This window comes from Anguilla rostrata, chromosome 5 (genome assembly GCF_018555375.3).
Source record: "Anguilla rostrata isolate EN2019 chromosome 5, ASM1855537v3, whole genome shotgun sequence".
Lineage (NCBI taxonomy): Eukaryota > Metazoa > Chordata > Actinopteri > Anguilliformes > Anguillidae > Anguilla > Anguilla rostrata.
This window is the reverse complement of record NC_057937.1, coordinates 50,376,501-50,662,464: the sequence shown is the minus strand read 5'-3', so window position 1 is coordinate 50,662,464 and position 285,964 is coordinate 50,376,501. Positions and strand designations below refer to the sequence as shown.

The following is a 285,964-nucleotide window of genomic DNA, read 5'->3' as shown; positions in this document are numbered from 1 at the left end:
AGGTTCATGTATGCAATGCAGCTGCAGGATGGTCAAAATGTGTGCATGCCCTAGCCAACAGGCCTGCAACACAGGTTATGGTGCTGTGGACCTGGTGGACCTGTCCTGAGTGGGCAAGTAGCCACTCCCCAGTAGATGGATGTGTGCAGCTGCCCTGGCGTGAAGGCACTCAGGAAGGTATGCGTAGCAACTGCCACGGTGTGCTTATGGGTCAGTGCTCCATAGAGACTGTGCGGTGTCAGAGGGGTGGAGCCATGCAGATTATATGAAAGATGAGTGATTCTGCACAGCAATGACCTAAAAGTACGAGCATGTTGCCCTGGTATGAATCAGGCTTCCGAACCCGAGGTGCCGCAGGGAGGTATTGCCTGTGTCAGAAATGACCTAAAGAGCAATGTGATTCCTGCATCGTCCAATCCCTTATCTGAGATCAGCATTTAGTGCTGAAGGGGAGTTGGGAGTTGTTTGTAATGTAACTGTGGGGTACATTCCCGCACTGTACCTGAACCCCTGACCCCACAAACTGTTTTCCTGTGTGAACCCACCATGACTCTCGCTCTCTGTCTCTGCTCCAGCAGTGTGCACTTTTCTCTGGCAACTCATTATTTATTTTCCTGTGATTGATTGGCCAGAGCTCTTATTTGTGTCATTGTGATTGGACAGAGAGTCTGAGTAGAGCATACCTTCCAGTCAGATGGAAAACAAATAATACATTTGCCCAGTTTCTCTATAGCCAAGAGCTTATTTTAGTCAAGCAAAGAGTCACAGGTACCAAAGTGGCTGGCAAAAGGCCATTTTGCCCACAAAAGTTAGATTACATCATTGCCCCTCCACAGAGTGTTTACAGTCCCATGAAATTGAACAGGCACCTTCTTTCATGAAAAGACAGTAGCATTCTCTGCCCTCTGTAGGCCACTGTTCAGCATTGCAGGTCATTTTTTCATAGATCATTCTCTCTCAAGAAACCTTGGTTACAAAATTGCCTCATTCTACAATACTACACTACTACAATAATCTTGGGAGCAGGTTTATTAGTGTTAATGCACACCTTCCACATGATGTAAGAAAGACAAGGAAGCTTCCAAAAAAGAGTATTTTTAATCATCAGAATACATACACAATGTCCCAATGGGTCTTTTCAAAAGTTGGTAAGTTGGTACAATATGTCATTCAATATTTTCTGTCTCCAAAGCAAAGCAAAACAATGCAAATTTACAACAGCCATTCCCCTTTCAAGTACAATAAATATACAGATACATTTAGAACAAACCAACAGCAGTTTAATCATTACAGCATTTACACAAAAACATTTTGGCCATACACAGCTGAACAGCTGGGTTGAAAGTTTTTTTCCCCTCTAGACATTCTACCATTTGTGCCTGTATGACATGCTCTGAGCCCGCTATCACATAACATTCTCACAACATGCTGAGTAATCCCATCAGCAGCCTCTTCATATTGCAATAAAATTCTAGCCAACATTATCAGAACATTACAGTATGGCTTTTGCGAAGCAGAAAGCCAGACATTAATAGAGAAAGGATGGCTAGCTAAACTTACAGCAGCACAGTGGAGAAACGGCTAATCTCTTTACTCCTGAAATGTAATGTAATTTAACACTATGTACATCGTATCTGTTAATCCTATGATGGAGTGTCAAACGAAATTCCCAGGGGGCCCACAGTGTCTGGGGTTTTTGTAGTTTTCTTTCAATCAGCTGCCAATTAAGGCCACGAGAACAAGATGTTTGGATTCTTTAGCCAATCAATGATTGGAACCACTAGTCCTGAGAACACCCTGATTACCAGCAGACACTATGGCCCTCCAGGACTGGAGTCTGACACCTGTGTCCAATGAGTAAAGATGCTTTTTTAGATTAAATGTAAGGAATGGTTTTAAACAGACTTTTTTTTATTTGTTTAGACCAAACTACCCTCTGTCCCAGCTCCAAACATTTATTTATTTATTTACTTAATTAATAATTTGTTGCACCCAAAAACAAAGCAACTGTAAAATTAAAGCTTCTGGGACGTGTAAAGCAGGCTGGGGCACAAAATCATAAAAAGCCCCACAAGCCCTGAATGTCACATTCACAACGAGGGTGGTTGTTGTACAAACCAGAACATCTGCAGATCTAGTGAGCCAAAATAACTATGGCACCACACTGCTTTCCACTCCTCCTTCCAAAGCAGCTGCTGAACGTAGTCATTTAACCAGCCACCCGTATTATAGAGACTCCAGACATCTTGGCGGTTAGCGGATGACTCCGCTGCTGCCTGACACGCTGGCCTAAACTCCACACAGAGCCTGAGATCGTGAACCTCAAGGTGGCCTGCAGACCAGCTTTCCACCTTCCCCAAGAGCAGAGCCAGCTTCCTCCACGACTGCTGTTATAAACAATGTCCTTAACACAGGTCTGTAGCAGCAAGGCCGCCTCCTGACATTGAGACGATATGAACACGCGGGAACAGACTCACCACACACTTGTGATAAAGTGGCTCCTTTTTTTCCCTCCCACGGTCCTTCAGTTCTCACGTCAGGCTTTAACCTTCACTCAGACTGAATGGTGCACTTGTAGCCTAAACCTTCACTCAGATTAAGTGGGGTACTTGTAGCTTGGGGGTGGTTGGATGCATAATATGCCTTTTGTCTCTGAAGGCTGGATCTGGGATAAGTGGACTTGTACAAAATTCATCCCCTCTCTCATCAAGACTGATAAATTTCTAACTACTCCATACCAGCAAAGAAGACAAATGAGTCACTCCCATAGACACAATACCCTAATGCACTTAACTCCTCTGTATACACAAAGAAAAGGTCTCAGGCAAGGTAGTGTGTGTAGCATTTAGCAAACAAACAATAAATCATTTTTTTCCTCTTGTACATCATCTTTTGGTGGTTAAAGTTACACTCAAAGAGATATGTTACTAATTAATGCTTACAGTAGAACATGCCACCAATTCTACTATTCTAACCTTGAGGGACACAAAACACATCCCGTCACCAAATAAAACAAAAAGACCAGATTTTCAATTTTAAAAATGAAAAAAAAATGAAGGGATACTACAGGGGAGACCGATCATAGACATTCTAGAGAAAGTACCTCAATTTGCAGTCAAACAAATGAGAACCAGATTTTCTCTGTGCCTGTCAAAAAATCTCAGCAAGCACCAATGGCTAAACACTATTTACATTCATACAGTATGTACAAGAACAGAGTTAGCTTTAAGTTGTTGCTTCTTTAAAATTAAGGCAAGACTAAGGATATGTTGAGATTTTAATATCTGCTACATTAACACATTTATGTGACTGCAATACTGTACCATAGTGAATAAAACAGTATAGTTCATTGTGCTACACCCGACAAACTCTGTGCTTATAAAGTTAAAATAAAACATTAAGGATCATCTTCTGTCAGTTTCTGTGCCTCAAACCATGCTACTGAAGTTGCATCTAACTATAGACACACACAAACAAATGAGGGAACGCTTCAGCCAGGGAAGCATGCAATTCCAGTCCCTATCTCAAGAGCATTTGAGGGTTATAATTAGTTAGAACAGAGTCTAAAACATCAAGCCGCTTCAGTGAAAACATTTCTGCTTCCTGGTGAGATCTTCCCAGACGCAAATAATCATCAAGGCTCAAGGTGAACATGGCTTTGTGCTCGTTCAACAATTTCGAAGACACGTTAGCAGACCAACCCTGTGGTTACCTACTTGTAGCCCCAACAGAGCGGAGGGGATCTTATTAAAATTGAAGGGATTTGAACGGGTCTCTAAGGATGGGGGGTGGGTCTATGTGGAGGTGGGCAGAATGCTGGCCATTCAACAGAACACTACCATGTCTTTATATGCACTGCTACACAACGCCCATACCACCACACGCACTAAAAACCTCGCCCATAATGTGTCATGAGTTTCTCAGACTTTCTTGTTGTCATCTGATATCTGAAGTACCCACTCCTACAGCTCCCAAAGGCCTCAGGTTACAGCAGATTGATTTCCGTCTGAATACTGTCTGACTCACTGGCCTTTCTCAGTCATTATTTTAACTGAGCATACTCTACTCAGTCTATGTAAAAGTATACAGGTTGGCTGTTTTGGCATTCTCAACTTTTAAAGAAACGTGTTTTAGGGAGAGATTTTCACATGAGTTGGCTGACTTGCTTCATTATGCATTGAACCCAGTTCAAAGATATATAGCAGCAGGTTATTTCAAGATCCCTACAGATATATAATTTTGACAAGTGCTTCAGTTCATTACACAGGCATGGAAAATAAACCAACACCATCAAACAGGAAGAAAAAAAAATTATCGGTCCTTGCTTCTACAGCGTACAGAAACTAAAGGCAGAAATTATACAATGAATGCAACACTACTCTGCAGCAGTGCTGAATACTGAACATTTTATAAGACACATGTACATAATATAAAACATCCTGGTCCTGCTCTGTGCTCTCATTAGTTATATTCAGAGCCACAATGACAGTAATGAATGTACAGAATGCTGAATTAACACTTCACTTAAAAACTGAACTGAATTCTTAGGGATATATGGAGACCTGCATTAAAGAACAAGTACCCAAATATCATACTTACAGCAGGAAATGAAAAGGTCCTATTAATTAACAAATAAATACATTTTGTATTACATATCCAAACAGCTGAGGATCAAAATGTTGTCAACACGTGGTACAAAGTTTTGAATTTACAGCGAGTAAAAGCAGCTTTCACACAGGAAAAAATAAACAGAACTGACCTGGAGTGACCTTGTCTAGTTCACAGTCCCAGTGTTTTGACCTTGATCAGTCAAACTGTACAGACCTGGCATGAAACCAGACTGTGTCAGTGAGAAGTTCTGGATTCAAGACACTGGTTCCTGGGTCCCGGGCCCTTAAATTACACTGCTGTGCTCTAGTCTGAATGCCATCATATAAAGGGGGCTAATTGAGTTTTGACTGTAGCAAAGATTGAGAAAGTTTGGCAAGCTATCTGGACAACTAAACAGACAGCTGACAACAGTATGTTGCACACGGAAACAAATAAACAAAAAAATCTCTTTCACAAACTAGCATGAACTATGTCTACCCTATGGTGCAAAACTATATTAGTCAATGAATGCCAGACAGCTGGAGTATATCAAACAAGAATTATACAGCTGACCATCTAGTCAGCTATAAGCTTTTGCCTAGCTGGCTGCAGCATCAGTATTGAACTCTAAATGTCTATGACAAAGTGCAAGATACTACTTTTTCCATTTTGCTCACACACTCCACATCAGCGCAGACAGATTTAGCTAGATGAACAACGTATGGAATAAAAACACTGCTGGACAGAGGCACATGTATCATCTTTGTACATATCATTCTGTTGTTCAGCTCCACAAAGAGACACTCCCTATGCATGCTGTGCAAAAACTAATGAGAATGCAAAGAAACTATACATGCAAAGAGAACAGCTTTCATTGATATCTGCCCGGTACCAGGTTGATGGCAGTGGGAACCAACCCTGTGGCCCCAACAGAAAGAAGGAGGTCTTATATTTAAACAGAGGGGATTTTAATTGGTCCCTAAGGGTGGAGGGTGGGTCTATGTGGAGGTGGGCAGGGTGCTGGCCATTTTACAGAACACTACCCTGTCCCATTCTCCGCTGCTACTTAACACTCATGCTAGCCCCACCCACCAACCTCTCCCATAATGCACCTTGAGTTTCTCAGATCTTCTTGGGGCGACGTCCCAGATGGTAGTAGTAGATGAGGGTGATAATGAGGAAGAACACTTGACTGAGGAGGAGGAGGATGGCAGCACTGGACACTGAGCCAAGCTCCACGAGGATGATGGACATCACTGCCAATGACACACACAGGAAGTAAAATTTATGAAAGACTAATACACATATAAATGTACTATACTCTCAGGGGAACATCAATTATATGCGTGGGTTGGTTGATTTCAACCAACTGCATATGTATTATGCACTCATATATATACTACAGGGACATATACAAACAATTCATTAAGTACAGAGATGTGCTGCCATCCTTTGGCCTCATCTATCATAACAGTGCATTGTGACAACATTGATGGGAGTCCATTGTTGTCTTTCAGCTGCACTTACAGCTAACAACCACCAGAGGGCTGTGTACTTCTGCAAAATGACTGCAGGAGGCAGCTTTGCACTGGGAATTACTAAGACGAGTGATTAGCAAACCTTCTGAACCAGACCCCGCTCTATGAAGAAAAAATATGAACTGTAAACCAGCTTACTAAAGCATAGCCTGACATGTTATGAAATATGGTATTATAGTGTGTGTATGTATATTCCAAAACAACTGAATGTACACTAAATAATTCAGCGCTTGTAACGTTCAATGATTAATACGACCAGAGTAAATGTAAAAAGGAAAGTGTATAATGTAGTAAGCTATTATTCATGAATCTCAACTCCTCCCATGACCCATCAGTGGATCTTTACCCACAGTATGGTAACTGCTGCCACTGTAAGAACAGTGAAATGTAAATGATAAAAGTGAAATGGCAGGCCTCGCATTTCTAAAGTGAAATGGCAGGCCTCACATTTCTAACAATAAAAAGGGGGAGATATGATTCTGCTTGCTGTAGAGGAGTCCTGAAGCTCACCTAAAAACTGCACTCCATAGTAGCAGGCCTCAGTGAGCAGGGTCCACTGAATGATGACTTTCTCAGCAGTGTACAGGCCATTCCACATGATGAGAGAAATACCTGTGGACAGGAGCAAACACTCACATCTAAGAATCAGTAATAATCAGCCATAAAAGTGCTGAGCACTATCAGCAATAGCAGTGAAAACAGTAGTAACCGCTGTTCACGGTTTCATATTTCACTGAACACAGTGGAATAAAGAAGACCAGAGGGCATTCCAGTCTCATTTCATTCCAGTCCTCTTCCTTCACACTGAAAAACCACAGTCAACTTCATCAACCGGCCGACCTTCCCCTCAGCATGTCCAGCAGCACTACCTATCCAGTTCAGCAGGGGTCGTGCCGGCTGGGGAGCTGAATGTACACATATATATTTATTTACAGGCACGTACACGCACACGCACTCACTCCTCACCCTCATGCCCCCACCGTGTGCCATCTGCCGGAAAACTAATCTTCCCTCTCCTCCGTCTTACCACCACCCTCTTGGCCGTTGATTAAAGAGGTCATCACCCAAACGGAGACCATCTCACACCTGGCATCTCTGCGGGAGCTCAGCATGACGCTTGGTAAGGAGGTGGGCCTCGTGCGCGCGCCACCTACCACCACAGATTCTAAAGACCGACCAGATGGTCAGCTCCTGTGTTCCTCGCATCCTCTCTGCTTCCCTAACAATAGGAGGTCCCGGTTGGTAGAAGGAGTCTCCTGTGCATTATGATAGTACAGGACATCCACTGCCAAAGAACTGATCTTGGTTACAGCCCCTGGAGGAGCAACATGAGATGGTGGAGGCTGTCTGGCTGTGTCTAGAGTAATGATCCCTACTGAACAGCCACAGTGACATCTGGTGAAGACAATCAATGCAGCTCCACGCCAAGAGCTTGAAATCAGTAGCAGTGGAATCTTTTTTTTTATTTTTTAACTTCACAGTCTTTCAGAAATCACGAGCAAATGGGAAGGTCTCATATGGGAGACGGACCCCGTGCGCTTCACAATTTCACACTTCCGCAAACTCATCTGCTTCCGCGGTTTCTCATCCCTGGCGGGTTGAGTGGTGCCGTTGTGGACCACTGCCAGGCAACACCTCTGAAGGCTTCACTGCTCCACAAGGAGGCTGTTATATTAACCGCCTGTGTCCTCAAATAACATGTCCAACACCCTTCCCCACTGCAGAAAGTAGAAATCAGACAGTAGGAATAATCCCCACAGTGTGCCCACTAACAGTACCACAATCAGTGCCTTGGCTGGAAGTCACACAGAGTCGGCTTTAATGCACAATTAAAAAAGGGACGTAGTGTAGGCGTGGTGTCGAGAAACTGGAGGAGCTCTCCTCGCATCTGGTGGCCCAATCAGACTTTAATAGCTGGACCCTCCCGTGGTGCCGGTCTAAACACAATCACAGGTCCGTTTATAACTCTGCCCAGCAATGACCCTGATCTGTCAGCCAAACTGCCCGCTTCATCACTGAACCCAGTTAGCTTCAGTGCCTTTGGAGGTCTGAAAGAACAACACCAATCGGATGATTAAATATTAAACCGCACTGTTAAATATTAATGTCTAAAGCAACCCCACTGCTCTCTGTAACAGGAGTTTGATGCAATTGGACTATAGACCAGGAAGTGAAGGAGGAGCTTCTGCATATGCAATTTGACTCAGCAGATGTCTGTCAGCAGATGGAATTCCATTTCTTTTGTTTTAAGGATCCTACTTATTTGGTCGATTCCTATACATTCATTTGTGTGTGTGTAGGTGTGTATGAGGCTGGCAAAATTTTTATTTTGTTTTCATATTACTTCAGAAAATTGTGCTGGAACTGTTTCAATAAAATGTGCAAATACAATTTTCTTTATCATTATAATGATGATGATGACATTTAATAAATTAATAATAGTAACAATAACTACTATTTATACTAGTCATATTTACAAGAAGCTGAAGTGAAAAAGATGAATGATGACACTTACTGAGCAGAGCTCCTCCATAGAGTCGGACGGTGACTCGTGTGGTGGAGAGATGATCATCGAACACGATCTCATAGATCTGGTTTGGGAACACCAGAGCCTGCAAGAGAGGGAGCGACAGACACGGTCACACCATCGCCGGCGCGGCTGCCAGTGAGTTTACACCACAGACTCGCCAGATCCACACCGAACTGACATGTTTGTTTGATGACTGCTGACAGGAAACTAAAAGGTGAGGTGAGACTTTGTCAAGCCCACCGCGACCGCCACAGGATAACAACTTAATGAAAACCCAGCAAAGTGTGGTTGCCCTCCACCGAACATAACATCAGTACACAGGTCTGCACTGCATGTAGGCCACTAACCCCTCGTGTATTACAACACAACCCCATATTCATTTCCTTTGTAGCCACCCTTCATCCAAATCGGACGGATTAAACATTATCCTGTTACTCATAGAGCTGGATATGTTCCAGGCCATGTACTCTTTTCTCAAGGGCACAAGGGCAAAGTTCTCACCTGGGATTTGAACCGGCAACAACCGCAGCTCTTAAACCCCGACGTGCATGCACTGTGCTCCTAAGTTACATGCGAGCTGCGTGTGCCTAACTGGGTGAATGGCGCTCTCTGAAAGAGGGGTGCTAGGGGGGTAATCAGTGAAAAGTACGCACAAAAGGGGCACACAACATGTTTACACTTAGTTTCAACATGAGCTTATTTATTTATTTTTAATTGAATCTATTTTTCATCTAGTTATTTAATTTTTAAACTATTTATTTATCCAAATTCTCATTCTCTGGCAAGCCATGGAAGCACACATACATTTTATCATTTATACCCAGTGCATGCCATTCACTTAAAGTTTTGCTGCTTCTAATTTTCAGACTAATTAGACAAGTTAAAATGAGCGAATGCTTTACCACCCCTGCAGGGAAACTGTTCTCTTCATACATACTTTTTTTTGTTAAAATCAGGCTCGCTGAAAACGGAGAGAGGAAAGGAATTCACAGGAGGAAAGAAAGAATGCTGCTCTAAGACTGGCACAGCCAAGTGCTTCCTGAAGACTTCTCTAAAGACCACGGGGCAGAGGGGCAGTCTACAGACCGAGTGCAGTCTAAGCCTAAGCTGCCTGCACGGCCTGAGCCTGAGCCCGTCTCAGTCCCTCCAAGCACATCCTCCCCCTCACTCCCTCGTCACACCGGGCCCGGCTGGATTGGACGCCTGAGCCAATTAGCCCCGCAGAGCAAGCGTGCCGTGCGGTGATGGGCTGTCTGCCGAGGTGACGGCTAATCCTCTACACCGGCCCCCGCTCCGCTCCACTGGGGGGGATCACCGCACTCAGCCAAAATGGGCCCATAATCAGACGTGTTTAAAAGTGCCGGCAGAGCAGCGCGTGGATGCGCACAGCTCTGTGCTAATCACTGTAGGTGACTCTCCAGAGCGGGACTGGCCCAGCCCTGTTCCTGGAGATCCACCATCCTGCCGGGTTTCACTCCAAGCCTGACAAAGCATGCCTCGTTCAACAGCGGGAAATCTTGTTGAGCTGCTAATTAGTAGAACCAGGTGTATGAAATTAGGGTTGAAAAGAAAACCTACGGGACGGTAGATCTCCAGGAACAAGTTTGGACAGCCCAGCTCTAGAGTTACTGGAAAATAATGTGGACAGTGCTGCGAAACTAGACTGGAAAGAAGGGGGCAGTGGAGAAAGATTAGGCTCAAAACGGACGAACATTACATCACAAAGGGAGGAGTGAAGGGGCTAGAAGGGACTCATGCAATGTTTCAAAGGACTCAAAAGCATATTTGTATACCAAATATATAAACATATATATTGCAGAAAATATGGGTATGGCTTAAGAACGCAGGTTAAAGCTCAAGTGGCACATGCTTAAATAAACATTGTTCAACTGGAGCTCCTTGGCATAGTTTAAAAGCTATGATGTGCCTCTGATAAATTAACATCTGTTCACTTTATAAAAAATGACTTACAGTATAAAAGTTCACAAATCTTCCTCCTCTTGTCTTAGATACCAGAACATTCAAAATCCCAACACAGACCTTAAACATCAGGGCTCTGCTGGGATTTGATTCAAATCAGAATTGGCTAAATGGATGCATAGTAAAATGGTTGGGTAAAGTTACGTACAGAGATTCACAAAAATGTGAAAAGCTTAAGGTGGGCTGAATGACCCACTGTCACGTTTCTTGTTTTTGTTACTGTGCCTGGGCTACGTACCATTAAAGCCATAATTGTGAACATCACCGCAGAAATTAGGATCCATCCCCTGTAACAAGACACAGTTCAGGGCATCAGTAGAGCAAACCAATGGTCACACCTGCAATGAGCACATACTCCTAAACACAGAGGAATAAGCACAACATCTCCCATACAGTTTTCAGTTACTGTGCAGTCTCTAATGAGACCACGCAATACAATGCTCTGACCCCATCTCACCCCCATGACAAACACACACTGGGGCACTTCGGAAAGGCTCCTCATCCCTCCACAGAAACCACAGGTGCTGAAGTGCCTCTTACCTCAGCCCTAAGGGCTCTCGCCCGGCAAATTTCATTTCATTCCCAAGCATTTGGCTTATCTGCAGAGGGGGAAAAAGGAAGAGTTACTTCAAAGAGTTACTTTAAACGGGGCCAAGACTTGCTTCTGGCGGTCACTCTTAGATTGTATGAATATACTAGCACATTCAGCTATTTTTTTTCGGCCACTCTTTCTCCCTGATTTTTTCAAATCCTCAAAGTTGGAAGGCCCAATCACATTCCTCAGGTCAATTCATCACTGAAACGTCCCCTGTCAGCGTGCAAGATGCAGACACGCTGACAGCCTCTGTCCCTTATCACCGTGCAGTCAACTGGCTGAGCTGTGCAGCCACTGCACCTGGGGAGATAACTCCAAGCGCAGCTGGTGCAAACAGACCTCAGGTGCCCTGGATGATACCACAGCCAATTATGTGCCATCTTACAAGGCTGCCTGCCACAGTCAGCACTGGCGTGATTAGGCAGACTTTGGGGCGTGTCGCAAACTTCAATTATATGGCTTGGAGTGCTATAATAGAGTTGAGGGTGTTAAACACAGTAATGGGAAGAGAATCACCAAGAAGTTTTTTAATTAGAACAAGTTCATTTTTAACTTGGAGCAATCACAGATGGAGATTAAGCAGGTGGCAGGAACTCAATTAATTTAGTCTTTCAGGATTTATTAATAGAAGACTATATTTAACCTCAAACTGTAATTGGATGAGGAAGACCATTACCCTTGTTTAAAAAAAAATCTGTTGGCAGCTCACAGTCAACTCAGACCTGATGGATTCACACTTGTGGGTGTCTTCAGGCTGGATTAAGAGATGACTATACCCAGAGGAACACTGATTTGTGTAAGTGTTAGAATCCCTGGATACCTTAATAGTATCCCCAAAAGTAACAACAAGAGTCCACGAGTCAATAAAAATAAACACATAAAATTACAATAAAAACCATGTATAAAATAAGAACCCACACATTTGTAGCTTGCCTAGTTGATTCAGTAGCAACAATGCAATGCAGCTCTGATAAAGCTATGCAACTTATTAATGAAGAATCACATGTGACTGGAGAATAATGCCATTTTAACCAATCGATTTAAGGTATCGGATTATCGAAAAAGACAAGTGAAGCTCCTCTTTGTGTCGTAACATAGCAGAATCAAAACAAAAACAATTAAAGGGAAATGCCAGTGTTGTAATTAAAGTTACATTTAATGACATGTTTTGAGTTATAATAATGTACAAAAAGAGAATTTAAACAGTTTTCTAACTCCGCTCGAATATCAGGGATGGCTTGTAAAATTTAACTGACAAGCAACACATAGAAGCTTTAGCCTCAAAGGGTTTGCGATTGATGTCGGTTTGGCTTTTAATGGATTTCAATTACTCAGCTCCGTGCACTGCAGCTCTTGATGCACAGATTAAGTGGACCTGCTTCAGGGCATATTGAATTTCAAATGTGCAGAATATTGAATAAAAACCACCAAAATTAACATTTAATTACAGAATAATCCCGCAGTGTGTTTAACAGAACACACGTGTTTTCTGACTCTCCAAGGCCAGTGCATGTGCTCGCCACCGCTAATCGCTACAAGTAGCCATCTTATTATTAGGAGGCGAAGCACCTTAGGAGCACAGTTGCCCTCATCACACATGGCAGGTCTGTGGAGAGCTTTAATGGTAATGCAAGTACACAGCATGGCCTGGCTTTCATGGTGGCCGTACAGCATTGCTTCGCTTGTTTTGATTTTTTAAGCTCATAACAATCATATTGTAAATCGTAAAGGGTCATGAAGCTCAGTACGCATGTACATCTCCTCACGTTGGAACATTTTTTGTCAGTCTACCAATTTTGTCTTTCCACCACATTCCCGAAATATGGAGTTACAACAAAACAGTATGGCCACAGAAAGCCAATTAATGTATGTTATTAAGGTGCAACAGGCAATTTAAGCCAAAAGTGAGTGAGAACTGTCGCAAATCTCAGTGTAAATCTAAATACACACATAAAGCACTACATATTTAAAAAATGTACTCAACGTTTCATTATGATAAAGGATGTCATGAGCCAACAAAACTACACCATTTGTTCTCCTGCAAAAACTTGAGGTATATACAAACAACTTGCTGGTTTGTTTTTCTAAACGTTTCTTTTCAATGATGCAAATCTTGAGTTTCCATTAAACAATATGACCACCACAGGAAAATGAATTTGCAATTATTTCTATAATTTTCTCTAATAAATTGCAAAAATGGCAACAAAACACAGGTTGATTATCAGACATGTACACTGTAGGTGTATGTCAGACATCTGCAGACCCATTAAGTAATCAAGTCCTTCATTTGAGCAAATGGTGGTGTTATAATGTTGATAATATATAAATAAATGTATATATATATTTTTTGTTTTACTCAAGCTGTGAAGTTTGATGCTAATTAACAACAATACAATAACCATAGAAGCACAAAACATGATAAACATTTTTGTAATTGACATTTATCAGGCCAGTATTAGTTTTTTATTTCTTAGTGAAAAAATCTAAATGCACTGACTTGATTTTTTTAATTATTGAATTTAACTGTGCTCTTAAAAACATGGCTGCACTGTTGTATTCAATTCATGAATTTAATACTGTATACAAATTAGGAATAAAAGTAGTAACCATTGGGAATTGGTGCTTTTATGCTAAGCGACTTGCAAAAGTGCATTGCACATGGTAAGAACACACTATAAGAGCTAATGGTGATACACTAGCCATATAGTCTTCAGCCTCCTCTGGTTGCTACTGTTAAATGCACTTCTCAGTGGTGAATGCTAGAATGCGATTGATCTTCAAGCGCTGAAATTCCGGGTTCTCCAGCAACACTGTCACAGTGCTCAGTTCTAATAACCGTTTCCTAAGCGGGCATAAAACCATTAAGTTCTACATGAAATATTTACGACTGTTGACCGTGTGACTTCCCAGTCTGAGGTTCAGAATTCAGCTATTGTAATACATAATTATTTCAGTTATTTTCAGTGAACAACAATCTGCTACACATGTTTTTAACACATACTTTGTAAACCGGCCCCCTTTACCTTCCAGCTACTGCAATACCTTATCCACAAAATGCAGATCTGTTTAATAATCCCCGTCAGTGCCCAAGCTGCATCCTGTTTCAGACTCGATTATTTCTCTAAAAAGCCATAACACCACAGGCATACAGAGTCTTGATTATGATGGTCACAAAGGCTGACCCCTGTCTGGCTCTCTTCCCTCATCTCAATGATTTCCCCCAAAAGCACGTCTTCCTCTTCCACAGAAGGCGATCTGAGATTGTTTCCATTTTGAAATCTGGTGACCCTACACCTGTAAGAAATTAGACAGACAGCTTTTTCTTTGCAATACTGGGAGAAAACACCATTCTCTCCAAATATTTTACTGAACACACATTCAGATATTGTAAGCCATTCGGACAGAAACCAACTGCTTTTACGGTCCTCTTTTTGCTGAAGATGTTCCCCTTAATGATGGGAAAATTGCAGGTGCAACCTGAATTCAGTGATGAGCTCCAGCTCCTGTGCTGCTCAAACTGAAGGACTTAAACCTCTTCAGTAGACTCCTTTCAATGCCCCCCCCCCCCCCATCTACTTTGGGCCCCACCTATTTTCAGTATATCCACAAACTTACTTCAGCGTGCAAAACCTATACATACACAACACAGTAATCCAGTTGGCAGTATGTTTTATTGAAAAGCGTAGGTGAAAACACATGACAAATCCATAATTTTTTAGATTTTTCTACTCTTTCTGTTCCTCCATACAAAAACCCATATGGTCAAGTCTTTACTTCAGAAATGTACAGCTCTATGGAATCTGCTTTATCAAATCTTCATATTCCTCACATTTCTTCAAAGAGGAAGATTTCATAATCTTCACGACAAAAGCTGTCACCCATCACCCCATGCTGTACATGGCTTCCTTTTGAAAGAATCTGTCCTCTATCATCACAATTATTTCAGCTTCCACCGTCACACAGCTTTCAATCTTTCTCTTTGCATTTCTTCATCTCTGTATTTCCTAGGTCACCATCTATAGCACAATCTTTACCTATGCATATTTCATATCTTTTCATTTTTCTGTCTCTCCCTAGAAGAAAAAAAAAAACAAAAGAAACCAAAGAAACCTTTTATCAGAAAGGAACAATCTGTAAAGCTTCTCAGATAAGCAATGTCTCTCTATTCACCGATTCTCACTATAAATACAAACTAAAAAAACTCCAAACTACTGTAAATATCAAAGCACTGCAAATATAGCACACACAGCAATTTCTATCAATATTGATCTACATAATTATTATTAATGTTTCCAATTAAGATCAATTATTATTCTTCCATTATTTTTCAATTACATTTGAATGAAAAGATTCCAATGATTACTATAATGGCCATATTCTCACAAATGTCCTTGTAGAGTTAATAACAGAAAAATGATTTTTGAAATGTATGATACCAGCTCCACTGTTCCCTTAGATTTACAGATGGCTGTTTTTCTTGATGTTTGATTGACACAGTATGAGAGAAGTGGGCAGGCTTTACATTGTTTTTAAGAATCTAAATTGGAAAATGCCCTACCCAAACAAATCAGACAGCCCCCATCCCATCTAAGCACAGGTTTCTTCTAATTTTTAATGATTTATCCAAATCAACTTTTAATTGATTTAAAATCTTCATATCCTGTGTTGTTTGTCATTTTTAAAAAATGTATTACTGTGTTTTACCATTTGCCCATTTTATTTTTTCTCACTGCATGCAACTCGGGCAGAAGTAGAAACTCTAAATGAATGGCACTTGTAGAAAAAAACGTTTAATACACTAGCAAATGTTTAATACACTTGTAAATGTGTAATACACCGGTAAAACTAGATGACTCTTTTGCCATTACGCAATGCAAGCAAACTTAAGTGGCTGCTTCAAAAAGCAACCATTTGAAGCGGGCAAAGTATTTTTTTAAGAGACAAAATTAACATGCATGTCTTTAAGAAATGCAGAAAAATAAAGAAGAAATACAAAAATAAATCAGGAGTAGCACCATCACTAAATACAGTGACACAGTGACTATGCTGGTAAAACTGGCTATGCAGCAGACACTGCCACAACCCCTGCCACAGGCTGCTCTTATTAGTCTACTTTAGCAGCAGCATGAAAGAATAGCATAATAAGAAAATTAATTACAGATCTTAATAGATCAATTTATTCCGAGTCCTGCAGTGTTGTGAGAACAGTTCAAAACACACTGAAACCAGAAGGATGTGCTCGTATGCTAGTCCGAAATAAGGAAACACTGCAAGGAAAATAAATGTTTCAAAAAAATAAATTGCAATGACAACATCAATGACAACAATGCTCAGCAGTTTATGGATCCACAGAGAGAAATCCAAAGTCAGTTGTTTTTCTACACGTTCAAACACGTCATCTCCATTCTCAAAATAACATCATCTGCCATTGATGGTGCGTTTCCCTCGTTACTGATTTACCTGAACATTAACAGTAACTTAAATTTCCCCAGGTAATCTCACCACATTAACCACAACATTAGTGAGTCAAAATAAACAGGTGAGTGAGTGCCATTGGCAGGGGAAGTGGGGGCTAGAGCATTTTAAAAAACAATTTTTACTCATGGAGTTTGTTTGAGCAGGTAAGGCTGAAAGCTGCAATAAGACATACTGGACTACACGTACTGCTATCCCCGAATGCCAGCCTCTTCCAGTGGAGCACCCCACTATTTCACATCCCAGTGCCTGCTGAGTACAAGAGTTAGACTCATTGGATTTGTCTGAGTGTCCAAATAACTGAAGGGCTGTTTGTGAAAGCAGCTGCTGCTGCTACTGCTGCTGCTGCTTGAGGATTGCCTTTACATAGGACTACTGCATTTGTTGGTAGCTCATCAAAAAAAGACATTGTGTTAAATTCATTCACATTTCTGTTAGGCATTAACCTCTTGATAAAATGTGCCGTGAATGACTGACCTCCTGATAATTTAGATTCGGTAGTAAATATATTTAACCTGAACACATGGTCTAAATGCTTAATTGGGAAAATGCATGTGCAAACCACATTACCAGCAGCTAAAGACCGGTTGCTAAGAGATGATTGCAGCTCAAGGGTGTCCAACGAAAAACCAGAGGGAGAAAACAAAACTACAAATGTGCTCTAAATGTGCATATTACTGAAATTAATATAATAAATGTGTAAAAAAAAATAACTCGTCACTGCTGCCCACAGACTGAACATCTGCAGATTTTTTTCCAGGAACCCATTCTCTAAACTTACAAAAACCCACCAGAACAGAACAGAAAGCCAAGCTGAAAAAGGCTAGCTGTGGTTTAGTAGCAGAGGTCTGACTCCAGCTGTGATACAGGCTGAATCAGTATTTGGTGGCTGATTGCAGAGGCATTGACTAGCCTGTGCCTCTGGAACCACACATTAGGGGGTGTGTCTTCGTTGACCCTGTGGGGATCTGCAACTGCCGTGTACACATGCACATAATCTTGTGTAGTTTTTTTCCGAGGCGAAGCAACACACAGGCATCATGTCTGCTTAAACAGCATTGGCACAGGAGTGTGGCTCTGTCTGGTAGTCCTGAAGGTAGGTGAATAATTGGCTCTGCTATCACCAAGAGGAAGGTTTCAGGCCACATCTGATAGCACACCGATGGTATCTTTTCAGTGACGGCTTATGGGGCTGGAAAACTATATGGTCAACCAATGCTGTGATGAGATGGCCTATAAATCCAACTGACTATTCCAAAAGTAATTTGGAGAAAAACAAAAATTATGGTTAAAAATTCATTTAAAAAGAAAGAAAGGACTGCTGGCACTTAGTCTCATACTTCGGGCCATCCTGCACTAGCAGCAGAGGCCACATGATTGGACGAAACACACTTATTTCCCACCATTCCCCAGAAGTCCTTCAAGGGGGACATTTTTCACTAGAGCTGTTATTCAGCACAAATACATTCATCACCAACGTTTGAGCCAGGGGGAAGGGAACGAAATGAGTCAGAGAAGAAGGAAGTTTACACATCATGGTGGTCTGGACTGAATGAAACAGTGGTGCCATGAACAATTTTCAGAAAGAAAAGAGTTTGGGACTGAAGAATATAAATGTTTCGGAAGAATGAGAATTAAAGACAAAAAGCTTAACCAAAGTTAGCACCTGGTCAGCTAGAGTCCTGGTACCACTCTGTAGTGAGCAGTAGATTGCAAAGCAGTCCCACATAGTCACTCCAGGTCCAACAGGCCTGCAGGGTTTTGTTGCACAAATGCCACTTTGCCCACTTGATCTAACATTTAACATAAACATCATCAATCTGACTGGACCTCAATGCTGGGATGGACAGTGGGTGAAAGAGCCAGTAGTTTTCTCTGGCCAAGAGGAAAAAAATGAAGGGAATTCTTTTAATGCGTGCACACAGCCTACAATTTTACATGCAAAATCAATGCAGACATTCTGTACTCTATACACAAATGTAACTTTGCATTGCACTGTCTGATGTTTTTTAAGATTAAGGGAATCTTGAGGGCATGATACAATGCATGTGCCAACATTTAACTGACTAGTATGGACCAATCATTAGCTTCTGGGCTCATAAGACCTCTCATTAGGAAAGTCCCTCAAAACAATATTTTGGGGGGGGGGGGGGGGGGCAGGGTTGAGTCACTTTTTGGTTGGGCCTAATATATGTTCATGGGATTAATAACAGCTGTCGCTCATGTTTCATTCATACCCAGCTCCTTGCTTCCTGAGAACATTATGCACTCACACCATAGATTCTAGTAAATTTATTCAAATACTGTACAAGGCAAAAACACGGAGCTCTCTGTCACTCCCTGTTCCCTGAAATGAAACAGACATTACCTTCTGCATACTCCCAGGTCACAGAGCCCCTCTGTAATCAGTGTTTACCAGCAGTTGAAGGGCCCTTTTCACTGAGAGACACATTTTATTAAGACACAGAGGGATTTTCTAGGCAGGAATTGCTCGAAGCCTAAAATGTATGCGTCCCACATTAAAAGGGATGAGAAACCCCCTTCAGCAGTGGGCTCTGGCTCAAGGATAATGTGTGGAGTTACCATCTCAAACTCAACAGCTGCCTTTCAGCAGGATGTCAGACCCACTCCCATTAAAATGTATGGTGGAAAGGGAAAAGATCTGAAGAGAGCTGAACACAAGGAGCTCTTAAGAACTGGACATGGACCGGGAGCCAGCCACCTGTGCCCACTGCTCCTGATAACAGAGAAGAGCGGAGAGGTACTGATTATGCTGTGGTTAGCTGAAGACACTGTGAAAATGTGAGGTTTTTAGGAATTCCTCAGACGCAGCGGTTCAGTAAATACCAGCGGGTTTCATGAGATATAGGTAAGGCCGGGAGCACCGAAAATGTCAATCAAATATCTGCCTTTTCTATTAAACCAAGTCTGTGTTTACTTTGGTTGGTCTCCGTATATGCCATGGACCACTGCAGTAATTGCCATACCAGGGAATTGAGATGGAATATTCTAGTAAGTCAACATGAGCAAGTCCTGTGTGGATGCCATGTCTTTTATCTCTTGTCTAGCCTAGTCATCCAATAATATTTTATTCATTACAAATATAAGAACAGCATAACGCAGCTCTGCGAGGCCTCTTAGTTTGTTATTTCTAAATTCTGATAGCGTTGCTTTGATACATATTGCCCAGCTATAGCTCGCAGGGCACTGAAGAGAGTGAAGAAAAAAGGCAGGGAATTCAGACACAAAGCAGAACCAGACTCACCATCCTACTACAGCAGGAGTGAGTGGGGGGTCTCAAAGGAGGTAGAGTTGGACATATTGAAGGATGAAGAAAGTGAGGTGCCAGGGATGAATAAAGAGGGGTGCCTTTCAATTGGTTCTGCACATATTACATCTGTTGGCACTGTGCAGGATTTGACCAATCACAAACCAAGGCCACAAATCAACAGCGAATCACTGGCAGGCAAGGTTCCATGTGTGAAGCATGCCTCCACAGTGGAACAGATCATTAGCACACAAATTTGCCTCTGTAGCCCAATTGACCTGTACACAATATCTTAATCCATCATAATTCCAGATAACACTGGGTTCTGAGTGTGTCTAACTATCATGGGGTAATTGGGAGCAGTTATGAATGACAACTTGCAGATGCTGAATGATCTTACAATGACCCACCTCCCACACTCACCTACTCTCTTTCTCTGTTTTGCTATATATATATATATATATATATATATATATACCTACAGCACGTTGGTATTGATCAGGCATTGTGAAACAAAGAACAGAAGTAAAGACCAGAACATTACTTCAGAGACTCCTCATTGGCTCAAACTCAAAATTTGGTATTTCACAAAATAGTCTGAAGGTGTTGCAAATTGGATGCTCTCAAGTCTCCTCAATAGGTGATTTTAAGGTCAATAAACTAGATTTGATTGAAAGAGTCATGGCTCACATTCTTTTGCTTTCCATTGTCTGCAATCATGCTGCATAATGTGAAAAAGTAGCTGAGGCTTATTCTTCTGCCTAGTTGGCTTTGCAGAGGTTAGGTCTGAATAGTGTTCACTGTGTGAACTAAACTGTGTTCTTGGCTAGAAATAGGTGTACAAAATAAGTATTGTATCTAACTGAACCTGTGTTTAGTAGTTGTCTACGACCATGAAATGCACTTTTTGTACGTCGCTTTGGATAAAAGCGTCTGCCAAACAAATGTAATGTAATGTAAATGTAAAAGTAACGTTACTGCTATTTCACTTGCAAGCGGTAGCCAGGTTTTGTTTTTTATTTTTAGAGGTGCAGCTCACTTCCTGCTTCAACTGCAGACTTGGCAGTAACACTCATAGCTCGTCTTGTTTTAAGACTGGTTGGAGCTAGTTTCTGTTTGAGGTGCCCATAGAGAGAGTATAAGGGGAATGATGAAAGGAGGTAATAATAACGGGTCCCGAACAACACTGACCTTTGACCTGTGCACCTCCCCATCATCGTCCTCACCACCCACGCCCAGGATCTTGCGGGTCTTGAGTCGGCTCACAAGGTCAGTCTGGCTGTGCTTTTTCATGAGTGGGGGGGGTGGTTTGGCAGCCATGCCTGTAGGGGGGAGGGGGCAGCGCACTCAGCCTGTAGGTGTGAGAGAGAGAGAAAGAGAGAGACAGACTGAAAACATGCCATGACTGAGAGAGAAGTAGGGGGGCGAGACAACTAGAAAGACAAAGACTTAAAACCTTGCATCACTGTAAGAAAGCGAAGGTTGGTATTTGTCTGCAGAGCTCATTCTGATATCAGTGGAAAACCCCAGCATGCACATTCGAGCATCTAGACCACACTACCACAGATTCAGGAGACGTACTGTTGTTGAAATAGAGAACACACGTCACTGAAAAACAGAACCAGTTGACAGGGACTGCAGTCATCTTGAAGCACATTTTGTCAGGTAGCCCCAAACAACACATTCTATCCAGCAGAGTCCCTTGCATTGAGAATGGCACAATCTTCAAAGAAAAGGTGAGATTCGGTAGGGAGGTAATTACAGGCGTCAAGGTCATGTGATTGTGGAGCGCCTAACTGCGGCACGGATAAACATGCCCGCAGGAGAGAGTGGGCGTCTTGTCTACCTGGGATGCACAAGGGCCGCTAGAAAATTGTTTGTGACACGAGCCAAGAGAATTACCATCAGCATCGCTTCAAGAGAGCCTGGATTCACAGGTATCCTACAGGCGGCCATGGCCCTTCATCCCCTAGACAACGGCGACAGACACCGTGACTCAGAGGTAAACAGATCCCAGGTCTCTCACCCTCCAAGCAGCAGGAGGTAAAAAATAGAACCTGCCATCTATCTAAGGGTGAAAAAAATGAGCGCACAGTTAGTTTTGCGTCATATGAAATGAAACAACGAAGCATGAAAATGACTGAAAACGGCGTTCTCAGCCACCGCCACTCAACTCTCCCCCCTTCTCCAACGATGCATATCATTTCTGGATTTAATTTCATACTCTGAAGACAGAGCGGGGAGACTGTTCACTGTCAGTCATGCCAGGTCTAGGATACATCAGGCCTAATTTAAGCTTTGTTACAGATGTAATCTCCTACACTGTCACTCTGTCACTGGACTATAGCACAGCGATTGTTCAGCAGTGAGACAGGCAGGCAGAGCTGACATGCATTAAGCACTCCTCTGCATTCACCTGTACAAGAGACAGCTGGATACAGCCTGCATAGACCACACAGATAGATTTTCCCTTTTCAGCGACAGGCTAACGAAGGCTGCTCAAATTCAGCTTATAATGCGCTCATGAGTAATTCACAGTAATAAACACCAGGAAGGAATTCTGGAAGGTGAAGTAAAGCTAGCGGAAGCTCAGCATTGTGGCTGTCAGTGTGTTAGCTGCTCAGATATTCAAAAAAACATCAGTCTTCCAGCCTTCAAAAGAACTTTAAAATGCTTGGGTGGCAGTGTAGCACAACAATTAGGTAACTGAGTTTGCTACTCTAAGTTTGTATGTTAGATTCCCAGATGGGCCATGTGCTGTTGTACCGTTGAGCAAGGTACTTGCTCCAGTAAATATCCTGCTATCCAAACGGATATAGGTGAGTATATATATCCTTACATATTTTCAACATTTTTATTAGAATACAGATTTTTAATAATAATGTCACAGCAAATTCTCAGGGTACTTTAATTCAAAGTTTAACTGGATCAGGGCCAGTTGAACAATAACATTAAGGATCAGAAGATGTAACTTACATTTAAAGAGAAAACATACTTTGGCTTCACCTTTAGCAAAGGACATTTTATAACATATAAAGATCAGATCCTGTACAGGATCTGATTTCAGCAGAAGGAGCTCTTAATTGTGGTGTGGGACACCACAGAAGACAAAGAAGTTACACTGCAGATCAAACAAGAATAGGTCACACAGACAGTCAGAGGTCTGTTTACATGAATCCCTCATGGGAAATGTAAGACAGCAAGCCTTGCTCTGATTGCGGGCTGGAACTTGATCAGATGCCAAGTTGTCAAATCCGCAGATATTGGGGATATGTACTGCAAGTTGTAAACAACAATTGTCTTCATTATCTTTGAGCTCTCAGAAGAAATGTGTTTCATTCACACAGTAAAAATTAGGTTTTTATTGCGGTCAATACTTCGCAGCCCCCGTGAGACACCTCTATGACTGATTCGATTTTCTGTCAGTGCACTGCCTCAGGAAATATTTGTTGTTGCACACATTCATGCAAAGAATGGGACACCATGGCATCAGATTGGGATGTTCTACAGGTCTGCAGACCTCCAGTGTATTCACAATCTCTGAATTCCACAGTAAAGGGTTTCAGACCACGGAAAGGCTTATCTGTGGCTTATGTTATGTACCTTGCTAGTTCAGAGAAAAACGGTTGGCGGTATGTAGGAACTGTAAATACAGGCCACATAAGCCTAATGTATCATTAAATGCTGGCATGAATAACATTGGAAAACAATGGTTAATTTCAGATTTGCTGTAGATTTCTGTAAATATATGTAAATACACTTATTCCATTGAGCACAGCGGGGCTGAGTTGCATATGCCAACAGATATAATGTCACTGCATAGGACACTGTATTTGATTGCATATCACTGTATCTAATTTTGCTCAGAGAGAAAAAACTGCTTCAAAACATCCAGAAAAAAAACTATTTCTTTAAGCATACATATGCAACATATGCTTAAAGCAACTCAACCAAGTCCTGAGCACAGGTACCCCAGGAGGAATGAAACTGCCTCTTGCTTACTCAATGACTGGATACTAACTCATTCCAGAAAATTATAATATGATGAAAGAGCAGGTGAAATTGCTCCCATCACTGATGCACACCGCCAGCTGCATCCTAATGTATTTGTGTTGTATTCCTCTGACATTTACAACTGGAAGGTGCCGGATTGATCAGTCTGTGAGACGGAACACATTTCTCCCCCCTCTGTGAATTATGACATAAGGGGCAAGGAAACAGAAGCCATTCACCTTGGGGGGGATACAAGCTGAATAAAATATACAGGGCTTTTTAATCAAACAAGATGTTCCTCAGTTGAAATCAGCAAAACAAAACTAAATGGTGACAGGATTAGCTACTGACCCACTTAAAGAAACGTACAAGCACGATCAAGCTTAGTGCCATGATCTTACTGTGAACAGAGGCTCCGGGAACCACAATGACAGGGGAAATCCGCCACGCTTTGCTTTACATGTCACAGTTCTCTAACTCCTCCCTTCAGACAACACCTGATCCACACGCTGTTTCAACTCTCTCTATTCCTGGAATAACAACGTGATGCGGATGCAGTTGCCAGGCAACCACCAATAGCATGATTAGCACTTTTGAGTTAATGAAAGCACGCTTGATGAAAATGTTTATTTGAACGCAGGTTTCCATCTTTATCTTTGTCGTTAGGAATGATGTGCCAACCAAATGTATTCTTCTACACGATTTTAGACGATTTGTCATTTTTATTTTCACCCCTTCAAAAAGATCTGGGAGACTGCATCTCTCGGAGCATGCCCACCTTTGGTCTAAGCAAAGGGAAAAAACATTTCTCAGTTATGGTCTTTTGAAAAGATAAACAAAACTGAGCCATGAGATATGCAAACCGCACAGAACTAAAGTTATTCCTCTTTGGGCAAAATACAAGGAACTGGAGTACAGAGAATTGAGAATAAGTGAATATTTATAAACAGTACATCTTAAGATTTGAGATGTTTTGCATTTAATCAAGGTGTTCACACTGTACGATAATACATGTCTGAGAGTGCACAATTACATCACCTGACTCAAAGTAACAGATGGTTGGCATCATCAACAGTTAATAACCTGCTGGCTTTTTCCAAGACAATGCAATCAATACACAATCAAGTCACCGTTTCTCTGATTAAACGGATCAGATAGGCACCTCCACATTCTTTACATTGAGATACAGCACATACAGTTATGAGATACAGATGAGATACAGTTACAGCATGTCCTTGCTATTGTTGTTAAACCTGAAGCATTCAAATTTTACACCTGTGAAAGAGGCTTGACTACAGATAGCCATTAATTCCATTCATCCATCCATTTACTAAATAATCAGTCTAAAAAAATTGGTTGTTATTAAGTAAATGATTATTTAAAAAATAATTTCAATATAGACAGACATTATAATTTACCACACAAAACAAATCCGGGTTTGATACCCTATGTTGTCCACACTGTATAAACATGAGATGGACATGTACGTTTAAAAAAAAAAAAAAAAAAAGTATGTTTTAAAACTGAAATACACAAGTACTTGAGGGCACCATAGTAACCGATTTATGATGAATCTGGAAGAGCACGTGTGTGTGCACAGTGCACTTGCCCCATTAGCAAATTACTGAGATCAACTGTACCAGCATGGATCTGGTACAAATAAATTGGCTAAACACAAATATATTGGCTAAATGAAGTGCCAAATAAAATTTGCACAGCTAAAGTGATTATAGCAGGAGAGAGAATGCCCAGCACCTGGCTGCTTCGCCTTTGGGGAGTATCCATTGTTATCTGGCAACCGTTTGATCCCCTGTTATGCACCAGCACAGTGCCTGCCTTGAATGTTAACAAATGCAACTCAATTGCTAATGTTCTGATTGCACAATGTTTATAATTTAAAGGGTAAGATGAAATTCACCTGACCTAAATGCGGTTTCAAGGACCGCCCAGGGGGATCACCACTCAATTACCCGTCTGGGCCCCAGGGACGGATGCAAGCTGTGATTCAGGAAGCTTCTGCCAGTGTTTCAACTCTCAGCTAAACAGTTAGATGGGGCTAGGATCCCCGGCACTGTTTTTAATGGTGTTTAGATATACTGGGTAAACAGTTATTAGCCATCCCCTGCAGACAGCACAGAACATCCCAATTTATGACAGTGCCACTCCGTTTATTAAAGTTAAATGGCCTTTTTTCCAGGAGGGGATTCTCCGCTACACGATCTTGAGGCAACGGCAGCGACGAAGAAATCGATCGCCCAAGTCATGTTGAAGAGAGCGCAATAAGAAACCAATAACATCACATTTAAAATACGTTTTCAAAACCCTCATGCCAATGGACTAGCTCAAAAATACTCATTTTACTGAAATCTCTCATGGTCCTAACAGTCGGATGTCAGCCAGACGTCCCCGCCTTCCCACCAGTCAATCTGTCACACGGCAAAGGTCAGAGCAATAATACGGTAAGTCACTAGAGAAAAATAAACACCGTGCCCCTTTTTTTGGGTACATTGCCTAGCAACCCTTTTGACCAGGGGGAAGCATTCGTTTGGTCATTAACTTCTTCCTGCTGCGAAGGAAAACATTGCTGTTGAGTGACAAGGAACAAATATGAATAGAGATGTGGGAGACTTACGAGCAAGGCTATCTGAAGCATGGGACCCTGAACAGGAGCCCAGTAACTCCACCCACATCCGTGGCTGCACGTCATATCCTATCGCCCTATAAATGGCAGATTTACGCAGGGTTAAATAAATAAATAAACGCAATCCCGGTGGTCACTGGTGTTTTCCACTCCGCCCCACACTGTTGCCAGGTGATTTTTATCCCTTCTGCACAGCGGCTCGGCTACCTTTGATTTTTTGATGGGAGCAAACACAGCTCCTATCCTCCTGGTACAGCCCAGGCACCTGCTGCTAAATCATGCCCTGCGTATTTCCTAGGACAGATGTACAATGCAGCACTTGCTGTTAATATGAATGTATTGGCAACGCGGGAGGGAGATGTGACCAAGATATGACCGAGAACATATGGTCCGAGTCTCAAATTCGGCAGCAGGAACTCTATAGGAACTGACAATTCAAGATAAGGGGGAAAAACCCAATTGAAAGAGATAATAGAAATGTCAATGGATGAATGAATTTTCTGCAGGAGAACACGTTTGAGAGACTTCACTCTAGTAGTACACTATATGACCAAAAGTATCTGGACACCCCTCGGTCTGGGGCTGTTTTTCATGGTTTGATCTTGGTCCCTTCGTTCCAATGAAGGCAAATCTTAATGCTACAGTATACATTCACATTCTAGACTATTCTGTGCTTCCCCAACAGTTTTGGGAAGGCCCTTTCCTATTTCAGCATGACAATACCCCTGGGCACTCAGCAAGGTCCATATAGAAATGGTTTTGTCAAAAAAGATGTGGAACAACTTGACTGACCTCAACCCCATCCAACACCTTTGGGATCATTTGGAAAGCCAAATGTGAGCAAAAATGGTGTCCAACCCGGGTATTGAACCTGTGACATTCGCGCAGGTACATTTTCAGAGGCAAGGACACTGCTTCAACTGGGGAACACAGGGTAAAGCATTTCTACACAGAGCACTTACAGTACATGAAATTAAGTCATCGATCAACACAACGTTGCCCTTTTGTCCAAACAACAATCCTTTCTATGCTTGGCTGCCTCTGGTGAGCACTAAACTGTGACCGTAGCAGGCTGACAGCTACAGCTACTGCTATTGCTATGCTTGTTTAACAGTTACTGAACTCACTAACAGCTGCTGCTGCATTTTCACATCTCGTCCACATTGAACACGCCCAAACACACCACACCCACCCAGCTCCTACCAGCCCCCGTGCAAACGGTAGTGCTCAAAACAGGGGCTGGGAGATGAACACATTCAAACTGTGAGTGACTGCTTATGCCTGGTGCACATTGCAGGATAATCAGGCAGATTTTTGTGCTCGATTCACCCCTCTCAACAAATTCAGGGGCGTTCCTATTTTGAGGCTGGTCTGAACTGATAATCTGCCCAGATTATCCAGTAGTGTAAGGTGTTAACAGACAGAATCTTAACCCTCCTGATCGGGCTGAGGTCAATTTCAAATCATAAATAATAAAAATGCGATATTTATGACTCAAACTCCAGTAGTGCGAGAGGAACAGAGAAGGAAACTCGCACAGAAACCCTGACTGAGAAGTGGAAGTTACGGAATTCACAACAGAAACATGGCAGTGAATACAAAGAGGACTTACACTGCCTACTGAGCAAGGTGAACAGTAGAAAAGGAAAACAAGCTAGTACAATAACAGCAATGTTATGAATGCTTATTTATTGCACACACACACACACAACTAGTGCAATAAATTATGTCCAACTGTCAGCCTCCATTTTTGTCTAGCTCTAAAGTCACGTTAGATCCATCAGGGGGCTTGTGAAATCCCAGTTTCTGAAAGTCGGGCCTGTTATTGATCATGAGTATAAATGTTAAATGACTGAAGATCCTTCACAGCTGAATTGTCTAGTGTGCAGTTTTATGACTGAAAGCCAAAAACACTGTGAAATCTGTTGTTATGTGTGGGGTCTCCCACGTTTTCAATATTGGATAGGATTGGAAAATCTCGTAGTGTGCACCAGGCATTCGTCTAGTTCAGGGATCCCTAGGCACAGTGTCCAGTGGTTTTCACATTAAATCCTGTCATTGGTTGACTCATTCCACCTGGTTCTTTGGTCAAATGGTTATTGATTTAAGGTCAAAACAAAACAGACCATGTGGTTCTCCATAAACAGGGACGAGGACCAGAAATCTATTCTATATTCTGTTCATCGTCATTCTAATCTTTGGTATATGATTAGGAACAAAAGCTCTCACTGTATTAAAATATCAGATATCCTTCCTTTTCTGTCAGCGTGGAAACAGTGTTAGCAGTACAGTAGATTGGGTTAAACGGTGTTAAGAAAGCATTAGGCGTGACTGCACCCATTTATGTGCAAGTAACAGAAGACCAAGAAGTAAAAGTGAAAGATAAAGAAAGGGGCGTTTCCTCACTTTCCCAGAAGTCTTGCATAGCTGAAAGGACAGGCAGGTTCATAGACAGCCTCATATGCAACTCCTCCACTTTACAGAACTGAGACGCAAATGCAAACAGTCTCCCTTCTGCAGAACAAAAACACACGTACTTCTGTACATTGCACGAATGTCTCTAAACAACCTGCAATGGGATTTTAATGGCCACCTTCCCTGTGAGTGGATTGTAGTGGGGACAGGCTTGGTATCTCGATTTCCACCTTCACACATTTCACGTCTAGCATGTACGCTTCTTCATCACTGCAACGCCCCCACTCTCCCTCAGTGGCCGGTTGGCCAATCCCAGCCCTGCAGGTGCGCGAACGCGAGAGCGTCTCTCCTTTCCATTCTTTATGCAGAACCGTATCCATTCCCACAGAGAGCTTTCTAGGCCAGCGATGAAAAGGCTCGCCGATCGTCCGCAGGCGCAGTGCTCAGCGTTTATCGCCGCTCATCTCTGAGGGGGAAAAAATGCTAATCTAATCGGGTCGGTCATGTGGCGTGTTCGGGGAGGCTGATCCCTGCGATACAGCAGGAAAAGTCATCCCTCTGTCGTGCGTCACGGGGCGTCCGCAGCGGCACCGCCTGACAGCTGGCGTGTAGATTTCAGCCGAGCCGATGGGTCTCGGGTTTCCGGTGTTAGCCCCTGGCACACACTTGACTCACCACCTGGCCTGAGCGCGGCACAGGAACAGCCCGGGTCCACGCATTCCTGAGTCTGCATCCTCACTGGAACCATTTCACTAGCATTGATACTTTCTATTGGATACTAACTGTTGGAAAACTTTTAATTGGACAGCAGCGTGATGGTGAGAATGTCTAAGAAAACCAGCATCACAAACAGGAGAACATTCTTGATGCTCTCTTTGTTTTGCAGAGCCCTTTCACTGGCCACACGTGATTTTAACCAAATGTCTAAGGCAGTCTGTGGAACACACGTACGTACATGCATGCACGCACACACGCACAGACATACATCCATGCACATGTGCAACCACGGAAATCAATGCACGTGAGTATGCACATACAAATGCGTAGGCACACACCCCCGTTCACACAGACCCCCTACCGAGCCACCTCCAGAATTCCAGGGAACCGTGCAGGGAGTCACTAACAGAAGTTTCCAAGACTTTTACAAATCGTTTATTCTCACATTAAGACGACTGCTAATCAGGCTGAGGGAGGCAGATTAGTGGCTAAACAAAGGTTTTTCGAGAAAGCCAGAGGAATTAATACTTCAAAGGCCCAGCTTGTGGACATAAATCCAGCGGTTCAGGGGAAGCCAGTAATTCTCTGGAAACAACAAGGTGCCAGGAAGCACACTGAAATTAAGTGGTCTGGCACTAGGAGGAACGTAGTGCTCCCCAGTTAGCCACACTTTCACCTCTGCTCCATCAGTCACTCCATCGTGGGCCTGCCACCAGAAGGCTGGCCGGAAGGGCTTTATTCACGGTGTCCTTAACGAGAGAAGCCCTCGGCTGAGAATAAATCAAAGAGCCCCACTGACCTACACCAAAATCCGGGCCTGAACCAAACAGCCTAACGCCACGGCTGTGCAGCGAGGGACACGCTGACTCATCTGACAGCCAGAACTATTTCAGATAGGCGGAGGTGTTAGCGCAAACAGCCACGCCACTGCTTGCAGGCAGAGCGTACAGGGGGGATTTTCCCTGAGAAGGTGCTGAGGACCTGTTGGAAAACAATCTGGCACATGCTCCACTGATCTGAGGATAAATACAAGCAGGCTCTTAGAAACCTTCCAAGAGACATTTTCACCGTTCAGATGCATTCGTTAGCCATTACAACATACCGCCTATTCAGTTATTGAACCCTTCAAATGCCAAACGCCTCAGTTTTAGAGTGAATGTGTTTAGAGCAGAGCATCCTACCTCAGGGTTGCAGTTTTTACGTTGATTTTCAGATTTTACCTCTTTATTTGACATTATACATGGATTCTTCCTTTCTGAAAACAAAACAGTTCACGACCTGTGCTGAACAAGGGGCAATTGAGCTTTAAGTCGTTCCATCTATTGGTCTCCACAACACAAGCTCAGTGTTGCTTCTCAGAGTAACACTGTCCCCAGCAAAGTTTTGAACAATCACCAAATAAACCCAATTACAGCCCAAATATACCCCCCTGCTTTAAAAGCTCAGAGCCTTTCAGCCTGTGATATTCCGCTAGCAGTATATTCAGTGCAGGGCTGCAGACATCCACGTTCACTTACCCCGCCTCCCTCCCCACGCCCCCTTCCCCTTGAGGACACAGGGCATAGAGTATTGAAACCAACATAAAACTGTGAAAGCAGCAATTAGGATACATTCTTTACAGCCCTGTGATATTGCAAGTGCTTGAGTGCCTTGTGGCTGGTTTTGAAAACAGTTTCGACCCATTCTGTTATGAAGCTATAAATAAAAAAAACTGTTTGTCAACGCTGTTTTTGGCTTTCTTCACTTCAACACTGAACTGAAGCCCAGTTAGCGAAGCTTCCTTCAGCTTAACCTACTTGTAATTTCTTCATTTGGCAAAGCCTGTGGGGCAGACGAGAAAATTACAGGAAAAGCTAATAAAGACATCCTGCTTCACCAGAGGAAAATGAAAATCTACAGCAATGAAACACTTCCTTGAAGAACCCTGGCTGAAAACCCTGGCTGAAAACAACAAATGTTGTATGGTGGAGGCATCGAGCCTTAGCAAATAGCAGAGGTAACCCATAGAATAGCCTATTCCCTTAAGCTGAACATTTTTTTCATGGATTGGAAACAAGCTTTTATTTCACAGCTTTGATCCGACGGATATCATCAGCATTAAAAAAAAAAATTAGTTTAAAAAGCCAGCAGAAACAACAAAAAATAGGTAACGCCCGTATTCCCTTACAGCCTGTCTGTTAACTCGATTTCAATAGGGCCGTGTGGCTTTAATTAGTGTGCACGAACCCAACTGAAACACTTCAACGCAGTCGAATGGAAAAATAACGAATTAGCTGCTCCTGAAATCAAAGGGGCTTTGACCGACGGGAGGTGGGCGTGCTGCGCTCTGAGACAACCCGCTAGCCCTGCAGCCATGACTCCGATACTCCTGTGTTTTCAGAGACCTTTCTCGTTTTGTGGGTTACCCTCAGCGCCCAGCAGCATAGCCGTAGTGGTGTTTAATAATAAAACTAACGCTGCCTGAAGGACAGGTTATCTGACAGCTCGTGAAACGCTAAAAAAGAAAGACGAGCAGTTTATAAAACAATCGCCGTACTGCTACATAGCAGCGGAGCCGTGCCCATAGCGGGGAATGCACACATGCTCGCGGAATGACAGTCGTGCGTCAATTCTCAATTTTGCTGTGCAGATGACACCACAGATATGGTTAATCTGACTCGCGACCAATTAAACTACGAGAACAGAGAGGCTCGGGACGTGGATGGTCTCAATAAACATACACTGAGCCGCCAAAATACGGAGAAAGAACGTGCAGTCTTCGCGTCCTTGACAAATGCGAAGTCCAGAAACTCTTTCTCCTGCACGTTCTGGTCTGTGCACAGCAGGTTTTGCATCTCAAAGACCTCTGCGAGCAGTGGGGAACAAAAACACATTTCACAAAGTTCTCTGTGCCTCAAGCAGTGCATAATGTAGTTCAGGAAAACTGTCCATTTTCACTCCCAGCACAAATTGTTACCTACTTGCAGTTTCACTCAAGTGCAAGTGGAAGATAGGGAAATGACACTGGCGCCATGGTCTATGGCAGTGGTAACCAGCCCTGTTCCTGGAAATCTACCATCTGCTAGGTTTTCATTCCAACCCTAATGAAGCACACCTCATTCAACAGCTAGAGATCATCTTGTTGAGCTGCTACATAGTAGGCTAGTCAGGTGTTCCAAATTCCAAATGAAAACCTACATGCACAGATTGGCTGGACAGTCTGGACTCCAAATCAAATGCTTTTAGTGGGACATAAAACCAAAGAGTCTTATACTTTTTAATGCTCCAATATAGTAGAATTTTAATATACCAATTTGTTTTGGGAAACGAAATATATTGGCAGTCTTATTACTTCTGAGTTAAAATTACTTTAATGGTTTGACCGAGAGTAAACATAAAATGGCTGTTGTTTATTATGATATTTGTCTGTTGTAAAACACACATAAGAGTCATGTCTTTAATGTAGTACAATTCTAGAATATTGCTCTACTTACTGAAAGGCAAAGAACAGTTTATCGATTCCCTTCTACTCCAGAGACTAGATGGAAAACAAACAGACCAAAATAATGAATCATCTTAGCCAGTGATTTAAAGAGGGATCAACAATAATTTTATAAAAAGGCAGAAACAGACAAAGCCCAGAAGCAATTTTACGCTCTGCCAAAACGACTTGTTCTGGATAAAGAAAACATGAAAAATTAAAACCTTCCATACAGCTTTCAGAAAAGCTAAGGCATGGTGTAAAAGAGCTTGATCTACAGGAAATAAAATTTCCTCCTGTTTGACACATTTCTATGAAGACAGGAAACTGGTTGTTGCCTTAACTCCTGAACAGAAAGGCAGCCAACAGATCTGCAGAAATATACATATATGCATCAATATATACAACCACAACAATATAACCAAATAAATAAATAAATAAAACTCAGTGAAAAATGCTGCTAAATGTATTGTTAGGCGTTAGGGACACTGTTAGTAAAAGCATATTTCACAGGTTTGATCTTTAATCAGTGTTCTTTAATCAAAGACCTTCACCAGAACTCTGACTGCACATTATGCTAAATGATAATGCTTAGACAAACAGGGCTTTGAAAGAGTCTGTGTAGTTACAGTGCCCTCCAGGATTATTCATTCCCTCAATAAGGATGAGCAAAGAAGGGTGTATAAAGTAAACAGTAGCGTTAATGTACTATTGTGTGCTAAAAAAAAACAGGTAATCAGATTTACCTGCAAAATTATTTAATTTTCCCATTTTTGAGCATACATTTGAGCTCCTTACCTATATTAATTTTATCACAGCCTTCTTTGTTAATCTTCATCGGGGATGCGAATAATTGCGGAGGGCGCTGTACGTCTACATATCTGAGAGAAACCTGGAGATCTATATAGTGATAAAGAAGACGCTCTGGGGCTGTGTTAGCGGAGCGCGGAAGGGGGTCATTTCTCTCCCGATTGTCGCGCTGATGACAGCAGCGCTGCACTGCCTGGGAATGATGGCAGCTCCCTCTCATCACGCTGCACTTAAAAGCCAATGGGCGCCAATCGGAGCGCTAATAGGCCTCACACTTCTACCCTGTCCTCAAAAAGCTTTTTCATTTCAGCAGGGCTAGCGCTCACACAAACCCCAGCTAACCCCAGTCTGAGAGCGCGCACACACACACACACACACACACACACACACACTCGAACGCACAAACATAAAGGAGCTTTTAACTGCAGCGAGCACGGTCTCTGATCTGCCCTTTTTGGGCACTTGGTCAACCCTGACACACCCTGGAAATCCTTCAGCCCTGCCTAGAGAAGTGCACAGCTGAGGATGACTGGTAATCAGCCCAGGTACTGTACTGCCTTCCAAAGACCTGTTAGAAAAGTAGCAGATCCTTCCCTCTGTGACAGTACGGCCATTGCATGAGCCCACTGTTAGGAAACTACCTGCCTTGTTTGATAGTTCTGTTCTCTCCCCCATCTTGTTCTCTCTATTCTGTTTGTTATGTGTTACCCAATCACCTTTCTCCATTTAAGGCACGAAAGACACACGCAGTCCATTTCAAATCTCATCAGGCTGTAGTACAGGGGTTCATTCTAGTATAGGAGTTCTGAAATTGGGGTCCATGAAAGAGGAATGAAAGAATATATACTCTTCTAAGAATATTTTTATATATTTCCATGAGCTTTAAAATAAACCCAACCTTGTTTGGTTTAACATATTCTCATTAATATCGCGATTATTGTATTAATATTGTAGTAAATGGCTAGCATTTCATATAGATCCATAATATCATGACATGTTTTAGACATGTTTTAGCGCTTCACAGGGTGCCCTCACCCTGATGCATAATTTGTGGGCGTGCACACGTATGCAAACGCACACATGCACACACGCACGCACACACAACCACACGCACACACACACACACACACTGTTCTGCTCCCTCTGCCTCAGTCAAATGGGAGGTGTTGTTTACAACATCCATCTAAAGCAAACTTAACTGACATTTTACTTCCTACAACATCTTGAGTAACAAAAATAAACCCCAGAAGATACTTACTCAGGTAAGTGTTTTCGTAAATCCAGAGGCTGGGGTCCACACCCAACTCCTGACCCTAATTGCAGATTCTCTGGCCACACCCCCAACGTTCAGCAGACCTGGCAACCCGTGGAGCACTAGAGAGAAGAGGCAGGCAGGTGAGTGGAGAAACAGGTTTTGTAGGTGAAGGTTCAGGAGCAGAGACATCTGATAAATAGAGGCCTACAATAGCACTGGAATCTGCCAAAAGGGTCTTTGTTCTGCACTGCACATTACCAGTATGAAATATCATCTTTCCATGATGAAAATGACCATCCAATGAACACTGGGCCACGACAAATAAAATAATAACAGATAAATTAGTTTAACTCATGAATGTTTAACTCCAGAATTAGCCCACATGAAACACAATGAATAGGCAATCAATGGAGGCTATCACTGCGTGAGGTGAGTTAGTGTACTGTCAGGCACATTGGGATTCTGGAATTAGAAAAAATTAATGAAACCCTGACAGTACATAATAATCAATCACAGTTGGTGGGGGAGGTGCATTCCTAATAGCTTGCATCATGAGCTAAAGTATGGATGTACCATTAATGTACTGCCATGTCGGCACTTCACCAGGATATCAATCTCAATTAGAAATAAACAATAACATTCAAATGAAGGCATCGGATAATATAAAACAATATGTAATATGAAATATTAAGGAGGCGGTGATGGGAGTTTACTGTAATGGCACCATTCTCCTAGACAGGGATTACATTTCCAGTTACATGCACGCAACTCCAACCATTCAGACGTGAGCAGTCTGTCTGAATGGGACAGGGCCCCATCCTCAACAGAACAGCAGCGTCACACTGACCTGAATGACAGCCCAGAGACCATTCCGACAGGTGATGGTGCGCATAGGCACACTGAGATCCAGACCTACGGCTGCCCGTACTACACGACTGAACTGCCACAGTGTCCTGATTGGCCATTACAGAAGTTCGCTCCGTTCCCTCGTTCAGCTCCTTGCAGTCATATATAATAAGCATGAGGCAACAAACGGGAGCCTCATTACCGAGCCCCCGCCATCGACCGTTTCCGCGGCATCACACCCTGCCTCCTTCCTCCGCCTAATTGATCGATTTCAAAACCGTTCCACACTGTGTTCAAACCGCTCTTCCTCCGGGGTTTGCGAGACCCGGAGAACACAAGAATTTCTGATGAAGGGAACGGGCCTTTTCAACCCACCCGGGGCCCGTAATTACGCTGGGCTGCCTCCGTGAGCGCGGGGCCGGAGCCACCCGCGGACGCGCCGCGCTCCGACCTGACCCGAGCGCTCGCTAATCAATAACCCTCGCTAATCTGATATTCGGGTGCAGTTTGTTTTAACAATATGAACTGAGCCTCATAATGCAGCCGTAATTGCGTTAGGAATAATGACACCCGGGGGATGTGTGTGCGTGTGGGGAGGGAGGAGGGTAAAAAAAAAAAAGAAAAAACAGATAAAAAGCTGACAGAAAATATTGCGCTGCTCCCTGGATGCTGGGAAGATTCCTTTTTTGTGTAAAATCAAGCCTTGCCACAGATAACAAGTGCATTAATTATACATACAAATACGAACGGATTCTTTCAAAACTGGAAAGACAAACTGCGGTGCGTGAAACAGACAAAACCAAAGCTACTGGTAAAACAGCTGTGAAGACTGACAGGGTTGAATGAAGAAAGCAGACCGCAATGCAGCAAGCCTTGAAAAGAGAGGACACGAGATTCCCAGCTCAAAGGGTATTTACCCTCTCTCTGACTGCTCTTTAAAAACACTGTTTTTAAAGATGGCCCACCTGCCCAAGTGACCAAGTGCATTCCAGCACCAACGTGTTCAAGACCAGAGGTCTCCCTCTGCAGCTCATCGACAGAGCTGAAGATGAGAGAGGTACAAAGACTCTCCCTTCCCACACGTTTCCCTCCAGGCTCACTCTTCAGAAACATGGCACAGTGCAGACGCTGTTCTCCTGGCCCAGAGTCTGATTGATCTATCAACCAATTAAACTCTATATTGTATAGCCTGGCACCATTGATAATTTATATTCCTTCTGAAATCACAGAAGGATTATAAAATGAAGTGATCAGGCTCCTAGAAAACAGTGGGATACCGAGAAGACGACACTGAGCAAACAACGCAAATTAAAAGATGGTGTGAAAATTGCATACAATTGCATCCACTGTGCCACTGAGGTGAAAATACATTTTTGAGAAAAGGTAAATTAGACAGAGAGCAGTAAATTCCCCTTGATGGGACAAGGAGAAGGGTAGACTCAACTGCTCTTGAGGCACTGCTAAGGGGATTCACAGCAAAAATAAGCAGACAGCATTTCTCATTTCGCCTGCATGAACCCAGTGCCCTATGATCTGAAAGAACACAAAGAAGAGATTACTCTTCAAAGCTAGAACTGAGGGGGACACCTGTAACGCTATTTATTGTATGCTCTCGCCGCTAGATTTTCTTAATCCATCTGCACTCCTCCACTGTTATGTTTCTAAAGCCTCTGACTAAATCCAGCTGAACATCTTTTGATTTCATATCCGTACTTCAAAAACAATCCCACAGCAGTCAGGTGCTGCCACACGGTCCAGTAAGCAGCATGAGCAATGCCACTCAAAGAAAATCAATGAGGATTATACCTTTATGACTGCAGGACATATTGACTGCAGATATTGCGGTGGGTTTTCCACCCCCCAATCAAGCCATGATCGGTAATGGTCTTCATAACCTACCACGAAGAAGTCGGTATCTTATAAGGGATAAAAGTGCAAAGCACTCCAAATGTTTCCCTAGCATCATAAGCCCCTCAATGATCAATAAAAAATGTTAAATGTTAAGCTTAATTTTCTAACGACTCTTTTGCCAAACATCTTTTCCCCGCGGCGCGCAGGACTGCCTGTCGCCGTGGGCTACACGTGGCAAATTGTAGTCACTCACTCACTCATGGATGACCTGAGAGGGACGTTTGGTAGGACGCATGCGCAGGTGGTGCTTTGTTTAGTAGGACGCATGCGCAGGTGCATCTCCCAAAATCACCACTTCGAATGGCACAAGGTTTTTAAGCACAGCTTTATTGCCTAACGTTACTTTAGCTAACCCTAATATGTGAGCGTTTCGCCAACTTTAGTTAACCTAGTTAGCGCGTACCACCGATACGGATGTATAGACACACGGAGGACGACAAATAACGTTACAGAGGTGAGGACATGCCATAGCTAGCTTGCTATTTAGTTAGCCACGTTTTACTCATGACATTTTGTACAGGTGTGCCGTGGGTCTGGACGGTTCCGTGATTGTTCATGGGCAATGGGACAATGAAATGCTATTAACTGCCACTAGGCAGATAAGGACTAACACAAGTGATTGGGTTATTGTGCCAAGAGATATCGTGTTCAGAGTCCCCAGGCACACTGGTGAGCGCCGGTGGAAAATATCTGCTAAGCAATCATAATAAAATCAAAAACATTCCTCTTTTGCGTTCTCTGCCAGTTGATTTATGTGATACCCTCAAGCGATTGATTATGGCATGTCATGGATGCACATATGCTTGCATCAAAAAAGTAAAAAATCAAATAAAATACTGTCACCATAGCCAGATCATATCCTATTCATAATGGTAGTGGCTCCAGAGCACACACACCAGCTGAAGATACATACTGGCCAACACTTAATTTCTGTACACAGACATTTAAACAGAAGCTGGAACACTGTGTAGAGCACAACACTGAGAAAATATGCAATTTTCATTTCAGACATCACAGCGCCAAGCTCTACCTAAGCCCATGAGCAGCCCATAAACACCTGAGCAGAAAATGCTATTTTCCAACAATTTTCATGTAGAAAAAAAAATGAAACAAATATATTGTATCGTGATAAGGTGCCCTTTGAAGTCAACACATTAGACCTACACTGTGAAGAAAGTATTATTTTTTTCGCTTTAATGTTTTTTGTGTTTTTGAAATATGGTGTAAGGAAGCAAAAGGCAACGGAGCTTGACCCATCATCCTTCTTTAGCTGTGCATCAATGCGGTGAAGGACACCATTACCAGGAAAAAAACAGCTCCTCATCGCACACTTCAGCTTACGTTCAGGCACCAGATGCGTCAGTCTTACCATCGCAGTGTTACTGCTGGGGTTTGAATAGGAAATTAAAGGGGGGTGGTGTTTCTGCAGCTGCAGAGCCCACTGAGCCCAGAGGACCATTGCCTTGCACATGTGTGTGTGTGTGTGTGTGTGTGTGTGTGTGTGTGTGTGTGTGTGTGTGCGTGGGGCGGGTGGGTGGTGTGTGTGTGTGTGTGTGTGTGTGTGTGTGTGGTGTGGGGGTTCTCCTCAGAATGAGCATGCTGTCACTGTCTCCTGTCACCGTGAGGGAGGCACTCTCTGTTGTACGCCACGAGGCAGGTTTACTGATGAAGGGCGGCTCCTGCTAACTACATTTGGACCGTGGCTTGGAGGACGGCGTGTCTTCATTAGTTTGTTGTAAAAATGCGAGGCCTCGCCTCCATCGCCCATGCAGCAGCGCCGTAGGGGAACACGTGCCACCTCTGCTCACACCGCCACCCAGCTCTCGCGCGGCGACATTTATCTAGGCTCAGATCCACTTTGTGAGTCATCTTTCGCGCGGGCGGAACTTGGAGCGGAAGGCTGCCGACGCCGCGTGACCCGAACGCCACCTCCTTCGTCAGGACACCCTGCTGGGAGTGTGAACGGAGGAGAGACACGCCCCCCAGATCTTTCTCCTGGAAGCACAGCTTAAGGTTAAAGGCACTTACTCACAAGGGTAATGATTAGACCAGGGGTGGGCAATTTTAGTTTTGGAGGCCTGATGTGTGTGCAGCTTTTTGTTTCCACCAATTACCCTGACTAAATGAGCTAATTGGCTGTACACAACAACACCGGTTCACTCATAGATTAAACCATAGTAAAATGTTTCATAAAAGGGACACAAGAACTGTAGTCGGCTGGCATTTGTGTGCTTATCAAGAAATGTAGCTAAAATATCAGATGCCATAAATGTTAGGGATAATTAAGTAATTAAGGCCAGAAATAGGCATAAAAACCCACCTGTGGGTTAGACATTGCAATAGGCACACCCCCTCCCAATGCAACCCGAAGGACCTGCAAGTAATATTCCTTTCATCAAATGAGCCTTACGTAGCTAGCTAGCTACATATGTAGACAGTTAGCTAGCTAGCTACCAACTTTAATGGTGGCATGGAGTGAATGTTAGCTACATGAGATGCTACATGCTACATGAGATGAACAATAGCTGTCTGGCCAGTTAGTTTCATATCAGGTACATAAAAGTTAGCTTTATTCTAGTGTTCCCTGTAAATGACAGTAAATGGTAGCTATGTCCATTTAAAATCTTCCCACTCTGATGTTTGATTGACAAGAACAAAACAACTCGTGAGAAGTATTGCACAGAACAAAGAACCATTAGAAATTCTGAATGCTGCAAAATCCTGCTATTAAAATCAACCAAGTGGCGCTCTTCACAATCACATGATTACAGGCTGGTCTCATCATCAAACTCCAGCTGTCAGCAGCACTCAGGACGAAAAACCCAAAACCACGGGCAGCCCCTTTTAGAGGTTTGGAGGCCGAGTTAATGCTGCTGCAAGATGCAACACTGTGCCACTGACTCTGGAGGCAGGCTCTTCATCACTGGCCTCCCTGTCATCTGATCATAAGCTTGCACCTCTGGGACATCTGCACTGCTTTCCTTCTGACACCGGTAATCATTAAAGCTGCATGATGGCTCTGTTGTGCAATTGAAGACCAGAGGTCTTCAGTTTTATGTAAAAAAAAAAAAAGGTTCAAGAGGTGCATTGACTCGGCCTTTACATCCTCTGGACACCTGTAATTTAAGTCCAGTTCAATGTGAATGCACATATTCATCATTCAGCAAATTATGGCTGGAACGGGCCCAGAGGGAAAGTGGCGTGGTCTTAAACATCGCTACTGCTGTGAGTGGTGCTGGGAACTTAATCGCAGTGTGACCAGGGCCCCAGAAATTTTCCACATGCAGCCACCTTGGTGAGAAGTTCCTTTCGGATCACCATGGCAACAGGAAAGTCTGACCCTGCCAATATGACACTTTCTTTTGACTTTTTTAAGTACCAAAACACCTGGGGATTACACGCGTCGCTAAATCGACTCCTAAATTCACGCTGAACTGGACTGTCTGGTTGTCTGATGCTTTCACAGTGGCAAATGTACAGGAGGAGGGTAATTACATTAATAGACACTGTGTGACCAAAGTAATTGCAGGATATAAGAATAATATGAGGGAGAGGGAAAGAAAAAAAGAGAGAGAGATATGAGGAGAAAGATGAGGAGAGAGAGAAATAGAGAGATTCCCTTTCGGCTGCCAGAAGGCCCTCTGTTGTTTAGCATTTATGGCGATGAGCATCTTGTAATCAGCCTCCATTCCAGAGGGAGTATCAAAGGCTGCACTCAACTCACAGCGCTTAATCTTCTTAACTGCCTCATATTTTTCTTTTCTTTTTCGTATCGTGATGATGGCGCTATGGGCCAAATTATTATAGCCCTACGCAAAAAGGAGCTAAAACATATGGAAAGGCTGCACAAATCAATCAGTGTTAAAAAAAGCACTCTCCCTGTCCTATTGGAGCCAGTCTATGTTGGATAGATAGCCATGCTTGCACATTCCATTGACTGAAGGGACTGCCATGGCCACTGACAACATGAAGCATTCCTTATGTACCAAACACAAATGTCCTCAGTGTCTAGCACATAGTCTGCACTAGTCATGACATCACAATGTTTGGGACACATTAACATTATGTAAATGAATGTAGTCATGTTTAGTACTTTGCCACATATCCTTTGCATGCAATGACTGCTTAAAGTCTGTGACCCATAGACATCACCAGGTGCAGAGTATGTTTACTGTTAATGCTCTGACAGGTCTGTACTGCAGCCATCTGCAACCTGTACTGCTCCTGCATATTCTAGGGGTCAGTTGCCCTAAGTTCTCTTCAAGATATGAAATGCATGTTTGCTGCATGCAATACTGCTTTACCAATCTGTTTGAGATGCTGTAGGATGAAGCCCCAAACAATGAGTTTGGAGGCATTTGCTAGAACTTGAACAGATAATATGTTTCTGTACACTACAGAATTAATTCTGCTGCTGCAGTCAGCAGTTATATCATCAACATGGACAAGTGAGCCAATACCTGTGGCAGCCATACATGCCCAAACCATGTTCCACAGATGATGTGTTATTGGCTTTGGAACCTGGGCAGTTCCTTTTGGCTTCCACTCTTTGCCCTTGCCATCACTTTGAGAGTTCATTTTGGTCTCATCAGTCCACAAGATCTTTTTCCACAACTCTGCAGGCTCTTTTATGTACTTTTTTTTTTTTTTAGAAAACTGTAAACTGGCCATCCTGTTTCTGCAGCTAACTAATGGTTTACAGTACATCGTTCACTGAAGCCTCTGTAGTTCTGTATATGAAGCCTTCTCCGGACAGTAGTCACTGAAACATCGATGCATGCCTCCTGAAATGCAAAGGTCATCCTTGGCCAACCAGGCCCATTGTGATTACTGAGCATATCAGTGCACTTTCTTCTTAATGAAGTTAGAAACAGTTGATTTGGTAAGCCAAATTTTTGGCATATTCTTATTTTCTTACAATGGCTTCCTTTACTTTCATTGGCACAACTCTGGTCATCCTATTGACAAACACCAATAACAGACTCCAAATGCAATCAACAGCCTAGAATCAATACTAGATACTGAAAGCTCTCTTATATCTGCACTAAGGAAGCACTTGAACACACCTGACTAGTCAGAAACACCTGTGAAGTCATTTATCCCAAACATTATGGTGCCCTGAAATGGGGGGGGGGGGGGGTGTCTGTTTACAAAAGTGTACATAAGTGCTGTAATTTCTACATGGTGAAACCTGAATGTATAACGATACCCTTAAATGAAAGCTGAGAATCTACACTTTAACCACATGTGAATTCGTTGGAGTACAGAGGCAAATCAAGAAAAATGGTCTTTGCCCCAAACATTTTGGAGCTCACTGAATATAGTTTTTTAAAATCAGTGCTATATAGAAAAAAGGATCTTCTGCCAGCAATATGCAAAGCCGGTCAATGATGAAAACACTTCAATTGTCAACTCATTTGAGTGACATCACTTGAATGTTTTGTGCAGGTGCAGAAGTGGACTTAGTTACTGTAAAGCAGCTATCATCGCTGTATTCAGAACAGACAGTAAATAATACACTTTGTGTTATAAACTAGTGTAACTATCGAATGACATGAAATATTTAAGCACAGAAAATTGATTGTAGCACTACATCAAGCATATGGCAAAGGAAGAGAGGAAAATTCCCAATGGGGGGTAAATGGATCAGCAATAAAATATGCTAAGGAAAGCAGGGCCTTCTGCCTCAGAAGATTATAAGTTTACTGGAAACAGTGATGGAGGTCTGAAAGCATTTGGCAGTGAAATGACTCCTGATTGATAAACATCCATTCACTACATGCATGGAGGTGGGAACCTAGCAAGAAGCTACAATGTCCTACCGCACTTTTGTTCCCACAAATTCGTCTGATTGCCCTCGAGATGAACTGGCTCTTAATAAGAATGACATTTCCTTAATGCACACACACGAATATAGTTCAGTGGGAAATCCTTGTTTTATTTAATCTATTTTGCCACTCGTCTTCGTCATCCAATATACACAGCGAACGAACGGCACTTTTCAAAGTCGTGACCTAATCGAATTAGCAACATACATACCGTACAAGTAGCCTACTTCAAACTGCTTTACTTCTGTGTTTGTTGACGTATGAGTAACAGCAAACAACGAATTAACAAAAATCAGCAACAATGTATTAATGAGATTACTCATCGACAAGAAAAGCTCTAACATTAAACCAATGATACACGAAACGAAATAGGCGACCACTCTGTTCCGTATAGAAAAAAATATAATTTTGGCAATTCGAAGTGCGTAGCCTACTTGACAGAAGCAAGCCCAAACAATAAGAAACGGCTGCGTCTCAGTTGTAGCCAAGCCGCCAATAAGCACGCAACCAAACTGACACAATAGGACAGCCTAGACTAAAATACACCTTACACAAAGTAGGCTGCAAACAATGCCTTTTATGTCTGAATTAAGGAACATGCCATTTTCCGCTTCACCAATACAAACAAATCATTAACCGCGAAGCATTGTTTCAGTTCACTCAGAAGTAAACCAAATTTTAAGTTTATGAAAATACGTGAAAACGTCAATATTTTTTAAAATGAGTTTAATATGCGAGCAAGTACCATCTTAATTTATGTAGACCCACAATATAAAAGTGTGTAGTCGAAAGTGAATAGTCGAAACAGTTTTCCTGCAAATATCATCTGCTATAACTTTGTCTACAAATGTAAACTTTTATCCCTTTGTTCTTATGCCGCAGATATGCACATTGTAAAATAATAATAATGATAATACTCGGTTTACAAACCATGCAAAGAACAAAGGCGGAACAGGTAGCGACAGATTTTACAATCGTCTGCAGAAACACGCAAGTCTGGGTGATCTTTCCAACACACTTATATCTCCTTTTCAAACTGTCAAACCCCTAACAAAAGCTACGCAAACAATTGCAATACAATTTCTTAGACTAAATAAACTCTTACCAGTAGCTCACAGCATATTATGAAGAGTCTTCCTGTTTTTCGCTTTATTGGACAAAAGTCTGTGAAAGGTTCCAGGTTGAAGTATTTACATCGCTGTCCTTCGGTTTAGCGAACACATCCGACAATCCGTCAGAACCTACACGTTTACCGTAACATGGGAAATAGACGAAAATGTACGACAGCTCGATTACCGTAATACCTCGATTACATAATGCTAAAAAATATATGTTCACAAAATTGGCTCTATAAATGTTGACATGTATATTGGAAAGGTAATTGAACCTTAACTTAGGCAGCTGACTATAGCACTGTTCCACACAATGTGATGTAGCCCAATATTGCAATGCAAACGAACATGTTGCCAAACAAATGGATATGACAGTCCTTGCCTGATCACTAACAAAATGTAGAAACAGAAGTTTTTTCATATAAATTTGCCTTTGAGCGTAACTACCTAAGCTACACTTACTGTATATAAGGCAACGAGCAGAAGCAATAAAATAAAATAAATAGCTTATCCTAATTAATACACTAAAAAATAATCACTCAAATGCACTAAAACAATGAAGACTTTGTTCCCTTGTTGCATGTATATATAACTTGGCTGAGTTATATATACATGAGTTAACTCATTGCTGAGGTAGGAGTGTTCAAAGGCACAAAATGAGTTCAAATTCTCTTTTAGCTTGATGGGTTTAAAATATAAATAAATTATTTTTCTCTTTGGAGAGTATGCCTGTCATAAACAGAAGGTAAAGAGTCAACACTGCATAATGAATCACAGTTGAGTGGCGAGTTTTAAGGTGCACATGCCTGTGCCAGCGAATAGACAGACCTGCCACATAACCCTCATAATTAATCACCAGCTTCTAGGTGATCTTAAAGCCTTCTTTTTACAAATAAAACTGAATAGGATATGCCTTTTTAGTTCTGAATAGCAGTCACTGCTGGAAGATGTGTTGGTGTCTTTTGCAGGAAAAGTTATGTCATGGTTCTGATACACTATTATATGGTTGCTCTGATGTTTTGGACAAAATGATCAGAACAATTCAAATTTTTTTTTAAATAAATTGCTTCCTTTTTAATACAAAAGATGAGTGGTTGTGGTCGAAAATGCTCATCCAGGTGGCACTTAGATTTGAAAGAAGTGAATTTCCTCTATAACTCTTCATAGCTGTATGGATGAAGACACACACACCCTCGCACATGCACACATACTGTACACAAGCACATGCACACACTCATACACACATGCATGAACATCTATATGCACATATATGCACATAGGTACTTATATGCATGCACACACACCATCACACGCACACACACACAAAATGAAGTACCATTTTATCCCTGATACAGGGATAAAGCAAATCAGAGTTATCTTTGACATCAAGCATCTTTCGCACACCAGCAGCAACCATTAAGAAACATTTTGTACTATCTGCACTGTATATAAAGAGTAGTTTCCTGTAGCTGGATGGAGGGGGAGGGGCATGTGGTAATTGTACAGTGGGAAATGTGTTTAATTTTCGCCCACACAGATATTCCAGCTGACTGCATTTTCTCAGGCGCTGTCCCCACAGTTCTGTGTGGGCAGTCACCCCCCCACCACCCCTCACCCCCCCACCCCCCCAGAAACCCTGGGGTGCAACTGCAAAGAGATCTCATGCAGTGCCATAATAACCAGTCACAGAATGACTTCTCCACAAACACCCACAGGTGAATATGGTACAGTTCACTTGTAGTCCTTTCCCAAGGAATTATTGGCACACATGCAATGATACAATTATTACATTGTGTTGTTCAAAATTCTTGCATGTGCCATAGAAAATATTTAAAAATTTGAATAACAAAAACATCTATGCAATGGCTGTTTTTGCACAGGGGGATGTTTCAGCCAGGATAAGCTAAACCTGTTATTGAAGCACCAATATTTCAATTCTTAATCTACTCTCCATGGAAAGCAAATTCTTTGCTGAAAAGCTCATATGCTCCCATTTATAAGCTGCCAAAACCATAGCTGAAAAGGATTTTACCAGAGGATGCTGAATGTGAGAAAACAAGAATTGAAAGGGACTAAAGGTGAATATTTCTCTCCCTGGATAACTCTGGCAAGTTGTCAGAAATGTTATTAGTGTGCATTTTCCCTGTCAAATAAACTAATAAATAAACAAATAAATACAGAGAAGTAAGTGTACCTTTTTGTCATGTTTCCAGACAGTCTCAGAAACAGTTAATTAGATTTCTGCTCACAGCACTCATGTAAAATACAGGTGAAGCCATAAATCTGCACTCAGACGGCTTTTAAATGATGTAGTCAGAGGGAAAGGTGATTGCAAAAGAGAGGAAATGAGGGGAAAGGAGGAGAGAGGAGAAATGGAGAAGAAGAGAGAAGAGAATGTAAAAAGAAGAAGGGAAGGTAGGAAGAGGAGAGGAAGCCTAGATTATTCAGTTTATCGCTGGTAACATTGTGAGGCAATACATAAGGCAGATAATACTTTTTGTTTTTTAAACAGGAGTGGGGCTTTGGACCTGGCAGAGAGCTGCGTCCATAGTGAAAGTGCTGAGCTAAAGGGAATAGCTCCCCATGCACGTCTCCAGCTGAGCACCCACCACCAGTCAAAGCAACCGGAAAATGTTCAGGATCTTTGTTTGGTTTCTCCTCATTCTTTATTCGTGTCCCTCTTTTCTGATTTTCCACTTCTGTGACAGGAATGAGAGATGACAGCAGTGCTGAGGAAAAAGCCTCCCAATGAGCTGTGAGCTGCCCTCCTCTCTCTCTCAATCTCTCTCTCTCTCTCACACACACACACACACACTCTCTCTCCCTCTCTCTCTTGACATCTGTCGTTCTCTCTCTTTCTCCTTTCTGACATCTTGCTCCTTCTCTCTCCACACACACATCCAAATAGACATCCACCCACACGCGCACACACATGCGCGCACACACGCAAACACACACACATACTCTGTCTTACTCCTAACCATAATCACACCCACACACATGTGCACACACATACACACACACAGACACACACACAGACAGTACATAGGCACACACATAAGGGCCTGAATAATTGTTCCTTTTGTCAAACATAATTGACTGGAAACATAAGGCATTAGACAGCCTCATGTATAATTCAGAGCATGCACACTACGAGCATTTACTTTGCGAATGTATGGACGTACATGGAATAGCTGTTTGGGTGGAGCCAATTACAGTCAGTATTCCAGCCAAAGTGCTCCCTCACCATGAATGTAATTAACGCAATAAAAATCTTTGTAACAGTATTTTGCATTTGCCTTAGTAACAGGGGGCGAAGATCAGAGAGTGGAAATTACAGCAGGTGGAGGGGAAGGGAGAAGAGGAGGAGAAGGTAGGGAAAGGGGAGCACTGCATAGAATACATTTCCTGGAGTCTACTGAGCTTGTGATTGAGGGAGAGCGGTCACAGGTGAAGAGGAGAAGAAACAGAGGGAGAGCAGTCTCCAGGGAGGCAGAGAAGAAACAGAGGGAGGGCAGTCTCCAGGGAGGAGGAGAAGAAACAGAGGGAGGGTAGTCTCAGGTGAAGAAGAGAGGAAACAGAGGGAGAGCGGTCTCCCGGGAGGAGGAGAAGAAACAGAGGGAGGGTAGTCTCAGGTGAGGAAGAGAGGAAACAGAGGGAGAGCAGTCTCCAGGCAGGAGGAGGGGAAGAGAAATGAGGCTATAAAGAATCTGTAGTGTCAAGTATAAAGTGCAATGTCTTGTCATAGCGAGTTGCCTTTATCTTTCCCACTGTTCCAATTGTACCCCTCACAGGGATGTCCACACATTCACACATTCCCTCCCCGTCCTCTCCCCCCTCGCTCCGTCTGTCTTTCACATTCGATTCACAAGTCTCATGTGATATCTCATTCTCCCCACAATCCCCCCTGCTCACCTTTCTCCACCACACACAACAGCACAGATGAGTCTCACGACCTGGCACCTTATGACAAGCAATTGCTTTTCCATGGTATATTGGAGGTTTTCTGAAGCTGTCTCCTGGAGTTCATTGTACCCCCCCACCCCCCCACCCCCTTTGTTAAACAAGTGTATTCTTGTTCCAAGCATTCATTGCCGTCTTTGATCCCCACACTGATTCTGGATGGTATTACATTTCTGGAATCTCTACAGAAACATGGCACAAATGTGTGCCAGGGAAGATTGGACCGAGAGAAGCACACAGACAAAGAGAACCCTTGTGACAAAATGTGACCTCTGGCCACCCTCTAAAAATAATAAAAATTATTCTACCATCTCCTGATCATTTGTGAAGTGCTCTGTCAATTTTGAAGATGGCTGACAGAGCGTAGAGTAAAAAAAAGATCAGAGAGAATTGTTTATTATTATTATTATTATTATTATTATTATTAGAGTAACTTTAATATATTTACTTATAAGATAAGATAAGATATACTTTTATTGAACCCCGTGGGGTAATTTGTCCTCTGCATTTGACCCATCCTTAGTTACCTAGGAGCAGTGGGCAGCCACAGTGCAGCGCCTGGGGACCAACTCTGAGCAAGGCACTTGCCTTGGTCAAGGGCAACTGCAGGAGCGCACCTAACATGCATGTCTTTGAGTGTGGGAGGAAACTGGAGTATCCGGAATAAACCCACACGAACACGGGGAGAACATGCAAACTCCACGCAGAGAGGATCCAGTCTGACCCAGATTCGAACCCGGAACCTCCTTCTTGCGAGGCAACAGTGCTAACCACTATGCCACCGTGCGCGCCCATGGTACTTCTCCTTACACACACTTAAGCATGGAGATATTAACCTTCATCTCTATGAAATCAACATTATTCCTTCATTTTTGTTTTGAGCTGCTTCATCTTGCTTAAAAAAAAGTCCTTGAATTGTCTCATTGAAGCTATCGAAGAAGCTGGATAGCATCAGGGTATTGCAGTGAATAAGCCGTGATGCTATCCAATCTCTTATGCAATCACTGGAAGGAAACCATCCATAACCCTCATCTCTCTCAGGGGGGTCCCATAGACTGTGGGTTCCCAGCTCGCTCGCCTGGAACAGCACTCAGAACGTAATGGCCACCTGCGGTGAAGGTTGTCGCACTGGGCCGAGAACAAGATCTGCCTAACCCTGCAGGCCAGAGAGAAAGCCCTGCCTCCTCTGCTCTCAGTGTGGGATACCCCCCACAGTCACATCCTATGAGCCATCCCCTACAGATAAACAGGGTAAACATTTTCCATTCGCAGATGAACGGCGTAAACATTTCCCATTTACGGCAGCAATCCAAAATAATTGAATTGATACTGAACCTAATGGAGACACAAAGCTTGAGCAGTTTGCAGCACTTATTGTGCCTTGTGTCATTGTTGTGATGTTGTAGCTTGTGGTGCCTCCTAGTTTGACTTGGCATAGGTTAGGTCAGAGTAATGTTCACTGTGTGAAATGCACTTAATGTGTTCATGGCTATGAATAATTGTACAAAATTGTACCTTATCGAACCTGTGTTTGTAGTTGTTCCAATGCCCTTTGGTATGCACTTATTGTACGTCGCTTTGGATAAAAGCGTCTGCCAAATAAATGTAATGTAATTTGGTTAATTCACTTATTTAGCTGTTTTTTTGTGCCATTCACTCTCCTGGGTCCATAGCAAGAGACAAGAGTGTAGAGTATAGAAGGCCAACATTTAAATTTAAGCTAGGCAGCCAGTGCAAGGATAAGAGATATAGCGAAAGCACACATTGGTTCTGTGTATGTAAGATGGAATCCAGTCTATCATGCAAAATGAAAACTGTATCAACAGCTTACAGATTCTGTTGTAGTTTACAAATTTGTCAAGTGTGCCAAGACTGTTCAGGAACAATTTGCCCTGGGAGTAAATAGTTCTTGCTCACAGCCATGCCCATGCATACAATGGCTTTCATATCCAATGCAGGCTGAGCTGTTAGAGGTGTGCATGGACAGCACCATCTGTATTTGTATCCGTGCATTCGACAGAATGGCCTGTGTCTCAATCCACAGCAGTTGGGCCAACATTATCAATTCACTGTGATATTGGTCATCATGGTGAATAGGAAGGGGGGGGGGGGCGGGTTGTTCATCTTGCACTGTCATTTGCAAGATGAACAAACGGCTGTATTTTCCGGAGGCCTGGGCATGGCTAGTGAATATTGGTGTTTTCCGAAGGCAAGGAGCATACTACACAAAGAGCGTGGTGAACCTGGAAACAGGGCTGGATTATACTGAATATATTATCAGCTGTGGTGCAGCTGGATTTATTAATAGCCAATCAAATTGCCTGCTTTCATGTAGAATTGGGGTGTCACGTTTTTTTTTTTTTATCGACTCAGAACGAATCTCATAAATAAGAGAAATTCATTCACATTTGTTAAAATTTTCTTCTGTCAGAATTAAAACATTGCCTAAATGTTAATTATGGGCCAGTTTCCAATTTCCCAATTAAACCTGCAGCTAAATAGCTTAAACATGCGGTGCTATAATTAAGAAATGATGAAAACAGTATTTTGAAGTCTTATTGAACAAAATAAAACCAGGGAAGGACATACAATGTCAGTGATTTCATTCACGGTGGTAAAATGAGTCAGTGTTGCTCAAACAAAAGAAATTACAATGCACAAGTCTGTCATTAATGCACAACAATGGTATGGCTTACCTGAGGTTTTGTCATGTTTTAAATACACTTATTTCAATCATTTACCACCTGTTTCCAAATCAGATTAGGTTTTGCTTGCATTGCTCACTCATAGACATTGCTAAGAAACGAAACAGCAAGTCTATCCCCACGCAGCATGGTTGTAACTAGAATGTAAATATAACATACATATAGAAGGGCACAGAAGAGGTAAAACCTGAACTGCACCTCAAACATGATTAGTGACTGGTCACAAATGATGTAAAGCCTACAGAAAAAAAAATTAGCTGAAAAAGGTTTCTTTACTCTTCTTTACAAAAACAAAGTTTGTGATCACGTTTGTCATTCTGTCGACAGATGGGTGAAAGAAATAGAACAAAATACAGTACCCCAGGGACCACAATGCAGTATAAGAACAGCCATAAACAATTAAAATAGAAATAAATACAGAAATTTAAGTTATTTCTATTAAAAAGACAATAAATGCAAAGGATGCCGTTTTCCCACTTCTGCGATTTATACCAAGAGTCAAATTGAACAGCATGTGATCCATGAAAACCGTTGATTGGCTTTTGAATAGGCTGTGATGATACACGCATTGCTTGGAAGATTCCCGAAATTAGCAATCAGCTGGCAACACACCGTGTACCAGCCGGAAAATAGAGCCCCAAGAGTCACTCCACTGCCTTCGGTTCAAAAGGCGAAAGGTTGGGAAAATTGTCCAGGGAGAAAATGTGACATGAACCAGTGGATGGCAGAGGCTGTGTACAACACTTTCTGTGCACAGCACAAAGCTGGCTTATGAAGCCATGTTCCTTTTCTAGGTAGCCTAGCATCAAATGCTTCTCTGAAACTCCAAAGCCTTACAATGCTACTGGTTGGGGTTTTTAAAAATCAAATAAAACCTATTCCACAGTGAAATTCAAAGAGCTGCTTTAAGTAAGGCAGACTGCAAACCTGTGTCTGCTCACACTTTTAATGCAGGTTCTTTCTCATTGCTGTTTTCATCAGCTTGGAAAATATACAGATTCAATCAGTTCATGGCCTAGTATCATCAACTTCCTATGTTTCTATTATTTTAAAAACAAGCCTCTTGTTTAAAATATTTGGAGGAGTCCAGATTGTGCTATAAATCTGTGCATTCAGAGATGACTCCAGAGATGTTAAACAGATTATTATACATTTAGGCCTGCTGTATTCTCTTTTTTAAAAATATATAACTGATGTCTTATTATGTGGTAGGGTACAGTATATGCATTCTGGGGATACATACATCCTGTAATTGTAGCACGTGGACAGCAGAGAGTGTTTTAATTTGAACTGAAAACGTAAATTAATTTACATTTCTCCATATTTCGCAAGGTAATATATATAGTAGAATAATTATACAAAAAAGGTGGTGGGTACAGCGTTTTTTAATTAGATTTTTTTTTCAAAAGACAAACAATTAGAAACCCATCTAAACAATGCATACATTTAACAAATATGCAAATAGCTCTATTGTGTGTTAAAAAATAACTACTGGGTGTACTGTACCCATGGGTTCTATTTTTATTAATGAGCTGAGGACTGCTGTGCTTCTGAAGACAAAAACAAATTTCCCCAAGGGGCATGCAGTTATTAACTTCAAGAATCAAAGTATGGAAGAGAGGGTCTTTGTAGTACCACTTCTGGGACAAGCATTTTTATCAGAGGCCATTAAGGGTATTGCTCTCTTAAATTTGGGGCTTTGGCTTCTGTAGCTCAGTATAGGAGCCAGTAGAGATCCATCCTGGTGGCCAATTACCTGAGTCCTCTGTGCTGCCTACTTGTGCAAGTGAGTCACTAACAAAGCTGCAAGCCAGAATGTTACCCCCACCTTACAGTATAGAGTGCAATATTATGGCAATAGGCTTCATTGACCTTGCGCTGTGCATACAGCCAAATATACTCTCAGAGGTGAAACCTCTAAGTGATGGTAAATTACAGCAGGAGGCGAGAGGTTGGAGCATGATCAGTGATCAAGTGGAGAACAACGGCGAATAAACCTTAAACCTTCCAAGGAATGGTAGGTAGGTGGAGGCAGAGGTTTTGTCACAAATTAAGTTAAATTAAATAAATAAATCCAACAGTGACAACTTAGTTGCATTAGAGAAATGAGAAATCTACAAAAAAGGGAAAGAGGATAATGCTGTTAACTATCCAATAATGAGCAGTTTAAGCTTACTTTTATTGCAACCAACAACGGAGACCTGCATTGCCATAGTTACCAATTTATTCACATTCCTACTTATGAACATTAAAAATCCCCTGGATATCTTTCACTCGAACAACAAAAAAGGGTATATTTTATGCATGAATGATGGTGCTGATCAAGGATGAACGCATCTCGCGTGATACCTAATAATTATGTTGCCGGGCTCGTTGTAATTACACATTAATCTTGTTAATTTGCATCTATACCAGCATCCTCTGTGGAGTGCAGCCCAGGAGGGCAGGCCATTTTCTCCACAGAATGTCCTGCACCTTCGGCTGACATGCTGCTGGTTATCACGCTGATGAAAAAATGATTAACTTCTCAGTATGCACAATTACAGCAAAAAAAGAAAAGTGGCTTACATTTATTGTATTCACATATGATGCGCCTGATTTGCATGTGTCATTATTAATTCCCTGCAAAGGGACAGTCACACTGAGTAGTTGGTGTTGATGTTGGCGTGGGGGAGGAGCAGAGAATGTCACATCCCTTTGGCAGCTGTCACTGTTTCCTGCTGCCCTTCAGGACACTGGAAGCTACAAGCTAGCTGCCTACAGCTACAAGCTCGCAGAGGTGGGGGTTTTATTTTTGTTTGTTTGTTAGTTTTTGCTTGTTTTTGAACCTTTGTGCCTTAACCCAGCTCAGCCCACGTTGGCCTGATGCAGCCCAGCATCAACAGACTTTTTCTCTGGCTTTGCTTTTCAAGTGAGGCTCTTCTGGCTGACTTCACTGATCTGTTGGAATTGAAAAACCATCTGCCGCTTTGATTTTTCTTCTGAGATTGCCTCAGCAAAACAAGCATTTGTCATTTAGATAAGAAAATGGACTCGTTACTGGATAGAACTATTTTTTACTTGTGTTTCTATAGTGACTATCAGGCAGCATTTTTTCCCCCCAAAAAACTAGTGTTATTGAGAATTTTGCCTTTTGTTTTGGTTGTGTTGTTTTATGGTTTTTCCTACTTAGGCAGGACTGTTATGTCATGCTAACTCTGCATGCTGATCTTGAAATCGGCCTGGCCCTCCCTGATCAACCCTTCCTCGTCCTGAACTGGGTTCGAGCATACAGATGCCCCCCACTCTGGTATTGAATCTTGGCCATGCTAGCGCCTGCTACACAGTGTAATGTCCAGTGTTAATTCAACTAAGGTCATCTCTATTTCATCATGCAAGAGCGACTCATCTGGTTGAATAGTGCCTTTGCTAACTAAAATTTGTGCTCCACTAAATTTAGTCAAGAGAAGGGCCAATGGATATGGAAAAAAGAGAGAAACCAGGGATAAAACAGTATAAAAAAGTGGGAAGTAGGCAGTCCAAGACACTCGTGGACAGGTGACTGAGCGAGCGTATCTGCTCGCAGTGCCATTTGCATCTCGTGGCTGCGAAAGCAACTGACTGATTTTATTGATTCAGGTCCTGCAGGTGGGCGAGTATTGCACTGGCAAAAGCAACAAAGGACTGCATGCTGCTGTAATAAATGCAGTCTCCTCAATGCTATCCTTTGTGTGCTGTAACTTCATAGTTTCCCCATAAAAACTAGGGGAACAGAACGACCTGTTGGTATCGCAACCCGGGATGATGCCATTGTTTGTGACAGAAAGGCTGTGCATCTATTTCTTGCATATTTATGTTGTGCTAGATTGTATTTGCTGATTTGTTCCCCATAATTTGTTTGTTGGCTTTGTGTGATCAGCAAAGACCAACATTAATTAGCTGAATTATGCTTCAAGCGATAAATTTACTTTTAAAGTAAACGTTAAGACAAATGTTGATTGAATCCAGGCTTAGCTGTCTTTCTGATTCTCTCCTCTTTTAAACCAAGGGCTGGCAAAAGCATTTCAGAGGCCTGTTCGTTCTAAGTTTCATCCTTTTACAGAGTTACAGAGCTTACCTAGGCGACTGGCTGCCGCGGCCGCAATGGTGAATACCCTGCACAGTACCCGCAGAGGCGAGGCACCGCGATGGCGCATTGTTCTCTCCCTCCTGAAGGGATTTCACACCCCAGCTTTCCCAGCCCACTTGAGCAAGCCTATTGTTCACAGGGAAATTGAACCTGCTTTCAATTGGAATTTTCCTGGCTCCCATTTTCTTTTGGCCCTTTTACATTGGGGCTCTATTGTCTGTCCTCCTCGGTTGGATAAATACTTCTTATGCATGAATGACACCTATTGCTGATTTTTGTTTCTTTTCTTTTTTTTAATCATTCAAACACTATTTAAGCCATTTTCAGAGATTTGATTTCATTTATTTATTTATTTGTTTTTAATATATAATAAGAACTACTGTATTACATTAACATTTTGTTCTGTAGAGTATATGGGTGTGGTATAGTATAATACAGTGTAACTTATATTTTGCTTACTAAGCAGGGCAGGTAATGGTCTCTCTAATGTGGTTTAACACAAGGAGAGCAGGGGAATGCTGTGCATTATGCATTGCCTGCATTATACTTCCTGCCAAGAAAATAAGATCAGAAAATACATCACAGACTTCTTATAATCCCCAAACCAACCACAAGAAACTGTGAGAGGAAAAATTTTCTTTGTACTATAAGTATTAGAGGTGTAGAGGTGACATCTAAAAGTGTCAAAATGGAGACAAATGGAAGGTGTCTTATTGAATACATCTTACAATATGTCAGAGAGCTTTAAAAAAGAATATCAGCTCAAGAAATGCACAAGGTGTGTAATGTATTTATTTTATTGCCACTTTCATTGTTTATATGTGTTTGTGTATGTGTTTGCATTGTATTTTTATTCTATCAAGAAATCACTGTCCTCAAGTGTGTCACTCCTGAAAATGCGCTACAATAAATACATTTTAATTAAGTCACTCATTCATTCTATCTGTACCAAAATTACCCAGACATGGGTAGTGGCAGATGCATTCATCTCAAAAACATGTTCACCATGCGCATCAACAAAGAGATAGAGGATGCTTTAGTGCTCAGATGGCAGTAGTAAACTATCTCTCTGTAATGTTCAGGGTGTTCATATTCCACCATGTCTCCAGCAGTAAGGGGAAAACTCCACTCTCCTCCCCAGTCACCTCACTCTCACTCTCACAATGTCTATCACAGCAGATGTTGCCCAGCACACCATTGCTTATAAGAAAATAATTTTTCTTATTTCCAAGGGCAATGTGATTGTTACATTGCCTCGCACATCATTCCTCTCTGCACAATGTGCATTGCATATTGTGCACTATATAGTGCGCAGAGAAAAGCTCTTGTGAGTGAGAGAATTGCTTTTGCTTCCCCCCCCATCACCACCACCGTCAACACCTTCACTACCCTCAGAACATGGAACAGGTGATTCAGCATGACAACTAATTATAGGCTCCATAAAGAATCATTCTTGACTGGGATTTCCTAAAAAATAAACAAAGAACTCAACCATAACAGCAACATTATGTATGCAGAACCCAGTACAAAAGAGGCAATCCAAGTCACAAATCATATCAATCAAAGAAAGTTCAAAATCAGCTAAAAATCAGAACCCTTACTGGAATACATTTGCTCTCTTAATAAATGTAAAATAATTAAGTCTGGGACTTAAAATGGCCCCATCAACACATACACATACTTCTCATAGATATATTCCATAACAAACCGGTGCCTGCCTGCAGCAGATGGGTTCCCCCTCTGATTCCGGTTCTGCTCAAGGTTTCTTCCTGCTATCAGTCAGGGAGTTTTTCCTTGCCACTGTTGCCCTAGGCTTACTCTTTGGGGGCTGGTTCTCTGTATAGCTGCTTTGTGACAAAGCCCCTTTGTTAAAAGCGCTATACAAATAAAATTGAATTGAATTGAATTGAATATTGAGCTATCATGGAGGACACATATCTTATTGAGTACATAAATCTATTCAAAATTAGAAATCAATATGTTTATTATCCATGTGTGTCACCTCATGACTGCATGTATTATCATTCAAAGCAAGTACTTCAGTAAATGTGTTGAGTTTTTCTATGTTCTCCACTTGTAATTAATGACGGTTTGGAAAAAAAGAATATGACAGGTACCTGTCCAAATCTGTCTAACATTTATTTTCCTGAATTCGGTGAGTAGTTTGCGGCTGTCTTCCTGTGATTGCCCCACTGTTCAGTGAGGGGGCGGGTGCATGCAAATTAGGGCCATATTAATGAAGCTTTGTCTGCAGTGGGATGCCTCAGGAATGCAGAACATGCCTTAATTTGTTAAGCAGGTGTGGTCCGACAACCCAGCTGATTGGCTCAGCTGAGAATTAGACGTGCGACCAATGGGGATTCTGAACTGGAAAATCAAGCTTCATTAATTCCTGTCGGGAACTATCAAAACTAGCAAACAGCAAAAACAAAAACAGGAACATTGCAAGATCGGTCTTGGCTTAATCATAAACCTTGAGTTATGCTGCTTTGCTCTGGTTCAGTAAGGGTGTCTGAGGCTCCAGTTTCACTGTGATTAATTGCATTTTCCCTCTAATTACCTGCTTGATTACCTGCAAGATCAGATAATGGCTACCCCATTGTTTGTTGCCTGTAGAGATTAAGTGAAATTTGGGTGGGTGGTGTTTAAGAGCTGTACAGGAAACATTGTCTGTGATCCTAAATGCATACTTGGATTCTATATGAAAATATATGTTGAAGAATACTTGTATCTTCGGCCTTTGTCTTGTGCATCCATTAAAAACCGCTGCTTTTAATGAGGAAAGGCATCGTCAGCATCTCCCAGTAGCATTAAAACCAACTGTTGTGGTAATAAGTACACTCATACAGTAATGAGCATTTTCATATCCCATTGGCTTGGATATTAAAACCACATAATGCCAAGCTTAATAAACCCATGTACTACTGTCGATGTTAATGTGCCAGTTTCACAGTGTGTGAGAGAGGCTGTGTTCAAAGCAAATCAAGAGATACTGGGCATCATAAAGTGCATGCAAGTGCATTCTACTAAAATACAGTAAGTATGGATTTAAGGTATTGGTGCCTTGCCTCTGAATAAGCTTCACTAATATGTAATCTCATAAACTAATACACATGTTGATTTAACTGAAGAAAAAGCATTGCATCATCATATTCAGGAAGAAAACTGGGCACAGGTGACCAGTCAATTTGACCAGTAGTATGCAAAGCTTGGTTAAAGAAAAATACAGAAAGGAAATATCATGTCCCTTTTGTGATATGCCTTTTAATATTCATCATGGAGGAATTTATTGTTAAATCACTCATGAATGAGCATCTCCATCCAATTAGAAACATTTTCTCTTCTTTCTTTCGTGTAGCTCACAGACATTTAATTTCCTGATTATTAACATCTTTTAAATATTTTCCACCTATACAGTAAGGTTGTTTAAATCAATCTGCTGTATGTATTTATTTGACTGTTTTCGCAACATTTCACATGACAAGATAATGGGAAAAGTCTATGTTGATGTCAATGTGTGTTCCAAATTATGCCTTGTGTTTTCTTTTTTTAAATGTATTTTTGGTGGTGTTTTTTTTAATGCCCAATGTTGCCTGTAACTAAAATTTCACCCAGCAGGACAGTACAGTTCCGTTCTATTCTATTGTGTTGTGTATTGTGTATTGCACCTCATGGTGGAGTGAATCATGCTTGGCAGCCAGCATTGTTCCATTTGCAGGCCGAAATTACACAAGTTGTCATTCTGCTGAGTCCCCGTCAGGTATCAGAGATGCCAGTCTGCGGGCGGGCACGGCGACAGGCTTCTCTCCTCACTCACCGCGCCTTCTGCATTGGCCCAGTGGGAGGGTTCGAGCAAAGATCCTGCCAAAGAGCTCTGCCAAAATGATACTTCCCGGCTTTGTTCGGCTGAAGCCTTTTCATGGCTGACATTTCTACAGTCCTGGAAAGAAAAAATGAAAAGCGGTCATAATGGATCTGGTTTCTTGTGTTGCTAATGTTCATTTTATATACCTTTTTCTTACCATGCCTGTTTTTGCTTTTTAAAATGTTTGTTGTGTGCACGTTCAGCTTTGTTTAAGATGCTTCATTTTCTTTGATAAATCTGGTGTAAATTTTGGCGGATTTTCTCAAAAAAATTCATTAAAAAAACAGTGCCAGCACATTTCAAATCATTGTGAATGCTTGGGTAACACAGGGAGAAAGTTCATATCATATAACTGCTGAGAAATACTAACAGAGAACAAACTTAAATTTATTTCCTGTGGATTTCTCCTGTCGTCTGCAATTTCAGACTTGGCTGAATCTTATTAGGACGGACAGATGTGGAGGTGCTAAGCTAACAAAATGAATGGCCTCCTCTGAGCCAAATCTGTGATGTTCATTGCCTCTCTGTGGTGGAGAAAACTGATAGAGACACATGGTCTGGCCCAGTGTTTTCCATGTGACAAGGTGGCCCTCCCCAGAAGTAACTCATTTGTGGAAATTTCCACTCGGCATCCTGGGTCGTCTCTACAGCTGCCTTACGAACAGAGGAGGACGGGACCGAACCCCCTCTATAATTGGGCTTGGAAATAATTACGAGCCTTAAAGCTGTTAATGGCATGCAATTCATTTAGACGCAGCGCCATCTGTAGCGATAGACCGTGATTATAACCTGCAGGGGGTCCGTAAGGGAAACTCAGGGCATGGTGACATAATTTGACAGAGCGGCAAGCAGGTGGCTAGAACAGGGCCTTCCACGCTGCACCTTAGCTCTGACGGAGCACCGTTGTCTCTGAAAGAGGCAATTATAAATGAGCTAACCTTCTGTTTGATTCATGTGTGTCATTGTGGGTGCAACATAACACTTCCTCTGGGCTCTGCTTCCCAATGTACAATCTAAAGCTGCCCAGCTTCTCCCTTTGATGGATCTGCATTCTAGAAGTGAATAAAACTTAAGGTGATTATTATTATTATTATTATTATTATTATTATTATTATTATTATTATTATTATTATAGAGATTGCCAGGGGCAGATAGTTTGGCACATTGGGTGTGCTGCTGGGAAAAAAGGCCAATGTGACAATGAAGAGTGACTGTCCCCCGCTAAGAGACCAAATGTGATTGAATGAGAAAATTCCACCACATCCACCAGCAGCTCAATGTAATGCCATGGTTAGTGCAGTGGATCGTTCAGCAACAGGAAAGGTTAAAGAAAAAATGTTAAAAAAAGGTTCGAAGTCAAACTGTGACTTGATGTTAGTCGTTCAGATGCGCATAATCCAGAACTACAGGCTGCCACTGAACTGAATAATTTGGCTGACTCAAAGTTCACAGCAGGAGTTCTCTCTATCCACTGTGCCAATCAGCGCTAGCCGCTACTAATCAAGGAGGCAAACCAAATGCCCGCCAAAGGAAAAGACAGTTTCAGAGAGATTGCTGCCAGTGATTTCCTGTGCCATTTCCAGGGTCCACTGCTGACAGGAAGAAGAAATGACCAAAATGCCAAGAAGTCATCAGTCAAACAATAATAATAAACCCCTGAGCACATAAAAAAGGATTGCAAAATGCAGAGAAATAAAATGTAAGTGGAATGACCTATTCTGCAACCAGGTGAAAATGACCGTAAAAATAACACAAGACAAAGGATAAGTGCTTCCTCTATTAGAGAGACTGATGGGTGCATGTACTGTAATAACTGTCCTCTCTCTGTTCCCAAATTCTAGGGTAAATAGCAAGATCCTTGATTGTGGCTGATAGTTGAAAAGGTCTGGCTGGCCTGTAACTGAACTCAGCCCCATTGCTGTTCACATCCTTACAACCATGACATGGTTGTCATAGAATCAATGTACAGTCAAGGAAAAATATGCACACAACCGATTAAGAAAAAAGATTCGCATTTACAAGATATTCAACAAGCCCAACAACCATTTAGTTAACCACCTATAATTAAATAGATTCTCCAAGTTATGGTCACACAAAGCAACAGTAATTGGCACACATCCTTGGGCTATTATAGAATGCAGAATGAAGCTTATGGAGCTTCTGAACAATACGGTTTGCACTGAATATTTAAATTATGAACGCCTGCTGTAAAGTGTATATTGCTTGATCGCTGCAGTCTCCCATGTGCCCTTAAATCCGGTATATGATCCGAGCCAATATAGCAATCTACATCAGGAGAAGGAGCCTAGGGCATGCAGAAATGGAGACATGCCAAACTTCCTGCACAGGAAGCCTGGCACCGTTTCCCTGAGAGCCAGCTGCTCTCAGTGCTGTTACCCAACATAACAGCCAACCAGCTACAGAAGAAAAGCCTGTCCTCCGCTGACCCAAAAATGCACTTTTATAATTTGTTTTGGCTAAAAGCCTCTGCCAAATGATTGAGTTGTAAAACGTAATCAGAAAGACTTCCTCAGATGGACTGATAGAATTTCCCAACAGAGGGAATCACTTAATTGGCTAATTGCTTGTGCCGGGACCTCAGGTTTTCTGTGTCTGTATCTCGGCTGTGGCATGGGCAACCTGAGAACCAGGGACGGCTAAGTGCATTAGCAGCAGGAGGTGTCTGGAAGCATGCGTGCTCAGCCCTAGGGACAGCAGAAACACTAAGCTCTTTTCTCATGTGGCGTGGATCGGGGCATGCCCCCGCAGTGCCCCTCCCAGCCGGATGGTCATCAGCTCAAACCGACCACTAGGCTCGCAAGTCAGGACCCAGGACAGCACCACTCTGCGAAGCCCAGCCACAGGACCCTGGAGAGCGGCAACCGGGAAATTCCCCAACTCCCTCATTGGCATTCATCACACCTGAAGTCAATGAGGCCACACAGCTGCCGCTACTCCAGGGAAACGAGCTGGGAGCTTAAGAGGAGGCCTTTGTCTCCCTTGAGGGAGGGGGTTTTCGGGCGAGAACAGAGCGGCGAAATATCTGTTTGTAAATTTGCACTTGTTTTACAGAGCCAGCGGAGACGCGGGACCACATCCCTCTTCGCGCTTCCAAGAGGGATCCCCTAAGCTGTCTCCGGGTCATCAATACTTTAATTTCAGTTATTTTACTTTACTTTAATTTAATTTAAAGAAGAAACTTTTGTTGTTGAGTACGGCTTTGATTTGCGTGCTTAATTTGGTTTGATTAAAGAGCCCTGTTGGGCTATTTTTCCCCAAACCTCCGGTCTGTGTATTTCTGTGCCGCCCCGCCTGCACCGTCACACCCAGTACGGTGCCACAGTGGTGGAGAATGCGGGCATAGGCACGGAGTAATAGCAGACTGCAGCTAACTACCCCGAGCTCGAGTATTACACTCGTTCTCGCGGTAGAGTTAAAAAAAAAAAAAAAAAAAAAAAAGATTTTTTTTTTTTTTGGTTTGTTTGTTTCTTCCCCCCCCCCTCTTTCATTAGTCTTGTGTTCCCCAATTTAGCTGCGACATGGAGGACCTCTTACGGGCGCTCGTGGAGGCTAACCTGGGACAACAACATGCTGCCCAGGTCATGGCTGAACAGGTCATCCGGCTCACCGAGGTGGTCCAGGCCCACAGCGCATCGGCCGTACCGCTCCCGGGTAGCAGGACGAAGGCTATGGATGTCCTGACAAAAATGACTGAAGCCGACGACGTGGAGGCCTACCTCCACACCTTTGAGCGGGTGGCCGAGCGCGAGTTATGGGATCCCCGGGAGATGGCAGACACCCTTGCTCCCTTCCTCACCGGCGAGGCCCAACAAGCATACCAAGACCTGGGCGCAGCAGAAGCCCGGGACTACCACAGGCTGAAGAGGGAGATACTAGCCAGAGCCGGTGTATCCCCCACATCCGCTGGACAACAGGTCACCACCTGGGCCTACCAACCGGGGGTCAACGCGCGCAGCCAGATGGCGTCACTCCGGAGGCTGGTTACCCGTTGGCTCCAACCTGAACGCCTGTCCGTGGAGCAGATCCTCGACCGGGTCGCCATGGATCGGTACCTCCGGGCATTACCGCATGAGGCAAAGAAGCTGGCCGGACAGCATTCACCACAGAGCCCTGAGGACCTGGTGGAGCTGGTGGAGCGAGTCGAAGCCACGCAAGAGATGCTGAAGGCAGGACCGACCGAGCGCTCCCTCTTCCGTCCCCAGACTGGAGGTGACCGGAAGCCGACCCCACCGGACTCGGCCCAGGCCCGAGGGAAAATACCCACCCTGCTGCCCACCTCTGGAAAGTCGCCCTCAGATGTGTCCATGCCCACCGACCCGGCCCCCATTCCAGCTCGCTTGCCCCATGGACGGAGTTGCTTGGCTGCGGACCAATTCGACGCCCTGTACCAGGCTGCCAGAATTGTCCAGAGGGGGGGCAGAAGAGCCCGAAGGAAGGGAACCGGGTCATGGCCCCGACGAGCCAAACCTCGTGTCCATCCATCAGGCCAACCCTATTCTGCCTGGCTGGGAGAACGGGTTGGAGTAAGCGAGGTGGCAGAAGAAGCTGATGGGGAAGGTGAGCTCGTACCCCCCTTAACGATGTCCAATCTCCCTCCCCAGGCACAGCGTAAAGGACAGTTTGGCACCGCGCAGGTCCAGGATGACCGGTTGCGCCACTGCTGGAGCCAGGTGCGGGTCCTTGAAGGGGTAAAGAGGGGAGAAGGACCCCTAGAAGCAAATTACTTCTCGGTGCAACACGGGCTGCTATACTACAACACCACGAGACGGGGAGAAGTCCGGGAGCTGTTGGTCTTACCCCGCCAGTACGTGGCCACCGTCCTACAGCTGGCCCACACACACATCCTGGGAGCTCACCTGGGCATGCAGAAGACCCTAGAGCGGGTGGCAGACCGCTTCCACTGGCCAGGAATGCGCAGAGCGGTGGAGGATTACTGCCGCAGTTGCGAGGTGTGCCAACGCACCTCCCGGTAAGGCCACCACCCGCCCCTCTAATCCCTCTCCCATTATAGAGACCCCTTCGAGAGGATCGGCCTGGACCTGGTCGGACCCCTGCCCAAGTCAGCCCGGGACACAATTACATCCTGGTCATCCTGGACTATGCCACCCGCTATCCGGAAGCCGTGCCCCTCCGCGTCGCCACCTCCAAGGCCATTGCTCGCGAGCTGGTGCACCTCGTCAGCCGGGTCGGCATACCAAAAGAAATTCTTACGGACCAGGGCACTCCATTCATGTCCAAGATAATGGCGGACACATGTCACCTGCTGCGAGTACAACATCTCCGTACGTCAGTCTATCACCCGCAAACGGATGGGCTGGTCGAGCGGTTCAACCAGACGTTGAAGCGGATGCTCCGGAAGATCGTCGCTGCTGACGGCAAGGACTGGGACCAGGTCCTGCCGTATGTGCTCTTCGCCATTCGGGAGGTGCCCCAGGCTTCCACTGGCTTCTCCCCTTTTGAGCTACTGTATGGGCGGCGGCCGAGAGGACTCCTGGACCTCGCCAAAGAAGCCTGGGAGGAACAGCCATCACCGCACCGGAGCCTGGTCGAACACGTAGAGGAGATGCGCTCCCGCATATCAAGTGTCATGCCAGTGGTGCGAGAGCACATGGTGGAAGCACAACGCGCCCAGCAGCGGACATATAACCGGCCCGCCCAACCCCGAGAGTTCCGGCCAGGTGACCGTGTCCTTCTACTCGTACCCACCCCTGAAAATAAGTTTCTAGCCACCTGGCAGGGACCCTACACAATCAAAGAGCGAGTGGGACCAGTGAACTACCGCGTAGACCAGCCCGGACGCCGGAAACCGCAGCAGGTGTACCATGTGAATCTGCTCAAGAGGTGGGTAGAGGGTCCTGCAGCAGCAACGGCGGCGATGTTCACCACCGAAGACACAACCCCTGCGCCCCGGGAGACTGTGCGATATGGTGCTGACCTGAGCCCCCGCCAGGTCCAAGAGGTGAGAGAACTGGTTGACCAAAACCGTGATGTGTTCTCCCTCTCCCAGGTCGTACCACCTTAACGGAGCACCATATCCGTACGCCAGAGCGCACCGTGGTGAACATACGCCCGTATAGGATCCCAGAAGCACGGAAAGCGGCCGTCGTGGAGGAGATTGAGAGGATGAGAGCAATGGGAGTCATTGAGGAGGCCTGCAGCCCTTGGTCGAGCCCCATAGTCCTCGTGCCTAAACCCGATGGCTCCCTGCGCTTCTGTAACGACTTCAGACGTCTCAACGCTGTGTCCGACTTTGACGCGTACCCCATGCCCCGGGCGGATGAGTTACTCGAGCGACTGGGTGAGTCTCGCTTTATTACAACCCTGGACCTAACCAAAGGTTATTGGCAGGTCCCCCTCACCCAGTCGGCCAAGGAGAAGACTGCCTTCACCAGCCCGGTGGGCCAGTTCCAGTATCGGGTCCTGCCGTTCGGGCTCCATGGGGCACCAGCAACGTTCCAGCGCTTGATGGACGTCGTACTCCGGCCACACCAGCGCTATGCAGCAGCCTACTTGGACGATGTGGTAATCCACTCCCGCACCTGGGCTGTCCACCTGATTCATGTCCAGGCTGTTTTGGGGGCGCTGCGACAAGCTGGCCTCACCGCCAATCCCGCCAAGTGCTGCATAGCGCAAAACGAGGCACAGTATCTGGGATACACCATCGGTCGGGGCCTGCTCAAGCCCCAAGATAAGAAGGTGCAGGCTGTGAAGGACTGGCCCCGGCCCGCCACCAAGACCCAGGTACGTGCCTTCCTGGGGTTGGCCGGGTACTACAGGCGTTTTATCCCTCATTTCTCCTCCACAGCCGCTCCCTTATCTGACCTCACACGAAAAGGGTCACCAGAGAAACTGCTGTGGGGCCTCGAGCAGGAGAGGGCGTTCCAGGACCTGAAGGCCGCCCTGTGCTCGGACCCGGTCCTCCATACCCCGGACTTCGACCGGCCCTTCCTGGTCCAAACGGATGCGTCGGAGACGGGGTGGGCGCGGTTCTGTCCCAGGTACACGGCGATGAGGAGCACCCCGTGTTATTTCTGAGCCGTAAGCTCCGCCCGAGTGAATCCCGGTATGCTGCTGTGGAGCGCGAGGCCCTTGCCATTAAATGGGCCCTCTCCGCACTCCAGTACTACCTGCTCGGGCGGAAGTTCACTCTGGTTACAGATCACGCGCCCCTCCAGTGGATGGCCCGGGAGAAGAACACCAATGCCAGGGTGACCCGCTGGTTCCTGGCACTCCAGCCCTTCGACTTTGAGGTGGTCCACCGTCCCGGAAGGCTCCATGGGAACGCTGATGCCCTGTCCCGCCTGCACACACTCTGGGCGGCCGCGGCAAGCACTGGTGGCGGTTCGCTTAGGGGGGAGGGATGTGGCGTGGATCGGGGCATGCCCCCGCAGTGCCCCTCCCAGCCGGATGGTCATCAGCTCAAACCGACCACTAGGCTCGCAAGTCAGGACCCAGGACAGCACCACTCTGCGAAGCCCAGCCACAGGACCCTGGAGAGCGGCAACCGGGAAATTCCCCAACTCCCTCATTGGCATTCATCACACCTGAAGTCAATGAGGCCACACAGCTGCCGCTACTCCAGGGAAACGAGCTGGGAGCTTAAGAGGAGGCCTTTGTCTCCCTTGAGGGAGGGGGTTTTCGGGCGAGAACAGAGCGGCGAAATATCTGTTTGTAAATTTGCACTTGTTTTACAGAGCCAGCGGAGACGCGGGACCACATCCCTCTTCGCGCTTCCAAGAGGGATCCCCTAAGCTGTCTCCGGGTCATCAATACTTTAATTTCAGTTATTTTACTTTACTTTAATTTAATTTAAAGAAGAAACTTTTGTTGTTGAGTACGGCTTTGATTTGCGTGCTTAATTTGGTTTGATTAAAGAGCCCTGTTGGGCTATTTTTCCCCAAACCTCCGGTCTGTGTATTTCTGTGCCGCCCCGCCTGCACCGTCACACCCAGTACGGTGCCACACTCAGTAAAAGAGCAGAGGAGTTTATCTAAAAGGAAAAAAAAACATTGACACAAAAAGGATACAGGGTATTACAAATGACACAAGCAGCTACACTACTGTCTTTCCTGCATAAAAACCTGCAGCTGCCATATTAACCATTAAATCAAGATTGTGGATGGTAAAATGTCAAGTGTCAATTCAACTCTAACAGTTTATATGAGTCCACTGGCCATATTGAGCTCATATAAACTGTGAGAGTTGATTTAACACTGAACATTTTAATGTGTGGTTGCATGTGTGTGTGTGTGTGTGTGTAGACACTATGTATGGGACTAAGTCTTAGCAAGTTATCCTGTGCAGTTACAACATAACAGATGATGAAATAAAAAGTGTTCATTGCATGCTACTCATAGGCATGAAGATGTCTGTATAACTGATCACACAAATGCTTCAGAGAATATGCTAGGGTAGTGAGGTAAGTCAAATTGCCCAGTTAATTGCCACCTGGATCAATAAACGGCAAGAGCTCACCATAATTTTTCTTGACAGCAGGCGGTTTGGGGCTTGGGGAGAACTCCCCCAACCTCCTGCCCCTGGTAATGAAGCTTATGCCAGCTCAATAAATTCACTGGGTTTTTTGCCTGGCCTGCCATTGTGAATGTGAAAGCAGTCTGGGCATTTCAACGATAGCTCTGCACTAAGACAAAAGCCATTTAATTTTACAACTGAAAGTGAATAAAACACATGTTATAGTAAAAGAACAAAGCCCTTGGCATGGACAGTCATATATTCCTATGTAAATATCCTTTTTTTCTGGGCATGGTCAGAGCTTCTTGCAGCCTCACAGAGACTGAGAGACCTTCAGGACCATGGACAGTAGTACCCTCACTTGGCAGGTGTGCTCAGCTGAGGCTGGTAATGAGCCCAGGTGTGCCTCACTGCATGGTAGGGTCAAATATAAGGTACTCCATGCAGAGCTGTTGGGTGAAGTACCCTGACCCAGGATAAAATTACATTATGTTATTCTTGGGGCTTGAGGCAATGATATTTACCTTAGGTTCACAGGCACCCCACCCCCCCTTGGGGCATTGAGCAATGTACGTGGTTGTCCCCTCCTGACAGCGGCCCTGACGGTCACTGAACACCCGGCTCAGGGCAGAGCCACTAGTAATCCTGGCTCTTCTCAGCCACATACAATTTGCTTGTGAAGGACACGTTGTTCTGTAAATAGTCCTGACAGACGATACAAAGATAGTCCTAGTGACCTGCAGCATCTAGTGTTTCCGAATTTAATTCCAAATTTAATTCAGCCCAACTTGGTTTCTTGGTCTTGCCAATTTTAAGTTGGCAACAAAAACAAACAGAAGCTGTGATTTTCCAGGATCAAAATCGGGTCTGATTTTTGTTTTTCACTCTCAAAAAAAGAGGAAATGATGAAACAGTCATTAGCCAATTTCTCTCTCTCTTTTGCCTATCACCCAGCACACTCAGATAAACTGACCCTGGGGCACAGGCCTCATATCAGCCTGAGGCACGTATGCCCAGATTCACAGATGGCTCATTGCTGATGGAGTACATGTGCCTGCTATACTGTACATAAATCTGCTTTTACAGCATTAATATTGCGGGCTACCCAACTGAGTTTCTGGTTCATGTACACTTCAAATACGCTTGCTTCTGCATTAGCTCCTACTTCAGTGATTGTGTGCTTGTCATCTTTAAAGCTCTCTCTAGCTGTGATAAATGTGTCTCGGTGGTAAAGTCAGAATAACATCAGAAGATTCAGTTAAGTTGTTTAGTTCACAATTTTTAAGTTAAATAAGTGAAAACCAAGCTGGAGAAAAATGCTGACAATTTAAAGCATGAGGATGATAGGTGAAGCTTTGGCCTGCAGGTACAATAGGTCCCAGGACAGCCAGAGATGTAGATACTGAATAATATTCTCAGCATGGTCAGCAAAATTATAACACAGATAGCTTTGCCAAAATGATTGTTTGAAAAGTAAAGTTTTCTTTAACAATGTTAGCTGTAAACAGTTCCCTTCTGTTTGGTGGTAAATGGATTGCATTTATATAGCGCTTTTATCCAAAGCGCTTTACAATTGATGCCTCTCATTCACCAGAGCAGTTAGGGGTTAGGTGTCTTGCTCAGGGACACTTTGACACGCCCAGGGCGGGGTTCGAACCGGCAACCGAACCAGCAACCCTCCGACTGCCAGACAACTGCTCTTACCTTCTGAGCTATGTCACCCCTTGATAAAAACCCTTAAGCCAGCGGTACCAAGGGGAACAAAATGTATGAGTTCAAAATATACCATAAATAAGGGCAGTGCCGCGCAAGTGTTTGGACAGCAACACCAGTTTTGTTGTTCCGGCTCTTGTAGTCCAACAGATTGGATTTGAAATGAAATGAAACAATGAATATGAGGTTAAAGCGCAGACTGTCAACTTTGCAGGTATTTACATTCTTTTACAGGAAAATTATTATTATTATTATTATTATTATTATTATTATTATTATTATTATTATTATTATTATTGTGCACTGTTATTACTCATTTCTGATATTGAAATGGCTGCAATACTTTAAATGTATAAAGGCATTTTAGAACACTGAGTGCATTTCTTTCCTGGATTGTAGGTGAGCAGTCTGCATTTATGATAATAACATCCCTGTGCTCCCAGAATAGAATATTATGTTTATGCCCTAGAAATGATGAAACTATTCATGCAAATCCCCTGCATACAACGGTAGCACTTTTATATTACTGTATATAATCATCGTGCATGCATTTGTCACATTTGGCATGTCAAGCTGCAGCAATATAAGAATAATTGTATTCAAATGCATTAGAAATGTTTCAGTGGCAGCAAAAATACAATTATATCAATTATATGTTAATGTTGCCTGCCACATTCATACTGTCGATTGGTAAAACATTTCATTCCAATTTGCAAAAATGTATGTTGCCAGTTTTTGAATTTCCATCATTACATACCATTACAGTATTTATTCATTCATACTAACATTTGAACTACCTTCTTCCTTACAAACAGTGATCTCAATATGAATAATTAACTTGTTATTGGCAAATGATTCATTTATAAGATACACTGTCCGGCCTGTTCTTTGCATCAGAGATATTTGATAGCTAAAAATGGCCTGTTGGCTTGCTCTGCAACATGTTTATTGACTCCGGATATGTAACCATGGTAATGGGCCTGGCTAGATTTTAGTTTTCTTCCTTGGCCCCGAAAGCTCATTTTTGAAATAATATTTACAGAACTATTCTGGTGAACCATTTCTCCTTCTTTGCAGTGGGGCCCCAGATCCATATTATGGCTGTGATATTTGGCTGTCTAAAATGTAACCTGGTCTTGTAAACATACTAATGAACGCAGAACAGAAACCTTTTTTCTGTAAAATTCCACTATGAGATGCACTGTGTATCTATACAGATAGGTCATCTCTGTTTCGGCAACACCTGTGTTTGGCAGCCTGGAAGCCTGTCCAATCAAACAGCTACACTGTAAATGCTGTTGCTGTCTTGTTATTAGTTTTTATCTTTGAATTACAGGTCATCAATGCAAGCTCACCGAGCTCAGCCTCAACACTTAGGCCAGTACTTTGAACTGCACTCTTACAGAGCATCTGAGCCGCGTACGTCCTCTCTCCGCAAAGGCCCCTTCACTATCGGAGGATGAAGACCGGTGGGACGCAGCGCTAAACACCCCTCCCTGCGATCCAGCCGGAGGACTGACGCAGCCAGGGCTTCACGTTATTCCCCCATGTGAGAGCGGGAGGCGCCTGCTTTCATCACAGCGCACAATGGGTCAGGGGAGATTGCCGCAGAGGAGGCTTCCTCGAGCGAGCGTCAGAGCCCGGCTCCTCTCAGCGTGAGTGCACGACAGCGGCGAGCCGGAGCGTCCGACATCCACCGTCAGCGTTACATAACCCTGACCCCGACGACGCGCGGCGTGGTTGACATGGCAACCAGGTGGTGAGGGTCCGCAGCCCCGTATGGGTGCGCCCAACAGGGGGTAACGGCGATTTGCACCTCCCTTGCGCATCTGAATGACGTGGTCCGAGTGTTATTACATGTGTTTTCTTTAAAAGGCTGACTGTTTTCTGTATGAGCTCGGCTAGCATACTTGTTTTTTTCATACAGTCAGGAAAGAGCAGTAGTTTAAATACAAGGATTTGAAAAATGTGTGTTTGCATTTGTATTTTGCATTTTGTATGTAATATGGATTTGTTACGTCTTTTATGTATGGTTTATACCCCTAACCACACATTCATTAAGGAGGTTTTTTATGTTTTCCAACAAAATACATTTTAATGTATTTCATTTTTTTAAATCCCTGCATATAGTACCCTGGTTGGTCTTAACCAAATTGGATGTGCTTATTGGAATTCCTTGCTTGAATGCATGAAAAAGATAAACTTTTCATTATTCTCAAATTATGCCACGCTGCACATAAATATGAAATGAAAGTTTGAAACAGAGGTTATTCATAAGAGATCTCATACAAAATACGAAATGGCCCTTGAGTTATTTGTCTGTTTTAAATACCACATAGCTTTTAAAGGTCACTTTCTATTGCCTTTTAGCTAATTAAGCAGCGGCGTTCCTGGAAGTCAACACCAGCACAAGACCATTAGATGTGGTTTTCCTGTGTCCATTTCCTCCGGGCCCCCAATGATGGAATAGAATAATGCAGTTAACCCTCATTTGTGTTCATCAGTGGGATGGTGATGACGCCGGGTCTGCCTCTTTGATGAGGTACCAGATTACAGCTATACTAAAGTTTGATGTTCTTAACTCCCAAGTTTCTAAAGGGCACACCATTAGAAAAAAATTATAATTGTGAAAGTAGCTCCTTATATTGCAGCGTGTTTTGTTTTATTTCCAATCATCATTGACTGTTGAATCCCTTAGGATAGGGTTGTCCAATCTTATCTGAGAAGGGCAGGTTTGGGTGCAGGTTTTTGTTTTAGCCCTGCACTACAACGCCTGATTCAACTAATTAACTAATCACTCCAGATAACCTAACACCCCTGATAACACCCCTGCTGTAAACGGTTCAAGGCTTCTCTGCTCTTGCCCTTCTATGGTGCTTTCTGTCACAGATGAAGATGAATGACATCACTGGACTTCTGGACTGGAATTGTGAGACTGAAAACTTGGCGCGGAGGGAGGGGCACTGGAGCCTTATCAGCCCCCTGGGTTTGTGGAGGCATTCGTTCCAAACAAATGTGATAAGTGATGATGGAAAGAGAACTGTTTTAAGAAAACAGAGCAACTGAGAAAAAAAGTAAGGTTTATATCTGTGGCTAGACGCTGCTCATCAAAAATGACTGTGAATTATTCACTTCTGTGAGTAATTCACCAGGGAATAGAACAGCAAGGTAAGAAGAGGTGTGATGTTGGAAAAGAATAGCAAAAAATAGCAAAATAGCATTTTGCGTTAGCATTTTTGGAAATATATATATATATATATATATATATATATATATATTGCTATTCTGCAAAAAATATATATTAACAAAAATTCTAAATGCTCTAAAAGCGGAGGAGCTGTAACACTAACTGCAGGGGGTGCTGGAATCAGGTGCTGCCCCAAAGACTGCTGGAGCAGGGTCAGAACAATGGACCTGGCTTTGAGGATGGAGAGGTATGGTGCTGGGATGTCTACAACGCCTGTAGGCACACATGGAGAGGGCTAGACTAGAATCAAATCGAAGCTTTGACTCTCCTGTGTGAAATGCCATACACATAGCAGTGCACTCACTCGCCAACTTGACAATGCACCTGCTCCTGCTTCAAAGCAAACCTGCTGATTCAGATTGGCTGAAGATGATCAATTAGCAAGCAGGTGGGTCAACGTTTGGATTGCCTGTGCCTCCTTGTGTCCAATCCAATCACTGGATTTTTCTTTCTGACATTTTGAGTCAGCTGCAGAGAAAGCTTCGCCATACTGTGTCAATAAAACTTTAGGAAGATAAGCTTCATATGGGTGTACACTGCCACTCTTGTACCATTAAATATCTGGATTTGGGTATTCAGTGCCCTTAGTGCCTGTATTGGTTTATGTCGTTGTTTTACATAATTTATTGTGAAGAATATCTCAGCTGAACCACAGACAAAGGAGTTATAATTGGATGCAGTAGGACATCAAGTAAACAACCCATATGGAAATCACTAGTACTGACTTTGTGTCTTCTTGATATGTCCTAAAAAGAAAATCAATGTGGTGCTTATTTGTAAATACTTAGAATAGTGATACCAATGCTTTCCCTGGGTTTCTGTTATTTACAGTCTGAAGGTCACAGTAAGGACAGCTCAGGGAGTAGCGGTGCACTACACTGCCTCTCATCAGACATTACCTTCTTTTAACAAGAAGAGAAAAATGGCACCTGGCCCTGACACACTGGCCCTGGTGCTGTTTAGCATGAAAACGCCATGAACAGAGGCTTCAAACTTATTGTCCATCTTTTCCAGCAAACGCACACCTCAGTGCAAGTATATCCAGGGACAAGCATGACAGTTCTTTGAATCATGAGGTATAAGTCAAAATGAAACTGCAAATGTCTGGTTTTTGGCGATGGAGGCTAAATTTTGGTGACAGATGAACTGCTTATAACAGGAGTGAACTGTAGCTCAGCAGAGAAACCAGCCCTGTCAAATGTCTGCTACTTTATTTTGGGCTTGGAAGGGAAACTTCCCAGCCTAACTGCTTTAATCACATTGTGCGTTGTTTTATTTCATTTTAAATTAGTCTGCTCTGAGGAAACTGGCTAGACTGAATAGGCCCAAAGTCAGATGCGATTTTCAGAGAAGAGTCAGGCATCTTCAGGGATACCTTCTGTATCCTGAGAGTGAGACAGCTGGGCTTATTCACCTACTTAGTAAAGCAAATGTGGAGAGCTATTCCCGACCAGACCAAAACTGTATTATGGGGATGACTCTCCTGAAAGCTGGATTAAGTCAGAATTGTGGCTCCTGTTGTGTTGATGGTGGTAGTGCTGGTTGGAAACACAAGCCCTTCAGTGGGGTGGATGTCTGTGGAGACTGTGAAGAGGAAGGCAGAGCAGAAATTCACAGTAGTACAAGTGACACATGAATTTTACAGTGAGAACACTGGGAACAATATTCATTTTCAAGAGAATGATGAAACACAATGATTGTGTTGTACTGTTGAACAATAATCCTGGTTTGATAAGATGTTTTTTCATTGCAGATGTGCTGCAATCAGCTTTAAATTTTTACTCATTCATTTTTTTTACAACATTTTTGCTTGCTGTTTTTTGTTTGTGATTTGATTTTTATACTCCCATTCCCACTATAGCTTTAATATGCAGTGGCATCTACTTGTTGTGAGATTACAGACTGAATCAATGTGTAATGGTTATTCCTTGACCCCCAGAATGTATGTAAATGAACTGCAGATTTTTGACAAAATTCAATTCTGACTTCATGTGTCAGAAAGATCGCTTGCCTCATTTGCAGTAATTAACACTCACAAGTATTGCATATAGAGTGTGAATTAAGCATCTGCAGTGACTCAAACATCTGACAAGTCGGCAACAAGATGACAAGAATATTTAAAAAAACAAAAAAAAAGACAAAAACTCTGAATATACAGTTATCAGTTGCTGTCATCGTACCATGCCCCTTTGTCTTGCACTAATTGAACTGGGAAGTTGGGAATAGTCAAGTTGATTGACACTGAGGGCCCCGCCATTTTGATCCACTGATGATTGTTACACCCCCACCAGGGTATTGCAGTATCAGTACCAGAGATTACATGAATACTGACATGTTATTGAATCTTTATCTGGAGATTATGGATTATTTATTTTCATCTCGCCAACTCTGGAATGAAGGCTCTTCTGAAAATCATCTAATATCTTTGGAATATTAATGTTAGCGTGACAAAATGAAAGTGAAAATCTCTTTGCCATTACGCCACACCCACTGAGTCAAAAGAACTGCATCACTGCACCAGTTACCTCACTGATAGGCTGCAGTCCACCAAACACTTCAATGCACATTGGTAATAAATGATTTATGAGGACGGGGACTACTATTCTTGAGAAAACACTCATGCAAACCATAGGGAACCATTCACCGCCAATTCCCAGAAAGGAGAAATCTTGGGAAATTAGTAGATAGTTATTATTTGAAGAGTTGGATGATGATGAACTGATTTCCTTTGAGTCTCCAAATAAGCCTGTTTGAAGATTTTACTATGGGCATTTTACATGGATCCTGGCACCATCTCATCCATGAGCTCTGGAGAAAACAGGTGTGAAACTGGCAGCTCTGCTCCTTTCTGTATCTCTCTCTTTCATGCTCTGTGTCACGCTTGAACACCCTGCCATGTACAGCAAACCCCCACAAAGCTGAGGCTCCAAAGACTGAGAAAAAGGCTTGGAGAGAAAACGGAGGCAGAGAAGAAAGCAAGAGGACGAGGGTGGGGAGGAAGTCTAGGGGCAGAACAGAGAGGGAGCATGGACAAAGAAGCACAAACAGGGCATATGAGGGAAGAGAGGGAGAGGGTGAGCAGGGAAAAGGAGATGCGTTAAGCAGGGAGAATGCAAGAGCAATCAAAGACAGCATGAGAACAGAGAGAGAGAGAGAGAGAGAGAGAGAGAGAGAGAGAGAGAGATGGGGGGCAGCCCACAGATTTCTTGCTCCTTGGGTTTTTAATGGTTTATTGTGTGATGCTATAGAGTTTAACAGATGGTTGAGTAGCAACAGATGTCTCCCAGCAAATACACACTTCAATACTTGTGATAAATTATATTGCTCTGGGTGTTCCTAAAAAAACAAACTACCACCAAGTGACATTTCAGCAGGTTGGAAAAAAGACCACCCCCCCCCCCCCCCCCCCCCCCCCACCTTTCTATACACTGTCCAATTTCAGTGTAAGATACTCATGAATCTTGAAACAAGATTTATTCCTCAAAAAGTCTATGAACTACAAAAATATCCCTGGTGTATCGTGCATTTGGCAAAAGAATTCGGAGACACGGCCTGTCTTATATTGCCCTCTAGTGGCAAATATTTAAATCTTCAGACATTCTTGTTATATTACCTGTGCTTAAATCAATAAATAATGATAATGGCATGATAACGATGATGATGATGACAGAAGACCATAAATAATATAAATGTTCAAGCTGGATTTATTACACTGTGTTGTACACTGCACACCAATTAACAAATCAAAATAGTTGTTTTCAAGTGCAATGACTTGCCCGATGGTCTGGAACAAAATCCTGACTGTGCCAGTTGTGACTGTGTCCCTGATTGTTTATCACAACGCATGCTTTTATCATGGAGATGAGATGTACCAGCACACAGCCAAATGTTTAAGCAAAGCCTTCCTCTAGAGTGCATTCCCCTCCCCTAAATTTACGGTCTTTGGTACTGTTTCGTCGGTTCTGTTGTGCATTTCACTAGGGCAATTGCTCCTTGTTTCCAGCGGAAGGGTTATACACGGGGACAGGAAGCGTTTCATTGTGCAAGCTGTCAGCTGATCAGGCGACTATCGAAAAGTAATGCACTGACAGATCACGCTAACAATTTATTGAATAAGGATATACATGTAGCTAGTTAATAGCAACGACTCGGTCCTATCTGCTGTTTAAATACCGTCGAATTATGTCCCGGATCGTACTCTGTCTCCAGGTTTTTTCTTCAGTCTGTTTTCTGCTTTTATTGTCATCACGAACAACAAACGCCAAGGTACAGCAGCGTCTGCGTGCATCGATAATGCTAGCTTTCTGCCAAACATGTAACAGTATGCTTTGTTAGCTAGCTAGCTACGTAGTTATATTTTGTGGACAGTAACTCTATGACATACTAATTGGGCTAACGAACTAGTAACGAAACGAAGTGTTACGATTGTCCTGTCGACATCGTTAATAGTCGTTCTGGCTTTGCTTAGACTATCGTTGCCAACGAGATAACTTTGCTAGTTATGATAGCAACTAGCTAAAACGAGCTAGCTCTCTCGCTACCAAAATAATATAACCAAATAGTGGACTGCTTTTATCCATATCAAATGCTTATTTTGAGACGTCACGCGTTCAGTTTTATTTAGCTACGCAGGCGCTATATAGGCTAAATGCATATTAGAACACCAACTTGACTGAAGACGTGTATGTTTTAGGTGTTAAGGTAGAAGCTACTTGACGTAATTTAAACCAAGATGCAGTGTAGCGTCACCAGCGTTTTTGACGTTACCTAAAATAATGATATAATTTCAACGTTTTAATTAATCTGATTCAGCGCTAGCCCTATTGAGTATTGTTGCTACGTTTCACCTTGAATGGTCTTGAATCTGTTCTACTGTGGTGTAGGTTTTCATTTCATCCGTAATTTGACACTCCCCGACTCTACTAATTAAACGCTCGACAAGATCTCTAGCTGTCGAGGTGTGCTTTGTTGGGATTGGAGTGAAACCCTACTGGATAGTAGATCTCCAGGAACAGGGTTGGTTACCACTGCTGTAGATGAACCCACGCCGAGCCCTGGTTGCTGTCTTGACTCGTTATCTTCCTTGCAGAATTCTGAAGATATCAGGTGTAAATGCATTTGCCCACCTTACAAAGATGTGTTGGGACAGATCTACAATCAAAACGTGTCACTGAAGGACTGGTATGTGTGATTTGAATAACTTGATTTAAACTCTATTGTTGTTATTCAAAATCACAGTTCTTGCATGCACGTTTTCTCCGCACTTTTACAATTACGATGTTAGTCAAGAAATTTCAGTTTTGGTAATGTATCCATAAAACTGAGACATGCAATTGTTGAATGTTCCATAAATTAAAATTACACCCACGCAATCCCAACATGCACATATCTGGAGAATGTTATTTTAAAAGTTCCATCTAGAAATTCAAGTTAGCTGTATTTTTAGTTCATAATATTTATTCCACATGTTTGATGCCATAGGCCCACCCTCATTCATAGGAGCATGTTATGGGTGAAGGAGATTGTACTTGTTACGTGTTCCTCCTTTTTATGCGGTTTTTCTAACGCGCTTTTGCGTCCGTTCAGTAACTGCCTGCACGTGGTGGAGCCCATGCCAGTGGAAGGCAAGGATGTGGAGGCTTACTGTCTGCGGTGCGAGTGCAAATACGAGGAGAGAAGCTCCAGCACAATTAAAGTAAGAGGCCATTTAGGACTTTAGCATGCTCGCATTTACCGCAGGTTCTTGTTAATAAGTCATTTGTTCTTGTTAATAGGTCATTTGTTCATTGAACACACACTCTTGATATTAATATTTAATGCACAGCTGGCTTTGTCAGAGTGCTGTTGGAATGACAGAAGAGATAACTGGAGTTGCATGGCAACTCTTAACAGTAATTTGGCTCATTTTCAGAACCTTTTGCTACACTAAGCATTTAGAAGGTCTGTATACACATGCATACACACCAATGTCAACCATTGTGGACTAGTTGCCATTAATATTAACAGTATTGCCATAACGCATCAATCAGAATTAAATGGTGATATTATTCATGATACAATGATAAATAAAAGCAAGTATTGAAATCATCTACAGTGCAAATCCAAGTAGGTTATAGCTTTAACAGACCATCTAGTGGAGCCTTCACTGGCCAGTTATTTGGAAGCTGCATTAAAAACCACCATATACTGTTGCAGATTATTGAGGCCTGCAGTCCAGAATAGAGCATTGTGGTCTACTCTGAGTAGTCGCAGTTAAAACTTTAAAGTTTATGACAAATCTGGACTCTCGGGTCATGTGTATCCCGCTAAAGAACGGGTCGTTTGGGCTTTCCAGAATTTAAGAAGGGAGAAGTGGGATAAATGCGGATGCACAGGTCTTTATTTAGGTTCTCAGGTTTGTGTATGATGTGAGCAGCATACAGTGCATCCCGGGTAGTGCTTACCCCCGTAACTGGCCCAATGTCCCCCTGCACTGTGTGTCAGGTGACCATCATCATCTACCTGTCCATCCTGGGCCTGCTCCTCCTCTACATGGTGTACCTGACCCTGCTGGAGCCCGTGCTCAAGAGGCGGCTGTTCGGACACTCGCAGCTCATCCAGAGCGATGACGACGTAGGGGTACGTGCCTGGCTGCGTGGTTCACGCCCCCGTCCCTCTTCAGGCCCGCCCTGGTTCCTCTGCCTCACGCCCTGGGTCCTGCTCTGGGGCAGGGATGTGACACAGGCGGAGGTCATGTGACCCATGATACTGCCCTGGCATTCTGAGTGTTCTTTTCCTGGACTGTAAACACTGTGACCTCGGATGCTGGGCTGTAGCCAGGTGGTCTGTTACTAATTAACTAATGACATTGCCATGGTTCTACAGTGCTCCAATTTGAGGGGAATTTGCTCCTGAAAAATAATTTAGGAGTACATCTGCCAGGTGGGATGCATTAGTGTGCTGCTTGATCTTTTTACTTAGGAGTAAATACATAAATATGTGCGCCTCAGAAAGTGCACAGCCCTCATCGCACTAATATGATAGAGCCCAAGTGTGCTTTGCGCTTGTCTGTATCTAAAATGTTTTTTTTTGTCTTGGTTTCCAGGACCAGCAGCCCTTCGCCAATGCACATGACGTGCTTTCACGGTCGCGGTCACGGTCCAACATGCTGAACAAAGTGGAGCACGCGCAGCAGCGCTGGAAACGGCAGGTGCAGGAGCAGCGCAAGTCCGTGTTCGACCGGCACGTGGTGCTCAGCTAAGCCCCGCCCCACTGCCCACTGCCCCCGGCCTGCCCGAGTCCCTCCAGAGAAGCGACATCACTGTGACCGGGTCTTTCCTGCCCCTCCCCCCGACCGCCGTTTACCTCCCAGTCTGAAATCCTCATGAGTGTTTTTTTTTTTACATCTTGATCTTTACTGTTTATGTAGAGAACATGTATGTACAGTGCAGTGTGTGACAGGTGTTCCCCAGTAATGTGTTATGAGTTTATTCTCCTCAGTTTGTAGTTTAGCACTCCAAAGTTCAAAGTTCAAGCCTCATACACAGATGTACATTATGGGGGACGTTGGCAGGGGGAGGGGGGGGTTTGTCCCTCTCACTTCTTGGGGAAAATAATTTGTTCCCCAGTTTTGATGAGTGACAAAGTGCATTCCAGCATCCCCGACCACCAAGTAACAGTCACGCGCACACACGCACACACACTTTTAAATTCAGACCCATGCCACTGCTCTAATGAAGTGCGTTTGCGTTTGGTTTTTCAGTTTTTGAAATTTGTGAGCGTTTGGCCAAAATTTGATCTCGGCAGGACTTGTATGGCCCCACAAAATGGGAGAATTCAGTCCCTCCAGCTTGAATAGATCAAGGGTGTTTACATACTTTACGGATCGTTTTTCGCATAATGGAGTGAACGCCCGTGTTTTCCCATGCAGTCTGTGAAAACGGTACTACCAACACCAGACCCGGACTGGAGCACTGCTCAGTTTGAGCAGACGTCAGTGTGCACAAGTCTAGCATCTGCAGTATTTTGTGGATGTCTTGAGTGCTTGTAAAAAAAAAAAAAAAAATAATAATAATATTCCAAGCATCTACACTCCATTTTCCCCAAAACGTGATGTTGAATCTATGAATTAAATGTACTATATCTTTTTGCGGATATGCTTGCATGCGCAGGAGTTATTGTAGAAAATTAACTTTAACTTAAAGATGTACAGTATTTGAATAACATTTTGCCAAGTAATCTGATATCAGTCCGGATGGTGTCATGACTTCCTGTGTCTCGTTCACACTCAATGACTGTTTGGATGGTTTCGAGTCAGTAAGTAAATATTTCTTCTCGTTCTCAATGTTACGGATGCTGTATACAATAAACCCGGTGATGAAACTACTGAAAAATACATGTGGACAATGCATTAACAATATTTATAATCTATTTGTGATCTCTCACTGGGGCAGCTTAATGTGTGAATGATCCAAAAAGTGATTTCCTGTTTGATCTGTTGTGTTTACCTATACAGGATTCATTAACTGCACTTTGTAAAAATCCTTTTATTTGATTTCGTTGTTCATATGTAAAATGAGCACAAGTGTTTTCCCCGACTATTAAGGTTACGTTCGGAAACAATATTTTTCTGACCGAAATGTTACTAAACATTAAGATTAATCAGCACGGCATAATCATTAAAGTTAACACTACCATAGCATGCCAATACCTGTCATTATCATCCAGGCTCTTTCTGTAGGCGGTTTTGCAGTCAGTGCAGGGGTGTCTAATCTTATCTGAAAAAGCGCCCGTGCAGGTGGTGTTTTAGCCTAGCACTAAGACACCTGATTCTGCTTATCAAGGCCTTCACTGAAGACCATGATTAGTTAATTAGTTAAGTGAGTTAGGCTGGGCTAAAACAAAAACCTGCACCAACATCAGCCCATTTCAGATTAGATTGGACACCCTTTGGTGGATTAGAAAGGAAGAGGAAATTCTGATAAATGTAGCTGTTAACACTCATCCTGAGAGATCCGAATTAAAATGTAACTTGGTTCTTGTATCATTTCTGTGATACCCTCTAATTTGAAATTAAATTGTGTTGTACAAAGAACATTTTGCTCATGTTGTTATTTCCACAGTGGTGTGCTGTTTTTCATTTCAAATTTTGCTTGTGGACAAACATAATTTTCATGAGCCATTATACTTACGTTTCACCAGTGTAAAATATTTGTCTGATTATCTTGTGCTGTTTGCCATTAACCAAGTGCTTCAGATAACAGTGCACACAATAAGAAATACATGTGTTTCACCATGGTAACCTTGGATACTGTTAAGCTCAACTGAGCACAAGACTTATTCCAGAGTAGGAGCATGGAAGAGTTGAATTCATGAAGTCAAGTATTTTGCAACATTGATTTGGGATTTTTTTTATTTTTTTTTTGTAAATTAGATGCAGTCACTGGTAATACTAGTGTAACTAGTGTAACTGAAATAAAGGGGAACTAATTCAGAGCAGGAATTCCAATATAGCCGAATCAACTTTTGTGGATGTATGTACCTGTGTGTGAGTTTTCACTCCAGAGAAAGTGGGGAGTGTATGATGGTGCTTATGGTTACTTGTGTTCCTGACAGGATGTTAGTTGCTGACAGGATGTTAGTTGCTGGACTGAATCCACTTCCTGTGCCCTGTCTGCCTGTCCTTCACGCCTGCCGCACCGTTTTCAAGGTGACAATACCTGTGAAGCACTTAAAACGGTTGTTCCCGGTTCTACCAGGCCGTTCATGTGCTGTGTGTTAACTGCGGTGGTGGATATTCCTGCAATGTCTAATATAGTCCACTAGGTGGGGTGATTGCACACTATAGACCAGTGATTCCCAACCTGGGTATGCTGATTTTTTTTCCAACCACTTATTGAAATTTCTGAAGTTTAACAAAATGTTAATTTTCTTGATTAGATGCTTTTCATGTTTAGAGGGATTATTTACCCTCTTATGCCACATTATGTCAGAGATGTCTATTAATGCCATAAAGTCGTTCACGTTATGTTTATGTATTGCTAACAATTACATCAAAAGAAGTAGCAAAATGATTTAACTGATCAAATGAAATGTTGTGTTGTGACTGTTGTGAATCATCAAGGCACCTAAATGACGAAAAGTGTAAACATACGGTCACTAAAACTATTTGGTAGATAATGAAGAATTCAAAGACAGCAAACCTGCATTGTGTTAATGAATTTAAAAATAATGAATGAACCTGAACACATGCTCAGCAACCTAATTAGGAGCCTATTGATTCACCACAAATTATTTTGATGTAATAGTTTGCAATAAGGCACACCACTATCATGTGACCATTCGGTTTTTATTCGGCATGCAGTTTGTTTATTTATTTATTTATTTATTTTTATATGGTTTAATATGGTTTAAAAGGGAAAATGATTTGCCTACATATAAAAGCACATAATTAAGAAAAATTAACAGCTTGTTAAAGTTATGATATTGCAACTGTGGTTGGAACGAAAACCAGTGCACACAGGGGGTCACCAGGACCGAGGTTGGGGACCACTGTTGTGACAGTTGTGGGTGATTTAAGGTAAATTTCGGTATTTAAAGTAAAACCGTGAGATAAAAAGAGATCACAGTATTATGAAAGGAAAATAAAAACATCTTTAATTTAGTTTGGTCATAGTTTGCTTTTCTAAACATCGCCTAACATGCTGGGCTCGTGAATTACCTTTATTTTTGTGCAGGGTATTCGTTTTATTAGATATGTCGTCTTAAAACCCGTTCTTGTTTAACAGACATTTAAAATATGATGACGCCCATATTTTGTCAGTAAATAGTTACCTGCTGCATTTGTGTGTAGCCTAGTCCGTCATTCTAACCCTGCTGCAATAAATTTAAATAGTAAATCTTGCGTTAAATGTGAAGTTGGAAAGAAACCAGTCTATTCGGTGGGCTGAGTGCACTTCGGCCCTCATGAAATGATCATATTCCAATGCCTTGGAAATATATGATACTTTCACTGAGCAGTCGTCATCGCTTCCTGTTTTTTTTTTTTCTCCTTCGGCATTGTTGCGATCCAAAAAAGATTCTTGCCGGTGCAGTTAAGCCAGAACTTGTGCAGACACGGGGAGCAAAGACAAGCAATGGATTTCTGAACAACAAAAACGTAAGAAAACCCAGAAAAAAACAAGAGGTGAGTGCATTATCTTTTTTGTTTTTACTCCCCAAAGGCGTGGAAATGCTTATAAAATGATTTCACGCTGTTTCACAGGCTAGTACTAAATCAAAGATCTTACAGCTAGTTCGGCATTATTTCAGGGTATTATTAGAATTAACTTCACTGAAGTAGGACAGATCACTTTACGCCAAAGTTTTTCCAATGTTATAATATGTTATTCATGCGTGAAATACTAACGAGGGGGAGCGGGATGAAAGTGTCAAAGTGATAAAATAGCAACGAATTTGCTAATTTAATTATTGTAAGGGTCAAGATGATACATTTTGTATTTTATCGAAGATCACTGGTGCTGTGTTGTTTTTTTTTATGACGCGTAATAAATGGTAAAATGGTAACGTAGCTGTCTGTTTGGTTAAAAAAAAAACAAAAAACCCGTCGGGTTCAGATAAGTGGAGATATCGTTGGCTACTTTATAAGGATACAAGGGGGCGCACTTTAACTTGTTATAGGGTTTGTTTATTAGATTGAATATAACATGCAAAATATTTTTAACGCAATTTGAGAATGCCCAGTTTGTGTCAGGACGCGTATATTACGTAGCCTGCTTATTCATAGCCTCTTTGCAGAGTTAACACCAGCATTCCCGGTCCTCTTCCATATGTAGCCTATAGCCATTATCTGTACCCACGTCTGTGTCTGACATCTGCAGATATACATAGGGGAGTAAGGTATTAAAATATATTTGGAAAATATTCGGAAAAGTCATATTTTTTATGGTAAATATCCTGGGTTTGCGAGGTCATAGCGAGGCTGTGTCTGCCACAGCTCTTCTTCAGGGTTACTGTGGACTTGTCTCGATAAGGACAGTGGGGTGCAACTCAAAACAAGCTAGGCTACCAGAGCGTTGTAGGGCTCCTCGTCAAGGATCCTCTGGGGAGGCGATGTAGTTATTATGGCTGTTTGGAAACTCCAGTCAGAGCCAGTGGATGAAAGATAACAGTCTGTCTCGACCACCGTGGTTTTCACCAGGTTCCGTGTAGTTTTTTTTTTTTTTTTTGGGTCTTCAAAATGTTATTTATTTTTATTTATTTATTTTTATTTTGATGTAAAGGTAATTCGTGAATAAATATGATTGACGCCGTTGATCAATTTTGCATGTTTAGTGCGGTTACTATTGATAGCTTGTTTTCAGGTTATTACAGTTGTGTATTATCTCATAAATTTGTTACATAATTCGCGATGGGTCATTACTGTATTTGAACACAACACCGATTAGAATTAAGGTTCAGAACGAAACATGACAGAGACCCGCCCCCTTTGGTGTTGAGGCGCAGCTAACAGCCGCGAGGAGCGCCTAGTAACTCATGGGTCCAATCAGTTTCAGCGTGCGGATTGATTAAGCTTCTGGTTTCCACTTCCTTTTGTGATTATATCTGTCAAGTGCAATATAGCAGCAAATCATTTTAAACCATATTCTCACAGTACGGTACAATGTTATGTACCCTTTGGCGTTCTGAGGGGGAATAAACCCTAAAACTCTAAATTTCCATTCCAAACTGAGATTGAGGGAGAGAAAAGATTTATTTTGCCCCCATAGGAGGTGGAAGGCTTACATTGGGCGTAGCAGCTCTTCAGATAGTAGGCATTTTCTGAGTGTTGTAGGCCCTGCAGAGAGGCTTGTTCTAATCCTGTTCTGTGGGTCACAGGCTCGAGTATTTGTTTGTGTTGCCATGACGGAATCTCAGTCCTCATCCATCCCCCATCCTACCCCCACATGATGATGCATCTGGCGTAAAATAGCAGATTAGGACAAAAACATTCAAAAAGTTCTGTTAGGTCAAACAGTCCTGGCAATATATTTCTGTGTACATATATGTGGCTTGTCTGTGGCTACAATTTTCACTGAAAAAAAAAGAGCAATTTTGTCACTGTGATGCGAGACTGGTGAACTCTTTTTACATGAGTCGCACCAGATGTTGTAACAGATGCTGGGCGTGGCAAGTTGCCAGGTGCGTCTTCTGGAGGAAGCTCTGTCCTGCATCTTATGACACTTTGGAACCAGTTCCTCAGTCACAGGCATATAGTAAGTGCTTTATACATATTGTATAACTCATCATACTGGAAATCTTGACTTGACTACTCGTCCAGGCTATAGCACTCAGTTGTTCTTTTTTTCTAGTTTTCATCCTCAGGGGTGGTTTTTTATATTTAAAAAACTGTTTTTCTTTTCTTCTCTTTCCCAGTTTGGAAAGCTCAGTCCTATTCATAACCCTGTCCCACCACTACAGCAGTCCCTGTCTATTTTATCCCAAGCTCCGCTGTGAAGAGACAGTAAACTCCCTGCCCACCAAAATCCCCTCCCCCCTCTCCTCAACAATGTATGGCTGCTGGCCACTGTCGGCACTAATGCAGTCAAGGTCACTATGCGAAGAAACAATGTTGTTGCAGCAAAGGCAATGCAACTACCCCCACATACTTTTTTCTTTCCATAGCTCCCTTGACCCAGCCTCACTTCAGGATTCTGTAGCACTGGTAATGGGGAAGACTTAAGGGATGCTCCACTGGGAATTGCGGTGTTTTGTCACTTTTGTAAGGTCCCTAAAAATAACAGATGGGGGGCCTCTCACTGGTGCAAGTTAATCTAGTAAGAGATCTAGTTGCAATGGCGATATTATTGCTGTTTTTCCCTTGCCTGAATTGCTTTAGCAGGTGTCCTGTGCTGAGAGGGGGCTGCTCGCGGGGATGGATGGCCCTGAAACACATTTACAGAAACAAAAGCGTGACAGACAAACTTCTCCAGTCGTTCTTTGAAAAAAAAAAAAAATCCTCTACAGAAAGACGAGAACTATCTGTGAATAGCTGTCCACTTCCTTTCCAAACTGTGTGGAATGGAATTTTTAATGACTCTGGAGCATTGGTGTGACACGATTGTTTTCAGGTTTTTGGGCAGCACAGATTTTCTCATGTATTGGACACAAGAAAAGGCATTCACTTAAATAGGAACTAAAGAAACACTTCAGGCAAAGCCAGCCAGGAAAAGCATGAATTCCAGAAGTATCAAGTTTAGGCTTTGGTTATAGATCAACAATAGCATGGGCTGTGTTTTCTTTCCATTGCGCACAGCTGTTGGGGGAAATCGTGGAGCTGTCAAATCACAGTGAGAAATATAATCCTTCAGAAATCTTTACCAAAAAAAAAAAGCCTGAGAGCGAAGCACAGGCACGTCTTCATGCGGGCCCCCCAGTAATGACATGGCTTTGACTTCATCTGTGATGAGAAGAACCATGTGCTTTGGGATGTTCGTGTTCGTCACTTTCCTGCTGCACCATACCCAGACTGGCAGGATCCTCCTGGGCACTGGATGAAACGCTGAGGCAAATGGTGCCAATATAACATGGACACGAAGCCCGTTAGCTAAACCACTGTCCCTGCAGCTTCAGCGCTCTCCACCTCCAACTCCATCCGGTTGCTGGTGATACTCTGTTGGGTCAAGGCCCTGGATTGAATCCGGACCGTGCCAGTGCTGACTGTGGCCATGGGGTGACACGCAGTTGGTGATTACGTTGCCCAGTTGTTGGGAGGGTTCAGTCAGTTGGGGGTCCATGTTTCACCGCTTTCTAGTGACCCCCACTGGCCACCTGTAGACCGCATGCCAAAGCCGCATAAGACAGGTCTTCCTCCGACTCTTAGCTGTAGTCTGGGGTGTGACAAGAAGTACTGGTGAAGCCACATGTTTCAGAGGAGAACCACAGATGTCTACACTCCTACACTCAGTTCTGCTGTGGGGTTCATGCATGAACGCAGCTGTGAGAAGTGGATATGTGCAGCCCTGCGCTGGACACCAAAAAATTATTTTTCAAAAACTTTTTTAAATTTCCAGATTTACTTACAGTGAATACAAACATGCTGTGGCTGTGCTCTGAATGGAATGTGCCGAAAGTAACTGTAGCAGAAACAGGACATGCCCTGTGTTTGAATATGTTGGTGAGGTGTGGGTCGGAAACGTGGTTAGAGGGGCGGTGATGGTAGAGCTCTTATGCTCTGGGGAATCTGTTTGCTGTCGCTCATTTGAACAGAAACTCCTGCCTTGCTTCCTTATAGGTCCGTTGTCTGGCTTCCCCCTGGAAAGAAAGCAAGGACAGCCAATCTGGTTTCATTGTGCCAAATTCTGTTACTAATGGGATCAGTCAGTCACTAAAAAAAGAGTCTTTTCTTTCAAGTACCTATTTCAAACGCCTGTTTTTCTCCTTTATATGTGATTAAGTGCAGCTGTCTGATTAATCCAACTCATCTCAGGTTGTATAATGACATACGCAACATTATAGGAACATGTTTTCCTTTGATAACACAAGAGGATGCTTGGAATTGTATGTTTTGTTATGACTCGGTCAAATCCGTTCAACCACATCGAGAGGGGGAAAAAAGAGTGTTCAGCTTTGAGGTAAGCTGCGCTCAGAATGCAGAAAAGCCACATGTTTTTGTTTCATGATTTTCCTAACAGGCATCCTCCCCCTGGAGTGCTATTTAGTCTGGGCTGCGTTGTTTTCCTCTACAGCGGAGCAAGATTTCTGATAGCCAGGAGGAGTGTAGTCCAAGGAAGGTGCTCAGCATGTTCCCCATTTTTATTAGCGCTTGTATTTTATCTGTCTTACTTCATCTTTTTTTTCTCACCAATTGGGACTCGGCAGTTGTGTCTCTTGGATCACCCCTGCCTCACCCAAACCTGTGGCCAGGGGAGTCAGTGCAGACGCAGCAGAGGTACGGGCTGTGCTAACGATGCCTGACAGTGGAAGTGGTAGGGCTCAGGTACATTATTTGGAGGAACCATTGAGGTGATAGCCTGAACAAGACAATCCAACCACCCTATCCTACGCATTGGGAACTCACTCATATGACGCTATTATACTATTGTATTATATTGTGATACTCCTATATGGCAGTGTCTCGGATTTTATAATGCCTTAAAGTTTTGCATTATATGGCCTAAACAACTATTTGTACAATGGATTCTGGTGAAATTGTTTAGACATTATGTGCATATGTGATATGCCAATGCTGAATTGTAAAAATAAATGGTAAATTAGAGGTATGTGGCTTAATTTATGTCTATGATGTGGCTCTCATGCTTACTGTAATGATGTGGTTGGTATTTTCATGTGCAGTTCAGTCTATACTCACTCAAGGGTGTTCCCAGGAGCAATTGCACAGGTTCTGCAAAAAGTCTTCTTTTTTTTACTTTTTGCATCCATACTGCTTGACATTATCTTTTGAAATGGCTTTTGAATCAGACCTGGCACAGAAAACAATATGTTTATCAGACCATCTGTTTTCTCTAAGAGTAAATGCATGTAGTCAGCAGTTGGTATTCCTTAAATGCTCAGAACGTTTTCTAGTATCACATTATCTGTGGACAGATAAACACACAGCTCCCTCTGTCTCTTTCATTCAGTTTTTTTCTCTCACTCTTTTTTCTTTCTCTGTCTCTCTCTAAGTATGAGTTTCCTTTGTACTGCTTTCCTTGAGTGCATTCATTACAGATGACTTGGCCATGGCAGAAGGATCTCCAGCTCGTTTTAATGAGGCTTTATAAAAAAAGAAGCTCTTTGTGTCTCTGACTCTGCCTGAAGCTGTTGAGTCGGAATAAGAAGTGCTCCAGTGGCCAGATAATTAATTGAGACAGTTTACCATTCTTTAATTGCCTTGTGTGCTGAAAACTCTCTCTGTATCTTTATCTCTATTTGGAGGGGGTGATGACAAAAAGTCAAGGGCACTGGGGCCCTGTTATTTAGCAAATACAAATCAACAAATGTTGGTTGGACGCATACATTGGCTTGGCTAATTTCAATAACACTTCCCCTGGGGTTCATCATTTTACAATATGGAGCAATATGATCCAACTGTATGGTCAATTCAGCTATGGTGCATACAGTAGGTTTCTTTCCTTTCTCATGTACGGTTTCTCTGTCTCTGTCCTACTAATTATGCTGCCATCGTTAAGTCCTGGCAGGGGTTATATGTTGCCCACTGCACTCATTGTTTCTTTCTTTTCTACCCACATCTCCTCCTCCTAACTCTCTTTTCTTTGTTTCCCAATCTCCCCAATGGGGCAACTGGCCCCCTTCCCCGAGTCACCCCGAAGTATACCGTCTGCCCCCTGTGTGTCCACCTCTCCAGCCTGCCAACCCACCCCTGGACCGCCACTTTTGGATGCTTCGTGCAGCCTGTCCAAAACGGGCTTGTTTTGTATTTGCAAGCCCACACTCTGAGCCGGCCAGAGGAGGATGCCCCCCCCCCCCCCCCCCACAACTGAGTCAGGTTCCTTCTAAGGTTTCTTCCTACATGTCTTCCAGGGAGCGTTTCCTTTCCACTCCGGGGCGGCTTAGGCCAGGGTAAACACATGTAAAGCATGTTGTGACAAACCCTTTGTAAAATGCACTATACAAATAAAGTTTGATTGATTGCTTGATTGCTTGATTGATTGGTCAGTTTTGCACCAGTTTTGCAAGGGCTGCCGGCCACAGCCAGCAGTGGAGCAGCAAGGATTCCTGTGGCTTGACGAGCCGCCCAGCAGGATTAGCAGCGCAGCGGACCGTGTTTTCTGCGTTTACTTGTCATCCGGCGGCTCTTGTGTCTCCCAGGAGACTGTACATCAGATGCCTGAATTACCGCTCTGACAGTATCTCATCTATCCCACGGATAAAGCGCGCACAGATGGGTCCCCTAGTCCATGGGCTATTGAGAGCGGAAGAACACAGAAAATTATGTTGCAGACCGACTGATGCATCTCACTATGACAGACTGCAGTTGGCTGCATGAATATCAGACATTGCTAAGCCCATGTGCCCTCTGTTAGGTTAGATTGAATAACGATAGAATTAGAGTAGATATGATTAGCATCACAAGGCCCCTAAATTCTTTGGGTCATTTTATTGGTGAGGAATTTTGAGTGCTAAATCCTACTGACAGTCCTATTTCAATGTAGGTTGACTACCTTGTTGAGGAATTGACCTTGTTAAAACACACATTCAGTATTTACAATTTTTTATAATTAAAAGCAAGTTTACCTGCTTTCAGAATATCTTTAGGTAATTAGTTAAGAGTTGTCTATCAATGTTGGACTGGACTAGAATGTGCAACCGGGTCTTTGCATTGCATCTATTCCATAACGGATTTTACACTTGTTGCGGGCTTGTTGTTGGCAGTGTATTATGAAATTGGTGACTGGGCGGTCGAATGCATTTATAATGGAAACATTTCCATGAACACTCGGACAAATAAAGACACTCGCAGTAGTATGTCCGAGAGGCGGAATTGGATTCCAATTAATATGAAGCTGAACTCAGAACTCTATGTTCAGATATGTGCAGGATGGAGAAATCGACAAAAAACTGACCAGAATGCGCATTGCGCAAGTGTTAATTGTTGTCGTTTTGCACAATGCAATTCATTTATTTTGGAAGACTGGTTTTAAAAAGCATATGTAAAATCTACGAATTATGGCGTGCTTTGGTGGTGGTTCCGGTGGCTGGATCCGTGAGTGAGAGGGTGCAAAAAGACGAGTGGGGGCAAAGTACAAAATCCCTATAGAAACCAGACCAGTATGTAACTGCATTCTCTTGTGAGGGAGGGATTAAAGTTTGCTGGGAAGGTCACGTCTGGGAGTTGAGGGAAGAGCAGCAGGTATCACGGGCAAACGCGGGGGTTTTCTACACTGCGGCTCATAGGATTGATGTTTATCTGGGAAATACGAAAATGAGAATGGCGTGGAGAGAGAAGCCGTGCTGCTTTAAGGTAATTCTGTTATGTTAGCATGTCACTGCATCCCTGTTTGTTGCAGACAGGGAAGGGAAAGTTACAACTTTGTCTTTCGGAATTGCTTAAATCCATTTCCCCAAACAAATGTGGAACATTTCTACGGGATGATGTCATACAGAAACAAATGTGTTCTGTTGGCAGATCAGAAAACTTAAACATTTACAGAGAATTGTGACCATATTTGGTCATTTACTGTAAACGTTGTCTTGCATTTTCACCCATTTCTCATGTTCTCAATCTTCTCCACCGTACCGTGGTTTTGTGTTTATAAGTGCCTTGAGATTTACAAAAAAATAATTCTTTCACATAATTTGCTTTGTTTTCTGCTCTGTGACGCTCAAGGGCAATCCTTCGGCGCTTTGCAATCAAAATTTTCGAAGGGAATCCTGTGTAGACGGATGCAGAGATTAATGTGCACACGAATAAATCCGCGTGTGCGAGGGATATTAACGCTGATTGAAACCGGTGTTTTTTTTGTGTCACAGTTGCAGTTTGGACGCAGCTCTGACTAATGTAAATACCCCTACATTAAGCGTGTAGCCTACTGTTGCCGAACAGAATGTCCCTTGTTGTTTGTCTGATATTAAGACTATGTGCTATGAGTGTTTGTACCATTCCCCATTGTGGTCTTAACCCACCCCACCCCGTCGCGTTCACTGCCGTGTACTATAATGTCGACAATCATTTTTCCTTTAAATTTTTTAAAACAATTACATTCACTTTAATCAGTGATGTTGGTGCGCTCTAATCCTTGACAATAGTCTTTCTGTGTCCTTTGTCCTCTCCTTCAAGTTACATTGGATCATGGGCCCAAAACCCAGGTCATCCCCCAGTTTCTAAGTCCAAATTTGAATAATAGGAGTAGGGTGGTTTTATTGTCTCTATCTGTTTATGGGGTCTCCCATCACTACTCCAGACTCATCACGGTACGTGTATTATCCAACCTTCAACTAAATATTTTGATGTGCTTTTATTCACCTTTCAGAAGTGTTGTGGGTGCTTACTTTTTTGTATTGCAGTGTGAATTCTGGGAATTTCATCATCCCCTGCAGTCTGTGCCCTGTTTCAAACACAAGTCATTGCTTGATCTCAGTTCATGTTGCTGCATAATGTTGGCTGCTCATCAGATCTTTTTTTGCTGATATAGCTGAAAGTTTGATGAGTTGGGCGAGTGTAAATGGTGTAATTTCAGTCATTCTGGTGCAGGGTTAGGCTGCTGTTTCAAGGTGAGATGTTAATTCAGCAGGGTGAGCTGCGAAAGGTGTGCGGGTTACGCTTCACAGAAAGATTCAGGTGTGTTGAGCACAAGTGTGCTAAAAGTTATTTATGTGTTATTATTAGCCTCAAAATCTGAGAATATATTGTTGACTGGAGATGGGAACGATTTCTGTACATGCCACACCCCCCACTGAGAACAGACCAGTAGAAAGCAAAGGATTAGCCACATGCTGTATGTGGACTGAAATTTATTGAGGGATGAGAAGCCGAACAGAGAGCTTGAAAGGGAAATATTATTTGTGGAAATGAACACCACCTCAATTAGTTACCGCTCACCCTTTTTTTATTCGGAACCTTCAGTTGCTATGAAACTAAAATGCATAATTTTGGTACACTTGGAAAATTGGTATTTCTTGCCCGGATTTCTCCAGCCAAAGCTCACTCAGTCGTCTTCTCCCTGGGTTCCCAGCAGCTACCCTGAAAGTTAGTACATCTATCATTTGACATGGGTGTGTGTGCCAGTTCCCCGTTGGTGTGGCCCATGAGTAGCCTGACTGTACCCCCCCCCCCCCCTGTCCCCGTCCCCATCCCCTCCCCCTCCCCGTCCCCTCCCCCACCAAAGACAGCCCTGTTGCAAAGGACCTGTTTGCAAAATGGCTGTTTTGTGTCTTAGCATTCACAGGGCAGTGGCGGAAGCAGTGATGGTCAGTGAAAGTCTTCACTGTGCACTATCCCATAGTGGGCTCAGAAGTGTCTGGAATATTTCAGGCTGGAATGGGAAATTTCACCCCTTCAGTGAGAGTGAATTGGCTGTTTATATTTACAGGACCTGTCTCACCAGGGGGTTTTAGTCATGCCAGGACTCCTTGATTACAACTGCATTAGATCCTCCTACAGATGCATCAAGTGCCCACAGGATATCAGTTGTGGCCAGTGAGAGATATAGTATGTCCCTGCTAAAAATCTCTCTTGTAGTATTGCGTGGGTTTTAAGCAATAAAGTTGTCTCAGGTTTGCCAAAAAGTGTATAGGATGAGTGCAGATGGCAGTTGATTTCATACAGTTTTTTCACCCAAAGTTTTCACAAATTTGGGCAAAAAAAGCGGGATAATTCTTTTAAAAAAAGAATGCTCTGGGAGCGTTTCCATTTCTCAACCTCCTATCTTATCTCCTCTCATCATCCCCCTTTCCCCAGACTTTCTGCCAATTAGTGAATCACAGGGACTCTCCTGTTCCCCTGGGAGGTGAATCACCCCAGGTTCAGTCCTCCACCACCCGTACATCCCCCACCCCCCCACCCCGGTCCCACCCCCTGAGCGCAGCGGGACCGAGGTCACTCAAACATTTCCTGCCCCGCCCTTATCTGCGAGGGGCCAGATGGGTGTTTGATGTGCTGATGGGAGGATGGCGCTCCCATGTCCATATTAAGCTCTGGCTGCGAAGCCTGCCAGCCTGCACCGTAGCCTCCTCACAGCGTAAGTGCGAAAAGCCTGAATATGAAATATCAGGCCAGCAGGAGTGTGCCACTTTTTTCTGAAGCACCGGCCCTTCTGAGAAAGCGTTGCGCGGTGTAACCTGCAGGTGCCCTGCTGTTAGCGCTAGCATGCGGTTGGCCAGGGGCTCTGTTAGGCGTCCTGTTGGGGGGCTGCCCTGGCTTACATTCCAGACGCCTTACAACACGCTCAACGTGTTCGTGTCACTCTCTCTGCAGTCCCAGCAGCGCTAGAGTTCTGTGTGTCCTTCACTGGCTCGTGATTTCATTACCTCGCTGAATTACCTGCATTTCTTGAAACAGGCAGCAGGCTTCATTTGGAGAATTCAGGAGAATAATCATTTCTTAACTCGTATGTGTTTCTTTTGACCACAGTTATGCACTTTGCAATAACATTTGTTTGACAGTGATGTGAAATTACAGATCCTTGGTCAACCTGACCGTAGCATCAGTCACATGAAATCCCTGGAACAGCTGGTGCAGGTGCTGCCTGTGGGAGGTGCAAATACACACAATATTTCAGATATGCTTGAGAGTAAAGAGTGTGTGTTGATACTTTGTCAAGGTGACACACATTACTGACTCCCTACTTTGTTTTGGGGGTGGCAGGAGGTGGGAGGGCTGGCCTTGACAGACACATGCAGTCTCCTCAGGTCACAGAGTAACTTTGTGCTGTCTGCATGAGAGAGAGGTATGGAGAGACAGAGAGAGAGAGAGAAGAGACTGAGAATAGCTGAAGGAATTGAGTCCATCTGGAGCATGACATGAGTATGGGGAATTGTGGTTATGCGTGCTGGAATTGTGCAGCTGGTGTGAACAGTGTGAGGCAGTGCGTCTGTCAGTTCCAGTGGGCCGAAATGGGACGCTGTTGGCTACTCATCATGGGACCCTATTGGACACAGCGAACAATTCCCAGCTACACACCAAGAGACCTCCCATTGCCTTAACACCTGCACAGTCACTGCCTCACCAGCACTGCTGTTTCTGGTAAATCCATACGAGTTACAATGAGTCTTGTAATCTCCATATTCACATGCCCAATATTTGTATCAAAATAGGGGAAGTTTATACAACATAAACTGAGGGAACAAGAGTGTAATACAGAATGTTCAGAGTGACTTTTTGTATAATTTTGTACTTTTGCATAGTTAAAGGCCCTTTTGTTACATACACCCTACTGTAGGGTATGAGACAGCAGGCCTTGTCCCTGATTGGTGGGCTTCAATGCCGGAACTGAGCTCCACAGGAAGTGGGACAGTTATGTTGGAATGAGTACATTTCCATTAAAATGAACTTCATTATCAGATCAAATAAATTGCTTTTTTTCTTCTCCTACATAATAAAACAGTGATGTTCTCTCAGCACTTGAAGCAAGTCAGTCTGAGAATGCAAGCCCTCTCCATCTTAATTGACTTCAAAGAGCAGACTTGATTTTGTTCGTCAAGCCGTTGATGAGAGGCTAATTAGGAACAGGAGCTTCACTCAGGAGGAAGAGTATTTAAAAATATGCATAGTAAATGTCTGTTTTCAACAAGCATGTTTCACATTCCGTAGCCCAACGGCAGTGCGCTTAGTACATACATGCGCCATACTGTATATATGAACTGTGCACACAGTCCCCTTGTAAAGCCTTTTATGGAGACCATATGATGTTGTGTTAGGAGCGGTGTGTCTTGAGAAGGCCCTCATTCCCCACGCCTGCAGTATTTATGCAGTAATCCGACTCCTGCGCTTGCGGGCTTGCGTCTGACATGTTTGATTTTGAACAATAATCCAAAACCTACATGCCGTACTGCCACGGGAGAAAATTACTTTTTTGTTCTTTGTTTTTTTTTTTGTTTTGTTTTTTTTAAACGTGCAGGGAATCTCCCATAAATAGACTCTCCCATTCAGTCCTGTCTCCCCGATGGTTTGCAGAGTCTGGAAAGCGTTGAGAATTTGCAGAGGTTTCATTCTCTCTTCTACTTTTGGCCATAATCAAGTTCCGTGGTGGTTTTAGAAAACCGTCGGTGGTGCTGATCAGCAGAAAATGTGGGATGACCTGGCAAGTAGGAGGTCCCGCCGTCTTGCTTGAAATGAGAGGTGCGGCCATCGTTTCCAGATGCTTGGTTTTTTTTTTTTTTTAAATATCCCACCAAAACATTACGACAAAATCACCCAACATTAATTGAGTCTCATACAAAATATTTCCCAATTTGTGCCTTTTTCTGAAATTCCACATCTACCACTGACTCCCTTACACTGTTCATCTGAAACTTCCCCCTTGAGTTTTTTTTTTTTCAATATAATTTCAACGGTAAAGAATTTATCTTCCAGTCTGGCGACCTTGATGCAGCAGACAGGATTACAACAGGGAGTTGTTGTTTCTAGACCTCAGTGCGTCTGGCTTGTCACATTGCTGCCAAATTAGGAGCACAGCCTCTGAGAAATTATGTTTGTTTATTTATGTACTTAATTAATTAACTGTTTTGTAAGCTTCCTCGGGAGAATGCAGTTCATTAACAGTGGTATTTTCGGTTGCTGTCGCTTGCTGACTGCTGCAAACCCTCCTCTGGCATATTAAGCAGGTCCTCCGAACATTCCCCAGAGTGTTGAATGCACAGCGTGACGGACAGGGCAAACAGTGGATTGCTGACAGTAGTTTGTTGGTCAGGGACTCTGTCTGTGAGGGGTGATGAAGGCCAGGGACCCCTAGCATTAGGCTGAACTGTGTACATTCCATTCCATGTCACATACTGAAGGAGAAGTAGGGGGGGGAATGGGCTCATTCTGATAACGTATTTTTGCCCAGTGATAAAGAACTAGCTTTGTAACAGCCACCTTCTCAAGGGCTCTGAGAACAAAGCACTTTCTGGTTTCTCCGGTATACAGTATGCTACACATTCAGGGCTCTGAGAACACCTGGCTCATTAAAACATGCAGTAAGCAGAATACAAAAAAATAAAAAATAGAACACAGTATGAAATACAAGTTCACAAAAAATAAAAATAAAATCAAAAGGCTTTCACCACAATGTGATTATTCTCCTCTTCTGTACAAGGCAGGCTGAGGCATGTGGTTTCCTTAGTAGATATGGGTGTGTGAGCATGATCACCTAGATTTTGTTATTATTTTCTATGCAGAGATCACAGATGAGGTCATTGTCACTCCCATGGTTTTGCATAGACCTGTGGGTTGACTTCAACTTTGGGAAAAGCATTTTTATAAATAAAATGTTTGAATATTATTGTAATGTGAAGGATTTCCTTGTCTGCTGTAGTATTCCTCCACGTTGGGGATCCATTGGTCTTGGACTGAGGGCCTGTTTGTTGTGGTGCTTTTCTCTCAGGTTATGGCTCAGGGAGAGGGGCCCTCGCCTTAACCTGAGCCCAATTACTAAAACCCCTCAAGGCTGCCAGGGTGTGTGAATGAATGAAACTAACTTGGCTGGGTCCTTACTGCATAGTGCAGGCGTGCGATAAAACACAGTGACACAGGCCTTCTTCAGAGGAGGCCTGCACTGTTTAAAAAAAATAATGAACACATTTACCATTAGTGCTATGTTTGACGTGTTTGTCAGAAGATGACTGTGAAACATTTATTGTTCTTTTACTAAAGGGTCCATGGGAGGTACCTAATAAAGCTACTGGTCAATACGATGTCAGTGTCTTATAGCCATCATGGTGGAGACCTGTTTAATTGAAAAGTGAGTGAGCCAAACACAAAAACGTCTTTCAGCAACCTTTTAAGTATTTCCTTCATTAATTTTCATCTTTAATTCAGTCTGACAAGGCTGATTGTGTGAAGAAAGCCACATGGTATATACTGTACACATAATGTTCATCAATAAATGAGTCTTTCAAACATGATATGTTGTGCTTTCTAAAATTCCTTTAATCAAAGCTATCTCCATCCCAATTAAGTGTACTGATAGATACTTAATTTACAGCAGTACTGCAGCTTAAATATTAGCTATGGGCTTTGAAGGCCACTATCTGTACTTTGAAAAGTTTCCCTCTGGCAAACTTCTCTTTCGATCAGATTACAGATGAAAGAACTCAAGCTGGAATTAAAGCATTGTGTTTTCTGTAGCTAGTTAGTATCACTGCAAAAACACAACCTTTATCACAAGATATGAATCTCAAAGAGTCATATGTCATATCATAGAACGCTATAATCTAAAAAAAACAAAGTGCTTATGTTTTTTGAAAATGTTATTACTGAAAATTTAAGATATTTCCCTGTGTGCGTACAGGTCTGTAAGTGTTGTCTTGTAGAGGGTTTCAGAATAGAATTCTGTTGTCCTCAGGTTCTTCATCTTTCAAACCTTAGCTTCATTGAACACAGTTAAATATCTATTCTATATTTTATATTCTAGACAGGACATGGCTTAGGACATTATCTATTACATAACAAGCTCTTGTCACATCTTAAATGGATTTGGATCCCTTCTGTAGCATGTATTATCCTAAATTCTTTACATCCTATATTATGTATCTTTAGAAGTAAAATATAGTAGGAGAGTGCTCTGAAGTCAGATAAGGCTCATTCAATGCATGCCATTAATCACAGTTAAAGCTGTAGCTAGGGACTGCATTGTAATGAAAGACCATTCAGATCTTGGCCAGAACTCCCTTGAATGAGATGTTTTTATTTCAGTGGGACTCCTCTGGATAAATAAAGGTTATATAGAAAATCATAATATCCTTATTCAGCTTTGTATTATCCTCCTGTGGAAGTTACTTTTGGATTTTCTCCTAACATTATAACATGAAAACAATCCTTGCTGTGAAAAAACATGGAGACTGGCTTTACAAGCATTAGATGGGAACTCTCTAGTTCAAGCTCATGCTGGACATGATGGGTATAAAAGACAGCACGGTTTGTATCTGTGTTTGTTCAGCCAAACAAAATGATCTGTACCTGTATTTGGATTAAAAAAAAACTGGAAGTGGGTGTGGCTTAAAACAGATGCTGTATAAACAATAGAAAATGCCAGTGAACTAACGCTGACATGTCATTAATCATTAAGTATAATCAAAATGAATTGTCTAGATGATCTGAAGGACTATCCATTATGTGTAACTGCATTTGAGAATTGGTTTGTATGAGCAGCGCTAATGTAAATTCTGGCCACAGTCAGACACTGCAGGTGCTGTGGGACCAGGCAGCTCTGTCAAAGTTTTACTAACTTCCACTCTTTCTGAGTTCATTGCTAATAGTCTGGAAAAAAACAAAACAATATTGGGCTGTTGGCTAGCTACCCAAGCAAGTAAGCTAGATGCTACTTCTAGGCTCCCTTACACATGTTCTTTCCCACAAATTATATTTGTGCTGGATGTGGATGGTTCGAGGCAAAGTACGGATAACTGAAAGTGGTTAGCAAAACACTGCTGACTTTGAAGATTCTAATCCCTGCTGATTTTTTGGTAGCAGTCAAATTGTAAATGGTACAGTGTCTTCTAATCTCAGATATATGAATCCCTCGAGAATGTGTGTGTGAGAGAGAGAGAGAGAGAGAGAGAGAGAGAGAGAGAGAGAGAGAGAGAATGGGTAGGTGAGCATACCACTCGCTATCTGAAATCAGCCCTGTGGTCCCGTATGTATGAAAACTATTCTCTTCAGAGAAGCTCAGTGTAGTTTCCTAACTGTAAAAGCCATATTATTACAGCTTCTGTTTGAGGCACGTGTTCCAGAGAGGCAACTCTTAATGCAGCAAACGGGCTTTTACGCCGTGCAGGCAGAAAGCATGTTCTCCACGAGCCTGAGTGATTATGTTTAAATGCTCTTCTGGTTTTCACCTGCTGGGGTGTAATGAAGGTCTAGAAATTAATGACGCAATGATCTCTCGCATTCTTGTGCATAAGGAGATGGTTTTCCAAGTAACATGCGATCCTCATCTCCTTTACGAATATATTTTCATTAGAAAATATATTTTCTCTTTTTTGTGTTTGAAGCCATGTGAGATTTCTTAGAATTGCTGATTATTTCTTCTTCATTCTTCTTTTTCTTAATTCTTCTGTTAGAATTATGCATATACTATATAATCGTATGACGATTGTTTTAAAAAAATCCTGATGGATCTTTTGTTTAAAAATTTGTCTAGGAGTCTACAGCACATTCACATCTGAATGAAGAATTTGAACCGAGCTGTGAAAGCACATTGTTAAGGTTTGATCATTTGTGAAAATCCACACAGTCTTGTCAGCCCTAACCAGACTGTTAAATTATGGAATGCACTATTTCTGGGTTTGCAAATCCACATTTTTATGTGGCTTGGGTATCCCTGTGCCTGTGTGTGTGCCTGTGTGTGCCTGTGTGTGTCTGCCTGCGTGTGTGCTTATGTGTGTGCCTGTGTGTGTGTGCCTGCGTGTGTACCTGCGTGTGTGCCTGTGTGTGTGTGCCTGCATGTGTGCCTGTGTGTGTGTGCCTGCTGTGTGCTTATGTGTGTGCCTGCGTGTGTGCCTGCGTGTGTGCCTGTGTGTGTGCCTACGTGTATGCTTGTGTGTGTGTGCCTGTGTGTGTGTGCCTGCGTGTGTGTGCCTGCGTGTGTGCTTGTGTGTGTGTGCTTATAGACCTGCATGTCTGTAAACCATGCGTGTGTGCCTGTGTGTGTGTGCCTGCGTGTGTGCTTGTGTGTGTGTGCTTATAGACCTGCATGTCTGTAAACCATGCGTGTGTGCCTGTGTGTGTGTGCCTGCGTGTGTGCTTGTGTGTGTGTGTGCTTATAGACCTGCATGTCTGTAAACCATGCTGCCAAAACCCATATAATGTCCTGACAGCGTCCCCTCTGGAACTGCAGTTTATATCCCCAACATCTGTTTTGCTTTCCTTATTTCCCTTTTCTGAGTGATTACAGTTAATTGTTTAAATTCCATAAACTATTAAAACTGCTTTTAAACAATCATTTGGGAATGAGTTGTTGTTTTTCTGGACACTCTTTGCTGTCTCCTGCATAAACTCACATGAGTAGGTAAGGGCCAGCGTCAGCAAAAAGCAGCATTTGGAACCAATAATAAATTAGCATCATTTCCTTCTCCCCTACAGCAGTGATTATTGATGGGGCACAGAGTTGTTTCACTTGAACTCACACAGGTATGCACGACATCTACTGTCCAGGTGGGTTCTGTTGCCGTGTAAAATCAGCATGACTGAACTTGGTGTGTGGCAACAGCCAGAAAAAGAACGCAGTTTCCAGATCTCTTCTGTCACCAGTCTGCCTGCCAAGCTCTCCGTGCACACTCATGTTGCATCAGGATTCTGCTCGCCACTTCTAGCCCATTGAGATTTAAGGCATTCTTGGCTTGTGACCGTCAGGGTCCCTGGGCCAGACTAAAATCATTGTGGGGGCTAAACTCTGTTTGGGAAAGCCAATGGGATAAATCCTTCAGTATGAAAAACAGACTTCTTTTGGGATGAATCAACATAATTCTGTATTCCACAGTGATGTCATAACCATCGCTTTCACACTTGATTAAAAGGAAATTTTTAGTGAATGCGCAAACACACACACACACACATACAGACAAGCTATCTCACGCAAACACTCTTTTTCTCTGTTAAATTAGACAAAGTTGAAAAAGCAGCAGTGACTGTGGTGTCATAACATCAGGAAACTAATTTTCTGAACTGATAAACAACACTAATCTGGACTGAATGCAGATGCTGGGATTATCTGTCCTTTGCTTGTTGTTGTTGTTTTGAAACATACTTTTGCCTTCCAAGTTTTGTGACAGATTTAGATTTTCTCGTTAGTTTTTTAAAATTTTTTGCAAGCGTGGAGAGGAGCTGGGTATTTTTGCAGCTGTGCAATCTTTCAGCGACTCGGTAAAAATATTCACCATACTGGAAAAAACCCAGGATCCCGTGAATAATTCATCTGGTCGGAGCACCAGCATCTGTGGTCATTTTCCATCTCAACCTACATTTGATTTCTGGACATGAGAACAGTTGATGGGTTCATGTAAGAAAAAAAAATATATTTTGCTATACAGTATTACTATTTCTTTCGTACTTGCTATTCATCAAAGTATTGATTGACTGGCGGCAAACCATATACGTACTCATCTCCCCTGAACATCCGCTCAAGTTCAGTAGAGATGGGTATGTGAGAATGAAAAGTACTTCCTCCCGTGATTACAGAGGCCAGACCCCTTTCTCTTTTATGTGAAATGACAGTGATGCTGGGAAAAGTTTGAAAGAGTTTGATCTCCAGCTGTGAACAATTTGACTCTCCTCCGTGCTTTAAAAAAAAAAAAATTGGAGAAAAGTAGAGGACGGGCAAGGAAAGAGGCTGGCAGAGCAGTGCGTTCCTGACATTGGACTTAAATGAAGATCTATGTCGTCGTGGTCCTCAGAAACAGGAAATGGCTGACAGGAGGAATGCAATCTCCTCTCCTCCTCCATCTGTCTCCATGGCACGCGGCTTCGCTGGTCGTTAGCCCGTTCCTTCAGGCATCGACTTCCTGTAAACAGGCAGCGTTTATGCCCCCCGACCCACCCTCTGGCTTCCCTGATCTCTCAGAGATTTGCGCTGACCTGCTCATAAACAAAATATGCTTCTCGGACGTACGCATTTATTTTTGTCTAAGAAAAATGAAGGAAGGGGAGGGAGTTTGAGAGACATTTGGTTCAGAGGCTTCATATTTCCCACATTTCTGTGTGGGAGCAGACGCTCCTTGGCTTGGACAGGCAGAACAAAACAGATTGGAAAAGCACATGGACCTGAGAGGACAAGGGGTTGTTTATGAAGACATCTTGGAAAGTGGGAGGAAGTTACGGAGTGGATCCTGATTGGCTGGTTTTTAGTAAGGACTTATGATATACATTCAGGACACTGGACTGTGTGTTGTGGATGGTCTGACTGGATGGCTGGAGACAAAGCATAAATCATCATCTGGCATAAACCAATGATTTCTTGCGCGGTGGGTACCAGTGGAAGTCTAAAAATGGTTACAAATGGTTTCCATCTTTTAAACACATTTTTTTAAAACATTGACCAATGGAGGAGTGAAACCTAAAATGATTTCACTTGGGCCCCTAGAACACAAAATTCTCTAGTCTGTAATGGAGCTGGTAAAACTCCTATATCATGAAATAATGAAGAGAAGCATTGCAGTGCTTCAAAGCAGTGATGCTCTCTTTGCTTGTCAGAAGGTTAACACAAGGCTAAGGAGCCATTTATTTAGCACTGCTTCACATCAGTCTAGCACATCAAGCAGGGGGTCCACTGTTCTGTTTCCCCTTAATGGTAAAAATGTAGTATGATTTATGTGATTGTGAAGGGTAAATTTCATGTTTTACCTCCTGAAAATGACAGCCCTGCAATTTCAGCCCTTATAACTGCTTTTATAAACAAAAATTGTGGGGATTCCTCCAGCAACTAATAGGTCTGCTAGGTGATGCTTTGAGACCTCAGTTTAGCCAGAAAAAGCTATTCAGTATAGCTTTTTTGAAAAATACTCCACCGTACATTGCAATTAATACATTTAATTTAACTTTGGGCTTGGATTTTGTGGTTGGGCCCTCCTGCCTCCTGCCTTGTCTGGAAAATTATCCCTCATTTTTTTGGTTTAAAACTATAATTACTGGAATGGCCTCTTAGTTCATTTCATGCTCTTTATATGACTCGCTCATGGTAATATCTTTGGAATCAGAAGGGCTGAAAGTGCTGCCTGGAGTTAGTGTTAAAAACCCCTCCCTGATCTTTTGCCTTTCCTTTATGCTCACGGTCGCTGTTTAGAATTCCGTGAAGCCATGCATCTGACAACTTGTGTGACACTCAAATTGTTGGGATTAAGGTCCATATTTTTCATAGTTTTGGCTAAATATTTACGGACCAGATTTAACCTATTTACTCCAACAATCCAAAGCTCTCATTAAAATGTAAACATGTTAAAACAAACTCTTGTGCCATTGCTTTTTTTCTCATTATGTTGACCTGCTATGTGTAAGAGACACACACAAGGGTTTAATTCGGTTTGTACTTGATGTACTGCATTTTGTTTATAAGACAAAAATGTGGCGGGGCTGTTTATTGCTGATGTTTTTCCAAAATGTACAATGCAAATGTAATTTGAATATTATAAAATGATTCCAGAGCCATCTGAAGTTGGCTATAAAATGCTCGTCATCTTGCTTCTGACATGTACCAGTAGCTGGCCTGCATGTGTTGCAGTGGGATATCTGCTTTTTATGTTTTTTGAAGATGGAGCCACACTTTAATTAATGGGCCCAAAGGGATGCTGGAGGTCAAACATGCTTACAGACTGGGATGGAAGTTACTGTACAATTTATCCTGCTATTTAAAAACTGTACTTGTAGCACTGACATGCCATTAGAAGTACTGCAGCAATATGCAGGCACCCCTGGCTGACTTAAGCCCCCTCTACCCCTGGAAAAACAATATTAATTGTGCCCCATCCCTTTGGACTCCTGGTCATTTTAGCTGATGGCTGATGGCTTTATTAACAGGAAGTCCGTAGTCTCATTGCTTGTTTTTTGCTTTTACATCAGGCGTGCTGGACGACTGATGGTAGAGGGGAGAATGACAGCCAACAAGAGCTCCAAGGCTGCCCCCCGAGCCACAACGAGTAAGACGCCTCAGGACATTCCGGAAAGGTGAGTGATTTCGGGGCTTATAATCATAATCATAATAGTGTGACTTGATATGCTGTGGGCTGCTTGTTTTTGCAGTCATTTTTACAGTTGTGAAATGTCTTTTGAAGATCCTATCCATCTCTGACAAAGCTGTATAAGTACGCATTAAGCAAACAGGAATGTTTGGAAGCTGCAGGGGTGAATCAGGGCATTGTGTTGCCCGATTTTTGTGGTCTCTTCGGTGGATTTGTATTTTGATCCCTCTGCCAAGCTGGGAAATTGCGTCACCAGAAATCGTGACACACGATCCTCAGTCTCTGTCATCTGTTTCTCCATATCAGGCGAGCTCTTGTCCACACGCTTGCAGTATGCTATTAACAAATACCCATCATGCACCATTAGCAGTTTAGTGTGGAATACATGTGCTTTCTTAGGCACTTTCCACTCCCAGGCAGAGGGAAGGACATGGAGGATTCTATAAATTGGCTGTTTTATTCTGGAGAAGGGCCCCATTCAGACATAAACCCTGTCCTTGCCTGGACTGGAGCTTGTTTTACTTATCGGATGGAGAGATTGTAGTTGCCTGCTTACAGAAAGGGAAACACTGACTCAAGATGAAGACTATGCAAGGCTTGGGGTTTTAGAAACTCTTAATTCAGTTTCCATTTCAGGAATATGCACAGCTTGTATTCCTAAACAAATTAGCCTTCCCCCTCTGGCTTTCTAGCAAAGAACTGAAGTATGGAGCGAAAACCAAAGGAGGCAAAAGCCTTTTTCTGGCTCCAGCACCTGAGGATAACAGTGCAGAAAAATCCCCCTTTTAATCATCTCCGCAATCAGCAGCTCTCCTCAGTCACGTGTGGGTTGTTTAATGAGCCAGATACCGTTTTGCCCTTGGCTTCTCTGTAGGCTTCAAATGATTTTTTTCCCCCATGAAAAACAGGAAAGGGGCCGTTGCTGCCTGGAAGTGAATTAAATGAAAAGAGATTAAGCGGTGATGGAACTGGAAGTGTTACATCTGTACAGATAGCATGGGCGGCATGGCCAGGAAGACCAGGGTGGCTCCCAGAAATCCGATGATTATCACATTTCTGACCATTCCAGTTGTAAACCAGTTTTCTCTTGCTCTCCTCAGCATCGAGTTCCCTGTGTGCTGGCAGAGGAGATATTAGCTTCAATTCAGTCAACATTTGGATTTACCTTGTAATTTCAAATGAACCAACAGGATTAACAAACTGTTTTGTGGAATAAGAAGTTTATTTTTTAAATGATCTGCAGTTAAAGTTAAGGGAAAATATCGATTGAATCCAAGCTGTTTTCCCAATCACTTGACCAGTTCCAGGGCCCTGTCGTGTCAGGGAAATAAAAAAGGAGACTTCAAAACTTGCATGAAAGAAATGATGGTGGTTCCATGGTAAAAAACCCCAAACATCTCTTCCACATTAAAAAGGAGCTGTTGGTTAATCACTCACATCCCCTGTTGAGGGATTCCTTTCAACCAGCTCATTTAATTCATTGCAAAATTCCTCAAAGAGCAAAGCTCCTTTCACAGTCTGTAAAGCAGGACATATTGCTGTTAAAGGAAGAGAAGGGAAATGGGTAGAGGGTGTTGGTCCAGGTTAGGGGAATTAGAATGCCCTGGAGGGGATGTTAATTGGGGCTCCTTATTGGGATTTCTACCTCTTTGATCCAGGTTACCAGAACCCCGCCACCTCTATGTCTAAATTGGCGTGGTCTCTGAGCAGGAAACAGCCTGTGGCTGAATTACCCACAAACCCCTTGAAGAGTCCCGCGCTGTGATTGGCTATCTCCGCATGGTCAGTGTGTGGCCTTCGCATCTGGAATTCCACGGTGCAGGACCCGGTGTTGTTTTTCCTGGCCCGGCCCGGAGAACCACAGCTCGCGGCGCTCCGATGCGAGCCGGACACAGCCTCGTTCGGTGTTTTCTTTTGGTGTAAAGAGGAACTCGCGGGAGCTGAAAGCCTGTGTCGGCCAGACGCGATCCATGGCTGCTGGAGTCATCATGGTTGAGGCGTGCCTGGGAGGAGGGAGGAGGGAGGAGGAGGAGGGGGGGTGTATTTTTAAACATGTTCTTGTCTGTTATTTCTGTAGCAGATTGAATTCAGGTTTGGCTTAAACCATAAAAATTAAGTGTGGAGAGGGAGCCAGATTGATGTGTTGTGCAGGGTTGTGGTAATAATTTGAAATACATCCGTATTATGCACCCTGAGCAGACATTTCAGGTGACACTGAAAGAACTGCCTGATGAGGTCTGTTATGTTCTGAATCTTGAAATGATTCCTCTTTCTCAGATTATTATTTGCAGATGCCTTTGGGTGACTCCTGATAATGTTAACCATTTTTATTTTTAAATTGTTTATGTTTCGTCTTGATATTTTTGTCGTTTGCTTTTCTTTTTTGGTTGGGTTTGTATGTTGTGCCCTGACACTAGTTACATAGTTGTTCAAATTCAAAAATTAAATCTGTTCTTCGGCTTGTGTTATGGGGATTGGCCCCTTCTTAGAGGGAAACATTTTTAACCATGCTTGTTGGCTCTGCACGTGCACTCACCCGGAGTCCAGTGGCCATCAGTGACGAATGAGTCCATTTAATGAGCAGTCCACATGCACAGGGTCTGACCACAACACTGAGCTCACAACAGCCTTTTCAGTCTAGTGTGACTGCCGCTTTATGGAAAAAAAGATGCTCTTGGTGTGCGCTGATTTTCAGAGCATGGATTGCGTGAGAGGGGTTTTGCCCTCTGCTTCCTTTGGTGCATAAATCTAATGGACTTAATTAATGACCGTGATGCCTGTGTTTAATTTGGCTTGTGGCATTCCAATCTCAAATTGCGGTTTTAGAAAAAAACTAACAAAAAAACAAAACAAGAAAACTGCACCAATAACTGAAAAAACATCAATGAACAATGTTGTTACTTCATTTGTGAAAGCCTTGCTCCTAATGGAAAGGTTACTTTGTAGTTCCCAACCAATTTGGTGAGTGAGTCTCATGGACTCAAAAGACAAAACAAAACAGAGAGCATCAAAGAACATAAAAATAATGACCATAGCACTGGTACGGAATGGAATCAGACCATTATAAAGCATGTGATTAAGAGTAATTGTGATGTTACACAGGGGTTAGGAGCAGTTTGGGTCAATCTGAAAGCACTTGGCTGCAGAAAACAGCAATTAGGTTGGTACTCGGAGAACTGAACTCATTAACATCCATGCACCCTGTTACTAGTTTCTCCCACACTCAAGTGATCTCCACGCCTTTGCATTAAATGCACGTGAGGCCATTTTGCAGGTGTTTCCATTTAGGCGTAATTGAATTTCAGGAGGGAGAGCCGCGGCCTGTCGGAAAGTGGGCTGATGCTGAAGCCACAGAGCGTTATGGAAGTGAGCCGTTGAGTTTCCACAAGATGGACGATGGTAGTTGCGTGGAGGGAGACGCACCAAAGCAGCGTGGGCGTGCGCCGTGACTCCCGCCTCCTCGGAAGTGTTCGTGGACTCCATTTTGGGATTACAACCTTTTCCGTGCATGTTTGACTTTTATCAGTGCGATAAAGACCTGGGAGATAAGTCAGAAAGACTAAAGCGGGCAGTGGTCAGCAGGTCCTTTGTCTGTTGCGAGCTGGAAAAACGGTTGTGCTGCCAAAATTCTAATCATGACCTGAGGTAGATACCGTCGGTCTGATTGGGATCCGGCTTAAACTCCGCTACATCGAAGCCTGTATCGTTACGAAAGCTGAAACCTCGCCAGTTTTGAGCTGGTGATGTCAGCAGGGGAAATGCATTACAGCACGCCTGCAGTTAGTGTAGTAAGTTAGCGATACCGCACAGACGTTTCCCTAATAGCTGATTCATAAGCCTGTTGTTCTTAATGGCACAGCAGCACCCTGCCAACCAACCGCCTCTGCCACAGCCACTGCACTCTGCAGCGAGCTGCTGCCTAATTTATTTAATAACAGGGGGAAGCTGTTTTACAATCAAGGCACGGTTAAAAAAAAAAAATCTGCTATTTTTTTTGTGGTCTGCCTTCCCACTACACTAATTGAAAGAGCATGCTCCTCTGTAAACAGCCTGTAAGCTTGAGCAGTGATTAATCAGTTAGCTGTCAGAGCACAGTTACCTGCAGGGTAGAGTGGCATTCTCTATGCGAGGCCAGCACTCCACAGTTACCTGCAGGGTGGAGTGGCATTCTCTATGTGAGGCCCAGAACTCCATTACCTTTCCGGCTTTTAAACAGGCTCTGTTTTTTTCTTAAGAGTAAACACAGGTATGTAGTAGGAGTACTAAACAGATCGGTTCGGCACACACAGTTTCGGTTCGCAGTTATTTGGTTCGCTTACTACAAAGATTCTCTTTGTAGAGTTTCGGGGCGACATAGCTCAGGAGGTAAGAGCGGTTGTCTGGCAGTCAGAGGGTTGCCGGTTTGATCCCCCACTCTGGGTGCGTCGAAGTGTCCCTAACCCCTAATTGCTCCCAACAAGTTGATTGGTACTTTGCATGGCAGCCTTTCACCATTAGTGTGTATGTGAATGGATAAATGCAGTCCATTTCTTTATTTGTCATGTACAGGTTATATTGGCCATTTCTATTTGATGTAACTCAACACTCCTTAATTCAATTCAAAAACAAACCACACACAAAAAAACCAGCATTTGCGTTCCGACATTGCTTTATAAAGTGTGCCGAATGTAATGGAAACATGTCGAAAATGATTGCTCGTTTACATCGTCATCCCCCTTGTGTGTCCATTATAATCACAAGGAGAGAGTTAGGGAAAGAACGGCTCCACCTCTCTGCAGCATTTAAACACCATTTATATACAGATTCTGACAGGTCAAACCATTTCATGTTGATGGCCTTAGGCTATAATCTGAGTATTATTTGAAAATATGGCACGCTTTTCCTTTTGAAAGAAAGCCTGTGAAAACTTGTTTGTTCTCTGATAATGATACGCTTCTGATAATGATTTTATTATGTTTTGATAATAATTTTTAGTAATGTTTTTATGAAATAAATGAAAACTTTGTTGCCATTGGCAATGGTACTTTTTCTCTGCTTTACCAAAAATTAACTGTGACACCAAAACCGTGAACCAAACTGGACTGTCTTTGAACAGAGTCTTTTTAACCGGTGCAGTCCTAGAACTTACTCCTAGCCCTCCTAGCATTTACCATTCTCCCGGTTCTGATGGCTCTCCCTCTCTGATTGGTCTTCCTCTAGGTGTCAGTCGGCGTCTCCGCCCCCCGTTCTCTCCGCGGGGAAGGCTCTCTCTCGGCCCCACCCTCTGAGCGACAGTGAGGAGTGCTGCCAGCGCGGCGGGGGCGGTGGCGGGTACGGGTACGTCAGGGTGAGCGAGGCCCGGCTGCGGAGCCTGAGGAACCCGAGCGGAAAGAGCGCCACCCTGTGCAGCGACTACTTCTCCCAGAGCCGCCTGCTGAAGGCCCGGAGCATCAGCTGCCTGGACAACCGGCTCTCCGTCTACAAGCCAGCCCGGGACGGGGACGGGGACAAGGACGGGGACGGGGACGGGCAGGGGGCGGAGCAAGGGCAGGGGCAGGAGCAGGCAAAGGACCCGGGGCAAAAAGAGAACCAGCTGGAGGGCAGTCCCGTCGGGGATGGACTGAGCGGAGGCGGCGGTCAGCAGGGCTGGACCTGCCCAGGCCCCGCCCCCAACCACGCCCTCCACCAGCGCAGCCTCTCCCTCACCCGCCCCGTCTCCGGCTCCCAGGCCGTGGCCATCCGCAGGCGCATCTCCGAATGGGAGTGCCGGCGGGGGGCCCCGCCTAGGATGAGCCTGTGTTTGGACAAGCGGGGGTCCCTGGGCGGCCTGGAGGGCCAGGGGCCCCTGTCCCCGACCTGCAACGAGACGGCGTTCAACCTGAAGGCCACGCGCAGGGCGAGCATCGCCTTCTCCGAGTGCTCGTACCCGGAAACGGAGGAGGAGGGGGAGGGGGTGGCCTCGGACCGGGACAGGAGGCCCAGCAAAACGGACCTGGTCCTGCGCTCCTTCTCCTCCCGCAGGGAACCGTCCGCCGTCCTAAACCGGATACAGAAGATCGAGCAGACTCTGAAGGAAAGCCCCTCCCACACCCCGCCCCTGTATCCCAGCAGTTGCTACGCGCCGGACAGGGTGCGACAGCGGGCCTTCACCATCTCCGGGCATGGGGCCGCCAGCGGCACACACGCTGGCAAACGGGCCAGCGTCGGTTCGTTCCCTGTTGGGAGGGATGCTTCCGCTGCCCTGGGACAGGACGGCGCCCCAAAACGGGAGCAGAGGGCAGGCCCTGGCAGCCCTGACCTCAGTTCCCCAGAATCGGCACGGGCTATGCCCGTCAACCCCCTGCCCAAACCCAAGCGCACCTTTGAATACGAGTGCAACAGGAGCAACGGCCTGGCCTCCCCCAGTGGCTCCCTCGAGTCTCCTCCCCCTCTGCCCTCCACCCCAGCTCCCTCCATCATGCGAAACCAGGGCAAGGACGGGAGCACACACAGGTAAGAGAAGCTTCCGGTCCTCTAATCCAGAGGTGCCCTGGGAATCTGCAGAAAGAATGTTTCCCCTTCAAGAGTGTTTGAATTAAGTTTCCGTGTTTACTAAATTATACGTTTTTCACTTTTGTAAAATAGTGCTTAACACGCTGCAGATATGAGTTTGTTAAATGCACCCTATTGTGCATGTTGGTTAATGGTGTCAGTAGTTAATACTTTTACTGAGGTGGGCAAAGTGTGGAATGTGGGGGTCATTTTAACAAGCTTTGCGATAATAATAAAAAATGGCGGAAAAAGCTGACCTACTCTGCATGGGGGCCTTGAGTTTTAAGCTAGGCCTGGCCGTGGTGGGAAAGAAGAGATGGCGCTGGGTTCAGTTATGCTGCCTGTTAGCGGTGCATGGCTGTCCCTGATTCCGCCAGCCTTGCGTCCCTGGGAGAGAGAGCCTTATGGCCCCACGCGGAGCTTTTCACCTCCTTTAACTCTCAAACAGCCCAAACCCATGAATCCGGTCTCCAGGGCCGGCTCCACATAATTGGCTAGGCTGGATAAATCACAACATGGGGGGAAGAGGGATGCGGCTTTATAAAGCTCCAGGGCACAACAACACACATTTATCAGCGGTAAAGGAAAACAGGGAGGCCTATGGATTAGTTTATGAGTTCCTGAGGCCGGCAGATGATTTATTTAGCTTGGACTTTGAGGCATATCAAACGGGCTCTCAGAGTGTTTGGCAAAGGGCAAGGGGTGACAGGTCAAACATTCACTCTGTTGATGTTGTTCCAGCATGTGAATTACTGGCTTTTCCTCCTGGCCAGTTTTGCCATAACGCGCAAGATGTGTGAACTGTCTCTCTGGCTTCGCGGACTGCGTGTTATTATAATATGGTTTTGCTTCATATCTGTCCGGGCTGAGTTTTGTTCAACACTCAGTCTGCTGTTCATCTCAGTGTTTTAGCTCTTCGTTTCCTTCCAGAATAACAGTTGTTTTTTGTCAGCTTATGTAAATAAGGTGCTTGTGGAAAGAGGTGCCTGAAGTGTCTTTCCTAATATGATTGCCTGTGAACATTGTGGTAGAAGCCAGAAAATTATCCCCATGTTGTGATATTTTACTCATCTTGGGGATTTCATTATGTGTTTATAGGACTGCAATGCCTGAACTAGATTTTATTCCATGTGATGTACTGTCACTTTCTCCATTTTTGTTCCTAATTATGTTCACCTTAAGACAGTGTAACCTTCTTTTATGTGTTATTGAACGTTCTTATTCACTAGAAGCACACTTTATGGAGGCAGAGGGGAAGGCTTAAGACAATGCTGTAAAACGATTTGCAGTCCAGGTTTAGAGTTAACAGCCTACAAGTAACCCTTCTGCGGAAACAAAGCACATAAACTATTACAACATGTTATACAGAAACAAAATATGCATTCGCCGGTCTTGGAATGAAGTATGCTATGCTAAGGAGAGTTCTCAGTCAGGTATATATCAGTGATTTCCATGTATTCCTTCTCCCATGCAGTTCAGCTATTACAGTTTTATGGCTCTCTGGGGTATGTCCATATTGCTCTGTGGCTCCAGTGCCTTCCTCCTTTCAGGTTCCCACAGAGCAGTAAGTGCTCTGCGCCGTTGCTGAAGGTGGAGCCTTGCTTAATGTGAGGAGGGAATCCTTGAATGTCCTTTTAGCTTGGGATCACAGGTTTAACTCCTGCATTCGGGAGGGGGGTGCATTAAAATTTGGTCCATCATTTATTTTTGCATCTACTTAATATGTTGTATGACAACAAAAAGCCTTTAGCGGGCTCAGGGACAATGTCGCTGTGCTAATTTTAGGAAGGATCCCCTTGGCGGGTGAACTAAGACATATTTGCGTGCTCTGTCCTGTGCACACGAGGAGAACAATTGCACCTCTTCGTGCGGTCTAAACAAACAGGAAATGACTCTCCAGTTGGAGCAGATGTCACAGTCTGGGTAATCTGATCACCGTTCATTTATACAACGCATTCTTTTTTCTGCTCTCTGTGCTTGGCTCCTGGAGCTGCAGACGGTTAGTGGAGGGTTGAGGAGTGAGGGGTGTTTGGGGCTCCTTTAGGGTTCTCCTGTACAAGAGAGGGTACTGGTGGTTTTAGGCAGATACTTTCACGGGTCAGAGTGAAAGAGAGAGTGGGCTCTGTCCCTCCCTCCTCCTCACGGTGTGTTTATCTCTGTATTAAAGTCCTGGTACCATCTTTATTTCTCACCGTTTCTTTTTTCCCTTCTTTCCCTGTCTGCATCTTCCACTTCTTCCATCCCTCCCTCCTCTCTTGGGGGCTGGGCACAGGGAATCATGTGAGTCAGAGGATGCCACCAGCCTGCCTTCCTCCCACCCCTCCTCACCCACAGCGAATGGCATGGTCTCCACGGCAACCCGCACCCGCCCCAGTTCTAAGAGCACTTTAGAGGAGAACGCCTATGAGGATATTGTAGGTAAGTATGTCGGGCTGAGGCCCAGGAAAGCCAAGGAAGATGGACACACCCTCTTCAGCACCCTCTACAGCATGATTGGGATCAATTTGGAATTTGAACCTCTAGAATTTGAATTTGAATTGGAATTACATTTACATTTTTTTCTCAACCCGTCATAGCCCACAGTTTATGAACTACTGCTCTAAAGAGGATAAAGACACCAAAGCCTATATGAAATCCTGAGAAAGTGCCAGGATTAACTGTCACCTTGGATAAGGAAGTAACAGTAAAATACTTTCTCATTGGGTGGGCGTAGGCAGAGGTCTGAAGTGCTGGCCACAGCCTTATGTTCACATTTGCCAAAAAACCAAGTTTGCCTGGTCTCTAGGTATTTTCATTATAGATTAGCACTCTGTGCCAATGTATGGAATTTAGTCGATATGTCCGATAAGCCGGGATTTATCCATCCTTCCATCCATTATCTAACAAACTGACTCCTGGTCAGGGTCACAGGGGGTACGTACTGGAGTCTGTCCCAGCATGCATTGGGCGAGATGCAGGAAATTCACCCTGGACAGGTCGCCAGTCCGGGCACACACACCTTTCACTAAGTGGGATTTATGACCTGCTTTTCTTTTTTGGCTGGAAGTGGGGAGAAACAGAATGTTTCCTCAATGTGTTCTGCACATGGTGCCCATTCATCTCAACACAGGGTGAACATGAAAGCCAGCAGGCATTCGGCTAATATAGCCCTGGCATTCCCTTGGCAAGAGGAATGTGATAGTTTACATGTATATGCAATCCTCTTTTCTAACACAAGGAGCCCAGATTAGCTGAACAACATATATTTATCTTTTTTATAGAGAACATTATTTTTTATTACTTTGAAATCTTGATTTATAGTATAATTTGTTATATTTAAAAACCTTGTTGTGTTGCAGGGGAAGGTATCTGTGGTCACATATGCCTTCTAGGTTATTTTGTAATGCCTTACCCTGGAAGTCAGAATTGTTCTTTATTGTATTGATCATAAAGTGGTGTTAAGGGTTGACTTATACATGCTGTGATTGATGGAAGTTTACAATATTGTCCCTTGGCAAGAGGGACATCGCAGTGATAGCCTGTGGTGTATTAAGTATGCAATGAAGAGGAGTGGCAGGTGGAAGCATGCCCTTTGGTGGAGTGAAAGTATATGACTGGTTGTTCCAGATTGGGTCGTAAAAAAAAGTGAAAATATTAGAGATACAAATTTAAAAAATGGATCAAAGCCCACAGCAGTATGCTTACCTGCCTCTCCCGCAAAGCCAAATTTAAGTCCTGCACTTACAGCAGTTTATTTCCCCGGTGAAGTAAGGTTGGCACAGAAATGCCACTACCCAGGGCCAGCATGTTTTATGGAGATGAGAAAATGGTCTGTTCCACATGCGGGAGATTTTTCTCTGCTTGTGTATGGATTGGCAGAGAAGAAGTCCAGCGTGAGGCCTGGAATTGCCATAAGTGCCTCTGCTTGTTTAACCTCTCTGGAAACGTGGGTGACCCCTGTCTCTACAGGCAAAAAAAAGCCCCCATTTTGTACACGAGTGTGTGGTGGGGAATGGGTTTAAGTGTTTTGCGGGCAGTGCAGATCAATTTCTGTGAAATATTTCACATTCTTGCCTGCCCCGAGCAGTCCCCCTGTAGTCCTGTTCCAGATTGAAATGGCTGGTTCTGATAAAAATGCAGTCCATTTCCTGAAAAACCATTCCGTGGTTTTCGGATCAGCTGGTCTCGTGTTAGAGACCGTGTGGGGAGGTGCACTGCATTGTGCTTCAGCGCTGTTCTCATATTTCAGCCTGTAGACAGGGGAGTTTGGACCTGGTCGGAACTCACCAGAGAAATGGACGTTCCTGCAGCCCAGTTAGCATAGAACTGCAACACAACTGTCCTTTCAGAATACTCAAATGGAAAAATATGCACCTGTTATACAGGTAAGGTTGCCAGATTTAGAATTAGTCAAAACCGGACAACATGTACAGCTGGAAGCTGTTATCGCGGTCAACTTCAGCAGCTGTCAAAGCGGAGGGTGGGAGTGGTCCCCCTCGGAACCAACACCGGCCTGGCAGGTCGTTCTATCGGACCAGGACAATTCATTAGAAACTAACGCAAACATATTTCCATCAATTACTCTGCCCATTTCAATTGCTCTATCAAAAACCGGATGTCTGGCAACCCCATTTATAGGTAGCACAAATTCATATAAACAGCAGGAGAAAGCTACAACTTCCTGAAACATGTTTTTCTGGTGAGAGCATAGTTCTGGGGTACGTGTGAAGTTTGAATTCTGGTGAATGGGCAGAGTTCCACTCTTTTGGGGGGTATGAATTCCACAGATGCCGGTTCCATTATCTATGGATTGCAACCCCCCACATGTACCAAACCAAAGCTAACATATTTTGTTATTGTGTATATGCACAATTAATTAGCTTAAACACTGATTTCTCAGGGTCTGAAATTTGGAACTCCAAACAGTTATTGTGAGCGACCTGCCTCTTTGGAGCTTACAGTGATGTAAGATATCTTGTCTTAGATTGAACCTTATCAGTTTTCAGCAATATAATCTCTTATCTGGAATAACAATGCTTATTTTAATTTGCAAGGATCACATATCTGACGAAATGCTTATGCGTGACCATTAACTTTGAGTGTCTAAACATAAGAAAACAAAACAAAGAAAGAGTTGTTGTAGACTTTCAAGCCCATTTATTCGCAGAGTACTTTCTTAGTACTCCACTGTAAACACACTGATTTGTGTAGTGTGTGGTGAAGCGATGTTTGTTCTGCACTTTTTATTATGTTGTCAGAAGTGAATTCTGTTGATTCATGAATAAACTGCTACGATACACGACACTTAAAGGCCATGCCTATCCACATGTGCTGCTCAACTGTTGTAAACAAATCATTTTTTGTTTGTGGAACATTTCTTACGACCTATCGGGTTTCGGTCCGATTGGTTTGTTCGTCATAAGCGATGGACTTATTTCGTTTTGAGTTGTGTTAGTGTGGAACGCCATGTATTTTCCATCAGCATTATACAGTGGACTTGCAGTTGTTTATACGGGCTTCGCATTGACTATGTTTCTGCCCTGTTTATTGTCACAATCTCATGTCATAATTGAGCCACACTGGTGACATACTCAAGTTCCCTGTTTACAACGGTGAGGTGTTCCTACTCTCGTGATTATTTACTTTTGTGTAACCAGAGCCGTTGATTACTAGCCTCCTCCGTACCAGCAGCCTTTCGAAACGTATCATTTCTGCTGCACATTGTCATTACACAGTTTTATTACAGCTTTGCCATAGAATGACATGGGTTCATTGGGGCCTAGCTGTCATACAATGGTAATGATATATGGTTGGAAACTAGGACCCCTTTTTGGCTGTAGCCCTGCAGTATGGGTCCTATAGGCAGAGTGGGATAAAGGAAGCTTGTTATTTTCTCATCGAGTGCCTGAGTGCTGGCACCATGAAGTTATTATGGGTGCCAGTGTAGCAGAATGATTAGGAAACTGGGCTTCTGGCTCCAAAGTAGTAAGTTTGATTCTTACTGTAAGTGGGGTACTGCTATTGTACCCTTGAGCGATTATCCAGCTGTATACATGGATTGTATGTAAAGAATGTAAGCTGTGGGAGTATCTCTGGATAAGATCATGTGGAAAAAATTATTATTATCTCAGACAGAGATTAAATGGAGTGGATATCCAGTATAAACACTATGCAGTTCACTACCGTGAATCTGAGGAAGGTAGAAGGATGCTACAGTGCGAGTTTTCATCAAAGCTGGCTGCTTTGTATGTACATGACAAGAAAACCTTGGAGAAAAGTTAAACAAATCTTGATTGTTTTAATGTCTGCACAGTGTGAAAATGGCGATAGCATTGTAGCCTAGTATGCAGTGCATTGTGCAGTGTTTTGGATAGATTTCAGAAAGAATATATATATATATATATATATATATATATATATATATATATATATATATATATATGCATGCCCAGAAGCAACAGAAACCTTTCAAAGGTTTAAGACTGAAAATTACATTTCACTGCATTCCACATTCTTAGTTCCACGGATCCTTTGTGGAGACACAAGCTGACAAAAACACAGCACTTTTGTAACAAGACTATTGGCCATTTTGAGTAAGGGGATAAAAATCTAATAGAATACAGGGCTTCAATTTAACGGGATTCTTCAAATCTCCAGTATTTTCTCCAGGGAAGCTACGGTCAAAAAGAAACTCAGAACAGAATGTGCTTTAGCGCGGAAGTGCAGACAGACTCTACTGCGCTCAAACAGTACAAAAGGCCTTTTCACTGATTTCCTTATCATTACAGTACAGTATAATAAATGGCTTTCATTATTGTGAATGTTCTAACTCTGCATTTTTTTTTTGCTCTATTTTCATTTTTAGTGCTGCTTAGCTCATTTTCTGACAGTCCCTCAGACCCTGCCAAAATGTGATTCATGCAGCACATGTTGAAGTGGACATTGTTTGATCTGTTAGTGGTTACTGGAAGTTTTACACGCTCTGGTCATTTTCCCCCCAAAAAAATCCATGTTGGTGAAATGTGTGAGATCCCTTTTCCCTTTGCTGTCAGCAGATGGTATGTACTGTACGCTCGTGGTGCCAGTGTCGACATGTACAGTGAGGTAGTAGGGTGCTGCTGATTGGTGTCCAACATTTTATATTTTTTGAGTACTGTATTATTTTTGGATAATGTACAATCATGGGTGAGTGGAGGGGGAGGGTGTTGAAGCATACATTTGTGGGCTCTAATTTGAATAATTTATGAGATATTTAAAAATATTTTCAGTGTGATTACATGATTCATTGTGTCATTGATATGCAGTTCATCCTGCCAGACTGTTGCCCAGGATAAACAAATACTGTTCAGAAACAAATGTTATACCCGTGTAGGTCAAGGCAACCACGAGACTCCATCACGCATGACTGCATCATTGACATGATGTGTTCTGTAAACTGAGGAGTTTCCACAATGGGGTGCCCCTACCCCTCCCTCTCTCCCTCCCTCTGTCTCTCTCTTTCTCCATCCTTCCCTCCCCCTCTCTCTCCCTCCCTCTCCCTCTCTGTCTCTCTCTTTCTCGTGTGAATGTGTCTTTTTGATTGCACAATAAACTCATCGTATGTGGGAGCGAGAGCGGTGTGTGGATACTGTACCGTTTCTTCCTCATTGTTTTACCCGGCGTTTACCTGTCTGAACCTGTGACCGTGTGAGCTGAGATTGCACCTCGCTGTGCGTTCTGCGCTGCTCTGCAGAGGCTCTGAAGGAGAACCCTTATGAGGACGTGGATCTAAAGGGCCGTATTCTGCTGAGGAAGTCCCGGCTGTTATCCGAGAGCTCGCGGAACTCACTCAACAGGATGTGGACCCCCCAGGACAGGAAGTCCAGTACACCTCCCCAGGTAATTCAGCATCGCTAATGGAACAGCCATGTATTTTCCTTGGGTAAGATGATTCCGCCACCCCTCTCAGCCCCTTGGCCCTGGGATTGCAGCTTGGCGGGCCCAGACAGCGTGAGAGGCCGAGGTCCTCTGGATGCACCAGGAGATTTGTTTCACAGGTGACATTTCCCCTCCGTGCTGTGACGGAAGTCTTCTGATGTGCTGAAGCCCGGTGTTGCTCCTGCACAGCCTAATGCATGCTGGGTTGAGGATATGTGGCTTTTCAGGCCTTTTAAACTCTTCACTGGCAGCTTTTTGTTGTAGATTCCAGAATATTTGCATGTTAATGAAAGATTGATCAGTGGGCCAGCGGTGAGAATTAATTCAAACAAATGGAAAATACTACTTTCTGTTGGGGATGTGCATCCACTGAAAATTCATCCTAGCTAAAGTGACTATTGCTGATTGAATTGATGTGCCTGAAAATGTGATTCAAAAATGCAATGAAAAATTATTCTCAAGAATAGATTCAATGTGGTATCTAAAAGGAATGGATGAATTAAATAAAATATTTATAACTTTATGATCTAAGAATACTACCCTTTGAAATGGTCAGCCCTTTTTGAAAAAAAATTGACACCTCAGCTTCTATTCTGATGTCAGGTGTCAATCATGTCCTGTCCCTAAGTCCGATTGTGGATCAGAGGTTGCCCTGTGTGTGTTTCATGAAATGTCTGAGTGCCTGTTTTCCGCCCCCAGCTGCCCTCCAAACCCGGCAGCCAATCACTGCGCCTCCCGGGCCCCTCGGACAGGAAGTGCCACCGGGCCTCTCGCCTGAGCAAGCGGCACGGCCCTGATGACGTGTTGCTCCTCCCCCCGCTCGGCGTCCCCTCCTCCCCCTGCGGCCTGCTGAACGACGGGCTGAGCGGCGGCGGCGACACCCTGGGGCCCCGCTGCCGCCGTAGGGTCCCGAAGGTACGGCCTGGCACGGCCTGGCACAGTTACGGGCCGTCTTGCTGGGCTGCTTGGCGGAGACGTTTCCAGCGGTCATGATTGTATTCCAGCACTGGGGCCCATTACTGCACTGAGGGTTAATGCTCGACGTGGGTGCGCCACCCAACAGCCCTCTGGCTGCATGGTTCATGTAGCAAATAAAAGCTCTTCCTGTAGAGCTGAATCCCTACATCTGAGAAAGCTCTAGGCTGACCAAAACCCATTTACTTTCATTTAAAATGTCAAGCGCCTCAAAGGCTTGGGAAAGAACACAAAGTTTGTTTTTCTGGCTGCTGTCACTTCATCTAACTCTTGAGTTGGACACTGCGCAGATTTCCAAACACAATCACGCTGCAGAGCGGCCAGACTGACTCTGGATCCTGTCACACACTCGGGCTGTGTGCTGACTGAATGCCAGTTTTCCCGCTAGCACTGTATGCCACGGTGTGGCCTAAAACACCGGAATGCCCCCCTCGCGTGGAACAACCGTGCCTAAAAGGACAGTGGCCGTCGGCCCTTGATGACCTGATGGCTTTTCCGCCTCTCCTACTCCTGTCGTTCGGTCCCACGCACCTCCACACAGTCCATGTCTTCCAGCAGACCGGCTGGCTGCATGATTCTCATAAACGTTCACAGGAGTCGCAGGGCCCCCGGTGCATGTTTCCGTTCGGAAGCATTTCTGCTCTCACGGTTCCTGTCCTGAAGGGCTGAGCTGTGACGGCAGATCTTAATTTTTACTGCGCCTCTGAGCCCCGCACCCCGCTGCAGGTCCCAGTTGTTGAACAAAGCATTCAGTACATTTAAAATGATTTATAACCGCTCACTCCCGATATTTGGGAACACAGGCTCGGGTTTTTTTGGCAGGACAAGCTCCCAGAACAGTTCATTATTGTATTACTTTGCAGCGATATTCCCTTTGTCCTGGCAGACTGTGAGCTGTGGAATTTCTCTGCTTTCAGTTGGTGCAGAGAATAAACTCCATCTACTGTTCTAAGAGAGGGAAGAAGAGACTGAAGAAGCTCTCCTTCTCCAACATAGAGCCGTCCTCTCTGAGGGGTAGGGTACCTTAATAAGCTGAATATATCTGAATCTATGTGTTACGCCCACCAGAGTTCCCAGGAATCCATGTTTTCAGAGCTTTGCCCTTCTGATTTGTAATCAGACATGTATCTCTCTTGTGTCTGTTTGCAGAAGACAACAGCGAGAGTGAGAGTGACTCAGATGACAGGTTCAAAGGTGAGGGGTCGCCCCAGAGGCAAACACCAGCAGCCTACAGTCTTTTTTTCCGGGACAGCGCTCTGCACAGTATCGTCCACCACACTGGCCCTGTGCTGGGGTTTCACAATGCTGGCACCAAGATTTAATCTCAAAAACATTCTATTAAGTCTGCTGTCTCATTTCATTTAAATCTGATGTTCACATGACTTTATAGTGAAGGGCTTTTCAGTGTAGTTATATGTCCTTATAAAAGAGTACAGGATGTGCCTTAAATGCATTAGTAGTATTAGTGCATGTTGTCTTTCATGTCTCACGTGCTGGCTGTGTGTTCCTCTCCCCCAGCTCACACACAGCGCCTCCTGAAGCTGCAGTCCCTGCTGCGTCGCGCCCCCAGCTACCGCACGCTGGAGCTGCAGCTCATCGAGTGGCAGGAGCGGGAGCTCTTCGAGTATTTCGTGGTGGTTTCCCTGAAGAAGAAGCCCACCAAGAACTCCTACACCCCAGAAGTGTCCTACCAGTTCCCCAAGGTAATGATGACATGGACCTTGGGGGGAACTTACTACTGCTTACTGCTTTCTTGCTTACTGCTGCTAAGCCACCATGTTTTGTACCTTCTCATATTTGTACTTTAGCCATTTCATATTTCATGATATGAGCAGTCCATTCAGTGCATATGGAGGTCATCATTTTACAGTCTACAGCAAGTTTCCTGTGCCCTGGTCCTATTAGCACTCACTTTACCAATTAAATCAGTTTATTACAGGGCAAAGTCACCTCACCTGGTTCCTGGGTCTAAACTAGTTACGCATTTTGGTGAACGCAAATACCATCAGACCCTGTGGTTCTCAAGGTCCAGAGCTGTTTACCAGTGTGTCAAGAATAGGCCTCTTCTTCCACTGTGAGTCTTGGCTACTCCATTAATTAACAGCTGTCTTTGCAAAAAGGGGTATTGTTACACAAATCCAGGGATTCAGAAAACTGTGACCCCTCTGTCACTCGCTGCTGTGCCATTGCTGTAACTTTATAATAGCTGCCCTGCTTATGGGAAATCAATTTTCTTTTTTCTCGAAGACAGCCAGCTGTAAACCATCTGTGGATCATTTGCTTGTAGCTTGTTAAATGTAATCACGCTTACAGTGTAGGTCATTGTTTTAAATTTAAGTGCAGAGGTGAGCCAATAATCCTCTTTAGAGGCTGAGAAAAGTGACAAAAATGACTTACATTTACACAATGTTAACGTTTATTCCCGGACTCTGTTTGAGATTACATGTGTTGTTCTTACTCACTGGCTGTTAGTGTCCATTATTTCTGCCTCTGCTGAGGGCCTAGATGAGGAGATAGCCGAGGTGGACGCATGCTTTCGCATTTAGGCCATAGGGAGGGAGGTCCCGGGATCTTTATCAACAGTAAGTAGTACAGCCAGGAAACCGTTGCCATGGCAGTTAATTGTTTAGTTGCGCAAAAGAAAATGTATCCCTCATATTTTGTGGAGCTACGATAGGGTCCCCTGGAGAGATGAGCTATGCCGGCTCTCTGCCCAAGGAAGGGCACACAATGGGGGTTGTTAGCCTGGAACAGAGCAGGCCAAAAGACTGTGGGGAGTGGGGGGGGGTTCTGTGTGTTCAGTCCAGAGGGCTTTTCTCTCCCTTTACTTCATGTTGTTAACTTCCATCGTGCTCTTTTTTTCTGCTTCTTTCTATCTCCTCTTTTTACGAACGACTTCCTCTTACGACCCCCATCCGGTCTTTTTCTTCATCGTCTTCATTCTCCTTTTCATTGTCCTGTTCATTCACTTCTTCCTCTCCTCTTCCTCCTCCTCTTCAATACCATGTCCCTTTCCCTCTTTGGATTCCTTACCTCTTCCTCTTCTTCCTCTTTCTGCTTATCTTCCTCTTCCTCACAGCTGGAGAGGCCCACTAAGCAGGTCAGAGAAGCTGAGCAGCGGCTCAAGGCCATCCCTCAGTTCTGCTTCCCGGACGCCAAGGACTGGAGCCCCGTGTCCGAGTACAACAGGTAAACAAAAGCATCACGCCTAAGCGTTTACCCCAAAAAATGCCATCACTCCTCTATGTACCACTGTCAGTATGTCCAGGTACCGCAGATAAGAACCCCAGAAAACACACTGCCTGTGTGTCATTGAGTGTGTTCTAGTACATAACGTCGGGTTACCTGAACTCACCCTTCCCTTTACCTTCCCCTGTTGCTCGGTGTTCAGGAGTTAATTCTCCGGCTAATATGCCGGAATGTTCTTTCGGAGCTGCAGAGGTGTCGGATCACCATAACATCCCTGCTGTGCTTCAGTGCTTGTGAGTGTGATTTCTGGCACTGTAAATGAGGTTGTGACAGTGATACAGAACTGCCTATGTTTGAACACAGTGAGACCTTCTCCTTCATGTTGACTGGGGAGGATGGCAGCCGACGATTTGGATATTGCAGGAGGCTGCTGGTAAGGCCCTCAGCTGCACCTTCTCCACCAATCACTGCACTCAATTGAACCTTCTCCACCAATTTGTGCCTTCTTTTATTTTCCCTGTCCATATGCAGCATTTAGACTGAGATAGTATTATAGTGTCAACACAGTTATAGCGACTGTAATTACAGAGGGTGAACAAATGACAATTGGCCGGCTACTACTTACATAGGTTTGTTATTGTGGCGTGTTTGCTTATAAATGCTTATAAAGTCTAGATTTTCTCAGGAGAGGATGAAAGGAGAAGTGATAAGAAGTATATGTTTGTGACTGTAAAGTGTCAACGTGGGATTTTAGAGCTCTGTGTTTCATCATCTGAAGTTCAATGTAGAAACATGATGTGGCTTGGGGTGTGTGTATGTCTGCGTGTGCGCATGTGTGGGAGAGAGAGACAGAGAGGGAGAGAGATTGAGAGAGACTATGAATGATTTGGGCAACGGTAGTTGTTCTCATTTACTGCGTTGTCCCTGTAATTCTGCTTACTGCCTGCATTGTCCCTGTAACTCTGGTCATTGTAGTGATTGTCCCTGTAACTGCCCCTGTAACTGTTGGACTTTCTGCATTGCCCCTGTTACTGCTCACTGCATTGCCCCTGTAACTGTTGGACTTTCTGCATTGTCCCTGTAACTGTTGGCTGTCTGCATTGTCCCTGTAACTGTTGGCTGTCTGCATTTCCCCTGTAACTGTTGGACTTTCTGCATTGCCCTGGTAACTGTTGGCTATCTGCATTGTCCCTGTTACTGCTCACTGCATTGCCCCTGTAACTGTTGGCTGTCTGCATTGCCCCTGTAACTGCTGGCTGTCTGCATTGCCCCTGTAACTGTTGGCTGTCTGCATTGCCCCTGTACCTTTTCGCTATCTGCATTGTTAATTGTGCTTGCTGCCTGGTGGATGTCCAGGGGCTGGCGAGGGGGTCGCATTCCTCAGGATTCAGCTTTGTGATTCTAACCATGCTCCACATGCTTGATTTAATCACCCAATGCACTTGCTCGAAAAAGGAGAAGTTTTCATACCTAATATGGACATGAGGACTGGGAATTCTCTGTCTGATCTTGTGTCTATACAGCATGTGTGTGTGCATGTGTGGTTTCCTGTATGTATATATATATGTGCCTGCGTGTGCGTGTGTGTCTGCTTGTATGTATGTGTGCCTGTACATATATGTACATGTGTGTGCATGCATGCGTGTACATGCGTGTGTGTGTGTGTGTGTGTGTGTGTGTGTGTGTTAATACATATGCCTGTCTGTTTGGTTGTGTGTATGTGGGAGATATCCATGCTGGTCTGTGGTAGTGTATTCAAGAGGGTATGGCTGAAACATGAGCTCTGAGATGAGGGCACCTGGGTTGTGTTTACGATGGCAAGACTCTCCCCATTGAAAGCTTCTTCCTCTGCACGTTTGTAGCCCAGACTGTGTCTGTCAGGCTATCAGTTCACCAGGAAGACTCTCCTGCACCCAGTCACCATAGCCTCTGAATCAGTGCTCCTGCGGGGACAGAGATCAGCTTCAATACACTGTGTCATCTGCATTTTTCAATCACGCTATAATACAAATGGTGCTCTCTCTCTCTTCAATTAACCTCATTCCACTGTAACCTCATTATAATAATTTGGTGTGTTTTTTTTTTTCAAATACAGCTCTATGCCAGTATTCCATTGTAACATATGAACCCTTCAGGTTGGCTTGTGTGTGAAAGCCACGATCACCCGCTTGTGAAACCATGGTGTCGTGTGCACTGCAGTCAGGCACTGTCTCCTGTGCCGTAGCGTGACCTGCCAAGGGAATGCTTTCATCTGTCTGTACACGCTCCGTGCCCAGTCAGCCAAACCTGTTCACGAGGAGCTTTGTCGAGGCACCGATGTTGATTTTTCACTTTGTGCCTCTCTCCCAACTGCCCTCCAGCCATGCGGGAAAGTTCCCCGCTTACCCGAGGTCTACTGCATCATCAGCCGCCTCGGCTGTTTCGACTTGTTCTCCAAGGTGAGCTCACGGTTTCATTCCTTCGAAAAACAGGCGCAGAAACCTGATCTCTGGGGGAGAAAAAAAACACAGGGATGAGGAGAAGTATGTTTCCCCAGAGGCCAGACCTCTGGGTCCCAGAGGAGGATTCTGTCGGCTTTGCTCTCGGAATCGAAAATCAAAGCCGCCTCTTTCGACATAAACCCGTTTATGTTTTCTTTGGGGTTTATTTCTTTTGTTGTCCCCTTTTCCACCCACCTAGCTGAGATGAAAGAGTGAGCTTTTAATGATCTCCCAGCTTTGAATCTTTGCTGCTCTGCCTTAAAGAGCAAATTACATCAAGAGCCAGTAAAATTGCTCTTGAGATCGAGCAGAGGGCCACACTCCAAAGCACATTCCTGCTGAGGTCGCGCTGGACTGTGATTATAAATGTCCTCGAGTGAAATCTGGCTGTTTATAATCAGTGCAGAGATGGGATTCGGAATTTTACCATGGTAACGGGCAGGGAACTGTCATTTGCATTAGTCATTTCCAACATCATAATGTGTTAACCTCTAAGACACTGGGTTTGAGTGTGTGGACACGCCCTGGTCACTGGTCCGCTATTGACTCCATTTGTGCGGTGGGCACAGCAGCCCCACTGGCTGGTGCTTAATTGGTCATGGCTTGGCATGGAGGGAGGGCTGCAGTCAGCTGGATTGTCCTCATAGAATAGAATAGAATAGAATAGAATAGAATAGCTTTATTTTTCTTTTTTCACAAAGGAACTTTGGTATCTGCATCAAAAATTGAACCGTAAGCATTAAACATGCAGAGGGCAGTTCATTACATGCAGAGCATATTTCATTAATGGTAAATGGACTGCATTTATATAGTGCTTTTATCCAAAGCGCTTTACAATTGATGCCTCTCATTCGCCAGAGCAGTTAGGGGTTAGGTGTCTTGCTCAAGGACACTTCGACATGCCCAGGGCGGGGTTTAAACCGGCAACCCTCCAACTGCCAGACAATCGGTCTTACCTCCTGAGCTATGTCGCCCCATTACACTGACAGACAACACAATTCATAAAAACAGACAGACAGCAGGCAATGCAGTAAAATGGCTACATTTGACATTACATTACTTTATAGGCATTTAGCAGACGCTCTTATCCAGAGCGACATACAACAGGTGCATAGGTTCATGATGTGGAGGTGCAAAAGAAACACTAGAGTGAAGTAAGGATCGTAGTGCCAGAAGTGACCACATCGATCAGGAATCCCAGTGCCCCAAAAAAAAAAAAATTTGGCTATGGCCAATTATGCACCACCCCGAGGGGGGTGGCTGTATTGCGTAGCAGGGGTTGTTATTGCTGATTGAGAGCCTGCAGATCCAGTAAAGCCTGCTTGTACCTGTTAGGTTTAATGTGCACTCCTCTGACACAATGACTGCGCAGTTCAGCTAATGGTTTCCAGAGGGAAGAGAAGCAGCATGCGCATGTCTGCGCATGTCTGCGCATGTCTGCGTGCCTCAAGCTGACAGATAATGTTACAGTGATAAGACTGACCTATAAATACAGTTGAAAATTCCAATTTGGGAGAAAATGGAGCTTAAGATGTTAAAAAAGAATGTAATATGATAGTCTGACTCAGGCTCTGGCCTGTGTCCACACAGCCTCTTTATAAGGGCCTTTGAGTCTCATCCTGAGGGAGTCAGGGATTGAATTGTGGGTTTTGGTGGAAGTCAGATGGAGGTGGGTTTTGGGGGAAGTGAGATGGAGGTGGGTTTGGGGGGGAGTGAGATGGAGGTGGGTTTTGGGGGGGTGGGGTGAGATGGAGGTGGGTTTTTGGGGGAAGTGAGATGGAGGTGGGTTTGGGGGGGAGTGAGATGGAGGTGGGTTTTGGGGAGGGGGGTGAGATGGAGAGGTGGATTTTGGGGGGGGGTGAGATGCAGGTGGGTTTTGGGTGGGTGAGATGGAGGTGGTTTTTGGGGGGAGTGAGGTGGAGATGAGTTTTGGGGGGACAGAAAGCGAGAGGTCTGTTTGGGGGAGGTGAGGTGACTGTATGTTGAGGGCTCCTGTTCTCCACGGTGCAGATCCTGGATGAGGTGGAGAGGCGCAGGGGCATTTCGGCTGCCCTGGTGTACCCCTTCATGAGGAGCCTGATGGAGTCACCCTTCCCTGCCCCAGGGAAGACCATCAGAGTCAAAACATTCCTGCCTGGAGCAGGGAATGAGGTGAGCCCTCATACGCCAATGACTATGAACCAGGGTCCAGGACTGCAAGTACGTACAGTATATTATAATGAACACATTCCCCCATTTCCCAAAAGTAATCCATGAGAGATTTGGAATGGCTGCTATTTTATTTTGATTTGCTTAGCTCCTCAAGCACCTGTATGCCGAGCGAAGCACATTTTTCACATGCCACGTACCATTTCATATAATCCAGCTCTGCAGCTGGACGTTTAACTGGAGCAGTTACTTTGCTCGAGGGTATAACGGCAGTACCTCACCTGGAATTTGAACCTGCAACCTCTGAGTTATGAATGTCGGTGCGTGACTGCTGCGATGTGTGATGTGAGATGTGTGCCTCCTGTCTCCTAGGTGATGGAGTTGCGACGGCCCTCGGATTCTCGCCTGGAGCACGTGGACCTGGAGAGCCTCTTCAGCTGCCTGAGCGTGCGGCAGGTGGTGCGGATCTTCGCCTCTCTGCTGCTGGAGCGCAGGGTCATCTTTGTGGCTGACAAGCTCAGGTAAGACCCGAAACCGGTGACCGTTAACGCAGTTCCACTTCGAAATTGAACTCCAGTAAGTGCGAACCTTCACCTCAGAATGTGCAAACTTTAGTAAGATCCAACACCTCCACCTCAGAACTGTTCAGTCCACAAGTTACTGAGAGCACTTTATCCTCCAGAGACTGGCCAGAAGAAAAGTATTTGACATAATGCAAACATCTTGGATGATGAATCATGTTGCGGTGAAAATATTTTTTGTTATATATATATATATTTTTTTTTAATGGAATGTCCATTGTCGTGTTGCTTTTGGCGCAGTGGAATGCATGGTTCTTGAGATTAAGACTCAAAGACCGAAAATGAATTGCCAACTCTTACGAGGATATATGCTACATAGTAAAACATGTAAGGTATGGTAAAGCTATCAGGCTCATTCCTTTCAGTGGGGTGGGCTTGGTCTTTTGGTTGTGGAATGTGTTAAGCACGAAGCCACATCCTGTGGGGTGTATGAATATCAAGCAGGATGTGAAATTGGAACTTTACTGCAGTCTGAAGCCTTGCACGGTGCAATCAGCTGCTGCTTCCCTGCATGAAAACCATGCTGCTTTCCTCTTCCAAAGCAAGAGCAAGCAAGAAGCATTGCAGGCATGTGTCTACAGAGCGGTCACTTAAAGTCTCTATGGACGTCACATGACCAAAATCAGATGAAGATGTAACATAGCTAGTCATCATAGCAGTCACCCTCATTGTTATGCTGTGTTTTGTGCATGTGGGTGATTTAGTCATGCTGCCTAAGACATCCTTTGTCATCCTTTGTTAATGCGTACAGAGAAGCCACCTTCAGCTTCGCCTCACACCATGGTGTAGCGGACATGTCGAGTCTCTGGCTTCCGTGCAAGTAACCAGTAATCCACTTTCCGTTCTTATAGCTGCCCAATCTCATCTTTGATTGGCAGGGAGACAAATTCAAACACATGTGAATAGCATCTGGCTTCCATGAAAAAGGATGTTATCTTGTGTTTTTGTTCTCTAAATAAAGTCTGTCTTTTTTTGTTCTTTCGTCCTATTTTATGGTGAGGCTCATAATTTACGCTGTGCTCCACTGAGTTACTATGTGTGTCTGGACTCATGGTAGTAGATCTCTGGGGTAAATCCTTCTCAGACTAGCAGCTGGGAGCATGAAATCAGGGCAACGCGGTGGTCAGATCTGCCTTATCCTGGAAAGAGACTGATCCCTAGCAGTAAATCAGAGAGCGCCATAATAATATCTGAAACATTTAGTGGTGGCGGTATTTTAAAAAAGAGGCGGTACCAGGGACTGCCTGCCTTTTTGTCTGTATGCTCCATAACCAGAGATGGCAGGCTGCCCCCCATTCGGTTTGCTAATTCTAGGCTTCCCCTGAGGATAACACAGCAGGGGCTGAATGATTTTACATGACAGCCCTGAACTGAAAGCGTCTTAAAGCCACACCCTTCAGGATCTGTCTGCGGCATTAAAAATGGAAGCCCTCCCCAGGCTTCACTTCGATCTGGTTTAGGAAGTAGGTCATCGCCATCCCAGGACAGCAACAGGGTGGCATAGTGGATGGGCAGGGCATGGATGAGACAAAAAGGGGCACAAGGGCCAGGGGGTCCCATCTACCCCCGGGGGGCTGTTGGATGTTTTAGGGGTGTGGACTGTGAGTGAAACACAAATTAGCATAGTGTCTGTCTCTCTCTAATCATCCTCCCCTGACATGCCTGTGTATGGATAAAATAAATAAATTAATTAATTAATTAATAATCACATCCACACCCAAAATAGTTTTTTAGGTCCTCCATTTTAAAAGCTAGGTGCTGCAGTCAGATGCTGAAGCAGAGTCTCAGAACTGGAATGTGAGCCTGTTGGATACAAGGCGTACTGCACACACAGATTAAACCAGACTGCGTCTGTTTGAGCCGAACCCTGAGAGCGGTTGCAGTCGAGGGTATTCAGATGAGCTGCTTCCTGCCAGCTTCTTCAATGGCCCCAAATCTGTTTACTGTCAGTTCTTCAAAAAGCCCCAGCCAGTACACAGGAAACTTTTTGAAACCTTTTTAATGTCATAACCTGCTTTGTAGGGGGGATGCAATTGCAGGCCACCAGGCTGACAGAGCATCCCGCATGACATGACTCACACACATTGGTCATTTATATCCATTGGCCAAGATCGGAGGGAGAGGAAAGGCAACAAGGCGTTTCCATTGATTTTACAGCAGACTCAATCCTCCACATGCATATTCTCAATTGTTTTAGAGGTAGTTTGGGGCGAGTAGGTCATTTTGTGGTGAGTGAGGCCGAGTCTTGGCTCTCCATCTACAGTGCACTGGGGTTTTTGTGCACATTTAGCCGGGCTAGCATACCTCATTGAGTCCGAGATGAGGAACTCCCTCAGTAAATTGCGCCGAAGTGACCATTTATATCATCAAACACTCAGGCAAGGAGTTACTGGAAGACACAGTCAGGCTGCTGACCACTCCAGATGGGGAAAAAGGAGTCTTAGTCCTGAGTCTTCAATAACACTTATATAAACATCAGCAGCCCCATGGTTTGATGATCGCCCCAACCAAGGGAAGTGACTTGTTTGTGCATTGCCTTGCCTTGCCTTTTTTGTTTTTGGTTTTCGCTGCCCTGAGTGCATTTGCAGAAATAATGTGTGGGTGCAGATCATTATCTCACCCCCTGTGTACCAAGGGCTTCTGGCCGATGGGGCTTGGATGGAGATTCGGTAACTGTGGTGCTTTCATTTTATTGTTCTTTGGAAAGCACATACTGAATGAGAGGGCAAGAGAAAGAAAATATGTATTTTGTGACTCTGGGTTATAAAATGCTTTGGCAGCACAATCCTTTTTTATTGTCATGCCAGTAAAGCTCATTTGAATGTAATTGAAAGAGATAGAGTGGGAGAGAAAGAGAGAGACAGAGAGAGTAACCAGGCTTTTCCCATGACTGCGGGGAATTAAGGTGTTTGTTTTTCTTCTGTGGCAGCCGGTGTTTTTCTCGGTATCTCTCGTTTCTAATTTGGTGCAGTGGATTGAGAGCGATGGCATGCGAAGCAAAACATCTAAAAACACCCCCGTTCTGTCAGAGACGCATAACCCAGCGCACATGCAGCCTGCAGACTCATTCAGACACTGTCTATTTCATATGAATCTGTGAGTGCTCGGAGGGAGTCGAGGGAGGCGTGGGAATGTATGTGAAATGTCGCTCGGAGAGTGAAAATTGCTTCTGCATCCAGGGGTTGACCAGATGAGTTTCTCATTGCCTCTTTCCGACACTTCGGCGTCGCCCACCCGGGATTCGTTTGATTCGATCCAGACGCTGTTTCTGATTGAGTTATAAACGCATATGGACGCTGCGTGGCTCACTGCTGCAGCTCTTTACGGGTGAGAACCCAGCCACCTGTGAACTGGTGGATGTGCCGGCGACCTTTGACCCCTGCATGGACATCGGAAAACTGATTATAACCAGTCTCAAGCTGACTTAACACATTTACAGGTATTATGGTGTGGATGTATGAATTCTTATGTATATATATGTATGAATGTGTCTATCGAATACATACATTGCAGTCTGTAAGTATTTGGACAGTGACACACTTTTTGTTGTTTTGGCTCTGTACTGCAGCGCAATGGATTTTAAATGAAGCAATGTATATGGGGTCAAAGTGCAGACTGTCGTTTTTAATTTTAGGGTATTTCCATCCATGTGGAGTGAACCATGTAGGAATTACAGCCCTTTGAAACTGTGCCGCTGTCCAATACTTACAGACTACGCTGTATATTTTTGTATGCAATTAGCCACGTATGGAGGAGCCTGAAGGGTATTCTCTGGTCTCTGTATGACCGTACTGATTAAAAGGGGATGGGCTGTTCAGTGCTGTGTAGGAATGAGGCCGGGTGTGTGGGGTGTGAGAGGGTACGGAGGGACATGGGGACACAAGTGTTAGGAGTGACCGTACAGGAAGGGCTGAACGCTTAAAACAAGCGCTGTCACATAACAACACTTCTACACCAGCTCCCCCGCTGTGACCCTGCGTGCTAACACCAGCAGTGGCTTACACCCATGAATGGAAAAATGCACAAACGTGCTCAAAAACACACACACACACATGCACACACGCACACACACACACACAAACACACAGTTTTTAGCACTGCTCTCTGTAAAACCTCCTGTAGTTAGCATGATCGTACCGAGCGTAATATTGGTCCCATTTCATCCACCCCCCTCGCCATCAGTGTTTTACAGATTTATAGACATACTTTGTGAAAAGCTAGGGTTTTGTTCGGCTTTGTGGGAGAGATTTTGGCTTTCCTCTCTGTGCTGTGTCACGCCAATGGTTCGTGACAGGGTGCGGAGGGGCTAACGCTCCACAGGCCTCAGCCATAGACCTGATACCCAGTGTTTTAGCCTGCCTTTGAACCTCTGCCTGTGTATCTGCACAATTCACCTGACCTACCACACAGTGAAAATGGAAGCAAAACCTTACAGCAATACTGTGGGAATGCTAATAAACACTAATGAATACACAACTATGCTAAATCATCGCTGTTGCCAAGGGAACTGCCACCTCAAGTGGCGTCATAACGTCTCGCGTGTGGCGGCCTGTATGACCCCATGATCCACAGGGCTATAACACACCAGCCATGTTTCCCAAAATGCTTTAGGGTGTATTTTTATTCTCTCTATGTAATTATACCATGCGGAGGAGGAGGAGGAGGAGGAGGAGGGTGAAGAACACTGTCTACAAGCTCGGAGCCGTGAGAAAGATGCTGTGCGGCTTGCAGGCACACACAACCGTCTAAAGTTTTACAGCCAATGGTGTTTTTTGTGGGCGCACATTCAAAATGTCAGAAACTCGGGTCTCAGTAAAGCTGGAAAAGCAGTAAATTTTGTCTGCGCTGGGTTTATTTAAAAGAGAGGGAGACCTCGTGAAGCCGGGATGGTCTCACACCACGGCTGTAAAGACAAGATGTTTTACAGGGTTTTGATTTGCGCCATTTCAGTTTATGGTAAAGGCCGTCACGAGGAAACGAGGGGAAAGTACAGCAGGTTTAGGCGCTTGGCTGTTCCAAAACAAACCGCCAAACCCAGGATGAAACCAGCTGCGCGCCGTTCATCCTGGTCTTGTGCGGGCAGCTCGCTTCCTGGCAGCCGGCTGGCTGGGTGCCGTTTCACACAAAGGACACCTTGTTGCTCCGGGATTTCAGGTGAGCTTTAAAACCTGTAACCGTGAAGAACCGGCAGTTAAGAAAATCAGGGGACGTGCCAAAGATGGTTCACCATCTTCACACGAGGGCGGTGCGTCACTGCGTCAAGACAATGGAGATTGTTCGCAGACAAACAGGATCTTATAGCAGGGACGTGACGCAAAGGGCTGTGATAGGAGGCTGGATTGCAGGGCATCCTGGGGCCTTTGAGTGAAAGCTGTTGTCATTGGTGCAGGGATGCACCTTGTGGTCTTTAATCATATTCAGGTGCTGAGTGTGGCCTAGAATCCTGCAGGGTAATGCAAAGCTTTGCCATTGTATCGCCCAGCGAGTGAGGTTCAAAAAAGTGTAAAAAAAAAAAAACATGTTCAGGTGAGTAAATACATACTCATGCCCTTGCATATATAAATGTGTATATGCATTTAGGTTTGTGTGTGTGTGTGCGTGTGTGTGCCTGTACTTTGGTAAATGCTGTAAGACATAAAAAACTGTTCTACTAACAGCCTTAATGATTTTGTATATGTACAGATGAATATCGATTTCTCTTATCTTGGGTTGTCCCTGACATGCCTTTAGACTGACCAGCCATCTCTCTGTGCTGATGTCACCTCTCTGTGCTGATGTCATCTCTCTGTGCTGTGCCCCTCTGCAGTACCCTGTCCAGCTGCGTGCATGCCATGGTGGCGCTGCTCTACCCCTTCTCCTGGCAGCACACCTTCATCCCCGTGCTGCCCGCCTCCATGGTGGACATCGTCTGCTGCCCCACTCCCTTCCTGGTGGGCCTGCTCTCCAGCTCCCTGCCCAAACTCCAGGGGCTCCCTGTGGAGGAGGTGGGCCTCTCACATGCACACGCACAAACACACACACACATACACACAAACACACACACACACACAAATATGTACAGTGCCCTCCAAAGTGATTCACCTTGATGAAAATGAACTATAGAACAAACAATACAGATAATGAGATGTATGCTAAAAATGTAACATTATATTCTTTTATGCTAGCACAATTCCTCAGGCAAAAAGGTTTTAAGTTTCTTTTGTTCTCCGAAGACTAATTTGTCTGAATTATCATAACTGTTTTCAGTACTTCCCTTTGGATGGATAACACTACTGAGTCTTTTTCCTTTGATCTGCACTTGGGGATTTTCCTTTTCAGTTCAAACTACAAATTTTCAAAAATAATACACAATTACAATGAATCACCTGCATATATGTGTTTTAATGTAAAATACCGTAATTTATTGGTTACTTCTCTAAAACCAATGCTTTGGTTTTTTCGTTTCTGTATGGGCCTTCTTATTTCTACGTTTATTTGAGGTTCTCCAAGCTGTATACTGCTGATATCATTAGGGTTTAGGGTTCATTTTGCTAAAGGATTTCAGTTTTATCTAGAATTGAAAAGATTTCTTGAAAGTGAACATCGCCATGGGTTTTGAATATGTTTATTTTGGCTTGTAGCCACAAGAACCCAGGGATTTTGACAAGCATTTGTTTTTCAGTCAGCTTTTTAATCATTCTTGTTTATAGTTTCTGGACATTTTTGATTTCTCCTTGGTTCCTTTACTTTCCTTTACAAAACTAGGAGAGCTCTTCTCTGTTTCTCATTAGCTGAAACAGTTTGAATTATACAGTCAATTATCCTGCTTGTTCTCATGAATTGTTTACTACACAGCATCAGGGAGGGCCCGTCCGCTATCTGGTGTGGAGGGCTGGGCCAGGGTGTTGATATTGTGGTTGGAGATGGTCGTGATTCGTGGTACTCCTGGGTGTGGGACTGGAGAGATTGCTCATGCAGTAGCTATTAGAGACCCCCAAGAGGCACAGTCCTGCTGGAGGAAGTCCGCCTCACAGCTTGTACAGCATCCAAAAACCTGAAGCCCGGCAGGCTTTCACTGCACCCACAAAAGGTTCTCGTGGAAATTAAATTAGCTACAGAAACAAGTGCCCACCGGTTTTTCAAATGGTTGATTTTTTTTTGTCTGCTAAAAAATCAGGAATTCTTGCAGAGATATCCTGAAGGCTGTTGCTTTGTTTTGGTTATTCTTTTTTGCTTTGTTTTTGTTATTCTTCATCTGGATTAAAGGAACCTGAATGACTTGAGACTTTAATGTAACATAATTGTTATTTAACAAGAGTTTTAGCAGAAGTTTTCCAATTCTTAAAACTAACCATGACAGACACAGGAGAACCCCTGGATTATTGCAGGCAGTGTGAAGCAATTTACTCATTTAGATTTAGATCACACACACACAAGTCGTTGTTAACCACCGTTTTTCTTGATGCGAAGCGTCTGCTTCCGCATGCACTGACCTTCAAACTCCCAGCAGTCATGAGAGGGAGGTCAAACAGGAAGCCCCGCTACTGTCACCCGGTCACTGCTGCGAACGGCCATTGACCAAATGTGGATGTCATTGACCTGCTAAGTTCTGTTTCAGTGTGAGAGTGGGAGGGAGGCACAAGGTCTGTACTCCCAGCTGAATGTGTTCAAAGGTCCAGCACTCAAACGGTAGTTAGATCAACACCATTATATAAAGGGAAAAAATAGGAATTTTCTCCACTCTCTCCAGTGCTTTCAGGCTGTTTAGTGCGCTCTCACTGGACCCAGCCACTGCTCCTGCCTCCCTCAGGAATGAGTGGGCGGGGCTACAGCTGCAGCTGCCGCTGGGGTTGGTGCCAGAGACTCTGAGTACTTGGATCTTGCCCTCATTGTGGGTTTGGCACCAAACCACAGAGGAGGAGAAGCTATCAGTCATTTTTAATACACAGAATATTAGCCACTAATGCACTTGTAAACTTCCATCAGAATCTCACCCTGTACAATGAGCATGATTGGCTGCCATCTCAGAAATATCCCTCATACAATGAAACAAGTGCTTTAAATGCATTGATCGGAAAACATCTGTTGTCTTCAGAATCTTTCTCTCTCTCTCTCTCTCTCTCTCACTCTGCCTATATATATATATATATATATATACTGTATACATATATTTATGTATTCTAAAATAAATGTGATGTTGTCTTTCTTTATTTTGCCTTTCCTTTATCTGATGTGGCTGGGGATAGGGATTGCAGATGGTATTTCTCACATAATGAAAAGCTGAGTTTGTGAATCGAGGGTCTCAAAGTATGTGACTTCTATTCTGTCTTTTAATTCAGGCTTTAATGGTGGACTTGGGAACAGATCGCTTCATCAGACAGGTAAGCTCAATTCATTCTTAAAAGTTGTTCTCTCAAAAGATTTTCAGCAGATAAATTATGTATTTCAACCACTTTTTATTAAGGTATTTAAGGTAAAGTGAACTGAGTGTTAAAATCATAAAACAGATGTGTACTTCACACTACAGCCTTACGAGTATTTAGAAAAATTACTGTGCAGGAAATTAAGAAATCATTATGGTGTTTTCTACCTTCACTGGAATCACAGCCCATGGGCCTGACTCCAAATACTACTCTCTGCTCACTCACAGCGGTCTGTGACTCACTCTTACATCACAGACCAATGAGTTTTATTAAAAGGCTGTAAGTCGCAATAGAAACCGCAAGGCTATTGTTCTCCAGCCGTCCCCTGTCCTTAGTGGTGCTGTAATGTCTGCGCCCTCTCCTGTTTTTAAGGGGTAGTGCACAAGCCTGCAGTCCAACAGACTGTGTTTCTGTGTGCCAGCCTGGGCCCATAGCTGCTCAGATCACATATGCCAAGAGCCCGCTCAAGCTAAAGAACTTACTAGTGCAACGCATAACTGTGTTTGAACAGGAAGAGAGCTAATTAACAACTATTTGCACTGTCCGAATTTCACTTGTGTTTCTAAAGGAAGGATTTTGTTTCTTTAAAAATGTCCCAAATTAGAAGTGTATGATTTGTTAAATGTAACTAGTTAGTTGGAACTTTCTTAGTAATTATGACATCACAATTCTTAGATGGATGATGAAGCCACACTGTTACCAAGGAAACTTCAAGCTGCTCTGGAGCAGGCTCTGGAACATAGAAATGACATCATCAACCCAGATACAGACAGTGAATCTGATGAAGGTATGGGAGTGACCCAGCATTTTTCTTATCTTTAAATGTCACACAGCTTGTAGCACTGTATTTTTTCATTGCACTTAAAGTGAAAAGTCCCTCAGGATATACAATTTGACAATATTAATGCAATGCTATGAACCCAAATTAAAGTGGAAGAGACATGTGGTCTTCATTTCCCCCCCTGTAACACAGCTGAACAAAGAAATATGTGTGGGCGGTGATAATATGGGAGTCTCTGGGAAAGCTCCAACTTAAAATTTATCACAGTCTTCTATACGTTTTTTCCCCCTGGATTTTCAGGTATATGCAGCCCCTACTAAACTGTAATGAGAACAATACACATGCATACAAAGGAGAGAAACTGATTAAAACCTGTTACTACCTCTCCATAGTACATCCATTTTATATCTTGTAGCAGTGCTTTTTGGAAAGGAGCACTGCTCCCTGATTTAGAACAGAAAAGAATCATTTACTTTGAATAAAGGAATGAAAGTTTCCTGGCAGTGCTCTTCTGGAGTGTGTTTTTGAGCTGGACTGTAAATATTTCTGCTGTGTTCACATGGTTGTGAGCTGGCGGGGGGGACTGTGTCATTTTGTCTGTGTCCGTTCTTATCCACAGAAGAATGTAGCTTTATTCCCTCACCTCAGATGATGAATGTTGGTGTAAATACTTTGTGAAATCTCATGACCCATTTACAAAACATATTAAACAACCGCTGGGGGAAAAGAGAGTTTTAACAATTCTCTTTTTTGGGGCGAACAGCGTTCCTCTGTGAATACCAAACACTAAATGAGTTTTGTGGGCTCCAGGGAATGCTGGCTGTTTGAATATGCTGGATATTATAAGGGTTGTTTTTAATGACATGAAGAAGATTCTTTTGATATTTTAGCAATTGGCATAATTAAGTTTCTTTTCATTCATGTAATGTGTTAATATGGGTTGTTGACTAGTATTTGTGGAATACAATGAGTTTTTTGGCTGTTTTTCTGGTCAGATTTTCTGTTACTTTTCTCACTCCTTCCACAATAAAGCATCCAGATATCTGTCCCAGGGCTGGGACAATAATATTTACCACAGTGGTTCACAAACCATCCCCCCCCCCCGGGGAGCCAGGACAACGTACCTGGTTGTCGGCCCCTGACGTCAGCAGGCAGTCCTGATCTGTCCCTCTGTCTGTGCAGGCCATGTTATCAGCCTGAACACATCTCGAAGGGAACATTGCCTTGTGCTTGGTAGCTCATCTCAGGAAGCGTCTCTTCGTGCCTTTCTGCAGAGTCTAACTCCTTGAGCAACCTGGTGTCGGAGGCCTTCATCCGATTCTTCCTGGAAGCCATCGGGCACTACTCGCTCTTCATGACGCAGAACGAGCGCGGGGAGCGGGTCTTCCAGCGCGAGGCCTTCCGCAAGTCCGTGGCGTCCAAAAGCGTGCGCCGCTTCCTGGGCGTCTTCATGGAGTCGCAGATGTTCGCCGGCTTCATACAGGACCGGGAGCTGCGCAAGTGCCGGGCGAAAGGTGCGGAGCGGAGACACGCTTTCCTGCCGGTTCTCGTTCAGCTCTCATCAAGCCCGAGTAATAACTCTAATATCTGGTGTTCGGGAAAGAAGGAACGAAACGACGTTTTATTGAGTTTACGGTGTCATCTTCAGCGCGCTCTCCCCTGTTCAGTCAGCATTAACCCGGCCACTAAAAATATTGAGCTGGCGCATGAAAACCTGTGTTTAAATTCTTTTCAACAGTTACGTGTAGCGGGGAATGTTTCTCCACGTGAACTGATGGTATTGAGCGCCCCCTCCTGGCAGTAATGGGAATCTCATGAAGGTCTTAAGAGGGTTAAAACATCTTTGTGGATTCTGTTACCTGCACCGGCTGCATTGGTTGTTCTGTGGCACAATGACCACACAGCTCAGTGAGTGGCTTGTGGAGTGATTTGAGGGAGGTTGCAGTGGAGGGGTGGACCTACAATTAAGATTTGGGCATTCCAAATTGTAAGAAAGTACTATATTTGGGAATAAGAAGTGAAATAAAAATACATTTTACATGTTTCCAGGGTTAGAATTGCATTCCGCATATACATTTAAAACCTGAATATACAGACGCTGTGTAGCTAACCCAGTGTGGTGTCCCTGTCAGGTCTGTTTGAGCAGAGAGTGGAGCAGTACCTGGAGGAGCTACCGGACACAGAGCAGAGTGGAGTCAACAAGTTCCTCAAAGGCCTTGGTGAGTGGGAACCGCGGCACACGTGTATCACTGCAGCCAACGCACAGCCCCACGCACACTTTCTGTGGTACTGGCTACTCTGCACAAATGCACTTGATAGCATGCAGTGCACACTGTCGCAATGTCCTTGGTGCTTCACTCAAATACAGGATACAGTATGTACTTGATGAATACTTTGTTTTAGAATGGGAATTCACTGTTTTTTGTGCGCGAGTGTTCAAATGTATACTGTAGTTTTCAACTAGTGTTTTCTTTTTTTCCAGGAAGTAAAATGAGGTTTCTTCACAAAAAGAACTAAAGAAAACACCGTTGCACCAGTCTGTGAAACATCAGGTTACGGAATCATTTTTGTACAAACCCGAAGTGTGCACATTGGAATATCTGATGTGCCGCACACGTCGTCTACAGAACATTTATTGTAAATTGGAAGCTAAAACTTAAGTGGTTTCACATTTTGTACATATTTTACCGAAAGCTTTCTGTGATGCTTCTGAAATTACCAATTTCTGTTACACCTCTGATAACTTGTGTCTATGAATGTCTTGTTTATTGTGAAAAAGAGCAGATTACTTGCTAATGGATGGTACCGAACGTGCATTCAAATGGTTTGAGGACCCTCTGATTTAACTGCAAAAAACTTGTGTATTTTATTGGAGGTATGGTGAAAACTGAATGAATGTAGCGACTGGTAGTTTATATGCTAGCGTGATTGTCAGTTTTATATCTAAAACTAGCTTGCCTTGCCTATGAACTGAGGTACTTCATCAGAAATGCTTTTTGCTGCTTATTTTTGTAAATGTACAAAGAAAACATTCACATTTCCATCTCTTTAACAGCTGTGATTGTTCATGGTTGCACCACTGAAAATAATTATTCAAAATATAAACGCTCATAGCTGAACTGAATTTTGTTCCTCGGGTATTCCTTGACCTAAAAAATAATTCAAAGGTACCTTTGTTATTCCCATAATCTTAAGATTCCAGACATCATATGCTGATCATGGATCTTCAGGATGACTGTGCTGCCAAAATGCCCTGCTCTCCATTTTCACTTGTGTGTAGTTTGTACTTTTGGACTAATTTAAACCAAAAGTGCCAATTTAACTGTCAATTTCAAGAAACACAGCCATTTGTTCTCCATGCCCAATGCAGCTTTCAAGTGGTGGCGGATTTACAGTCTACACGAGTTTCCCCACCAGGAAGGTCCACATGAACACTTTAGGTCGGGTCGGGGAAATCGGGATTCAGATGCCACACAAATTGGCCAGAAGCTCCAAATCAATGGATCCCTTGAAGTTGAGCGCTCAATACAACTACCACCTTTGTTACATCTACAGAAGCAATTACTAAAACATTCTTGTGCAACTCCTAACAAACTTGCATACATACTCAAGGGGATAAGTGAAGTAGAGTAACGGGATGCTTCTAGTGTGACCTCACAGCGGTCTGCATGCCACGATGCGTCAGACTGCGTCCACAGCCATTTTATTCAGGTTATGCCAGCAGCAGTCCTGATACCCACTGGCAGAAACTTCCTGAATGACAAATTTTAATGCAGTCAGGGTCGTTACAGCAAAATCATCAAGCACCATCTAGACAGGAGGAATGCACATCAGTAATCAAGAATGGGGGAAAAAAGGCTGGAAAGGAATGGACAGATCTGATCTTACACAATTCATTGTCAAAAGAAAAAAAATGAGCCATGTTTCCCCATTGTGATGATTCAGTACTCTTCAATTTGTTTTCAATACCATAGTTCTATCACAGTACTCATGTACTGTAAGACATGCTCAATTTCATCTGTGATTTCACCTATTCTCAAATTAAGAACTGCATTCTGGTGAACAGAGAAAGGGAACACACAAATTAATTTTAAACATTTATTCCTGCAAAAACTGTATCGGGTGATCACGCCATTAGCACACAAGCTCCACCCACTCCTTTGATCTTCTCCTCGGCCCTCCGGCTGAAGAACTTGGCCTTCACGATGACGGGCTGCTTGGGGAGTTTGCCTTTGCCCAACACTTTGAAGTACCCCTGTCAAAGCACACAACAGGGTCAGTGGCCATGCTCAAATTCACCATTTCTCAGACATTCACATTCAGAAAAAATGTTACTGGCAAAACAAAAAGCAGGTCATTTTCAATAGTTTTGGTACATGACCTACTGTGAAACCACACAACAGCCTCATTGGTCATGCTCAAATTGACCATTTCTTAGACATTCACAGACACAGAAAAATGTTAATGGAAAACCAAAAAGTAGGTAATTTTCCAATTGTCTTGGTACATGACCTACTACTTTATCTGCACTAAATATGAGAAAACTGCACGTGTGGGCATATATACTGCATACACTAATTAGACAGCTCAAAATATCAGGTAAACTGAAACCAGAACACCCCAAGTTAGTATACATGTTCATGTAAAACTGAATGAACTACTGCATTGGTTTGCTGTTTTATGGTAGGCCGTGAAGCATCATTTTGAGTTGCTCTTATCCAATAACCTTAACAATGGCATTCCATGCGAGTCCCATTGCTATCCACTAGTATTATGCGTTTACTTTGGTGACAATTTCCTTAACAAAAATTTAAACCCTTGTTCAAACCAAAGGGACCTTCACATTCAGCTTGTGTCAGTACACATTGTGTGACACCATATCCATATTTCCATACTCAGAGGCTTCAAAGGCCCAAATCTATCCTAAGCATATTAAAGCAGCACATAAACCGCACAAATGTGTCACTGACCCTGTGGCCGACTGGACCGAGAGAGGAGCCAGTCGGTGAATAAGATCAGTCTTCACTCTGCGAGAGCTCTAGCACACCAAGACAACGGCAGCGTGTCAGGATGAGACTCTAGTCTCGGAGCACCGAGCGCAGCTGCGCCTGCCAAACCCCACGCTTTCTCTGCGCAGACTCCACGTGTAGCACAGCTGGTACACAGCCCCGTACTTACAGCGCGCACGACATCAATGATGGGGGCGGGGCCTTCGGGCTTCTTGCCGTAGTTGAGCCTGGTCTGCTCACTGACCAAAGTCCAGAGCTTGTCCAGGTTGATGGTCGGGCAGAAGATGGTGTTCTTTTTCAGGTGGTAATGTCTCATACCGACCTTACCGAAGTAACCAGGGTGGCTGGAGTAAGAGAGGGGGGAAAAGTGGGGACAAGTTATCAGGCATCAACAGTAGCCAGCGCTGCAAGACTCTCCTGAGACTTAGAAATGAAATTTAATGAACCATTTCACACTTATTAAAACAGACTTTGCTGTTCAAATGAATAATTCATTTTCACAGCTAAAGGGAACAAATTAATTTCTCTGTAGCTTCAATAAGCTGGACTGGGTGTTGCAATCTCACATAATGAATCTCACAATGAATCTCACATAATGAAACTCTCACACCTGCAACCATGCTCTGCTGTCTTGGGAAAATTGAGGCAGCGGGGAAAGGAAAATTGATTCCTTTCTATCTTATGAAAAATTTAACAAATTAATGTCATCATTATGATGTAAAAGGCTTACTGCATCACGTTCCACCACGTGCGCATGCCACAATACCCTGCATTGCACTCAGGGCAACTAACATTTGTGCAGAGAATGTAGAACACTCATCCATATCAAACAGTAACACTGCATTTCTTCTGGGTCTTTGATAGGACATCTAGAAATCTACTGTGTAAATACGTAACAAATTATTTTCCTCTATTAGGGAACTGATGTTATAAAGTGTAAAGAAATCAAAAGGACTGAAGCAAAGCATTACATGCGTCGCAAATTGCGCCTCAAAACCCAGGAGAATAAATGACAGAACGTTTTCCCAAAGAATGAGACGAATGCAATCAAGCTAACATTTTCTAATGAAAACCATCAGGTCCAGCTAGCCAGAAGGTGATATTTCACCATAAGTGTACTGTGCCTGTGTGGTGTACTGATTATTTGAGTGTTTACTCCCATTTTTCTAAAATGAGGAATCCAAAACAATGATTGCTTAAAAAGACCTTACAACAGCAACATAAATGAAATATGTACCTTTCTGACAAGCGATTTAACCAAATCCAGTGTTTCAGACAAAACATACTGTTTAAAGCAATGGCACCGAACACATGTGAACATGTCACTGACCCTGTGGCCGACTGGACCGAGAGAGGAGCCAGTCAGTGAATAAGATCAGTCTTCACTCTGCGAGAGCTCTAGCACACCAAGACAACGGCAGCGTGTCAGGATGAGACTCTAGTCTCGGGGTCGAAGCAGAAGAGAAATCACCAGATGCCACAACAATCTACTGTGCACTAGATACATTTTCTCCCAGTTCCACAGCAGGCAAAACAGCGCACAGGTTGCTAGTCGGGCAATACACTCACAGACACCAGAAGCATTACATTCCTAGCCACGTGCACATTCAGCTATGTACAGGCCAAAACACAAATCAGAAAAGCATAGTTTCTTTAAGACGACTTAGAACAAGATGCCAACCTCATCTTTATATCTTCCAATGAACACAGGCAGATTAACAAGGTACCGCTAGTGCGGCTAGCAAGTTGCACCTTTTGGTTATTACGGTCTGGAACTGGGGTGCTAAGTAAAAGGTATATCTTCATTGAGTCATTAAAAACCCGTATATACTCACTATTTGTCAAAGTTGATTCTGTGGTGATGCATACCACCAGCATTACCACGACCTCCGGGATGCTTCCTGTGTTTCCCTGTAATCGGGCGAAGGAGAGTGGAGGACAGTCATTCAACAGAAAATCACCTCAGCAACAGTAGCGTAAGCGTACGGCCGGCACGGCAACTTCCAATGAGCACTTCGGTACAAAAACTAATCGATATTTGGTACCCACCGATGCGGCCATGACCGTGGCTGACGTGCCCCCTGAGCTTCCTGGTCTTGGTATTTCTAGTAGGCTGAGAAAAAGAGAAAAAGAGAACCAGTGAGTGGAAGCTGAGGGGGCTGCAGATTGGTTGTCTAGCCACGCAATCAGCATGCAGCACCACCAAGCTATGAAGCTACAACCGGTGCCTTCCTAAAGACATATTTTCATCTGGCCAACTCCTCGTCTACGTTTGGACAAGTAAACAGAACACATTTGAACATTGAAAATGTAATGTCAAAATTGCTTTCCGAATAGAGGAGGAAACGAGATTTGACTTATAGTTGTTAGCTAACGTTAGAAATCTTCGAACATTGTAAAACATTGCATTAGCTCGCTAGCAAGTTGGGTAATGTCAGCTAAATTAGTATCCATTTACACGACTCAGATTTTCTAACATTACTACGGGCTAGTGCGATCTAGTTTCTTTAGAAACCCTAACGGTGCACATTTTCAAAAAATGTGCGTTAAATGCAGAACAATACAACACGAAGTTATTCAGTAGCTAGCTAACGTACAATGTGCCTGAACAGGCCTAAACAGTAGGCTACAGCTAGAGCAAAATTAGAGAAAAGCCTCGATTTTAATGTATCTTATATTATATTCTGGTCATTTTGCTTTTGTGACAGTTGACCACATTCCCTGTGTAATATAAAGCAACTAGCATTTCATTTTTGGCCTCTGAAACTGAGGATGTGGCTAGATTTTATTCGAAATCGTATGCCGAAATGTAGGAACGCGTACCTACCATCTTGGAGGGTGACTGAAAGAGGAGCGTGAATAGGAAATCTCACGATTATATTCGAGATTTCATGCCTCAAAAACCTTCGTCTCAGTAATAAGAGTGACATCTATTGGACTGGAGGGGAACGTTGATGATCAGAGACGAAGGTAATGAACTTCAAATGCTTGGAATCAAACGCTGCCGGCAAATTGACTTTGTCCTTTTCTTGATATGGGAAAACATTCATTTATTTTTCTAGTTATTCTGAACGCCATGCCACGTTGCAATTTAAATTCACATCCGATAATCTCAGAACAATGAAACGTTTTTATAGAAAAAGTTTGTAACCTACTAGGGAGGGTTATTACTGTACTGCAATATTAGCCAGCCTGCTATGCAGGATTCGCGTTGACATTGTATCACATAAACATAGTGCGTAGCTAGATTTCTCTCATCATGCCTCGGGAAATATCGCTCCTCCCGCCCAGCGTGTGGATTTTCTTGTAATTGATCTTCTTGCTTACATATAAAATTGGAAGTCGGGCTATGGTGAGGTACTGTGTGTATCAACTGTAAGTAGAAGAATATTTCTTTAATTTGCGGGAACATTTTACGTGGTTGCTCTTTTACAGCAAGGTGCGGTCCAGAGAGGACTGATGGAAAAAAAAATCTGATGTGAAATCGCATGGAAATTACTCGGCAATAAAAAATACCGGTTATTTTATGACCTGCAATAAGAAAGTGAAGTGCCTCTAAATATGTTCAACAAAAAAATTTAAAAAATGGGTAATGCGTTTGATTTACACGATCACATTGGCTATGCAGGTGAAAAGGTGAACAGTTACAATAAGGAAAGTAGCCTATACAATGACATTTTATCGGCTATTTGTTATTATTTGCATAGCTTTCTAATCCAAACCTAGTATCCTGACACATCTTATTGAAAGAGTACAGAACGTCCTGCTTGTTTACTCTTTAATTTGCAGAACTTATATTGAGTGTCAGCCGAGATATATGTATTTTTGTCGTATTATCATTTGAGGAAGATTAATATACATGACGTAAAAATCGACTGTGTAATATTTAGAGACCATTTACGTAGCCTATTTAGATTTTATATGATGACACGAGGGAAATAAGTCACTCAGCTAGTCTCTTAGGGCAACGTCCACTTATTTATCCTTTTCACGCGGTTTTCACCTGAAGGTGAGGTGCTCCCGTTTGCACCTGCAACACAACACACGCGCGCTTTGGGGGATGAGGTTGGTGTGGTGGTGTGTTCAATGAAATCACTTAGCCTATTTATTTATTTATTTAAGTTTTTTCTATTCACGTACATGTCTGTGAAACTTCCCATACAATCTAAATGCATGTATGCCTCAATCCAGATCTGACTTTGGTTTGATCTGTCAAAGTGGGATGAAATGAACACGCACGAGTTTTTTGGTGCTTCCGTTGTCTGTTGAGGTTTGTGGTCCGCAGCGCCCAGCCTCGGCTTTGGCAGTGCCAAAAAAAACATTAACGTGTGGTTCCTTGCTGTCACGCTCCTTCTTAAATGATGGGAGTTAAGGCCAGGGCGGGCGTATAAAGCAGTGATGAGGGCACGCATCAACCTTATTACAACCCCAGTTCTATATTTACCGACAGGGAGGTGCTCGATTTGCATTCTCACAGGAAACTGAGATCAGTTTTCTCAGATACCCTGGCCTCGCCTGTTCCTTACTTTGTTTTTGACTTGCTTCTTAACAATTGTGGTGCATCATCGTTAGAGGGAGAAGGCAAAAAAAAGAAACATCCATAGCATGTAATTAGATTATAGTGGGGCTCCGTTTTGGGACTACAACAAGCACTCCAGAAAAGTGAGTAGCCTACTATATTATTATGCATCCTTGTAGCAGTTTTGTCATTGGAGGAATATGCTACTGTGCTCAGGTGGGTTCATTGAAAAGCCCAGGTCTGGTTTATGGAAGCTATTTATCTCCTTGACTTCTATCATGTGGGCTCCTTGTTAGTCAGGCTGTTTGTGGCTTGTACAGAGCTGTGTCACTGGCTGAGGTGCAGGTGCATGCATGGGGCTTTAAAGATTTAAAACATAAATGGAAGGGAGTCAATAAGCGTTTACAATGCAGCAGTACTTCCTGGATCGGGGCAAAGTGCTGATGATTGTTACTACGTTTTAAAGTGGGTCTGAGAATTCATGTGAAACAAGTTGTGTTGTTTTTGTGTGTTTGTTTGCGTGGGAGTGTTTTTTGACCACAAGCAAGTTTCACATGAGCAATATGTGAACTGCGTGCACTGCATGTGGTACCATTTATTTAGAGGTATTTCGTTTTAGTTGGTTAGTGATTTTTGAGGGAAGTACAGGGAGTTGAGTGGGGTGTATAAGTGTGTGTGACATGAGTAGATCTTAATGTCACCGTGTTTTAGTGTAATGTAACCCTGCCATTGACAAACACTGTTTGGTACATTGCATAAAAATGAATTTAGCCCTGAGGGCTCAGTCGATTCTCTGGAAGGATACGAGGTCAGAGAGTGTGCTCTCTGGGCTGGTATGGGGCTTGGGGATGATGCTCTGTGATGATACAGTGCAGGGGTTACTCTCTGTGCAGATATGGAGTTCAGAGGTCAGTCTCTGTGCTGATGTGGGGATTTGGGAAGATGGCGCTCTCTGAGCTGATACAGGAATAAGGAAAGGAGGGCATTCTCTCTGCGGTAATACAGGCACAAGGAAAGGTGGGGAGGTAAAAGGATGCTCTCTCTGTGCTGATACTCTATGGTGTCAGAGGGCGCAGGTAGCATAACATATCCCATCTCATTCCCACTTTCTACAAAGCACTGACGCCTCATAAATATAGGTCATTTGTCCTTTGATTCCATTTTGGGAAGGGCTTTGGGGGATCTTTTGTCCCAGAAAAAAATTAATTATCCTCCCCCCCCTCCCACTCATCCACCTCTGCCCAGTTCCCTATTATTACAGTTGGTCAGGATTTTTTTTTTTTTCATTTTTAAAAAAGATAATTTTATAATTTAAAGGGATTAAATTTACAGCTTCCCAATGCAGTGTGAGGACTTGTGAAGTCTTTTACACAGTGCAGAGTTAGATGAGTGCACTGTACACAGGCTAATTGTAATGTATTGTGCTGTACGTGCTGTACCCAGCAGGTAACTCTCCCAGCACAGCTGTTTGCTCCAGGCTGCTGTATGTGGATATATGCAGCACTACACACCAGACAGCTAAACACCCAGGTGTTGACATGGAGAAGGTAAGTGATATTTCTCCATATAGACTTTATTTGCTGAAACAGGGAAAAAAAAAAAAAGAATAGACAAATTACAGCGAAATTGTGATTTAGAAAAAAAAACTGTTCTGTTTGTCACTGTACGTATTTGAGAGTGTGCTTGTTTTTAACAGAACGACAAATAATTAACTTGTAAGTGTGTGTGTGAATGTAGAAGAAGTGATTTTGAGCCCTGCTTTTTCACTATGGAGTAGAGTTTCCCAATATATGGTATATGAGCTGTTGGTTTGTTGAGAGAGGTGCACCTGCCAATATTAATTTATTTGATGTCTTGTAGGGGCAGGTTAACAGAGTTTTTATTAGACTTGCACTTGAGCTATCTGTGTGCCCCCCCCCTCCTTTCCCCTCCTCCAAAGGGCAGGCTCTTGTGGCTAAATGTGTATAACAAATTGATTGTACTATAAGTCTTTGGACTGTCAGAGTGGTTTGACAGGAAGTCAATGTAGGCCGTTTCATGGCAACACTAAGTTCAACAACACATTTTGTGTTTTTATCTGCCAGAAGGTGTCAAGGGGTTTCTCACCTTCTTTGATGCGCATGAATGCCTTTCTAATTAAGCGTGAATATTAAAGAAGAGCAGCGCAAGTCAAAGAAGGCTCAGGGGTTTGCCAGCAGCTCCTGAGTGACAACCATGTAAAAGTGGCACAGTCTGTATTTTCCAGGTGAAATTGTAGAAAATCATGCTGTTACACTTATTTATTTCAGTTGTTCAACGCCTCAGTGCTTATGCGTAAAGATATTGTCTCTGAGCTGAATCTAATTCCCATTCAGCTTTTAGGTACTTGTCTTGGTGTGATATTGAATTGTGGTTTCAAACCAGCCACTGGTTGAGGTAGCCATGTCTCTGATATCTACATTAAACTAGTGCAACAATTATAAAAGCACAATGATAAATTCACCAATCTGCTGTTGTCTATTTTATCATTTACCAATTGTTGTCAGACACAGAACTAACCCACTTCTGAAAATGTTAGCCTCCATCTTTGTGTAATGCAGGGGATTGTATTTACTTTAACAGTAGCAAACTGGAACTTATACAGTCCTGCACTGAAGTGTAACACAGTCAGCAGGGTTTCCCCTCAAAGTTAAATGGGTAATCATTAATGTTTAGAGTGATGTGTTTTATCAGAAAGTATGTGTAATTGGTTCTATGTTTCTTACTGTTTGGGAACTGTGTATCTCTATGGACTCCTCCAGCCTCCTCAGAGGTCCATATTTAGTCTATCGTCAATTCAGTTTCCCATTATACTATTGCTTGTTTTATTTGCATAGGCTTTGTTGCTGTTTTTGTTGTGTTAATCAGATTAACCTACAGGGTCCAAGTTAAACTACACGGTCGATCCCTGCACTTGGAACTGTACTTCCCTCTAGGGTTTTCAGCATGCTTGTTCCTGGTTTTGGTTATACACTTTGTTGTACGTCACTCTGGATAAGAGCATCTGCCAAATGCCTGTAATGTAATGTAATGTAATGTAATTATCACTTTTGCTGGAGTCTTATTTGACTTATTTCCTCATTTTCAGTGATTGTCTCTTGTTTTAGAAGCTACGCTAATTGTAACTATTGCTAATTGCTAATTGTTACTATTGCTGAAATTGGTTACTCAAATATAAGTACAGGGTGCACTGTTTCTCTCTCTCTCTCCTTGCAGTATAGCCTTGTATTTATTTCTAACCCTAACCTGAACCCTAACCCTAACTTATTTATATATTCAATATCAAATGCAAACACTGCAAATGTGTCATATAGTTTGTGGTGTTGAGAATACATCTTTAAATATTTTGGGGATTGTAAATATTTGGGAACCAGTGCACTTATGGGCTGAAATTAGTTTAGACATTCAGTCGAATCATTACAAATTCAATTTATTGCAATAGAAATTCAAGTTATGCAATTCAAATTCAATTTCTGCTGGCACTAATTTCTGCCTATACCCAATGCCCTGTCATACAGTAGCACAGCAACTGAGCATATCTGAGGCAAAGACATTACATTACAGACATTTATCCAGAACGATTTATACAACTTTTTTTATAGCCTTTACATTGCATCCATTTATACAGCTGGATTTATTTATACTGAAGCAATGCAATTCAAGTATCTTGCTGAAGGGTTCAACAGCAGTGTCCTACCTGTGAATCAAACCTGTGACCTTTAGGTTACAAGACCAGTTCCTTCTTTTTACACAAATGTGTTAATGGTAAAGTTTACCCTGAAAATTGATTTTTTTATTTGTTATTTGGACACAAGGGTGACAGCTTTCCACAGCAGCTTTTTGCAGATTTCACCAATCCACCATAGAAGCCTGATAAGGCCTTGTTTCAAAATGAATGGACATCTTTGAACAAGGAAGATCTAGCTCAGGTTCTGCTTTAAAATCTCTCTGAAATACCAATGGTAGTAAAACAAATGGCATAATTTGTGGGGGGAAAAAAACGTTTGATCACAGTATGTGCTGGAACATCAACAATTCCACATTCATAATGATATAGCCTAATTTTTCTCACTTCACAAGAAGCTTACAAGCTGAAGTGGCTGTGCAGTCATTATCATGGTAGCTCAGGAACACTGCTCTCTGTCCCTCTGCTTTCCTTTGCTTTCTTTCCCAAATCTATTACTTGATAACCTTGAATTACACACAAAGTATTTACAGTCTGCAAGGTAACAAATTATTGTAAGTAGTACCTTTGGTAGTTATTCTCGTTACCGAAGTACGAGGTGCTAATTAATGCTGAAGTATACAATCCGCTGTTGTGCTATTGTCTAAAAAAAGATAATCTTTTCCCCAGTTTCTGATGACACTGTGTGTGACAGTTTTGTCACTTTAGCTTGTTAGCAAGTTTCTAATGAAAACAAGATAATTTAAGAGGTGCATGATTATGGAGTTCCTTGTAACTGCACATACAGATTCAGAGTGAGTCATTTTCACAATCTATGGCATCAAATACAATTAATTTTTGTTGTTTGTATTTCAAAGAGATTAAAAAAGCAAAACTGTGTCTTCCTTGTCCATTGGCTTCTACTCATTCTGACATCAGGCCTTGTGAAGTCTTTTTGACAGCCTAATCAAATCTGAAATAAAGTGTTTCGCACTGTCAAGTAAGAAGACAATGATCATTTTCAGGGTGAACGGTCCCTGTAAGCAGTGCACGTATCTCTCACGTATGAGCGTTGTTCTTGTCTGCAGCGTTGCTCATGTTATTTGCGTACTTGTGTGTCCTGCAGCTTTGCACGCACTGCCGGGAGCCCAGAGACGGCCAGAGCCTTTGCACCTTGTGCAACAAGTGGCTGTGCTACCAGTGCACTGACATGCACCAGGACCACAGGCCCGCCGGCTCCCTGCTGCAGATGGACCCGGGCAAGAGGCCAGCTCAGTCTGGTACGCTCCTACCTGGCCTGCACACCTTACTCAGCCCCATTGTACCCTGGGAAAAAGCCCCTGCATCCATATGAAAAAAAAAAAAAATTATATCAAATACTTCAGTATCAGTTTTAACAGAAGGAGTGTAAGGGTGCTGGCAGTATGTTTTGCACAAACAAGTGTGTGTGTGTGTGTGTGTATGTGTGTGTGTGTGTGTGTGGAATTGTACAATTTTGGTGGAATTTAAAACTAGATATTTGCTTTATAATGAGGTTAAGACAGTATGACAAAATTTCTATATTAAATGATCTTTTTGATTCATCCAGGATGTGTATAAAATGTAGAATCTCTTCAAATTTGACCTATTTTTTAAAACCATTGTTACTGACACCAGATGCCCACTACCTTCCACCTGCCTTGCTCCAGCATAGTGTCGTCAGCTCTCAGTGGGTGTGTGAGTCTCCAGTTGTTTATTTTGCTTGAGACAAATGAAGCACTTCACAAGTAGCCCTGGCATCATGCTGACCCGCCATAATAATCCCTGGTTCTGATCTGTATTCAGGGGCAAAGAGGACGGTTGCAATGGATAATGAGCTCCGTAGTTACTCCTCATTAGGAGGTGTGCTTTGCTATCTGATTAGGGGTTGTGTTGTTTATGTGAGCGGGGCTCCAGCAGGAAGTGGTCAGTCAGCAGTGCGCTGCAAAGCTACAACAAAGACCGAAAATAATCAGGCTGCTGTTTACCACAGTGTGATGGGTGCCTGATGACAGCGTAGTTGGTTAATAGAAAAGATAATTAAAAAAAAAAACTTTACATACAGAAATATTTGCAGTCCATTTGATTTGATTTTCAGATGCAAATAATAGGTTGCTTGCATTTGTGGCAATCGCTCCTTTAATGCCTCCCGATGCAAGTTTTTATACACCTTGGTATTGTGCTGTGCTGTTGATAAGCCAATGCGTTTCTTTGATGAATAGATCAGCCCCCTACAACTTCAGTTCACTTGCACTTTCTGAGATGACACTTTTTTTCACATGATCAGTGGTAAAATTGTCTAAATTTAGAAGTGCTAATGTCCCAGTTAAGCTGAGAATGTTCAAATGTTCTTTTTGCTCATTTGATCATTGTAGCCTTTCTTCTCTGCTGTTCTTTGTTCTCACTCTTTGGTTCATCTAAGCTCAGCATCCTTCACAATTCATGTGCACAAATGACAACGATGTGTGTATTTGTTTGATTTTTGCTATTCTATTCCTTGCACTTGTCTTTCGTCATGTTTTCATTTTTTTGATTTTCGGTGATGGCAGTGTATTAATTAGATGAGAAACTGAGAGCATAGGTTAGCTGGTCCTGTAGGTTCAGTTGGTCATACCCATAAAAGATGAAGAAGTTTGCTGAGTGAAAAAAAAACAAAACAACAAAGTCACTGCTTCATCAAAAGAAGAAGTACCGTGAGAGCAGCGCTCTGTGGACTTAAAGCACAAAGACAAATTCTCTTTCAACATTTATTTTTGGCCAGCTAACGGAGATGGAACATTCATGCGGTTCAGTTTCAGCCTTCCTCAGAGCTTTAAGTTTGCTGAGATAAAAAAACAAAATGAACTTTCTGAATGAATTGTTGGATTGATATTTAAAATTGGGCCATGGTTGCTTTCTGTCCATTTTTGAGTAGTTGACAAAGACAAGTGGAATTATCACTAATTCCAAAATGTTTCTCAATCGCCTGCCAATGAGTGTGTTATGGGATTCTGTTCTTTGTGTGTCTGCATCTCTGTGTGTGTGAGTGTGTGTGTGTTGTACTTTTCTTCAGTCAGGTCCCCAAGCTCCTCTTCCTTGTGATTCATCCGTATGTTTGTCTTTTTTTACAAGAACTGCCACAAAGTCAGACTAAAGACTCTGTGAAGAGAATGTGTAACACAAGCTTTGTTTGTGTTTGTTTTTGCTTCTGTAACCCTTCCCAGTGCAGAAGACCAACATACGCCCCTATGTGCACATCTTTGGCTCCCCCATGTGTCCCTTGATCTTTTATTGGTTTAAAGATGTCTGACAACCCAGATATTTTAAATTTACTGCTATAGCATTTAGCAGTATGGCAAAATATGTCACAAATGTCAAGCTGTGTTCTTAGCTGTGTCTGTGCACTAGCTCATATCCTGTGCTGTAGCTGTGCCTGTGCTGTAGCTCAGACCCTGTGCTGTAGCTGTGCCTGTGCAGTAGCTCAGACCCTGTGCTGTAGCTGTGCCTGTGCAGTAGCTCAGACCCTGTGCTGTGCCTCACAGGCTCTGGGTGCTGGTCGAATGGCATTCCCTTCTGTCACTTCCACAAGCAAGAGCCCCTGGACCTCTTCTGTGAGTCATGTGACCTCCTGTCATGCAGCAGCTGCCATCTGGCCACCCACAGGGACCACAGGTGAGCACACACACACACAAAACACATGCACAAACAAGGACACGCACACAAAAATGCACACACAAACAAAGACGCGCACACACACACAAACACACGCAAAAGCACAAACAAGCACACGCATATGCATGCATGCTGTTACGATCTACTGTATGGTTGAGGACCTGCCACTCAACTGTACAAAAGTGCAGCGTGCCTGAGCCTTCCAAAATACGCTTTTAACATGTGAGCTTCAATAGTGGGCAGTCGTTTGCATGCGACAGACGCTCTGTCTGTTGTTCTCAGGGTCGTTCACGTGAGAAAGGCCCTTCAGAACCAGCTGTGGCTTTTTGAGAACCTGATGGTCCAAGTGGAGGACAAGAAGTCCACTGTGGAGAACACGGCCAAGCAGGTAGAAGACAGGTGAGCTGCCGACACCTGCTAGAGCTTCCACATCGCTGTGATGTCTTTGCTCTGTGGGCAATCTATTGCCAAAGTAGTATTTTTTTTTTTTTACCCTGAGGCAAAAAGATAAACATATCTGGGTGCCCAATGCAACTGTAAGCACAATCATGTTACGCTGAATGGCCTGTTCTTGTCATTTTGTTATGTTAGGTTATTTTATGTTATGCTATAAAAAAAGTTCTCTTACAACATGTAGTAAAAAAAAGTAAGAAAAAACATTGTTCTTAAAATAATTTTTACTTTTTTTATATATGTGCCCTTAAATGAATATATGATAAGTTGTATAGCATCGACACATTTTGAAAACCTGTTCTGATGAAGATAGAGGTTTTTTTTATCTTCTTTGATGTCATTATCTGTGGGTTTCTCAGGTTGCACGGGGTGAAAGTCATGCAGAGGAAGGCAGAAAACCAGATCAAAATGGCCAAGATGATCATGATAAACGAACTGAACAAACGCGCCAATCTATTAATAGAACAGCTGGAGGTAATCACTCACTAATGCATGCTTTGTCTTTTAAAAGGCCCTTCAGAGAATTCCAATCCCACGCAGCAGAAATAGGCCTTAAATGTACCTGAGCCTCAACAGACGCGGCTCCAAACATGATGTAATCAGTCTTGAAGGCAGTGATTGGAAGCGGGCGGGTATGTGGACCTCTGGAAAGGTCTGCTCTAAATAGATGTTAATTGGGTTACTTCTTGCCAATAGTCCGGCTTAATGAAACTGAAACACGTCAGCTTGCGTTGACATAGCCTTAAAATAAAAAAAGTCTCTTCTGAAAATGAGTTGACTTCTTTTTTTTTTCTTTTTTTTTTGTTGTAATTTTGATAGCCCGTGGGGTGCTGCCGCCTGCCCTACCCGATGATTGGATTACAGGATATTACTAGTTATGATATTTCTTTCTGCTGCAGAGCACCTGGCGCGGTTGTTGCTTAGCAAGAAACTTTGCCAGAGCGAAATCTTCCTTCATGGCGAGGGCAATATCTGCACTGAACAACAGCCCTGACGTTCTGCTTTTCCCCATTCGCTCTTAACAGGCTCATTATGCAATTCCCCGAGCTGTGTTTGCCTTACCTTTTAATCACCGCTTGTCACGATTTTATGTATTGTATGATGTGTTTTACATTGCTTGTCTGTTTGTTTCTAATATCCAGTCTTTGGACAGTGCTAACCATGCACCCCTGTTTAGCTCGCCCACAGGAGTGTTGATGTCTTGTTCCCGTTCTCTACACAGAAAGTCTCCAATGAGTTCAGGCAGCGCCTGGAGGACCAGCTGCAGGGCATGATCGAGCTCTGCAGTCAGCTGAGCCACGTGCAGAACTTCATCAGCTGGGCCTCGTCCCACCACCAGAGGAACCCCCTGCTCTTCAGCAAGGAGCTGGTAGGCTGGTTGAAGTATTAGGAGGGGTAACGATGGGGGTACTGGGGTCCCATGGGTGCGAAATTGTATTGAGGGGCCATATTGCGGTATCAGATTCACTGATTTTAAGCAGTCATAATGTTTTGTTACAGAGAAATAAAGAGAAAAGTGATTGACAGTAGATAGTCTCATCCCGTATTGGGTGGGAGTCAGAGCGCTGAACCGAGGGCCCCTTGGGATTTGGGGGGTCAAAATCTGCCATTACCTGTGAGCTTGGACACCACAGATAAAGTCCTGGTGGTAGTGGCACTCCTAATTCTGGGCAATGTGAGTCACTCCAGGTTTTAATGAAGGGTAGATGATCATCTACAGTGGAGCTAACGCTGATGCTGTCTGCTGGTGTATTCAGCTCAGTAAAGCTAACGGGCTGTCAGTAAGATCTGGAATGGCTCAAACCGCTTTGAGGGTAATATTTACATCCCTGCTGTACTAACAGTGTTAGCGAGTGTAACTCCCCTGGTGTCTGCGAGGGCGTCTCTCTGAAGTGTCCTGGCTCTCTTTCGGATGCAGAAACACTGTGCGCCGTGAAGTAAACACAGGAAGTGTGACAAGCGAGTGGTCTGTGGTCTTAGCTGATGGATTGCAGAGCGAAAGAAAGGATGGCTGCACATATTTCAGAAGACAGCTATCATTGGGCTTTCCAGATTGGGAGAGGAAAAGAAAAATATGGAGTTTAAAAAAAAATTGTTAATAAAAAGATCTTGTGGCAAGACTGCAGAATGAAAATGAGCAGTGCTTTGCCAGAATTGATGGAGCACACTGTAGCGATGAAACAGCCCTACAGCTACCATGGGGTGTTTGAAATTGAGATATAATTAAATGGAGGATGAAAACAAGTGCTGTTTAAATCAGTGGTAAGAGACCGAGCATTTTGTCTGTCTTTGTTCAGATCACCTTCCAGATGCAGCGCATTCTGGAGTCGCAGCTGCGCTATGACCTCGACCCCCCTGTGAAGATCAAGTTTAACTGGGACGCCAGCCTCTGGACCAAGCACATTTCCACTTTTGGTAGCAACCTGCTCCGTTATGGATATTTTGAGACAGCAGCATATTCAGAAAATATTAACATGCTAGAAACTTCAGCAAATATGTGGGTGGATCAGTGGGGCATATACCTACAAACTGAGAAAATGTTCACAAAACTACGTTGTCTTTCCCTTTGAAGTTAATATATGTTAAACATAGTCTCATTAACATTTAGAGCTTGTATCTTTGTTAATCCATTCACTTTATTTGGTTCTCCTGTTTTGCCCTTGAATTGTTGCAAAATGCTTGTTTTTTTCCGTTTTAATTGTAGGTGAATTGACAGCTGAGGGAGGAAGCCGAAGTCATTCAATGGGCGTGGCCTGTTCCAGTATCCTAAAGCCTCAGCCAATCCCCTGCTCAGCTCTGGCCAGCTCTCTATGTCCCAGAGCCGTGGATCAGAGCTGCGGCTTCCAAGCCCGCTTCCAGCCCCAGATGTGCTGTTCGCACTGCGTGAACGTCCCTGTGGGCCCTGCACCCCACCCTGACCTGCTGATCGGGAACAGCCGGGGGTCTTCCGGGGAGCACCAGGGGGTCAGGTGCCACCCCATGGCTGCTTCGTACCCTGAGAGGACATTGCAGCATGTCCCGCTGCTGCCGGAGATGCGGCCTGCGGCGGAGCTGGACAGGAAGCAGCCCGAGTCGAGCGCATGCACCGTCGCATGCGCGCAGTCCAGCCAGCCCCTCCCTCCCCAGGGTCGCTGTGACCCCCAGACCCCGCCTCCTCTCTCTACCCACGTGCCCCAGTACCCCCAGACCCCGCCTCCTCTCCCCACCCACGTGCCCCAGTGCCCCCAGACCCCGCCTCCTCTCTCCGCCCACCCATCCCAGAGCCCCCAGACTCCGCCTCCTCTCCCCGCCCAGTGCCCCCAGCCGCCGGCCCTCGCGCAGATCGCCTTAGCCAGGCCTCCGGACGACCGTCTGCGCAGGTCCAGCGGCTCGTCCCCCAAGGAGCCGCAGCCCGCGCAGTCCAGCTTGCAGCTCCTGCTGCAGTCGCCCCATCAGCTGCAGACGGAGCGGCTTCCCGGCAGGCAGGCGCAGACGGCCGCAGACCCCGCGCAGACGGCCGAGGGCTGGAGCGGCGCAGACGCGGACGCGGCCTTCCAGAGGAGCGCGGCGGCCAAGGCCACGCCCTGGAGCGGAGTCGGCGCGGGCCAGCGGCAGACCAGGGAGCTGGCACCCGCCCAGCCCCGAGCCCCCCCTGCTCGCGGGGCCCGCTCGGACCGCCCTGCGGCCGAGCCCGCGCAGCCCCCCCAGAGCGCCAGCGGTTGCAGGGTGAGTCTGGGAACCTGCTTGCACCTCTCTGCACCTCCCGCGTTTTTAATCGTGTTTTCTCGTAAAGCGGCGCCTGGGCTGACCACAGCGCTTCCTGGGGCTCGAGCTGGCTGCAGGCTTCAAAGGCTCTGAGCTCAGAGGTGTCTGACCACAGGCCCTGCACCCGGGTTTCAGTATCACATGTACTTCATCGGGGGTTGGGGGGTGGATGGGTGGGGGGGTGTATTTACCGCACGTACACTGACCTCCTCTCTATGCTGTGTGTCAGTGTGTAAAGCTAGTGTTAGCTGTGTGTTCTGTAACAGTCTTTTAATGGTAAAAGAAAAAAGGTCAGTGAAAACGTATGCACTGTTCAATTTTACCACTAGTTGTTTTTCATCGATACTGAATGCTGCATTTATAAACTGTGATGAAAATAACAATGGTGCATGGGTGTCTTTGAGGAAGTACGTAATGCAGTTTATAGCAGGTATCTTCATCCATTGTACCAGTATGCTCCATTTGGTGCACTATTTTGGGAGAGTGGCCTGTCAGCGTTTAGTAGGTTGAGAGACAAAAAACAAAACAGGAAAAAATACAGGAGAGGTGTAGACGCGAACCCCTCGCCGCAGAACGGTTTCCTGCACACAGGAAATTGCCTCCGTTTTGCGAGCCCTGCCTTTTATGCACTGATGAATTTGCCAGCGACGTGACAGCAGCTCACTGCAGATCTGACAGCGCCTGGTAATGCGCAGAAGTACAGGATGTCAGAGAGCTGAGAACCGAGCCTTATGCGCCGCAGCGAAACGCAGTCGGTGCGCAATCTGTCGAGCAAATGCGAACGGCTAATTATGACAAATGACAGGAAAACAAAATTAAACAAAGCTAGTCTTTGTTCACGCCGAGTGATTCTGGCACTGGGTACACTGAAGGAGTGCAGATATCCAGCAAACGATTTCTGGCTCCCAAGATCTTCCAGGGACATTAGGAAAGTTAGAGCAAATGTTCCCGGCGTGGCTGGCGATTTGTGTGGATTTTATTGTTGCCAACATTAAATAAAGCTGCTATTTCATTTGAGAACTTAAAGTGCATTTAATCCATGTCCTCCGTGTCCATAACTAAAGAATAAGTCAACACAGAAAGTGAGTTCTCAGCTTGCTTTAAAAAAAATTTGGTGCCTCCATTTTATCTAGTTCCTTATTTTCCATTTAACCGGTTTTCTCACAGTTTACATGTAGCACAGTAATCGGGATGGAGTTGGATGCCCTTAGATTCTGAAATGAACAGGCAGCCGCTGTCTTTCTAGTCCTAGTCATCAATCTGTGGCTGTACTTTGAACCACTTGCACCCATTCAATGCTGTGTTTTTGGATACCACTGAAAAGTGTGTGTAATGCAAACACGTATTAACCTTTGTACATCGGCTTGTGAAAGAAATGGCCTCATCCGTGCCATGTTTCTTAACATATTTTGTGTTTACTGGGTAAAAAGTGGCAATTTCCCAGTTTAAAAACACCATCGTGTAACCAACCCCATTTTTTCCCGTGTAAAGTCAGCTAAATGAGTTGAGAGCACTTGGGCGTGTCCCCATTCTCATTTAACCTGGTATTAATGAGACACTTGGGGAACGGGAGAGAAGGCAGCCTGATTTCATTCCGTCCTGCTCGACTGCATCTCTCCCCTTCATTCCCTGCCAGTCTGTGAGACTTTGTCCCATCTCCACTATGCAGTCACTGGATACAGGCTGCATACAGCCTGCTCCACAGTCAGGGCTGTGGCCCATGGAGCATGGTGACTTTTGCTCTGGGGTTGTGGGTAAATGGAGTTGATTGTGTGGGATCCACTGCCACCTCGTTGATAGGTGGCTAACGTCCCCTTGCAGCAACAGAAAAAGGTGGGAAAAGGAGGGAGGATTCTGGATATACGGACAGCCATTTCACAGTCAGACATTTAAATGCTGCTGTTGAGGACTACTGCTGTTGCAGCTTTTAAACAATCTTTTTTAAATCTTTTTTTTTAATATTAAGGGGAAACTGCGAGATGAAAGGAAATCTAATCTGCAATGTGTTTGAATTAACGCCTCTGATTCAGAGATGCGGGCAGAGGCCCTAGATGTGGGATTTGCATATGGTAATTTCTGCCATAAGTAAGCCTTTTGTCATGAAGAGAAGATAATTTTTTTTTTTGCTCTGCGCAGATGGCTGAACTTTGCGACGAACAGTGTTTTTAGCGTTTTCGTTGAGGCAGGTTGCACACAATGTGGAGTCTATTTCTGTCCACTCTGTGTTTGTGAGTAGTGCTCAAGGTTGTTCTCTCCTTCTCTCCTCCCTCCCTCTCCTGAGCTGTCCGTGCTGCATTTGTGTGGTAGGAGTCCAACACCTGCTCAGTGCTGCTGGCCCACTTTACAGCTAGGCTAACAGCTGGAGCTCCGGGACGCACCTCTGCTTCTCTAAACCAACCAGATGGTCGACTCTTTTTCAGCAATAAAAGTTCTGTCTCTCCACCGTGGAAACTGAACATGATCAAGCACCTGATTTCAAGCACCTTGTGAATATTTATAGGTGTGGCCCAGGCAGTGGCAACTAGCACTGCTGTGCAATATGTTGTGTACTTGCGCATGCCTCTTCGTGAAAGTTCATCAACTGTAGACCAGCAATGGGAATGCCTGTTACCATCGGGAACCTCCAGGAATTAGACAGTAGAGAACAGGCCAGGAACACAGGAGATGACCATCTAGTTACTGTAAATAATTCCTACTCCCCCTTGCAGGGCCCTGCTTCAGACGAGGCCTTCCCTCCCAATGCGCCCTGTGTATCCGGCTCACTGTGGAGGAGGGGGCACAGCTCCCAGAGCTCCTCAGAGGAACCGGCTGCTGCAGCGGCTCCCCTGGAAGCCTGCCCCCCGCTGGTCACCACCAGCATAGCAGCAGCAGCCCAAGCAGCACAGGTAAAAACTTCCCTGTCACACAATCTACAGGCGAAGACAATCTATATATATATGTATATATATATCAGTGACATTTCATAGGGTAGCAAGCCTTACGCCTATCCAAATAATGGTTTACCCAGGTGAGCGCTAAAAATTGGTTGTAGTTGTGACTTTACAGTAAAGCATTTTGAGATGCTGAAAGTAGAGTGTTATAGCATCTAAATCAAAATAAGTTCCTCAATACAGGGTGGCAGTATGCTACGGTGGGAACCCAATTCAGCATATATTTTCAGTGCACTGGTCAATGTTTCCCAAATTTTTTTCATCTCAGAGCCCCCTAAAATTACCCCCATACAACAGCCTGCAGCGCTGCAACTGTTTTATCTGCTCGAACACTAAAGCGTGACTGAAATGTGATATCTCCATATCCTGGATGTGTAAGATGTGTAGCAATGTGGTGCAGTGTAAATATTGAATTGTTTAAATTATTGTAGTACTATCAGTGAGGTGTAGATCTTTGTGTGTTCTTGTGCATGTGTGCGTGTGTGTGTGTGTGTGTGTGTGCATGTCCGTACGTGTGTGTGTGTACACTATCCTTTAAAAGGAAAGATGTTTTCCATTTTGCTGAGGACGCCTTGGGAATCCTGCATAGACCCCAGATTGGGAGCCCCTGGCATCCAGCATATAATGCAAACTCATGGGAGTTTAGGCGAATCTGGGAGAACACTGAGCCTGAGGCCCTGTTACTGTGATTCATTTAATTGAATCTAATTTAATAGGCGTCGGTTTCAGTGCAGTAGAACGCCATGAAAATTCAGAAACCAGAGGTCTTGCCGACTGCTATAACAGCATCTTTAGTGGCTATGCAGTGGACTAAAAAAAAAAACAAATTAACAACAACATCGTAATAAATAAAGTGGTGCCGTTGCCCAGGTAACCGTTTCTTCTGTAATCTTTTGTTTAACGCTGAGCCCAGTTCTCGGCAGCACCGAGGGAACTGATTACTCTCAGATGTCTCTGATATTGCGCGTGGGGCGTGCTCGCAGTCCGATGACAGATTTATTATCTTTTTCTCCTCGTTTAATTACATTCCATCACCGCCAGCTCCTCTCGCCGCGTTTTGGGAGGAGGCGGGAGCCCCGGAGCGGGCCGATGGCGCACGCTAGCGCACTTCGGCGTCCACGTTCGGGGAGGATCACGTCGAACATTTCTGCACATTCACTTTTTTTTTTTCTAATGTTCCCCCACCCCCGGCAGGATAACGATGCCCTGGCCGGTGAGAAGAGGGAGGAAGCAGAGACTGGCAGGGCCGGGCAGGGCGTGGCCCAGGTCATGACCTCTACCCCAACCCCGATTTCCTGCTCTCCAGAGCCGCGTTCCTCCTCCCTGCCCCCCTGCAAGGCAAAGCCAGGTACAGAGCTGCAGCGGGTGCACAGCCAGGCACACAGGGAGAACTTTCTCTCCACTCCTCTGCTGGTATCGTGTTTGTGTCCTGTGTGTGTGTTACTTTCTACTGCCTGTTAAAAAGAGGAAGAATTTCATTTAGATATCACCTTCCTGTCTGTGGTGTCCTCCTAGATGGACGGTTTCTGTTGTGTATCTAAGGGGCTCCTCTCTTATTTCCCAGGGAAAGCACATACATGTGAAGGCACTGGAATGACAGATAGAGCGAGGCTCCGGATATCAAGGAAGCGTCGGCAGGATATCAGGTATGGCAGGTTCTCCTCCTCTTCCTGCAGAAACTGTGAAGGTGTGAGCACAGTTAGCCCAGAGAACACGTCTCTGTGTCACTCAGGGCTGCCAAGGAGGGTCCGAAGTCTCAGAAATTTTCGAAGGGCCCGAAGGCGTCGAAGGCTTCGAGGGTTCCGCTGGTGTGCCTGGAGCGGCTGCGCGTCCGTCTGACGCCCAGACATCCGGCCGCCACCCGCCCGCCGCTCCGCGGGCGCAGGCCTCGTGGCCCTCTCCCGGAGCCACCAACAGAGGGCGCTGTTGCTCCAGAACCGCCAGGGAGCCCCACCTCTGAGGAACACCACCAAAAGGTGATCTTATCCAAGCTCAGCACTTCTCTGTCTTTTAATTATCTTACAATATGTTCAAAGACAATTATTTATTTGATTAATTAATGTGTTTACTTGGTTTATGACTGTGGTGTATAACTACTAGAATGATATAAATACCACTATAACTGGTGTATGTTTATATTTGGTTTTGTTTTAATCTCCTTTCATCTTTAACCTTTATGTGTTTTACTCTCCTATTTGTAGGGAGAACCTGATGAGAATGCAGAAGTGCGCACAAAGGTCAGTCAGTCATCATCACAAGAAGACTGGCCAAAGGAGCAGCCAGCCAGCCGACCCACCATCAGCTCTGTAGGAGCAGCTTCTGATCCTGAGTGGGAGAGATCACCAGAGGGGCCCTCCCTGCCTCCAGCACCACAGTCAGATCTGGAGTCAGAGTCTGGCACTGAGCCGCAGTCTGAATTGGATCCACATCTAGAATCAGAACCAGATTTGGACTCAGAGCCCGAGCTTGCATCCGAGCAGCCGCCCGAATCAGAGCCCAGTCTGGAATCCGAGCCACAGCCGGAATCGGACTCGGCCATGGAACGCGAGCACCGGCCAGACCCGTCCCCAGACCCATACCGGGAACCCGACCCTGGTTTGGAATCGGATGCAGATTCGGAACGGGATCTGGAACCAGCGCCCGATTTGGTGTCAGAGCCAGAATCTGAGTCATATCAGGGCCCAGGAGCGGACGTGGATTTGGGTCCAGCTGCGGAGTCTGGGCCGGTTCCAGGACCCGCGTCTGAACGATCGGGACCGGCGAGCAGCGGGGAGCACACCGATAGGCCGGTGGTGGTGGCAGAAGAGGGTGGGGTCGAAGAAGAGGCGGAGCAGATGGAGAACGAGGACTTCTGCGCTGTGTGTCGAAACGGAGGGGACCTGCTCTGCTGTGACCACTGTCCCAAGGTCTTCCACCTATCCTGTCACGTCCCTCCCCTCCTCAGCTTCCCCACGTGAGTACCGCAGTGCACCACGCTGCGCCAGCCCCCCACCAGGCATTCACGCTTTACACACGTGCAGGGAATACCACCGAGTTGCCAGGGAAACAAAAAAAGTTCTGCTGGCCGCCCCAATTCATCTTGCAGCACGTAGTCACCAACTGTCGCGTGCCGAAAGCAGAGAATGAAGTTGACTTTTTCTGCTGGCATTGGCATGTGGGCATGTGCCTGACCAGTCAGAGAATGAAGGAAAATGTTTGAATCTCCCTCCATACATAAAAAAACGCACCGAGCAGATACACTGGCACACGCACAGTCAGACAGGGACTGGCCTTTCCCAGTGGGGCTGCCGCTGTTCTGATGTCACTCTACGTGTCATCCCCTCTCAGAGGCGATTGGGTGTGCTCCCTGTGCCGGGACGTCCTGCAGCCGGAGATGGAGTACGACTGCGAAAACACGCGCCTCTCCGTGGATCACGCGGGAATGGGTGGGACCGATGGACTGGTGGACAGCGACCAGCGGGTAGGTGGACAGGCCATGGGTGCAAATACACCACACTCACTGCTTCATGCATGCAAGCATGCTCCATGTCAACAAATTCTACAGTTACACGCCTTATTTATTTATTTCTTTATTTATCTACTTCACTTAGGGTCCCTCCATTTTCCCCCAAAATTGATCGTCACAAAGAGCGCTGCATGAAGTGTTCAAAACTAATTTCATTCATAGTAGTCCAAGCAGCTTTCCACAGACATCTATCATGTCTCTCCTGGTGCTTGTTGTTGTCTTTGTTATTTGAGCTTGGTGTCTTTTGCCTGTGGATATAGAAAAAAACACACCTGGGTGTTTTCATTTCTCTTTCTCCTGTCCTGGCCTGCAGAGGTGTGAGAAGCTGACGCTGTTCATCTCCTGCAACATCCTCAGCGCTCCCTTCCACGAGCCGGTCAGCCCACTGGTAAGTGTGTCATCCGCCACCTGCCCTGAGGCCTGAGACCTGCCTGGAGGTAGGGAGGGAGGGAGGGAGAGAGACAGCGAGAGACAGAGAGAAAAGAGAGAGAGAGAGAGAGAGAGACAGAGAGTCTGAGAGAGAGAGAGAGAGACCTGCCTGCAGCCACACAGGCAGAGAGTGAGAGACTTTCTTTCCATTTCAAAGATGTATTTACTTTCCTTTTCTGCCCAATCTAGAATGCCCAGTTGTATGCATGGGTCTGTCACGTTTCCCCCGCGTCTTCTGTTAGGACAGGGCGATCACATGCTGTGCTTTAGGGCACATTTCAGAGGACACGTGTGCTAATGTGAGCCCCTCTCCAACTGACAGAATGGGACAGACCCACTGTTGCAATTGGGAATTAAAAATTTGGGTGAAATCTGTGGTCAGAAAATAGCTTCTTGCACAGGTTTACAAATGTGTGCTGCTCATTTCAGGCCCGTCATTACTACCAGATAATCAAGAAGCCCATGGACTTGTCTGTGATCAGAAGCAAGCTCAACAGGAGGAGCCCGTCACACTACTACAATCCCCAGGAATTTGTGGCCGATTTCTTCCTGATGTTCAGAAACTGTGCAAAGTTCAATTATGTGAGTTCCACTTGTTTTGAAATTGTTTGGAGCCTGGCCAAAGCACTTGGCGAGCTTTCCCTGTTTGTTCTGTTCCAACATTTATTGGTCAGTTATAGTTCATCATGAGCTTAACAAAGTAAATAATCACCAATTAAGCCCAATTAAAAAGCCCTGTTCTGAAGAAGATGCCCAGTCCCCTAATATGTACGATGCCTGGTTTGCTTTAGATTTGAGGGAAAAAATAGTCATATAATAGTTGCCAAAAGGAACAGCGGAAAGAAATAGCCTGAGACAAATCCCTGGTGTTTATGATATTACTTTCCAAGTTTCTGCGACGGCTTGTTGAAAATGGATATGAAAGAATTTGAAGGAAAATGACTGGATTAGGAAAGTTCTGCCACTGAGAACCTCCACTAAAATGCGGGTAGGGTAACCGTGCGTGTGGAAATGCAGGAATTGGACGTGCTGCTGGATAACCCTCTCTCTCTCCCCGTCTCTAATGACCTGCAGCCGGACTCCGAGGTGGCCCAGGCAGGCCGCAGTCTGGAGGCCTTTTTCGGCTCCAAGCTGAGGGAAGTGTTCGGCGGCAGAACCTTCCCGGTGCCAGAGGACGACTCCGACAGCGAGGAGTACGAGGAGTTCTACAGGTCAGGTGCGGCCGGCTTCCCCTGGCCGGACAGGAAGGAACACTGTCACAGGAAGAGGAAGAGACGGCATTCCCTCAACTCAAGGAGGCACCATGTTTAGCAGGGGCCACACAAATTTACTAAAAAAAAAATATGTCTCGGCATGTGATGTTTCTACTAAAGCAACAAGATTTTTTTTCCTGTATTATTTCATTTTTAGGAAGCACATATTTAGACTGAGTTAATCTTCTCGTTCCTTTCTTACTGAAACTACATCTGCGCTACTGCAGATGATTTTACAAAATTCGCTTTCTGATAAATCCATGGCTAAAATATCTATTATCTTATATCTTTATAAAATCATATTTTTAGGGTGTATCTATTTATTGTAAATATATATTTAGTGGGTCTGCCTGTCATTCTTACACCATATATTCACTTAAATTCTCAATCACCCTGTTACAGTATGTACTCTGTATTTGTTATCTTGGCAGCTAAAAGGATAAACATTGTTAATGAAAATGATACATGCTACTGTTATTGATGTAAGATATTACATTTTCAAACCAAAAGCTTGAGGCTTAAGCTTTTTTTTTTTTTCTTTAATTCTTACACGATATGTTGTTAAAAGGTAAGAGAGTATTTTCCATCAGTGGCCTGTCCCAATTCACCACAAGAGCTTTGATGGCCATTGATTTGGGGTTGAATTATGGGCACCAGCACCATGGCATAATATGCCATTTAGTTGTACGCGAGGACTAATAAGTAAAGAGAACGTCTGAAAACACTCGGAGCCTTAGAGTCAAATTGAAGTGATATAAATACATTTTTCTATTGAAACAAGCTAAGCTACATACATGCATTTTCATTTATGGAGTGTAATTAGATTAAGGTTGTTTGAAGCAAGAACGGTTTTATGAAATGGCTGTAATTTGCTCACATGGCTGCCATGTTTCAGGAGTTTGAAGGCAAAGGGAAGGTGGACAGAAAGGGCGGGGCTGGTGTGGAGTTCAGTGAGTCCAGCGCCTCCCTGTAAGAGTTTCTGAGTGAGCTTGCTGACACAAGCCTTTGAGAGGGGCAGCTGGCCTGTTTAATATGATGCTTACTTAACCGCTACAGTTATGAAAATATTAATTGTGTAGACCAGCCTTATTGTTAAGTATTTAATTAGCAAAAAAAAATGCTCTTTGTTAGAAACTAAAGTGAATGGATTTTTATATCTATTACTTATAAAGCACATATGTGTTTCTGAGAAAAGTCATTGAAATATATCATGTTGACATGAGTTGATGTTCCAATAAATTTAGCCTGGATTGTACTTCATTGTTCTCAGTCCAATTGGTTCTGTCTGTGCTTCTGCATTTATTTCTGCAACCTTTTTTTCTGCAGAGTCAGAAACTAAAAAAATTATTAATATACTTATGAATGTAATAGAAGATTTATCATCCTCTTCCAAGAAACTAGTATCCTCACCAAGTAATGACTCAGTTTTGATAAATGATAAGAAGATTCAACAGCATCAGTCACATTTTTTCAATTACAGTTTATTCCAGTTCCAAATGCATGTTCTTGCTCTTGTACCCTTTGATGCTTTGTCTTTTTATGGGAAAACAAATTTAACATCGGACACTGGAGCTCCCAAATAGCCAACATTTGCATAAAACTGTACTTTGCGTCTTATGTCATCGTGAGCCTGGTTCATTTAGCCTCAAAAAAATGTGCATAATAATTGCAGAACATATTTTAAGTATAAAGTTTAAAAAAATGAGTGTAATCGGGCTTGAGGGCTGAGCTCTGACAGAATGAGGCTGTGATGCTTTGCAGTCGAAACGAGTGCACTGTGCCAGACTCCAGCCTGTCCACGTGATCCCCCTCAAACTCACTTTAGACTCCCCGTGAGAAGATGCAAGCCACTTAGACATTTAACTGCAGCGTCAATCGGCATTACTGTCTCAGACAGTCCTGTGGGTTGCTTTTCCTTTTCTTCAGTTTATTTTTTAAATAGTTCAAACAGTGAAATGGTGAAATGTGAATGCCAATTTAATATTTATTTTAGCTTTATTTATAGTTCTTTGATCCTTTATAATTTATGAAATGGGAGCAGTCTGAACAACAAAACATTTGAGTTCCTAGATAACGGCCTTTTGAAAAGTCGGGACAGATGAGTGTTTGCCGAACGTTAAATCCACTTGGGAATCGTCTTCTAGGTTAACTGGCTCGGATTTTGCAATGCGTTGTTTTATTTAATTTAAATCGCCATGCTAGCTTTTATTTTATCAATATTTATTCTTAGCTGTAACTTAATAAATGGAAGTGTTTTTTCCCTGCATAAACAGTTTTATCGCTTAATTGTGGTGATCACTAAACTTGCCAGGCACTGCATGTGAAGAAAATAGTTTTGCTTTAAACTGAGCTGAAGTTAGAGGTAACATCCTGATTGAATACAGACTATGCTCCCTCTTTCATTATATTTGACCTCTGTCCTGTGGGAAACCAGCAAAAAAGGCTTGGTTATATGCCATTTTAGATTAGACCTATCCACTGTTTCTTTAGAATTAAAAATAGTCTGGCTGGCGGCGACCTACATCCTTCAGAAAACCTCACTTTAAAGGTAATTTTTCCTGCTGATGTAGTCCAGACCTGGTATGCAGACTTGAGGTAGTGCTGGATACGCTATTTGAATTCTACTTGTTAGTTCTAAGGATGTTTCCTGCTAATCCCATACCCACTTTCAGCCCTAACCTTGATTAAATCATCAAAGCGTTCGTTCTTGAATGTTGTGAAGCAAAAGCAGCCTTCTTAGACCGGCTCTGTTTGTGTTGGCCGGTACGGAGAACATTGCTGTGGGCTACTATTTTTAACCAGTAAGTTGGCGGTTCAGGTCTGGCCTCTGTCTGACTCTGGACTGGATAACCTACAGGCAGCAAAACACCTGTTTGTTTTGTCTTGGAGAGGAGGTGACAGGTCCTGTGTGTGCTTTGGACCTATGCTCTGGACATTACATTACATTATATTACGGGCAGACGCTCTTATCCTGAGCGACTTACAACTTTTTACATAGCATTTACCTTGCATCCATTTACACAGCTGGATATATATGGAAGCAGTGCAGGTTAGGTACCTTGCTCAAGGGTACTACAGCAGTGCCCTACCTGGGAATCGAACCTGCAACCTTTAGGTTACAAGACCAGTTCCTTACCCATGACATGCATGCGTCAGCTCGACTAAACTCTTTCACTGTTTACCTGCTAACTGTAGGGAAAGGTACCGTACTTGACCCTACCAATGGCCAGGTTGCTTTCGAAGCCAGAGAATGTCTAGGCTACATCTCTGTGTTGAAGTTGAACTACTCTGATAATTTCAACCAAAGGACAGTTCAGAACAGACTACAGGGAAGTTGTGGTCCAATAAAAGTCTCAATGAAACATTATAGGCTAGTAAATAGCCTAAGACTCATTAAAATGTAAATACAAATGTAAGATCAATAGAACCCAACATTTGCTGAAAGACAATCTGACTGCCACTTAGCTTAGGCTACTGCATTTTCTCATCCATCGGAAAACGCAACAATTCTGTGCTCAATTTTACTCCCTTAAATCAAATCTTAAAACTGAAGTCACATTTTCAAGTGAATGAATTTGGTCCATGTGTCTTCTGAACTCATGGATCTTTTTTTCTATGTGTAGCGATAATACCCTTTTATGGATCACGCATAGGCCATCCAGGTAAATTCTATCACACTTAGCTGTTAAACGTGGACTGAGGTTGTGTACATAAACGTTTAATGGACCATGGTCCTGAGTGGTCTACAAAATGAAATCAAGTCTTACCAAACCTTGAAAATGAAATTCGCCACTTTATTCTGGCACAAAAATCTCAGATCTCAGTAATGACATTTGAATTTCCATTGTTTATAATATCTTTATTTTTAACCAATTTTTTCTCATTGATTCCCAAATTTGGAAGGCCCAGTTGCAGTTGTAAGCCAAACACCACTGCAGCATCCTCTGTCACTTTAGGAGCATGCTAACTAGCACACACCCCAGCTGCCTGCAGGCGACCACTGCCTCTTTGCAGTCTGCAGTCGGCCACGTGCTGAGCAGCCAGGGCATCAGATGACTGCAGTTTGCGCACAGCTGGGGCAGGCAGGCTGCATGCCTTTGATCAACTAGAAGTGTTGCAAATACACTGAAACCATGCCTCCCTGGGGACACCTATTGTCACTATACCCAAAAGTTGCAGGCTTGCTTTCCAAGTGGGCCAATGCGATTGTATTTTCATTTGAACATGAACACACGGTGACCTGAATTCCTTCTGTAATGAATCTGAAAGTGTCTGCTGTGCAAATGTATAAAAATACACACTTAAAACACAATGTACATGGTCCAGGAGAACAGCATTTGCTAAGCAAATTAATATGTAAGTTAATATTTGTATTCATTAATTTAAAAAAAATGTTAAATATAAATTAATATATAAGCAAATTAAATTAATCTAAATTTGTGCATTTTATTGCGTGTTTATAATGTATTTTCTCTTTCCCTTGGTCTTAATCTTTTTCCTGCTCATGATCTGGGCTTAGGGCTCATACGTAAAAGAAATGATACCATTGTGACTCCCAGAGTAAATAAAGGCTAAATAAAATTGATAAAAGGGCACATAACCCTGGGAGTCATAGGGCATGTAGGCTCAAGAAGCCAGGCATGCTGAAGTAACTGTGTTATCACCTGCTTTAATTGATCAATTAAGTGCTGAGAAACATCAGAGACCTTCAGGCCCTCTGGCTCACCAGGACCAGGGTTGGGGAGCCCTGATCTAATGCAGTATAAGGACTTTGAGCTGTCCTAATGTGCATATGCATGAGCAGTCATACACTTTTAAAGTCACAGTATCTCAGATTTTATGGTTTACAAGCGCAACTTTTGAAAGCCCTAATAACTAAGAACAAGAAACCTCACTCTATTCATAGTACAGCAACTTTGGCATCAGTGAATTAAACAATCTGTAGTGTTTGTCTCCAATGAGTCCTAAAAACAAAAATTCTGACTGGATTGAATTTATTTAACAAATCCCTCCCCGACTGGTTCACCTCACTTCTCATAAATGGAGCCACATGGGGCTGATGACATCATCTTTTCTGAAAGAAGTGCCTGCCTGCAACAAATTCCATCCACCTATGAAGGCAAAGCTGGTCTTGGCTTGTGTCCAGATACATCATGAGTCATGTCTCCGGACTATGCAACGATGTGTTTTTAATTAAATCAGTGAGAGAGTCCTGCCAGAGCTTAGGTTTCGATGTATGTCTGAAGATTATGCGGAAACAAAAGTTCTCTGAGGTGTTATGGTGTACTGTAAAACCACACATCAGATGTAGCAACGCTGTCTACAGAAACTGGTTTTCTTTTGAGATACAGCTGGTTTACTTCTCTTTTTGGCCAAGTATATTTTTTGTTTTTCTCTCTATTAGGAATAATTTTAAAGATGTCTCTCACAGCTTTGCTGAAATGATTAACGTCCTAACTCACTGTGGCGTACCGCCATTTTGGTTTTGTCGTTTGGCTTTTGGTGTCTGTCCTCATTAGCCACGGGGTTAGCATGAGGCTTCTGTCAGTGCAGAGACGGGTGTGAACGGGTATCACACAGCAGGAAGGAAAGCTGCTTGGCACTAATGTTCCGTGATCCATGTTTGGAAGTGTCTGGGGTGCAGTGGCATGTGATTTACGATCATGTGTACTTAGACCAGCTGTGCACACTTGTGGGTCAAACCAGTCTAGACTGTGCACAAGACAAAACAACATTGACTGGAAATGACTTCAGTACTCAGAAACTGTATCTCCAAACCATGACTGTAAATTACTTTAATTGCAGTACTGGAGCATAGCACGGTCATATTACGTGTTGGATTAGGACTGTGGTTTCTTTAGTGGGGTGGGTACCTTGAGAACCAGGAGAGATGGAAGATCAGACTCCATGCAAATGCTTAGGAGAGGATGGGTAACATGTTGGCCTCCTGAGACTCTTCTTCTCATTTTTTTAAAAACAATGTTTACCCCATTTGTACTTTTTTTCTTCAAATTTTAAATTCCTGGTCATATCAGCAGGCCGATCCCATCGCTGAAATAGCCTCGACATAAATTGAGAAGGATGTGCACTGGCACTGCGGGCCTCTGAAGCGTGTGCAGTCAGCTTACGCCTGTTTTTACTGCGCGGTCCGTTAGCTGAGCCGCGCCGTCACTGACCCAGAGGGCTGCCCTTCTCGGCTCGGGCAGACCGCAGGTGCTTGGTTTACCCGAGCAGTTGCTCTTACATGACAACGCATCATTAATCCATCCCTCACTGATGCGATGCTGTGGCAAACCTCTGAACCGACTTGTGAAGCTGAGACTGAACGTGTTAGAGTGATGGGAAACCCAACAGCAACTACAGAGAGATTTTCACAAATCTTGTTCCGTTAATACAGAAAGCTAAAGGAGGCTAAGTTCCTCCATGTCACAGTTTTGTCACGTCAGAGGCTGAATTGCCGCTCTGTAATAACAGTACTAGCCTGACCTCAGTGCTGTTTAGTTGAAAATGCCTTAAGAGTTTTGTCTTTGTATCCCTTTTTGCTCTGCATTCACACAGAACTCTCCTGTGAGCTGAAGGTCCTTGAGAAAAATCCTGCTAACCTAATTAGTATCACATGCATTCACAGGAACAGTACAGATTCCAGTCACAGAAATTCAATGTTACAAGGTTCAAACACACTTTTTGGTGTTCCTACATGTGTAATCCCATAAGAACACACAATATGTACACATCCAGTGTACACTGTTATGTATGACATGCATTGCAGCAGTGAAACACAAGCCTGGACAATACTGCAATGATGAATTGTTCAGCTGAAGGCAGAGCAGGGCAGAGCACCTCTTCCTTTTAAGCTGCAACACTTTTAATATGCGGATCCGAAAGGCCTCTCTGTTCCACAGATACCTCATATATTCTCCCTCACCAGTAATATTACAACAAAGTTAGGGTGGAACGTCAGAGCTGTATTGAGAGAATGTTATTTATTAGCTGCCTGAAGGAAGTATACTGTATATCACTATGGAGAGGCTGGTCTCACCTCGGTGTTGCTTTCAAAGATGTAGGAGTCATTTTCTGCTTGACAAGGCTCAACTGGAGGGTTATTAACACAGAATTATCCCCTCTGCTGGGTGCTGAATTACTCTGTCAAGAGGATGTTCTTTTTTCACAACGTTCCAATCAGATGATCATATTCATTCAGAATTCATATGGGCGTCTAAGTTTTATCTAACGCCAGTTGACAAGTATCTCAGTGATATAAATGTGCATCTTTTGACAAATTGTTTCAGTTCTGGAAGGATGTTTTGCAAAAGACATTTGTTTGCAACATTTTTATGTGATGTGCAAAATGAATTATGCATAAGAAAAAAAAATGTTGTCAAACATTTCTAGAGTCACTGTTTAAATTTCAGGAAGTTTAACCAGTGAGGACATGTTGTTACAGTATGTTACCTGACTTCCTGGCTTGCATGTATTAAACAAGGTGAGCTCATTCCACCCGAATAGTGTTTTTTCACAGCGTAGGCAGATAGCAGCTCGCTGCATATTTTTATGCTGGGGAACATTTTGTGGCTTTGTTCTTAAAAGGGGTCAGTGCCTGTTCAGTTAAGTGCAAAGTAGTGACACATAGCAGGCTAATAGCAGCCCAGATCGCTGAGCTCCTCAGAAACAATCCAAAAAAGTAGAGGAAAAGTAATCAGGGTGGAGGAAACACAGAAGTCTCTTTGACTGGTGAAACAGCCCGTGAAATTGAAGTGTGTATGATTGAATAAGTGTGTATAGTTTTTGCTGTGGGGAAAAGGGATTGTTCGGCTTCTCTTTTGTATGAACTGACCCCTGCTGTAGAAGTATTTTGGGAATATTCTAGTAATCAGTGTTTTTATAGTTGGGGCCTGTGTGTGTCATGCTTGGTAATAGGAATATATCACAACATTTGCTATCACACTTTTTTTTTCACTGTTACATTTTATCATTTGAATCCCCAGTTTCACCTATTTGGAGTGCCCAATCACAGGCACAAGTCTATCTATTTGGGAGGGTTTTGCCAGCAAGTACATGCACCCTCCTAACGTGAGTCACCAGTTGCCATTCCTGATTCCACCATTCAGCAGCTATTGCAACTGGCAGACCATGCACTACTTCTGCAATAGGGACAGGCATATTGTAGCCACCCAATCCACCAGAGCAGTCACTGGTCATTGAGGTCGGGAATAAGTTCCTGACTGAAAACCTCCCTCCCTACGGGTAATTATTTACAGGCCGGGCCAGAGTCAGAACCTGGCATGTTCATGATTTGTTTCCAGACTGTGGGGTGCCCAGCGTTGCATTTTTTTTGTTAAGAGTTACCAAGAAGAAAGATACAGGTGACAGTGAGTATCAAAGAGGAGGGGCTCAGAAGCTTTATCCTTCCCCACCAGGTAGGAGTTAATGGTTACAAACAGACCACTGCAGTGGTTGTCTTTCATGTGAAGGCATGCAAAAAGAAAGGAAGAAATGATGAAAACATGGATGCAATACAGAAACGAATGAAAAATCTGAGGACAAATATTTGTTTCCTGAAACAGCTCAGGGGCATGCTCAACAAAACAGGGAAAACTACGCAAAAATAACGAGATTTAAAATAAGAGAGTTCTGGCTCAGTGAGAGATCACTGAGGGAAAAGCAGTGCATTTCACTTGCAGTAAACCCCGAAGTCAACAAAAACAGCCAGAGACAGAAGAAAAGCTAAGGGCTTTCATTGACACTGACCTTTGAGTAACCCAGTTTGGAGCTTTCCATGTCCGGTGGGAGGGGAGACAGTGTGTCTGTGTGTGTGTGTGTGTGAGAGAGAGTGTGGGCTCTTATTTTTTCCCCTCAGAGAGATCTCTTGTAACAGATCGGAAAGAGCAGAGCAGAGCGCTGAGGCACGACACCGCGTCTCGCAGGGCAGCGGGGCTCACGGCTGGTTCCCCCCGAGGAGCGGCTCGCCGTCCGCAGGCATGAACGACATCAAGCTGGCCCTGCTGGGCAGCGAGGGAGCGGGAAAGTCAGGTGAGGGAGGCGCAGGCGCCGCTGCTTCTGTTCCAGCTGCTGCAGGAACCCCATCGCGTGCACTGCGGGACAGCTCTGCCCATGCGAGGGTGTGTGTGTGTGTGTGTGTGTGTGTGTTAAAGATAACATTTTATTATCCTCTCCACTTCGCCGTGACATTGTGGTTGAGATGAAGACGGTGCCTCAGCATTGCAATGGTGTTGTGAAAACATGTTTTATGTTAGCACCAGGTGTGCAGTAACAGCTTTTTTTTTTTTTTGCCCTTTCTCCGTGTAACCTAACTTAACTGTTCCTTACCTGAGTGTGCTTGTTTGCTGTGCTGTGGGAGGATGGGACAGTGTAACTCTTGTGAGGGTTATCTGGCAGTGTGCGTACAAGATGAACGTTCTTTGTTTTCGAAAATGAATTTTGCATGAAAAATGTGGAGTCTTCATGAGACACAGCTTAATCCTGAGGAGAAATGAAGATGGATGATGGGGGCACCAGGCTGATTTATAAAGTAAGCCCTTCTCTGAGAAAGCAGATGGGGAATGTGCGGTTTTTTGTCTTTACAGTGCAGAGATGTTTTACCCCTCAGGGCTGGCTAACTGAGAGCTCTTAAATAGAAATTAATTACCCCGGATCCCTCAAGAGCACAGATTATGAAGTGCTGGAATGTTTTAAGTCAAGTGGCGACTGGAGTTTGACTGGAGAGGGTAAATCAGCGGGACCAAATTTGTTTAGGAGCATCTGGCACTGAGGTCATGCTTTAAAGCACGGCAGGGGGCCAACATACAGGCGTTTTACCCCGTGAGCTTACTGAAACCATCCCTCTCTCTACGGTAATGCTCGACAATGCACGATTCACATATTTCTTACACACACAAACAGGGACAAAAATTTTAAAAAGCTACAAAGCAGCTTTTTAGACTCCACAGAGTCAATGTTTCAGATACTCCTTGTCCCTAGTGGAGTCCTTCATCCCCCGATTCATGAATCCATTTTCACCATCGTTTGAGTCCCTTCTTTTCCAACTCTTCAGAAGATGGTGTTATTCACTTTCCTATTTTTCCCTCTCATCCAGCGGTCTTAGTGCGGTTCCTGACCAAGCGGTTCATTGGAGAGTACGCCTCCAATTCCAGTGAGTATCTAGGCACCCTTGCTGATATGATCTAACATTCTTATAAATGTTGCTGTAATTTTGTAGCAGAACCCCAATATACGTAGCTTTTGTTGTAATGTTGTGTTTGTGTGGTGATGAGAGTACTGTTGCAACTGAATTTACAAGCTATTCCCTTTGGAATTACATCTGAAACTAAGCACTCAAAAAAGGAAAGAAAACAGCACATAAAAAGCACTTTTCTTTTTGGGTCATTCAAAAGCACCAAAATAGCCTTTTTGTTTTTGTATATAATGAAACCAGAGTGTGAGTTGTTTCAATAACATTCCACAGCAAACATGTTATTTTGCAGCCTGATAAATGACTAGCTGAAGAATATCATGATTGGTGTTTGAAGTCACAGACATGCCAACCCCTTTTCAATATTTACTACCTTTCTAATGGGATGGAAAAATTCTCTGGCTTTAATGTTTTGGTTTACCGAACAGTATAAGGTTTCAATCCTCTGGATAATTGGATAACGGATAATTTTCTGAAATGTATTTGTTTATCTTCTCCAACAGAACAGCTATACCAGGGATTTATCAGGTTAATGGTAATCATTGCTGTGGGCTGTGTGGTCAGAGAGAAGACGAGCATTCATTACATTGTGTTAGCTTGTTCTGCTTTCATGTGATGCCTGTAAACTCGTATTCACAATTAAGTGTTGTGACTTTATTTTTAGATAAGGAGGTCATGTTTGACCTGCCGCACGTGTTTCTCATTACAGGAATAACCTCTGTGAGCATTCTGTTGCAGATTCCTTATACCGTAAAAGGCTCTCAATCGACGGCAGACAGTTGAACCTGGAGGTCTTTGATCCATGTTCTCAGGTGTGTATTTTCGTCCTCCGGAAGTTTCCTGTTAAGGCCAGTTCACAGTTAGGCGATGTGTGATCGTTGCCACCGGCGATTATCACTTTTTATTGCCGATCACAACGTCTTTTAGTTTACACTAGAGAGACGGACAATTAGTCATTGTCCCTATCATCGTTGTACCCATCACTGAGACTTAAATTGTATTTAACTTCGACCTCATTGCGGACTCAGTGTCATGACAATATTATTATAGAATGTTCTCATCTCCTGAAATTATCTTTAGTGAAGTGTAAAGTCATCAACCAGCCTAACCTTGAAACAAATTAAATAGAAGACCACCATTAATTGGAATGCCAAGGAATAGCAAAAACCGCTTCTGATTTTCATTTTTCCAATGACCAGTAAGGATTAATTAGATGTTTACTTATGAAGATAATACATAGAGGTACATTAAAACATTCAGTGTTAAAAGTATAAATGGACAAAAAAGTGGCGTGTATATTTTAACAAATTTAAAGCAAGGACTGTAATCAGAAACCCCACAGGGTGGCATATGATTGGCTGGAACATCACACAGGGAGGGAGGGTTCCTGTCAGCAGCGATGCCTGTGTTACTCAGCTCGTGGACTGCAGACTGAAAGTGGCAAAAAGTGTGGATCTTTTGAGGCAATGACACTGATGCTCCTGATACCCCAACAGGGTGCAGAGAGCAGGTGCATTCTGGAGGAGCCAGTGAAGTGGGCAGATGGCTTCATTGTGGTGTACAACATCAGCGACCGCTCCTCATTCTTCAGCGCCCAAAATATCCTGTGTCAGATCAGGGAGGCGCGTGCAGAGAGCTGCAAGGGGTGAGTGTCTTTCCTGTGACCCCCTCCCTAACACTGAAACAACATATCTGTCACCAACCATGAATGTGCACACAGGGTATACTCTGACAGAATGTCACAAAAACATTACAGAGAGCATAGTGGGAAGTTAAGTTCTGGAAAATTTAGGTACCCTGATATTCCACCTCCCATATGCCCCTTTTCTGCTGAACACACCCCAGCTTTTGATGAATGAATGAGTAGCACTATGAGCTGACCCCAGTAGTTTGGTTCTTGGCTATGCACACCACCAGCCACAGAGGCAAACTCGGAATGTCCCATTTAACACATTAAAAATGGCTTTGTGGGGACAAAGGAAATAGCACACAAGATCAAATGAATGTAGAGCCAGCTGACTGTGATGGAAACACTGCCTTATAGGCTTTAATAAACAGATTTGCAGGACTTGGAACCTCTGGGCTCACTTAAGTTAATTATGTGATTAAACGAATTCTTCTGCTCAATTGAACCAGCTTGTATCCAATTTTCTCCCACCAATTAATTAAAATATGATAAAATGTTAGCACAACTTGGGTTTTGCAGGACATTTATTACATGAAAGTAATTTGGAGACAATGCGTAGTGGTACAACTGGAGCTAATTACTGCTCTCTAAATGGAATCACATGGGTGGCCAAGCCTTACTCCTGTCTTGCAGTTTCTTTCAAACTTGGTTCCTATTGGAGTTAAATCTGACACTCTGCAAGAAAAGACATAAAGCAACCGCTCACGCTGTGGTTTTTCACATTTTACAGTCTTACTTCTCCGCTCAATCAAAGCTGTTTTTGGATCACACAAAATTAGTCTTTTTATTTCTGCCAAATAAAAAAAAGTAAAGAAATGTTGACAGCTTCCAAACTGGATTACAGTAATTGCAAAATATCGTCTCGTGCTGCAATGCTGAAATTCTCTCCTTGTGCTCTAAAACTCTGAAAGAGAAGTGTGCTTGTTCATCAGAAATGATCTTAGAGTTAATGGAAGGTGGGCGATTTCAAATTTATATTTAAAAAGCACTTACCCTCCATCAAATTTATGTGGAAAATTGTCTTTGGGATTCCACATCAGTTAAAAGGAATGCACATTAATGAGCATTACGATGAAATAAAGTAGACTGAGGAAAATATTACACATTCACATCAGCAGTAAAACACAGTTGAAATAAAGTGTGATTACTTTATGGATATAAATTGAATTTATTGGACATCTGGTGCAGGGAAACAGACGTACCCGTATACCTGGTGGGAAACAAGCAGGACCTCTGCCACGCCCGGCAGGTGTGTGAGGAAGAGGCCCGCTCCGTGGCCCAGGAGCACCGGTGCCTCTTCCAGGAGGTGTCGGCAGCGGAGGACTATCAGGAGATCGCAAACCTCTTCACCAAGCTCATCCGTCAGGTGATGGAGCACCTGAAACTCCGGGCCGATCGGCGCCGCTACAGCGGCTCCAAGTCCATGGCCAAGCTCATCAACAACGTCTTCGGCAAGAGGAGGAAGTCCGTCTGAGAGCGGTGTGGAAATCGGCACTGCGCCCCCTGGTGGATAGTGGCACTTCCAGATAGAGGCCTCTTGTGACCAGAACACTCCAGTGGAAATCGAATGCCTTAAAACTCAAGGAGAAAGACATTCTTGGATAGCTGGAATGGAAGACCCTGGACAATTCATAGTTCAGTGAGATCTGCAGAGCTGTGTGGAGTAACTACACATCACAGACATATCACTCTTAAGACAAATTGCTGAGAGCATTGTATTATTCTGTGTTTTCTCAAATAATAACTGACCTTCTCATTTTTATATTCATACATTAAGCTTTTTTTTAGTGTACTTTAATTGTTCATCTCACATAATATGTCAATTATAATTGAAATATCTTTGCTATGTTAATGATGTGCTGAAGAAGTATGTTTCCATTTTATATGATCAATATTTGCTAAAATGAATGCCTTAGACAAAGAAATGCCATTCAACTTCTGTTCAGAGCTTGATGGTGTCATTGAATGACCCCATTGTATGTGAAATTAAAAAGAAACGAAAACCCTTGGAACTGTCTGAACAAGCACACAGAAGGCTGGTATTCAGACAAACATTTGAACTCCTTCAAAAAGAATAATAATAATACATCCAAAATTCTTCTTTGTTAACTCAAGTGAAAGCAGAAAGTCCAGGGAAATGTTTCAGTCCCTCTCCACTCAATAGAGTAATGAGGTGGGATTTGTGGGTAAATTACTGAAAACTGCACATTAATCTTCAAGTATATCTCTGTACAGAATCTGCCATGGCATCCTATGTTGTAACTTTAGGTGAAACCAAATTTCTGTTTGGAATTCTGTTATGGAATTCCCCATATCACTATAAAGGAACACTTTTACAGTAGGCCTTTTTGTTGCATGTATATATAATTGCAGAGATATCATCTATAATTGCAGTTTCACAATGGGGAAGTTTCCCATATTAGTGCATTGGCTCTTAACTTTCTACAAACAGTACTGCCATTGTACTTTACACTGGGATCATACAAACATTCCCTTTATAAACAAACATTGACCATTTTTTTGGTAAATTATATTGAGATAACTATGCATGGTGCCTTACTGACATTGTAAAATTAAAATGCTAAATTCTTCATCAGAGCTATCCTCACTGGCTATTTTTTTTGCTTAATTTCTGAACTAGATGATCTTTGGAAACATGAGAAGAGATTACAATCAAGCACTAAAAATAAAGAAATTCACACGAATGAGTGAATCACATTTGTGTGGATTTCTATTTTTATCTGCTGGTATCAGCTTGGGTCAATGAGAGAACAGGGTTGTAATCCTATTACACAATGTAACAGGCCTCGCCAGTGCTCAGTAAACATATAACCTGAGGATGGATGACTGTGTTCTTTTAAAAAAGAAAGCCCTATTCTTTTTTTCACAGTCACCTTCAGAAAGGCTCATGAGGGGCTTAGTCAGTAAAAGATGCTCACCACAAGTGCAGGCTTAGCCTTAGTGTCGCAGGTTCAAGCCGTGACCTCAGCTACATCATTAGCCAACTGTGACCTTGAGAACACAACGTTGGGGTGCATTTTATTTTTACCTGTCTGGAGTATGATTGCCTGGAGTTCCAGTGCCTACCACAACATTAGCTACCCTCTACTACACTCTGAGCCCCCACAGGCGACCAGCCGTCACCAGTGAGTGCTGACGACAGTGTTGTGCTCAACACACTGATGAGCTTCGGATCTAAATCAGTGGCTCTGTGTTTTTACATTGCCTGATACAATTAGGGCATCTGTTATATGTTATATCATGCCATTGGAGTGATATCAGTGGTTTCCCTTGTCAATTATGTAGGCAAATGCATAGAATACTCTGTAAATTAGTATGACTGGTCTCAAATGTCTGGAAGGTTGTGATTTAAGGGAAGAAACAAAATACTTTAGAAAGAGATGTGATCCTCTTAGTTATTGTGTAGAACTTAATGAGACTTGAATAAATCAAAGATCAATTTTTGTTTTGTGTGTGGGGGGAAGGGGGCGTTGGCATGATATATGCTAAAAACTGAGATTATTTACACTCAGTGAATCCACACCTGAGACACATGATAACAAATATACACGCATGTATACTATGTAGTTGCTATTTTTACAGAGCAATCTTGATGTTCTTTCTGTACTGTCTGCAACATTATCTTCCATTGTTGCTGACAGTACTGTAATTATAAGCACTGCCACACAAGGACAACTTGATATCAACGGAATATATCGAGTATCAATATACTTGGAGGGGTATCTGACCTCAAGTGCCCTTGGATAGCATTTTGAATCCCTTTAAAAAAAACCCATAGAACTCCAAATTCCCTTAATCCTGCTGCATTTGACCATATAAATGTACATTAGGACTCATCTTTTTGAAGTTATTTCTTTTCCTCCAGGCAGAATTATTGCTTAATGTAATTTTCTAAATCCATATAGCAAGATGAAAAAATGGGGAAATATGTCCTTCTGAGCTTGCCAGCCCACATAACCTGGAATCCTTTGGAAATTGCATTTTATACCACAGTGCGTATGGTCTTGGAGGTGGTCCAGGGAATGTGCTTTGCAAACTGTTACCGCCATGTCCAGGGATCTTGGCCTCTCGGGGATGAATTGAAGCTGGCCCAGTGCGTGGGTGAAGCCAGGTCCTTTCCAGCAGCGTGCTGTTAGCTGAAATTTCATCTTGGGTGCCACCGTGTTTTTCTAAGTATTTAAAGAAGTGTTCTCGCTCCCCCTATCTGTTAAAAAATAAAACTAGAGCAGAACAAAATGTTCTGGAACAAGTAGATCTGGTTATTGGTATAATTCTTTTTTTTTTTTTCCTTTTCTTTTTAGTTCCATGGAATTTTCACATTTATACAAGTGATTGAAGACAGAGCTTTCCACTGGCGTCTAGCCTGTATCAATGAAAAATAAAGCACCAGTGTTGACACAAGCAGCTTTATAGATGAAACCTCCTGGGTTGAAATACCAAAGTATTGATGCTACTTGACACAGAAATCTATAATGTTACTATTTTTATGGCATATATTTAACTGATATGATAACACCGAAAACATTTTTCTTTTTTTAGTTTCTATGGCTTTGATTGGGGGTTGTTTTTTTAACCTCGTGCCATCATGAGGTTCTTACTTTTCACTTACAAATTTATTCACAGCATATCTTGACCAGTGACTTTATGACTAACTGTAATAATGTGGATGGTATGAATGACAGAGTCCACCATTGGGTAATAAGTGCATGTTCCTTTAATTACCATAGTTTAAGTGTGGGTGTACAATTTCTTGAAGGGATCAGCTTGCTGTGTATTATCTGAATTTTTTTTTTTTTTTTAATAAAATGTTCCATCCAATTTCATGCATCAGTTGTAACTATCATAGCAAAAAATTATTCAACCAGATTTGAAGAGAATTGTGCAACTGACCACTAGATGGAGACATAATCACAATCCTGTCCTGGAGACAAATGAAAATCGAACCACATACAGTAAGCTTGCTGTGATCTCAATATCATCTGTCACAGAGTACCTAATTCTCTTCGGTCATCTCTGAAACAGCTTACTTGCCTACTATTGAGTATACAATTTGTATGCAACTTGCTTACTCAGTAGCAGGGAATTAAGCGGTTTTGGGCGTGGCCTTTGACATACTTGAATCTTTGTGCAAGGGATCAAGGGAAAATGTAAAACTGGTTTCTAGTTCACAGGTAGGCAAACATCAGTGCTTTTCACGTTTGCATCCAGAATAAAAGCGATCCACTGTGTTTAACTTTAGCAATGAGACACTTAAACATTAGATCAGTATTAAAGATTTCAGGTCTGCGATGAGGTCATGGAGGGTTTGATTCACTCAACCCTACCAGCACCGGTTCAGTTAGAAGCCAATACCAGCTGTTTTCTGTATTCTCTTATAGCACTTTGTCATGTTGACTGTGGTCATTAAAGATCCCAAGCCACACATTAGTATTGCAGAGAGGGAGAACTAGGGGTTCTTTGCTGCTCTGGGTAAAAGCTCATCCTGGCTGTATCAGTCTTTAGATCCTCAAGATTCATTAGCTTTATAAGTCCCTCTCTTTCAAACTCAGCTTATGTGTGGTGAGCATTCTGCCACAAAAGGGCAGAGCGACACCAAATACCTAATACTACAAAGTCATTTTTAAGGGGATGAGGGTGTTTATTTATTTATTTATTTATTTATTTATTGCTTGTATTTCTGTCTGTCTTGCCATCATGTGCGACTGCGGTAATCAAACGGTTATATATTTTTATTGCATGCTTTACTGTCAAATAAACGACATCATAATACTGTATCGATGAATGCATATCAAAATATTTTAATTAAATTACAGACTATAATATAACACGAGTCAGCCGTTTGGCGCTAAATATCCTTGCATATTTTTCTTCATGCTGAACTTGTCGCTGTCCGGCTCCCGTAGTTCTGCGCGCAAGTTGGCAACCTCTTCTTTTCACGAGTGAAAACTTTGGAAAGTGGAGTTACTCTTGTCGGACAAGATCCTGAATATGGCCCTTGGACCTTCACGTTCATCCCACATTGTAGACCCAACACACACCATTCACGGTAAACGTATGTTATTAAATTCAATTGTTGGTTTTCTGTTTGCGCTAACAAAATTCATGAAAGCGACCATACCTGTTTCCATAGCAACACTCGCCGAAAGTAGCTGGACTAGTTGGCTGTCGACACAATTCAAGATTCGTTTTTTATTTCCAAGTTAGCTAACTAGGTGACGTTAAGTGCATGTTTATGTAACTTCCTACAATGTATGAAAAACTGAAGACAGGTGACCGATAAGTCAATTCTACGTAACTTCCTACAATGTTGAATCTAACTTCATAGTAACAAGTTCAAGATGAACTTATCGTTAAGACTACTTTCTTTACCATACCTAGCACACTATCCAGCGTGCTAATGTTAAGTAACATTAGGTAGTAGGCTAACGTTATATGTTTTCACATAAAAAATGATGTATTATCATTTTGCTTACTCTTAGCAATTGTTTGGAAATTATATGTTCCATGGATTTGATATAATCACACCTTGTAACTGCCTGATATAGTTATCCGTATTGTAAACACGTAGTTATTGCACTAAACTGCCCTAAAAGCTATAACCTTTCATTTACCGAGTTGTCCCTGGCTAAAAGTGCGCAATTAAAGTAGAAACCGAATGCAAAGTAAACGTTTGGCGTGAAAGAGGGAAGTATTTATGTCGCTGTGTATTATTCATGATCCCAGTGATGTAGCTAGTTTTATTTTTTGGAAGGGTTATTGAAAGTTAATGTTGATTTAACTTCCAATTAGCCGCAAATGTGAAAATCCGGGCATTATAAGCTGATCAATGTAGGATAGCTAGAAACAATGCAACGGGGACCTGCACAAAATAGTAATGTGGATTTTAATCAACTGCGCCTTTATTGCAAATTACTTTTGATAAAATACTTGAAAAGGACCAAGTTTGCAATACACGGAAATAAGCTGGGGGGTTCTGCGTACAATGTTTTATCTTTCAATGGACATTCGTATGTTTTATTTGTGTAAGTTGTGCCAAAATTATGCAGTTTTTAATACTTGAAATGAAACTGAATGATTTAGATTATTTTATTCCAATAGGCCGACACAATGTGTGATTATGTAATTAATGTCACTTGTTTAGATGAGCTAGTCTTCTGTTGCTGACCTCAAAGTGTTGAAGTCCCTCAAAGTACATTTATTCACTGTGCTTCAAGTTATAGAAAACTGAATGTTTGAAATTTCAATGTGTATTGAAACATCTATTACTATGCAGGTTTCATGCCAGATAATTAGATTTAGCTGGAACAGGTCACAGGAAGTTAATTGCTACTTGTATGAGCTTTAAATAATTATAAGGGATTCAAGCAGCTGTGTATTTCATACAAAATAAATTGTTTCCGTGGCACTTGTAGCCTTAATTTTGGCTCCTGTTGCTACATTAACTTTCTCGATTTAGAATTTAATGTTCTAGTTTCATGGTCTCTGTTAATGACTAATTTAAATGTATTATGTGTTGCAGATGAAGACCGTAGGCATAATGATAACTTATTCCTAAGAAAAATTACCCTGTTAAACAGAAAACCCCAGCTCTTCAGTGCATGTGTCTTTTGAAAACCTAATATTAAAGGGATGAATAATTCTTTCCATTTTTCAGTTCTGTCATTGGGTTCTGATTTGACCTGCGGATAGTAATGCAATTAAATTGTATTCACAAAATGGAAGCTTTGGCACGTATCTATGTGGTTCAGGCCATTGCATTAAAGGATTATAGAAAACAAAAGTAAACATGTAATTAGGGTGTTTTTCAGTGTTGCATGTTTCTCCCTTGGTTGCAGTGTAATTGATAAAGTGAAAGTTTAATGTCAGGGAGGAATCACAGAAACCCCAGTCTCTCTGGTAAGTACCTAACAGTTTACCTGAGAGCTTACCTGGCCAGTGGGAGAATCCATTGTGCAGTGAGGTGTAGTTTAAGAGTATGCAGCCGATGATCTGAAAGGGTAATAGTGCAGGACTTATTGAAACAAACCAAGTGGGGTCAGTCACAGTCTCATTAAACCACCTAGTGAATTAGACTTGGCAGCACTGGGTAACATTCTTCACATGTCATTATGTTCATTTCTTTTTATTGTTTACAAACAGGAAGGGCCTCCTTCGCATTTTACTGGCTTAATTTTGTTCTGACAGAATGTTCTGTATCTGATAAATCGCAGGACAGAAAGCACTGCGTGTAATTATTGTCATTTTTTTGTATAAACACATTGTGAAATCCCCCTCTTCTTAATGGCATTGGAGAGCTTGAGTTTCATATAGTGGAATATTTATTTAAAATGTATTCCTTGTTTTTTTTATGATGACTTCAGCCGCTCCTGAAATTTTGTGACTAGCACTGCCGGGGGTATTTATCAGAGCGCTACCACATTCTCTTCAATTTGTTGATCCTTATCTCCTAGCAACATGTGAAATCCTTTCAGCGAGCGGAGGGTGAGAGGGAACTCGATTTTCCACTTTCCCTGAGTGGAGCCTGTCCACCCTGTGGGCACTCTCCAACCGCAACCTGCAGAAAGGGAGCCACACATGCTACTGTAAGCTACTACAGTACTTTACTCAAGGTCCCTTACACTCAACATCCCAAAAGGGCAAGTAAAAAGCCGTATGTCTACTTGAAGCATGAATTCATCTCCGCTTGTTTAGGATGACAGATCTGGAAGAGTGGAAACCTAATGCAAATTATGCAGTGTGTCAGAGCTGGCAGAGGTAACAGGCGATTTCCACGGCTGAGCTCGGTGCTTTTTTTTGGGCTGTGCTCAAAATAACACTTAATTGGTTCCCATTGGTTCTCATTGGATACCTTAGATCCCCAGGCTTGGGATGTCTCCACTGGTGAGGATACTCCCTGGAGAGTAAACTGCAGTTTTTTATTTAGGCATTTTTGAGTAGCTCATTCACTTGCTTTTCTTTTCTCTCCTCCAGAGTATGCTTCTCAGAGTTAAAAAAAACACTTGTTACTCCTGTGACCAATTACTCATTTGTGGAAGAGAACAGAGGTGCACACATAGTGTAACATAAACAGACATAAACAAAAAACACTTAGGCTAACTGGCGATGTGGTTTCAATCTTGGGATTCACCTGGCAGTTACGTCAGCTTTCGATTAGTCCCAGATTCTGCTAAGGCTGTGTGGAACAGCAGTAATTAAGAGTGGAGGTACATAGCAGACACAAACACACCCTTGGCCATGCTTCCTTTAATGTTATTTCATGTTGGAGTAGAGTGCCTTTGAACCTGTGGACGAAGTACAGTACAGAACTGTTTCACTTGCCCGACTCGAAGAAAAGACTGCCCTTACTTTTTACATCGGGCATAAACATGCAGCACATTCTTTACATAACAGTAGTACTGTTGTGTAGTTACAAAACCATTGAGAAGCTCAACAGAACTCCCTCTATTGATCTGGAGCATTGCGTGCCACAGGAGCTTCAGTGGTGCCATGCAAAATCCTCCTTCATCAAGTAATGTAATTCCACGCTTTGTTAATGCCGTGAAGTTTGCCATTTGTCATCAAGGCCTGCTGTCAATAAATAATTAACTTGCAGATAAAGAAGATGAAATGCTTTGTTTGCAGCGAGGATGTGCCTGCGCATTTTAACCCTGCAGTCAGCATGCTGCTGAATATTGCAGCCTCACTTTTGAATAAAAATGTGAATTTATGACCCTCCGGCTCAGTAAATGCCGTCGCCCTCTTGTGGTAAAACAAAATCACACATTCAAGATGTTGTGGAGGTAAGAACAATTGATGTTTGGCTCGTCCAAAAATAGTCTTCGAAAGGCATGCCGAACATTGCTTGCCTAATTTGAAATTCTATATCCTCATGAGGTTGATACCTGTTAATTGAGAAGCCTGTCATTCTTCTCAACATTAAAAGACTAAGCTACAATTCCCTTATGGGGAGTAGTGGAGACATTAGCAGGAAGGTGGTCACCAACCTCTTCTGTATTGACTGACCTCAAGCACAAATGAATCAGCATGCAACCATTCTCACATTGCAACCTGTCAGTTTGAAATGTTCCATTTTACCCACCATCACCCCCCTACCCCCCCCCCCCCCCACCCAAAAAACAATGCCCCCAATTACAATTTTATTGTGCCCCCCCACCCCCTTACTCAGCGTTTCCAGGGTTCCGTACTCGGTTCCTCTTCCTCATCTTTATTATCGCGTAAAGACTTGAATCTATAAGCGTGCTCCATTTTGCTGGATTGAGAGCGCTACAGCCCTCACGGTTTCATTACAGCCGGGATAATAACACGAGTAAATCAAGTAATAAAGTTAATGTACCATATGGTGGAGAGCATTGTTTACACTTCACTGTTGCTGAAAAGATAGACAGGTGATTGCAGAGGCTTGCACAGAGAAAGAGAGATGGAGAGCTTGGAGGAAAGAGAGAGAGAAAGAGAAAGAAAGGGGGGATGAGAGAGAAAAAAAAGCCTTACCGGACATAGAATTATCTTTGTGTGGCCAGGCCTCATCCCAGTGTCACATTTAATTTGTGTTGAGAGCGGAGCCACTGCATCTCTCTCACAGTCGGAGGGAACAGCGTGCATCTCCCTCCGCAAACAATCGGTAAATAAGCACTAATGGGGTTTTGACAGTTATGTTAAGGGTATGAAAAATGCTAGGGGGATCGATGGCTGACATTCTATCTGCTATAATTACTTTCTGCTGAGTGCTTTCTAAGATCTGGAGAGCCAGGGGAACCGTGCTGGGCTTGACCGGTAGGAAATTATCACCCATGCATTATTTTTGTTGCACGTTTTGTCACCTTGGCCACAATGCTAATGTCTTGGGTCTGTTATTACACTTTGTTATGTCTACAGTGGGTCATTCTTCCACATACTTATTTTTATCGAACCAGGTTACCTATTGATGAGCTCGAAACAAAAAAATATGAAATGTGGAAATGTACAATATTTGGTTTGTGGGGTTTTCTAGGAAGGGTTTTTAATTTATTTTAATTTTTGTTTTTGTTGTGGTTATTCTGGATGGGATGTTTGGTTTTGTCAAAAGGCCTGGCTCTTGTCGTAGCCAGAAAAACATGTTAATATCAGTGTGTTAGTAAATTGACCTCTTGCTCCCATTCAGTGATTATTCTTGAAGGTCTGTGTGGTCTTTTGTCAACTGTTCAGTCCCAACGAGTAGACATGATTAAATTTGCTTCCAGTTTATTATTGGTTATATAACAGGACTTAGGCCATAGGAATGTTCTCTAAAGCATTCATTTCAGCTTAAATGAAGAGGGCCTAGGATACAGAAGGCTACCATGTGTGTAATCATTAAGTGTATTTAATAACAGGGTCATTTTGTGTTTACAGGTATCAATGGCAGCAGAGCACAGTGATTGACATGAAGCGTTGTGAGCCCAGCAGAGCTTGGTAATTCCCTGTTTTTTTTCACTGTGGTCTTCCGGCAGGGTGTGTGTCTCCATGCAGAGGACATACATACACATGTGTTCAGATACCCCCCCCCCAGCCCTTCCCCCAGGCCTTTAAAAGTGTCATTTGCACTGCATACTGTAAGTGACACTTACAGACTGTGGCAGATCAGCTTTGAGTGCCACCGGCTTTGCCTTGTCTGCACAAACCATCCGTCATACTCATTTACTTCTCAGGCAGTGTTCGTCAGACCACCATGGTTACAGCGATGTACACACACACAGGGACAGCCCCCTGCCTCCTTCCCCAGCAGCTGTGAGTGCCCTGCGAGGGAGAGGGGTAGTAATACGGTACTCTGCCATTAATGGACGCGCGAACAAATTCTTACTATTGCAGAACCAAACCAAAAAGGCCTTTAGGTGATTGTATGGGCACATATCCTCTTGTTTGATTCAGACTACCTACAGGTGAGACAGTTAACAATATTACACGATAAACTACGTTGTTCTCATTGCTGGAAAAACCAATCAAAAATGGCCTTTGGGTGATTTATTTAAAAACAAGTCATTAAAAGAACCTTGAATTCAGGCTGGTGTTAAAAACCCTGAGCCGCTAAAGAGATGCACCTCAGTGCTGCGACTTCTCTCGAGGCCGTGCATCTCCCGCCCTGCGGTACCTCAGCTAACCCCGGTTGCGGTGTGTCCCCCCGTCCCCCCCCGGGTCCCCGGGTCCCTCTCCCAAAGGCTCACCGCGGAGGGCAGGCCCCCGCGGCGCACCCCTCGCGCGACTCCGTCTCCAGGCCTCCCGCCCTCCCGCCCGCGGGCCGGCCGTAACTCGGCCAACGAGGGTTTCCGGGGGCCGTCACAGTGGTTCGCTCCTCGCCGGGGCTGGTGGAGGAGAGCTAATGGAGGAGACGGGGCCGCTATGAGAGCGCTGTCGGGGGGAAGATAGCGCTCCACAGTGAAGAGGTTAAAGACACTGTTTCCTTGTTAATAATTAATGACTCTCCGTGTGGCGGATCCACTTCAGCGCTCCGAGTCATCGCTTGATAATTGTCGTACATTTAATTTGGCTTCTGCGAGCCTCCTTTCAAGCCGGGTAGATTGTGCTTAATGTGAATACGGACTCTTCGCACGTCAGGCCGGCCAGACTAATGGCAGTTGGAAGGTAGGCTGTGCTGTGCGCATGCTGGTGTTTGGAGGCAGAAGTTGAGAAAATGTGCAGTGTGGTGGTGTTCTTCATGAGAAAGATGGAGATGTTTTATGTTATATTATTGCGTAGTATTGTACTGCGTGTATTGTGCATGTTAACTTTTATCATTTATTTATATTAGTATGTGGTCAGTACCTCAGTAGCATTAGGAATACAGTGAAGTGTAGCCTATTATTCTACATAGGTATGAACTTTCAGCATTGAAATTTAAATGCACATGGTCTATGAATGAAAGCATAGGCTGCTCAGGAAACTTGATGAGGCTAAGTAATTTAGGAGCAGTTTTTAATTGTGATTATTTCTGCCCTGGCTGCAGTCTCAAAAATTACTGTAGACACTCTTTTTTGAGTATCGTAATGACTTGAATGGCTCAGTGCTGGAATCATAAAGAATATTACTGTTCTCGTCCAGATCTTTTTGGTGTCTCTCCGGTTCAGGACTAGTTAGCGGCCCCCAGCCCCCTATATTCTGTGTGTTTTGGTTTGGGGATACAGGATCTCAAAGCCCACAGTGGCACTGAACAGAAGTGAATTACCTGTTCCAACAGACAGGTTGCCGTGGTGACACAGACAGACTTTTTTCTGAAATGCTCAGATATTGATTTTCTTTGTGGGGTCACCTGAGTTAAACTGCAGTTAAGGAGCTATTCCACTCTGTTACCCTGCAGGGATATTGTGTTACAGCATCAACTTGAAATCACATTTCTCATTTAATTATATAAATGCCCAAACATTTTTTCAGTATGTCATTGTGTAGTCACAAATGGCATGACTGGTTGGTATATGAATGTTTGTTCCATTTTCTAGTGCTTTTGAACGTATTTAAGTAATTTATTTTAATATATGTTTTCAAATTATTGTGTTTTGTTAGAAAAATTTTAAAAAAAAATTTGTGTAAGATGTGTGTGTGTGTGTGTGTGCATGTGTATAAGGCTATTTGCAGGACACTATATTAAATTATGCATCTCTTCCAGCTGGATATGTTGCCAGTTTAGAGTTATTCAGTGTCTAATGTCTAACTTTCAGTGCAAGCACACCCTAATAGGATATATGTAATAAAGAATTGTATATGCTTCATGTAAAAGAAAGTACCATTTGGTTCATCACCCATGGTTCGGTTTTCATGTGTCTTTAGTTTCAAGAAGTTGCAGCAGAAACTATTGTCGTGTGATTTAGCTTGTATATGCTGTCCATTTGTATTACAGTAAGGATGAAGGACTATATATAAGTGATTTAAGTTATAATTTAAATTTATCTACCCTATATTTAAGATTATCTTGTTTATTTTGCCTCTGCAGTGCTGTGTTCTGATTGTTTTCAAACACCAGTGCCTGATATTAATTAGCCTTGCTGTGTAATTTCTTGGTCAATTTCCTGTGTGTCATTTTTTTGTGAAATGCCACCTCTCTTTATCCAATCCAGTTGACAGATGCTTGTGAAGCTGGAGAGAAAATGGCTGCCCAGTGGATCCGCGTGAACAGCGCGGAGAGGAAGGTGCCCCACACACGCATGGAGGATGAGGCTGCCGTTCAGGTACACTGGCAGCACGCCTCCTGCTGGTCTCCTGGGGTATTGAACTCATGCCCGACCCTCCCGCAGGGCAGCATGAAGCCTGGCGGCCTTATCTCTTGAGTGCTGAGAAAGGGAGATAAAGTTAGTGAAATTAGTTTCTGCTAAAATTTGTGAATTAAGATCCAACTTAATTGAATTAAGGGCTCCAGAAGTCCACAGTGGCGGGACACGACTGGGCTTGTTCTGCCAGGAATAGGGTGGGTATAAGTTCAAGTTGTTGCTGCATTAGTTGCCCCAGGTGCTCTCAGGCTACGAGTCATCGGTGAAAGATGCGCTTCTCCAACAGGCGCTAACTTTGCTGAAGTACCGGGCGGTCTGCGGACTGTACGATAGGCAAGTGCATCAGAGGACTGCAGGCGCCTCTCATGCTCCTCCACAGAGCCGCCATTTAAAAACTGAGAAGGAAACAAAAAAAAATCAGCCGAGCATTTATACCATCTGGCACAGTAACATGAGTCTGATATATAAGCCCCGGCTAAGCTACAGTACCTAGGATCTGGTAGCTGATAACCTTTAGCTGTGTGAGATCACACAGACAGGCATGTATTCGTTTTGTAATGCATTTTGTTCCACTGTCGTGTCAATAGCAAATATACGCATTTGGGAAGAAGCTGGGCCAAGGCAGCTTTGGGGTGGTCTATGAGGCCACCCACATCGAGACGCAGAAGAAGTGGGCCATTAAGAAGGTGAACAGAGAGAAGGTGAGTGGACCCTGGCTGCAGTCCAATCCTCAGTCCAGATTCTCAAGCAGGAAGCTATACAGCCGAAAATGACCTGCACACTCGAGAATCAGGACTCTTCCTTGTTTCATAACGCTTCAGCGTTCTCCTCCCCTGCTCTGTGTTTCAGGCGGGGAGTCACGGTGTAAAACTGCTGGAACGGGAAGTAAGCATATTAAAACGAGTCAATCATGGGCACGTTATACACTTGGAAGAGGTGTTCGAAACGCCGAAGGTGAGTGTTGGCGGTACCTCAGATTAGGCACTTAATCCATATTATGAAAAGATGTCACTTTTAGACTGAAAATGTTACCTGTAGGTATTACAGTATAAATTTATGTTTAGCATTACTTGACTCCTTGTATTTGAGGAGAAAATAAAAACCAGCAGACCCTGCGGCTCCCCAGGACCAGGGCTTTCCACCTCTGATGTAGAGCATCTACCGTATTTTACAAAGATAAATTGTCCTGAAGGGTTGTCCCAATTGTGTTATTCTTTGCTTCATGTGCACTGTAATAATGTCTGGCTGCATACTTTTTCATTCAGCCAAGTATTTTTTATTAACATGAGATGCACCTCAGGTGATGATATTGCTATGGCACAGAGCATTCTAGTGAACAGAGAACAAAAAAATGCAGTAATATGTCTTGATAGATGGCTGTGTAGATTTCCAAAATCGTGTTTTGAAAAAATTACTTTTGAAGAATGCTGTGCTTAATTAAGTCCTTCTTAATTACCAACATTCAACATCCTCTGCATTTATAAAGCAACTGCTGGGCCTTTCACCGAATGTTTTTCATGAGATAAGTTGCTCTATAAGGTGGTGTGATAGAGGGTGGTGAATTGGCTCAGGGAGTGGGGGGTGGGGGCGGGGGGGGCTTTGTGAAGACGCCCCATGGGCGAGATGTCCCTTGCCTGACCTCACAATCCTGTGGTGTTGCCACGGAGACAGAAGATGTACATGGTGACAGAACTGTGTGAGGGTGGGGAGCTGAAGGAGATTTTGAAGAAGAAGAGGCATTTCACGGAGGAAGAGGTCCGGCACATCATCCATAGCTTGGCAGAAGCCACAGTCTACCTACACAGGAAGGGTAAGGCTCTGCTGTGCACACAGCCCACAGCATTCACTGTAGCATATCACCCAGTCCCAGCCTCAGGGTTAAAGGGGAACTGCACCCTAACTCCACGTTACTCTATTTTGTTCATTCTTCCCCTGTTTATCTAAGCTGTGGTTGTCTAGGTACATCACACAAAACGTCCTGCAGCCGAAGCATGCCTCTTTGACGCTGCTATTCTCTGCCACTACATTGCCCACAATTCCTCATGCTCATTGTAGTTTTGTCAGGCGTGGATTGGACTTCAGTAGGTGTTGCACATGGGACGAGAGAGCATGTTTTCAGCACTGGATTAGTAAATGCTCCGTCGACCTATTGACCCCTTTGCATTACACTTCTTACGGGTCAATATTTATTGTTTTTTGTCATTTACACAAGACCTTTTCAAAATGACCGTTTATGGAATGCTAAAAAAAAATCCAGGCAGAGTGCAGTGACTCATCTTGCACCTGCAATTCAAAGGCTACTCTCCTCTCTCTCCCTTCCTACTTAATTTGCCATTTGAGCACCTTCTTTTCCTCCAATGATTTTTTTTTGTAGTCTTATTTCCCTTACTGAGCATAGCCTTCCTCTCCTTATTATGAATCTTCTTTTAAAGAAACTAATTAAAAAATCCAGGGACCTCTGACACCTGCGTAGGCAGCAAGTCATATTTAGTTTCTTTGCGAAATAATCACATTGTATCCTGAAGTCTTTGTGCTTTGTATTCAATGACATTTGATAATCGGGAAGGCGACACCCTATTATTAACTTTGATTATTTCGGTAACAAGGTAATAAGGAATAACTGCCAGCCACAAAAAAAATAATAGATCAGCCCTTTTTAATTGAATCTGATGGTTCATTTGAACGTGTTTTGTTTTTTCACTGTCATAGTAGAATCGCTAGTTAAAGGTAATTTAAGATGTTGCTTGGCAATGAGACACCATTATGTGTGGCTAATGGGTCATTTAGAGGAAGGAGCAGATGAATACTGATTAATAGGTATACTTTCACACCAAGAGTCCCCGTGCGCTTGTGTGTCCTGTCTCTATAACAACTGAGGAAACATGCCGCGCTCTTTGCTTTGCATATGCATTGATTATACATTGCATCTGTAAATGTTGACTATTTTTTCCATTATTGCCATTGCTGACAGGTTTGTATTTGGTTACTATGCTGGCTATTCTTAGCTGTATATAAGCTGTATTATTGACTGAATGTTCAACTGAAAAACTCACAATATCATTTGTTATTTTTACTCTTTTAAACAGTTGTTCACTTCAATTCAATTTTATTTGTAAAGTGTACAGAGCCACTTATAAAGATGCTTCTCAGTGGAAATGCAGAATAAAATTGGGGGAATTCCGAAATGTGTTTTTTTTTTTTTTTTTTTAAACCAATTTGTCTTGCTGGTGCCTGGACTCGTTGACATTAGAGAAGCAGAGCAGGATGTGCAGGACGGCCGGCGCCCGGTCACGTGAGCGCCGAGCAGCCGAACGCGGGCGCGGGGAACGCTAATGAGAGGAGAGCTGTTATCTGCTTACCTCTTGGCCCCCAGATCCATTATATCACAGAAAGCGGCTCGGCGCAAACACCACGCATCCCAACATATTTAAAAGGACACAAATAAATAATGAGTTGTCAGAGGATGTTTCTTATCCATCTGCGCATATTAAGGTTAATAGCTTTTTCCCGAGACGAAGCGACTGAGCCCTTTTTCCACGTCGGTAGGCATCTGGCTCCGGCAGACCGGCTCGGCGTCCCGGTGAATTAATGGCGCTCTCCGGGGAAGGCTGTCCGCGCCCTATGATTGATGCAGTTTTGCGGAGCAGTCACCTGCTGAGTGTGGCAGACTCGCAAGTTTTCCCTTTGCGAAGAACGAACATCTGTTACTTTTAACAATTGCACTTAAAAGGGCACAGAGAACTGCTCTCTGGAGTGGCGGGAGGGGGTGTGTTTCAGTACTTTGCCTTTCAGTTGTCATACCGCTGTCATTTCTGTTTCAAATTCGTTTTCGCTTTCCAGGAGGACCTCAGAAAGCCTCTCATTGCGCCCTCAGAAAGTACTCGGTTGGTTGTGCCAAGTACACGGGTCAGTGGGCCAGATATGGCTGGTTTATGGAAGGCTGGTACCGTAAGCCCACACAAAATGAACCTCTTTGCAGTAGCTGCATTTTAACAGTTGCTAATAATACAGAGATACACCTGAAAAGGCACAACCTGATAATAAAAATTCATTTGAAGTTACCTGTACATTTTTTAAATTTTAAAACCTATTGTGCTAATATTAAAATGTGAGCAAATTAAATGTTAAAAATTATGGTTGTCTCTGTTTATAGGCCTATATACCATAAAGTGGTGTGCACTAAATTGACACTTGCAGAAAGTAATTAAAATAAGTTTTCTAATTACATGCATTGGTGTGTGTGTTAATATATAAAATTATATTTATGTATATTTAATTGGCTCTGTGCACTGCCTAAACGTTTGTATGTGCACGTAACTAAGCCATAAAGGCCTAAATGTGGTGTAAATATATGCCTACATTTTTCTATTGCTGAATGTTTTTCTGTCCTCTGTACTTCCTTGTCCAAGACTATAGTTTTTACATTTATATTTTACTTTTTTTCTTCTTGTTTTTTTATATTTTAGACATTTAGTTAAGCAACTTAAGCTAGCAACTTGGAGAAAGGGCCTAGATTTGTAAATCACAAACATGCCAAATAACTAATATTGACAAGTACAATGGTTGGCCATAACACCCTGGTGAATGGTACTCCTAATCACTAGAATTAATAAATTGAAGAGAGAAGCTAGAGAAAGGATAAAAAATTATTTATTCTGTTTATTTATGTATAAGGAATACAGGGTAGATCACATTTTATTGGTTAGCTACCAGTCATTGAATGGTGTCCCTCTCTCTTCCAAGAGATGCTCATAAGCGTATAGGTTAACCATTTCTTAGCCCAGTTTAGCCATGTCCATTATGATTTGGGGAACACCACTGATCCTGGACCAATGCATTCTGGAAACTTTAACAGATAGCATGATAAAGTTGTCCATTCAGTGAAAAATGGCTCAACACTGAGAACTATAAACTGTGGAAAGAAAACAAGATGCCAATACTGGAGCTGTCTGCAAAAAAAAACAGATTAGTGTCCCTACCATAAGGGTAGGTGTGCAACCTCAAACCTTGATTTAAAGCAAGATTAGCGCTGGCTAGCTAATTTACATCCTAGCTAGATTTATCAATAGCTGTGGCGCATGATAAATGGATTAGCGAGTGAAGCAGTCACTTAAAGCAATAGTGAACTTTATTCATGCAGTTATCTCATCTGGTATTGTTTTAAGGCAGCAAAGTGTGCTGTTGTGTTGTGGAATGTTATTTCACAAGCTATCAGAGATGTTTATGTACAGGTCTCCTAGTTAGCACCGCTAGCAACTGTAGACTTGCAGCAGTGGGAACAATGTGGGTCGTGTTACAATTGCTAAGGAACTGACCTTCTTACCTAAAGGTCATAGGTTCAACACTGCCGTTGTACCCTTCTGCAAACTTAAACTGCATTGCTTCTGCTATAGCTAGTACTTATTATTCGGTTGTGTGTTTAAACCATTGGTGTAGGGATTATAAAAGGAGATTCCATGGCATTCTGTGTTACACCGCTTTCAGAGTTAGTAATAAAGATTAAGACCAGAATGGAGCCAGTAAGTGGGTTCTTCACAGGGTCTTTAACCATATTTTACTACATTTTTTTTTCTTTTTTCTGCCATTAATGTTGTCTTCAGCCACAACCCTTTGTGAATATTCACAATAATTCAGAAATTTAGCTTCAACAATAGCAGAGACAGAGATAGTAAGTTGATATAATTTAGTATCTGATCAGAGCATAGGATGTGTGTGGTGATATAGATATCCCTTGTATCTATGATTCATGGCCGTTTTCGCTGGTTTCAGATATTGTGCATCGGGATCTTAAGCTGGAGAACATTTTAGTGAAGAGTTCCCAGAAAGGTGAAGAAAATGGGCGGCTCCACGTCAAGGTGAGACTAGAGATCCGGGGCTGCAGTAAGACACCTACAGTCAGACCCAGCAGGGTGTCTGCATAGCTGTCCACTCCTGTTTTTAAGCATAGCCTCAACAGCGTAGCAGAATATAGGGGAAAAAAAGTCAAGGTTGTCGTTAAGGACAGATATTCACGTTAGCTGGGTGTGTGGATGTAAGCCAGCCCAGGGCTGCAGAATGAATCACACACAGCGCTTCAAGGCAGCGCAGCCCTGGCACGCCATAAAAGCCTCTTATCTGGCAGGAGGTGGCCATCTTGTCTGGATATTTGCTCTGGTTGAATTTATCCCTTCGGCCACAAATCATTAAACGCTGTACACAAGCCGTATAGAGTGTATGCCTGTAGTGAGTTATCACTGAAGCTGGGGTAGAGGGAGCCACGAGTGGCTCAGCCGGTAAAGGCTTTCACCGTCAGCACAGGCTGGGCCCCACAGCCGAGGCAGTGCAGGTTCGGCCTTAACTGGCGTTAACCGACTATAACTAGGAGTCCGCTGCAGCAGTAAACAATCTGCTTCATCACACCAGGGGCAAGAGCGGCTTTAACTCTGCCAGCGTTCCTCCAATTACCACTGCATTAGCTTCTACTAATGATGCGCTGTGTGCCCGGAGTACCAGCTGTCAGTGAGAGAAGGGCTTCCCTGTTTTCTGTGGCATTGTGTGATCTGTGATGAGTAAAGCAGTGGCTCCTGGGCGAATGCATGCTCTTCGGCTACAGCGGGCCTTGCATGGGTGTAGCAGAGCAGTGCCTGAAGAGGCACGTTTTAAGATTCTAATCCACGGTAAAAGTGGAAGCGATTATTTTTAAAACAAGTTGGTGAAGCTGCTAAAATATGCCAAAAGCATATTCATATATTGAAATTGGTTTTCATGCTTTAAAGGTATGTTTTTTGAAAACATGTACTTAAATATTCTCTCCCTTTTTTATTGCTGTTATAGCCTCCTTCAAAATGCAAATGATTTACAGTGATTCGTGCATTTTCACTTGGAAATTCAAACGTATGTACTCAATTTAATATTACTCATAAATAAGTATCATTTTTGAAAAGGCACTAAATAATTTATAAAACGGGGATATATATGCGGCTTTATCTCGGTAATCATCTTACAGAAATAACGATGGATACGTTTGAGTAATGCGAGATAAATTTAACCTCTGCCAGTCATTTGGATGGATGGAAACGTCTGCCCGCGTAAAGTCTGATTACACTCAGCAGGGCACCTCCTCAGACAGAATATTATTTAAGGCTTTGAAAGTAGTAAGCCTTACTGCTTTATCTTACATGATTAGGGAGAATGAAGACTGCAGCAAATTGCCTTAATTCTAAATTATTCTCTTTCAAGCTGCCATGTCAGATACGGATTGCTCATTTTCTGAATTAGATCAAACGGGTTGATACAATGCCGGGGACTGTGTTTGTGTGTGTGCACATGCACACTCATGCTTATATGAGTGCGTGTGTGTGTGTGTGTATGTGCGTGCATGTCTACTGTGGTTAGTTAAAAGTAGAAACTGAAATCCCAAAACAGAACAGCCTCCATAGTGTACCCCTGGCCTACAGTATATATACTCTATGTGCAAGAGTGCTTGCGTATGTCCATTGTGTGTGTGTGTTTGTGTGTGAGTGCAGGTGATAGAAAGAGGTAGCTGAAATGTATGTGTTGTTTTCTGTCGGTTTCTCTTCCAGATAACTGACTTTGGTCTGTCGGTGCAGAAGGGCGGTGTGGGCAATAAGACCATGATGCAGGCCACCTGTGGAACGCCCATCTACATGGGTACAGAACACACCATTTCCAACACATACTCCATTGGGCTATAAGTAAATAACCACTGTGTTGTACTCCATTGACTAACCAGCTTCAGTCCAAGAACAGGCCAGAGCAATGGGGCTCCATATATGTGAAAAGAATGACGGAGTGCTGCTTCTGCCATTAGAGTGATGGTGTGTTCTGGTTCTGCAGCTCCAGAGGTGATTGACGGTCATGAGTACAGCCAGCAGTGTGACGTGTGGAGCATCGGGGTCATCATGTACACGCTGTATGTACCACATGCCCATGACCACATGGGGGCACCACTCGCACCATCCTCCATAATTCAGCATGGCCACCATTCAGAGCTGTGCCACCTACAATCCCACATCTCCAGCCTCTGATTAAATATCTACTTGGGGTGAGGGATGATGTGGGTGGGGGTGTACTTTGGGTGAGGGGTAATGTGACATATTATGGGTGATGTGGGTGATGGGTGATGTGATCAGGGCATAATGTGGGTGATGGGTGATGTGATCAGGGCATAATGTGGGTGATGGGTGATGTGATCAGGGCATAATGTGGGTGATGGGTGATGTGGGCAGATGCTAATGTGTGTGATGGGTGAAGTGGCCGGGTCTCAGGTGTGCAGTGATGTGGGCTTCACTCTGACACCCTCACTCCACAGCCTGTGTGGGGAACCCCCCTTCCTGTCCAAGTCAGAAGACCGCCTGTTTGACATCATCAGGAAAGGAGAGCTGACCTTCACCGGCCCCGTGTGGGATTCCATCAGCGAAGGAGGTCCGCACCCCCTAAATTCTCATAGACTCCCCGCCTTCTCAATGGAACAAATGTGCATGCTTTTTATGGCACTTTGGTTTAATTACCTGGGGAGAAATTCATTCAGAACGTCCATCAAACTATTTCATGACGGCCATGGAATCAATGTGCCTTTGATATGTGCTACAAAATATTCAAGTTAGATATTCAAGTTTCAGGCATACATCAGGAGTAGCACTGAAGGATTTTCAGGGAGCAGCTAAAAGCTCCATTTGAAGGTTGTAATATTATCTGTTTTCCCTGCAGCTAAGAAGGTGTTGCGCTGTCTGCTGAAGGTAGATCCCGCCCACCGCATCACAGCCAGCGAGCTGCTGGATAACCCCTGGATCACAGTGAGTGGCAAAAAAAACGAAAAACTGTTACAGAGGGCAGGTAGCATCACTGAGCTCTAAAACTATAATTCCTCTGTACCTGTACGTAGCACACGCACCTCATCCCCCTTAATGGCTATAGGATTATGTCTAACTACCAAACGTAATGCTAGCAATCTCATCTCCACTCTTAATATTGACTGTTCACATATCAGAAAGTGTTTTTTTAAAAAAAGGCTGAAAGAGTTTGCTAGCTGTAAATCTGTAATATTTTACCACTTCTGGTACAAAACAATATACCAAATCGGGATTTAATTTTAGCTTGAGTGGTGAAGTTAACAGTTGGTTCGGTGAGCTGGCAAGCCAGCTTGAACAGTAAAAAATGAAAATCCACCAATACGCTCTGCTTAGTACAGCGTGTATGGTGCCACGCTGTGGGTTAGGCCGCATGCGTCTCTTGTGTAAAATGGGGTCCATGGCTGCCTTTTTGGGGCGTTTGAGGGGAAATCTGGGTGACTGTCACTCTCAGGGCGACACCTCCTCCCATGACACGCCCATCAACGTGCTGGAGATGATGAAGCAGTTTCGGGATGACCCGGAAGACGGGGAGAGCGCAGAGCCCCCGGACGGGCTGAACGGCCTCTCCCTGGAGCCGTCCCAGGACGCCGCGCCCAGGCCCGAACTCGGACCCGCCCCGGGACCGCTGCCCAGTTCACCCTGCTGCGCCACGACGGGGATCATGGACCCCGACCACGAAGGAGACACCGACAGCAGCAACAGCAGCCCCTCCACCCCGACCAAACAGGTACCAGCTCACTGCCTCTTCACCTCTGAGTCCTCACCTGCCTCTTCATCACTGAGGCCTCACCTGCCTCTCCATCACCGAGTCCTCACCTGCCTTTTCATCACTGAGTCCTCACCTGCCTCTCCATCACTGAGTCCTCACCTGCCTCTCCATCACTGAGTCCTCACCTGCCTCTCCATCACTGAGTCCTCACCTGCTCTTCCATCACTGAGTCCTCACCTGCCTCTTCATCACTGAGTCCTCACCTGCCTCTTCATCACTGAGTCCTCACCTGCTTCTTCATCACTGAGTCCTCACCTGCCTCTCCATCACTGAGTCCTCACCTGCCTCTTCATCACTGAGTCCTCACCTGCCTCTTCATCACTGAGTCCTCACCTGCCTCTTCATCACTGAGTCCTCACCTGCCTCTCCATCACTGAGTCCTCACCTGCCTCTTCATCACTGAGTCCTCACCTGCCTCTTCATCACTGAGTCCTCACCTGCCTCTTCATCACTGAGTCCTCACCTGCCTCTTCATCACTGAGTCCTCACCTGCCTCTTCATCACTGAGTCCTCACCTGCCTCTTCTGGCTCTTTTTCTGATTCATCAGCGTGACCTTTTATGGCCAAGTCTTCACTGCTCAGAGGTTAGCGTGCTTTATTACAGCTTCTGCTGCACAGACATTGGCCTGTTTTGTGACTGCGTCTTCACTGCGCAGACACTGGTGTGTTTTAAGATTGTCTTCTCTGCGCAGACGTTAGCTTGTTTCCTGTGCAGCGTGTTTTATGACTGCGTCTTCACTGCACAATGTTACCGTGTTTTTTGACAGATTTAGTTGCGCAGACTAGCATGTTCCATGACTGCGTCCTCACTGCGCAGAAATTTGCGTGGAGTACTCAGAACTTAGTACGTGTGCACTGTGTGTGTGCCCTGTTGTAGAGAGCAAAGAAGAAGGCCATCTTCACCTACAGTGATACCACGAGGAAGAATGGGTCCAGTGGGAAAGGTGGCAGTAGTTCTGTAAGTACTCTCCACTGCAGGGGTCCTCACAGGTTCTACTGATGACACGCAGCCTGATTGGTTAATGCAGGAGTTTGCTGCCCTTGTCCTAGAGAGCCTCATGGTGTGCAGGCTTTCTCCTTAGAATTTCCAACCATTACAGACCCAGGAAATCAAGTGAGACAGAGTACTGAGTAACAAGGAAAATCAATAGACACTGCGGCTCTGTGTTGGGAACCTCTTGATTTAAAATGCAGTTTGAATCACAGTAACAAACAATGGTAGTTCCTGTACAGGTCGCGGTTCTGATGAGACTGAAGATATCTATTTAACCACTTCACTGTACTAACTCTTGACACCCATCATATTTTATCCACAATTTTTTCCCCAACCCAAACTCCCAAGCCAAACTTTCGATCTCCCGCTGCAACCTCTCCCGCCAAGGGCAGACTCCTCCGATTCACGTGACGCCTATTCCCGCTTCTTTCCCACGCCCCCATTCACATGCTGCCCATGTCGCAGGATTACGAGGTCTGCATGTTCTCGGTTCGTCCGCGGACGCCTGGTCTCCACCAGGAGCGGCCGCTAGAGCGCGATGAGATTGGCGGTACTAGCCGGTTTACACCCTATCATTGCCCGGCGTGGCTGGGCCAATTGTTGCCTCGCCAGTGGACCTCCAGCCATAGCCGCCAATGGCGCGACTGAGGCTCCGACACGGCAGTCGCAGGGCTCGCAGTTAGCTTTTGGAATGAGCGATTTCACAGCGTTAGCCACCCGGTGGTCTGTCTTCACACTCGGTTCTGCCATCTGCATGATCTGGCCGTCTGTTTCGCAATAGCATCTGTCCTCCTATATCCCTGGGTCATACAGAATACAGAGGACTTTGCTTCTGGTAAATGGGTTTCCTCATGATTTTGTGCCGCGTGTAATATTACCAGACCTTCCTCGGGGATTGAGCTGAAGACTGCAATACTGTCCATTACAAAAACTGCCATTTTTATTTTTAGTTACTTGCGCACCCCCTTAAATGTCCATCTGGCTTTATTTTAAACTTGGACATGTATAACAGGCAGTGATTGCATTTATGGGCCACTAGATGGAGCCAACACTGCCTTTGAATGAGAGCGAAACGAAATGTTTTAAATCTGCAGTGTGGAGGTGAGCGCAGTGCTTGTTTTGCGAGTGGATGGGATGAGAATGCAGGCCTTGTCTCCGCAGTGCTGCGCAGGCGGAGCAGGTGGAGGCGGAAGGGTGCTGGCCCAGGGGAGCATCAAGCGGGGCAGCCCCCAGGAGAGGTGCGAGGCCGGCCCCTCCCTGGCGGGACACCCCAGCCGCTCGCCGCTCTGCGCAGTGAAGGCGGACAGCCACAGGTCACCTCTGCCTTCCAGCTGTGGGCAAGGACAGCAGAGCCCCAAAACTCTCTCCAAAATCAAGGCCAAAAAGACCGTATAAGCCCTCCTCAGCCTTCACCAGGGAAAAGCAACCCTGGCGTACCTGTGACTCCTCTGTTTTCGTTCCGTCCGAGTTTGAGCACAAGAGTTTGATGGATTATTAAGTGCCTGAGTATTCAGAAATGGCCAAACACCGAGTATCTCCAGCACGACATCGACTGCATTCATTCATTATACCTAATAATTAGTATCATTTTGTAGTTGTAGGTTTGTGTGCAGCAAAAGCCAGAAAGCTATCTGGTGTAACGGAAGCAGGGATGCCTACCCCTGCCCTACACAATGTGCCAAAGGAAGGATGCCCTGTGGCCTGGCACGGCTGGACTCGAGAGACCTGTGCTGCATTCTCGGCTGCAGTGCTTCTGCACCTCGATTTTCACTCGTAATGGTCAAGTCCTGGACCAGCCAGTAGGAGGCGGTTCATGCCCTGACTCTCTGCCTCCTCTATGGCACCTCCCACAGTTGCAAGGTCCCACTGGCTCAATTGTTAATGTTCTTTGTGGACGGGGCAGAGATTAGTAGTAGCAATGCCGTGTGTTTGAATGCAGACAAATGTAGGCCACCCTACAGGCTGCTGAAGCTTTAACTTTCCTCAAGGCCTGTGAGTGCTGTGGCCACCTATTATGACATCATATATGTGCGCCTCAGTCTGGCCATTGCAGTGAGCACCACTGCATTAACTTAGGAATTTTAATGTGTTGTGGCATTCTTGTTTGCTCTAACTGATGTTGACCAAATGGCACTCATCAACAGACTTAGTAGATATGCTAATTACGTGCTAATTACGTGCATGATACTGAAAGGAAGCATTTATCGTTCGTAATATTGTATCAGTCTTAATAAACATTGTAAATTACCTAACAGGGGTTATCGAAAATTTGCTGCATTTTAATGAATGTATTGCCATCGCTGACTGTTAGTGTTAATTTACTTAACCAATGGGTAAGGACAGATATTTATGGCTTTTATGGGTTGCAGTGTCACACATCCTCAGTGAAGAAATGTTTGCTTTGCCTCGAAACTGCATCATGGGAAATGTACTGAAAGGGGAAGAGGTTTGTGCTGCTCAAGTGTTTGTGTTTGATCACCTTTGACATGATCCAGTTGCCAAATCCAACGAGGAAACCCTGCTAAACTGGCAATAAAGTACCTTTATTACTTTTTAATAAATAATCAAGAATTCCCCCAAAGCTTTATCCGTACTGCTTTCAGTTTTTTCAGATGTGGATCCTAATCATCGTCATTGAACTAAATTACACAGAATTACAAAAACAGTGTATTAAAGATAAAACTTTCAGAGCGTCCAAGGATTTTTATTTTCATTGACTTCAGGCCCGAAGGCTGCTCATTAAACTTACTTAAAAACGGTGAGGAATAACGCGTGTGGAGTTCAGTTCTTCCTGCTGTGGTACACCACTCCTTTCCCATAAATATTTTTTTTTTTTAAAAGAAGAAGCGTGAACGTCAGTTTGAAGCGCAGCGCTGTGAGTGCAGGAGTGCACTGGCGGCCCGTGTTCTCCTGAAAAGCGGGGTTTTCACTGGAGGGAAGCTTCTGGCGCTGGTCTGGTTTGGAAGGGCGTTGTAAGCTGTGGGGGAGAGCGCGGACAGATCTGTCATTCCCGCCCAGGGTCCGTCCGCCGCGGAGAGAATAATCCCCCCTCTCTGAATGGAATATTAGAGCGGCCGGGCGTGACCCGCGGAGAACGCCACGCGTCCTGCACCCCCCCCTCCCGAAGCCAGCGCACGCACACACGCACGCGGTGGGACCTGCGCCGCGCCGCCCGGGGAACATGGCGGCCCCTGAGCCTATCCGGCCGAACCGCGCGCCCAACTGCTTCTCTCGGGGGCTGAGGGGCTCTGGCACGGGCTCCATGAAGCCTGCAGAGGCTGGCAGAGTCACTCTCTGGACCCTTGGGCAGCGCATCGTGAGGGAGATTGCAGGTGAGCATAGGGAGGGAAAGGCCTGGAAAAATCCACAGAAGTTGAAGGGATGACATACAAAGCGAAAGGTGACAGGAACAAGCCTGAGCAATTCAGTTCATCTGCTGGGTTTAAAAATGAGGTCAGGAACGATAAACGATTGTTTCCAAACGGGCACCGTTACAGTTTTACAGTATTGAGAGGAATGGGTTTACTGAACCTGGCCAATGGGTCCCAAACTGTCAGATTACTCATTTAAGGTCTGCAAAGATTAATCAAATAACCTCTGTTTTAAACATTCAGTATATACCCCAGTTACTGCATAGATCCACTAGATTTCTGACCAGATTAAGTGTCAGTTATTTAAATTTTATATATGGGATGATTATACGAATTTGTATGTATTCACCTAAAGGTATCCACAAGGTTGAAATAAAGATGGCGCATCTGTCAATTTCAATGACTGCATGACAAACTTGCAGAGGCCACAGTGGTCTATTAGCAAGTTATGCATATGCATGTGTTACTGTATGTGCTTACATTCACACGTGATTGGCTAGTTGATTCATCACTTGGTCCTATAAATCACCTCTGTGTTATAAATATATGGACTTTAAGTTCCCTGCTGATCCAGTTACAGGGCATACTGGGTACTATTCCATTCTCAGGTATGAGCATTTGTGTAAATGACTACGCCTGGAATCTATAGCAGCTTGTATATGGGAATAACTGATGAGTGAGAAACAATTTTAAAAATCTTTGAGCAGTGATTCATCCGGTCCCTCGCCCCCTGTGGAGCAGTGAACTGAATTTGCATAAGGTCTGTTTAGACAACCTCCTGTACGGTTAATGTGTTGTCAGAGGGACGAATGGGATTTCAGCATATGGTCTTCATTTTTCTCCTGCCAGGCTTTTAATTCATGGTAGAAAAGACACACACGCACGCGCACACACACACACACACACACACACACACACACACACATTCAAACACAAATTGAATTGTGTGAGTGGAATGTGACCCGCAGTAAATTACGAAGGTGCATCTGCGAGCCTGGGGGAAGGAGAGAAGAAACAGAAATGTGAGAGGAAGAAGGGATATGGAGATGGGTTTAAGATACACACAGGTACTGTACCAAGCACCTTGGCAGCTAACTTTTACTTTGAGCCGTTGCATGTTTTTTTTATCTGTCTTTGAAAGCAAAAAAAAACGCTACTATCTTATAAAAATTAAAAAAAACTTGAATGTTGTAGGCCTTTTGCAGAGGTCCAAAGAACACACAGAAAACAGGATGGGGGTGGCTGGCGAAGGGGGAGGGGGGTGCGTGTGTTTGGGATAAGGCACAGAGGCAGAGTAAATTAGAAAGGCGGCCGGTCGGAACCAGAGCTTCGGCCCCTTCCCGTCTCCAGCAGTGACCCTGGCAGATGGGCGGGGGCGGGGGGTGGCGGGTGGCGGGTGGCGGAGGGGGGTTGGGAGCAGTAGGCCGAAGCAGCTCCAATGCGAATCTGAAATGGCGGGTGGGGGAGGAGGGGAGGGGGGGATGAGCAGGGAGGGGTGTGGAGATGATACCTGTGGTGTGATGCTGGGGTGCAACTCCTACACGCATGCAGATGGGTAGAGGACTGGAGGGGTTGTAATCACAGTAAGTGTGCTAAACCCCCCCCCCCCCAGACTCATCAACACTTCATTGCCATGGACACGGGAGGCGGGGCACAATAACCTTAATAGAGCCTCTATAATTAATTGGCTCATCTGAAGAGACTAAATGGTCACATTTGAGATCTCTAGCATAGCGATCTTGTGGTGTTTGCAGTTAAGATGAGTGCAGCAGACAGGTAAACCACGGTACTGTGTTGTAAGAGTGGCGGAGATACAGTATTAAAGGTTAGTCAGGTGTCTGGTGGCAAGCCTGTTTGTGTCATGTGACCCCAATCACATACTGTACAGACCATGCCCTAGGCTAGGCTGTGTGCAGCGAGTACCTCCTGTAACATGCGTCCGAGCGAGACTGTCAAAAGGAGAGAGAAAGTATTGCTTTTCCACATGCCATGTCTTTGGAATAATAATAATAATAAAAAACTCAAGAGGGAAAATATTCCTGGTCCAAGTAAACATGCAAAACAGATGCCATTTTCAAAGCAAGCCCCATCAATCTTTGTTGACACTATTCCTTTTTTTAACTACTCTTATTTGGGATATTTGCAATTATAATGAATCAGCTCATTTGAATATCAAATTAATTAGAGAGCACACAAGAGTAAACGCTCTTTTTAAAAGTCCTTGTTAAAAGTGAAAAGTTCTTTACTACGGTCGGATGCCGTGTTAATTTACAGTGATATCTAATCCCATGTTACTGCACATAAAAGGCATTACTATACATATTTTAATGGGGAGGTGGTTGTTTTCCAAGTAATTTTCTGCTAGACTACATTTTTAATTTATTCATATTTAATTTATTGGTCTCTGCATTCCCACTCAGTAAAACTAATCAACAGCATGTATAGGCCTCTTAAAGTCACAGCTGCATTTGCCCTGTAAGAACATTCTGCTCCACTTCACCCGGTCCTTTCAGTTGCTTTCTCTTCTGTAGGCCGGGGAAAGTGGACCGCATTTTCTGTCACTCGGATGAAACTTAATTCTACCCATGAGACTTTTCCTTCCCTTAAAGACACCCTTTGTATAATTGAACATGTACTTTTTTAAGAAAAATGAAAAATAAGCCCGGTCTTGATTGATTGAACCAAAATATTTCAATTTTGTGGGTGCTGAGTCTGGCCGTTGGTGCTGTTGACGGAATGTCATTTCCAGAGAACGGCGTCTCCCCCACCCCACCCCCTCTCTCTCAAACCCGCTCTTAAAATCTCTGATGCCCTTGAGTGCTGCTCTTCCCTTCCTTTTTACAGTACTGTGGCAGCCATTAACAGTGTGACTGGAGCGCTTATCACCTAAGCATACTGTACATTTCAAATACCCTTTGACCCATTCAGAGGAAGTGCATGAGGTTTGTCGCAACCTCACGCATGTAATGATTTTGATGAATTACCCAGTGATGGTACAGAATCCAAATTTACATTACATTTAGAATACACTCTCATTCGTAGTGACTTACACAGCTTACAGTTTTAAGCATCATCTATATAGCTATATTTATATAGCTGGATATTTACTGAAGGAATTCAGGTGAGGCACCTTCCTCAAGGCACCTTGCGTCTAAGCCCAGTACCCCTTCAGTTATACTACACTGCCACCCAGAGACAAAGGACACTAAACAACCGTATAACATTCTCATGCGACCTGCATGGTGCACACTGACCTTCACAAAACAGGTGATTTGACACCCTCCTATTGGTACGAATCAATTTATTCCGAACGCTTAATTCTTTTTTCAGCCCGGTGGCACCGTCGGGTCAGCAACGCGTGCAGTGGGAGCGTTCGGCGAAAAGCGGGGGACGGGTTTGTGGCGGAGGCGGGAGCAGTCGGCAGGCGCGGGAGTGCTCGGAAAGTTCGCCTGTAATGAAGTGGAATGGGCCAAGCACACTCAGCGGCTCTATCGCAGGGAAATTGCGGCCAGCACGTCCATCTTAATCGAAACATCCATTACAACCCGGTGGGAAAAAAAGCACACGCCATTAGGTGGCTAGTTTGGGATGGGAGTCTCAAAAAGGAACCAGACGTGAGGGACACAATTAGGGGGTCACAGGCGGGTAAACAATGGTGATTAGTCCTGCAGGACCCTCCAGGGCATGGAGGTACTTACTGAAGGACATTAATGCCACATTTACATTGGCCGTGCGGAGCCAGAACAGTGTTATTTAAAATGTTGGTCCGCGTTTCACCGTCTCTTTTATGCATTTCTTTGACCCCCGACCAACCGACTAGAAGTTAATGCCCCTGTCCATTGATACGTAACACCCAGTTTCCTCACACCCAAGGACCTAAATGGTACTCACTACCCAATTTCTAATATCTAAATAGCTTTGTGAAAAAGGCTTATTTGATGAACGAGGGAGAATAGAAATTGGTGTATTTCCACAGTCTGTATAATAAAACCGCAGATAATTCAGGGGTCTGAGAGGTTTTGCTTTTTCCGCATGCATAATGTCCTCTGCTCATGGAGAATTCTTTTCTCCAACGAATTGATATGAACTTTTCTCTTGGCTAACAGGGGACTTTGTGTACTGTGTTAGGGTTTCCTGCCATGTTATCACTCTAGCTACATGCAGTACACTTGAACAAAAAAAACTGCTGATCTGTGCTCTTCTAGGATTGTAGCATGCCAGCAAGCATGCTGAGCATGAACAGGAGCCTGCTTTGTTTTATGCGATATGACTGTTATGAGTACTATGAGAAGAGTGCTTTCTGATGGATAGGAAAATGCATGTTTAGCAATGGCACATGGCTCTCAATGGGGAGACAGGTGTAGCTCAGTGTATCCAGGTTCCAGTCTGGAAGGTACCTGCTTTCAAGCACTAGTCCTCTTGCTGTTCCACAATCGTCACCGGTAGCTTTTCTACCCTTACTATATGTAAGTTGGGTCTCAAGAAAAATTGTTTTAAAACTAAAAGAGCAAAACTACTGAAATACATGATGCATACACTCTACACATCTGGGGGAAAATACAATTACTAAAAACTATAGCAAAATGATTCCAAGTTTTTACCAATGTGTTTCACAGAAAATGAAAGCAGCACCAGTCATGTTTTCCTGCATTCATTCAATTATCTTCCCAGAAGGCACTTTCTGTACCTGTGTGTTTTGTAATGGGCTGCAATGACAAATTAATAGATTGTTGCAATTGGTTGAAGTCCGTTCGTTTTGGTTGAAGTAGATATTGACTACGGAAATGAACTGATAATTGTGAGCCAGGAGGTAGGAAAAAAGGAAACAGATGAGGGAGAAGCACTAAAGAGCCAAAATCTGGGGCTCTGTTGCGTGGTTGCATGAAGTTTGATCTGAATTATACTGTATGTGTTTACACACAGAGAGAGATCAGAGATTTCTGTGGGAAACCATGAAAAGTGCGAAAACTCTAGGTGCTGCACAGGTATGGGGCATGCCTCGCCAAGGTGAGAATTGACAAATGATATACTGCCATCCCAATCTGTGGGAAAAGCCTATCTCTTCAGCAGAGCTTTGAGTTTCTCTGTTCATTCAATTGAAAAGCTCAGGCTGACAGTAAGGTGCGTTTACCACACGACTAGATGAACCGTCGGGGGTTATAAGCTTACAGAACACAGTGTGGGCCACTAAATCTTGTAAGTGTTCAATATGTTAGATAAAACATCAGATTCAATTTTTTGGCTGAAATTCTCCTTTCAAGTTCCACAGCACTCCACCAGTGTGATTGTGTGCACTTCTCTAAAGCATCCACTAGGAGCGCTGTGTGTTCCTCATGTTGCTTAAGATTTTACTATAAGCACGAAGTACAAATTTCTCACCTTAATGATTTAGGTATCTTGTGTTTTTTTATATATTTGAGGATAAAATGAACTATATACTTTAATACATCTACAGGGAAAACTGTTGCATTGAATTTAAAACATCCATCTGAACAATCAAAGACAGAACATTTTTTTTAACAGATGTGCTATTATTGATATCCCGTGGGCTGTTTATGAAAACCTGTTCAAAAATAAAAGACTGAAAAGATAAACAGACAAACTAGGCTCCCTGTTCATTTTGAAAAAATCTTCAGCTTTTCTGATTCTTTGAAATGAGCAATTACCCTCCCTGCAAGACTACAGTAGCAGACGTCTCCAACTTTTCTAATGTCTGTCAAATCCATACCTGTATTACACTAAATATAAACAATGGAATGAAACAGAATATGTGTAGGCAACACTTTAAAGTGCAAATCCCCTCTTTGTTGGACTGCACGATTCATAATTATATGGGTGAAATGTCACTACTACATTATCCCTAACCCAGACCTTCCCCAAATACATGTGTAAGGCAAGAATGGGCGCTTCCATATCACAGGAATAGCACAGTAAGGTTGGCTATGCAATGCAATATGTTGAAATGCTATATATAAAAAGACATGGCGTGCTTACTTTACACCAAGGTTGTTCATTAATTTGTTGTGACATGCAATCCTTTATCTGAAGGCAAGTGTTTCTGCTGTTACTGATTTCCAGCTTTGAGCTGCAGGTTGGAATCATAATGTGCAACTGTCATACAGTAATATTCTATCAAGAAAGGGATCCAGTCTGGTAATCAGTGTAGACAAGTACGGCAAGAAAAAATGTCGAACATACCGAACAATTTGTATTATTCTGAGCTGCAGGTCCATTTAGATTCAACAGGCCTTTGCTGCCATGTTTCTTGAAGTTAGGGTCTCCCGTAAGTGAAATAATACTACACCAGACCGCTTTCTAACGCAGCCAAAGCAAGACGGAGATCTGCTTATAAATAGCTTTTTTTTTAAATTACGGTTTTTATTGATTTTGACTTGAGTCATTACAGGACAGTACTAATGGACAGTAACGCGATTTGGCGAGGGTCCTGGGCCGGGCTAAACCCCTGGCAGTCCATCCAATATCTCCGGGTTCACTGAAGGACACAATCAAATGCCACGGTCCCTCCAGGATTTCGCAGACATATTGTGTTCCCCTTCCTGACAATCCTCTCCCAATAAGCCTCGTTCCGAGGCGGGGAGGGAGGCAGGGGTTCCAATATCAAAACGCTGCCCGGCGCTCTCTCTCAACATGGAGCTGAGCCACATCAAACACAATGCTGCAGTCTAGCACGTGGAATGCGCCCTTTGTGTCCATAGCGACAGTCGTCCCTACTTTCACATGTTCCACACACATGCTTCTTTTTACATACAGGTGCATTTATTTTCAAATTATCATGATGTTGACTACACACAACATACAACACCCTGCCCATAAAATAATTTTAAAAAGACAATACCTGCTATTATATACTAAAGCTAATTTAAGGGTAGCAAGGCTAAAAGGATAAATCTTTCTCCCTATCACCATAAGACTTTGCCTGTTTAATATAAATACTTTTTACCTGTTATCTTTACCAGTTCCCACTCACACTCGACTGCACACACACACACACATACATACATACATATAGGAAATGTATTATAGCATGTGAAAATAGACCAAATAGAACAAAAGTAGCATTTTAGCCTACCTTGCTTGTGATTGTGTGTACCTGACATCATAATGAACACAGGAAGGGTGACGGGAAAAATCCTAACTGTGAAACCGTGGCCTCCTATAACAGCCGCATCAGCCATATTAAAACAGCGGGGCCCGTAATCATAATTGCAATATTGATTAGCGGTGACTCACTTTTTGTCTGATTAGGATTTCCTTTCATTGCTGATTCCATTCTGATAATGTTAGACTCATTGGCCGGCATGATCCATAACTATTCAATAATGCTGTTTAAGTCCAGCCATCTCAGAACGACAGCCGCAGTGACGCTCTACATACTGAGCTGACGGTGAGGAGCGCTGCATTAGAGGAAAATTGCATTTCGCCATCGCACGTTATGCACAATCTGATTTCCTTAATGAAAAAGGCTCATTCAAGACTAAAGAAGACTCAAATTATGTACAGCATCCATTAGAAAATGTGCTAAAGCATTCACTTCTTGTTTGTGAAAAACACCAACCAAGGCAGGTGTTTTCAAATTGGATAAATGGAACCATGTAATCTTAGCAAGCCCCACATCTTGCAGTTAACAATAATTTCAATTAATGATTCAGCATGACAGAATGTTGGATTTTTTTTTACACAAGCAAATGTTCAGGTTATAAGATAAATGTGAATGTTCTTTAACATACCAGCTATGTCCCATTTTAGTGAACAGCTAGTTTCTTGAGTAAAAATGCTCTGATATAAAATTTTCATTCCAGACCACTAATTTTAATTTTTATGTTCACAATTACCATTTCTATTAGTGAAGTCATATAACATCACTGCGACCAGAACCAGGAAATGAAGAACAGTGCAGAGCAGAGGCCGAAGCAGGCGACCCCCCACAGCAGCCTGGGAAGGCGCCCGTAGCGCTGAGGCTAGTGCCGTCCGCTCTGCGCCGGACACTACTCTGTCGCCATGCTTGTTTTGGTGGTGCGCTGTTTGTGACCTCTCCGAAAGGTCTGTGTCTATGCGGTGTAAACCCTGAGAGGAGGGGCTGAGAGAAAAGCTAATAAAGTGTTATTGGAAACCAGGTCCCCCCAGTCTGTTCTACTCTCCCAAGCATCATGTCTGCCTGTATGAGGACCGTGGGGCTACTGCTATTTGTTTGCCTGTTCTGTGTACTGGGGGCTACATGTAATATTATTAGTTTGCTATTACGCTGTTATTTAATGCTAGTTTTTCAAATGTAATTATGTTTCCAGCGCAATCTAACTATAAAGCAATTTGAATTTCGTATCTCAATCGCCAACGCACTATATACAGGGCATTCCATGTGGGACAAATCGTTTCGAAATAAATTTCAGAAATAAAGGACGTCTGGGCGTACAAAGGTCTGTTGGCAACCCTAATGGACCGTGATGTGATAATGGCCAATAATCAAGTCAGAGTGCTTTCTAAAGGGTGCAGTCAAGCCATAGCACATTCTGAATGGTGTGAGAGGGCCACTGTAAGTGCCTGCTTCCAGTTGGGGTGGGGTGGGGTGGGGTGGGGGGATGGGGATAGGGGTGGGGGGTGGGTGGTTCTCGGCCGTCGAAGTGGAAGCGAGTTGGCCTTCCTCCCATAGTGGTGACACTGTGGATCTGTTACAAGGTCAAACGCGTTTCTTACTTGGACATTAAAAAATTGCGGCCCTTTGTTGTATGCCTAAATGCGGTCTCAAATAACGAATTAAAATGTGTATGTGGGTCTGCGAATATGTGTGTATGCAAATGAGCAGTTGGGTTGTGAGTTTATTCATGTGTGCATTTCAGCAGTTGTGAGTGTTGCAGGTGTGTAGGCTTGTGTACATGCATGTATGTGGATGTGGGTGTGTGTGTTTGTGAGTGTGTAATGCATGTATACATATTAATTTGTACATGTATGCTGCTCTGCTCTGAATATGTAGGCATATTAATGGGCAAGGGCATGCATATGCTCATATCAGGCTGTCTCATGTAATTTGGTACGTTCTGCATCCCACAAGATCCCAGGATCAGTTATTGTTGTCTTAATTCGCGCCAGAACCATTTAGAGCAGAATAAGGACTGATTCAGGATCAGCAGTGGGGACAGAGCCCATATGTTTCCTGTCCCATCAGCTGTGCTGCTGCTCCAGCATTTGGAGGCCATGCTGAGATGTATGGCTGTGATTAACAAAACCCACAGTTCCTCCACTGTGAGAAAAGAGGGCCTTCTGTCTCAATCTATCAGCTCAGGATGAACTTGAAAGATCCAACTTTCTACTGCGGAACTAGTTTTACAGCTTCATTGCATTTGGACCCGTGTACCATGACAGAATCTGCATGAAATGAGCACACATACACACACACACACACACATAAAATGGGATCCCTTAGAGTAAAATAAACAAGTTACTAAGAAAATTATTTTCAATAAAAAGCTGTGAGTGTAGACACTGTCCTTTACAGCTATTGCTGGCACACGGAGGTCAAGTTCGAAGGTAGATGGAAAGACCAGATGAACTTGGGACAAACTGACAGTGGGGCGATCAGTGTGGGTGGCTTTGGTGTGCAGTAGGGTGTGGGAAGCCACAAAAAAGTTTTTGTAAAAATCCCTCCACTCTGCACTGCTTCACTGCTGCTTATCTGCATTAAGAGGGTGTTTCAGTGCAGCCCTGCAGTGTGCCACATTCCTGGTCGTGGTGTTGCCCAGGGGCCGATGGTTTGATTAGGTGGTTCCCGCCGCACAAGACCAAGTCTACTGGCCAATCCAGTGCCTCCAGCAGTCTGCCTGCACAAGCCACTTGAATTTTATTCCAATGCAATGGCTGTACCACTCACTTGGCAGTGTGAGATGAGAAAGGCCTAGAAACACAACTGGGTATTCCAAATAGCAAGAAAAATTTAATTGGGGGGAGAAATGGGTAATTCAGTACCACAGGATTCCAAGTTTCTGTCCTCCATAATCCAAGTGAGGAGGGGAGGGCATATAAATGGTCCATCCCAAACAAGATTAGTTTATGAGCAAGATTAGCTTTTTTCAGTGGCAAGTAAATCTTCCCGCTTTCCATTCAAGCACAAAAATGGCTGCATGAAAAAGCATGGCAACCATGTTTTTGAGGATATTCTGTAGTTCAAAGTTTAACAGAAAAAGATTTTGTGTTCAAAACTGTTGGTCATCTGGGCTTTCCTAGCAAAGATTACAGTAAGTAGACTGGCAGAGTATAGACTAGACTGGATTGTGGCCCAACGGATGAGAAAGTCAGAAAAAACATGAAAAAAATGGATTGAATAGAACTTCACTTTTATATTTTAGATATACAGATGAAAATCCAGACAGCCAAGGTACCTTTATGCTGGCTGATCCCAAACCCTGATGTTCCGCACTCATCAAAAGAGAAGCTTTTAGTGACTCATCTTCTGAACTGTATAAATGAGTCAGGATCAGCGCCCAGCATGTTCAGGAACACCAGGGCAGAGACCAGCAGAAAATGACATAATGCCGTGAGAAAAGGTGGGCCTACATTCATTTCAGAACCCGAAAGGCAGGAATGGAACTCAGCCTCTAAAGAGAGGTCTCACCCAGGTGTGTATACATCCCTCTGAGGAAGTTCAGCTTTATGCTTTTTAATATGCTTTTCATTTTATGCTCTCTGATGTTAAGGAAAACATGACCTCAATGCAAAGTGCTGCCTCAGTTTGGGGGGGGGGGATTTTCTCTCCAGCTGAGTCGCTTGATTTTTATTCGATGCCGAGCGGCAGAGTTCCATAGACGACCATTAGAATTCCTCAATTCTGCCTTTCTGAAAGGGGGGGTACGTAGCAGCTTTCATCATAAAAGGGTCAGCCAAAGTCGGCTGAATATGCCTTTGTTGGCGGATTGCTATTAGTTGATGGCTGCGTAAACCAGGCCAATTTGTAAAGCAATGGATACAAATAAATGAGTGCCTTGCATTTATGGGTCTGATTTCTCCCACCCAACTTTCAAGGAGCGAGAGGTGTAAAGAAGTATTCATCTAAAAACATTCTTCACCTCCCGAAGCCACGTTCTTTGAATCATTCAGCTAAAGAACGATTCAAATCTTGCCTTGGTTTGGCAACAGGATCAAGCAGACTGGCCCTGGAATCTGGACACTGAATAATCCACAAGAAAAGATGTGAATGGACCTCAGAAAAAAATGCTTTGCGTATGAGTGTTGAAGACAGTTGAGAGTCAGCAGGTAAAGCCATTAGGGACAGCAGGCTTGTTACCACACTCCCAGGCCAGTGTGGCTCAATGCACACCATCTCTTTGTCTTAGGGAGAACTGTCACCCACCAGCAGCTGATGGGAACCTTGACGGACCGCCTTCATGCCCATTCACCACAATGGGATTCACATATTCCATGGTGTCAAAGATGAAGAATGTAAGAGCGCCATGTTACTGGCTGGCTCCATCGAACCCTTCCTCACCCTCTCGTGTGGGCACTCTCACGATCTTTTTCAGTGGCCCAGAAGGTATTTTTATGCATGTAATTGAGGCCAATCAGAAATCAAGGGCACAGATTTTTTTTTAATCCATCCAGGTCATTAACATGGGGGTATATGGTGGGTGGGTTATAGTGGTTGAATGGAGAGAGGGGGTAGAGCTGGGGCTGGGGGGATTGAGAATGGGTTGGGGGCTTGGGGCAGGGGGGATAGGGGTCAGCCTACTTATGTTCAGGGGCCTTTTTTCCCTCTTGGCAGCCAACACTTTCAAATGTTAATGGAGGCAGAGCACAAAGCAGGAACGGGTCTGAAAATGCTAATTGCCTCTAATTGATGTAAATAGGTGCTCTAATGGAAGAATTAAGCCTTTTAAATACGCAACCCAAGGCAATCAGTCCCTTCATTTGCCTGGGTGGCACAGGTGTGGCAGAGTGAATTTCATCTGCCTCGCTGCAGGCTAATTTGTCACTGGGCTGCAGTGGAGCTGCAAGCGGAGGGGGGTTTTGGGGTTTGCGTTTCCTTTTTTTTTTGATGTTGTATGGGCTCTGCACATATGCTGCACATCACCATTTTTAACACACCCACTGTGCCCCTACTTGCTGTACCCCCAGCTCTCCGGTAGCCTGATTCATCCCATCATGTTTGTGTAGTTCATGAGGTGTAGTGCTATTTCAGTTGAATGCCACTGCCCACGGTTGCAACAACACAGAGATTATCCAGGTAAGGTAAGTGAGGATCTTACTACTGACAAGTAAGGGGCTTACTATTAGTGTAGGTGAGATAGGACGTAGGTGCACAGAGGCATTGTGGTCATGACCTCTTCAGAAGTACATGGCACTTTACGGTGAAGACACGGTCATCGGCCACCCAGAATGCACCTAAATACTTTAATTTTATTTTCTCACAGAACAGATCCTCCTGTAATCCACTGGTAGTGTCTATGTCTGTTTAATATAAACATGTACTTGTAATGGACTGCAAATATATAAAATGTAATACCATGGTGCGGAAACCTCTGTGTGTTTCCCTATACTACAATCTAAAGCAAATAAAAGACTTCATGGGAAAGCTCTATTTCAAATGTGTATTTTTGTGCAGGCATGTTATTGTGCTGTCCAGCTTTACAAAATGAAAGCTATTCAACAAGAACTTAAAATGTCAGGGTATTTGCCATTCGGTTGTATACCAGTTGGTGCGTCATTCCCGAAACATTCAAAATATATCAAATAAAGAAATAAGCCATGATGCTTCAGGGTGATCATCCTGGTGAGACACAGTTCCAGTGGGTGGATGGGTCCCCTGGCCTGATATTGAATTTTGAACGCGCTGGTGCTGACTTGCAGTGTGAAAACAACAGGCTAGCTTGCCCTCTCCCAAATTGATAGAGGGCATTGCAGCATTGAGGCCAGTCTACAAAAAAAAAATACAGCTGGATGCACCATATTGGGAGAAAAAAAAAAAAGAAGGAAAAAAAGCCGCGTCCTTCAAGGAGCACTGAACACAGAGCACAGTACACAGGACTGCCATCTCGCACATGCTTGGTTTCGGGACCTTGGACAGGCCTCAGCAAACTAGCATGTCGCACACAGGAGAATGAGAGCACCACAGACGACTTATAGCGACAAACTTAAATAGACAACAAACGCCAGGGTTACATTATATACAGTGTTCAGAAGAGCAAGCGCGATTTGCTCCAGGAAACAGACTGAAGGGCATGAATCTCCCTGTACCTGCTCTGTGCAGTCTGAAAATGACTTATTAGGCCACTAAGAGGTGGTAATTGTGGATTTCAGCGTACAAAAGCCAGGAATCTGCAGAGACGGAGATAGAAAGGCTGCTGTTAATGAACAAGACCTGAAACCCCATTTGAAAGGACAAATCAGATCACAGGATTTCAAACCCATTAGCCGCTGCTCAACAGGGATGATAATAATGATAAAGGAAGGCACGGGTTTTTGATTTCTTCGCGGGAGAGCAGCGTTGTCTTGGGAAAAGCTTTTTCCTTGGGTGGAATCAAAGAGCTGGTTCATTTTCACAGTGACCTTCAGAGCTCCAGGCGGCCAGACAAGGGCACAAACAGATTGAGAATTAATTGGCGCAATTAACATTTTGTGATTATAAGGGCTCGGGATCAATACGCTATGCAAATAGCAGTATTGATGTGCGGCAGGAACCTTGTTAATTGTGTTTGGGGAACAAATAGGCTCTATGTGTCTATTCCGTGGTGGGACAGCAGGAAGTGACAGTGCACAAATTGCTAGCCACTTTAGATGCAGGAGGGGGTACAGCACTTTAGATGCAGGAGTGGGTACAGCACTTTGGATGCAGGAGGGGGTATGGTAACTCAGATGCAGGGGGTACAGCACTTTAGATGCAGAAGAGGGTAGAGCACTTTAGATGCAGGAGGGGGAACAGCACTTTAGATGCAGAAGGGGGTAGAGCACTTTAGATGCAGGAGAGCACGCGGTATTTTAGATGCAGGAGGGGGTATGACATTTTAGATATGGAGGATAATATAACACTCCTGAGTGGCTCACCCAGCTAAAGCACTCGTCCTCAGTGCGGTGGCACATCCCATGACCATGAGGTCACTGCAAGGTCATAGCGTTCTCGGTAGACGGATGCTGTTGCAGGTTATCCCCAGCCTCGCTGTACAGTAGTGCCTGCTCTGGTCGATGGGGAACCAGCTCTCTGACCGCGCCAGCCGCCCAAGTGGTAGAGTCCTCCAGCATAGCAACAACACAGCTCGGCTGGTGGATTTGCACAGTGAAAAGAAGCAGTGATTGGCTGCACAGGCTTCAGAGGACACCAGTCAGTGTTCCAGTATGCATCTGCCCAGACTTATGGAGGACATTGTGAGGATGGAACAGGCCTACAGGCCTATGACTGGGCACCACAGCTTCAGCTGTGCGCTCGCAACACGACGGCTGCTTCCTCTGTCATTATTTGTCGCAGTACGAGAAGGGGAGGGAGAAGTGGACACGTGAACGGAGTAAACAGAATTGGAAACACTCAACGCGCGCGGCCATTCTAATGAATTAGTTTCAGCTTTATTACCGCGGACAGGATTTTCCATTCCCGTTATTAAACCGCGTTGAAAATGCACTTTCATTTCAGATAAGTACCCATAATCCTGTTTGTTGAACGTGGTATATGAAGTTAAATATAATTTAAGCAGAAACGGAAAAGGGTGGAACAATGTAATCACGAAGAGTGAGATTGAAGTGATGCTATTATCATTATTATTAGTAGCACTTGCTGTTAGAGTGATAACATCAGTAGAGGTGGAAAAAACCGGCAAGTGTTACAGCAGAAGACACTTTGCTCAATGGCATCGTGCAAGATCCAATAAATCATATCTAGTGGGGGCACTGTGGTAGTTCCATGCCAGTAGATATGTAGTGTTTTCTTTTTCTCTGTCCGAATAGGAATAATTATCGTACATTGTGTGGCCTGCAGCTCACTGAAAATCCACAAAGAGCCATGCACTCAGCAGGAGGAATACCATGGTAAAGCATGTGCGCTAATTACATGGGATTAATTAGCCTGGGGTGGCTGCCTGGCCGTGGTGATACTGAGACGCAATGTACTGAACTGGCTTTCTCCTCGGTCTAAAACACACTTCTGCCTGGCCCGTTCACCGAGGAACTGGGAACAAAACACAACTCCCTAGTGACAGTTTGGCAGAGCCGCGATAAAAAAGATGCAAATATTAATCCTGCAATGCTTTTATGTTAGCCACGGCTCTTAACAAATAGGAATTATTAATATTAAAGAGCGTTACAGAGTGGTGTTGAATAATTTACAATTTCCCTCTCATTCATTACAGTAGGAAATGTGGCTCACTCAGCATAGATTACAGGTAATACCATAAAACAGAGGAAATTACATGTTATTACCCATTTGTTACTGTGCTAATTGCTTCTAAGTCCTTTCAGTTTTGGGCCTCGTTCATATGAAGCGTAGTCTTAATACCCCAGAAGATAAATTCGGTGTTTAACACAGGAACTTTCAGAGAATGGGCAATCGGCACTGTAATAAAAATTTAAATTAAGAACATTACATGATGCACATGTATGATGACACAATTTATTTAGGAAATTATCTGTATTATTATATGTGCTAGATTTAGCAAATATACACACTGGCCGCAGTCTTAGCTACTCATAATGTGAGACCTTGTAATATTTTTTATGGCACAATGCATCTTACAAATATGGCTTAAACAGGAAGCTTGCATTATTTTCTTTAACAAAGGATAAAAACCTAGTAGTGGGGGGGGGGGGAGGGGGGTCATCATTTTTTACATTGACTTTCATATGAAATCACCAAAAAGGATGCATTAGCATAATGCCCATTTAAATTTATATAGCCATTTAGCAGATGTTCTTTTCAAAAGCAACTCACATATGTATATAGCAAGGCTAAAAGAACAGTGCTCAGTTCTCAGATTAGAGATATCCCAGTTAATTGTAAAGATGAGCAAAAAATAAAAATAAAAATAGAATAATATTAATATATAATACACAGTGCCAAGCAATTCCAGTTTCTTAAGGGAGAGCACAGTCCACCCTCCTTATGCATTTTTTTTCTTTTCACTTTATTGAGGCCGAGAGAAAGCAGAGAGGGTTACAGATACAGATGGGACCACAGAACATAAAGTGCCACAGCAGGGAATCAAACCCCTGGTTGCACAGGGGGATTTGGATATGGGCTGAGAGTTGGCCACTTTATAGCCTGCACCACACATTCTCCCAAGCAAGTAGATTTTTAATTTGAAGTGCACTTGGGCAGATGGGAGGCTAGTATACCATACAGAGTCAAATAAGAAGGGACGCACCGAGTGAAGCCTGTGACTTTAAAGCACACACCGCTCAGTGTAGACAGGGAGGGAACCACGAAGTGACCAGAGGTCAAAGGTCACAGAGGTTGGGCAGGGATGTAAGTTTGGCTTCCAAATAGACTGCACAAACTACATGTACAGAGGAGCAGTTTCTTTATGCAGCCCTGCAGGCTTGAACCAATATTTTGAGTTTGATATGGATGGATGTGGGCAAAGAGAGAAGAGGCAATACATAGGTATTTCAGAAGATCACAGAAGTTGGAATGGTTTAACAGCACAAGCAGGGAGGCCAACCAGCATACAGTAGAATGTCCAGTGTTAAATCAACTCTTAACAGGTAACATTTGGCATCAAATGTTATCTGTTTAAAGTTTAATTAACACTGGACATTTTACTGTGCAGCGAGGTGCAATATTGTTGGCATGAAAGTACAGTGGACAGAACAGGGATTTGTGTTAAGTAAGAAGTCTGAACAGGGCAGATGTTTCTTATGTTGTCTACAACGCCTTCCCAAGCATTATCATGTCACACTCCTCCTCATCTCACTTCACCAGCTACCTGTTACAGCTCAAATCAAGTTTAAAACCTTGGCATTAGCCTAGAGGACAGTGCATGGGACAGCTCCACAAGACCTTCAATCTATCTTTAAACCTTAAATATCGACCAGACCTCTCTGCTCCTCAACCTCGGGGCCTCTGGTTATTCCCTCTCTGTCCCTCTACGGCTTGTCCCAGGCGGGATGACGGTCTGTACCGGTCCACTGTGGTGAAATGAAAGTCTCGTGGAGGTCAGGATAGCAGGATCACCGGCCATTTTCTGACGCAAACCAAAGACCCGCCTCTACAGTTTATTTCTTGGCTCCCTTCCTGCTCCCATACCCTGGTCATTTTTACTTACGTAATTATTTTAGGACGTAGGATTGTAATAGCATGCTTTATGGTCTTATATGGCTGCCGGCTGCTCTGAATCTGATTTGTATTATGGTTCTAGGTTGGCATAAATTAACTTACATTTAGTGTTGTATTGATGTTGCACTTACATTCGCTGGCCTGGGAACGTTATTAATCAGGTCTGGCACTGTTGCTTACATAATTCTGAAGGGCGCACTTATGTTCTCTTTCATTGTTAGTTACTCCGGGTAAGAGGGTCTGCTAAATGAACGTAATGTCGCGTAATGGAAGATCTATTGGCAGCTCTGGCTTGTTTCGGCTATGTTGTCTTTAACAGACAAGTTTATTACTGAGAATTACGCCCTGATTTTTGGGAGACGAGGGTGCTGGGTCTATTGTGTTATCAACAGCGATAGTGAGGTCCAGACTAGAACAGGGCTTGACAGGTAGATATATGAGTGGAGATATATGAGTTTCAGGTGTTTTTCAGACATCCAGTAGAAGCAATCTTTACCCTCTCCTAACCTTCCTGATTGCACTGTACAGTAAATCTTTTTTTTTTTTTTTGACTTAAATATTTGGCGAAAGAAACTTGATGACAGATATTGAACTCCTTGGACTGCAAGAGGAATACCGGTGATGCTTCTACCTGGCAGAACCCACACTGAGAAGGAGCCCCCTCTGCCCCCGTGAGATTCATTTATGACCACAGTAATCTACGGTTTGCTTTCCGCTTTCTCGGTTTTCTATGCTGTAATAAAAAGAAAGGGAATTTGCCGCAATCCATTTATAAGCATTAAGAGGTGGTGCACACAGTGACCTCTAGGACAAGGATGAGGGGAAAATGGGAAGGAGCACACAGTCTGAGACAAAAGATCTGTTTCACTTTACCTCTAATCAAATGGGGATTTTGTGGGGCCATTCCAGACATCTTTGTCGCTCTGTCTGTCAAAAACCAAACATCCTCATCTTGGAACATGTGTTCAGACCAACATTTTCCACCAGGACCAAGCTCAAAAAGCCTGAACATTTTTTGATCTCAAACTCAACAATAGGAAATGTAAATACTGAAATCACTTAATACATATACAAGTAATACTGTTACTACTATTAAGAGTAACAGCAAACATTCTGCAACTGCTATTACTGCTACTACTACTGCTGCTAATAATAATAATAATAATAATAATAATAATAATAATAATAATAATATAAAACACAGGGACATTACATGTAAGCATACACAGATATCCACTAGGATCCCAGACTATATAAGCAGGTACACACAAGACACACAATTAAATGCCATTTTCAGATACCTCAAAAAAGACATTTTCAAGATTGATGCCTTCCGCGTATTGCTCCAAGTCAGTGGGTAATGGCAGGGGAAGGGAATTAGAATCCTCTTTTTGCTAAAGGCACCACCCCTGAATTGCAGGCATTAAAGGGGAGAAAAAAGACGCATGAGAAGGTGTGTGTGGTTTTCTATAGGTGTCAGAGAAACAGGGAGAGGAGAGTAGCCAATCTGCTCTGTGTAATGGATGTGTCAAGAGTTGCTAAATCATAGGTGGCCGAGGCAGAGAGACAAGAAGGCCAGACGCAATGTCATCTTTTAGAGGGAAAGAGAGTGCGAATGAGAAAGCGTAAGAGAGATGTGTGTGAAGGCTAAGTGCTAAGAATCTGGGAAAGAAGAGAAAGCAAAGGAAGCATATTTTACCTTTTTCTACAAAAAAGAAAACAGAAGTGTTTTTTTTTTTTTTTGCGTAAGCCTTTAACTTATTGCTTGCCCGAAATTCTCACTGCATCCGTTAAGGAAATTAAGTGATGGGCACTTTGCTCAACAAATACACACAGACTTTGAATCCTCTTACTTAAGGTCTGATTGCTTCTTGACAGTGGTTTTAAATGAATTGTGGTATGGAGTGATAAAGAGCTTATTGTCAGGAATAAAAGCCCAGAGCAGTCAAGAGGAGCCACACACAGAGAGTCCAGACGATACGGGCTATTATGGCCAGGGAATGTGTCCTTGGCTGGCTGGATGGCTTAGAGTTTTATTTCATCTTGTTTTTTTTTTTGGCTGCTGACGACAAAGCGTGACCCTGGCTAAGAGGGAAAGAGGGCAAGGGTGCAGATACAGGGCACTTATTTAGGAGTGTTGCAGTGTGTTTGTGTTTGTTTTTTTTGTGTATAAGATAAGCAAATTAACAGGTACAGTGTGTGTGTGTGTGTGTGTGTGTGTGTGTGTGTGTGTGTTGTACCCTTTTGTCCGTCTCTTTGAATTTCTCATGGGCCTCCCATGAACAGACTGAGGCAAGATTTCCCACCATGCCATGTGCATCTCTATTCATAATTTTTTTACATAAAATAATTGTATATAAAAGAAGAAAGAGGGATTCTGGGAATTGTTGTTTATTACCAGTGAGTGTGCATTTGTTGGCCTTTGCTTTCTCCCTAATACCAGCAACCATTTCAGACCCCAAAACAGTGAGATGAGTTATCTGTGTAATTGCCTGCTTTCACTGATCAATTCATTTTAGAGTAACAAAAAAAAACAGAAGACTCTGTGGCTCTCTGTGACCAGAACCGGGGACCCCTGGTGTAAGTACATAAAATGGTAATGACCAAACCAAAGTAAATTAATGCCATAAACATTAGAAAATGGAAGTATACAGGAACAAGTTTAAAAAGTATACAGGAAATAAATTACTGCTATAACATAACATGCATTACTGGATGCTTCTGAATACAAAGGACTGAAAATTGACTACAGCAAGCCTCTTAATAAGGAACGACAGCACCCGCATTCAAGGTAGATTCTAAGGCATGTGCGTTCGGTTTCACAGTTTGTAACATTGAGAAATTGAGAAATTGTGCAACAGATACACGGTACAACAAGATACAATCGTTGTATGTAGATTATCACATACAACATTGTTTTGTATTTTGTTGCATTTGACCTTTTTTAAACCCTCTGCTTTAAAACTCATTTCAAATAAAGTTATGATTGTGGGAGCACACAAAGCTGAGATTCTAATGAGCAGATATTTCACTGGCAATTTGGCTCAAATTTGAATTTGACAACGGGCAGCAGTAATTAATTACAATGAAGGCAACCGATCCATCAGCGGTTCACGCAACATAATTCAGCATCCTTCTGTTTTCTTAGATCTCACATCGCTATCCTGAGAGAAATACGTAGATATAATGCTTGTAAAAGAAACCCTAGAATTTGCAAACACTACCTGTTATAGCAGCTGGAATGAATGGAGGAGCAGCGTAGACTTACCACTGTTGCAAGGGATTCACGGTAAAGTGTACCCGCGAAATACCACTAAAAGCACCGAAGGGTATTTCCCCCTTACTTTGCAGGGGGAAAATGGTTGGGAAAATATTTTCCCTCCAATTCGTAATGGCCATGGACACCAGTAAGCCAGCCTCCTATCTACATCATTGTCCTGTGGTTCAGTAGGGCGAGAAATAGCACATAATGTGTTCTTGGAAAGTTGTTACCACTCAGTCAAGTGACCACTCCGTTCTTCACCGTAACCATGGCACACAGAGCCGCACGGAGGAAGTTAACCTTTCAGTGCCGATGGGTCACTGAATATTGTACAGCCAATGCAGTCAGGGATCCCCACTGCAAAGCGTCAGTGCCGGCGTTAATAAGAAGAACAGAGAAATCGGACGACAGGAAAGCCGTGTGCGTCTCCCGCTCTCCCCCCCCCCCGCTCTCCACCCTCCCCCCAGCCTTGCGTGCCCTCCACCCTCCGTTTCAGCCAGAACTTTATTTAACGGTTGAAGTTCGGCGGTGGGAACATCGGGGGCCTGGCATCAGCCCGCGAGCAGCGGAGGAAAGCTTTCATAAACCGCGGGGAACAAATGGGATTTAACACACAGGAGCTTCTGATGGCCTATTAATTCTGCTTTGGCTAGCTTCCAGAGCCAGCCAGCCTCTCTCCTAATTCAGGGCTAATTTCTATCAGAGGTATCAAGAGACTTTTTTTCTCCCCCCTCTTTCTCTCTGGGCAGGATGCGTCCACACAACTTTAATGGATTCATTCAAGGGCCGCGGCACGGAGTCATTGATTGGCCTGCTTCTGAGGCCCTGCTGCTAGTCACTTGACACAGGCAGCAAATGAAATGTGACCTCCAGTAAACAGGCTCGAGACGTCTGGCCCAGCATAATCCATTAGCTCAGAACCTTCTCCAATCCCATTTAATTAATGAAGTGATTTGGGGGGGAAAAGTTGCAATTACCAATCCTTTGCATTTAAAAGGAGGAAATATTATGGTAAAATATAAACTGGAACATTTATCCATTTCTTTATTAGAAACCGGAAGGAATGGCACTGGTTATTTTTGTCTTGAGGGGTGAAAAAACACACATGCAAATGGGAAAATCCTCATGTTCTATGTGATTTATAATCAACCGATGCCAACATTGCTCATTAAATGGACTTTGTGTTTACATACTAAATGCTTATAATTCAAATTGTTTACAGTTTGTTGGAAGTCAGTAAAAAAACATAATTGCTATGCAGGTGCATGCATTATGCCACTAATGTTTTCAGTTGTATTTACTTATTTATTTTCAATTAATGATTTATAATGCAACTTACAGTGGTATGCAAATCATGAATTGAATTTTAATGCGACCCTAATTACCAGACAAAGATTTAGCACCCGTTGTGGTGCGGTGCCCAACATTTGCTCCTAGATGAGTAGCCCTATGAAAGATTCATATAAAGTTGTTTTTAAATGCACTGTATTATCGTCTTTCAGTGCAACAAAGCAGTCGTGGCTTAAAGGGTGACTGCATTGGAAACCTAAAATAGAATAGGCTTACAGTTTGGTAAGCATTTGGATTAAACAGCTAGGGACTGGTTTAAAACACATATTGTTCAGAATCTGAAAGGATATTTTGCCAATTGACAACAAATGCAAATGCAAATGAAATGCAGGCAGTGCATTTAAAACTAATGGGAAAAAGACAAAATCCAGTATTAATATACTAAATAAAACAAAGAAAGTCTGCTACAACACGGAATGGGCTATAATGTCTCCAATCTATGAAGATGCCCTTTATTTCAAGAAAAAAATATATGTGAGGGCATGGAGATGGCAGAATTCTATGATACAGTAAAAAGTTTGTGCTATTTGGCAGCCCCTGAAGAACATTCATTTGTGACCTTGAAATCATCCTACATACTACCCACCACTAGCATTATGTTCATGCAACCCTCCCCCAAATAATTACTTATAATACAGTAGTGCCTCAAATGTCGGGTCCCTTACCCACAATTGCCTCTGCTCCGCGAAAAAAACAGAGACCAGGACAGCCAGACACTGCATGATCCAAATGGCATTTGGTAATGGCTTTTTCCCCCAGCAAACCAAAAAGCCATTGTAAAGATTTAGATTTTAAAATATATGCTGACCTTTCTTCCCCCCCCTCTCTCCTGTTCACTTGTCATCAGCCTGTAATTGAATCAATATATTTCCTGATCAGTCCTGAGATTGAATAAGGTCACAGGAAACCATGTGTGGACATTAAGAATCATTATTCTACTCAAACTGAGCAGAGGATGGCACAGACCAGTCAGGGTTCAAAATGAAATTCTATTAGAGTCTATTACACTTTTACAATTATAGAATCGGTCCAACATTACAACGGGAAATGAAGCCATAATATTAAGCCCAGGGGTGTATTACAAAGAAACCACCACAGTATTTTTCTGCTTTGAACCATCATTAAACTGATGAAGGGAATTGGCGACTTTACGGTCACTGATAAGTGACCTTCTTCTTCATAAAACATACAACGGGTCTGTTTTAGCGTCTTTTCTCATTTTTGCATTTCCAAAATCTCCGTCCCAACAGCTCATGGTGTGCAAATTGCCCAGGGATCACAAACCCCCTCCCTGAACACGAACAGCGTTTCTGCCCTGAAGTTGATTCCGCTCACACACACTCATCGGCGCAAGTATTATTAGCAGCTAAAAACAATTATGGCTTTAATTATGTGTTATAATGTTTTTTTTTGCTGGACCTGCTATTTTGCAGTTCCCACCATAATTGAATTGTTCCACAGCATCCTGCAGTTTGTAGACAATGTGTTAATCCTGACAGCCACTTACAAAGAAGACAGAAAAGAAAAAGAGAATGTGTAAAACTATTAACTTCAGAACTGTCGGTATAAACTCTAGCAAATTATTTCCAACCATCAGAGCCTGAATTAGATAAAGTTCAAATTTTAATTAGCTCAGTTATGGAAAATGAATAGCACTTATCATCAATCAACTTATCAACTCTATATTTAATGAACTATCAGGAAATAGAGAAAAAAATATCAGTGGAGAACATTCCGCACCGTTATATTTAGCCAAAAAATATGTTTTTGGTTATCAACAATCCTTAAAAAACATACCATAGCCAACCATATAGTTTTTTTATATGAAAAAGTTAAGACTTGAACATAATCCTCAATTCCAACATTTATGCTTACCATTACAGATAAATATTCAACCTGTTCATTCAACATTTATGGGTTTATGGGAGTGCACTAGATATATATGCTACAATAATATTTGAGGTAGGCCTACATCTGTATTATGCATTTCTATGCCCAACTGACGATAAAATTGAACAAAAACAACAACCTACCTACAATGTATTTGTAAATTAACAGCTATCTATGAGTTTTTTTTGTTTTGTATTTGCTGTAAAATGTCTCAAAGTCAGTAGTATTTCTGTGCTATAAGCTTAGCTTCTATATAGAAGAACGGTCTGCAACTCATGGTCATGGAGCACCATTGGATATGCTTTTGTTGCGACCTTAAAATCAGTAACTAATTCCGACTAAAAACTAGGCGAGTTGAGTATACAATAAAATCAGCTAAATTAATCGAATCATTTATATGTGGAGTAACAATGATAATCAGTCAAATCCTATAGCTTTCCAGGGCCAGGGTTGCAGATCATTGAGATCGAACAAAAAACATCACAGCTGCAGTTAAGAAAAAATCTCTGCCGGGCACAAGATGTTAGATTGTTAAATGTAAAAAATGTAAGAATATCCTGTAATGCACAGTAACGTGAAAAAGTCTTCAGTCCATGGGAAACCGCAGCAGTATTTTCTCGCTGGACAGTGATGTGTGATACACAATGTCTGCAGTGTTCTCACGGCTTTTGAGCCCAGTCAAAAGACTTATGAACAGGGGAGTGCGAACAGCATGAAAGGAGACTGGCTGCAGAGTGAAAATGAGCTTTATCGCAGGTGGAACGGCGCTATTGTGCGACGATATCACCAGCCATTCCAGTTTAACTCTGCATAAAAAGAGGAATATCAATGAATGGAACAGTTAAATCTTACATTACAACCCAGCCAACCCCCCCCACCCCACCCCCAGCCCTCGCCACCCACCCTCTCCACAATTTTTCTTCTTTTTTTTTTATTCAGGAGCATAAAATCCCCGACTGGAACATTTATGAAACACGTAATGACAATCTAAATCAGTGGGTGGCTCCAATCTACAAGGATTAGTGGTTTTGATGTAGTTCAATACGTGAATGCACACTTGTCACCTTATTAAGAGCTTCAGAAGTCATCATGGAGGAAAGGGCGTTGAGTGTAGGGGGGGCTTCAACTGCATGACGGAAATCAGCCGGCAAATTAGGGCCTGGCGTTAATGTATTCAGAATGAAATAAAACATTTTTTTAAAAACCTGAGCAGGAGATTCTCGGCCTGTCAAGAACCGCGTTGAGAAGAAAGCGGGGCCGAGTCTTTGCGCCGAATCTGACTTCAAGGGGATTGACATGTTGTTTCTGTGTGTGGTTTTCCCTTTTCTGGAGTGTCTCATTATGCCATTTCGTAAGAACCTACCAAATCGCCCAACACGTCAACAGCAGGATGACAGCACCTGTCACATGACACGCTTACAGCTTCATACTTTGCACAATTAGCACTCCCCTTAGAACTTATTCAGATGAGACAGAATTTAAAAGAAAGCCTTACCATCCACATACAGGGGTGGCTTCTCCTAACAGGTTGTCAGATTCTATAAACTCAGCTGCGGTGATTCAGGCAGCGTAGGGTGGAGTCTACGTCCTGTATTCAATTCATTTTTGCCTGTATTTACTATATCTTGTCCCCATGGTAACAACAAAGTATCCTCCACCGTTCCTCTCTCTTATCCCCAGCAGTACATATTTGTGTGCTAACACTCACAGGGCTGGGCTCGGGCCGGCCTCCTGTACTGGTTCCCACTGTAACGCGCGCATGATTGGCCGCGGCGGTTCTGCCTGATCCAGGAGCGGCGAGGAGTGATGAATGTGCGGAGCACCTGCAGGGCATCATGGGACAGAATGGGAAACAGATTAGGAGGGCGGGCGAATGGCGTAGGGAGAACGGATGGCTGGTGGCTATTGAGTTTATCGGCTCTTTTCACACCTAATGAAATGTCATTTAGCGCCGCTGCCTAAAGAGTCCCCGAGCCACTGGGCCAGAACCACAGGCACGCCACCTCTGGAAAAACAACACTTGATTTTTAATTTAAACCAACAAACTAATTGCCAAAAAAGGAAAAGGAAAACCCATTATTTTTCAAATACAGATAACTTTTTGGCACCAATGAAAATTTTAGGTAAGTTACTATCATACATAGGAGTCATCTGAGCTTGGTGTACTTTAGGTGGCTAGTAGGGAGAAAGTATTCAGACACTTTGACATTATCCTCAAGGACATGATATAGCCAGGGTGAGTAGAATAGGGCAAACGGAAGTAAATGCTAAGAAAAGTGTTAACTGATAGCACACTGCCATCCTTGGTACTTCATTCTAATATTTCAGCCTTCATGGCTGGGTAGGCCTCCCATTAGATTCCCCCTGAAATGATCCCATGAACCAAAGGAGATGCTTCAGTTTCCTTTGTTTGATTTAATCATTTGTGTTTCTGCAGTAACGTGTCCTTTCAGGTGTTAAATTGCTAGCCAATGCACTCCATAGAAAAGATTCTTTAAACAGCAATGTAATCAGCACTTCTGGTACGTGCACGCCTGTTTATAACAAGGACTCCAGAAATCTCGTCACCGTTCCACACTGTAATTAGTCCTCCCTGGAAATATCCAGGTTCAACTGGCTTTCCCCGTCCAAGCGAAGGCTTTATCACTGCAGAGACAATCACTGCTAATCACAGAGCTTTTGGCCGTGCGACCCAAACCCATAGGTTTGTGTTAGCAGCGCCGCTAATCACTGTCACAGCTCATCTGGCCCGGGCCCTCGCGTTCAGTCGGGTTTTTCCTTTCCCAGGGCTTTTCCCCCCAAAAGCCTCTCTTGCTTTTCAGATTCCTGCTCCTCCAACAGCACAGAATGCCTTCACCATTCCTTTTCTTTTTCTTTTTTTTTTTTGGATTCAACACCTACTTGCACTCCATCTGAGTGGGGTTCATTAAACTCCATTCCAGCCCTTCCTCTCTCCCGCTGAGCCGGGAGAGATGTTACAAAGGGAACACTTCCTCTGCGCTATTCTCCACGGAAAAGAGTGCGACCCCAACTTTTTTAGGGAGAGAAAAGGAGCGGAGGACGAGGGTTAATGAAGCCAGCAGGGCCGCGTTTAATGGGCAGGCTGTGCGGAGAGGGTCCTGGCTCTGCTCAGACTGACAGACATATTAACGGTCAGCACTTTCACCGAAGCGAATATGAATATTCATCCTCATTTATATTTCAAGGCATCTCCGTTCCTGGGGGGACCCGGAGGTCGGTTCTGACCGATTTCCAACCCCCCGCCCCCCCATTACGGAAATGACAGCTTTCACTCCTGGGCCCTGACAGAGGTCTGCCCAATGCACAGGAGGTCCCGCATTCAGGGAGGCCGCGTCTGTTCCCAGCTGTCCACAAACACTCATTAACAGAGGAAAATATCCAATGGAATCTCTGTGAGAATTTTTAATCACACAAAGGCTCTGCTAATTAGGCAGCTGATGGGCCATGGAGAGCGCAAGGACGAATTCTTTAAACAAAGGACTGGAAACTTTAGGAGCTTTAATTACTCGGGCAAAGAGTTCATTCCAGAACTGGAGAGCAGCATTATTCCACTAATGAGACCAAGTGGCAGTGTGTATTAGGGAGAAATAATGTGGAAAGTTCAATTATAATGTGCTTTTTGGAGAGCTTTTTTTCCCCACCCCCCCACCCCAGCCTCTCCGTGCTTCTCATGCACACGCATGTAAGACAAAGGCCGGGCCGGGGGAGAGCAGGCGGGGGGCAGAGGCACGCAGGCGCGGGCACCAGGGACCGGGCTCTTCACGTGCAGTCGGGCCGGCCTGATCCTCTTAATTGCCCATCAGAACACTCTCTTGTATGAAAAAGAATATCATCAGTTCTCAGCAGAGAGCCCTGGTCTGGCCTCTGCTGAGAATGTCTTAACTGCAATTTTACTTCTTTTTTTTTTTTTTTTTTTTTTTTTCTCGGTCATTCAATACCGCACGCCTGGAATTTGGAGCACACAATGGACGGCTAATTTGCAGTAACTGGACTCCAGAATGTTGTAAAAGGAAAAAATGGGAAACGGCTTTAATTGCTCAGCCCTCATTACAAAGGGGAGGTAAAATTATATTTTCTTCCCCCCAATTTTCAGCCGAACAAATGGTTTTTATGGAATTAAGTGCACGTTGCTGTAGTAACTTGGCTACGATTGACAAAAGGAAACAAATCACCCACCAGCTTGACTTTAACAAAGTCTGGCCCTCAAAAATACATCACTACTGAAGCCTTATAAAAACAAGGTCAGAGGAAAGTGCTCTGAAACAGTTACTAGGAAGTAAAACATTGAGGGTAATCGCCCTACTCCTGCGCTTATGCACTCTGGTATTGAAATATATTTACTGAACCATAAAGAATGTGGAATAAAGTGCACCATGTCTTTTTTTAAAAATTGTTTGAAATCAGAAAGAATCCTCATTAAAGAACAAAGGGACCCGCAAATGAGTGCAATATAGCAGCACCGCTGCTCACAATATTTCAGCACACTGCGAGCCCACAACTACATTTCCCATAATTTGGAATCAGAGACATACCAGAATTAGGAGGACAAAATTATGTTCCCATTACAACCTCCAGATGCTGTTATTGCAATAGTGTGTAGCAGGCAAAGTATTTAGGTTAGGCTTGGATCTGCCGCTAATGCAGTTACATGCAATCATTCGACTCCAGGTGCAGTGGGGCATTTCATATGTTTGCGGTAACTAATGTGGAATTACCGCACAATACACCACTTAAAGGGCAAATTACGCATCTTTGAAGCCGTGTAAAAAATTGTGTTAAACTTTCTGTGCAATCCCACATTAGAAGGGTCCTACATACCAATTACGGCCTGCAGTGAGCCAGTGCCCCATGAAATAAAAGCCTAATGAAAAATGGGGGCCGGGGCGCGTGTCTCCGCGTAGCCGCTTATACTGGGACGGTGGGAAGGAAGCGGTTTTTGCCCGCTCTCTGCTCCTCGGCCCCACTCCAGCGCCCGCTCTCACATCACAGACCGGGGCGGGCGTTCAGCCTCTCTTGGCCAAACCGCTCACTGATGCTGTAACCTTTATTCAGGCCATGCAAAACAATTATGAGCTAAATGTTTACTTCGCTGCAAACGATTTCCCACCAATTTGCAGAGCTCCGGCTGCTTGGCCACCGTGACCCGCATGTGAACTTCTCACACACGCACACACACACACACACACCCGCGCAAAGGCACGCACACACACACACACACCCACACACACCCACACACACACACACACACACCCGCACAAACCCACGCGCGCACACACCCACACACAGGCGGAATTGTAATGAAACGTGTGTCATACATGGTAACAAAAAAATCTTTTTTAGTACATGTTTTTGATTGAGAAGTTTTAACAACCTTCCAGCTTCATGTGTATATTGGGGCATTCATGGGTTTGTGGTCTAAAGCAAGGAAATATATTTAATTTGTCCATAACTTTGGATCACTATTAAACATGTGTTCATTTTTTTTCTCCACAAACTCACTTTAGCAAGTTTAATAAAAGCTCTTGCATTTGAAGGTTTCGTACAAATGTTCATTGAATCCAGACCTCGGTGTGGTTTGTCACACTGAGCATGTGCACAGAGCTAGCAGGAGGACTGGCCAACTGTCACTCCAAACATTTGGGAAATGCTACTACGGAACTTTCCGGGCACTAGACACCCTTCTCTCACATCGCAGCGCCACAGCCAATAAAGGACTTGTGGAAGAAACAGACTCCAGAATTTCTGTCCGATGTCCGGCGTGCTATCAGAGCCCAATTCCAGTAAGACCACGAGCATTACCAACATTAACACAACATTATTACTTTGTGACTTCGAGCAAACCAGGGAAGGCCTTTTCTTCAATATCAGTTTCTGGCCTGGCCACACAAGAATGATGAGCCCAGTTCAAGCTATTTCCTGTAATTATCCAGCCACCATGCATCATTTTATTTTAATCAAATTCACGTAGGGCTACATATATTTACGCATCTGCTGTGCTAGTGGACGGGGGATACCAAACAGACAGCCACAGTGATGCCAAACCTCAAAAACTAATACCCGCATTTCAAAGCCTTACTAAAGACACAAAGGCACTTATTAAATGTATTAAGCCCACAAGGGCACATTTTCCAAAAGCTGCCCCTTCAAAGAAGTATTCACACTTTAATTTAAAAGCCAAAAGTTGACAGGCAGATTTTAATTTCTTGTTTAGAGAGGGACAGGATGGTCCCTGTTATGAAACACACTGACATAAAGAATGAAAAGACCTTAAATTAACAGTGTGGGTGTCTATAGAAGTTGATAAGAGTTGCAAACAAACAAACAAACTGGATGAGAAAGAAGTGCAACCAGCTCAGCATCACGATGGCCTCTCTTTCACACTGATAAACACACAAACACATGCAAAGAATGCATTTTGTTGATGCTTGCAAAACAGCAGGGTGTATCCAAGGAGAGCCTTTAATACATGTAGCTCTCAAAGTGTATTCAGGTAACTTCTCAGTCAGTCTGGCTTAAATGCATATGAGCCGAGTTCATGGTCCTTAGCCAGGGGCCTTAAAATGAGGTGGGGAAATTAGCGGAGATGGGCTGTGCAATCCCTGTCCATATGCCCAAACCCTCAGAGAGCAGCCCGACTGGAGCCGACCGCGAATTAGGAAACGCCTATTGATTTTCCTACAGAGGCGCTGGCTGCTTGCCTCTCGCGTTTGTTACTTCTTACCCATCGCACTCCTTTTTATTTACAAGGGAACGAGATCAATAGATGGGTCTTCAATTGCCTGTTCTTGCTTTATAAAAACACATCTCGCCCCCTCCCCCTTAAGCAATTTGGTGGATCAACATCATTTCTCCTGTGGTTCAAATAATTTGGATTCGAATGATTGACAAGTGTAATTGTGCTCATGGCTACAGGAGAGGGGGTGGAGGGTGTTCAGTGTATGGGGGTAAACTCCTGATGTGTGTATTTGCAAGGCACTCTTAACGCTGTCTGAAACATGAGGAAAAGTCTCTGGTAAATCACCCCCTATACTCTCAGTTTTTCAAAGAAGCCACTTCAATGTGAACAAAAGACTTTCCTATGTTTATACTTTCTACCTCGCACAGTTGTTTTAACTGTTGCTACGTGGACATACAAATAAGTACGTGAGCTCTTCTGTAATGTTCGGCAATGTAGTACATCAAGCCCATCCTAGAAACACATAACACCTTTTCATAATTAGGCTTATTATTAAAAGCTTGGTGCAAAAGCAATCCAGAACAGGTGGACAAAATCAACCTTTGTGACATCACGGCTAATTTCATATTCCTGCTATGAGAGGCGGTTTTCATATGCCTGTATTAACATTGTGTTCATTAGCAAAAACCGTTCTCCCCTTATGACACAGAGAAGGAAAATATCATGTTAGACAAAAGGCCATGTGTGCATCCGAATAAAAACCAACTGCTACCAACCAACTGTGCTCACAGTCGTAGCTAACAACTGAGCATGCTTCCAGTTTTCCCTTTTGATCTGTGAAAGGCAGCCCCCCCCCCCCCCTCCTCCCCCCCAATCATACCCTGGTTCCCCCCCAGCTGACTCCAATAGGCTGTCCGTTGCTGCAAATGCAATGCTGATACTCCCCTTTGGTGACAGAGGGGGCTACACTCTGAATTAAAGGGCCCTGATTGATAAGGCGGTTGAAGGCAAACCTGCTCCCGCTAATTGTCTTTCAAATGCCCTCATTAATCAAAGCCGGGGGAGAGAAGGCCTGTGACGGCCCAGCCTGTCAGCCTCTCGGCCCGTCGAGCCTCTCCCCCGCCGTCCGCTCACCTCCCAGCGTGAGGCCCGGCCCTCTCTCCGTCACGCCAGGCTTGGGGGGGCGCGGGGGGGGAGGAGGGAGGCGCGGCACACCTGCCCACTATGGGACAGGAGCTGACCGCCCGCTCCCCAGCCCCCCAGCCCCCCTTCCCCCCCCCCCCCCACCACCCAGCCAGCCCCAGAGATCAGTTTAGCAGCTGCTTAATGATTCATGGCTCGATGTCGAGGAAAATGAGTGCAGCATATGATAACGGGAATAAACACATTTAATTAGCTTCCTATATCCATTGTTTTTTATTTATTTACCTGTGTGTTCATTATTCATTTACATATTTTGTGTGCATGGATGTGTGTGTGTGTGTGTGTGTGTGTGTGAGAGAGAGTGTATGAGTATATGTGCGCATGAGTGTGCGGGTGCGTATATTTGAACATGTCTGGAAGTGTTCGAGTGTGTATGTATGAGGTGAGGATACCTGTAAAAGAGCAGTCGTCAGGAGGCTGAGAGCCCATGTGGAAGTGGGGTGAGGCTCCTTCTTTGAACGCACAGCGAGAGACGGGCCTGTTTGCCACTGCTTCCCCTTTGATTAACACCTCTTTGGATATGTCCGCCCCGCTCTCAGAAACCCACAACTGAGGGAGCTGCTACCTGTCAGGGAAAGTCACAAACAAGGCTACTTAAAAGGCAGAAAACTGCATATTTTAAAGTCTAATGACACCCCAGCCACTTTATTAAAAGGCATTGCCCAATCCCTAATGACTCCTCCCTCTTCCCCAGTCTCCATCCCCTTAGGCCTTTATGTCCTGGGACACGTACATTCTGTTCCTCTCTCTCTCGCTCTCCCTCTCTCCCTCACACACAGATACACACAGGCACACACACACCCCAGACCTGGGTCAAATAACTATTTGAAATGCTTTAACTCTGTAGACATAGATTCCTGTCAATTACCACAAGCATTAAATGAAACATTTCATTGCATTTATTTGGCAGATGCTTTTATCCAAAGTGACATACAATAAGTGCATACCGAAGGTTGGATGTTACAACTACAAAACACAGGACCGATAAGGTACAATACTCATTATGCAACAGTTATCCATAGCCATGTACACATTAAGTCCACTTCACACAGTAAGCATAGGCTAGGACAGAAAGTTATGGTAAGTCAAACCAGGTGGCATGACAACAAGCTACAGCATCAAGATAATGATACAAGTGCAATATAAGCGCTGGATGGAGATGCAAGTGTAACATGAAAGTACATAAACAAATCTGAAGGATTCAAGTGATAAGAGCAATCCTAGATTGGCAGTACCCTGCAGAGTAGTGATAGTTAGTCCAGGTACAGTTTGAAGAGATGCATCTTCAGACCACGGTGAAAGATGGGCAATGACTGAGTGTTTTGTAGAGGAGTGGGGAGTTCGTTCCACCACTGGGGAGCTAGGGTGAAGAAACTCCGTGGTTGGGATGAGTGAGACCCATTCACCCAGATGGCAGGGATTGCAAGTCACCCTGCTGCAGCAGAGCGGAGCGATCCAGCTGGCATGTAGGGTTGAATCATGTCCTGTAGGTAGGCATGGGCTGTCCTATTGGCTGCAGTGTAAGCCAGGGTCAGGACTTTGAACCTGATCCTAGCGGTGACCTGTAGCTAGTGGAGTGACCTCAGCAGGGGAGTGACATGTGAGAACTTAGGAAAGTTGAAGACAAGTCGGGCAGCAGCGTTCTGAATCAGTTGTAGTGGGTGTGTGGCTCAGGCTGCCAGACTTGCAAGGAAGGAGTTGCAGTAATCTATATGGGAGATTACCTCTGTCTGGACGAGTAGCTGGGTGGCATATGTGGTCAGGTATGTTTAAATCCTCTTGATGTTGTACAGGAGGAACCTGCAGAACCGTGATGTTGCTGTGACATGCTCCCTAAAGTGCAGATGGTCATCCAGGACCACCCCCAGGCTCTTTGCAGAGTGAGAGGCAGTCACTGTGGTGCCATCGACAGTGATTGAGGGCTCCCGTAGTAGCGAGGTCTTAAGAGGAATGAACAGCAACTCAGCCTTGCTGAGGTTGAGCTTCAGGTGATGCCTGGCCATCCATGTGACCTGGTCGGACCTATCTGCAAGATAGGAAGAAAACGAAGCGGAGGCAGTCCCAGAAATGCCCATCACAGCCAAAGCGGAGATGAGTATTTGGAGGTTGACCATGTTGAATGCTGCAGAGAGTTCTAGGAAGATCAGGGCAGAGGAGGCCAGGAGGGCAGTCTCTGTTGAGTGCCCGGCCTAAAGGACAGACTGGTGAGGGTCAAGCATCAAGCAACTGTTTTCAGCAACTAGCAGCTGAAACAGGCAGGAGCTGAAGATGGCTGCAGTACAGGCCTGGCAGAGTACCACCAAAAAAGATGCACAGCATGACACGACATGAAGACATCACAGACATGAAGCAGTCATTGCATGCAAAGGATATGGAACAAGGTACTAAACATAACTTTCATTTACATAACATTAATATGTCCCAAACATTATGGTGCCCTGAAAATGTGTAAAAAGTGGTGTAATTTCTGCATAGTGAAAATAAAGTGTTCAAAACACCCTTTTATAAAAGCTGAGAATCTGCACCTGTGCCACGTGTTTCATTACAAATCAAAAATTATGGAGTACAGAGCCAAATCAAGAAAAAATGTCTTTGTCCCAAACATTATGGAGCTCACTGTATATAGCCATATCTAAAAATGACAACCGTGTGTATGTTTCCCAAATATTGTGAAGTGTTAGAATCTCATTTTGGATCTTGGTAATACATTATATCCATACACTGCAGGATATACCATTTCCACGAGGGCTGATTGGGAGGTTGACACCAGCCCGTGGGCCCCAGGCCGAGTGAAATCAGCCAGATCACAGGGGGTGTGAGATGGAGAGGTGAATACGGGTCGAGACACAGATGCCTTCCTCCCTCCCGCCCTCTCTCTCTCTCTCTCTCTCTAATCCCTGGCTATTAAAGACCTCCAGACACCCTCCTCGCGTAATGACACGGCTATCAAAGCCAATTGCAGTGGCTGAAACCCAAGGCGGTGCATTAAAGCCCTTTGAGTTTGATTGCCTCTTCAGAATCAAGTGTCTGTGTCCTCCTTGTCATTCCTCCGCCCAGCAATGACCAACGGACGAGCAAGCAGGCTCCAATAAACAGCACCTCTGACCTGCTCATAATGACACTGGAGTCGCGTCTGCATTCCAGCACTGTGGACTGCTGGACTGCGGTAGGAGGCACACCAGGTAGGCAGTTTGTGTGTGGGGGGTGGGCGGGGGGTGGGGTTGTTATGGAGGGTCAACGCCCTTGCCCTTTATACCCCAGTTTTGCGGCACTTCCTTTCTCCTTCACGGACGACCCTGCTCTTTGATAATATGCAGCACTGTATGTGGTTCAAAAAATCACAACCTGGTCAGATTTGTCAAACAATGTTGCCTGCTCCTTTTCCAGAGAGACGGCGTCTTTGGTAGCCATTCCAGAACTTAATCAGTCTCCAAATGACTGCATGACTATAAACCAAATGAGGCATTTGTTTCTTCATTTGTGATATTTAAGCTATATTAGTATTGAACACTGCGACCTCTGTAAGTCTGTAACAGTTTTGTATTAGTAAGCTTTCGAATGCAAGCAGGTCACAGACTGTGATCAAATATAATTAAGAGTAGGCCTACTCTATTTCACAGTATAAAATATGTCCCTCAAAACCATACAGCTTTTACTGTGTACCCCTGGAATGTTAGACACCTATGAATTTTCCTCAGGAAAAAATGTAACCCCAAGGAAAATGTCTTGTTGGTAATATCTAGCCTTTAATGATGACTCTGCCTGCCTTTTTTTTTTTTTTGGTACTTTCTACAATACGTCCATCCAACCATTTTGCAAATATTGGCCATTACATTATGGCATTTTCTTTTTAAACATTTTTTTACAAACAATGTCAAGTAAGCGAAAAACAACTAAGTGGAAAAACAGAACAATCCTTTTACAATCTGACGCACAGGCCTAATTGAGCCAAAGAATGGAACAGATACATTTTAGACTGTAAAGATTAAACGGTACTGTTGTATAATATTACCGTTTTTCGCCGCGAACAGAAGTGCATTTGAATGCAAATAAACGGAGTGATTTCCGCCCCTGTGCTGCTCCTTGCCTGTAGAGTGAAGATGGAGCGCGGTGTCGTGATTTTTGGCAGGGAGTGAAAAACTGGCGCTTACGGTGTAATCATGGCGTCTGTCAGCGGCGCTGCGGCAAGTGGGTTGTACAGATGGAGATCTATGGAGACGAACTGCGGGCCAGTGGGAGCTAACTACACCTGGATATTTATTAACATAGAGTTGACAGTAATGAGCTCCGAACAGGTGGGCAGGGACACGTGGATCACAAAGTTTTTCCGTCGTCTTTGGGGAAGCGAAGGAAGACAGTTGCTAAAGTGGAAAAGTTCACCCAGCAGGTACGGCACAGCAAAGCGCTTCGATTTCCTAATGAAACAATACACCCACTCAGCGGCACACAGCGCTCACACACCACTTCGCCCTTTCATTTCCCCTATGCTGTCTGTTTTGTTTTCGCGGTCCATAAACGAGTTAACACCTGGTGCAATTAGGCAAATGCATCCACTGATATAAGAAACAACAGGATAAAAATAACAATGCAAAGGCATGCATCTACGTGTTACGAATCGAGTGCGTAATTGTGAAATCGAAGCTAGTAATCAGTATTGACGCATTATAACCTTAATTTAAGAAGTACAATTTATATTTTTAGCCTATGCTTTTGGTCTGCATTGGCTAGCAGTCTTCCCCGGAATCTGTATTAGCCATGACTGAGGACCAAGTCATGCATTTGGACACATGGGTAAAACCTGTGACTCCCCAGATCAGAGCTAATTGAGGTCTGTGAAATATTCCCTGATGGATTAAGATTTAACTATGTGATGGCTGTATTTAAAGGCACTACTAATGTTCTGAATGCTGTACTTGGACAAGTTCATGGAGTTTTGTGTAATCATGTTGTGTCTGGTTTGGGGCTGGGTTTTGGGGGATGTAGGAAGGAAGAGATCTGTAACTTGAGGCTAGGGAAATCTGCTTGGAATTCCTGGCAGTGTCGCCAGATGGTCACAATTGTGTTACACAAAATATTTCTTAAAACCTGAAGATTCCCCTCCCTCATACCCCTATACTTTCCTCCAATTTTATCGTTGGTCCATAGATTCTGCTCCTGAGCCTTATCTCCAAAAGAGTAAAAATCCCACATGCCTGGCCCAAAAAAGGGTGTCTGAATGTGGTTAATTAAGGGTCCACGGAATTCAGTTCAACACAAGTTGAAGTGATTCACCCTGCCACCCTGACAGTAAAAAGATGTGCAGGACAAGGTCTCCAAAGCTTCAGAGAGGATCTTATAATGGAGAGATGGAGACATGTCCCCTAAATGAGGTGGTGAGTCAGAGACAGTCATAAGCAATGGTGGAAGCAGCACTGTACTGTCAGCTTGCTGTAAATCGCATGTTTAGAAATTCCTTTAACAAATTATCTCTCACTCACTCACACAACACACCCACACGCGCGCACACACACACAAGTTGATGTTCTTCCAGTTCACTTCGTAATTAATTTAGATACAGATAGCTGTACTGGTTTGAGTGAAAATCATGTAATAATGTATTCCACATAAGAAATGCAATCAAATACAGAAGTCAAAACCCAGAGTTTAGTTGAGACTCCTCATTGATGGAGGAGTCTCACCTGCAGTTGCTTCAGTGGAAAGAAGATGGCAATTAAACAATAGTGTAGTCACATAATTACAGAGTAATTATGATAACTGCAAAAAACTTCCAAAAACTTGAAAATAACTTCTTAAAATAACATTTATTAACTATGAAATGAGAAGATATTAAGTTTTGGAATCCTCTAATCTATTTTAAAATCCTTTCATCTAATTGCTTTTAATTTCTTTTTCTTGGCAAATTTCATACAGTCAGTGTTAAGCTCTATAAATTTCCAATTCAGGCAGCATGTTATTAATTATATTTACTAAAGCTTCAGGTTAAGCGCCATGTTCAAGGACACAGTGGCGGTACCCTGTCAGAGGAATCAAACCTGTACTATATTATATTTGATCCATTTCTTTTTCTCCTCAGTTTGGAATTGCTAGTTGTGCCTCTCAAGTTGCTGTGCCGAGGCAGCTGAACTCAGCTCACTCAAATGCGCGTGACTGATCTTCACCCAGTACTACAGGAGAGAGCTTGGGCCAGTCAGAGGTGTGAATTATCTTTCACTGACAACAACCAGTAGCCAGTGGTCACCTGCCATACTGTTGAGTGGCACTAAGGTAGCAGTAACCTAGGCAACCCTGGCTGGCTGTAGGCCTAATCCTCAGTTTACAGACAAACTCCTTATCCACTGCACTGTACTGTACAGCGGCCTCTTGCCCTTTACACCATTTTGCTGGCACAGACAATGCCTTTTCTGAATCCGTCTTGCATACAAGCAAATGGCGGGGATAAAATCTAAGATGGGAACCCAGCAGCGTATCATGCAACAGAAGGGACAGCTAACCTGCTGAACTTCCACAAGTGCTATTCAACACTCTCACGTGTGCGCTGACAGCCTCTGACTGTGTATTAATGTACATTCTTAATGAGGAAATTCTCGAGCTTAATCAGCTCTTTATTCATGAACAACACATTTTGATTAAAAAGGGGTCACCAGGTGTCCAGTGCAATGTCTGTAGTGCTTCACAAAGTATCTGCCAAATACTGTACAGACATAATACCCCACACCACTCCACATAAATAAAAGTAATAAAGCACATGGGGATGCACAATATGGGAATTATGTGGTTGATATTAATATTTGGCTGACCACTGACTATTGCTGATGCAGATGCCATTAACACCCTTTCTGACATTATAGCACAAATGCAAACTGCAACTAAGTTTCCATATTCATGGAAGACACAGATGAGCACAGCCATAAACTTGAAGGAAAAAATGTAGCTACTGAATCTCTGTATATCTCTGCTTGTGAAGTTTAGCTGGTAAAATGCTAAATTAAAAATAAATCATAAATAAATGAGGTTCAGATAACTATGGTAAGGCTTTTTTTTTTTTTTTCACTGCTCCTAAGTAACTAGGATGGGTCAAATGCAGAGGACAAATTACCCCACGGGGTTCAATAACGTATATCTTATCTTATTCTTATTTCTGAGCATGACATTTTTTACTTAATTTATGGCGTCAGCAGAGTATCAATTGCATTGCCTCTCTGGTGCATGTACGTTGTGTCGTCATTTCGGGCCATAATATGAGCTATAATCTTACATTGTGGTGGTACAGCTAGATTTCTTTTAAGCTACTGTTGGCCAATACTGATATTTTCCTGCTATTATTATGCATCGCATAAACTAAGTCTTAAAAAAAAAGTAGAATACCCATGCAGTAGACATGTGCAGAGGGTGTGCTTAACCCACTCGATCTGTATTCCGTATTTTATGTCTGCTTCATCCATTTTCCTGCAGCATTAAGAAATAAAAATGTACAACAGTTTGAAGGGGACTAATACAGAGTTTAGTCACATTTCAGCTCTGGCAGAATGCTGGGGGGACAGTAATCATTCTTGAGCCGAAATGGCACTCTGAAATGTGTTGTTGGACAAGAGCCTGTGACTTTGCCAATGCACAAATTAGCCCCAGCTTGCGCGAGAGCCGCAGAGAAGAGTTATTCTGCCCCGGAGTTTTTAATGAGATCTTTCTGCAGAACCCCCGTTGGCTATGTGCTGCAAGGAGCTGTCTAACTGTAGACCGTTTCTCCCCTGGATTACAAATGTGTTGTGTCAAAGGGACATGTACAGGTTTATACACAGCGCACTTTGCTTCTATTATATATCTATAAAAGAATCAATAGCTAGTAATTATAAAGCCATTTGGGACAAATCATTGCGTGCTATACAAATGCGTCTGCCTACAAGGTTGAATGGGCTGATGACATTCACATAAATGTGGACAAAGGAGTCGCATATTGCGGCAATTCATTTGCACAGACCCCAAAAAAAGTGCGGTTTGAACAAATTGTGGCTATTTCCAACAGGGCCTCAGTCAAAGTACCCTTGGTTAGCAGGGCCCAGGAGCATTTCTTTTAGAGTGCCCTAAGTGAAATCCAGTGTTCTCCGATCGCAGTGCTTCTCCTTCCTTGATGAATTCCATGTGATGCGAAATATAGCACAGGCATTATCAAAAAAAAAACACTTTCATGCACTTTCAGTCTTCCCACTAACATGTGCAACATAATCCGGGATGTTATAGAAATGTATTGAGCAACTGTCAAATGAATTTGGCTAATGCAGATTCAAAGTGCAGTCTGTCAGTAGTAATTGCCCACTTGCCAGCTGTTAGTCGGTCTCCTCTTGTTGTGTCACACAGACAGGGATCTCAGATTTAAATTAGCGGTTTTGCGTGCCAGTCGCCCATGAAATATTTTTGACAGAGCAGCTCTGCATAATAGGTTTTCTTTCATTTAAACAGCTGTGCAGTCTGACACACCGGTAATACCAATTTCCAAAAAAAAACTTTTAAACCCCATATACAGTATAAGTGCCAAGCCTCCCTCAATTGATTTTCTGGACATAACTATTAATATTTGATGCAGAACCAGCTGATCATTGAAAGCTTTGACTGATAATCAGATTTAATTATTATTCAAAGTTTTATCAAGTTGAATATAACTGCATTGTGTTATACCATTTTGGGTACAGACTGCATAAAGGGTATACTTGCCCGTGATTGGATCCTATGTGTCACATGGGGCATGTGTGGCAATCAGACCTGAGCACACCTTGCATGCACAGAGATAGGCAATCAACAACATCTGCAAGATAAGATATATAGCATACAATATTTGTGTCAAATAAAACAAGCTCTTATAAGTTACAAACTGTATGTGTCTCCTACTTTCCACCTACTTGTAAACACAGTCAAGAATCAGCAGGTAAACAATGTGTGGGTGGAGCCAACTTTGTGCCCCACCTACATCTGCTTCCCTGAAGATGGGCCTCACGTATTGATTTCCATAGGCTTTTAATTTAGAACTTTCACTTAAGGCTGGATAGATCCACGAGCAGCTCCGCCCTCCACATTCGGCGCCTGACACCACCGCCATCAGGCCCAATTAAAAATGTATGAGTCCGAGGATGTGCTGAAGGCACGTCTCGCTGCCCGCTGCTGGTCATTAGATAATAAGGACTGATAAAAGGTACGAGCGCCCGGCGTTAAAAATGCTCCTATCGATTAAAGAGCACCTCAATAATGAAAGCCTCAACCTCGGGGGAAGGAAAGCCATGGATCATTTTGACAATGGGGGCTTCAGATCAGGGATGCGATGGGAGTGGGGACAATTAATCCCTCGGAGCCCACCGCCTCACTCACAAATAATGCAGTTGTAGCTCATTACTGTGTGACCTTGCTCAGTGGTCGAATTGAAAAATCTTAACAAGGTGGGATGCTGTTTTCGGGGGGCTGGTAGTAGTGGGGAGGAGGCTTTGGGGCATCCCAGCACCCCCTAAGGTGTACGTTCTTACAGATATTTACTCTTAGTTGGTCCTGGTGACTTCTGAGAGGAGAATATTACTTTATTCAATTCCCAAATGCTACAGTTGGCTGTCATGGATGCATTTTGATAAGGCACCTTAAAACCTGTTAGTGATTGAAGACTTGCTGATAAAAGGAAGAAAGCAACAAAGATGGGCTTGGATATAGCATTCCACTGCAATTCAACAATGTCCATGTAACAAAAGGCCATGCATTATCATTTTTATGGTATCTAGTTTGTAGATTATAGTATACAAGAGGGACAGTTTGTTTTCTTGATTGGCATGTTTATGGTCCATACAGTATTACATGGTTGGCTTGTTCTTTTGACCACATCAGCCTATTCCTGTTTCTCTCTCCCTCAAACATCCCAGTGCATTCCTTACGCATTTCAAAGACATGTTGAGGCCCTCATAGATAAACAAATGTAATGTTATTACCATGACTGGAGGGCTTAGTCACTTCTTTGCGCAAGCAACAGAACACACACCATTTGGAAAAGGAAGACCCAGCATGGCTACGTAACACCACAAGGTCACAGTTACCATTAGGAGTTTGATGAAATGAAATTGTAATGAAATAAAAGAGCAATCACAGACATGCATATCCAAATTCCTGTATAAGTAATGGTTTTTTAGGCTTCCTAGTTTGGAATTTATATTTTCTAGGCTGCCCCAGATAAAAGCAGAGGTCCACGTGTGGCCTTGTCACATGACAGTGATACTCTTTGCCTAAAAGTGGAGATTTCAATACTGGGTGGATCTAACAATTATTCTTTACAAACATGATCTCTTTTGTTGAAGTCAGGACTACATATACATTTTTGTTAGAGGTGACCAGCCAAGCCATATTACCTCCTAAAATATGGGTCCGGAGATTATAACAATTAAACTTGCTGTTATAAAACAGGCTGTGCATGTGGAAACTGAATTTACACAAGCTAGCTAAGTTGTTAAAATAGATACTCAGATCACAAAGTTATAATACAAATGACACTTTAATTTCAAATGAATCACTCCACACATAGCATGCATTATTTTATTGCTCTTGGCTAATTTCAGACAGATAGCTATCAAAATTTACTCTCTACGCATACATAGCCCCCCAGCCAAAGCTGTGAACGTGACACTGAACATTAGATCAGGCAAGAAAACTCCTGGTGTTCTCCTAACACACAGTTTATTCAAAGTAATGTGTTTTAGATCTAATGGTTTTGAGGATTACCCAACAAGAGGAATGGCTTTTTTCATATTTTCCTTAATTAGGGGGAAATGTCCCTCCTGGCCCGCCAGTTCAATGGGAATTCAAGGTCTGACCTTGCTCAACAGCCTTAAGATCAAAGGTGAAGTTCTGGAAGTTTCTGAGTTTTGCCAGAGCTCAAATATTTGGGTAAAAAACAAAAAAAACCTTCCATTTTTAGTTCTGGGGATAATAAGCCCACTCTCCTGTCTCAAACGTTCAAGGGCAGGTGAAGCCAAGCAGGCTTAAGTTCTTCAAAAGAATCATTATAATATAAGCGATGCATGGGGCAGCTGAGTGATATTGGTGCTGGTTTGTTGTAAGTTTTTACGCACTGGGTAACAGGGTCCTTGAGGTCTGAGTGCTCTACACAGCAGGCTTCTCTTTTCCCCTGAGAGAATGGGGCTGACCTTTGACCCCACAAAGCCACTTTACAGCATACATGTGCGGGTGCTGGAAAGGTAGACACGGAGCTTAGCCTAACATGCTGTACTACATTAGTGTTAGATATTGTGTTACATACATTAGCATTCCACTGGGGTTCAGATCTTAGGCTAGAAATACAGTGTACAGTACAAGTGATGAGAGCTTATCTATGGCACACCAAGACCCAGCTGGCTCGTAATGCCACAGTGTTGCTCAACGTCATGGCAACACGACAGTGCTGCAGCAGGGTCACGTCAGTGTTATGACGATATTGTTCACTTGGCATGGTGTGTGAGTGTCTGCTTCGGGTGTGCAGTCACCACCAAGCTGCTCAGGTAGCACAGCATAATCACTGTGTCCACACTGTGGTAGAAAGGCTACTGTATTTTACAGAGGTGCCAATGCATTTAATCAACAATGGAGTACTGGATTAAAGTGCCAGGTTCAGAGGTGTGTGATGGGAAGCTTCAGATGTCAGGACATGTCATCTTCATGCTTGCAACATAAAAAAACATCTTGCTTAAGACATAAGATTAACATGCACTAAAACTGAAACCATGCGAGAATGGACTTAATACAGAATAATGTTTTGTTCAACTTCAAGACCATGGATGTAAAGTCTGTTCCTTGCTGGGCCTGGATACTGTTAAAGTAGTTCTGAGTAGTTCAGAATGTCCCAAAGGCTTATCAAAAGGACAAAACATCTTTCCCAAAAGGGGTGAGTGGTCAGGTTGGGGGATGCACATTAACAAAGGAAAGGTCCCTGATGAGACTTATTTAAACCCCGAATGAGTTATCGTAATTCTAAAGGTCAGCCAGCACTTCCAAAAACAGACACATGAAAAAAAAATGTGTCATTATATATTTATTTTTTAGGGTGGGGGGTGGGGGCGAGCAGAATGTCAGGATTTGAATTGAGATTGTCCGATTGCCCGGCAAACCGGTTCTGTGGCAGCGGGGTCCCGCGTGACCTTTTTGGGGGAAGATTGTGATTTTCCGGCCCCGTGACACCGCCTCGGCTGAGCGGCGGACGGGCCCCAGGCCCCGGGCCCCGCGCGGCGTAATCTCGGGCTGGGGGCGGAGCCGTTCGTGCCGCGGCACGCTCAGCCGGGCCGTCTGGATGTGCAGGCCAGTGGGCCGAGACCGGAGGATAACGAGAAAAGGCCTTAATCAGTGATACGCCGAGCGTTCCGCCCCGGGCAGGGGCTCCGCTCTGCGCCCGCCGTCCCGTCTCCTGCTTCAGGCGCCCGCCGCTTTAAAGCCACACACTGACATGCCCGTCGTGATTTATTTTTCCTTTTTCCTCTTTGATTTTAGTTGATTTTGTTTTATTTGATCATCCTGGATACTGTACATATACATCCGTGCCCCCACATGAATAACGTAAAACATAAAAGTGCATGCAAATCAAGGATAAAAATGTTTTTAAAAAGAAGTGGTCCTCACCGGTGTAAAATAGAATGAACAACAGGCTCTGGTCGGTGCTTATGAGCAGACGAGTAGCACTTTGACCACGGACATCTTTACTGTGGGCTTTGAGATCTTAACCGAATCACGGCTAGAAGCTACTGTTTGAAGGGAAATACTATCAACTCAGAAATCCTTAATGTGCACCAGATATTGTAGAAAAATATGAAGTGCACTGTAGCGAGTGGGGTGTGCTCAGACGTGGGCAGCAATGTTGTTAGCAGTAAGCCCTGTCTTCACATGAGGGATTATTTAGCAGAATAGCCGTTCATTTTTCTCCAAAGATAAACACAGTGCTGAGACCTTGATTTTTAATTACCGAAAAGAGCCAGAGAGTTCATTCTTCATTAGTTTGTCCCATTAAAAACTATGCTGGCATGCTTTCAAAACTGTGTGATTCGGCTAATTGAAAAACAGAGGGTGACATTACACTTTAAAAGTCTTGAGCGACGTAATTGTTGTTGCCTGAATTTTGCATCTGGTGCACCACCTCCAGTGCCATATGCCTCATTTCATACTTTTGATAGCATCTGACTTTTAAATGGCTTGTGTTTCATGTGAATTCCACGTATTCATTTGTGATTGCACTGGGGCCCGTGGCTGTGGATATTGAGGGCCCTGCTTGTGTTATTGTCATTGCTTTGCATTTGAAGAGCTGAATCTCGGGGGCTCATTCAGTGCTGTGAGGGACCGCAGTCCTGACACCCCCCTCTCTGAACTTCACTTTTAATTCTGCGTACCCCTGCAGGTGCAGGTGCTGTATACGCCTGCACCCCAGTGTCGGGCCCATACCTCTCCTGTACACTTTGACAATTTATTAATCTTCAGTATGGAGCTGGGGCTGATTTCTCTCTATTTTGCTGGTGGTGAATTACCCGGCAGTGATGCCTAGTATCTGGCACAATACCCCATTGTAGGTAGTGCTTCTCAAATTTTTAAACAGGAGAACCCTTCTCCGGATCTGCCAGTTACTTCTGCCAGTTAGTGAAAAACGAATGCAATTACAGAACGTACCTGTATGAGTGTGAGCTCTAATGTCTAAATAAACCCAGCCCGCGCCAGTTTTGAGTAGTGGGGGTGCTGCGGGTAATGATGGGTGAACAACACTCAGATGGTGACTACGCATTACAAAAGGGTGGTATTTGAGCCAAGTGTGTGTGTGTGTGCACATGTATGTGTGCGTGCGTAAGTATGTGAATGTGTACGTGTGTGTGCACGTATGTGTGCGTGCGTAAGTATGTGAATGTGTACGTGTGTGTGTGTGTGTGTGTATGCAGTGCGTGTATGTGTGTGTGATATGTAGATCTCAATGCTGTGCGTGAGTGTGTGTGTGTGTGTGTGTGTGTGAGTTTGTCTAGTGTGTGTGCATGTGTGTGTGCCTGTGTGAGTGTGTGAGAGTGTGCATTCATTTGTGCATATGGCTTGCAGACCAGCAGGTCCGCTGTGCTGTGCCATTGTTTTGGGTGTGTAATCGGCTGCTTTCTCTTAATCATCTGGTTATCTGCCCCTCCACCACCTGTTGGGGGGATGGACTTGGACACTCTGGTGTCACAAGCCCATGTGTCTATAATTAAATGCTGTCATCCAGAACCAGAGTACCCCCCCACCACCACCACCCCCCCGGCCTCACAGAATCCTCTGATCTGATGGCAGGGCTCAGATAAACTGCTTGGGGGGGGGGGGTGTATGTGTACAGGAGACCGATAGTGAGAGAGGAGAGCAGCGAACAGGGGGAAAGGACACACCGTGTGTATTTCTGTCCGCAGCTGTGTTTGAGAGAGTGTTGTTGTTTATCCACTTGTGGCTGTGAAAGCATATGTGTGTGTGATTGTGTGTGTGTGTGTGTGTGTGTGTGTGCGCGCGCGTGTGTGAGCCCCACTTTTTTCAATCATTTGAAACATGGAAGACTAGCATGTATGGCCACTTCTACACTTATCGCAGCCCGTGCCTGTGGTGAAACTGACCGATAGCATCCAGGCAGTGCCGACAGAGGGAGCGGGGCGGCGCCTGCCATTTTCACCGCTGTTGAAACATTTGCTCAGGGCTTCCGCGCAGCTCTGATCAGGCTGGCCTTCGGAAAGCTCTGAAATCTGTAAATTAATTAGGAGGAAGTCTCCCCCCGCCGCCCGCTGGTGCGTGGCATTTAATGCACTTGTCTCGGCGCTGACGCGACGCCGCTTCTCCGGCGCGGTCCTCCGCTGAAACACCTGTAGGGATAATGTAATCTAATCCTCAGCGGCGATCGCCCCGGCCCCTTCCGCGTTCGGGGAGGTCCGATTCATAAGGCCCCGGCGTTATTACATATTTTAGCTGTAAATTTGCAGAAGAGGAACATTGCCTTTCTCTAGCCAAGCAATAAATGATCCAATTTCACTTCATTTCCAACTATTACCCTCCTCCCCACCCTTCCCACCCCCCCCCAACATTTTTTTTTCAGCTGCATAAACTGAAAATTGGGAGCATTAAAATTTAAGACTGAATATCCGCTTTTTATGTTGTAAATAACGGGAATCGGCCCTCGTTGTAAATATTCCGCAGCAAACAGAAATATCGCGTTTAACCTCTCCGTAGGCCCGCGCGCGACTCCGGCGGCTGAGTCATCAATAATACAGGGTCACGGCATATTACGCTCGACGTCCATTATTAGATTCGCTTTAAATACGGCGAGAGCTCCGACAATAAACTGCGGGAGATTATGCCGCATTAACTATAGAACAGATAAAAAGATTACCTGTGTCAAAACACAAACAGTGCTGCTGAAATATTCATCCACAATGGGAGTTCGCGCTGCCAGGCTCAGTTGTAAGAGCGCCGGGTTTCCGCGGCGCGCTATTTAGGAGGGAAACGGCAGTAATTTACCACATTCACTGTGACAAGATGTACTTGTCTCTCTTACGCGTGCTTTTTTTTTTTTTTACACTTAAAATTCAAATTCCGAACAACAGCAGAAAATGAAACTGAGATCAGAAGAGGAAAAAAACTAGCTTTTGTTCCCCATTGGAACTCTGCTGCTGCTGACAATGGCTGTGTTCCAACAAAATAGAAAAACAAAACAAAAGAAGGACCCGAAAAATCAAACCCACATTTATTCCCCCCCCCCTCCACCCCCCTTGGTTGAATGTAATAACGGTGCCTTGTCTTTCATTGGGCTCATGTCTGATTTTGAGTGCCAGGTCTGTCACAGGGCTGGATATTGGAGGTTTTCATCAGCCTATTTTTACCCCCTCTCCGCTGTTCCCGCCCTAACTAGGCCAGCAGACCTGTCAGCGCTGGGAGGCGCTCGGCTGGCCGAGATAAATGGAACGCAGATGAAACGCAGAAGAAAGCGCGAGCAAGGGGCCCCTCGCGCTTCCTCGTTCCCCTCTCCTCGCCTCGTCGCGCGACTCGTGTCAGAGACAAACCGGGGCGCGGCGTGGCCCGCTCGTTAAGTCCCGCGCACGCTGCCCCGACCGCCACCCTGTGACTGACAGACACCAGCGGGTCCGCCGGCTACAGAGCGCACGCTCAGGAACCTGGTGCGCTCCGGCCGGGGAGGCTAGCTAGCTAGCGATGACCCTGTGACTGACAGACACCAGCGGGTCCGCCGGCTTCAGAGCGCACGCTCAGGAACCTGGTGCGCTCCGGCCGGGGAGGCTAGCTAGCTAGCGATGACCCTGTGACTGACAGACACCAGCGGGTCCGCCGGCTTCAGAGCGCGCGCTCAGGAACCCGGTGCGCTCCGGCCGGGAAGGCTAGCTAGCTAGCTCGCTAGCTAGCGATGAGACGCTAGACGCACCGCAGGTTTCATTTTGTTTATGTTGCTAATCACTGTTGTTCTGCTATTGAACAATTATTCGGGGCAGGGGAGAGAGGGCTGTGGTGGATCTGAGTTCACCTTGGTCCTTCACAGGAAATAAAGCCCCGAGAGATTAAGCCCGCAGCATACCCACCCGATGTTCATCAGCACAGTCGCTACACGAGAGAAAGGCTGTTAACCACGCGGTTTCCAGTGAACCTCGGGCCATTATCTGAGCCGCGGATTTAGCTACTTTAATATTTACAATCTAGGGATTAAAATTAAGATCCTTCACTAATAGCGAAGTATTTATATTTATCTGGGCCCCAGGACATAGTGAGTCAGCCATCTTGTATTGCCTGATGTACAGCACTGTACATTATATGTAGAACTAGCTACCATCAGATCCACTTTCTCTGTTTTAAATGAATGCAGTTTGGCAATTAAAGAAATGACGAGAAAAGTAAAGAGCAAAGCTGATGTAAAATAAAAATATTTTTTCTGGTTTTGTCCCCCCATCCCCCAACCCCAAACACTGTAATATAATTTCATTTGGCATAAAATGAAAAGTTAATATGCAAAACATTTTCGATTTCATTTGGGATTGATAACAATCAAATTGAGCTGCTGACAGTGTTAATCAATATGGCAGCCTGTTGTCAGAGATGCCTCGAAAATAATACTCTGATTTATTCACTTTCTGTCCTTTTCTCATAATGTTTAACTTTTGAAAGCAGGAGACAGGTTTAAAAGCCTGATGTGTAATACCATGGGGCCCTGTTGTGCTTCATATTAGAAAACCCATAATTTGAGATTGAAGCTGTGATTATTTCAGCCTTTTATTTAAAATAACATACAGGGTAATTAAGGCAATATATCGGAAAGACAAAGAAATACTCAAATGCGGTGTTATTTTTACTGAACCATGAAAAGGATATAAATTGAGATAAAGTTTTTTTTTTTTTGGAGGCTTATGACTAAACCTTGGCTATTGTGGTGCCCCAAATTACCTCTCTCCCTCATGAAATTAAGAGAAGTAAAAGAGCTCATTCTTTGTCTGTGCTGAAGAGTGGCCTTTGCCCAGACAGGGTCAGCACAACATGAGATGGGATGAGAGAAACTGAGTGCTACTTTCATGTAAAACAAAAGGATCGCTCCGGCTAAAATATCTGCGCGGACGAATACGTAAACTGGAGGGGCATACTGCTCGTCTTTGTGGCTTGGACGTGTCCGTACATAAAAACAGGGAAGTGAGGTGTTTACGCTAATGGACGCCATAATGAACGTGCGCGCGGCCATGCTCTGGCTCCGGCGGAGGGCTCTGTGCCGGCGCGGCTCGGCGGGCTCCAGCCTCGGGCGTTCGGTGACTCTCCCCGCCGCTGCATGCCAGCGTGCGCGGACGAGGACCCCGCCGATAACCAGCCGCGAAATCTCACATCGCTCGCGTTTGATTGGCTCGTCTGTGATTTACTATGTGTTTAAACCCCGAGCCTCGCATACTTTAAATAAAACATGACTTCCAAAGCAAACACGCGCCCCATCACCACCCTTGCCCCTTTCATACTGAAGATCCCTGTCAGAAAAGTTTTGCCACACTGTTCTTTCACCCTGTGTAAATCTCAAGCCCCTCTACAAGATTGGAACCAAAAAAAATTTGACTGGGTAAAATAAATACTTATAAACAATACCTTATTGTATTTCCTCAAATTCATTTAAAGCCCTAATAGCTCCACAGTTCAGTGTGTGCCCGTACAGGTCGGGGGCAGTCAGTTGGAATCTTGCGAATGCTTCCAGTAACTTCTCAAATCATAGCTTTGATAACATTATGTGATTAAATTTATTAAACATAAGTTTATTTAATCAGTTTATTTCCCTCACAGCGAAAAACATTGAGTAAAAAAAAGCATTGTAGCCTTGTGATTCAGTAATTATCTTTTTTATTTTTCTGCAATTTAACTTGGATTAATTGGAGTTTTATCAGCACAGAGCAGCGGGTCACTTACCTCAGTGCACCACAATGTTTTATCTTACCAGTCACCTCCCAGCACCTCGCCCATGACCCTCCACGCTACTCAAAGATTATTTTCTGATACGTTAGAAAAACAGTCAAGTGCAGCAAAAGTCCCCAATTACAGCACTTCATTTAATTGGCTCCCAAGATAAAACTTTCCATGGAAGTGATCCTGACAAATGTGAGAGACTACACGCTCCTGTCGACCGACGCTAAGACACCCATAATTCCTGTGGCAATGAAAAGAAGTCCAGTACAAAGATCCCCGTCCTGTTTTTCAAATTTGAGAAAAGTTTCGTGTGAATGTCAAATACGGCAACATTGTTGAAGCTTCGATTACAAGGGCATGAACAAGACTTCAGCAGGAGGAAAAAAATCATCCCTAAAGATGGTGGCTAAACCCTGTGAATGTTTCAACCGTCCCCACATTCCTAGACAGGCTTAATACCGTCTCTGCCGTATGTTTCAAGTAACCCAGAAGAAGCAAGGTCAATTAGCAGATATGCCTAGTTTGCTCCCAGTAGGATAAGCAGTCTTTCAGCCGCACCATAAAAGTAATAACCCTTCAGATTCATTCCACTCCGCACATTTGACAGCACTGTTCATTTGTACTGTATCATCTTGTACCTGGAGTATCTGACATCTGACACGAAATAAATCATACACCTTCTAGAACAGGAGAAAGAGGAGCGTCGCAGCAGCAAACCTCTGCAAAAATGTTAGAGAAATATGTGCCGCTTCACTTCAGCAGAACACGTTCCTTTCACTTCTCATTGTCCTGAGGCACGGCGAGCTATGTATTATTTACCTCAACGACAGCAATCTTAATAATAAAATAATCAATATAGATAAAGTCAAACACGCCAGATTCGTCAACAAAGATAGATCGATATTCTGTCTCACAAAATGTATCCTGGGTGGCTTGGTAACTGGGCCTGAATAATGAGTAGAGAGGTTTTTTAAGCAATGAGTGAAAGAAATTGACTTGTGCGGAGATTCATGTACTGTAACTACCATGTATTTTGAAATCAAATATTTACTGTTGTGTGGTTTTAGCTATTAATTGTTTGTAAGTGTTAAAATACTGTACATCTATCACATAGGTTGAAGAAACATAGCTAGACTAGTTTTCTAAAATGCTAGAAAACAACATTTCCAGTTGTAACAGTCGCTTAATTCGCCAGACTCCTTTAATCTAAACAAATCGGAATGTTTCTTGAGTGCATAAATGAGAAAATATGTTTTTTAGAATTTTGTTGCTTCATTAAACAAACCTTGTTTTAGGTTGTAGCTATTGCTATCTCGGAAAGCTCTCTACCAATAAAAAAGATTCATGTGATCACTATATTACAATTGTAAAACAAATTGTTAAATGGCAAGAACAAAAAGGTCACAGTTAAACCCATGAGCTAGTAAAATAAAGCGCCTTTATTAGTATTTTGCCATGGCTATAGCAGAATCTATAGCAGAAACAGTTACATGCTGTTTACATGCTGACTAGTCAACTGAATGGACATGAAACCAGAAGTAGCATGCACAATTACACATCAGCCCGGATTCAAAAAGGTGAGGATTGAAAATAAAAAAATATTATATTATCATACATAAAAAGCACACACAATTGGATACAGTTCTATGATTTGGCAATAAATAAATGAATAAATACATATCCCAGCAGCTACAAAACTTTAGGCACAGCAGCAGTACTATATTCGTGAGGAATAAGCAATCCTGGTGGATAGCAATAGATATGCATCACAGATTAATGATGCAATACAGTGCGGTATAATGTGTCACATGCGGACTAATCATGTAGTACGGTATAATAAGCTCTTCTGTCAGTTCCTCTGCCCGGCAAATGCATATCCACTCACAGGCTCTTGAGTGAGACCGTTTGAAGTTCCCAGCATGCTCCCTCTCAGGCAATGCACTTTGAGGTTCGGCAACGAGGCACGAGGCCCCCCGTCCTCCCTGCTCCTGTGTGTCTGAAGAACAGCTGATTCTCAGGTAGATACACTTCCGAGGATATGACTTGCCGGGATTAAGTTTATCGGTCGGAGAGTCATCGCTTCCTGGTGGAACATGCAAATTCATGCATGACCGCACATGGGTGGCTGCTGCATTAACTGTGAGGTTTTTTTTGTAGCACTCTTGCAAGACTAATATGAAGATCCTTGCATGTGTCAGGCCTCAGGCACTGGCTGTCCCATGTCTGGAGGGGGGGTTAGCGGGCTATAGGGACACATGTCCCTCTCTGATGGCCCTGCCGGGACAGGTGTGGGTCCAGATAAGGTCGGCAGCGTCCGTTTTTTGTCGGTAGCCGTCTTCGCTGCGTTTGCGCGCCGCTGATTGGGAGGAACGATGAAAATTGCTTTCACTGGGGCTCCAGCTCTCCGCAGCGGTGGGCGATGATAACTAACAATGCCCCCAGGACCTAGTTAAGGCCTCACCGCGCACTCTGGAAAAGCACTTTAATGTGGCCGCATTAGGAAGCTCTCAGCTGGTCGCTGGGCAAAAAACAGACTCGTAACTCGTCAAGGATTATGGAAACATTTGTTACACTCACTTCTAAATTTGTACATTTTGTCTCCCAATGCATGCAGGAAAAAATTAAGGATAATAAAGATAAAAGCAAATGCTGAATTTTGATTCCACCCTGCTTTTTCTCCATCTCTCTCTCTCTCTCTCACTCTCTCTCTCTCTCTCTCTCTCTCTCTCTCTCTTAGCGGGTATAGGATGGAGGGTAAAAGTGCAGTAGTTTATTTTGTGTCTCAGTCTGTTCAACAGTATTAATCTGCATGCAGTACACAGCTCAGTGTGCAACGTCCATCCACAGCACGCTACAAAATGGAGAGTAGCTACATCGAGGGCTACTGTTAGGGAAAATGCTACCGTGAAGGGAAAAAGTAGCTTAAACAGTGCCTCCATATTGTTTGGGGCAAAGACGATTGTTTTCTTGATTTGGTGCTAACTACACAGTTTTCGATTTGTAATAAGACAATACAAAAGTACTGTATTTAACATATTTTGGGATCACCTTGAAACTAAAGCATGTTTTACACATAGCTCCCTTCAATGGTCATCAAATGTGGAGAACTTACTTTACCAGTTCAATATATTTTAGATTATATATTTTAACACTATAGAATATGTATGTATAAATTTACTGACCCGATATGCAAAGATAGAAACAAAAAATGATGCACATGCTTGCTTTTAGTAGGGGCTGAGAGCCCCATGCAGTACTGTTAGAGGCACTCACATGGCTTTTAGTGCTGGTGCTCTGACCAGTGGTTTGAATTATAATATATTTCAATAAGGAATCTTACCTCTTGGCATTGACCAGAATTAATTAATGAATATTTCACAAGAAAAGTCATAGCTATCTTATGACGTAGCTCAGACTCAAGCCCTTGTGGCAAGCACTTTTACTTAATAAACAACTCAGGAACTTTCCCCGTTTTACTGCTCAATGGTTCAGCAAAAATATTTTGGTTTTTCTGGGAAAACAACAGAGTGGAGGACTGCTTAAAGTACAGGAAAGCGCACCTGCTACACATCATAGCATCAGATGGCCCCATGTTAGCAGAACTCAGAACAGCTGTTAATTAGCAAAAGTGCATTTATTCATAGTTATGCGGGTATATTTGAGCTTTGAGGTGTCTATCAATCTATCAATGGTGGGAGATAGATGAAAATGCATACAAGCTTGTGAGTGTGTGTGTGTGTGTGTGTGTGTGTGTGTATGTGTGGAGGGGAGGCACTTTATTACCTCTAGACTCTCCGCCCAGGAGAGTGGTTGTTAAGGGTCATCTGTGTTAATGTGCGGTAAATGGTGTAAAGTGTTGTCTGTGATAACAGTTACAGTGTAAAGTTTTATCTGTGCTAAGACTCAGGAATAGATCCATTACAAAAAATACTGAGTGCTGCTTGTGCTGCTTATTCTGCCACAGCTGTGAAACACTACTTGTGCCATACTGTATCATCTACTGAATCACTAAAACATTGATACAAATTATTTAACCGTGTAACCAGGTCGCAAGTACCATGATGTCTTGTTTTCAGTTGGAGACCGTGGTATTTCCACCGTTAGACGAGCCTTCATAACCTTCATGAGATTTTTTTGTCCAAGGGTGGCACCAAGTTTCATCTTCCCAGCTGTATTAGCTTACATTTGAGGCTGTGCTTCATCTTAGTTGTTGGAGCATAATTAATTTTTAAACTCTGAAATATGTCTTGGTGTCAAGCTATCTTCGAATGCACAAATAAAGTTAAAGGATCCTTTTGCTCACACCTGTTTTTGAAGTTGAACTATTATTGTTTCATTAATATGAATTTGAAAAAAAACCTAATTTTACAAGGGATTAATTTGCAATTTACCACACAAATAATGGTGCCGGAATAATAATGACTAAAGAAAGGAACCACTCAGCCACAGATGAGCTTGAATGAATGATGAGCAAATGGACCACTTCAATATTTTCTAAAGAATTTACAATCTCAATTCAAACTATTGGATCATTTTGGATGATTTATATTGAAACAACATGGTTATCGGACTTGTCGAAATATTTGTCTCCAAACAATGAAATTAAATTGTATTTTAATTAGATTATGGCAGAAAATAAATTACGGGAGAGCAGATTCAATGTCATCTTTGTTGTCAAGAAATTTTCTCTGTAACGACAAATCACTTATGGAAGTTTCACTCTTCTGTACACCTAACATGTTAGTGGTGCCTTCCTCTTGCAGCTGTGGTCATCAGGTTTCAGGTCGTCTTAACGAAATGTATGCTTAATCCGAGCAGTAATTTGGAATCATCTTTGTGAATAGGACATGTCTTGTATTGAGTCCCATTTGAATAAAATAATTGTCGTTTTGGCTCTGAAATGGAGATAACACAATTTAACTACGCATGACGCAGAGCGCGCAACGTTGCCGCTTTCCTGCCGGTGCAGTGTCTTGTGCTTTCCGCCTACCGCGGGTCCTTCCTGAATCCTCCATAATTGTTTTCTGGGACTTGCGATGGCTTGAGACCATCACGCTCCCTTGTGGATTCTCCCTCCAGTGTTAAGGGTTATTGGTGATAACACAGAGAGTGTTATGGGTTATCTTTCCTCAGGTATACAATTTATGTGCTGTTGATGTTAATGCTCACAGTGTTAAGCGTTATCTTACACTCAGACATACACAAGCCAATGTTTTAAAATATAGTGACACATTAAATTATGATATATTCTTTTGAGATATTGGGGTATTTAAGCATTCTCTCTCTCTCTCTCTCTCTCTCTCTCTCTCTCTCCCCTTTTTGTTTGCTCATGGCAATACAAATGCAATAAGTAAGTTTGTGGTATAAATTAAACAAACCTTGTCAGTTTTGATAAAGAATTGGTGGCAATTGGCCAATTCTTATTTAAGAAAAAAATCAAATGCTCTTTTTAATACAGCGTATAACCCACATGCACCAAGCAATTACAGGGGAACATGCAAGATGGAAAATGTTGGGTTCATTATAAAGCTCATCCTTCACTTTGATAGCATACAATAATTAGAAGAAAAGGCTTTCTGAAACCACACAGCACATGCTGCCAGCTTGTTTGGGGAGGAAAATAGTGATAAAGCACATTTATTATTTTCACAACAAAGTGGAGGTAGAGATGAAGGGGGGGGGGTGTGGGGTACAGGGGGAGAGGTGGGGTAAAACATGTGGTCTCTCATAAGAAAATACGCCCCCCACTGACTACACTGTAACTCAAAACCTTCCAACAAGCAGGACACGCGTACCTGCTAAATGCATCCTGCGCTATCCCACAATACCTGAGACAGAAGCGCGGGGGGGGGCAGGGGTTTGGGGGGGGGAGCATCCGTATCCATTTAGAGCATGCTCCGAGAGCTTCCTGTCAAGTGAAGATCTGAATCGATAGCGCCTAGAGTGGCTCTTTAAACCTAAGTCAGCCCCAACCTCAGGCAGGCCCGCCTCGCAGTGGCTGTCGATAGTGATTGTCTGGTAGATTATTGGAGAAATGTCCTTATGCGAGGAGGTCTCTCAGGACAGTACCTGAGCCCTAGCCACAGGAGCGCCAGGAGAACTCTTTACTGCGAGGAAGCGTTCTCTGGGAAAATGTCGAGGTAGCAAATGTGATGCATCACCGGGGCACTCAAGTTCCCTGTATTGCACAGTCTGGATCTGGGCATGGGAGACTACATTAAGAACCTCCAGACCACTCGGCAAAGAGCACACTCTCTTACATCACAAAGCACACCCCTACATCGCAACTCATACCCCTATATCACCAAGCACTCCGCTAGCACAGAAAGCATGCGTTTATACCACTGAAGGCTGGTAAACCCCTACAGCACAAGCACACTCCCACTCTACACTGGGCAGCTGGCTTAATAATCCTGCCGTCTTCACCTCATTCGGTGCGGTGGTGTTCTGGCGCGATATGGCTGCTGTGCATCACCCAGGTAGGTGTTACACCATTAATGAAGGTTGAGGTGAGTTTTCCCCCCATTTCACTGTAAAGCTCTTTGAGATCCTGAGCATGCCTAGTGATGTCAGGGACTTACGAGACACGATACCCTACGAGACACGGATTCCCTAGCTGCTCGCTGTATCTCTTCCTCCTGAGCCCGAGTGTGTTCCTGGGCTTAGCAGACACACGCAGCTAGCATTTCCCCTGGATTAGCCGCGAAACGTGGCAGCAGGTGGCAGGCAGACTCCGAGGTGGAGCGGGCCACGGGGTTCAGAGGCAGGAAGTGCATCCAGCAGGGGAGGGGTTAACTCCGACGGGAACAATAATGAGCCCCTGCGCAGTGAGACGTTTGAGGTAATTAGTCGGCCCGCGCTCCAATATTTACCCAGTTAATTATTTGTGAGTTTAAGCGTGTCTTCCCTTTAGACTGCGGCATTTGTTGTCTTTTCCACCCCATTCGTCACAATCCATCTCTTCAGGGCGATTTGTCTGTTTCGCCGGGGCTGGGGAAGGGTGGGCTGGCGAGCTCTGCCAGCCGAGGTGTTAGAGCGCGAGGGCCGCGGACGTGTGAGGTCACCGGCGCCGCGCGCGCTCCTCTCTCCGTGCCCCTGCATTATCGGGCGGGAAAAATGTGGGAAAAGGCCGACCTGCGGCCAATCGGGCGAGGAGAGGCAAAGGAGACCGAGAGGGAGAGAGGAGCGATCCAGGTGCTCTGGGTGAAATGAGAACACGACCCAGCGGGACTGGACCAGCCGACCCGCCGGCGGCAGGGTGCAGGAGCGGTGGTGAAATAGACACAGAGGTGTGTGACCACGCAGAGAGAGAGTATAAGAGGAGAGCCCTCTCGCCTCCCACAGGACCAGTGTGTCCCAAAGCCACTGATGGAGACCAGGGTTTGCCAACAAGGGCGTGCCACTACTACAGGTCCAAATCCCCACTTTCCTTCTTCCTCCGAGCAGAATTTGTACATATAAAATTCTGTATTGCATCCAGAGTCATTGGATTGTAGCACTAGTAGCAAGGGTGTAATATAATAACAATATAATAATAACTTTATATAGCACCTTTTCATACATTTCCGCAACACAAAGTGCTTTACAGAAGTTAAACAATAAAAAGTGAACACTATATAAAATCAGGGATTTACTGTACATAAAGGGTTTAAAGCACGTCTCACCATAAAAAAAAAAACCAAGTTAACTAGGCTAGTCTAAGCTCATCCTTCTTCATAAACATCTGCAGCCGCAAGCTCTGTACTGTTCCGTACAAATTCTCCGTACCAGAGGAATATATATTTTCCCTCCGGACAAGTTTAATTGATGTTTCATATATTTCTATAAGAAGGACTTCAGTTGTTTTGTGGAGTAAGGAGGGGGTCTCGGAGAAAGACAAATCAGTAATTATTTCATTATGCTATGACAGCAATAATATTAGTTTGTGCAAAGCTCCTATTAGTAGAACAAATGAGTTTTTCCCCAAGACAGCCGGATGTTGTGTGAGGCTTCAGGTAAGGCTGCATTATTCTGGCTTGAAAGTCTAGAAAATTTTCATATTGTTATTCGCACCACATGCAATTATTTTGAAAATAAATTTAATGCAGATACAGAAAAAAAAAGAAGATATCTGCCTCTTGGGTCAGGTAAATGACTTCCTTGTTTTTATTGAGAAGACACGGTGTTTATTAGGACCCTTGTTGGCTTATTGCAGGAGGTTTCTCAGTTTGAGTAATTGTCCAATTAGGTGTAATTTCAGGATGCGTGCTAACCCGGGCCATTGTACTGTAAAAGTAAGCCTACCGCTGGGACCTACCTTAATGAATCCCTCAGAGACCCGTCTACCTCTAAAAAAGAGACCGCGCGTCTGCCTGTGTTTCACTTTCCCAAATCTTTTTTAACGAGGCATTGTAAGCGGGGACTTACGAGTTAGACAGGCGTCTCTTTTTCTCTTTCTTCTTTTTTTTATACCTCTCTCTCCTTTCTCTGGCACCACAAAAAAAATAAAATAATTTATTTCTCATGTAATTTAATTTCTCTGAGAACTCAGAGGTTGGCATTACTGTTATGAAGCTCGGGTCATTTGCGACCCGGTATAAAAATACCAGCGCGCGCGTGCACCGGCTCTGCAGGAAGATGAGCCCTCACAACCTCCAGCGTTATAATGGGGGAACTTTTGAGAGGGGGGTGTGGGGTTCATGGACATGCCTGGTGGGTGCGTCGCAGCGGCACGGAGGGGGTAGAAGGCGTCGGGGCAGCCTGCCAGAGGCTTCCTGGCTGCGGGATTGGCCGTGGGGTTGGCACGGTGACCTTCCTCCCCTCTCTGCGGCGTGCTCCGTGTTAGCCGGAGCCGCACGCTCGCGCGCTCTTTCACCGCGAGCTCGGGGATGGCCAATTCCCAGCAAGGAATCCTCCATTCACTTTGATCCCCACCATCACCAGCTATCCGCACGAAGCTGGCATGCACTTGGTGATTAATCGGTGCGCGCAGAATTCTGAATTAAACCGTACAGCTGAAGGGGTTTGGGGGGGGTTCGGGGGGTGGGGGGGGGGGGGTGGGAAGGGGGGTTTCTGGGTAATATAATACATTTGGGGCCAGAGAAGAAGGCTTTGTTTTCCTGAATCCTGAGCTCGGACCTGTAATTACTGAAGCTAGGTTTTTGAGGATGAAGAATGAATGAGGGCGGGGACTGTGACGTCTTAAAGCCCCAGACGGCGTCCTCCTGTGTTTACAGGTATTTTCTTTGTGGGCAAGCGATACGGAGCAGCGCTGCTCTTGTGAAAAATTCACCGCGCTGCATAATGTACAAAGGCTGCGCGGGGGAAGCTGTGGGCATGTGGAAGCCAAGGGGAGGTATGAGCCTGAGACCCTCAGCTTGCTTGCTTGCTTGGTTTCTTTCTAATTAGGACAGTGTTCTGCTCAGAGATGTTTTTTAACGAGCGTCAGGATTCACCACCATACTCCAGAAGAGTCCCAAAACTGGGCCAGACTCGCCATAGCATTGAGTTGTCAAATGTGCCACCATCCGGTGATAATTAGGCCATATGCGTCTAGTCATGGCAAATGGTCAGCTGACGTCATGGCAGGAAAAGCCTACAATGCAAACCATAATGCACAGAGGAGAATAACCTTTAATGGACCATAATGGACCACAGATTCCCACCTGTTCATTATGAAACAGCAGCAGTTTTGCCTGACATGTTTGACTAGCACTAAAATCAGACAAATAAGAAAGAAAACAATAATCATTTCTCTTGTAGTACATGCCATCATGTCTCAACTGACATGGCCTTCTTCAGGCAAAAAATCTGTCCACATTGGAGGCTGCTGTTGAAATTTGGCACCGCTGCTGTGATCTGAGCTCATGTCTTGCCCTTTGAAGAGCGGGTTTTTTGGAATGCTTTTAAAAAATTCTAGGTCAGTGTTCCGGAAGTCCATTGCTTCCAATTACCACTAGCAATTATTACATCAGCATTAGAATGTTCAGTTAAGAACGTTCTAAACGCATATTTATGATCTTACACCTTCAGAGGGCTGGACTGCATTACATAACGGGACAGTGCCAACCGCAGCGGTGCCTGCGCCCGCCCACTCGTTCCGTCCTCAGGGAGCGTGCTGGCGTGAGCCCCTCAGAAAGTGTGCGAGCGCGCGGTGTTGGCCATCAGCAGTTCACACCTATGGCGGGTTCATTGGGGGGTCGCGCCTCTTCCCCTGACCCGCCACTTCGCACGTTAGAGCCAACGGATACGTCTTCTCGCCGATGTGTCACCACCCCTGTCACTGCCGCTTGCAGCCACCACCTCCCTCCCCCCCCCCCCCCCCCCCCCCCCAAGTCATCTCACCACCCCCATCTTTCTCCCCAATGTAAGCCTCAACCTTCACTCAGGAATAAGCTGTTCCAGAGGATTAGTCGATTTGAAGCGTTAGCGTGCAGCCGGCAGCTATCGCGGGGGCCTTGTTTGACGTCTGCGCACAAAAAAAGAGGGCCTCAAAAAAACGAAATGGGGGCTTTCTTGATCCAGCTGCGCACGTTGGTGTCGGAATGGCGGACGGCCAAGGCCCTGGCTGACATGCCGATTGGAGGATCACTTCAGATGGCTAATGAATATGGATGCGGCCCCTTTTACGCCGCTCCGGAAATAATCAAGCGCGTTCCAGGGGCGCGCGCGCGTCCGCCGGGCTTCAGCGGCAACACCCCGCAGTGTTCCTGCCGTCGCGGATCTCTGCGTGTTTTCCAGGGAATCGTTTATTTATTTCAAATCCGTGCGCTTGGACCTTCATTTTCAGTTCATCCAGTCTTAAAAATAGGATTATCCTGCAGCACCTTGAATCTGATTTGAATCTGAATAGGTGAGAATTTATTTTGCGGGTGTTCAATAGCCCACACAAATAAACCCCCCTTTAATCCAATTCCATCACCACCAGGAAAGATGAAGTGAAATCTCATTATATTGCCCCCCTTTATGTTGGCTTGTCCTTCACAGATAATCTATTGAATTTGGCGTTTATTTATTTATTACACTTGAACGAATGAATATGTGATTGTAACACGTGGATATTTCATTTATTTTAAACAGTCAGTCAAAGGAATTCATTTCTGAGCATTAATCAGGCTGAAGGACCTCCATTTCAGTGTCTTAGTTACCACATCTGCAGCATTGTCTTCTGAGAGATTTGATACTGTGGTATAAAATTAGATTGTGTTGTGCATTGCCAGCTAATCATTTCAAACAAAATAGCTTCTTGCACAGCTTGTCACGATGAGTTATGGAATATGGCAACCTGCAGAAAGTTTTGGGTTGTGATGTGTTTCGTTAACACTGTTATAGAGACAGTAAGATACCCATGGACCTCTCCAAATGCTTCTAACAAACAATAAACATAAAGATGAAAAATTTAAAAATAGAAAAAATTATCTTATTCTCAAGTGTGTTGTCCTATAGTCTAAATACCATTAAACTAGGTGTTTCTGTCAGGAAGTTGGGACGTATCCAAGCTGATCAGTGGAATGAGAAAACTAGAAGGAGAAATATCCCACTCACAGTTCAATTGAAATTTATTTAGTGAAATTTATTGGCTGCACTACAGATGGTGTTTTGACCAGGTGGGTCTTGGTCAGGGGCATTAATCTGTGTATGGGATATTTTTCCTTTAGTGATTCGCCTGTTGACCACCGCCAGGGCCTACTTTTGGATGTACATATTACATTCTAGATAGCAGAGAATGAGCCAGCACAGCCACTGTGAATCCGGTATTATTTCCCCATGGCAAAGAGCATACACCAGCAGGTCTACAGATCTCCTGTGGCCAGCTGATCCCCTGAGCCCCCCCCCGCCCCCCCCCCCCCCCCCAAAAAAAAATCAGCTCTGCCACTATCTCGCCTGCCCCACGAAAGAAAAATAATTGGGTTCTTAAACCGCAAGGTGAAGTGTTCAAGATAGCAATCAATGTCTTTGAGCTGGTTGGGGTGGGGGGTGTGAATTCATTATCATTAAAAAAAAAACATTCACACCGATTGATCTGCAACCAACCACCTTATTGATAAATAATTAAAAAGCTCTCAGTTTAATTTGGAGGGGAATGGGTAGGGAAGACAGGGGGAGAGTATGTGTTAGCCCCAGATTGCTGAAATGACTCCAACAGGCCCCACTGTGAAGAGACTACCCAGAATCCCCTCGTGCCTGTCTTTTTATATAGTCCCAGTGGAAAATGGCAGCCAGATTTGTCTGCCATATTTACAGAAATCAATGCAATACGCCTTGAAAGAAAATCAATAAGATGTGTCCATTTATGCTTCCGACTGCAGAAGACAGACGTTCCCAGAGACTAGGCTGCGATAGCAATGCTAGAAATTTCATAAGATTGTTTCTGTCAACTCCTTCCTACTCTTCTTTTTTCCGAATGAGCTCTGAGCATCAGGGAGTGTTTCTGTGCATTTCTTCCGTGTTTTTCCATCTCCATGTCCAGCGCTGAGATGAAGCAAAGCTGGAGGAACTGATCTTTCCAGTGCCTATGAACAACTGGACAATTTTTTTTTACCTTGCATTGCAATGGTAGCCTCTCACTTGCTGTTTTGTCCTGTGTATTCTCAGTTTCTTTGTTGTGATATACCTGGAGATGTCAATGACCTATAACTTATGGTGCCAGTGACAAAAATGTCAACCCATGGAAAATTTTGTTGAGCCAAAAAATGCATTCCATTAAGTGACCATTTCACCAGGTTTCCTTTTCTGTATTTGCGCCATGATGAAATCATTGTATTTCTTGCAAAATCTAAGAAAGATTCATGACAAAAATAAATAAATACGTGTGCTGAATCGAACCGTAGGTTTACAGAAGGACTGTCTGCAGCCGGAGGATTTAGATCTGTAACAATTAGGCTTTGTTATGACTCTCACTCTCTAAAATGACTTCCTCTCATGTGACATGGGAAGTAATTTGTGAAACATTACTTCCTTCTGAAGCAGGAAAGCAGGCTATCAGGTTAATGCCTTTGCGCTTAATGCTTGGTGCCTCCACTTGCCTTTCCCTTATCTTACCCCTCCATCTGCCTTCACAGTGCCACAGTCATTTTTCACACACCATCAGAAAGGTTTAAAAGTGAAGAGTACGCCATCCTGTAATTACTTGTCATGTTTTCATTTCACACGCTGTTGGTGTTTTAGTATTTCTACCACGCAGTTACCGCAGCGTAAGCCAGCGCTGTCTGGTTACCTGCGTAACGAGATGCCTCGTGCACGTGCTGCCGCGTCTAACTTTGTGCTGTGAGATTACGCATTAATAACTAACACTTTTGTTCGTGACCCTGATGACTTAGCATCAGCGCTGTTCGTTGACTAAATCTGTCTGTGTGCACTTATGGAGGTCACTGTGCATGAGCACATCTGTGTCGCAATACAGCTGTACGCTACTGTATGGTCCCCTGTTTAATAACGAGTCGGTCCTCATTTCTGTGCACCTGATTGGTCTCTCTTGTGTCTCTGATTGGTTTATCTTGGAGTGACTGTCAGGCATTGTAACTTTAATTGGGTCGTGTGAACAAAGCTTGGAGTCCAATGGGGGCGGGGAGGGGGATGGTGCAGCCTTGGCCCCCTGACCCCGAAATCCCCATTTCCAGAGCTATGGTACAGGTCCTGAAGCGTGTCCAGTCTCAGAGCTGTAGACGCCAGCTCCTAATAACAGGGCATCCCATGGGCTGCAGCCTGAGCCAGGAGCTCTGCTGAAGGGTGGAGATGGCCCTAATACTGAGGGTGGTCCAATAGGGTTGTATAGATCTCACTTTGAGAAGGAATATAGTATATTTCAGTATTAAATCAATTAAAAATGTAACAGGAGCTTTAAAACAAAGTTTCAGGAGATGAATGTACTGATTAATTTACAGATGACCCTTTTACAAAACAGATTTTTCTCTAAAGGTAGAATATGCAACGTGCCTCTAACTTCATGTGTCTTCTGCAACATCTGCACCCCATGCAACTCCACCTCTTTCATTCCAATATTAATTTCATTTTCTGTTATTCACAAATTCTTTAGGAGAGTGGAAACTAACCTTCTTTGTAGCCACTTATGATCCCAAATGCAATGTTTTTGAATATATCCATGAAACTCCTCTGCATGCCTGTCTTCAAAGCTACTGAATTTTCAGTTTTAAAAACGAGAGAAAAAAAAAGATGCATGGAACTTTTTAGCACTGATATCTGTCTAATTGATGAGTTTGTGTCACATCACTCCATTATGCATAATTTAGCACGGATCAGATCCCACATTACCATAATCACCCAATCCATATTCAGCACAGTGTGACATTTCACTCTGTGGCAAAGCCTGATCCCTGAGCCAAAATGGCACCCAGAACGTCGCTCGCCGACCGGATCTGATCTGCGTGATGGCGAGGCGTCCCTCAACGCGTACGTCGACTTCCAGCGAGCGCCACCGGCTTCCACAGAAAATAAAGGGTTACCGCCGCGCGCTGAAACGCCACCGCCGCTGCTCACAATCACTAAGCAGCTTTAGCGTCTCCTACCACAGTCCTGATTTAAAATTCATAAATGCTAATCCTTCATAATTTACAGTTTAAAAAGCAGCCCTGCTCCTAGGCCCTGTGGCCACTGCTCAGTCAGAGTAATTATACCAAGGAGCCGGGAAACGTTCTTCAACAGCAAGGAAATCCCCTTCACTGGCACCCAACCCAATTACTCCCAATAACTAAACAGATTAGCGAGTCATTTTCCAGTCCAATCTGAGCGCAGGTGCCAAATCGAGGTGTAGCACAGTCAGGTGGGTAAACAGCTTTAAAGTTGAAGCCTGCCTGTTTCTTAATAAGTGGACGATCTGCCAAGTGATTTGATTAGCCAGACATTTCCTTTAATTTCGGCCCAAGCGATCGTCTCTTCCAAGGTCAGCAGCCTCTCTCTGGCGTCAGAGTAATTCCCGGCCTGGTCCTTAGCAGGTGACATCAGTGCTTTCTGGAAGCAAATGGTGTGTTTTCTTTCTTTTTCTTTTTTTTTTTTTTTTTTGCTAAGGCTGAACACAATTTCCCTTTGTCCTCCAGAAGGGGAAACAAGTTTAAATTGTGGTAATTACATCAAATTACAATTGATTGCACTGTATGTCAGTGGGTCTTTCTGCAGAGTGTGCTGCGTGATATGCAGGGGCAGTAATTACATTTGGTCACACTTACAGCCTGCGTGAATGTTCCTTGACCTCAGAGATGATCAGAGCCACTCCTTTTAATGAAAAGTAAAAGTACAAAAAGCAGAAGGAAATCCCACTGGAGTTTAAATTCCCACCAAAGCTGTTTTTAAAAGCTGTAGAAACACAGAAAGGAAAAAAAAAATATATATATATATAATGATTTCTCTCACTGCTGCTGGTATTTTATTCCTGGCTTATGTGTCCCTTATAACTTCAAATCTCACATCAGGTCTTGTGTTTTCATTAGAACTTTTCGCTACCAAAAGTATCCAGCAGATATGTTATGTCCAAAGTATTTCATTGCAGCCGCACTCATCCCAAAGTGAAACAATCAGGATTCTATTAGAGGGGCTTAGGGGACTAAGCGCCAGACTCCAGTCGCAAATCCCGCCGTTTTGACACGTTTTTGCTCCGCTCCCCGACAAAGCGATGCCTCCTGAAGAAGAGAGCTAAAAAATCACTCGGGTCTGCCCGTCCTGCGCTCTCAGTCCCCGCCTCTGCGGTGTGAGTAAGCGAGGGAGCCGTCGCTGCGGAGCCAACGCCACACGGCCGTCGCGAAACACAACCACAAGTGCCACCGTCGAAAGTGACCGCAATCATGAATGCTAACTAACAGCGCGGCAGTGTAGTGTAATGAGTAAGGAGCTGGTCTGGTAACCTAAAGGTCACAGGTTTGACCCTTGAGCAAGGTACTTAACCTGCATTGCTTCAGTATGTATCCAACTGTACAAATGGATCCAATGTAAATGCTGTGTAAAAAGTGTAAGTCGCTGTGGATAAGAGCGTCTGCTAAATGCCTGTAATGTAATGTAGATGTAATGCGGCTGGTGTTGGATGTCGTGTTTTTCATTCTTCGGTTTGAAATGGTGACGCTGTGGGAGCACAACCTCAGAGCCAGCGAGCAAACACTCGACAGAGCGGCACAGGTTTAAATGTGGACGTATGCTGGCCCCCCGCCTGTCTTTGGCCCTCTGTTATGTGGATTCTGAGTGAATCAAATCTGAGACTGAGGCTGGGATTCAAGCAACATTTTCTCTAAACGTTAACTTACAATCAAGAGCTGTTTTTAAAAAAAAAAAACTAAACTAACTTTTCAAACTGTGCTTGTGAAGAAAAAATGTAAGGCTTGCATTTATTCGTAAGTTAAAGTTAAGGACGAATATTGATTGAACACAGGCCTGAATATTCATGGGACTAATACCGTTAATCTTCCACACTCCCCCCAGTGCCCCCTTTCGCAAACCCACACCCACACTCACCTCATGCCAGCACAATGGATTCGGGCCGGTGCAGTTTCCCAAATCAGCTTTCCCGGAAAAGATGAATCCATCAGTAGCAGATTCATAAACACAGTCTTCTGTTTCCTCCTCCGCCCCAATCAATAAGGTGAGACGGCGAAGTCTGCGAGCAGACGAGTGGGGAATATGAGTTATTTGGGTCCCAGACAGCTAATTGAAGGAAAAGAAATCAGGAGAGCAGTAAGCAAGTCTGTACTTCAGTGGGTCTGCCTTCAAGGCTAATGGTTCCATTACAGCTGTCAATTAAAGAATCACAAAGAGTGAGAGACACTCAGTGTAAATATCAATTAATACAAGAGCAGCTGTCCCAGCCAAGTAATGGAAAATACTAGAGGGAAATGTTTTCTTTGCTTCTGACAACAAATATCAATGTATTTGATTTAATTTAATATCATTTTTTTTTGCTTCATTCAATTGCTTTAAAGCTCAACATCTTTGTAATAACATGCACATATCTTGCCCCCCCCCCCCCCAACAAAAAAAAAACAGACCTGCAGTTCCACAAAACCAAATAAGTGGCAGAGTGATAGCAGTTTCATTATTGCAGGAACAAATCAAATGCAACAAGGCGCCCCTGCACTTTACAGAGATGTACACTGAAGTGATATTTCATCAGTTTTAATTTAGAGAGAGAGAGAGCAGGGGAAAAGAGGCCATCGGCATACCCAAGGACCTCAGAAAATGCATTTCTTTTTGCTGATCATAGACATGTGCTGCAGGTTTAAGGTAGAATTCTCTCACTGCTATTCTCTCACCGAACAGCCCATCCTCTAAAGAGGACTCTCGGTGATGGGCTGGGGGGTGGGGGTGGGGGGGGGAGGTGAATCTAATTAAAACAGCAACACAAGTACAAGAAGGTGTTCCTTGTCTCAGCCTTACATTTCAACTGGGAAAAGCATTCAGTTGTTTGTAGTTTTTTTTTATTTTTTACTCGCAACAACTGAATTTATTAAGCTCAAATCTACTTCCACCACTCAACAGCTTTTAAGACACAAGAAACTGAATGTAATTTATTGCAGGAGAAGGGTTGAGGGTATTGTATAGCTTGTGAAATGCCAGGGAGAACAGTGGAGAGTTTCTGGTATTTGGACTGTCTCCAGTGAGTATCAGATTACTGCCTTGTTCTTCCCACATGTTTGATAAGTCCAAGCGCGAATACATTTACAGCAACCACACTACTGGAGGAAAGAGTGGTCAGTATCATGCATGAAAACATATACAAATAAAAAAATTGTATAGGTGCATCCAAATTCCATTGGTGTGAGCAGCTATGACCACAGGTAACAAATCATGTCATGATGAAGATTGCTTTGGTACTTCTCTCAGCAAATATGAGTAAGACTAATAACCACAAGTATTTTTGGTTTACCTACTTATGTGTGTTGTGTGCAACACATCGTGCCATTCATGATGATTCTGATGCTTATGCAGGATCAGACAGACAGACACATGGCCTCTTGGAGCTGACTACACAGAAGCACATATTGAAAAAGGAAGCAGTGTTATGTAAAAGCAGGGGATCAGACAACTGAAACCCTTCTATTCTCCTCTCCTCCCCCTGCCTCTCCTCTCCTCCTCTCCACTCTTCTCTGATGCATTTGGCCTCCTGTGAATTCATAATGGCCCCCTCTGTATTAAAAAGGAAAATTGAAACACATTTCAGTAAAAGTGACTGGCTCCTGTTGTGTAGACAATGCACCACCTCCCCTCCCCCTTACAAACTCAGACAAATGCAGTGCAATTATTGTGCCTGCAAGGTGTCCTGTTTCTTCTCTTGCGTTGTGATTATTCTCCTCTGTCAGCATTATCTGTGAGGGGTGGGTAGTGCAGTTATAACTGCCGTTACGGCTGACAGCAGAGGCCAAGATGGGAGCGGCTGTGCTCCCCAGAACTGCAGCCCAGGCCCGGAGTTCCGTCTGTGGGGTGTGCTAATCACTGTGGTCCCAGGACCCTGCACAATGTAGGCCTTCGGGGCACTACTGGCCTTCTCAACTGCACATCTCCCAATATTCAGTACATGGCGATAATTGCATTTTTATAGTCCATATTAAGTAACTTCGGAGTTGTACCGAGAGATATTAGAGGATTTGTAATTACAATTTTGATCCATGGATACCAAGTCTTTCTGGTGATAAACCAGTATACACTGAAGCCATAAACAGCAGTGTGCCTTCAATTCGCATATGCATTCTAATGACGGTTTAATTGGCCGATGGAACTTTCATGCCCAATGTCCCTTTTACTGAGAATGTATGAGCATATCCACAACCTCCACCACGGTGTCCCATTCAGCCTCCAAAATCCGGCTGTGCAGCACCTTGCCAGCAACAGCCAGACAGGAGGCAGCACTGTGTCATGTGGTGCCGCTTTGAGCTGCACAGCCCTCCTCCTCCTGAGACCCACGCTGACTGAGGGGGTGGGGAAGGGTCAAACGGTCTCACTCCGCCGTTTGCGATTTGAACCTTCCCCGCCCACGTCGTCTCGGCGACTGTTTTCCCACAAGGCGCGGCGGCGCGCGGCGCGGTCCGCGTACCCACCGCGCGGGGGGTGGTGGGGGGGGGGATAAACGTCAGGTGTGAACTGCGTGGGCGCGAAAAAAAATAAAGATTGAGTAACGCAGCCAGACGCTGGAAATGAATTAAAGTGCGGCGCGGGGCCGGGGAAAGGCCTCTCCGTGCGAGACCCTAATCACCGGGAAACATGGGAGGAAGAAGCAGCCTTCATTCCGGTAACTAATCATTCATGGTTCCCCAACGCAGCCAGCGAGCGCCGACGGCGGGGCCTAATAAACTATAAAGCAGTGCAGATTTATAAATGATTAATTAAGTTGGCTCCCACGGGAACCACAGCAGCTATAAGCAAAAATATTAATTAGTCGAGGCGAGACTTAAACTAACAGGAAAACACTCTGCCGACGCTCGAGAGCGCGGCGGAGAAGATGGCTCCCGGCGCCGGGGGCAACGGGGCCTTCTGCGGGAGCCCCGGCCGCGTCGGCCGAGGAGACTCCGGAAGCCTCCGTGGGTCGCTCTGGCAGGACCAGGAAGCCCATTGGATACTGCGGGAGGCTGAGGGTGGAGCCTAAAGAGGATCCGACTGCAGGAGTTTTCAAGTGCTACATGACCAGGGACGCTGTTCCTAGGTCACTAAATAGCCCTTTAAAATAATTGCACTGCCACTTTTATTGTCTCGTTTGCCTGAAAGTGGAGTTTGTCATATTACTTAAGTCTTAATGGTCTTAATAGCCTCCTTAGTATGTTCACAGTTTATCTGCTCAGTAGTTGTATATCATTGTATGCAATCTCCTAGCAACAGATCCTGTCTGGGGACAGCCAGGCTGACAGGTGCATGTTCTCTCTCTCCCCCACCTGCCTTTGACCTCACCTGATCCCCTGTGAGGGCCCCTCACCTCCAGGTCATTTTCACTGACAGCAAAACTTTCAGTCTGAAACCCCTCTGAGGTGGAAGAGGGGTGGCGAATGTATCCTCTTCCAGTTGCTTCTATGAGCACATACTGTAAGAGCTCAGTGCAAAGAAATCTGCATTCACCCACACTTTTCAGTCTGAAAATTAATAACCGGCATGAATTATCTCTCTTTTTATTCAGGCCTCTTAGGCTCTTCTTCATGACTATTGATGAGAAAGAAGTTCTGGATTTTTCTTCATTTCATTCTTAATTAATAATCATTTCCCAAGCAATACTGATCCAAGTAATCAATTAGCAATCTCACAGTCAAATTGAATAATTTGAATAATTTAGATTTGAGCTATTACTTGAATAATTTATATATTCTGTGTCGCCACTGCTTCTTAATGATCGGAATGGCCTAATTACGTGTCAATAACGACAGGCTGATTTTCAGTGGACGATGTTAACCATGGGGTTCTCTTACCAGCCCCACATGCATGCAGTAACAATGCATCCCACAGATCCTTGCCCCTTCCCTTTTAGATGAAGAGCTTCAGCCAGTCCCCCCTTCCCTGTGGCTGGAGTCTCTGCATACAGGCTGGTACAGTGGGAACCCTCAACCTCCAATGCTGTTTGTATTTTAAACTCCATTTTCTGAGGGGTAGAGCGAATCACAAAAAAGCCTTGAACAAGATTCTTTGAGGGAGGCTCACAGTCTGCTCGATCAGTAAAGGTGCTAACCACAGACATAGGCTGGGTCCTCTGGCTGAGACACTGATAGTCCGGGCTGAGTCATTAGTTGACGCATTAGCTAACTATGGGGGTCGGGTGGGTTTATGTCAGCCAATGGTCCCTTGGGTCACCACTGCGGTAGTTCATCCCAACGTCACTGCAGGTGCCCTCAGGGTACCAGTTGCTGCAAGTGAGAGATGAGCACTAGCACTCTCCTTTAGTGTGACCTGTGCTGTGTATGATAGTCACTTGAAATGAGAGGTAAATAATAACCCTGCACTGTACTGCTGCCCTGCTCCATGGGGGAAGGTGGAGCCCAGCAATGACTGGTGATCCCATATTATAGACAGCAGAGGAAAAAAATAGTCCTCCAGACAGGCAGTTTGTACTGGTTTTATATGTAGGTAGACCCTAATTGGTTCTGCCCTGATCAGTGCCCTGAGCCATTATGAAGCTTTTTTCCCCTGGAAATAAATCACAAATAAACAAAAAAATCACCAAGGAAATTACCTTTACACAACATAAACTTTTAAAGTCCACTGGCAGTAAAAAAAAAAAAGTGCTGCCAAAAAAAAAAACAAATCTAAGAAATAATTGAAATGCAGCATGAAATGACCCCTGTTCACAGCCACCCACTGCAGTTGCAGACCCAGTCTGTGTATCCCTAAATATTACATTAGGGCTGTATGAAGGACAGTTAAACCTGTGCTCTTCAAAGAGCATAATAATTATAAAAATATAAACTCAACCCTTTTATGAGACGCCTCTGCCAAGCTCTGCAGAGCTTTGGCTCTGGAGCCAAATGCTTTCTGATTTAAAATACCGCTTTATGTTAGCCTGACATTCTTCCAGAACACATTCTGCTAACTAAAGTGGTCTACCACAGAGTGCTTTACTTTTAGAAAGGCCCGAGAAGAAAATAACTTTGAAGCCATTAATCTGCCTTTCATAAATGATAGTATCCCCCAACCCGCCCCAAAAAAAACACTAATAGGGCAGTTACTGGCTTAGCTTTCGGCAATAAGTACGAAACATAATTACGCAGAGATGATTCATTCGAAAGGTCATATATCCTTTGGATAGCCCTACCGATGCATGCCGGGGTAAGTGAGAGAGTGTGCACACTGACGCCAACTCAAATATTATCTTATTCTGTAGAATCTGAATAAGGTGCTCGGGATCAAAAAAGAAGCCAGGCTGCTTTTCACGAGACGGATGAAATTTTTATGCATGTCACATGGATGTGGATCTGGCAACATTTCAGGCATTTCGTACGTAGTTCATGCCAGGTGTAATCCAAAAAGTAATGCCACTCTGTAAAACTTTTTTTTTCCTATTATTATAAAATTATAATTGATTAGGCTGATGTATGGCTTGGCGTCATTGTGGGCTAGAACCGAAAGGCAATAATCTCTCATCTTCAAGAAGCACAGTGAGCAACAGTGCTCTTCAGTGGAATTTCCTCCTGAAACAGTAGTTGGCTGTATTACAGTTGGGAGAAAAATGAAACGCAAATGTTTTCAAGAAATGATGCATGCGTTCAATCACTCACAAACACACACGCACAGTAACTGCGTGTCACATTTGAGAAGAGAAAAGACAGGTCATCAGCATTTTTCACTCTGCCTGTTGGTACATAACCGAGCCGAAACTCTCATCAGAACAGAATGCCTCTTCATGCCCTATTTGCAAAAATGAGACCGATTGCATGGAACAAATTATACCTGCACAACAGAAGGGGAGAGAGGAAAAAAAGGCCGCAGTGAAAAATTAGGCCCCAGAAAAGTGAGCTGCAGACATTTCTAAGCCTGTCTAATTGTCTCGCCGGAGGCCAGGCTCCATGGCGTGGAGGTGCCTCAGAAGTCAATGTTCTTGGTAACTAGCGCCGAAGATGAATATATGTTTTTAGATATCTAAAATAAATATTTCATTAAACTGTCACCGCCGCGCCCGTGTGCTCTGCTCTTTCAAGTCGCGGGGCTTTGGGGGGGGGGGGGGGGGTTGGGTCGGGGGTGGCCTGTCGAGACGCAGGGAGTGGGCGGAGGACGAGCCAAAAAAAAAATAAAAAAAGAAAAGGCCTGGATGCAGACGGCCCGCGGAGGGCTCCCGACAGGATGGGGGCACGCTTGACAACAATTAGCCTGAGCCGCGACAGGCGTGACTCCTCCTGGCACCCGGCGCCTGGCGCGGAGATGGACGGACCCCTCCTTGCCGCGGGGAGTCCCTCTCTTCTCTGGTCAGATCATGCTGCAATCATTTGTTCTCCACGTCAGGGGCTGATGTTCAAAAAAAAAAAACAACTTTTGGAATTACATACACTCGCAGCGTGCTTGTACAAACTCGGTGCAATATATTACATGTCACTTTCCTTCTGCGGTGGTGTGTTAAATTACAGCCAAGGTGAAGGATTGCATTTGCTTCTGTGTTTTACTTCCAAAGATGCACCCTGAACTTCTGGAAACTTCTGAAACTCAGTAAGTGCTTTTGGTCTGAACCATCCTTATTCACAAAGCAAAACAAAAAAAGGAAGGGAAAAAAAAACAGGAATCATAAAATAACAGACTGTGAAATTGACAGAGGACAGAACACTGGCAAACATAATCCTATTAGTCCTTTATAACATTGAAACAGTTGCGTTCCCGTGGGCTGAAGGGAACACTATGTCACCGCAGTGCCTGGCTGGAAGCAAATGAGATTTTAAAAAAATAAATAAAAAAAAAACAGTGTCCCAGTTACCTGTGTGTACGGTGGTGCTGGGTTTCTCTTTTTGGGGAATAATGATGGTTTGTCATCAAGGGAGATCGCTTTCACTAATCCATACAACCAGGTCCTACCAGATCAGGTTACAGCCAGAATCCATGTCTCGAAACCACAAAGAAGTGTATTCTAAAAACAGGGCATTCTGGGACAGCTGTGCCATGTTTGTTTTACAACTTGACTGGACTGCGTCTGCTTTGTAATCCAGATACCAGCAACTCCTAAGCAAGAGTTTGGCTGGGTTAATATTTTCCCCAAATAGATCTGCGTCTCTTCCCTAATAACATTCCAGTGAGTCAGGAGACTGGATACTTTTTCATCCAAGTCCACAAATAATTAGGCAGAGGAGTAATTTAATTTCTGAAAGCAAATCGAATGGCCGGTACTGGAGGTGATGCGCGTTCCTTGCTGTCAGGTTGGAGTTATTAGTTTCTGTGAGAGCAATTTTGCATTGGGCTCATTTAAAGAAGGAATTTGGGGCCAGCAAATTGGTCCCAATGCTGGCTTCTTAAAGACTGAAGAGTTAAATATGCTGTGCCAGCATTAATTGACTTCACTGATCTCGGTTGCCTCTAAGTCACAAAAACCCCTTCCTCCAGATATGACAGTTCACAGTGATTTGCACACGCACGCGCACACACACACACGCACGCACACACGCACGCACACACACACACACACACACATGCAGTGTTTCTCATATCATTAAACAGTAGCGGTGCACCCTTTGCTGCAGGAATCAGGAGGGTTATTGCCTATCAACTCCTGTCCTGGATTTTCTGCTAACAAGGTAATAAAGGAATGTTAGTTTGCCAGCTATGTAGATTAGCTTGTTTTGGTTATGTTCATTTCTTATATGATATTGACTGTAATTACATAGTGTTGAATAACGGTTATTCAGTGGCAAATGTCAAATCAATGGTGAACATTATTCACAGATCAACGTAGTTTATAAAATATTAAATGTCTTAACATTAATGTCATTCATTTTTTTCCTGTTGCCAGATGAGCATTTAACCCCCTATTCATATATACTGTATATATGTGCGTGTGCGTGTGCGTGTGTGTGTCTGTGTGTGTGTGTGTGTGTGAATGTATATAACATATATTTATTCAAGTCAATTGCAGGTAGAAGCAGCTGTTTGTGGAGGCTGGAGGAAATCTAGGAAATAATTGAAATTCAGCATGAAATTACCCCTGTAAACAACTGCCAGCCACAGCATGAACAAGTTATATTTTCTGTGTTTCCTCTATTAGACATTAACACACGCACATACTTGAGTGGAGGGAGGTCTTTGAGGGTTATACAACCGCACATTTGTTCTCAAAATTAAAACTGCTGATTGATCCATGGAATATTAACGGTCAGCAGTGTTTTTCATTAAGTTATGAAGGGAAGCAGAGTAGGTAAAGAGAAAGAATAGAGTGAGCGAGGGAGAGTGAGAGAGGAAGAGAGGAGCCTTGCTTAATGTTCATCCCATATAGTGAACAACCCTGGAGAGAAATGTAAATACTAGACTCCAATAACATGACAGCACACTAATCATATTTACAAACTATATTAAATCTGTCCATTGTGTTTGCCGTACTAAGGATTGGCTCCCATGTAATTGTCATTGTAACCAGTGTTGGCTTATGGGGGAAATTTAACTGCAGTGATATAAGGTGACTGGTAGGGCTTATTATTACTTTATTATTACCCGGTATATGTTTATTAAAACAATTTGTCATGCAGAACAGGACTGGGGGAATGGAAACATTAAATTCTGCCGTACTCTGGCCACAGAAATGAGTTACAATAAAATTAATGGCAGGGAGGCCGGGGCTGACACCGGAGTAGAGCATAATAACCCTGCGCTTGGTTTGCGGATCATTTCCTGTTGGGGCCTAGCCTTTAAATAACAGGCTACAGATTATTGAGATAGCCCTGCAATGACTACATACACAAGCAGCCACTTCCACTGCATGCATCAGAGCGGCTTTTCTGTGGGTGCAGGAAAGCACAATGTGCCCCTGTGCTGAGTAAATTGGTATCCGGGGGGCCAGGAGAACGACACCTGTACAGAGGAGTATAGAATATCTAGAATAGACCATCATGCTTTCATTTTTATTTTCTTCTTTGTTTTTTTTTTTTTACATAAGGGACCCTGTTTTGTTGTGACATTGAAGAAATCATTTTCATGTTGCCATGACACAGGAGTTAGCTTTCAGAAAGGGAGGGGTGGGATAGCACCTTATCATCACAACTACAGGTGTGGAAATTCCATGACTCCTCCTGTTTGAAGAGAGTTGCCATGGATGTTCAATTGAATCCAGTTCAACTTTACCTATATGTGTAGCACTTTTTACAGAGACACTGTCACAAAAAACCAGGCCTTAAGCTCCAAAATGGAGGTATAGGTCTAGAGATCAGATGGGTGGGATGGTGAGCTTTATCTTGGCCTGGTGTGTGGCAGGGGTGCCTGCTGAGGTGGCATCAGTCTGCGAGGTGGGGTGTCGGGGGGTGAGTTTGCCTCTGACCTGAAAAATCCCCAGTGATTCACACTACTAACCAAATAAACAGCGACTCAAACAAATTTTCAGGGGGCACCAAGCCCAGGTTGTAATGGCACAGTTGTGGTTGTGATAGGCTGCCCAAACACTGAGCAGGCCTTCTAGGAGCATGCTCCCAGCCTTGCCTCCAAATGGGCTACACAGAGTGACCTACGGAAGGGCAATGCCAGTCTCATCACCTTGTGCATCACCTGTCCTCAGAGCTGAACATCTGCAGACCACAATCCCAGGCCCCAAAACCATGTCAGGGAGGGCTATGAGGGTGCGCATTCACAATTGTCTGTAGGGGTTTGTTCAGTGTCTCTTTCCTCAATCTTCGCTGCAGTCATATGCGCCAGACCTGTGTGTTTTTCTGGCTCTGTTATTCAGGGTGACATCACTCTGAGCAGGTGGGAGTAATTAAACAGGAAAGTCAACCTGAGTGAAACAGTGCAAGAGGTCACTTTGAGCTCAGCCCCTCCCCCTAAATATTGCCCCCCCTCCTTCACCTTACTCCACTGCCCCCTTCCTCCACCCTGCAGAAGGTCTCCTATTGCTCCATTCATCCAACTAAATGACATGTCAATCAAAAGTAATGCTTATTAATTATACCACAACCACCCACCACCCCCCAAAAAAATAAAAAACCACCCTTTCAAACAGCGAGTCGGCCATTTTGAAGCCGTATGAAGGTGTGCCGGAGAAGGAGCTACTGAAGAGAGTGCCGTGCTTCAGCCCCACGCTCCGGGCGGCAGCCAGTTTGCTGTCCAGATGTCTCGCACAGGTGACAGCTGTAATAGCCTAACTAGCAAATTAATCACCCAGCCTTTTGTGAGGCATCTTTACCGCAAACTCATTTCACTTCATAAAAGGCTTCATCTCTGGTGAATGGGAGGGGTTGGGGGGGGGGGGGGGCAGAAAAAGAGGAGCGTTTGGTGCTCCTCGTTTGCCTCCGATAGCCCGCGTGGATAGTCTGGCAGGATCAGAGAGAAACCCGAACTGGGTCGTCTGCGACGCGGCTGCCTCCCGCCAGCAGAAGTGCGGTTCTGACGGGACGGCGGTTCTGACGGGACGGCGGTTCTGACGGGACCGGCACGGCGCTGATTAAAGGCGTGTCCCGCTCTGAGGAGCGCTGTCGCCGCCAGGCTTTGAAGACCAGGAACTCCGCGCCTCTGCGCGGCTAATCGCTCGCCGCTTCATTAGGGGGGGCTGTCTCCGCAACCAGATCTCGGCGTAAAACTTTGACATTTCGAGAGAATTAATACCGGGGGTTCGGTGGTGGGGGCCAGGGGGCAAGCCTTTTAGGCCCCCCCTCCTTCACAGATATGAGGTGGGCGGCTACAGTCGGACAGCTGAAGGGTTTGACAAGATGAATAATACAGAAGGGAAGAATTATATTTATATCATTTGTATAAGGCATATTTCAGACACGGGGGGGAAGGAATTTAGAGGAAATTAATCAGCTGCTTTTCATGCATGATTTGAGACTGCAAATGACAAGAAGGCTGTGGAGTTTCATCCTTGCCATTATGAAAAAAAAGCATAATTTTTGGAAAAAACAGGCAATTGGCTTTAAATTTAAAAAGAATTTAAAAACGAACAATGACAATAGAAGTAATAAAGCATGAAACTTTTGGATTAAACAGAGGCAAAGTTAGTAATGCAAAAAAAAAAAAAAATGCAAAAATAAGCGATAAGTCCTTGAGAGTCATCCAACACAAAGCGGCAATTGCCATTGTTGCTTAGAAAGCATGGCAAGGCCAGGTCTGCTCTTAAAGAGGATTATGCCACTTCACAAGAGAGGTGACATTCACTGTGTATTTCTCCTCGGCTGCTGAAAGGAAGTCAGTTGTCAAATGTCAGAACTTTTGGCGTAATTATTGTATTCCTCTCCTTTCTGTGGCACCTGCAAATTGCAGCCTCTTCCCGCACTTTAAATCCTTCTACCTTCCTGCCGCTACCGTTGAGAATGTGCGCGTAGATTTAAAGTGGCAATTTAACAGCCGTCTCTTAATGCCCACACATTGCTGTACTCCGGTGCACGGACAGCATTGTGCCGGACCTGGAATTTAAATGTTTTGTTTTATGGTTTCCTTTGATTGAGGAACTCTTGTATCCTGCACTTCATCTCATATTCTCTCATCTCATCCTGGCTGGCAAGCGAGCAGGGTGATGTATAGCAGGGCATCTCCATAAACAGCTTCAATCGCATGCTGTGGATTTTGTTTCATTTTCTCTGTAATTAACGTCATGCGGTGCAGCCGACTTTCTCCCCCAATTCCCGCCAACAGGGAGGGTTCCTGGCAACAAATTTGACTAATGACTTTGTTTATAGATTGCACAACCCATCGGCTCAGTTGCAGTGATGAAGAGACCACCTCCCAGGC

General features: G+C 43.8%; 7 protein-coding genes, 1 long non-coding RNA gene and 2 other non-coding genes across 22 annotated transcripts; 5 read left to right on the top strand and 5 right to left on the bottom strand.

Moving 5' to 3' along the window:
* Nucleotides 1–1,083: 1,083 nt before the first annotated feature.
* LOC135255582 (tumor protein p53-inducible protein 11-like) lies at nt 1,084–45,109 on the bottom strand. 4 transcript variants are annotated; one of them, XM_064336939.1, is made up of 8 exons: nt 44,958–45,109; nt 35,271–35,386; nt 21,168–21,328; nt 11,179–11,237; nt 10,877–10,925; nt 8,644–8,740; nt 6,639–6,740; nt 1,084–5,846 (listed from the first exon to the last, which is right to left on the bottom strand). In XM_064336939.1, exons 3-8 carry the CDS (start codon nt 21,294–21,296, stop codon nt 5,713–5,715), a joined length of 570 nt encoding a protein of 189 aa, XP_064193009.1. In that variant the 5' UTR covers nt 21,297–21,328; nt 35,271–35,386; nt 44,958–45,109; the 3' UTR covers nt 1,084–5,712. The 4 variants fall into 4 exon arrangements, with proteins under 4 accessions (XP_064193009.1, XP_064193011.1, XP_064193012.1 ...); XM_064336941.1 differs by lacking the exon at nt 44,958–45,109 and adding an exon at nt 44,783–44,905; XM_064336942.1 differs by lacking the exon at nt 44,958–45,109 and adding an exon at nt 44,064–44,525.
* Nucleotides 45,110–77,070: 31,961 nt separating this feature from the next.
* tmem9b (TMEM9 domain family, member B) lies at nt 77,071–82,131 on the top strand. Its single transcript, XM_064336938.1, has 5 exons — nt 77,071–77,324; nt 78,148–78,239; nt 78,645–78,753; nt 79,542–79,676; nt 80,143–82,131. Exons 1-5 carry the CDS (start codon nt 77,241–77,243, stop codon nt 80,296–80,298), a joined length of 576 nt encoding a protein of 191 aa, XP_064193008.1. The 5' UTR covers nt 77,071–77,240; the 3' UTR covers nt 80,299–82,131.
* A 1,907-nt stretch (nt 82,132–84,038) lies between these two features.
* On the top strand, nt 84,039–141,430 carry LOC135255579 (DENN domain-containing protein 2B-like). Of its 3 annotated transcripts, none has more exons than XM_064336935.1 (20): nt 84,039–84,222; nt 105,226–105,330; nt 110,544–111,815; nt 114,127–114,272; nt 119,566–119,711; nt 120,450–120,665; nt 121,643–121,739; nt 121,875–121,919; nt 122,244–122,428; nt 123,805–123,914; nt 124,278–124,347; nt 126,275–126,352; nt 128,405–128,545; nt 128,915–129,063; nt 134,930–135,107; nt 137,442–137,483; nt 138,201–138,312; nt 139,581–139,820; nt 140,439–140,525; nt 140,789–141,430. In XM_064336935.1, exons 2-20 carry the CDS (start codon nt 105,242–105,244, stop codon nt 140,821–140,823), a joined length of 3,438 nt encoding a protein of 1,145 aa, XP_064193005.1. In that variant the 5' UTR covers nt 84,039–84,222; nt 105,226–105,241; the 3' UTR covers nt 140,824–141,430. The 3 variants fall into 3 exon arrangements, with proteins under 3 accessions (XP_064193005.1, XP_064193004.1, XP_064193006.1); XM_064336934.1 differs by lacking the exon at nt 84,039–84,222 and adding an exon at nt 88,460–88,648; XM_064336936.1 differs by lacking the exon at nt 84,039–84,222 and adding an exon at nt 91,781–91,998.
* A 960-nt stretch (nt 141,431–142,390) lies between these two features.
* On the bottom strand, nt 142,391–146,234 carry rpl27a (ribosomal protein L27a). Its single transcript, XM_064336937.1, has 5 exons — nt 146,143–146,234; nt 145,365–145,428; nt 145,151–145,226; nt 143,485–143,659; nt 142,391–142,561 (listed from the first exon to the last, which is right to left on the bottom strand). The coding sequence occupies exons 1-5, from the start codon at nt 146,143–146,145 to the stop codon at nt 142,433–142,435; spliced, it is 447 nt and encodes a 148-aa protein (XP_064193007.1). The 5' UTR covers nt 146,146–146,234; the 3' UTR covers nt 142,391–142,432.
* LOC135256209 (small nucleolar RNA SNORA3/SNORA45 family) lies at nt 143,264–143,395 on the bottom strand. Its single transcript, XR_010330414.1, has one exon. It is a non-coding gene; the product is annotated as a small nucleolar RNA SNORA3/SNORA45 family (small nucleolar RNA).
* Nucleotides 144,633–144,764, bottom strand: LOC135256210 (small nucleolar RNA SNORA3/SNORA45 family). Its single transcript, XR_010330415.1, has one exon. It is a non-coding gene; the product is annotated as a small nucleolar RNA SNORA3/SNORA45 family (small nucleolar RNA).
* Nucleotides 146,149–168,754, top strand: trim66 (tripartite motif containing 66). 6 transcript variants are annotated; one of them, XM_064336927.1, is made up of 18 exons: nt 146,149–146,285; nt 149,278–149,381; nt 152,643–152,796; nt 155,056–155,185; nt 155,468–155,584; nt 155,998–156,112; nt 156,861–157,007; nt 157,936–158,053; nt 158,343–159,343; nt 162,091–162,267; nt 163,507–163,660; nt 163,877–163,958; nt 164,045–164,288; nt 164,514–165,265; nt 165,640–165,772; nt 166,131–166,205; nt 166,676–166,828; nt 167,321–168,754. In XM_064336927.1, the coding sequence occupies exons 1-18, from the start codon at nt 146,270–146,272 to the stop codon at nt 167,555–167,557; spliced, it is 3,909 nt and encodes a 1,302-aa protein (XP_064192997.1). In that variant the 5' UTR covers nt 146,149–146,269; the 3' UTR covers nt 167,558–168,754. The 6 variants fall into 6 exon arrangements, with proteins under 6 accessions (XP_064192997.1, XP_064192998.1, XP_064193002.1 ...); XM_064336928.1 differs by having other exon boundaries at nt 146,191–146,285; nt 149,281–149,381; XM_064336932.1 differs by lacking the exon at nt 146,149–146,285 and adding an exon at nt 146,299–146,690 and having other exon boundaries at nt 149,281–149,381.
* A 7,119-nt stretch (nt 168,755–175,873) lies between these two features.
* On the top strand, nt 175,874–181,973 carry LOC135255577 (ras-related and estrogen-regulated growth inhibitor-like protein). Its single transcript, XM_064336926.1, has 5 exons — nt 175,874–176,529; nt 177,593–177,649; nt 178,427–178,500; nt 179,185–179,333; nt 180,564–181,973. The coding sequence occupies exons 1-5, from the start codon at nt 176,478–176,480 to the stop codon at nt 180,847–180,849; spliced, it is 618 nt and encodes a 205-aa protein (XP_064192996.1). The 5' UTR covers nt 175,874–176,477; the 3' UTR covers nt 180,850–181,973.
* A 5,878-nt stretch (nt 181,974–187,851) lies between these two features.
* stk33 (serine/threonine kinase 33) lies at nt 187,852–206,802 on the top strand. The gene is given in 15 exon segments (XM_064336922.1): nt 187,852–187,978; nt 190,764–190,823; nt 193,457–193,567; nt 194,194–194,307; nt 194,456–194,560; nt 195,278–195,416; nt 199,376–199,461; nt 201,169–201,256; nt 201,443–201,518; nt 201,918–202,030; nt 202,316–202,401; nt 202,910–203,185; nt 204,105–204,185; nt 205,383–205,540; nt 205,542–206,802. Coding segments are annotated over 13 exon segments (1,581 nt in total). The 5' UTR covers nt 187,852–187,978; nt 190,764–190,823; nt 193,457–193,486; the 3' UTR covers nt 205,720–206,802.
* Nucleotides 206,803–228,650: 21,848 nt separating this feature from the next.
* On the bottom strand, nt 228,651–243,776 carry LOC135255575 (uncharacterized). 3 transcript variants are annotated; one of them, XR_010330192.1, is made up of 4 exons: nt 243,267–243,776; nt 239,647–239,819; nt 232,419–233,177; nt 228,651–232,160 (listed from the first exon to the last, which is right to left on the bottom strand). It is a non-coding gene; the product is annotated as an uncharacterized LOC135255575 (long non-coding RNA). The 3 variants fall into 3 exon arrangements; XR_010330193.1 differs by lacking the exon at nt 228,651–232,160 and having other exon boundaries at nt 232,259–233,177; nt 243,406–243,632; XR_010330191.1 differs by lacking the exon at nt 228,651–232,160 and having other exon boundaries at nt 232,259–233,177; nt 243,267–243,631.
* Between the last annotated feature and the right edge of the window lie 42,188 nt (nt 243,777–285,964).

What these genes read in the sequence shown, in the direction of transcription:
- tmem9b (XM_064336938.1), top strand. Translation starts at nt 77,241, where the DNA reads ATGTCCCGGATCGTACTCTGTCTCCAGGTTTTTTCTTCAGTCTGTTTT. An exon ending in CACGAACAACAAACGCCAAG is followed by an intron (nt 77,325 to 78,147) that starts GTACAGCAGCGT and finishes TCTTCCTTGCAG; the next exon opens with AATTCTGAAGATATCAGGTG. An exon ending in AACGTGTCACTGAAGGACTG is followed by an intron (nt 78,240 to 78,644) that starts GTATGTGTGATT and finishes GCGTCCGTTCAG; the next exon opens with TAACTGCCTGCACGTGGTGG.
- LOC135255582 (XM_064336939.1), bottom strand. Translation starts at nt 21,296, where the DNA reads ATGGCTGCCAAACCACCCCCCCCACTCATGAAAAAGCACAGCCAGACT. An exon ending in GGGAGGTGCACAGGTCAAAG is followed by an intron (nt 11,238 to 21,167) that starts GTCAGTGTTGTT and finishes CCCCCTCTGCAG; the next exon opens with ATAAGCCAAATGCTTGGGAA. An exon ending in CTATGGAGTGCAGTTTTTAG is followed by an intron (nt 5,847 to 6,638) that starts GTGAGCTTCAGG and finishes TGTCATTGGCAG; the next exon opens with TGATGTCCATCATCCTCGTG.
- rpl27a (XM_064336937.1), bottom strand. An exon ending in CCACGGTCATGGCCGCATCG is followed by an intron (nt 145,227 to 145,364) that starts GTGGGTACCAAA and finishes GCCCGATTACAG; the next exon opens with GGAAACACAGGAAGCATCCC. An exon ending in TCATTGATGTCGTGCGCGCT is followed by an intron (nt 142,562 to 143,484) that starts GTAAGTACGGGG and finishes GTGCTTTGACAG; the next exon opens with GGGTACTTCAAAGTGTTGGG.
- trim66 (XM_064336927.1), top strand. An exon ending in TATTAATAGAACAGCTGGAG is followed by an intron (nt 156,113 to 156,860) that starts GTAATCACTCAC and finishes TTCTCTACACAG; the next exon opens with AAAGTCTCCAATGAGTTCAG. An exon ending in ACGAGCCGGTCAGCCCACTG is followed by an intron (nt 166,206 to 166,675) that starts GTAAGTGTGTCA and finishes TGCTCATTTCAG; the next exon opens with GCCCGTCATTACTACCAGAT.
- LOC135255577 (XM_064336926.1), top strand. Translation starts at nt 176,478, where the DNA reads ATGAACGACATCAAGCTGGCCCTGCTGGGCAGCGAGGGAGCGGGAAAG. An exon ending in AGAGTACGCCTCCAATTCCA is followed by an intron (nt 177,650 to 178,426) that starts GTGAGTATCTAG and finishes ATTCTGTTGCAG; the next exon opens with ATTCCTTATACCGTAAAAGG. An exon ending in TCTTTGATCCATGTTCTCAG is followed by an intron (nt 178,501 to 179,184) that starts GTGTGTATTTTC and finishes ATACCCCAACAG; the next exon opens with GGTGCAGAGAGCAGGTGCAT.
- LOC135255579 (XM_064336934.1), top strand. Translation starts at nt 88,563, where the DNA reads ATGCTTGGAATTGTATGTTTTGTTATGACTCGGTCAAATCCGTTCAAC. An exon ending in AGTCCAGTACACCTCCCCAG is followed by an intron (nt 119,712 to 120,449) that starts GTAATTCAGCAT and finishes TTCCGCCCCCAG; the next exon opens with CTGCCCTCCAAACCCGGCAG. An exon ending in GCGCAAGTGCCGGGCGAAAG is followed by an intron (nt 139,821 to 140,438) that starts GTGCGGAGCGGA and finishes TGTCCCTGTCAG; the next exon opens with GTCTGTTTGAGCAGAGAGTG.